The sequence below is a fragment of the Mytilus galloprovincialis genome, chromosome 6 (genome assembly GCF_965363235.1).
Source record: "Mytilus galloprovincialis chromosome 6, xbMytGall1.hap1.1, whole genome shotgun sequence".
NCBI classification, from domain to species: domain Eukaryota; kingdom Metazoa; phylum Mollusca; class Bivalvia; order Mytilida; family Mytilidae; genus Mytilus; species Mytilus galloprovincialis.
This window is the reverse complement of record NC_134843.1, coordinates 44,920,928-45,143,104: the sequence shown is the minus strand read 5'-3', so window position 1 is coordinate 45,143,104 and position 222,177 is coordinate 44,920,928. Positions and strand designations below refer to the sequence as shown.

Genomic DNA, 222,177 nt, shown 5'->3' with positions numbered 1-222,177 from the left:
AATGGCTGGATCTGCCCCTGGTATGTACCCATAGGTAGTCTAGTGGATAGTTTATATGCATGAAATATTTGTCACTGGACATAAGGCAACCAATTATCGACCAATTTATGACTTAATATATCAAATTGCTTTATTAATAATTTCCCTTCAAAAGATTCATGGTTGACTCTTTTTGTGTACAAAGTAATTGCATGGAAGATAAAGGATTACACATTTTAGATTGAGTTGTACTTTAATCAAGGTATAAACCACCATTATTATTACTCTTTATTTAAATGAAAGAAACTTTTTTAATTGTCAAAACAAAATTTAGTAGTAGGATGTTCAAAATCTGTTTGAAAACTAATTACAAACTATTTAGTTAAATTTGGAACACATCATTTATTTCAAAATAGCCAGTAGCAATTTTTGTTCTAATATCTTGATTACAATACAATGAAATCTTACCCTTGTGGTCATTCATGCGTAGTTACTTAGTACACGGAAAAAGTATGTACTATGAAAATCAGAAGGCAAATTCAAGCAATTTGATTGGACGAGAAGTTGTAAGTATGTGCTAATTGTCAAATAATTCTTATCAAAATCAAGCCCAGCATGAAATTGTTATTTTCCAGATGTTCGAGAACTATGAGGATATAAAATAAACACTTTATCATACTAGCATATCAATACCGGAAATCTGACTTTCATCGATCAAAAATATTTTTTTATGAGAATTATAGGATCAAAAGTTGTACAGTTTAGGCTATTAAAGATTAAATGGGTATAATCCTGCATGCGGTTGTAGTTCTGTGACTGCTATTAAAGTATTCTCAGATTTGTCGTTATTCAATATATTATCTAGATCATATCAGTGGTCAAACCTACCGATGGGGATCTTTCCATGTCTTGATTTGGACAATGGTTGTTTTATTTCGTTGGACACTTAAATTCGTGGATAAAGTCATCCAAGAAAACCACCAAAAAGTACTTACACAGTATATATGTTCGGGACCATATTAACATTTGGACCGTACGCGTATGGTCATTTTTTTCTTTTTCCATTTCTTTTAGATTCGTCTTTCTTGAATTTCTTCTAATTTCCAATTATTTTCATTTTACTGATGTGTTAATACTCTTATTCATTATATCTTACAAAAACAGTGGTTTCTGCATAAGAATGAGGGACAGCATATATCAATTGCTGTAATTCGTATAAAGAGGGGCATGAACTAATTAACATTACAACAGTAAAATTATTTTTGAAATGATAATGAAATTTATTTTACAAAAAAACCAAATTGAAACACCAAAATAAAGTGAAAAAGGAGGGTTCAACGCTCTAATTGCTAATGCGTATCCTTTGGAGGGTACCATTCCTAGTATGTTCATCTCTTCACAAAACATGCAACGGTCTGTAAAGAAATATTCCAAATCGTCTTCAGTATTATACCCAATAAAAGTGAGCAGACATACGGCCGCTTCGTCAACTAGCTGACGACTGCTTGTCAACAATACTGTTTGTATAATTCTATTGATGTGCCCGCAATTCAAAGTATTACTTAGAAGTTGCTTTTGGTGGTATCTCGACTTCTAAATAAAGAGGTTTTGTTTAAAGAAAGCTTTCAATCATGCATATTATTAAATCGTGTGATTACCATACATATGTAGAGCCACAGTCATCAACTATATATTTACATTACAATTGTAAACATATGATGTTCAAGGTTGTACATAATATTAGAATATTTGTTTGATTTCCAGATAATATTTCAACCTAACAGAAGATAATTTTAGTTCTTAATCTATATCAATTGAATGTCAACCTTGTTTCCCATATACTATAAATAAACTCATCATAGATACCAGGATTCAATTTTGTATTTACGCCGCGCGTTTCGTCTACAAAAGACTCTTCAGTGACGCTCGAAACCAAAAAAGTTAAAAAGGTCAAATACTCGTGATGGCGTCCGTTAAATTTACTTCAATATTTGGAACTCTTGGTTTAATAGCTTCCTTGTAAGCAGCAACCCTCTATCAAGGAAATCCTGATAGGAAATACAAGCCTGGGAATATTGTATCAATTAGGAGATATATACTCCGTATGCAGGCGTTGCTGGAATATAGGTACATGAAAATGGAAAGTTCACAATTCGGAAGCTGAAATCATCTTTTGTCGTAAAGTTTTATTTTCAACCGACCCTCATTGTCAATTTTGTTTTAACCGAACATCATTGCCAATTTCTAGATGTAGGTCAAGATATGAGGCAGACTTAAGTGTATCTGTTATATCCTTTATCTCTAGTTCGATGGGATAGATGCATTCAACGTAGTCACCAAATTTTGAATTATTTAGTGAGAGAACATCATCTATATAGCGGAAAGAAAGATAAAGGATATTGCTTACTTCCTATTTTTCTTCCTAAGAAGTTCCTGTTGAAGTCAGCCTCATAACAATAAAGAAACAAGTTGGCAAGAAGAGGGGCACAATTGGTTCCACTTGGAATGCCGACAGTTGAAAAACACGTCATCCAAACGTAACAATCAAGAAATCAAGAAATCAAGCATCTTGATAATGTCAGTTTCAGAGAATTTTTTGTTTGGATTAAAGTGATTCTTTACAAAGTAGGTTTTGTCCCTCCCAAAGACAAGATACTTGTATCTACGTCGTCCTTCTTTTTTTGTGAAACAAAGCAACACATGCTTCAATTTGTCTTTTAGTTTTGAATGGGGAATAGAAAAGTCAAATGTTTTAATACTATTGCAAGAAGAGAGAGTCTTAGATTGTATGTACTCTAAAAGATCTTTGGAAGTTTTTAGTATCCACATCTGATTCACGCCACCTCTAGAATAGGCAGTTTCACAATAACTTTGAAGCCCAGCTTTGATTGCTGATAAAATAGATGTTAATAACTTAGAAAGAGGTTTCGTGGAGCACTTGGTAGAAATTTTAGTTGAAATGATAGACATTTTTTGAGTGGGAACTCACTTTTGTCCAATTACTGTATAGTGGTAAATCTGGGTTCTTATAAAATATATACATCTAATGTATTTATTCTAAGAGATAATAAAATGGTTACATTATAAAATGACTACATTTATAGTGTTGAATTTTAGTGCTAATAATATGACTACAACATTTGGATCAATGCCACTGCTAGTAGACGTTTTGTATCTAGAAATATAACTAGCCTAATGGTCATAAATGTTTTGACATAAATTATAATTGACAACATCATTTTTTACATTTTCTGTCGCATACAATTAAATTGTTAGACATAATTTTTCCGTCCCAGGCATAGACAGCCTTAGCACAACTTTCGCCTTTTTTTAATGTTTTGTTTTCAATGATTGACTTCGTATTAGATTTTGTCTTTATACTGTTTTGATTCAAGAATCACTGATGATTCTTATGTAGATTCAAAGCAAATTTTGCTTGCTAAATTTTGGTGAGATTCGGACACAAGAGATTTTTACTCGTTTGTTGTGTTTTTTTTTACCCTTATCAATATTTTTATAAATTTTTACTTTATTGCGACAGTGTATAAACTATACGGTATGTACCATCAACTTAAAAAATTATCTTATTTGTCAATATGTCTTAACTATAAACAATTGTCATATAAGTAAGAGGGCTAGCTATCTGCAAAACCATATTCAACTCGAAAATATAACTTCTTTGGGAAACCCCTGCGCAAAGTCAGGTAGTGACATTCGTACCGTCGGTTTTCGAGGATATACTTCTTTGGTATCCAACTGTTGTGATTCGAGCATCAATGGTGAGTTTTTTTAAACTGAAACACAAGGCCGGTTTTCCAAATTATAAAACTTACATCTTTGATGTGTTTTTTAAATACTAAAGTAAATTACGATACCCGAATAAGTTTGATACAATCAAATAATCGTTATGCTTTTTGGGAATGTAACTAGTATATAATACTTATAATGCATTATCAAAAACACGGGAGTTAACATTTGAGCGGTACTTATTCATATGTCTACCATGCTACATCCGCACGGTCCATTTGAAAACCAAACATGATCAACATGTGTTTAGTCGATTGATATCAATTGTTGAATGCACAAAAAAAAAATCATTTGATGGAAATCTTCTTTTGTTTTCTAGAATGTTTCTATTAATTAAAAAACTTAATCGTTAGAACATTATTGAAAAGTAAATTCAGATATTGTTTCGACTATTACCTTCGGAAAAGCGTTTTATATAAGAATTCTATGATGACATAGATAAATATGAACAAGGCATATTGACATTACCAATCAAAGTTTTCTTGTCACATTAATCAGATTCAGAGTAATCGTAATCAAAGTTCTATGAATATTATTTAATAACTCTCAATCGGTTTACCCTTTTGAAATACTGGTGGATATTTACAAAGACGATTGACATCCATAGGTTTATCGATCCTATGAATATCTATGATAAGTCCATAATTGTCAGTTATTTTGTTTTCCGAATGCAAATTTCAAATAATATAATAAGCAGTGAAAGTGTAGACCGCATGGCAAAATAAATATGATTATACTTGTAAAATCGAAAAATGTAAATATTTTGTTCCTTTAACATCACTTTATGGCATACGTAGATTTTATCTGGTTTAAACCACGTGACTTTGTTATATATCTTACAGTACATTTATGTAATCTATACAACATAGTAAATTTCAGCGAAAATAGTTACCGATAGGCTAAAATCATGAATCGATGATAAAGACAAATCAAGGTAACAAAGACAAAATGCCGGAATCGATTCAACTCCAAAAGGACAGATTTTTTTTATTAATATACAAAAACAGTTTAGATGATTTTACGATTCAAATGTTTACCTTCAAAAGAGAAAAGTTGGAAATCCGAATCTTAAAAGAAAATTGCATGAAAACAGAGACTTTACATTGACTTGAGTTGTAGCTACGCTTTTGGGGAATTGCAGCTACTTGTAATCACTGTGAAAAAAACATTGGCAAGTATCGAAGTTCTTACCATTCGCCTGAAACTCACATAATTAAATTAAATTGAAGAAGGGCGAAAACAAAATATGTTTACAGATTTTAAACATGATATACAGTCCAAGAACTAGATACTAGTATTTGATGTCTAATAAACACTTTTCACATTTTTGATTTGTTGTTTTATATTTCGCCATATTGGGAGCGATCAATTCTATTTAGGTGTATTGGTGTACTGTCGTAAATTAATAAAAGTTGTGTCCGTTGTTATTCTGTTGTAAACATGTAATATACTATTATATTATTCATTTATGTATTTCTCTGTCCTGAGTTTTCTTTCATTTATTTGTACTGTACTCCTTTCACCCAATGTTGTCATTTTAGCGATATTTAACATCGCCATATAAGAGGGAAATTTTGGTAGACATAAAACCAAGTTGAATCTATCATTTTTTCTTAAAATGTCCTGCAACAAGTCAGGAATATGACAGTCCGTGTCTATGTATGTTTGGGGTGTTTTTTTGTAGCAGTTCAGTGTTTCTGTTGTTCCGTTGTTTTCCTCTTAAAGTTGATGTGTTTTCCTAAGGTTTTGTTTGTGACCCGGATTTTTTTCTTCGCTTAATCGATCTATTATTATTAAAAAACGGTATACCACTGTTGCATTTATTTATAGCTGCATGACTTAATGGTTTGGGTTCGGTAATTGATGAAGTCCGTGCAGTGACATACAATTGCTTAAATTCGATTCATTTTGGTTTTTTGTTGTCTTATTGGCAGTCCGACCACAAATCCTCATTTCATTATTATAGAATGTAATTCTTATAAACATATTCTCACAATATTAATAATATTACTTTTATTATCAAACGATGGACCGGTAGAGATGATTTGTAAGCCAGACCTAAAAAATAGACCATATTAACCCAACTGACTGTGGTAATCTTTGCTTTATTAAAAAGAAATCCGGTGTTTACACTAGGAATAAGTTTGAAAAGTTAGAACTACCTTGTGAATTATAAAATAATAACTTCATATACAAAATTTCGTTTACAGACTTTATTTGTACAATAATTACATAAATCACATAATTAATATGTAATTAACAGTATTTTAACACTATAAAATACCTCTTGTTTCTTTTTCGAAGATCTCATATAATGTCTCTCATGAAAAAATATACTCCCCATGCTATTCTTATTTTCATAATGAAAATCCTGGATTGTTAACTGCAGATATTAATAAGACTTTGCCAGACAGTGTCATTAGTAACAAAGTCTAAAACTGCGTGGATCACAAAAGTACAAAGTATATACTAGTAATTTAAATCACGTGCATATATAAAATATCCTTTAAGAGTTTGTTCATCCATTGAACCGGTTGGGTCTGACCTACTCGAGTATATAGGCATTCTATTAACAGGACCTCCATTGAATATAGAGTCTTAAACAAGCATTTGATAGATGCTGAATTGGTTCTGTTGGTTCTTTATAACAGGAAAAGGAATATTTTTATGGATTTGTAGACCATAAACTGAGAAATTTCTCAAAATTGTCTGCAGTTGTTGGATTATTTTGCATCATAAGTACTTTATTATCTTGCTTTTGTTTGGAAAATGTCCGTTCGATCGTTCTTGGGTCAATTATAGTCGCTTTATATCGATGTTTTATCATAGGCACTTGTTCTTCATTTAAGGGTGTCAAAGCTAGTGTTGTAGGGTCTACTGAAGATGGTATTTGGTCAATTGTTGATCCAGGTTTGTCAAGATTTCTTGTAACTTCATTTTGTTTGATGGTTCTGGGGTCCACCATGGACACTTTGTATCGACGTTTGATAATTGGAGCTGGCAAATCATTTAAGTTAGGAAAACTTTCAATTGTTTTATGATCATTTATGGTAGATTGCGGATGATCAATTATTGATCCAGGTTTATCAAGATTTCTTCTAGTTTCTTTTTGTTTGATGGTTCTTGGGTCAACGATTGACACTTTGTATCGGTGTTTGATAATTGGCGCTGGCAAATCATTTAAGTTTGTTAAACTTTTGATTGTTTTATGATCAGTTAATGTAGATTGCGGATGGTTTATGTTGGAAACCGGTTGATCCATATTTTTTGTAGATGATGCTTGATCACCAGTGATCGGATCTTCTTTTGACACTTTGTATTGTTGCTTTGTAAAAGGTTTTGGTTCTTCATTTAGGTTTGTCATCCTTTCGATTGGTCTTGCATTGACTACTGGTGAGGGCGGATTAGGGGGTACTTGTGTAGGTTTATTAAAATTATTTGTCGTTTTTTTGCGGTTTATTGTTCTTGGATCAATTATAGAAACTTCATAGCGGTGGTTTATAACAGGTGCTTGTTCCTCATTTGAATTTGTCAATATATTTGCTGGATTGGCATTCTGTCTTAACTCTGACATCAGTTCCCTAAATAAACTGTTGAATATTGAATTCCAGTAGTATTCATTCCGGTATGTTCTTTGATCAGTATGCAATTGATCTAAATGTGTTTTTGGATCAACGAATGATTGGGTGTAGAACATATCGAATAATGGTGTTTTGTCCAACCGTGGCGTTATATGTGTCTGCAGTCCACCGAATGCTTGGACCTAAAGAGACCAGAAAATATATATTTTATGGAGGTTTTAAGCTACAAGGTTGCAACCTTGCATCTCATACACACATTCTGTATTGATTGCTTTTTTGTGGACTATATATTAAATTTTGTTTGCAAGAGATACTCATTCGACACACATTGTTTGTTTGTAAATCCATTATTCATTTCTTCGTGCTCTCTTTCTTGACTTTATCATTTATCCGCACAAATGAATCAATGACAAACTATATGTTGTACCCTAGGTATTTAATTTTGTACATAATTTAAAAAAAAACGACGTTTCACAGTTAGTATTGCATGCACAATCGTTGTGTAGAAGGATATTCCACAGTTTTATCAACAAAAAAGCATGTTTGTTTTTCATTTTTCATTTTATGTATATTTATCATGTTTTTGTACTGGTTTTTTTTTTGTATTTGTATCTCTTTCTTTTTTTTAGAAATTGCTGTTTATAGCCGATATTATTCATTTTCAATTAGACTCGGAGTGAGTTTAAGGTTACCATATTGTAAAGTCATCTTTTTGTTGAAGAATGTATGTTGACCCCAATATTAGTTTTTTTACTTTGTTGTTTTGTTGATGTCAGATCTCTGTGATCGCCGTCATTTTAATAAAAAAAAATGTTTTTTTTTTTGTTAATTATTATTTATTCATTTGTTGTTCTTGTTGGTTGGTTATTTGTTATTATTATTTTGCTGTTTCACATACCTTCGCATTTGTTAAACCATTATTTTGCAGTTGGTCATGATTAGATCTCGTGTTTAAAACAGCACCATCAACCAAAAGTATAACACATAGAGTGACTAAAGGCTGCAATTTTGCTTCCATAATCTGAAAGGAAAAACAGATTTGACTTTTAAAAAATCGCTCCCACCAGAATTCAGTTAAAACGTAAATCTTGAAGTGTTGTCATATATGTTTGACAATTAATTTCGTTTAAAACTACAATATGTTTAATTACATTTGAGAATGGAAATGGGGAATATGTCAAAGAGACTTCAACCCGACCAAAGAATAGACAACAGCCGAAGGCAACCAATGTGTTTTCAACGCAGCGAGAAAATCCCACACCCAGAGGTTGTCCTCTGCTGGCCCCTAAATGAAATTGTGTAATTGAACGTCACACTAAACTTCAAAACATATAAAAGCTACCTTTCCCCATTTGAATTAATGAATGCAGGTAAATTAACTGTTACCAGAAGTCGCAGTGTTCTGAAAACCCAAATTGCAATGATGGTAGAGCTAGAACGATATCATACACTTTACCAATTTGTACAAATAGAGCGTGAAAGTGATATAATGTTCAACTCCAATTAAATGTATCTCTCATAACAACTAACTCTATTTTTTAAAATATTTTCCCGGTAAAGAACATGCAAAACTTTTAACCAACAGCGTATCTTTTAACTCCAAAAACAATTTTTCAAACAATCAAAATTTTGACAAAATAAGTTTTTGGGTAGTCAGTAAGCTTTCATAGGATGTCTGAAATTATTCAACAATTTTACACATTGTTGCAAATTGTTGATATACAACGGACTATTATTTACGTATTTAAAACACTATATTTAGTGTTCCGGTATCACCTGTGACAGCTACAGGCATTAATTCTAGTGCATTTCATAGGGTTTTTTTTATGAAAATAAAACGATTATTCATCAAAAGTTATAAGAATTGACAAACAAAGAAAAATGTCTTAAAATTTAGAGGAAAAAATGCCTTGTGTACCTTAAACTAACTTACCTTCTTAACTAAAGTATTAGACTGATATATGAAACTAATGAAATCCTGTTTAAATAGTCCACTTCGTTGATAAAGCTGAAACATCGTGAAATACTAATATTTTTCGTCATTTCCGAGGTAAATAATTAAGAAAAAAGTCGCACGATAGTGTTCGCAAAAAGTTGATCATTAATTAATTTCGGAAGACATTGTATTAGGGGATGTCATGTTTTTTTACTATTAGGATATACAAATCTAATATTAGTAAACAAAGTGTATCCTTATACAATAAAAGGAAATGACATTTGAATGAGTTTTCTATGATTTGTATGCAAAACGTTTAAATGTAAACACTTAAAACTTAATGATCACTACACCCACTACTGGTTTAGCACAAAACAACTGAGAAATTAATTCATTTTGTACTATAAACACTAATTAATAAGCTTACCCTTTTCTATGGTGTTTTATGAATTGTTGTTAGATTTGATCGTTTTTCTTGTGAAGCTTAAAAAACAAAGCGATATCACTCTTGCCTTTAGTGAATCGGATATCAAGTGTTTTCAGTACAATGATAGCTTATTTTTACCTGGACGTCATATATATACGGTATACTATATGTATAGTTTTAAACATTCCTTTTCTGTTAATAATAGTACAATGAACTACATCTAAAACAGGTATAGCCCTTCCTATTTCTAGGTTCCCCATTCTTAATTGTTATATTTCAAAGGTACATATAGGTCGACCTAAAACGCTGACATTCAACTGCCGCTTCCGCTTTTTAACAAACCTGATGTTAATTCAACAGTGATTGAGACTTTTTTGTTTCCTTCAATGTCTTTAAAACATTAAAGATAGCGCTCTGTAAAATTATCTTAATTTATGTTGAAATTGACTTTTGCTCAAGTGCACCCTGGAAGTGTATTGCGGCAAATGTTTAGAAGGTACCAATAGTTGGTGCCTTAAAGAAAGTGCTTGCTACCAATTCATGCAAACAATTTGATCGAACATATTGATAATGATCAAATCACATTCTACAACTGACAGTGTGACTCATCTGCAGAAAGTAACCAAAGTCGATGGCTAAAAACAAAATCTCTACTCTATACTTGTGCATAATCTTACAAGATCATGAAATCTATGATCAACTGGCAATGATTAACATCGGATATGCAGTATATTTTCTTGCTGAGTGTATGCTTAGCAGAGTATGAAAATTCCTCCTTAACAACAAATTGAGGTTGTTTTAGAAGTTAGGCCACACTTTCACTGATATGTTACTTACTATGCCAAGTCTCACATAAACTAAGCTCTAAACACAAGTGTACTTAAATGATAAAAACAAACAATAAACAATGTCATTTCAAGGTAGAACATAAACGAATGTCAGTATATGACGTACATCTTTATTAGTGACGTAGGTATTTATAAAGTGTCAACAATGTGATGAATGTGTAGTAGATAGGTGTTTTTTGCGTAGTTTACCTTCTCTCAGAAGATCGATTGGTTATATGTATATACTTGTTCTTTTAACATATCCTGTTTAGTTTAAACATATTTGTTTATAGTGGATTGGGAAACAAGTTATTGTAACTTATATTAATCCCTTTCCACTTTGCAGCTGCGAGTTCTGTCTTGTAGCGGCTTTAGCCTAGTCTTTTTCGAAATCTACAAGGAGTGTCTTTTACGTGCAAGAATAATGGCTCTCTCTTAACACGGGTCAGTCATTTATAGTCCCCTTCCGATGGGCTATCGTCGTTTCTGATGACCATACTCGCAAATGGTGTCGAGGGAGAGCCGAAAATTCAGTATCTGAAATTTTCTGCCTGGAACGGGGATCGAACCAGGAACCTTTTATCAGTTATTAGTTATATGCGCTTACCACTACATCACGGCTCTCCATATCTTGTTTATTGACATACAAAGAAAATGGCTATCTCGTTTTGCTGCAATTGATATTTTTAAATTAAAAAAAAAGAACACAAAAAATACTCAAAACAATATAAAGTCAACTACTTATGGAGACCCAATCCTGTAACGTGCAAAGTTTTCAGCTGAAAATTCACGGAAATGTATGAAGTAAATCAAGCCTATGCACAAGCCTATGCCGAAACATTTTCCTTCCCGGTTGATGATACCGACGTGCTAACAGTCTTTCAGCAGTGACTTCATATAAAAGTGAAATGAACAATTTCTTCAGCGATCGATTTCTAATTTTTGTTAAGTTAACATGCCTCAATGCCATAAATTTAGCGCCATTTGACATTGTTATTATGTAACCGTAACCTGATTTTAATTACAATGTACGAAACATGTAATCGTTCATGCATAACCGGCGTTTTAAATTTGCGACAATTTGCACTTCATTTGCACATAAAGTAAAATCACAAAAAACTGAACTCCAAAGAAAATTCAAAACGGACAGTCCCTAATCAAATAGCAAAATCAAATGATAAAACACATCAAACTGTCATATTTCTGACTTGGTACAGGCAATTTATTTTTTTCATTTACGCTAACAGTGTTTTCTTCGTTTGCGCCAAATTACAGGTAAACACTAGTCAAGAGACAATAAGTTGTGCAGAATTTATTGAAAAAATAACAAAAATCAAGTAAAAATTAATAATTAATAAGTCAGGGATTTCTTTGCAACAAGCTATTTAAACTTTTATTGAATTATTTTATTGATACATAGATTTTGTTTGGAAGTTTTGTTGTATACTTTTTTTCGATTTTTTTTTTATTAACACGGATAATCATATCCTTATTTTTTCGAGGATGTTGGATCTTGCCCTTTGTTGAAAGCCGTACGATGACCTTTATTTGCCTACATCCACTTCATTCGGACTCTGGTGAATAATGCTCTCATCAGCAATCATATTTCATCTCATTTCCTTTATATATATATATATATATATATATATATATATATATATATATATATATATATATATATATATATATATATATATATATATATATATATATATATCTCGCCAATGGCAGTCAGCAGGGTTTAAGAATATCAGTTGTTCGACCTGTTAGTCAACTGCGTTTTGTTTAAATATACTTTTTCACTTTTTTGGTCTTTTGGAAAATGTTGTTTGTGCTGTATTTACACCCTTCTACAACGAAATTTGTTTTACATGCACACGTATAAAAAAATTTTTATGCACACGTATAAAAAAGTTTTTATCCAACGCATTCATAGGTTTGAACGTAGTTTTCAATTTAGACTCGTATATAGCATACAAAATAAAATTTTGAGTTCCTGCCTGAGCAGGTCAGCTTGCAACCTTCATTTAAAGGAAGAACCTGCCTGCCCGACAATGCGCCAGCCAGGAAGTGGCGTGTCTCCACAGAGAGGATGAGAATAGACATCTCATCTGCAGCCGGGTTGTGCAAGGTCTGCATCAGGGGATAGCCCATGTGGTGCTATTACAAGTAGTAAGTAGCATGGTCTATCAAACTGGCGCTGGAATAATTTTGATCAAATTTGTCCCCGAAATGCTTGGGGATGAATGAAATTTTAAAAATGACCAGTGATAAAATTCCATCAAGGAAAAATAATAAGAAAAGAAAAATAATATATATCACTAGTAAAATGCTGAAATGTTTCTCTTGTCATGAAACATTATTGAAGGTGTTAGGAAGGTGGATGGAGGGTGGCAGAGATATACATATATTAATTTACAGTGATTGTATGCTTCTAAAAATAGATTAGCATCCTGTAATTATACTGAAGAGATGAGTAGATGATCATTTCTGTACACTAAAAAGAATACTTCGTGTATTGTATCAGAGATCCTTGTTTAATTCCTACGACAAGGTAACACCTCCCGAAACGAAAGCTTATTTTTATAAGCCAGAGTTAGAGGAGGGGGTAAGGTCTCTGCGCAATGCTAGGCGGTGTTGTCGTAGAAGTTAGAAATAAAAAGTACAGGTTCTAGCCCCGGCGCCGGGGAGGAAGTTACGAATCAAATCTACTCTAACATCGTTAGGTTGATTTTCTAGGCACTTTATATATATATATATATATATATATATATATATATAGTGTCTAAAAATAGCAACAATCAACATTCAATCTATCTAGGTGTGGATCAGTTTGTAAATAAACTGATGCAGTTACTAAATTAAATTATATAAGTGTCTAAGAATGTAACTTTAACACACTAATGAGTGTTATAAAATTAGTTGTTATATTTTATATATTATTCACGCAATATTTCGCTAAACAAATTAGCTTCATCGGTCGTGTGCATCTATCTAGGTGAAATCGGATGCATGACAAAAAATATCTTTGTAGCTTGAGCTACACAAAATTCGTGTAAAAGTTTAACATATTGATTGATGGTCTATATAAAACATATTTTTGCCGTTTATTGTACATAACAATTTTTAAATCTAAACAAATAGTTGTTTTAGTTAAATAGAATGAAATTCATGATTTATTCCTTTGGTTTTGGGTAGAACTGTTTTTCATCCCTCTCATTAAGTCCATCAGATTCAAGAGTACGTAGCTGATGCATCCAGAACCTTTCTCTCTGTTTTCTCCTATCGGAGTCCCAATTTTGGTTTACCTCAATTATTTGAAAGGTGATATTATCAAAAGTATATCCTGTTCTTAAGAGGTGTCTCGTAACAACACAATTTTGGTGTCAATGGATGTGTGTTCTTTATACACAAATATTCCGAAAGATGAAGGAATAGCCGCGTGTGAAAAAGTATGGAATACTCGAAATACTGTCTAGTTCAATTGCTCAAAGCTAGTGCTTAAAAATAACAGCTTCATTTTCAACGACAAGCACTTTTTACAGATTGACGGAACTAGTATGGGAACAAAAATGGCACCTTCTTTTGCCAACATTTTTATGGGGGATCCCGAAGAACGCATCCTTTTGAGTGTGCCATACAAACCCTTGTCATGGCTCCGTTTTATTGATGATATTGACATGAAATGGAACGATACTGCAGAACATTTGCATGATTTCTTAAATCATTGTAATCAGTTCCATCACTCAATTAAATTTACATCTTAATTTTCAAGCGAAAAAAATGCTTTTCTCGACACCACCACATTTGTTAAAAACGGGGTCATGACAACTGATCTCCACACAAAGAAAACTGATAAACACCAGTTCCTTTCTCCAAAAAGTTGTCACCCGAAACACTGCTCCAGGAGTATACCTTACAGTCAAGCCATCAGACTAAATCTCCTCGGAATCCAAACTTAACTATCGTTTGGGACAACTAAAAACACAGCTGAAATCGTTTGTTGAAATTGTTGTAACATTCCATCCCGATTTGACAAATATTTCATATACTATCCGAAAGCACTTTCGTATTATCGAAAATAACTCTTCCTTAAAAGAAATGTTTCCATCACCTCCTGTTATTGCCTATCGAAGACCCAAAAATCTCAAAGATATACTTGTGACATCAAAAGTAAAGAAACAAGAAACTTCTAAATTTGGGTGTTACAAACAATGCGGTTGAAGCAATTGTACGTGCTGTAAAGCCGCAAACACTGACCACTCCTTCAGCAGCACAGTAACAAAGTTGGAATAAAAGTTTAACACATTTATAGATGTTCGATTAATTGTATGAATTTCTATAAATTAATTTGTATGATTTTAAGATAATTATGGTTTTGATTTGCTTTTAAATCTTTTTTCGTCTCTCTCATTGAGTCCATCAGGTTCAGGAGTTCGTAACTGGTGCATCCAACATCTCTCTCTTTTTTGTCTTCCTTGTGTATCCCAATTTTGATTTTTCTCAATGATTTGAAATGTGACGTTTTCAAAATCATGTCCTGCTCTTAAAAGGTGTCTTGTAATTGGGCAGTTCCTTTCTTTTGTATAAAATGACCGATGGTTATTTAGTCGGATGTTAAATGGTGTTTCTGTTTCACCAACATATTGTAAATTTCAAGTTCCACACGTTAGAACATAAATGCAATTTTGCGTTTTGCAATTTGATGTTATAAATATGTTGTATTTTTCCTTTGTGACTGTGCTGACGAATTGGGTTTCGATGTTGGCGACTTTGCAGCACTTACAATTGCCCCTTCCGCATGGTTTATAACCTCCGATTTTTGATATCTCCTGTTTAGATACTTTGAATGTTACTAGAATATCTTTGAGGTTTTTGGGTCTGCGGTAAGCCATAACGAGAGGTGATGGAAAAATCTCTTTTAAGGAAGGATCATTTTCAATAAGACGCCAGTGTTTGTGGACAATTAATGAAAGATTTGTCAGGTGAGAATGAAAGCTAACAACAAACGGGATTTTATTTGTCTAGGCCGTCTTTTCTTTGTATTCAAGTAGGTTTGTTCGGTCTTTTTCTTTTGCTTTACCGAAAGCTTCTGAAATAGTTTTGTTCTTATAACCCATTGAATTGAGTTGCTGTCTGAGTTGCCCCAAACGATGGTTTAATTTTGATTCCGATGAACAAATCCGTTTTAACCTGATGGCTTGGCTGTACTGAATGCTCCGGGATCAGTGTTTCGGGTGACAACTCTTCGGAGAGAGAAATTGGTGTTTATCAGTTTTTTTGGTGTGAAGGTCGGTTGTCATGACTCCGTTTTCTAAAGTTATGGTGGTGTCGAGAAACGCAATTTTCTCATTTGAAACTTCAGATGTGAACTTTATCGATTGATGAAAGTTGTTACAGAAATCGAGAAATTGTTGCAGACGTTCTGCAGTTTCGTTCCATTTGATGTCGATGTCATCAATATAACGGAGCCAAGACAAGGGTTTGTATGGTACATTCGAAAGGATGCGTTATTCGAGACTCCCCATGAAAATGTTGGCAAAAGAAGGTGCCATTTTGGTTCCCATACTGGTACCGTCAACCTGCAAGTAGTGCTGGTCGTTGAATACAAAATTGTTGTTTTCAAGCACTAGTCTCAGCAACTGAACCAGACAGTCTGTTGGGGGATGTTTATCCTTACGATTGTTCCATACTTGTTCACAAGCGACTATTCCTTCATTTTTGGGAATATTTGTGTATAAAGAAGACACATCATCGATACCAAAATTGTGTTGTTTGGTGAGGGATTTAATGAATCCATTTTCTTCAAATAATCTGTAGTATCTTGAATGTAAGATGGCATTGTTCTAACATGTGGTCTAAGATGGAAATCCACGAATTCCGATATTTTTTTTCGGTTGGATGGATATTTGCAGATACTATCGGTCTTCCCGGAATCCCTTCTTTATGAAGTTTTGGGAGCAAGTGAAATCGACCGGCTGTGCAGGTTTCATCAGGGCGTAGATAGTCGTACGTGTCGTCATCTATGTGTTTTTTGCTGTTCATGTCTGAAAGGACCTCATTAATTTGTTTACTTATTTCTTTTGTAGGATCACTTTCTAAATGTTTGTAAAATTTTGTATTTGAAAGCTGACGATTCCCTTCTTCAATGTAGTCGGTTTTGTTGATCACTACAACTGGACTTCCTTTGTCTGCTTGTTTTATAACAATAACATCACGGCTTTTTAAATCATAAATGGCTTGGCTTTCTTGTTCAGAGAGATTCCGTAACCGTTTGCCACTGACTGATGATTTTACTTCAGTTTTAATAGATGATATAAAGGATTCTAAATTGTCGTTCTTACTCCTTGGTGGATTCCATTCGCTTTTCTTTTTAAATCTTGGGATGCACTTGTCCTCTTTATCACTCTCATATTCCGAATCATTCATTCCGGCTTCTTGTAAGTTTTTTTTGTGTTGCCTATTAAAATGTTCTTTTAGGCGAAGACGTCTTGCAAATTGATTCACATCTGTCTCCAATTGTAGGTTGTTAATGTTTGCTGGTATAGGACAGAAGTTTAGACCTCTACTTAATATTTTTTCTTCGGAGTTGGTTAATTCTGTTGACGACAGATTAACAACTAAATTATTCTCCGCAGGATGTGTCCGTTTTTTAAAACGTCTTTTTCTTGGTTGTTTTAAATCACTCTCTTTTAAAATATTATTTATATCAAAATTTGAAAATTGCTGTTTAAGACCATCTCTGGTGAATTTCTTTTGTTGCTTGTTTTTGTAATTTTGACTTTCTATTCTTTCAATATCGGATAATCTTTTCTTGATTAAATCCATGTCTCCGGTAGTAATGGACATTGGTGGTTTAGAAAGCATTTTATTTATTCCAGAGTTGATTTGTTTATATGAATAGATAGAAAAGGAGAGTAAAAGTTGGAGAAGCCGTAAAGAACAATTGCATAAAGTTTCGTCCCAACGTTTCATAAATCTGAAGGACTTTACACCCGGTGTTTGTGTTGTCAATTTAAAATTGGCTGTGTACATTATGTATATGCAACTCGTCTAAACATCAACCCAACAATGTTAGATCTGTAAATTTGCTTTTGCAAATTTTTTGTTCTTCCCTCGCCGGGATTCCAACCCGTGCTACTGAAATATCGTGACACCAAATCGCCTGCACTGTAGCCGTCCCGCTAGACCACACGACCACCTGGGCTTCATAAAAATGAAGCTTTCGGTGGCCGGGTGTTACCTTGCCACGTCAGTTTTAATCTAGCGTCGTACTACAGTACATGATATATAAGACATGAAATGTTATTTTTTACAGATCAGCTACTTTTACTTATGGATCTTGACATACTATGAATGACAAAACTATTTTATTCAATAATACTACTTTTTCTGTTAAGTCTGTTTTTTATGATATACATTTGACGTGAAACTGTACTGATGTATCCCGTCATACTTTGAACCACACAATTATTTTATTAATTATTATTACTTTTACTGGTAAATCTGTTTTCTGTTATATCTACTTAACGTGACTCTGCATTTATGTATGCCATCATACTTTGAACGACAAAATTATTTTTATGTCTACCTGTGCGAATTTCAAACGCGCAATTTTACACCAGTACTGAAAACCTTCTATCCTTTATGGGTAGACTTTACATAGATAAATTAAGTCGTATAAGAAAAATAAAATGAGTATGTTAAATTTGATGTATACCTTTTTGTGCTTCTTCGTTACATTTGTTGTTTTTATAGTGATATTAAGATGATAACACAATATTGACTGCTGTACCCCTATTTTTGACATTTTTTACTCTTTGAGTATGTTTGTTTTGTTCATGCATCGTTGACAATGTAATGGAATTTGATACGACTGTCATACAAGTGAGAGGTGTAGCTAGCTATAAAACCAGGTTCAATCCACCATTTTCTACATTAGAGAGATGCCTGTACCAAGTCAGGAATATGACAGTTGTTATCCATTCGTTTGATGTGTTTGGACTTTCGATTTTGCTTTTTGCTTTTTGATTTCCTTTTTGGATTTTCCTCGGAGTTCAGTATTTTTGTGTTTTTACTTTTTTCTAAATTATAGTAAGGGATCCTACAAATTAATGTAAGATACAGTCACAGAAAATAATTATATTTATAAGTACGTCTGAGTCAGTGACAACTCTAGAACGATATATATATATATATATATGATCTAACATTGTTGGGTTGATGTTTAGACGAGTTGTATATACATAATGTACACAGCCATGTATCACCATCACTGCTGGTGATCCGATGGATAAACTGTTGTAGGCTCAGACGTACTTATAAATATATATATATATAAATCGTTTCTAATTCTTTTATAGTGTCAGAAGCATTGTATATCTTGCATTCATATAAAAAAGAAGATGTGGTATGATTGCAAATGAGATAACTCTCCACAAGTTACCAAAATGACACACAAATTAACAATTATAGGTCATCGTACGGCCCTCAACAATGAGCAAAGCCCATACCGCATAGTTAGCTATAAAAGGTCCCGAAATGACAATGTAAAACTATTCAAACGAGAAAAATAACGGCCTTATTTATGTAAAAAATATTCATGCATGCTTTTCATATCTTCGGATACTAAAACACAAAACATTTTTTTTTATTGAGATACTAGTATGCAGATTTGTTCACTCTCGAAAAGAAATATTTTTAACTATAATTGTTAACGTTTAACATTGGCGTTGTCAGTTTATTTTTGATTTATGAGTTTGACTGTCCCTCTGGTATCTTTCGTCCTTCTTTTAGACAACTCTCTTTTCAATCTGACTGGGATAGAGAGTTGTCTCATTAGCAATGAAATCCAATGTTTTTACCTACAATGTACCTACAAACGAGTCTGTTCCAAGTTAGGAACCTCTTCTGTGATTGTCTTTTGTCATCTCTGAGACATGCCTTTTGACGTAGATACTCTTTCCGAATGGATTAAGGCTGTGGGGTCGTTGATAAGATTAAAGAATTAAGAAACTGAATGGGTCTTTCAATACCAATGCTACGTCAATCTTTTTAAAAAGACCCAAAAGTTGTAAAACACTTGTCCTATCTTCATGACAAATATGTTGTTGTCCCCGCAGATAAAACCCCAAACAACATCGTTTTTGTGTGTAAAACACATCACATAAACTGTTTGATGAATGAATTAGGTATTGATAATTCACTTGGAAACTCAACATATACTCTCTCGACACTTACCAAAGAGTAAATCCGGGATAATCATAGGTCTGTTCTATGTTCCTTTTCCTTTGGAATTTCAACCAAAGATGAAGAAATTGAACTTCCATCATGGATTGGATACCTAAACTTATGGAACGCCACAGCTGTCTTATGTGGAATCTGATATTACTTTATGTTGTTTTATTATTACTTAATGATATTTTGTCTTTACTTAATATGGTTTTGACATTACGTAATAATGTTTTAATATAACTCAATATGGAATAGTCATTACTTAATGCTATTTCGATATTACACGATATGGTTTCGTATTGACTTGATATAGTTTTGTCATTACTCAATATGGTTTTGACGAAACTTCTAAATTATTAACATCTATTTTATCAGCAATCATAGCAGGGCTTCAAAGTTATTGTGAAACTGCCTATTCTAGAGATGGCGTGAATCAGATGTGGATACTAAAAAATTCCAAAGATCTTTTAGAGTACATACAATCTAAGACTCTTTCATATTGCAATAGTATTAAAACATTTGACTTTTCTACACTTTACACAAGTATTCCCCATTCCAAACTAAAAGACAAATTGAAAGAGTTAGTATTGCTTTGTTTCATAAAAAAGAATGGCCAACGTAGATACAAGTATCGGAAGGATAAATCCTACTTTGGAAAGGATCACACTGATTCAAACAAAAAATCTCTGAAACTGGCATTATCAACATGCTTGATTTCTTGGTTGACAACATCGTTTGGAGGACGTGTTTTCAACAGACTGTCGGCATTCCAATGGGAACCAATTGTGACCTCTTCTTGCCGACTTGTTTCTTTATTAGTATGAGGCTGACGCCATACAGGAACTTCTAAGGATGAAAAATAAAAAGTTAACAATATGCTTTAACTTCACTCTCCTCTATATAAATGATGTTCTCTCACTAAATAATTCAAAATTTGGTGACTATGTTGAATGCATCGAACTAGAGATGAAGGATACAACAGATACAAATAAGTCTGCCTCTTATCTTGACTTACATCTAGAAATTGACAATGAGGGTCGGTTGAAAACAAAACGTTACGACAAACGAGATGATTTCAGCTTCCCAATTGTGAACTTTCCATTTTTATGTAGAAACATTCCAGTAGCGCCTGCATTTGGAATATATATCTCCCAATTGATACGATATTCCAGCGCTTGTATTTGCAATCATGATTTCCTTGATAGATCGTTGCTGCTTACAAGGAAGCTATTAAACCAAGAGTTCCAAATGGTGAAGTTGAAATCATCACTTCGTAAAGTTTACGGACGACATCACGAGTTGGTTGACCATTATGGAATAACCGTCTCACAGATGATATCGGATATGTTTCTTACGTCATAACTACAATCCCCTTCCCTTTTCATGAATATGACATACCGAAAAAGATTATTTACCGGATTTGTAGTAACATTAGCAACACGACGGGTGTCACATGTGGAGCACGATCTGCTTACCCTTCCGGAACACCTGAGATCACCCCAGTTTTTAGTGGGGTTCGTGTTGCTTAGTCTTTGGTTTGCTATGTTGTTTCTTTTGTACTATTATTTGTCTGTTTGTCTTTTTCATTTTTAAAAGATATAAATATAAAGAAGACGTAAATCATAACGTACTTAAACAACAACCCAACGACTACAAAAGAAATCTAGATCAGGACACACTAGATTAAGGAATAACAAGTGTATTTATCTCCAATTTGAATTCCACCTTGTTTTAAAAGTACTGTTTCTTTGGAGTATTCAAGATATGTTTTCATAAAGTAAAAAGGCCAATTCTAAATTGCTAAATGGATGATACCTTGATCAAGTAAGATTAAACTTTCTTATTTTAGCGAAACAAATGACTTCATATCGCAATCCTATTTTGGAACTTAAAAGTAAACGTAAGACAACTAGCGGAATATATCACATATTACCGATGACAAAAATATGTTGTATTGGGAATAAATAATCTGATCTCCCAATGATAGATGATTTTGGTAGTTTTGTGTGACGAAAATTATATCTCACTAACATCAGTACAACATAGCAATCTGAATTAAAAAAAAAAAAAAGATGTGAGCTATGCTCGCTATTCATCTACGAGATAAAATTGCACGTCACAAACCAAATAACAAGCCAGTGTCGACACAAATAACACTTATAATCAATTCAATATATACCCTAAAGATCTAAATAAACTCATCATAGATATCAGGAATGAAATTTTATATTTACGCCAGACGCGCGTTTCGTCTGCAAAAGACTCATTAGTGACGCTAGAACCAAATAATTTAAAAAGGCCAAATAAAGTACAAAGTTGAAGAGCATTGAGAACCAAAAATTCCTAAAAGTTTTGACAAATAGAGCTAATGTAATGTATTCCTGAGGTAGAAAAGCCTTAGTATTTAAAAAAACCAAAGGTTTGTTGACAGTTAATTTATAATTATAAACATATCAATGATAACTTAAGTCAACACAGAAGTGCTGACTACTTGGCTGGTGATACCCTCGGGGAAATAAATCTCCACCAGCAGTGGCATCGACCCAGTGGTTGTAAATCACCATATATACCAGGAATGAAATTTAATATTTACGCCAGACAAAGCAACCTTAGACTTCTAAATATACAATAACAGTGGTATCATGGTAGATTTCGGGAGTTCTTGGGTTAAACAAACAATTCTTATTTCTGTGCGTGAGGAAGAAGAGTTATGTGTCGTTCTGCAAAACTTGTAACAAGTTTGTTTAAATTCTACTTAGCGTATCTGTCTTGTGCTAAGCTCGTTGCAGTTATATCTGACCACCATATCAACGTTTTAAAGTGCATGTAAAATAGGCCACTATACGTTTGTCAGTCATCAATCAATCAATCCTCACTTGTGTTCTCCATCATTTGATTTTGTTCGTTTGACATTATACAATATTTTGATAAAAAAATTTTGTTATGACTAAAACAAACACATGTGTAAATGAAGAATTTTATTTAATTCAAAATATAAAAGTATGATGACTATTAACAAAAAAATCTACATATTAACATATTTATAGTACAAGTTTTATAATAAATGTAACATAGTAATGTAGCACAAGGTTACCAATAAGACATATTTTAGCTATATATCAACATTCGTACAATAAAACATATTTGGAAAGCCAAATTATAAAAACACACACACATACAAAACAACAGCAATCAACCAAACAAACAAAATGAGCGTAAACTTAATAATCAACAGTGAGTAACATGTTATAATGAGAAACGTAACGCTACAATATATGGTCGTAATTATTCAATTTATAAACATAGGATAACGACAATGTAGCTATACAGTCATCAGTGAGTGCCAATGAGACAACTCTCCATCCAAATAACAATTTATAAAAGTAAACCCTATAGGTCAATGTACGGCCTTCAACACGGAGCCTTGGCTCACACAGAACAACAAGCTATAAAGGGCCCCAACATTACTAGTGTAAAATCATTCAAACGGAAAAAACAACGGTCTAATCTATATAAATAAATATATATATTTAGCATGGATAAATTATCAACCATAATAAATAATTAGAAATAATAATTTATAACTGAAATCTTGAAAAATCAAGATAACTTTTTTTCCCAATGAATAAACTCATCAAAGATACAACGATTGAAATTTTGTATTTCCGCCAGACGAGCGAATCGTCTACAAAAGACTCATCAATGATGCTCGAATATTTTTTTTTAAAAGGCCAAATAAAGTACGAAGTTAAAGAGAATCGAGGACCTAAAATGTTAAATATACTTTTATTGGGGGTTAGGCGGGGTTCAGTTCACAAAGTCAGGTAAAATTAAGCGATAAATTCTTTAAAAATGTTTTAACCTAACTCATGCACGACGGGTTTTTCTCTTTATAGTAACAATACATATACAATGAAACGAAAAGCCTCTTGCTGGCTTTAATGGAATTCACAAATTATCACAGAACATCCAAGTTATTGTATGTAATTAATTATGGCAATTAAAAATCATGTATGGTCTTTGAGAATCTTCTATATGTTCACTGAGGTCATTAAACATAAGAGGTAAATCTGCTGTTATTTTTAAAACTCCGGAACAATCCTTATAAAACTTAGATCCAGGTTCAAAACATTCTGGTTTGCATATTCCACCATAAGAATCAAAAACTCTCACGTTAGCTGTCGTCACACCGAACATAGGTTTTTTAAACACAATCATAACAGTAGACTCTGCAGTCTGTGTTTTTTCATCAATTATAATATGACCCGTGTGATTACCATTGTACGAAAAGCCTACAGTTTCATAAGAAACATTTAAGGTAGATATTTGTTGTACAAAATTAACATTTTCAAATGAGTTCTTGCTGTTCCCTGATGAATAATGCGTGTTAACAATTTTTACTGGTATTGTTGCTAATAGATTAGGATAGTAAGACGACTGTATAGCTACATTGTCGTTATCAAATGTAGCAATTGATCGCTTTTTGCGTGTGGTTCTTGTCCTTGGATCGATAAGGTGTTGCTCAAAATGTCTTGAAATTGACGGAGCAGGATTTGAGATAGTTAATCTCGATTCGGAGCTCGGCCTAAACGTAACCGCTTGTTCCGCTTGGCCATTTCCAGCAGAAGCAACTATCGGTTGGTCATTTATGTAAGGACTATCGATATTTCTGAAACCACCCATATCTATGAACTGTCTTTTTGTTCTAGGTTCGCAATGGCCAGTTCTTCTGTTACAAAACAAGTAACCATTGTAGGCTCCACCGCATCTATTGGCACATGTAGGTGCTGGGGCATAACGATATATACCGTTACGTTCTGTAAATATATTACTATAACCCCATTTATTGGTCCTTGGTGGAGATAGATTATCCATTATTCTATTTGGGTGATGATTTTCGTTAGTAGTTTCTGGATAGTCCTCTTCTGTATTTATTCCTAGTCTCTGTTGTCTTTCTCTAAATACTTCCCAAAGATAATCAATATAACAGTGGTGCAAAAAGAATACAGGATCTTGAGGACTAGTCTCTAAACCGCCCATATGACCATCTTCACCTCCAACCCATCGATGAACACCGTCATGATGATTTTCCAAATTGTCCTCCTCTGTTGCCGCTGTTGGTGTTAATATTTCTCTGTTATAACGTTTTCTAAAAACGTTAACTATCGTATCTGGATTAATTAGAGAACTGTTTGCGCCTGGAATATCACGCCTTAAATATGTATTATTTGTAGGTGTTCTCCACATGGCAAATGGACCAGTATATACTACACCTCTCCCATTTCCAAGAAATATTTCTGTCCACAGAACTGATTCAGATGGATCACTCATTCTAAAATCTATAGAAGAGTCCCAGTATGGTAGAACAAAAGTACTTCTCTTTCTGACACAGGCTTCTTCGAGACTGAAGGAAAAGAAGAGCGTAACATTATAACAAGTGAGGAACGTTTCATATATCATATTAAGTTGCTGATATCTGTTAATTCAATATACAATTATTGAATTTTGATGAGATTTATACAATAATTTATTGCGTGCGATACCTACCGATGGTAATGGACGAGGTACATATGATACAAATTTAGTAGATAAATAAGTGTATCAACTTATATCAAAGTCAACATTTGTTTTATGATATGAAATTTTGATTCATCTCTAATTTTCTAGTATTTGCTGCAAATAATGCAGTTCTCTTTGCTTTTATACACATTATCTTATCTGCATTGTCCGTTTGCTAAAATGATTTCATAGATTTGTTCCTACTGGGTTTAAAAATGATATCAATGTTTTTCAAATGTGTATTGTGTTGTATTTTCATTAAGTTGGTATTTATCAAATAAACTATTGTATCTACTATCATTATCATATATGCAGAAAATTCCCTTTACAGTATGTAGGTGCACGTTATGCTCAAAATCTTAAGCAAAACTCTCATGACTTTCCGGCGGTGCTTATCAAGTTTCACAAAATATGATTCCCTATTCATTTCGTCAATGAGCAAATAATAACAAAAAAAATTAATATTCTGTTAATTTCTTTAAAGTTTATGAACCATGAACAGTTTTATTCTTTTATTTCCGTTTTTGGAAAACGAATCTTCTTTTCTTAATGTCTTTTTGTAGAGTTATTGAAAATATGATATCTCTAGTTAATCAAATAGACAAAACGTTTTCATTTTTTCATAGATATGTAATATTCTAATTGATTTAAATCAATGTAGTAAAATGTTACCATATTCAAAGACACGAATATAAAGTGTTAAGGAAAACGTCGAAACAGCAGATCCTTAAATTCTTCAAACGGATGTACCAGAATCCACGAAAAATTTAATAGAAAAGTTGATCGACCACAGAAAATTAATTCAGAAATTGGACCTTTTATTCATAAAATTTAAATACGAATGTATCATCCTATCTAGTCAAATTTCGTATGTTCCTTGTACTTACATCAGGAGAAAGTATCTGTGCCAGCTAGGAAAGTTAGGACCTCTATGAGCAGAGGTTAGAGCTGAAGTTTGGTGCATTAAGGCAAGGACATCATATTGATTTGGGCTCGCTGACTGCAAAATAAAAATATACACAATATAATACGATATAGAATAACTTAAACTGCTTTTAGATAAACGAAATAGACTTTAGTTTGGTCAGCTGATGCAAATACCGTTACATACATTCAAATCATAGAAATAAATTATGCATATGATTTCTATGATATATTATCAAAATGAAATGTTTTGACATTCGTGCGTAGAAGAACGTGTTTCTTGATAATTTCCTCGAATACATTCATGACCAAAGTATTGATGAACTTGATAGCACCGTTCCCTCAAATAAAACCCAGAACCACAGCATTAACCATGTTACTTAATGTAATAAGGGGTGGTTCTCTTTAATGTGAGAAAGATATTCAAGTGAAAAAAACCTGACATGTAACTATAGCATTCATCGAGTTATACACTACTACATTGTATGAGAAGGTGTGAAAAATTCTAATTCACATAAAAAAAACTAAAAACAAAACTATGGAAGTCAGCAACCGACGACAACAACAGGTTCCTGACTCGGACACACACCCGAGAAGGTTGGCAATCAGGAAAGGTCCGATTTTACAGATTGATATCTATCACTATTACTTTAACAACATCGTGTTTATCATTGTTTGTCTCGTTATTGTCCAGAATAGCAAAAACATTTACCTAAGTAGAATAGGCGAACAGTCGTATTTATTAGAGCTAACGATGAATGCATGTGATACTGTCAACATGGATACCGGAAACGTATCTTAAATCTTACCTTATCATTCTTCAGTGCATTTATGGCATCGAAGAAGACTTGTCTTTCCTGGTCTGTTAATGTCCTTATTTCTTTTCTCACTCGTCTTCTGTCCACCGAAGGGATCGGCCTTCGAAATCTATTGTTATATCTATTATATGTATTATATGTATTATATCGTGTTTGTCTTTTTAATCTGTGATGCACACTTCGACCAAGCGAGTCTACCCAGTCAAATGCATTCTTGTCCACTAATGTTTGTTGTGTTGAATTTCCAAACAGATAGAATAAGTATTTTTGTAAGCAGTTTGTCTGTTCGTCCAAAGAGTTGGAATATGTGTGTTGATTGTAACATTCTTGTAACATTGGTGGAATATCGTCCTCTACAACCAGAGACAGGGCTAACACTGGTAATGATGCAAAAATGATCAGTATTTTCCTCATTATCTGAAAAAAAAATCAATTCATTAATTATTAAAGTTGAAAAGAAAACTTATATGTAATAGATGAAACAATCGTCAGTCTTCTTTTTGAGATGTGTTTTATTACATTTTCTTAAATAATTTTATTTTTTTCTTACTAATAATCCCTTTGTATACTAAAATTTATTCACATCTTCTGACACTTATATTTACATATTTACTACACTAATCTTCAACACAAAGAAGAACAGAAAAGAAGCGGATCCAGCATCAAGCGCAAGTGCCTTAGTGCATCCATCACATATAAATCTTTGTGATAATATTTGAAAGAAAATTATTTGTTGGACAACATTGTAAAATATCAATACAAAGTAAAGTGGATATTCGAGATTTTTTTTCTGTTTCCAAAGTTTTTCGTTGAAATCCATCATTAATGAATGTTCAATCGTTATAAATCAGAAACTGAAATTAAAGCAAATTACAAAAAGAGACTAACTAACATATGTCATTTCAAGGTCTTCATTCGTGAAAAAATATACCGAAAGGATTTCAAACGGAGACAATGTCAGAAAACTATTATCATAGAAGGACGCATCATTGCTTACTGCGGTGTTTGGCCTTTATAGATTAACACAGTTTATGTTTCCAAAGTATTTTAGCATATCTTCATTCCTTATATAAATCATAAAATATGTTTTGCTACACAATTTCTGTTGTTCAATGAAAATTCATAAATCCTTAAACAGCTGTAAGCATATAAATATAGACAATTATCATTGCAACATTATGAAACGGGAATGTGTTCCATATGTAACGATAAACGATAATTTATCATCGGATAGAAATAAAATAAAATGAAAAAAATATATTTTTAAAAGTAAAAATTTAAATCAATTTAAAAACAATTTCTAAATGTCTGCAATATTAGCTAAATAGAAAAACAAAGGTGCATATTTACGTTTGTTCTTATCTCTGCTATGGATAAATGTATGATTTTACTTTAATTTCAACCTCCATTATATATACACAAGAAAGTTACATGATTGGATAAGAAAGAGGAAATTTTGTTTTATTGGAAATGAAATGCGTATACAAAGCTGGTTTTTTCCTTGTGGCTTTGTTTTCCAAGTCAAAATGTAATACCTTAAAATAAATCATATTGTAATGAAAAGTTTTATTGGTAGCCTTAAGGCAATAAATGTCACTTTCAAAGGTTACTGTCTTATTTACGTACATAGCATACTCTTTCTATTTTAACATGTAAAAAGCACCTAAACAAATGCAAATGTGTGCTGTTGTACGAAAAGCAAATTCATCTCCATTAAACATTTTGTTGATAATAAGTTTTGGCACATCAAATGGTCGTTGCCGTATTTCTCTTTTTCTATCAAACTATCAATAATGAGCCTAAAATGTAACTTAAAAAACACTATTTCCTGGATGGTTTTTTGAAATGAACAATTTGTCGTATGATGGATTGTCTGTTGTCATTTTTATGTTACATCAAGGTTATGAAGAAATTTTTTCATTTAAGTATACTTAATGCAATTTGACAATGTTGTCCACTATGAGTTTACATTCATAAATTATCGGTCGCATCATGAATCGGAGTAACAGTAAGGGACCTTCCCAAAACAAATGGATCCCAAATGCACGTATCGAATGTTTGTCCTTATCTGTGTTGACATGTATTATAATGAGATTCAATATTCCTAAATATGTTCTACATTAAATAACGGACTACATCAACCAACAGCACCCGACTCTTCCGAAAAGTATAACAACTATCAAATACAAACCACAAGGTCCAGAAAACCTGCTTTGGGAAGGACTCGGCAGATGTCATTCTGAGGAATATCACGCTAACAAACCTTCTTTTGCCCATTTATAAAAATAAGACTTTTCAATGAGACAACACTCCACGAGAGACTAAAAGACATAGAAGTAAACTTATATAAGTCACCGTACTAGACCATATGTCCATAAGGTCAAACGACACAGTCCGGTTACCAACAGGATGACCATTTAGTAACTTGAACCAGCAATTAAGACGTGCGTAATTTGAAAAGCAGGGTCAAATTGAGCTTGTTACTACAGAAATGTAGCTAAGGTAAACAAAAAAAAGGGATGCTGACGCTCTAGAAAACCAAACAAAAACATATACCAATACAGGTTTCATAAAGTTTCATATATTTTTGATTGAAGTCTGTAGTATTTGTAAGTGGTCTGCAAGTGAGCACCGATTTTTAAAAATAAGGACAGTTTGTTATTCTTCTCTTTTGTATAATATTTTGGTTTAAATATTTCCATTTGTTTTATACAGTTATGTCTTTACACTGCAAATATTGAGTATTGTGATTCGTTTTATTGGACTGATGTTCTTTTAAAAACAGTCCCTAGTCAAATTGATAAATCAAAAGCCCAAACACATCAAACGAAGGGAGAAAAAACAACTGTCATATTCCATAATTAGTACATGCATTTTCTAATGTCGAAAATTGTGAATTAAACATGGTTTTTTAGCTGGTTAAACCCCTCACTTGCAAGACAGTCGCATGGTAAATTATGTTGATTTTGTTTAATTAATTATTATTAACAATGCAGGGTATTTGCTGATATCAAAATGTCATTTATCAATTTAAGAAAAAATGAATGTTTCCTTTCTGAATTTTTTTTTATAAAGATGCATTTTTGTTAAATGACACGTAATACGTTACTGATGATATGCCGGGTTTTTGTTGCAACTGATGAATTAAAAACCTGATTTATCAAAAATCTAATTAACTAGCTTACCAAGTTTAATTTTCATCTGATTATGTCGAAGCGCATTGTGTAAGGATAAAAAACCATTACTGTCCACATAGTTAGAACATTTTTATCTAGGATTTCACCAAAAGGTTTGATACTCTAAAAATAATGACACTTGTGTTTTGATAGAATGTATTGTAATATTGGAAAACAGTTTTTAATAATATAGGGTGAACTTGTCAGAGAATATATAATTTAGTCGTATTTCAATTGCTAAAAGCTGATCTGAAGTAGGATTTGGAAGGATTTTTGTGTATAAGGTAATCGGTACATTCAGAAATTTATGCATTCATTTGTTATTGCATTTTTCGAATGGTGCACACAAGTGCGAGATTGTTTATTGCGGTTTCAGGATTTGCTGATCACGAAAAGAAACAATGGTAACATAATTTGCCATAACGTCGCAATTTTAACAAAAATAACAAAAATTTCGCAAACATTTCTAGATGTAGAGTATTATGGTACGATAATTGTATGAGGGTGTAGGACTTAAAAGTATTTTTCTTAAAAGCGTTCCAGTGAAAAACAATCTGTTGGTTATCACGGTGAAATGATAATCATAAATTGTTCGTGTTTCTGGGATGGTTAATACTGTTTTTGGTAATACAGCAAGATCGAAAACATTATTATCCTTGTGTTATTATTATAGCTGTGGTCATACAATACTTCGATATCACTCAAAATAGCGATTCTTACAATTTATAATACAAAGACGTTTTTTTCAAAACAATGGTATTTCAATTATTAAAAAAGGGCATATTAAGAAAGTCGTAGAAAAGATAAAAGGAATTGTAAAAAAAAAGACATTACAACACAGTATTTACAGTACTAAAATAACGAGGTCCAATTTATTAGCATGCATGACGTTACAACGACGAATCAATGTATTTAACTTTATATATAACTATATAAATATGGACAATGATGTTGATTAAAAAAATCACACCATTCCAGGCTCTTTTGTTTCCTCATAACTAATATGGGTATTACCAAAACTGATACCGATACCAATATCAATAGTATATGACACCTGTAGTTTTCAAGAGGTCCGTGGTAAGTTCCCGATAGTGTGACGATGCAAATAATGTTTCATAGCGAACCAAAATATCGTTAAATAAGGAATTGAACGCTTTGATCATATCTAATAATGTCCGGAGTCAGTTAATCTAATAACTTTTATGACAAAAGAAATACCAAGTTTTGTTGCAACGTCTGTTTTGAAAACCAAATTTATGAAAAGCTCAATCAATTAGTTTGCTAACCTTGTTTTATATCAGATTATGTCGAAGCGTATTTCATAAGGTTAGAATATCATAATTGTCTACAAAATTACACTTCATTTTTTCTAAGATTAGTATATACACCAAAAAGTTTATACTTCAAAAAAATTGACACCAGTGTTTTGATAGAATTTATGGCCATATTGAAAACATTGTACAGATCATATAGGTTGATTCTGATCAAGGCGTATTGAAATGGACTCTTGTGTAGTCTATCCAGTATCTAGTCTATAGTTTTGACATGAATATATATTTCCTCTGCTGATTGATCATGTTGATGCTATCCACAATTGTAAACATAATGAACACGACTGATTATTGGACAGGTGTTTGTAATCTACACAATTAAGAACAGAAAGGTCACATATAATGTCACGATGATATCATAAATATGTCGAAATTGACATGTTTAACATAAAGTCACCAAATACACACAGTTTTAGGACAACAAGTATCATTGATTTACGTACATATTGACTTTGTTCAATTAAGAACCTTTTATATGTGTTGTTTTTAAAACAACGGACTTTGTGTTTGGTTTCACAATTTCGACATCAGATATGATTTTTTGTCTAATGAATAGTGTTCTAGATATAAAAATACAGCTGATGTTCCATGCACACTGAAATCAAAACCATAGCTAATATTTTCTATCATGGAGTCAAAAGCAAAATGTTAACTTTGAAGGTTTTCGGGTTTATTTGTGTGTGTATTTTGTTACGTTATGAATTTGTTAACATGAAAAAAAATCCTATGATAACATATTTGCAGTTTGTAGATATGGAAGATTTGTACATAGATAAAGCAATTCAGAAACATCGACAATCCAAGTTTGAACCTTTAGTAATAGTTAGACATTTTCTTTATTATTTACGTTTTTCGACTAATCAAATTATTACCCTAGTAAGTTTCATAACAGAGCAAGACATAACATTTTTAAACGGTTCAAGTTATAGAAATCTTGATTTCAAAACTTGACTGAAAAATGTTGAATAAAGTAAAACTCAAGGAATAAGTGTTCATCTGAAACAAAGAAATTAAAAAAATAATATGACTAAAAAAGGTTGATTTACTTTTTAACTTAAGCTTAAAAAAAGAAAAGAAAAAAAGGTGAACAGATTAAAAGAATCTTAAGTCGCCGAGAAACCGAAAATCACAATAGCACATACAAAAAACAACGACTAGGCACACGGCCCCATCAATAAAGGCAACAGTAGAAAACCACTGTTCGAAATTCATAAATCGGTTGAGAAACGGGTTACAAAAAAGAACCGAGGATGATATCTGGTTCTCCGTAAGGGTGTAGGACTTATGAGTAATTTTCTTGGAATTTTGGTGAAAAAAATCTGCTGATCCTTACGTAGAAATGATAAATTTTGAATTATTCATGTTTTGCAATACATATATATGATGAAAAATGGGTTCATATCCAGGTATTATTTGTACAGCTGTAGTCATACAATAGTTTAATCAAACTGAACCTATTAGAAGATTGTATATACTTACTCCCATAAATTTTCTCCAGGTTTTTGTTTTTAATAAACATTTACATCTTATTCACTTCATGGAACATCATCACGTTTCTTACAATGTTGAACAAAAAGAAGCGCGTCGAACGCATTGAAAGTTTCATTTAAAAAATATGAAAGAATAGATTTTGTTTTCCCTAGACAAATACAAATCACACTTATAATTGATGACGCTGCCGATATAATAATTCAGTTACCAACAGAATGCTCTTGGACAAGGAAGCAACATTTGACAAATAATTTCGAAAGCAATACCACAATGTGCTCGCAGGTACATGAGTCTATCTAAAGTCGCCGAAGATGAAACCAAAATAAAGTAAAAACTTACGCTACTAACAATTTTCATAAATCCCTTCACTTATTGTTATTAAAATCGGATTTCATTTTAAGTGCTTATTTAGCATTTAAAATCGTTTTTCCGTAAGAACAAAAAACTATTTAAAGTGAGCAAATTTGTAAATTACGCCTGAAGACCTTGCCGTTGAAAAATATTTATAAATATTCCTGGTTTAAAAGTTTTTCATTGTATGATTATAGATTAAAACATGCCCTTTTTCACATTGGTCCTGATATCATCGCAAGACTCCCATACCAGCCCGTGGATCTAGCCGAACAACGATATACGTCGAGGAAAGATACCAGGGTCAATATGGAAAAGAGGTGTTGATCACATATTTAAGTTCTGCGGAAAGAGAAAGACGTTCAATTAGCACAGCCTTTGTTCGCCATTGTCGTTAAGGGCGCAATGCCGTCATGTGATTTGGAATCGGGGCACAATAACCAATAACTACTTTTTGACCCGGACATCAATATGAGCAGGACAATTTTGCGATTATTACATATGCAAAACCCAATGTTTTCGTAACCAATGTGTGATATTTCTATTTTTTGGTATCAACACAGAATGTACAGTAAGAAATGTCGTTTTATCTTTACATTATTTTTTAAAATATGAAACATTAAATTTATGAATAAAAATAGAATCGGATGTTTCCATGGGGATATTTTGTGACACATATATTCCATACCTAATTCCTTATAGCGTTCGTAAAACTTTGGAAGAGACGACTTCAACTTTACAAAATGGAACCCTCGTTTGAAAAGCTCCACTTTAAAAAAAAATTATGAAACGAAACTCAAGCACTGGATATCATATATTCAGCTGTAAGATATATACTCCATGTGCAGGCGCTCCTGAAACGTTGCTTCATTGAAGTGGAAAGTTCCCAATTGAAAAGCTGAAATCAACTGGCTAGTATCGTAAGGTTTTGTTCTAAACTTGCCCTTAGTGTCATTTTTATTGGACTGAAGAACGTTCACTATTCAATATTTACTATTTGAAATTCGTGAATTGTGAACTAAGTCATTTTCTTCAGAAAGAATGTGCATTTTTCAATATCTGATAAATGCATGATCGGATTGTCATAAGCCCATTCAATTAGTTCACCAACTGACATGAATTTTTCATTGGAAGAGTATTCAGCATTGTAAACAATAGAATAATCAAGACGATCGATCAACAGAGATATTGCGTCTAACAAAGTAATGTATATCTAATAAAATAAGTGTACATCCAAACCGCAGGTCACCACGTATAAAAGATCCCACATTTGAAAAAGAGTTCATCAAATTGTCACAATAGCATGATGATTGATCATTGTATACAGTGGTGTAACTAGTGCATTTGTGGTCGCCAATTATTTTTTTTTTATTAAAACGTACAAACTTTCGATCATTCATATCATTGAAGTTTTAAAATGCAGTGAACTAGCAATTGTGTTTGGCATATATATTACATAAATTCAAAATTGATCAGTAGTCGTCAGGGAAAGCATAGTGTATTATTTTTTTATCATTATTATAATACAGTAATTATAACAGCGCATTATATAATATTAAAATTACATTAAGCGCTTTACAACATATATCCATTCACACATATAAGTATTAACAATAAAATATGAAAGCCCATGTTATAAAATCCTAAAACAAACAGATTTAAAAAAAAAATGCATATAAAACTATACTAGTATTAAAAGAGGGGCGGAAGATACCAGAGGAACAGTCAAACTCATAAATCGGAAATAAACTGACAGCGCCATGTTGTTTTCGTATACAACCGGATGTGACGTACCATGATTTGGTGGTATTACACCTCTAGTTCGATGGGATAGATGCGTTCAACATAGTCACCAAATTTTGAATTATTTAGTGAGAGAACAGCATCTTTTAAGCGGAAAGTGAAGTTAAAGGATATTGCTTATTTCTTATTTTTCTTCCTATTAAGAAGTTCCTTTATGAAGTCAGCCTCATAATAATAAAGAAACAAGTCCGCAAGAAGAGGGACACAATTGGTTCCCATTGGATTGCCGACAGTCTGTTGAAAAACACGTCCTCCAAACGTAACAAATATGTTGTCAATCAAGAAATCAAGCATCAGTTTCGGAGAATTTTTTGTTTGAACCAGTATGATCTTTTACAAAGTAGGATTAATCCCTCCCTAAGACAAGATACTTGGTCATTCTTGAAACAAAGCAATACAAACTCTTTCAATTTGTCTTTTAGTTTGGAATGGGGAATACTTGTGTAAAGTGTAGAAAAGTCAAATGTTTTAAGTCTATTGCAAGATGAAAGAGTCTTAGATTGTATGTAAAAGATCTTTGGATTTTTTTAGTATCCACATCTGATTCACGCCCCTCTAGAATAGGCAGTTTCACAATAACTTTGAAGCCCGGCTATGATTGCTGATAAAAATATATTAAATTTACTGATAAACAATAAAATTTATATAAAATGTGCATGATAGAATTAAGGAGATATTAAAACAGTTCCAATATTAGAAAGTTAACAATTCAAAAATATTTGCTTAAAATTCTAAAATTTCAATGACATGGAAATATTTTAAGAACTTTGAAAAGCATGACTGAAAAAAATAAGTTTTCAGGTTTTTCTAAAAAACGTTCACAGAATGGATATTTCGTAGATCACTTTGTAAATCCTTCAACAGAACAGCTGTTGCTTTGTCAAATCTTCTTTCCCCATATGTTTAAGTTCTCACACGTGGCGTTGTTAAAATTATGGCATTTTCAGATCTAAGTGCTCGTATTGGTTTGTATATATGAACGAGCTCTTGTAGGTAAACCGGTGCCTCCTCTTGCAAAGCCTTGAACACCTACACAAGAATAAAATTGAGAATGGAAATGGGGAAATGTGTCAAAGAGACAAAAACCCGACCAAAGAACGGACAATAGCCGAAGATCACCAATGGGTCTTCAATGCAGCGAGAAACTCCCGCACCCGGAGGCGTTCTTCAGCTGGCCCTTTAACAAAAATGTATACTAGTTCAGGGATAATGAAAGAAGTTTATATTGGCATCGATAAGTTACCGTCAGCCAATGGAGAGACTTCAGGATTGTTGTGATGTGATCGTACTTCCTCTTCCTTGTAATGACTCTGGCTCCTGTGTTATGGACTCGCTGTAATCTTTGAATAGATGTAATCATGATGCTGTGATTCCATAAAGCAATGTGTTCCAATAATCCATACGAGAGGTAACAAGAGAGCATACTAAATGCATGCTTCTTCGGTAATAAATGAACGAATTCGTCCAATGTTTCTGATCTGTCTGATTAAAACATGATATTGAAACAGCAAAACATGTTTGTCCATCGAACATATTCATAAGTTGGTACTATAGAACGACATGAGCTTTGTGTGAATGATCTTTAGGGTATCTAGAAGGAATGAAAAAAGTTCAGTCATTTTTTCGCAAACCATGAAAAAATGTCACTTGCAGATGAAACCAGTAAGACGGACATGAACAACCTACAATTATTCCATACACCAGGCATCATTCATCTATTGCTTATAGTATCTGAGATGCGGACTTAACCTTAATCACTGGTCCATGAAGTGTGGTCGAATAAATAAAGGCAACAGTAGTATACTGCTGTTCAAACTCATAAATCCATGGACAAAAAACAAAATCGGGGTAACAAACTAAAACTGAGGGAAACGCATAAATATAAGAGGAGAACAACGACACAACACTACAATGTAACTAACACACACAGAAACGGACCAAGCATCAGACAAAATCCCACGAGAATAACAAATATAACATCAAAACCAAATACATGAATTTGGGATAGACAAGTACCGTGACACGTCTTATCGCAATGTCAATTTACACTCAAAAATAAGAGAAAACAAACGACGCAACGTTAAATTGTAACACACACAGAAACGAACTATAATATAACAATGGCCATATTCCTGACTTGGTACAGGACATTTTTAAAGGAAAAAATGGTGGGTTGAACCGAGGTCAGGTGAACTCTGTCTGACAGACATGCAAACCTTACAAATATACCACATACCAAATATGATTATCTTATTACTCAAAATAAATGAGTATTCCATATGACAAAACATATACATTTTTCAGGCAGTTGATGAACTATCAAAATGAGGTAAATGACAATGGATATATGACAGACTAAAAATCGTAACATATGGTATCTGCAGACAGGTCAGACGCATCTAGGTTTTTCTGTTATATCAAGCTTTATACTAATAGTTTATGCCACCGTCGTCGGATAGTAATCCATATGCACTGCATTACCTCAACATGCTCTTTCTTTGTGTTTTATAACCGTTTGTTTTCTGGAGTTTTTGTTCACATATACATGTATACCATGTCTCCCTTATCTCTGTCTACAGTATTCTAAAAAAATGTTTATATGCCTTCATTGTTATGTTTTCTTTTCAAATAATAAATTTAATACGTTTGTCTTATACAAAGAGTAACAACCATCATTGAACATCAATCTTAACATGCAAAATGTATACTGTAAATATAATACTCCCATGTTCGCACTTGACATTTAATGAACCAATATAAATTAACCAGTTGATCTAATTGTAAGTGAAGTATGGACAAAGGATCTATGTTTCAATCATATTGACTCTATTCTGGTCGCAGTTGCAGTAGACAAATAGAATTGACCAATCCCAAGAGAAAATATAATGTTGCCAACTGATACAAATTAAACAATTGTATGAAATACGGTTTGTCGACATTTCTAATTATTCGTGGTCAACCTATGGTAAATCAAAATATATATGGCTCCTAGGTGATGAAAGGGTTCCAAACACTTTATAAGAAAAGCATATATGCATAATTTTATATCTAGCTTTTACATATTAATATTGATATTAAATATAACTGTGATTACAAAGCCTTTCTAGCTTACAAACACGTTAAAACTCCATATTCTTTGTGTACCTGTGCCAAATCAGAATCAGTGCATTTCGTCGTTTCATGACTATCATATGTATTTTTCGTAAATTGTTCTGTTGTAAATTAGGCCGTTACTTTTCTAGATTTAATCGTTTCACATTTTTCATGTCGAGGTTTAAAATGGCCGAGTTTTCCCGTAAGTTTTGAAGGCCGTACGATGACCGATATTGCCTATACCCACGTCATTTGAACCCTGGTAGTTAACTTTATTAGTTTTTCTAGTTTGAATCGTTTTACATTTTTTGTGTCGGGGCCTTTTACAGCCGATGTTTTATAGTCTGTTTTTCCCATCCAATTTTCCCCGAGAATTTCGGATCATTGCCATTCTTCCTCCGCAGAAATTTGACAATACGTATACATATCGCAACTTTTCCGCAGGCCAATTTTCCTCTCACAGTATAGATTTCACCTTATATATATTTGCCTGAAAATAAAACCCAACAGTGTTATTTTATGTTGACAAAATTTTATACCTCAACGGGATTTGAAGTCACATCTTTAATGCACTTCCACACCAATCGCATAGCATCAAGGCTTTATTGCTGTAACATTTTATTTCCTGTCGTGCTGGATGGTGGTCGACCTTCGTCACCTTTAGGGCAGGCGGGATCTTTTTGTAGATCTTGTAAAGCTCCATCTGATAGAAATAAATCTCTGCTGATGTGGTTTCCAGTAATTCCAGTATTTTCACGTCTGTCATGCTGCTTGGAGCGGTTGTACTATCTCATTGGTTTGATAAACTTTAATCCGTATCGAACTTCTTCCTCTGAATGAAAGCTTTCGTTGAGTTTTTTCTTGGTCGTCTCTCTTGTAACCTTTCCTAATGGAGGCCATCTAACTGTTAGAGTATACTGTCCATTTAGCGCTTTAAAACCAGTTAATCCACCATTTTCTACATTTGAAAATGCCTGTACCAAGTCAGGAATATGACAGATCTTGTCCATTCGTATTTTATGTGTTTTGTCATTTTGTTTTGCCATTCGATTATGGACTTTCCTCTGAGTTCAGTATTTTTGTGATTTTACTTTCTTCCATCTGGTTAAAGTCCAGTTGGCGGTTGTACTTCACACTACAGGTGATACCGACATAACATCATAGACATGTGAAGTAATTTCACTATATTACGAGACATCAAACACAAGTCTGTCCAGGGGAAATTCTACTCACTAACCTAAAGTGGTTTAAATAATTGTATTTGTTTAGTCAAAAGTAAAATCACAAAAATACTGAACTTCGAGGAAAATTCAAATCGGAAAGTCGCTAATTAAATGGCAAAATCAGAACCTACAACACATCAAACGAATGGATAACAAGTGTATTATTCCTGACTTGGTACATGCATTATCTGATGTAGAAAATGGTGGATTGAACCTGATTTTGTGTGACCGAGGGTTTACGAATGAGAATGGGTGTGATCACCACATGAGAATGTGCTTCATATGTTTATATTTAAACCATCCGATATCAAATGTATATCAATCCGACGGTGTGGTACCGCTAAACTAACAAAAACTAGAGGTTCTTAAGAGCCTGTGTCGCTCGCCTTGGTTTATGTGCTGCAGTGCATATCAAACAAAGGAAACTCTACAATATCAAAGACAAAAATAGTCTTCATGACAAAATTCTCTGTTTTTGTGTTAACAAAACTGAATTTTTGAAATACTAAGGCTTTTCTACCGTAGGAATAGATTACCTTAGCTGTATTTGGCAAAACTTTTAGGAATTATTGGTTTTGTAAAGAGTATATGTAATCATGACCATATCAATGATAATTCATGTCAACACAAGGATGGTGATACCCTCGGGGAAAAAATCCACCAGCAGTGGCATTGACCCAGTGGTTGTAAATAAACTCATCATAGATATGAGGATTGACAGCTTGTACTTGAGTAGGGGAACTCTGGAATGACAGAACCAAAAACAAAAAGGCATTATATGAGTATTGAATGCCAATACATAGTCCCCTACCGGTTAAAAAATCTTTGTATTTGAACAAAATTTTAACTTGATCTATAACTTGTCATGATTTAAACTACATAACAAATATCTTCACGCATGACGAAAACAAGAATGTGTCCCCATTACACGAATGCCCCACTCGCACTATCATTTTCTTTGTTCAGTGGACATTGAAATTAGGGTAGAAACTCTAATTTGGCATTAAAACTAGAAAGATCATACCAAAGGGAACATGAGTACTAAGTTTCAAGTTGATTGGACTTCAACTTCATCAAAAACTAAACAAAAAAACGTTAACCTGAAGCGAGACAGACGAACAAACGGACAAACAAACGGACGCAAAGACCAGAAAACATAATGCCCCTCTACTATCGTAAGTGGGGCATAAAAAAAGTGTTGAAAACTGATTATTTAAGTGATTTTTTTTAAGTCCACAGACCTTACTCTGTCATTTCCAAATCAATATCTTTAAGCATGACTAAAAAATGCAGAAAACTGATTTGCCGGACTAGCGGGTGGGATGGACAGACAAACGGAAGGAGTGCAATCCTAAAGTCCCCTTGGACTCTTTCTCCAGTCAATTCTTATGTTGTGTTAAAAGATTTTTTTTTTATTTAGTTATCAAGTACAATTTGGCAACCCAATATTTAGCCACTACCTACTCAATTGATTTAACAGTTACACCATTGGATGTTTGGATAACAATTATTATTTTATTTGTGCAATGTGGTAGTTATTTTCAGTCATCTCAAACATATATTATGATAATTAAAATATTACATTTATCTTTTGGTCAATGTTTTATTTTGTTGTGTTTAATTTTGGGACTTTCATCTTAGGCATCAACAAGAGTGTGTCCATAGTACAGAGATGGCTCAATCGAACTATCAATTTGTATGTTCAGTGGACCATGAAATCGGGGTCAACACTCTAATTTAGAAAGATCAAAACAAAAGGAACAATGTGTACTTATTTTCAAGTTGAATCTTCCAACTTCATCAAAAACTACCTTGACCAAAAACTTTAACCGGAAGTGGGACAGATGGATGTATGAACAGATGGACGAACGGATGCAGACCAGAAAACATAATGCCCATAAATGGGGCATAATTAAACCAATGTATGGATAAATCCAATTACAACCTTGTATTCTAAGGACAGTGTTCTTTTGTCACAACAGTGTTTTTTGTCACAAGCAGACCAACAAATGTGTTTTTTTTTGTCAAAAACAGACCAACAACAGTGTTTTTTTGTCAGACAGACCTATGTCTTTTGATTGAGTTAAGCCACTCCAATTGATATTTTACAGTGTGTCTTTATATGTTGTGATGTTACTTTTGTTTCAGATAAGGGTGAAGGTTTGGTACAATTAAGACCTTTAAACCCAAGTCATGAATCTGATGTTCAGTAGGTTGTTGGTGTGGTTTATAAGTGTTTCTCGTTTTTTTTTATATAGGTTAGATCGTTGTTTTTCCCATTGAAATGGTCTTACACTAGTTTTTTTGGGGGGCCCTTTATAGCTTGCTGTTTGGTGTGAGCCAAGGCTGCATGTTGAAGACAGTACCTTGACCTATAATGGTTTACTTTTATAAATTGTGACTTGGATGAAAAGTTGTCTCATTTGTACTCATACCACATCTTCCTATATCTATCAACAACAGTATTTTTGTCACAAACAGACCAACAACAGTGTTTTTGTCACAGTTAGACCAATAAAAGTATGCTTCCATACATATTTCTGAAATAGGTGCATGAAAACAAAAAAGAAAATAATTTATACAATCTTTATTGTCATGTATACAAAATATGTCAATTTAAACAAGGGATAACATTTCTATACTTAATAACAATATTATGTTAATGGCAGGCAAAAATTAAAATAATGCCTTGATTTGACCTCTTTTAAAACTGTTTAGATAAAGATTTATAGAGTTCACACATCAAATTATTTTATAAATTATACCCAAACAGTTATATTTTACTGTTAAAAAGCATTTGATATATGTTTAATTCTGTAACGTAGTCATTTATATCATTATTTCAGTTCCTTTTTTTAGGAAACTTTCTTATTCTGGTAGTAAAAACCTATTAGATAAATTAGTTTATGTTATATACAACATGAAAATAATCTATTAGTACATCAATAGAAGTAAGGACATAACATTATGAGGAAGTCTAATAGACAAGTGGTAACAAGAAACTGCAATAAACATTCAGTAAGATACTGAATCCCATCTCAAGTAAAGCTAACACCATACTTATCTGGGAAGTAAACTCTCTAAACATAAAACCATACAAAATCAAATTTAATTTTCACAAGCCAATGGTTCAATCTTTAGACAATACAAGTTAGGGCTTCTTCAAGTAGACTTGGTTTTTTTCTGAACTTCTTACAAGGCATTTGATTAATTATATATATCAGTAAAACTATCAGAACAAAAAAACAACAACAAAAAACAAACTTATGTTGATGTTATTCTGCTGAATTTTTCAGGATGTATTTAGATTATATGTCAGTTAAAACTTGAAAAAACTAGATATTTTAAGACATGAAGTACAATTAAAATTCCATTTGTATATAACAATGCAAAACATTCATACAAATACAAACCTCGTGACATCTTCAATTAAGAATAATAAAAAACATTTTTTGCTTGTAATTTTAGTTCTGACATTTAACTGTACAAGGCAATTAGTTCATGTTGTTGTCACAATGTTACTACAAGGTTAAAATTCATTTATTCTCTTTCCAAATGTTATAAAATGGTTGTAACTAGGAGTGAGTAAATAAAGTTGTTATGCTTTTAAAAAAACGCACCAATGAACCAAAACAGAAGGACATAAATATGTGCTTTCTATGCACACCAACAGACTGTTCACTTTAACAGAAAAGCATTTTAAATCTATAGACATTTGTAAAATGCTTTAAAATAGGAAAGAAAAGGTCAGAAAAATCAAGTTTACATCTTGTTTTATGAAACAAATACTAATAAACTGAACATTTTCCACAATTACAGTGTATAACTTTCAATAGAATAATTTAGTGTTTTTGAACAATAGCTTATGCTGCTTAAATTCAAATCAAACAAACCGCTTCCCAAGACAAACGACATTATTAAATATTCTTTTCAACCTTTGTGGTTTGGATTTTGCATTTTTAAAATCATTACTTATTCATACAACTATCAAGATTTTGCCTTTCTAATAAAACCTTGCTGACAATAGCCGACGTGAAAATGTGCTAAATAACAAGATTAAAATAATATAGTAAACATATAATAATACCAACAATAGTAATAATAAAAATATTTAAAAATAGATGATTTTCATAAAATAATTCACTTTTCATTGAAAACAGGAGACTTGTGTTCAGTAATTGAGACAGTTTAAAAAACAATGACAGGCAAAAAGACATGACATCTAGAGGTCAACAGGTCTTTAATGATATTTATTTTTGTAGACAATAATTTCACTTGTTTGAAAAAAAACCCCATCTCATATCATTTCAACATGTAAATCAGAAAGATTTTAATAAATATAAAATCATGTACTAGTATCATGAAACATTCATAACAAGAATGTGTCCAAAGTACACGGATGCCCCACTCGCACTATCATTTTCTATGTTCAGTGGACCGTAAAATTAGGGTCAAAACTTTAATTTGGAATTAAAATTAGAAAGATCATATCATAGGGAACATGTGTACTAAGTTTCAAGTTGATTAGACTTCAACTTCTTCAAAAACTACCTTGACCAAAAACTTTAACCTGAAGCGAACGGACGCCGGCACAGACCAGAAAACATAATGCCCCTCTACTATCGTAGGTGGGGCATAAAAAGAACTACAACTTTATATCACTGTTCAAAAATAACAATATTTTGAATAAATGGTGTAAAGAAGTACACCAGCATACTATCTTTTTGCAATAATATTTTTAAACTATAACTAGTTCAAAGTTGGAAATTCATCTGGCAACAAAGCATATATTCTACAGTTTGGACAGGTACTGTTCTCTTTTAACCATTTCCTTATGCACTGGAAAAAAGAAAAATTCTTTGAAATCAAAATTTATTTTTGGCAATTAGCCCAATCTTGTAAAGCCTGCCTTTTTGCCAATGCAATACAATGGATTTTGCTTTTAAGTACAGAAAAATTGATTTTTTTATTATGTATTGCATCTGCCTTTCTGAGAGCCAATAATATGTTGTGGTAGTGTGAAATAAACATACCACAGTTTTTAATATAATTACATATGAATGATAATACTTTTGCAGAAAAAGTATAAATGAAAACAATATTAGTTTTGGTTAAAATAAAACTGAATGAAAATTTTCAACATACTGTAATATTTTGTAGTTCAATTAATTTTTTTATAAATTATCCCCCCCCCCCCAAAAAAAAAAAAAAAAGTCCACAAACCTTTCAGAATTTTGGGTAATCACTGCTCTTCAAATATGTACTTTATTTGGCCTTTTTAACTTTTCGGATTCAAGCATCACTGATGGGGCTATTGTTTACAAATCTTGCTTTTGGCCTACAAAATTTTAATCCTGGTTTCTATTAAACTGTCCTACGACAGACACCAGGTAATAAGAATAGATCACTTGCCTTTTTGTACCAATTGAGATAAAAAGAACAACAGCAGTTATTAGAAATTACCTCATCATGAAATCTGTGGTGACATTCTAGCCTGACTGTTGTATCAGGTGTCATTTCTTCATGACAGATGACACAAGGATCTTGTTCTTCTTCAAACACTTCCTCTCCTTTGTATGATGATGTATTTGATGATTCAGTAAATCCCCAGGATGTATTAAGACCTGGTGGTGGGGCCACTGGTTTAACAGGTCCTTGTCCAGGGAAGGCTGCCTTTGGTGCAGAAGAAGCAGCAGCAGCAGCCTAAAAAAATAATTATGTTGCAGTAATCAAATTAACCATTTGAAGGTCTGTGCATTTTTTTTTTGGCAAATAGTCAATAAAAAACCTAAAGCATTCTTGGTAATATTTTGAATGCCTTAATCAGAACATCCTAATTCGAAAGTCTGAAAAAAATATGTATGCTGCCAATAACTTAACATTACTTCCATTTTGGTGTACAACTAATGGCCATTTTATTCCGAAATGGTGAATTTTATCTGTTGTTTGGTTGTATTGATTATATAAGAAATTCAAATTCTGAGAGTCATTCAGTTATAATTCATTCACTTTTCAATAAAAAATAAAACAATGACAATTCTGTCAAATTCTAAAAACTATCATAACTGAAAATTAGAAACAATTTTAGGTATACAGTCATACTAAAAATATTCTGTGAATTTAGCTTTTTTTTTTTTAAGATTGAAATGTACAAACAGAAAATTCAAATTGGCTAATCTTTAAAACAACTCAAATAATATTTTCTCAGTTTTGCATGATTTTCAAAAGCTGTCAGCCAAGGAAAAAGACCATTAACAAAACAATTGTTTGATTTCATTTTAACATCAAAACCACTCTTGTTCAATAATTTGTCCAGCAAACTAAACATCAGCACTCAATGTTTTAAATTTTCATCCAAATAATAACAACAAAATATCAATTGTCCCTTTAAACATTCCAACAACAATATAGACAACACTTTACTAGCAATTCCATACCATTTCGACTGGCTTCCCCTGGCTACTACTCCCAATAGCGTCAGGATTGCTGTAAAGTGTTTGACTGTCGTAGGTATAGGGAAAATAAAATAAAATATCACCAGTCTATGCTGAATGTAAACGCTGTGTTCCTTCATTAAACTATCGGAAGGAGTACCTCTGGCCAAGGGAAGCCAGTCGAAATGGTACAGAATTTCTAGTAAAATGTCGTCTTTATTTGGGAATAATGACGTTAATTGAACACAAAGTTTACACAGAACACATGATAATAACTTATTGTATAATTCGTTCCACTGTGTGTAAAAGTGCCAACACATGATGGCAGAATAATTTTAACAAACATTTTAAAAACAAAAACATTGTATTTTTATTTTATTTTATTTTTATAGGTTACTTCCAAATATACTTACTTTCACTTTCTCTTTCAATTGCTATTTTAATGTTACTCACCATAACAACATTGTAACATTTTTATTTTCTCAACCCTATTTTGTACATCAGCATGATTTTATGTATTTTTTTCTATCCTGATGACGGTGCTAGCCACTGAAACATGTCGATCTCAATAAATTACTGGAGCATTCATTAAAGTGTTACCTGACCTTCTACAATTTACAATAAATAGTATAATACCTGAGTTTTGTTTTGTTTCTGTTCATGAGCCTGAACCATGAGTGTTACTTGCTGAGTTATCTCATCAATTGTAAGTCCAGACAGAGATCCTCCACGATTCTGACGTAGCTGTTGGATTAATTGGGTGAATATAGCTCTGTAATTTAAAGACAAAATGTTTAAAAACTGTATTTACTGCTTTTTTTCTGTATGTTATATGGATTTTTACAAGTTACATTTTCTTTTTTAAACTTATCTGTATGAATCTTTATAAATATTAAAAACAAAATGTGTTTACAATTTTGCTCAATGAAAATAACACTTTATATAAGTTTTGTGCCCAGGAAAAATTGCTTTTCATGATAAACAATAGGGGATCTGAGGTAAACTTTTCCCGAGTTAGTGAGTAGGTTGGAACATTAGTTTCTTAAATATTTTTAAATTTAAAATTTTCTCAGCATGCAAACTGAAAGATAACAAACTGATTTTATAAACTGACCTGTTATACTGTGGAAAAGTTGTAGTAAGTCTCTGAACCAATTTCTCAAAACTATTTTTAGCTTGACCATTAACCTGACCAGCTTTGTTGTTGGCTAGTCTTGGTATCTGTTGTCTTAGAGACTGTGTTTGTAGTCCTGGTGGTGGGATTAATGGTTTTGGCTGGGCTGGTAAAGACACTGATGGCTGAGAAGTTGGACCTTTGACTGATATTGGGCTCAGTCCAGATGAACTGCTGGGCAGTTTTGGTGGTGTCGATTCTGCTACCTTGCTTAAAGATTCTTCAAGTTTTGTGTCTAGTCCCCCAGAGTTTGGGGAGAAAGCTGGAGGGGGTGGTGGTACAAAAACTGGTGGAAGTTCTGCTAAACACCTTCCATTTTGTATCTGCGTAATCTGTTCATCGAAATCACTCTGGAATAATGGTAGATAAGATCAGTGTACACAAAAACAAACTGACATAACACAATAGTAACAAGACAAATCATATCTTGTTGTATTTGAATTTCTGACTGAACATGTCTCTATTCACATAGATCACAGTCTCTTCCTGTCATATATTAAAAAAAAATATTTAAGTTTCACATGTTGGATGTCAATTGGAACAACCATCATTATATTGCCATTGTATATTGAACATTCTAAAAGTAATTGTTTATTGTATCAAAAACTGATTTTGATATATTCTTAGGTTTGCATTTTGGTTATCTGGGTTTTATCAAATACTGATCTGATCTATTGCAAATATGCAACCATTATAATTTTTAACTGGTCTTACCATCATTTTAGGTATAGTTTCTGCACATTTTGACACAATTGTTTCGTAGAAACTTAATGCTTGACTCATTTGTGTGGGCACTTCCTTTCCTTGGTCTGTGTGTCTGAAAGAACACATAAATCATTCTTAAAACAAAAATATAATCTAGTATGTAATAGGGGGACCAAAAACAGGCCTTATCGTACCTTGTCCTTTATTGTCTGGAAACTACAACCAGATGCTCCGCAGGGCGCAGCTTTATACGACTGCATAGGTTGAACCCTGAATGGTTGGGGCAAGTATGGACACAACATTCAAGCTGGATTCAGCTCTTATTTTGGATTGTGATTAAATAGTTGACACAGCATAGGTTTTGGACACAGAATGAATGTGGTCTAATGAACTTAAAATAATTTTTTTGTCTTTGAGCAATCACTATGCTGTTGAATATTAATCCTCTCAATAAAATGTTTGAAGAAATTTTCTTTTTATTTATGAAATCTGAAATGAGAAAAAAGTGCTTGTTATCACTGAATGGTAAAGAGTGTTTTAATTTATCAGTTGGTAGTAAAAGTGAATATACATTGTGCATTGTATAAAACAATGATTTAAGTTGATTCAACTACTATTCTGGACAAAGAAAGATAACTCCAATCAATTGAAAATTTCTTGCTATTGCACAATATTGTGCAATTAGATATTTCTTGCTATTGCGCAATACTGTGCAATTGAAAATATTTGCTATTGCACAATACTGTGCAATTGAACATTTTTGCTATTGCACAATACTGTGCTATTGCTGAATACTGTGCAATTGAAAATTTCTTGCTATTGTACAATACTTAATATAATAATTTTGGATCCTGATTTGAACCAACTTGAAAACTGGGCCCATAATCAACCAGGTGCTCCGCAGGGCGCAGCTTTATACGACCGCAGAGGTCGAACCCTGAACAGTTGGGGCAAGTATGGACAAAACATTCTAGCGTGATACAGCTCTGAATTTGGATTGTGATCAAATTTTTGACATTACATGGGTTTTTTTTACACAAAACAAATGTCAAGATTTTACAAATTTTACAATTAAAGATTTCTTCTTCAAACTTTTTAAATCTAAAATTAAATAGTTGACACAGCATAGGTTTCTGACACAGAATGAATGTGGTCTAATGAACTTAAAAGTTTGTTTTTGCCTTTTAGCAATTCACTATGCTGTTGAATATTAATCCTCTCAAAAAAATGTTTGAAGAAATTTTCTTTTTATTTATGAAATCTGAAATGAGAAAAATTTAACCCCCCCCCCTTTTTTTTCACATCCCCGTTTCCCTTTTTCCAAAACTGATATCAATTCAAATTTCTAATGGAGTTTGCAACAATAACTACTCTTTTAAATACATCATAAAATATTAAAATGTAAAATAAAGTGCTTGTTATCACTGAATGGTAAAGATTGGTTGGTAGTAAAAGTGAATATACATTGTTTATTGTATAAAACAATAAAAAAAAACTTCATCAGCAACATTTTATATTGGCAAATTTCCAATGAAGTTATTTACATAAAGTTATTGGCAAATAAAAATAGAAAATGACATCATAGTCATGTCTGGCAAATGTCCAACATACATTATCTAAAAACATTTTAGATAAGATAAGGAAATAAGATGTAAAAAAACTGCTTGTTATCACTGAATGGTAAAGATTATTTTAATTTATCAGTTGGTAGTAAAAAGTGAATATACATTGTATATTGTATATAACAAAGATTTAAGTTGATTCTGGACAAAGAAAGATAACTCCAATTAAAAAAAAATCTTGCTATTGCACAATATTTTGCAATTAGATATTTCTTGCTTACTATTCTGGACAAAGAAAGATAACTCTAATTAAAAAAAAATTTGCTATTTCACAATATTGTGCAATTAGATATTTCTTGCCATTGCGCAATACTGTGCAATTGAAAAGACTTGCTATTGCACAATACTTAATATAATAATTTTAGATCCTGATTTGGACCAACTTGAAAACTGGGCCCATAATAAACCAGATGCTCCACAGGGCGTAGCTTTATACGACCGCAGAGGTTGAACCCTGAACGGTTAGGGCAAGTATGGACACAACATTCAAGCTGGATTCAGCTCTAAATTTGGATTGTGATTAAATAGTTGACACAGCATAGGTTTCTGACACAGAATGAATGTGTTCTAATGAACTTAAAATTTTTGTTTCTCTTAGAGCAATTCACTATGCTGTTGAATATTAATCCTCTCAAAAAAATGTTTGAAGAAATTTTCTTTTTTATTTATGAAATTTCAAATGAGAAAAATTGAACCCAATTTTTTTAATCACATCCCCCTTTCCCTTATTCCAAAACTAATCTCAATTAAAATTTCTAATGGAGTTTGCAACAATAACTACTCATTTAAATACATCATAAAATATTAAGATGTAAAAAAACTGCTTGTTATCACTGAATGGTAAAGATTATTTTAATTTATCAGTTGGTAGTAAAAAGTGAATATACATTGTATATTGTATATAACAAAGATTTAAGTTGATTCTGGACAAAGAAAGATAACTCTAATTAAAAAAAAATTTGATATTTCACAATATTGTGCAATTAGATATTTCTTGCCATTGCGCAATACTGTGCAATTGAAAAGACTTGCTATTGCACAATACTTAATATAATAATTTTAGATCCTGATTTGGACCAACTTGAAAACTGGGCCCATAATAAAAAATCTAAGTACATTTTTGGATTCAGCATATCAAAGAACTTCAAGATTTCAATTTTTGTTAAAATCAGACTAAGTTTAATTTTGGACCCTTTGGACTTTAGTGTAGACCAATTTGAAAACAGGACCAAAAATGAAGAATCTACATACACAGTTAGATTTGGTATATCAAAGAACCCCATTTATTCAATTTTTGATGAAATCAAACAAAGTTTAATTTTGGACCCCGATTTGGACCAACTTGAAAACTGGGCCAATAATCAAGAATCTAAGTACATTTTTAGATTCAGCATATCAAAGAACCTAACTGATTCATTTTTTGTCAAAATCAAACTAAGTTTAATTTTGGACCCTTTGGACCTTAATGTAGACCAATTTGAAAACGGGACCAAAAGTTAAGAATCTACATACACAGTCATGACAGTTAGATTCAGCATATCAAAGAACCCCAATTATTCAATTTTGATGAAATCAAACAAAAGTTTAATTTTGGACCCTTTGGGCCCCTTATTATGTTGGGACCAAAACTCCCAAAATCAAACCCAACCTTTCTTTTATGGTCATAAACCTTGTGTTTAAATTTCATAGATTTCTATTTACTTATACTAACGTTATGGTGCGAAAACCAAGAAAAATGCTTATTTGGGTCCCTTTTTGGCCCCTAATTCCTAAACTGTTGGGACCTAAACTCCCAAAATCAATACCAACCTTCCTTTTGTAGTCATTAACATTGTGTTTAAATTTCATTGATTTCTATTTACTTAAACTAATGTTATTGTGCGAAAACCAAGAATAATGCTTATTTGGGCCCTTTTTTGGCCCCTAATTCCTAAACTGTTGAGACCAAAACTCCCAAAATCAATCCCAACCGTTCTTTTGTGGTCATAAACCTTGTGTCAAAATTTCATAGATTTCTATTAACTTAAACTAAAGTTATAGTGCGAAAACCAAGAAAATGCTTATTTGGGCCCTTTTTGGTCCCTAATTCCTAAAATGTTGGGACCAAAACTCCCAAAATCAATACCAACCTTCCTTTTGTGGTCATAAACCTTGTGTTAAAATTTCATAGATTTCCATTCACTTTTACTAAAGTTAGAGTGCGAAAACTAAAAGTATTCGGACGCCGGACGACGACGACGACGCCGACGCCAACGTGATAGCAATATACGACGAAAATTTTTTTCAAAATTTGCGGTCGTATAAAAATTGAACCCAATTTTTTTAATCACATCCCCCTTTCCCTTATTCCAAAACTAATCTCAATTAAAATTTCTAATGGAGTTTGCAACAATAACTACTCATTTAAATACATCATAAAATATTAAGAGGTAAAAAAAACTGCTTGTTATCACTGAATGTTATTTATTATAATTTATCAGTTGGTAGTAAAAAGTGAATATACATTGTATATTGTATATAACAAAGATTTAAGTTGATTCTGGACAAAGAAAGATAACTCCAATTAAAAAAAAATCTTGCTATTGCACAATATTTTGCAATTAGATATTTCTTGCTTACTATTCTGGACAAAGAAAGATAACTCTAATTAAAAAAAAATTTGCTATTTCACAATATTGTGCAATTAGATATTTCTTGCCATTGCGCAATACTGTGCAATTGAAAAGACTTGCTATTGCACAATACTTAATATAATAATTTTAGATCCTGATTTGGACCAACTTGAAAACTGGGCCCATAATAAAAAAATCTAAGTACATTTTTGGATTCAGCATATCAAAGAACCCCAAGATTTCAATTTTTGTTGAAATCAGACTAAGTTTAATTTTGGACCCTTTGGACTTTAGTGTAGACCAATTTGAAAACAGGACCAAAAATGAAGAATCTACATACACAGTTAGATTTGGTATATCAAAGAACCCCATTTATTCAATTTTTGATGAAATCAAACAAAGTTTAATTTTGGACCCCGATTTGGACCAACTTGAAAACTGGGCCAATAATCAAGAATCTAAGTACATTTTTAGATTCAGCATATCAAAGAACCTAACTGATTCATTTTTTGTCAAAATCAAACTAAGTTTAATTTTGGACCCTTTGGACCTTAATGTAGACCAATTTGAAAACGGGACCAAAAGTTAAGAATCTACATACACAGTCATGACAGTTAGATTCGGCATATCAAAGAACCCCAATTATTCAATTTTGATGAAATCAAACAAAGTTTAATTTTGGACCCTTTGGGCCCCTTATTCTGTTGGGACCAAAACTCCCAAAATCAATACCAACCTTCCTTTTATGGTCATAAACCTTGTGTTTAAATTTCATAGATTTCTATTTACTTATACTAACGTTATGGTGCGAAAACCAAGAAAAATGCTTATTTGGGTCCCTTTTTGGCCCCTAATTCCTAAACTGTTGGGACCTAAACTCCCAAAATCAATACCAACCTTCCTTTTGTAGTCATTAACATTGTGTTTAAATTTCATTGATTTCTATTTACTTAAACTAAAGTTATTGTGCGAAAACCAAGAATAATGCTTATTTGGGCCCTTTTTTGGCCCCTAATTCCTAAACTGTTGAAACCTAAACTCCCAAAATCAATCCCAACCGTTCTTTTGTGGTCATAAACCTTGTGTCAAAATTTCATAGATTTCTATTAACTTAAACTAAAGTTATAATGCGAAAACCAAGAAAATGCTTATTTGGGCCCTTTTTGGCCCCTAATTCCTAAAATGTTGGGACCAAAACTCCCAAAATCAATACCAACCTTCCTTTTGTGGTCATAAACCTTGTGTTAAAATTTCATAGATTTCCATTCACTTTTACTAAAGTTAGAGTGCGAAAACTAAAAGTATTCGGACGCCGGACGACGACGACGACGCCGACGCCGACGCCAACGTGATAGCAATATACGACGAAAAATTTTTCAAATTTTGCGGTCGTATAAAAATCTAAGTACATTTTTGGATTCAGCATATCAAAGAACCCCAAGATTTCAATTTTTGTTAAAATCAGACTAAGTTTAATTTTGGACCCTTTGGACTTTAGTGTAGACCAATTTGAAAACAGGACCAAAAATGAAGAATCTACATACACAGTTAGATTTGGTATATCAAAGAACCCCATTTATTCAATTTTTGATGAAATCAAACAAAGTTTAATTTTGGACCCCGATTTGGACCAACTTGAAAACTGGGCCAATAATCAAGAATCTAAGTACATTTTTAGATTCAGCATATCAAAGAACCTAACTGATTCATTTTTTGTCAAAATCAAACTAAGTTTAATTTTGGACCCTTTGGACCTTAATGTAGACCAATTTGAAAACGGGACCAAAAGTTAAGAATCTACATACACAGTCATGACAGTTAGATTCGGCATATCAAAGAATCCCAATTATTCAATTTTGATGAAATCAAACAAAGTTTAATTTTGGACCCTTTGGGCCCCTTATTCTGTTGGGACCAAAACTCCCAAAATCAATACCAACCTTCCTTTTATGGTCATAAACCTTGTGTTTAAATTTCATAGATTTCTATTTACTTATACTAACGTTATGGTGCGAAAACCAAGAAAAATGCTTATTTGGGTCCCTTTTTGGCCCCTAATTCCTAAACTGTTGGGACCTAAACTCCCAAAATCAATACCAACCTTCCTTTTGTAGTCATTAACCTTGTGTCAAAATTTCATTGATTTCTATTTACTTAAACTAAAGTTATTGTGCGAAAACCAAGAATAATGCTTATTTGGGCCCTTTTTTTGGCCCCTAATTCCTAAACTGTTGAAACCAAAACTCCCAAAATCAATCCCAACCGTTCTTTTGTGGTCATAAACCTTGTGTCAAAATTTCATAGATTTCTATTAACTTAAACTAAAGTTATACTGCGAAAACCAAGAAAATGCTTATTTGGGCCCTTTTTGGCCCCTAATTCCTAAAATGTTGGGACCAAAACTCCCAAAATCAATACCAACCTTCCTTTTGTGGTCATAAACCTTGTGTTAAAATTTCATAGATTTCCATTCACTTTTACTAAAGTTAGAGTGCGAAAACTAAAAGTATTCGGACGACGACGACGACGACGCCGACGCCAACGTGATAGCAATATACGACGAAAAATTTTTCAAATTTTGCGGTCGTATAAAAATCTAAGTACATGATTAAATTCAGCATATCAAAAAAGCCAAAGAATTCAATTTTTATTAAAATCAAACTTGGTTTAATTTTGGACCCTTTGGTATTTAATGTAGACCAATTTGAAAACGGGACTAAAAATTAAGAATCTACATACACAGTTAGATTTGGCATATCAAAGAACCCCAATTATTCAATTTTTGATGAAATCAAACAAAGTTTAATTTTGGACCCCGATTTGGACCAACTTGAAAACTGGGCCAATAATCAAAAATCTAAGTACATTTTTAGATTCAGTATATCAAAGGACCCCAAGGATTCAATTTTTGTTAAAATCAAACTAAGTTTAATTTTGGACCCTTTGGACCTTAATGTAGACCAATTGGAAATGGGACCAAAAATTAAGAATCTACATACACAGTTAGATCCGGCATATCAAAGAACCCCAATTATTCAATTTTTGATGAAATCAAACAAAGTTCAATTTTGGACCCTTTGGGCCCTTATTCCTAAAAACCTGTTGGGACCAAAACTCCCAAAATCAAACCCAACCTTCCTTTTATGGTCATAAACCTTGTGTTTAAATTTCAAAGATTTCTATTTACTTATACTAAAGTTATGGTGCGAAAACCAAGAATAAACTTACTTGGGCCCCTTTTTGGCCCCTAATTCCTAAACTGTTCAGACCTCAACTCCCAAAATCAATTCCAACCTTCCTTTTGTGGTCATAAACCTTGTGTTTAAATTTCATTGATTTCTATTGACTTATACTAAAGTTATTGTGCGAAAACCAAGAATAATGCTTATTTGGGCCCTTTATTGGCCCCTAATTCCTAAACTGTTTGAACTAAAACTCCCAAAATCAATCCCAACCTTCCTTTTGTGGTCATAAACCTTGTGTCAAAATTTCATAGATTTCTATTTACTTAAACTAAAGTTATGGTGCGAAAACCAAGAAAATGCTTATTTGGGCCCTTTTTGGCCCCTAATTCCTAAAATTTTGGGACCAAAACTCCCAAAATCAATCCCAACCTTCCTTTTGTGGTTATAAACCTTGTGTTTAAATTTCATAGATTTCTATTCACTTTTACTAAAGTTAGAGTGCGAAAACTAAAAGTATTCGGACGACGACGACGCCAACGTGATAGCAATATACGACGAAAAATTAAAATGTTTGCGGTCATATAAAAATGCTTGTTTTTGGTCCTTTATTCCTAAACTGTTTGTACCCCCAAAATCAAACCCAACTTTTCTTTGTGGTATTGAACCGTCTGATTAAATTTCATGATGGTCTATTCACTTAAACTAAAGTTATTGTCTGGAAACCAAATGTGTCTTTGGACGACGACAACGTCATTGCGCTATACGAACTCCAAAACGTTTTGCGGTCTTATAAAAATATGTCCACAATCACATATTTTATAACAAAACACACTGTACATGTCAAAATCAACCGTAATTCATACACTACATTTGTGAATAAATATACACATTCATGAATTAATGTGTTGATCTGTCACTTATTGAATATTTTCCTATGTTTGAATTTTTGATTAGTTATTCTTTTAATCACATTGACAATGGACTTTTTAATGGAATTGCAGTAGATACTGTGAGGAAGTATATCTATTTTTAAGCATTCCCAATTTGCTTTGATGCAGAGTCATCGACAACGTCTAGACAAAATCTATTGTTGTATGACCTCACGAGTAAAATAATTCTTTGTGAAATTATCTGCTTTTATTTCACTCAGAAGTCACAGTAATTCAATGCAACCAATGCAATGTAATAAGTTTTTTTCTACTTACTTTTTATGGAGTCCTTTTAAATGATGGACGTGATACATTGCCTCTTTCTTCGATCTCTCCAACATAGTTACAGAAGACTGCTTTTTAAGTGTTGTTAACTCAGTCTGTATTAGAAAAAATATCTTGCTTAACCTCTAAGGTTTTTTTCAATTTTTCAGATATGTTTTTCTTAGATACAATTTACTTGTGAGTATTAAAATATTCAAACATTAAAATACCAAACATTTAAACTAGATCACTGCCTGCAAATAAATAGCAGAAGCTGAACTGCATAATCAAAGTCTTTTGATTTTATATATTTTTTTTATGATCAGTTGTTGGTAAGGGTTGTATAAACATTACTAGTTTTAGTATATTTCATGAATAAACCAGATGCTCCGCAGGGCGCAGCTTTATACAACCGTAGAGGTTGAACCCTGAACGGTTGGGGCAAGTATGGACACAACATTCAAGCTGGATTCAGCTCTTAATTTGGATTGTGATTAAATAGTTGACACAGCATAGGTTTCTGACACAGAATGAATGTGGTCTAATGAACTTAAAATATTTTTTTTGCCTTTGACCAATTCACTATGCTGTTGAATATTAATCCTCTCAAAAAAATGTTTGAAGAAATTTTCTTTTTATTTATGAAATCTGAAATAAGAAAAATTTAACCCCCATTTTTTTTTCACATCCCCCTTTCCCTTTTTCCCTTTTTCCAAAACTGATCTCAATTCAAATTTCTAATGGAGTTTGCAACAATAACTACTCATTTAAATACATCATAAAATATTAAAATGTAAAATAAAGATATTTCTTGCTATTGCGCAATACTGTGCAATTGAAAATATTTGCTATTGGACAATACTGTGCAAATGAAGATTTCTTGCTAATGTGCAATACTGTGGAATTGAAAATTTCTTGCTATTGTACAATACTGTGCAATTGAAGACTTCTTGCTATTGCTGAATACTGTGCAATTGAAAATTTCTTGCTATTGCATAATACTTAATATAATAATTTTGGATCCTGATTTGAACCAACTTGAAAACTGGGCCCATAATCAAAAATCTAAGTACAAGTTTAGATTCAGCATATCAAAAAAGGCCAAGAATTCATTTTTTGTTAAAATCAAACTTAGTTTAGTTTAATTTAGGACCCTTTGGACTTTAATGTAGACCAATTTGAAAACGGGACCAAAAATTAAGAATCTACATACACAGTTAGATTTGGCATATCGAAGAACCCCAATTATTCAATTTTTGATGAAATCAAACAAAGTTTAATTTTGGACCCCCATTTGGACCAACTTGAAAACTGGGCCAATAATAAACCAGATGCTCCGCAGGGCGTAGCTTTATACGACCGCAGAGGTTGAACCCTGAACGGTTGGGGCAAGTATGGACACAACATTCAAGCTGGATTCAGCTCTAAATTTGGATTGTGATTAAATAGTTGACACAGCATAGGTTTCTGACACAGAATGAATGTGTTCTAATGAACTTAAAATTTTTGTTTTCTCTTAGAGCAATTCACTATGCTGTTGAATATTAATCCTCTCAAAAAAATGTTTGAAGAAATTTTCTTTTTTATTTATGAAATTTCAAATGAGAAAAATTGAACCCAATTTTTTTAATCACATCCCCCTTTCCCTTATTCCAAAACTAATCTCAATTAAAATTTCTAATGGAGTTTGCAACAATAACTACTCATTTAAATACATCATAAAATATTAAGATGTAAAAAAACTGCTTGTTATCACTGAATGGTAAAGATTATTTTAATTTATCAGTTGGTAGTAAAAAGTGAATATACATTGTATATTGTATATAACAAAGATTTAAGTTGATTCTGGACAAAGAAAGATAACTCCATTTAAAAAAAAATCTTGCTATTGCACAATATTTTGCAATTAGATATTTCTTGCTTACTATTCTGGACAAAGAAAGATAACTCTAATTAAAAAAAAATTTGCTATTTCACAATATTGTGCAATTAGATATTTCTTGCCATTGCGCAATACTGTGCAATTGAAAAGACTTGCTATTGCACAATACTTAATATAATAATTTTAGATCCTGATTTGGACCAACTTGAAAACTGGGCCCATAATAAAAAATCTAAGTACATTTTTGGATTCAGCATATCAAAGAACCCCAAGATTTCAATTTTTGTTAAAATCAGACTAAGTTTAATTTTGGACCCTTTGAACTTTAGTGTAGACCAATTTGAAAACAGGACCAAAAATGAAGAATCTACATACACAATTAGATTTGGTTTATCAAAGAACCCCATTTATTCAATTTTTGATGAAATCAAACAAAGTTTAATTTTGGACCCCGATTTGGACCAACTTGAAAACTGGGCCAATAATCAAGAATCTAAGTACATTTTTAGATTCAGCATATCAAAGAACCTAACTGATTCATTTTTTGTCAAAATCAAACTAAGTTTAATTTTGGACCCTTTGGACCTTAATGTAGACCAATTTGAAAACGGGACCAAAAGTTAAGAATCTACATACACAGTCATGACAGTTAGATTCGGCATATCAAAGAACCCCAATTATTCAATTTTGATGAAATCAAACAAAGTTTAATTTTGGACCCTTTGGGCCCCTTATTCTGTTGGGACCAAAACTCCCAAAATCAATACCAACCTTCCTTTTATGGTCATAAACCTTGTGTTTAAATTTCATAGATTTCTATTTACTTATACTAACGTTATGGTGCGAAAACCAAGAAAAATGCTTATTTGGGTCCCTTTTTGGCCCCTAATTCCTAAACTGTTGGGACCTAAACTCCCAAAATCAATACCAACCTTCCTTTTGTAGTCATTAACATTGTGTTTAAATTTCATTGATTTCTATTTACTTAAACTAAAGTTATTGTGCGAAAACCAAGAATAATGCTTATTTGGGCCCTTTTTTGGCCCCTAATTCCTAAACTGTTGAAACCAAAACTCCCAAAATCAATCCCAACCGTTCTTTTGTGGTCATAAACCTTGTGTCAAAATTTCATAGATTTCTATTAACTTAAACTAAAGTTATAGTGCGAAAACCAAGAAAATGCTTATTTGGGCCCTTTTTGGCCCCTAATTCCTAAAATGTTGGGACCAAAACTCCCAAAATCAATACCAACCTTCCTTTTGTGGTCATAAATCTTGTGTTAAAATTTCATAGATTTCCATTCACTTTTACTAAAGTTAGAGTGCGAAAACTAAAAGTATTCGGACGACGACGACGACGCAGACGACGACGCCAACGTGATAGCAATATACGACGAAAAATTTTTCAAATTTTGCGGTCGTATAAAAATCTAAGTACATTTTTAGATTCAGCATATCAAAGAACCCCAAGGATTCAATTTTTGTTAAAATCAAACTAAGTTTAATTTTGGACCCTTTGGACCTTAATGTAGACCAATTTGAAAACAGGACCAAAAATTAAGAATCTATATACACAGTTAGATTCTGCATATCAAAGAACCCCAATTATTCAATTTTTGATGAAATCAAACAAAGTTCAATTTTGGACCCTTTGGGCCCCTTATTCCTAAACTGTTGGGACCAAAACTCCCAAAATCAAACCCAAACTTCCTTTTATGGTCATAAACCTTGTGTTTAAATTTCATAGATTTCTATTTACTTATACTAAAGTTATTGTGCGAAAACCAAGAATAATGCTTATTTGGGCCCCTTTTTGGGCCCTAATTCCTAAACTGTTGGGACCAAAACTCCCAAAATCAATCCCAACCTTCCTTTTGTGGTCATAAACCTTGTGTTTAAATTTCATTGATTTCTATTTACTTATACTAAAGTTATTGTGCGAAAACCAAGAATAATGCTTATTTGGGCCCTTTTTTGGCCCCTAATTTCTAAACTGTTGGAACCAAAACTCCCAAAATCAATCCCAACCTTCCTTTTGTGGTCATAAACCTTGTGTCAAAATTTCATAGATTTCTATTTACTTAAACTAAATTTATAGTGCGAAAACCAAGAAAATGCTTATTTGGGCCCTTTTTGGCCCCTAATTCCTAAACTGTTGGGACCAAAACTCCCAAAAACAATCCCAACCTTCCTTTTCAGGTCATAAACCTTGTGTTAAAATTTCATAGATTTCTATCCACTTTTACTAAAGTTAGAGTGCAAAAACTAAAGTATTCGGACGATGACGATGACGCTAACGTGATACCAATATACGACCAATTTTTTTTAGCAATTTTTGCTGTTGTATAAAAAGGGCATCATTTGGCAGTAAAAAGCTGTTGTTATAATTGATCCAGCATTACTAACATACCTCTGCTCTGGCTGCCCTGTCTTTCTCTCTGTCAAACAACATTTTATATTCTTCTTGTTTTTTCTTAAACTCATCTTCCGCAAACTTTAGTTCAAGTCTGTTAAAAAGTATTAATAATATATGACAATTCTGCAAAGTATTAAAATAAAGAAATGAGAAACTAAAGGCTCTTAAGAGCCTGTGTCGCTCACCTTGGTCTATGTGCATATTAAATAAAGGACACAGATGGATTCATGACAAAATTGTGTTATGGTGTTGGTGATGTGTTGGAACATCTTACTTTACTGAACATTCTTGCTATTTACAATTTTGTCTATCAATGATAAACTTGGCCCTTTAGTTACAGAGGAAAATATTTTGTAAAAATTTACAGTAATTAACTAAATTAATGAAAATTGAAAATTGTTGAAAATTTACTCTAAAGGACAATAACTCCTTAAGGGGTCAAATGACCATTTTTGCTGTTTACAGTTTATCTCTACCTATAATAGTATTCAAGATAATAACCAAAAATGGCAACATTTCTTTAAAAATTACCAATTGGGGGCAGCAACCCAACAACCAGTTGTCCAATCCATCTGAAAATTTCAGGGCAGATAGATGTTGACTTGATAAACAATTTATCCCCTTATCAAATTTGCTCTACATACTTTGGTTTCAGAGTTTTTAAGCCAAAATCTACATTTTACCCCTATGTTCTATTTTTAGCCATGGCGGCCATCTTGGTTGGTTGGCTGGGTCACCACACACCTTTTTTAAACAAGATACCCTGATAATGATTATGGCTGAGTTTGGTTTAATTTGGCATTGTAGTTTCAGAGGAGAAGATTTTTGTAAAAGATTACAAGAATTTACAAAAAATTGGTAAAAAATGACTATAAAGGGCAATTACTCCTTAAGGGGTCAACTGACCATTTTGGTCATGTTGACTTATTTGTAGATCTTACTTTGCTGAACACTATTGCTGTTTACAGTTTATCTCTATCTATAATAATATTCAAGAAAATAACCAACCAGATGCTTCGCAGGGCGCAGCTTTATACGATCGCAGAGTTCGAACCCTGAACATTGGGGCAAGTATGGACACAACACCCAAGCTTGATACAGCTCTGAATTTGGATTGTGATTAAATAGTTGACACAACACAGGTTTCTGACACATAATGAATGTGGTCTAAGAACTTAAACTTAAAAACTTAAAATTTTAAATTGGACATTACCTATTATGGTCCAATATCCAAAATCTAAATACATGGTTAGATTCAGCATATCAAAGAACCCCTAGAATTCAATTTTTGATGAAATCAAATAAAGTTCAATTTTGGACCCTTTAGACCTCAATGTGGACCAATCTGATAACCAGGTCCAAACATCAACAAGAGGCTGTCACAACGACAGCAAACCGGATTTATTAATATTTATTTGTGTCCTGGCAATATCACAAGAACCATTACTGATGAATGGTGAAAGTGAAAATCGTCAATATCAAATTTGACCTCCATTTTGTCATCAGTATCAACATCTTAAAATTTGAAAAGCTTAGATTGAATGGTTCATGAGTAAATGCAACAACGTGAATTGAAACGCCATTTCACAATCTTTCAAGAACCATAACTCCTGAACGGTAAAAGTCAAAATCGTCATTATTGAACTTGACCTCTAATTTGCCATCAGTAACAACATATAAAAATTTCAAAAGCTTTGGTTGAATGGTTCATGAGAAAATGCATGGACACGACTGGAAACACCATTTTTCAATCTTTCAAGAACCATAACTCCTGAACGGTAAAAGTCAAAATCGTCATTATTGAACTTGACCTCTATTTTGTCATCAGTAACAACATATTAAAATTTGGGAAGCTTTGGTAAAACAGTTCATGCATAAATGCATGGACACGACTGGAAACACCATTTTTCAATCTTTCAAGAACCATAACTCCTGAACGGTAAAAGTCAAAATCGCCATTATTGAACTTGACCTTCATTTTGTCATCAGTAACAACATATTAAAATTTGGGAAGCTTAGGTAGAACAGTTCATGCGTGAATGCACGGACACAACTGGAAACTCCATTTTTCAATCTTTCAAGAACCATAACTCCTGAACGGTAAAAGTCAAAATCGCCATTATTGAACTTGACCTTCATTTAGTTGTTAGTAACAACATATTAAAATTTTAAAAGCTTTGGTTGAACGGTTCATGAGTTAATGCACGGACAACATTTGATGACGCCCGCCCGCCCGCCCGCCGTACATCCCCAAATCAATAACCGACATTTTTGTCACAAAAATCCGGTTAAAAATCTAAATACATGGTTAGATTAAGCATATATCAAAGAACCCCATATATACAATTTTTGTTGAAATCAAACAAAGTTTAATTTTGATCCGCAATTTGGACCAACTTGAAAACTGGCCCTATATTCAAAAATGTAAATACAGGTTTAGATTCGGCATATCAAAGAACCTCAAGGATTCAATTTTTGTTGATATCAAACAAAGTTTAATTTTGAAGACGATTTGGACCAACTTGAAAACTGGGCCCATAATAAAAATAATAAGTACATGTTTAGATTCAGCATATCAAAGAACCCCAAGAATTCAATTTTTGTTAAAATCAAACTTAGTTTAATTTTGGACCCTTTGGATCTTAGTGTAGACCAATTTGAAAATGGGACCAAAAATTAAGAATCTACATACACAGTTAGATTTGGCATATCAAAGAACCCTAATAATTCAATTTTTGATGAATTCAAACAAAGTTTAATTTTGGACCCTTTGGGCCCCTTATTCCTAAAACTTCAAAAATCAATCCCAACATTCCTTTTATGGTCATAAACCTTGTGTTTAAATTTTATAAATTTCTATTTACTTATACTTAAGTTATGGTGTGAAAACCAAGAAAAATGCTTATTTGGTGCCCTTTTTGGCCCCTAATTCCTAAACTGTTGGGACCAAAACTCCCAAAATCAATCCCAACCTTCCTTTTGTGTTCATAAACCTTGTGTTTAAATTTAAATTTCATTGATTTCTATTAACTTAAGTTATTGTGTGAAAACCAAAAATAATGCTTATTTGGGCCCTTTTTTGGCCCCTTATTCCTAAACTGTTGGGACCAATACTCCCAAAATCAATCCCAACCTTCCTTTAGTGGTCATAAACCTTGTGTCAAAATTTCATAGATTTCTATTTACTTAAACTAAAGTTATAGTGTGAAAACCAAGAAAATGCTTATTTGGGCCCTTTTTGGCCCCTAATTCCCAAACTGTTTGGACCAAAACTTCCAAAATCAATCCCAACCTTCCTTTTATGGTCATAAACCTTGTGTTTAAATTTCATAGATTTCTATTCACTTATACTAAAGTTATAGTGCGAAAACCAAAAGTCTTCAGACGCCGCCGACAACGACGCCAATGTGATACCAATATACGACCAAAAAATTTTCAATTTTTGCGGTCATATAAAAACAGCAAAATTTCCTTAAAATTACCAATTCAGGGGCAGCAACCCAACAACCGGTTTTCTGATTCAGCTGAAAATTTCAAGGCAGATAGATCTTGACTTGCTTAACAATTTTACCCCCTGTCAGATTTGCTATAAATGCTTTGGTTTCAGAGTTATAAGTCAAAATCTACATTTTACCCTGATGTTCTATTTTTAGCCATGTCGGCCATCTTGGTCAGTTGGCCAGGTCCTCAGACACATTTTTCAAACTAGATACCCAAATTATGATTGTGGTCAAGTTTGGGTAAGTTTGGCCCAGTAGTTTCAGAGGAGAAGATTTTTGTAAAAGTTAATGACGACGGACGATGACGGATGCCAAGTGATGAGAAAAGCTCACTTGGCCCTTTGGGCCAGGTGAGCTGAAAATAAAGATTCAAAGTTTTGAAAGATTTTGTTACAACTCCACATAAGAATTATTCTCCACTCCGCTCATTCCAACTTCCACATAAATCCTAGTACCTTTCTCTGAGTGCCCAGAACAATAAAAAATTTCAACATAAAAAAATGTCAGAAGCCTCTGAAATTAATCCTCTAAATAAGAAAATTACCTGTCTTTTGATTTCTGATTAAGAAGCTCTTGATAATCTTCTTCTATCTTAGACAGTCTAGCTTTTAATCTGCAAATAAAAGAATTGAAAATTAACATTAAATCAAATATTAAATACTAAGATGAGGGCTGTTTTATAAGGATGTTTGGTATTTGTATCCTGCTTGCAAGGTTATGTTTTACCTTCTAATGAATGACCTGACAAGTAGACCACAAATAACTAGTAGTTTGGATTATGTATGTAATAAATAAAAAACGAAACTTGGATTAATGCCAACTTAAATTTTTAACTTTAACTTTAATTAAAACCCATATCTGAAATATACATCACATGCAGCATGCAGGTGAATTCTTAGCTCGTCCTCAACCGCCTTTTCAATACCTAATAGTAATAGGCATTCCCCGACTCCCTTCATTACCTATTTGTACTTAGCCCCTATTCTAACCCCTTTTCAATCTAAAATAAGATACCCAGCTCCTAATCTACCCCCTTTTCAATATGTATAAGTACATAGCCCCTATCTGACCGCCTCTTCAATACCTACTCTATTTCATTTTCAGCATACTGAGAAAGCTGTTGGTTTAGATGGTTCCACTCCAGATATAACATATCATGTTTTTCTTGCATTGATTGTCTCTCTTTACCAATAGCTTCATTTTTAATATTCACTTCCAAATCAAAAGTCTGCAAAACAAAAGAAGAAAGTAGGTTATTTAGTTCAATTAGTATTTCTTTTCTTTTGCTCATCTTTAAATTTGAACAACAGTTTTAGTATGTTAACTGTGAACCATTACAAGTTTTGTAATCTTTATTTCCCCCTCCCCAGATCTATTTTGTTCTGTTCATGCAATAGATATAAGAAGATTTAGTATGAGTGTCAATGAGACAACTCTCCATCCGAGTCACAATTTGTAAAACTTAAACAGTAGACTTGTTGGATTTTTTTGTAAAATTTGGTTAGCACAAACTAACATTCTCAAAACAATATACCGGTAATTACATTAGATGTATATTTCATTATAATACATTTTTCTGATTGGCTACACGGCAGTCACATGTTATTCCTTAATCAATTGCATTACACAATAAAATTTATCATCCAGGATGACACGAGGTCCCACAATAAAGTGCACAGGTAAATTAAACAAAAACTTGATAAAAATCGTGTTTTCATGATTCTAGGTAAGAAATGTAATTATAAGTATTGAATGCTTCTTTTTGTAACTTCATAGGGTTGTAAAAGCGTTGACCGAAGGACATTTTGTATGAAGCGCTCAACGCTTTTACACCCCAATGAAGTTACAAAAAGAAGCATTCAATTCTTAAATAAAGCCCTCAATAATTAGTTTATAAGGCCCTCAATAAAAAGTTTTCATTTGAGGTACTGGAGCAATTAAGAATAAATTTGAAATTATAAAATTAATCACGAAATCACTTCTACTTTTTCACCCAACCACAAAAATCTGTAACCATTAAAATTTTGGCAGGCATTTTTAACTCTATTCATTCCTGCCTTTTTTTTATAAGTTTATCCTGACTGTTTTTACATAAATTGTCATCCTGAACTCAATACTCCTGTCCTCCCTTTTTTCAAATTTTATCCTAGCCCCACCCCGCACATAATAATCAAATGGTAGCTCCCTAAGGATAACTTCAATGATAGGAAATTGACATTATAAAACAATTATTTATCTAAAAATTATAATTGAACATTTAAACCATGACAAATGCATGATCTGATGATATAATCTAAATGACAGCAATTTAACCATTTTCTTGTCTAAATTCAAGAACAAAATAATAGTAATGATAATCTAATTTTGATTTTTTTATCAGGATTGGTATCTTAACAATTTTTCATTCCTGTAGGTTAATGGTTGGATAGGAAGGTTAAGCTGTCTATTTCAGTTCTTAGGTTGCTACTCTATTGATCTTTACCTTACCAACAATTATTCATCTTGAGACTTTATACCAATCAGGTATAGATTTAAACATGAACACAACTTGTTCATTCATGCGTACATGTACAAAACTTACATACAAGGGCACAGGAATATAAAAATTGGGAAATATTTTACATACATGTAAAACATATAACAACAAACAGTTTAATCTTGATAAGATTTCCTTTGTGTATTTTAGGCCGTGTTCACATTGACCTAACCTCGGTGTTGTGTAAGTGTAACACACACGTAAACTAAACAAGAGTGCACACGCTGAAATGTCTCGCCTTCTATACTAATCATTGATATTATGTTGATAGTCCTAAGTATAAAGCTAAGCTTTACTACAACTGTCACATAAACTTAACATTAACCAAGATAACTAAACAAAGACCAATGAACCTTGAAAAAGAGGTCCAGGTCAGATGAACCATGCCAGGCAGACAGGTACAGCTAACAATGCTTCTATACAACATATATAGTTGACACAATACTTATAGTTTAAGAAAAATAGACCAAAACACAAAAACTTAACACTGTGCAATGAACCGTGAAAATGAGGTCACGGTTAAATAAAACCTGCTCGATTGACATAAAGATCATAAAATATTTCCATACACCAAATATAGTTGACCTATGGCATATAGCATTAGATAAAAAGACCAAAACTCAAAAACTTAACTTTGACCACTGAACCATGAAAATGAGGTCAAGGTTACATGACATCTGCCCGCTAGACATGTACACTTAACAATCATTCCATACAACAAATATAGTAGACCTATTGCATATGGTATGAGAAAAACAGACCAAAACACAAAAATTTAACTATAACCACTGAACCATGAAAATGAGGTCAAGGTCAGATGACACCTGCCAGTTGGACATGTACACCTTATAGTCCTTCCATACACAAAATATACTAGCCCTATTGCTTATAGTATCTGAGATATGGACTTGACCACCAAAACTTAACCTTGTTCACTGATCCATGAAATGAGGTCGAGGTCAAGTGAAAACTGTCTGACAGACACGAGGACCTTGCAAGGTACGCACATATCAAATATAGTTATCCTATTACTTATAATAAGAGAGAATTCAACATTACAAACTAGAGGCTCTAAAGAGCCTGTGTCGCTCACCTTGGTCTATGTGAATATTAAACAAAGGACGCAGATGGATTCATGACAAAATTGTGTTTTGGTGATGGTGATGTGTTTGTAAATCTTACTTTACTGAACATTCTTGCTGCTTACAATTATCTCTATCTATAATGAACTTGGCCCAGTAGTTTCAGAGGAGAAGATTTTTGTAAAAGATAACTAAGATTTACGAAAAATGGTTCAAAATTGACTATAAAGGGCAATAACTTCTACAGGGGTCAACTGACCATTTCAGTCATGTTGACTTATTTGTAAATCTTACTTTGCTGAACATTATTGCTGTTTTCATTTATTTCTATCTATAATAATATTCAAGATAATAACCAAAACAACAAAATTTTCTTAAAACAAGAAGTAATTGTAACAGGATGCTGTTACGAAGTCTCCCAAACAAAGCTCCGATAACTCCCCATTCATATGGTCCCATGTTCATTTGATTTGATTTTTTGTCCCATACAAAAATATATATGGCTTACGAGTAGGGATCTCAACCATTTACAAGTTTTCAAACAGAAGGGGTGGTGGTGACCCCCAGGGACTTTACCTACATTTCATTTGATTTGTTTTATTGTCCCCTACAAGATAATATATGGTTTAGGGGTGGGGATCTGGACCGTTTACAAGATAAAAGTACATTCTCAAATTGAACAGGGTGGGGGTGACCCCCAGGAACTTCCATCTAATTTCATGTGATTTGTTTTATTGTCCCATACAAGAATATATATGGTTTAGGGGTGGGGATCTGGACCGTTTTCAAGTTTTCAAACAAGAGGGGGTGGGGTGACCCCCTATGGACTTCCCTTTTATTTCATTTGATTTGTTTTATTGTCCCCTACAAGAATATATATGGTTTAGGGGTGGGGATCTGGACCGTTTACAAGTTGTCAACCTAGAGGGGGTGGGGTGACCCCCTAGGGACTTCCCTTTTATTTCATTTGATTTGTTTTATTGTCCCCTACAAGAATATATATGGTTTAGGGGTGGGGATCTGGACTGTTTACAAGATAATAGTACATTCTCAAATTGAACGGGGTAGGGGTGACCCCCAGGAACTTCCATCTAATTACATGTGATTTGTTTCATTGTCCCCTACAAGAATATATATGGTTTAGGGGTGGGGATCTGGACCGTTTACAAGTTTTCAAACAAGAAGGGGTGGGGTGACCCCCTAGGGACTTTCTTTTTATTTCATTTGATTTGTCTTATTGTCCCCTACAAGAATATATATGGTTTAGGGGTGGGGATCTGGACCGTTTAAAAGTTTTCCAACAAGAGGGGGTGGGGTGACCCCCCAGGGACTTCTTTTTTATTTCATTTGATTTGTTTTATTGTCCCCCACAAGAATATATATGGTTTAGGGGTGGGGATCTGGACTGTTTACAAGATAATAGCACATTCTCAAATTGAAGGGGGTGGGGATGACCCCCCAGGGCATCCCCCTATATTTCATGTGAATTATTTTATTGTCCTATTATCATTTCTGAAGACTGTATGTATCTATCACTTATAGTTTTCAAGTTATATTCATTTAAAAAATTTTGAAAATAAAATCCCATAGGGTTCTATAGTAAAACCCTCCCTGCTTTCTACCCCCCAAAATACCCCTTAATAGACCCCAATGCACAAACGAAAGATTGATGGCTCACCTAGACATATTAGTCTACCATTTTATGAAACCCTAAGTAAATCTGACAAGTGGTTTTGGAGAAACGCTGCGGACAAGTTCATTTTTTAAAGTGGCGGAAGAAAAAGAAAAAGAACTAGATTTGTAATTGCTAGCAATAACGGATGGCACCCTCGTCCCCCCATTGCCAGGCGAGCGGCAGCCATTTTTAAAATTCCAAAGTCAAAGAGTGCATCTACACATGCAAGTCATCATTTTTGTAAAATTTCATTAAGTTTGGAGCATGTTGAAATTTTGGACAATTTTGCTGTTTCCATGGTTACGGCGGCCATTTTGGAAATTCCAACTTCAAAATGCAACTCCCCACATGTCAGCCACTATTTCTGTAAAGTTTCATCCAGTTTGCAGCACTTTATTTTTTTTGGAAATTTTGAACATTTGTTCTGCAACCATGGTTACAGTAGATAATTCCAAAATTCTAAAAGCAGACATCTCATTGCCACATGTCATGTTATATATCAATACAGTTTCATTTACTTTGCTACACTATTCTCTGAGAAAATGCTGATTTTATGCATTTTTCCATAGGGTCAATGCAAAACTTGGCCCCAGTTTCCATGACAACGGCAGCCATTTTGAACTATCCAAATATTGTCTTGACATCTTGGCATACTGGAGAATATTTTCATAAAGTTTGATCCAGTTGGATCTTATAACGAAAGAGTTAGAATTTTTGATATTTTAGCTGTTTCCATGGTAACGGCAGCCATTTTGAAAATTCCAAAGTCAAACTGGAAATCAAAACATGCCAGTTAACATTCCTGAGGAGTTTCTTCCAGTTTGGAACACTTTTTTTCGCATTTTTACTGTTTCCATGGAAACGGCGGCCATCTTTTACCATTCCATAGCAAGGTGCACAACTTCAAGTGGGGTTCTTCATTATAGTTGAGTTCCATAAACATTGGTCCGTTCAGTTCTGAGAACTCGCGCGGACAAAATGTGTGGAAGAAAAATAAAAATAACTAGATTTGCCATTGCAAGCAATAGCGGATGGCACCCTTCCCCTATTGCCAGGTGAGCGGCAGCCATTTTGAAAATTTCAAAGTCAAAGACCGCATCTATAGATGTCTGTTAACATTGTTGTAAAGTTTCCTTAATTTTGGAGCATTTTGAAATTTTTGAATTTTTTGTAGTTTCCATGGCAACGGCGGCCATTTTGGAAATTCCGAAGTCCAATGTGTTATCTTTACTTGACATTGATCATTTATAATGAGTTTCATTAAGTTTGGCGCATTTTGAGATTTTTTTACATTTTTGCAGTTTCCATGGTAACAGTGTTCATTTCGAAAATTCCAACTACAGTTTCAACATCGACTTATGCCATGTTATATATTCATAAAGTTTCTTTGAATTTGATCTTATATTCCTTAAGAAAAGACTGGTTTGATGTTTTTTCCCATAGGTTCAATGTTAAACTTTTCTCCAGTTTCCATGGCAATGGTAGAGATTTTGCGGAAGCTAAGTACTGTTGGTACCTCAGGGCACCACTGTCAACATTTACATAAAGTTTCATTAGGTTGGCTCTTATAACGAAAGATTTAGAATTTTGATTTTTTTTTACATTTTTTTAGTTTCCATGGTAACGGCGGCCATTTTTTACCATTCCATATCTCTTGCACAACTTCACATGGCGGTTCATATTATGGTATAGTTCCATCAACATTGGTCTGACCAATTCCGAGAAATAGCGTGGACAAAATGTGTGGAAGAATAAAAATAAGAAAAAAAAGAAACGTACAATAACAATATGTCACCCCAACTCCGTTGAGGGTGCCATAACTAGATTTGCGATTGCAAGCAATAGCGGATGGCACTCTTCCCCTATTGCCAGGTGAGCAGTAGCCATGGTAACGGCGGCCATTTTGGAAATTCTAAACTCAAAAGTCAGGTCTACATTAGTTAAGCAACATTTGTTATAAGTTTCAAAAAATTTGAAGCATTTTGAAGTTTTTCGTATTTTTGCTGTTTCCATGGTAACGGCGGCCATTTTGGAAATTCCTAAGTCAACCCGATGCTGCAATTTGTTCTCACCATAATTATTTACCATCATTTAACATTAAATGTCTCTAGAATAAATTTAACATTGATGTTCTGGAATGTTCTATGTTAAACATTTGTCCTGTTTCCATGGCAATGGCAGCCATTTCGGAATTTCTAAGTATTGTTGGTACCTCGGGGACTCACTACCAACATTTGCACAAAGTTCCATAAGGTTGGCTCTTTTAACGAAAGAGTTAGAATTTTGATTTTTTTTTACATTTTTTCAGTTTCCATGGTAACCGCGGCCATCTTGCACATTCCAAAGTCAGGTGCACAACTTCACATGGTGGACAACATTATAGCATAGTTCCATCAAGATTGGTCCATCCAATTCCGAGAACTGTCTTGGACAAAAAGTGTGGAAGAATAAAAATAATAAAAATAATAAGAAAAAAAAGAAACGAACAATAACAATATGTCACCCCAACTCCGTTGAGGGTGCCATAAAAAGAAGAAGAATAATAAAAATAATAAGAACTGAGCAAAAACAATAAGTCTCCAAACTTTGTTTGGGAGACTTAATTACCAATTCAGGGGCAGCAACCCAACAACAGGTTGTCCGATTCATCTGAAAATTTCAGGGCAGATAGATCTTGACCTGATAATCAATTTTACTTCAGATTTGCTCTAAATGCTTTGGTTTTTGAGTTATAAGCCAAAAAGTGAATTTTGCCCCTATGTTCTATTTTTATCTGTGGCGGCCATCTTGGTTGGTTGGCCAGGTCACGCCACACATTTTTTAAAATTGAATCACCAATGATGATTGTGGCCAAGTTTGGTTTAATTTGGCCCAGTGGTTTCAGAGGAGAAGATTTTTGTAATAGATTACTAAGATTTACGAAAAATGGTTAAAAATTGACTATAAAGGGCAATAACTCCTAAAGGGGACGGGTCAACTGACCATTTCAGTCATGTTCACTTATTTGTAAATCTTACTTTGCTGAACATTATTGCTGTTTACAGTTTATCTCTATCTATAATAATATTCAAGATAATAACCAAAAACAGCAAAATTTCCTTAAAATTACCAATTCAGGGGCAGCAACCCAACAACAGGTTGTCCGATTCATCTGTAAATTTCAGGGCAGATAGATCTTGACCTGATAATCAATTCTACTTATGTCAGAATTGCTCTAAATGCATTGGTTTTTGAGTTATAAGCCAAAAACTGAATTTTACCCCTATGTTCTATTTTTAGCTGTGGCGGCCATCTTGGTTGGTTGGTCGGGTCACGCCACACATTTTTTAAACTAGATACCCCAATGATGAATGTGGCCAAGTTTGGTTTAATTTGGCCCAGTAGTTTCAGAGGAGAAGATTTTTGTAAAAGTTAACTAAGACGGACGACGACGACGACGACGACGGACGACGGACGCCGGACGCCAGGTGAGCTAAAAATTTGAACTTTTTTTTCAAGTGGTCACTGAACCATGAAAATGAGGTCAAGGACATTGGACATGTGACTGACGGAAACTTTGTAACATGAAGCATCTATATACAAAGTATGAAGCATCCAGGTCTTCCACCTTCTAAAATATAAAGCTTTTAAGAAGTGAGCTAACGCCGCCGCCGCCGGATCACTATCCCTATGTCGAGCTTTCTGCAACAAAAGTTGCAGGCTCGACAACAAAATTACGTTCCCATTGATAAAATTCAATGTTTACATGTAGTGTAAAACATGTTTTGTCTAAATGCAGTCGATACTCGATGTAGGCCTTGTGTAGATTAAGTGTACACAAAACTAGGCATTTAAAACATTAGTTTCACCGTGTATATTTAAGGAAGAAACAATTTTTGAATAAGATTGATATTTATAACAATTATTAATAAAGTTCTTTACGGAAATATTTGTTAAAACTTGATATATATTTTTTTTTTTTTTTTAAACTTAACCAAGCTTTATTAAGCCCTTATCAAGACTCAAAGCAGCATCATTGCCGAACACATAATTCATTTGAAAATTAAGTTCTTTCCGAATCGACTTGACTTGCACAGAAATGTTTGCCACTGGTCTACTCAAACAACGATTCACTCATAAATGCATCACTTAAAAAGTGTGAGGTAAATGTATTGTTTGTCTAGTACATGTATCTCGGATCCGTTAAATACCTTTAAAACAAAAAAAAACAAAAAAAACATTACCCCCTCCTTTGCCAAATACTCCTTGGAGAAGAAATATTCTTCGCCTGTAAGCACGCTGCTGCAGCCTACGTTTTCTATTGCTTAAATGAACCATCTTTATTATTTTTAAACTACTGCAAATCAGCAAAATGGCTTTCATAAAGAAACAACCACTTAACTTAAGAAAAGGAAAAGGGGGGGGGGGGGGGGGGGTGGAGAAGGGGGGGGGGGGGTATTTTGATAATTTATCTGAGCCAGAAATTTTTCCGCGCAAACGTTTTATTCCGTTTCTTTTTTCGATGCTTGTAATCAATTTTTTTTTTCAACATTTAACACTATAATGTATGGGGAAACTCTTGATTCAGAATATTTTTGTATCATCTGTGGGACCTTTTTTTTTTTATCCAATTGGGGTTCGGAATATTTCCATCGATACACCCCCCCCCCCGATTTGAAGTCAAATGGTCGTTTCCTTACTGCTAGAAAAGTTGTCCGAAAACTTTACATTCGGTACTACGTAATGAACATTTAAATGACATAGAGTTTAGAAATGTGAACAAATCTTATGTACAGGTAATTAAACAAGGTGTATAGATGTGAACAAATTTAATGTGAAACCAATGGCCAGTACGTTAAACTAATTGTAAACAAGTTTACTGTACATGGCGTTTGGTGTGAACACGGCCTTAGTAAACTTACAAAATATAAGCAAAATAAAACATTTAGGAACTAAAATTTTACCTGTTTCAGTAAATCCTTCATACAATGACCATTCACTTAAAGGTCGTAGCAATTATTAACTAACCAGATTCTTAGAAATTTTAATAATTTATTGTAAATTTTAAGAAATGTAACTTTAACATTATTAACAAATTAACTTGCCATTTTTTGTATTTCACTAAATAGAATCAATACTCTGGACTACAACCAAACCTTAATGGTCACAGTCTTGAACAGTCACTTTCAGATCCTCTCAAACTTTTTCTCTACAGTCTGCACCCTTAGCCACAAGTCCGATCCCCCAGACTAGCATGACTAGTATATATTGTTTCGGACTAGTGAAAATTTAATTTTGAAAATATAGTCATATAGGGACTAAGCTTTGATATATAGTTTCCGGACTAGCAGAGGAAAAAGTTTTTGGCGCAGTCTGTCTCTATATAATTTAACTCAATCAATGGTGACCTGTCTGATGCTGTCATCAGCAGTCACCTAATTTTTGCATAAAATCTTCATTTCAACTTTTAACAAAAGTCATTTTTCGATTTTATTGTTTTAAAGTATGAAATAATATAATTAAAAAATATTATGTTCAGTATTGAAGTCAAAATGAAAATCAGATCCTGTTTACAACAAAGATTGCATTGTAGGAGGTGTATTAGCATGATTAGTGGCACAAGTGGACGGGGACAATGAACAATGTATTAAAAGTTTTGATCTGACCAAATTTCGAAGGACATTTTTATGAACATAATTATAGAAATCAAGAAACAATATCTGAATACATGAATAAGGCAAAAGGAAAAAAAACACTGCTGCAAGACTAATAAATTTAAATTTTTAGTTTAATCCTAATACTACAAGAAGACATTTAAACACTACAATTAAATTCAATATTAAAACAAGTCAGTGATTCCTTATAATCATGATAATATACATGTATATACACACACAGATTTGACAACAATTTTACTTTCTTCATGCTCTGAATTTTGATATCAAACAAAAAAATCTTACTGGTAACATAGTCTGAAACTGTAAGATTGAATTTATTGGTGTTTTTTAAAAATAAAAACAAATAAATAATACATGTAAAATAAACATAATATCATTCAAAACAGAACTAACAGGACTTGCGTCTTTCACATACAACAAAGGCTCACATTTTGAGAACATATACATATACATTATATATACATTTTCAGTGGTCCAGAAAATATTGTCTAATCACTAAGGCCAGTAATGCCATTACACATATTATTTGTTTTACTGAAAGTGTGCCGTTTACAACTTGCTAAAACCATGAAGACCACATTTTGTCATAAATTTATTGTGGTTTTAATTAATTTTTTTACATATTTTGATGTAAGTTGTTCAAATATTTGAATTAGCTCTCGCTGTGATATAGCTTTTTGTGCTCATGCGGCGTAAAGCAAACACCAATATTTTGAGCATTTTTTTATGAAATAAGTTTCTGGCTTTCCAATATTATTTGACTGTGCACACAGTTCATTTAATAAAAAACCCAAGACTTACCTTAAATCTGTGGTTCAGCTCCTGAACATGTGAGGCAAGCTCTTGTTTTTGTGTCAAAGCACTTGTCAAGTCTCCTTGTAATAAATCATATTCCTTTTTCATTCGTTGAAATTCTTCCTTCAAAGGTTCATAAGGTTCAGTGTTCATTGCTATGGTGCATGTTTCAACAACACATTGAACTGAACGATCCACATTGAATTTTTTATGAAAACTGTTGCTAAATACAGAACTATCACTAGTATAATTTCCTGGAAAAGTATTTAAAGGCTGAGAAGATGTAGATGTAAAGCTGCTTGTTGTCTGTGTGACAGATATTCCAATTGACCAATTACCAAAAAGATTTTGTTTTGAATCTGCCATCGAAAAAGGAGATTGAAATCCAGAATTAGATGTCAATGGTGAAAACAGCGATGGAGTTGTAGTCATTGAAGGAAACGCAGACACATTTGAAGTTAATGGTGAAAAAGAAGATGAAGTTGTTGAGGCCAAATTTGTTTGATAGTTTGTATATCCTAATGAATCATTAACACTTGTTGGCCATCCGGAATTGGCGGAGGAAATATTATTTGAAAACGTAGTGTCCCCATACAAATAATTGCTTGAAGTCACTACTGCAAATGACAAAGAATTCAAATTAGGGTCAGTAGTTTTCTTTTGGTAAAATTTTTTCATGTATTCCTCATTAAAAGATTTTTTGTTGACTGTATATTCATATCCTGTTTCAGTTGTTTTTGGTGTCCATTGATCAGTTTTTTTGGTTCGTTTAAAATCGTTCCAAATATCTTGAGACACTTGTTTGTACAAGTCTTTTCTTTCTGTTTCTGTTAAATTTTTCCCAAACGTCATATCATTCATCACTTGATCAGTCAATTCTTGTACTAATTTTGAATCAATCCTATATTTTTCCCTTTCAGCAGCTATTGCTGTGTCCATAAGCAGTAATGAACTGTTTTTGTCATTTAAATATGATGTATACGATGGAACTGAATCAGACTGTTCACCTCTGTTTTCACATTTTTCTAAAGGCACAGGAGAACCAATTGGCCCAAAGTTATTTGGGGAAGAGTTCAATGTTCGTTCTCTTGTAGGCCACATACTTTTAGCAACAGGAGGTGGTTTCAGTTCTGGCATTTTTTGTTTCACACCCTTAAGTTCGGCAGATAAATCACTTCTTTCACTAAGGTCAGATTTTGAACTACTTTGGCTCATTGAAAATTCAGTCTTTAATTCCTGTTTTTCATTTCTGCGCTCAAGTTTATTCAAGTCCATTTTTTCTCTTCCAACAATTTTAGATAACTCATCTTTACTACCAATACTGTCAACATCTGAAATTGCAGTATTTTCTTTGAAATTGTCCGATTCAGAAATGCTCCAATCAAAATCATCAAGGTCATCCATGCATTTATTTTTCTTTTTCTTCTTACTTTTACGAGTAACAGGAATTAAGTCAATGTCATCCAACTCGTCCATATCCATGGCAACAGATCGTTCAACACTAGGTTGTGGTTTTTCAACATTTTTTTCTGGAACAGGAATTTTTGGATATTCGATTGTTTTTTCCGAGTTCTTTTTTACATTTTCAATTGTTTTTTCCACATTCTTTTTGGAATGTTCAACAGTTTTATCAAAAGAAATTTCTGGATAATCAAAATCATCTAGAGTATCCATGTATGATGTTTTTGATACTTTGCTTTTCATACCTGACAAGTCAGTAAGTTCTGGATCTGATGCTACCTTAGGTATATTGTCTTGTTGCTTCAATTCCTTAGTTTCCAGAACTTTGCCATTTGTCCAAACATTTTCCTGTTTTTGTAAACCAGATTGAGTTGTATCACTATTAGATTTAAGCTTGGATGCTTTTGAGGCAAAACTTTCACTTTGTTGTCTAGATATCTTACTAGCCTTATGAGCATCTTCTCTCATGCAAACAATTTCACCATGCATTGCAAATTTTGTTGATTGCAAGAGAAATTTATTTAAACCTCCAGCTGTCTCAATCCTGACTTTTGCATCAGGAGGGAAATCTTCCAACATTGTTGTAATTTTAGCATCATTGATGTGAAGCGGTCCATGAGCTTTCAATAAGTCCTCAAAAAATCTTAAAGATAGAAATGTAAATATTATTACACTTTTGAAAAAACTTAATAAAAATCTGTCAACACTGCCACTGAAGCATCTGCTATAAACTTCAGCATCAGAAATATCAAGTTGAGCTGTGAGTAATAATAATCTTGCAATGAGTAATCCTTTAACAGGAAACTGAATAGTGATAGATGTGAAAACATATTATATGTATTATTATCTTATGATACACAGTGTTCTCCCCAGAAATTTTGGATAGCATCACATTTTGCGTAAAAAAAAATAACTGTATTTTTTTTAATGTCATTTAACGCGTCGCGTTGATGCTCTATTTCCTTTATGTTTTAGTTTATATTGTTCAATTCATAACTGAGAATACAATTAAACTATAACCACAAAAACAGTTGTTTCAGTTTATGTTTTCTTTATTCATTTATAGTTACAGAATTATATTTTTTCTTTTGTGCCAAACAAAAATAAATATGTGGTTTCAGTTACCCAACAATAAGTCAAATGAATGAATGGTTCATTATACCTATAGTGCAACCTGTATGTATACAAAACTAAATATTTGTACACAAAATTAACTATTTTTTATATTATATTAAGTAAAGATAAAGTAGCAAAAGTAGCAAAAAAAGATCAATTTAAAAACTTTTTTTTATCATGTTTATGAAATTCATTGTTTCATGGCACTCAATGAATAATTTAGTCCCAGTAGTTTCTTATCTTTACATTAAAATGATATGTATTTTTAACAAAGTTATCTAACAAATAGTCTGTTAATGCGTAGTTTTCTCTCTTGGTATATTTTTTTCTGTCTTGTCATTATCGTGAAAATGCGTATTTTTGTCATATCTCGTCCGGTTCCTATCCGTAGTTTACACAAAAATGTGCAATGGCGGCCGTAGAAAAATTTACGAAAATGAGTCAGAGAATAAACGAATGAATAAGACGCTTTTAATACATTAAATGGATTAAACATAAACTTTAGCCAATTATGCACAGGCACTTGTTTCTGTCAATGTGGGGTTTACTATCCATACCAGTACAAAAAAACTTATTTTAGCTGTAAACCAAAATTCTCGCTCTCGAATTACCGGAAGAGAAAGAAAGTAATTTTTGGAGAGTTGCACAAATAAACGATCTTTTAAAAAAAATAATAATCGTTTCAAGCTTTGAAATTTCTTAATACAAAACGTAGATTTCAAATTGTTTTGTGATTGCATTTTTCCATGTCGAAATTGGGGATTGCAGACACGTGGTATTAGTCATGTCACAAGTGTCAGCTTGGGATAAGGGAGCTACCATTTGATTTTTATGGGGGGGCTAGGATGAAAAAATTTGTCCTGCATTTTTTTTAAGCTGTAATCTCTGTCCTGCCTTTTTCTTTTTCACTCTGTTCGGTCCTGCCTTTTTTTTTTAGTTTATCCCGACTTTTTTTTACCTAAATTGTCGTCCTGACTTTTATTTTTTGCAAGTGTCTCATCCTGCCTTTTTTTTTTTAACTCAAAACTCCTGTCCTGCCTATTTTTTTCAAATTTCATCCTAGCCCCCCTTTCAAAATCAAATGGTAGCTCCCTAATCGCATCCAAACAGTTATCACCCTGAGGCAATTAACACCTAGCTATTTAATCTCTTAATTGCCTATAGTGTCCGACTTTAAGGGATTACAATTAAAGGTGATATAATTTTTATGATCATAATCGATAATAGATGAAAGTTCGAAATTGAGGACAGGTAAAATAGCATCTTCAAAATAATTATAGCGTCGCGGGAATTATTATAGCATCACGGTGAAAAAATATAACGTCGCGGTACCGCAACGCTAAAACGGCCTGGGGAGAACACTGATACATAATTTCAGGAAGATCTGATTTGTAGTTCTTGAGAAAAATGGGAAGAAATTTCATTCATGGCCATTACGTGAAAGAATATAAAAGTATTTTGTAAATAGAAAGTTAAAATGATTCATATAGTATACTATGCTCACAGGAAGCTTGCTACCAAATTTATATATGTAATTCATGAGAAAACTGTGACAAATGTTTCATGGGATGGACAGGGGAAAACCAGTATTCCATCAACATAGTTATGATAGCAGAAATGTTTAAACACAGGCTCTATAATTGATTTCATTTTAAATTTGAGCAATATATTCAAGTCTATGATGTTTGATCTTATGACTTTAAATCACTAAATTTTCTGAAAAAAAGAATTTTTTGAATCTGGAATAATTTAGAATTTTTGGGAAATTGATGATATAGTTCCTGTATTTCAGTATAAACTACATGCAGCCTATTTAAGCATCAATTGACTAGTGTTAGCTCTATACCCTTTATAAATGTCATAAATTCTGATAAGAAACTACTTTTATTTGAAAGCCACATAATACGTCTCAAAAACAGGCATATAAAAACACCACTAATCCATAACATAAAACTAAACACAATTCATCCATAACATAAAACAAATAAATATACATCAAATCAACAATGAATTAAAACTTACGAAAACAAATTCTTTGCAATTTCGTCGAAAAGTGCAGGTGTAACTGCACTTGCCTTAGGTACGAATTGTTTCTTTATACTTTGTTGCATGATAAATTCCTCCTCTTTAGGAATAGATGGTGCTGGTGTTGAAAGCTTCCTAAAATAACAAATTATTCAAAGGTTACTTTAGGCTCAGACAGAGAACATTTTTCTAAACGAACAGCTGTTTCAATTTCTGTATGGCCTTCATCATCCTGACTTTATCAAAAGGGGTTTAAATTTTAAGACCATTTTTGTATGCTTTCTGAAAATTTTCATTTTTCTGTGATCTTTTTAGGATGTTTGGAAGGGAACTTCCTTTCTGTATTCTTCAATTTTTAGGCCATTTAACACATGTTATAAAATCTTACATCGTATTTTGAGTAACACATTTCCAGAAACTGATTATTTTCATGGCCTGTTCTCAATTGTACCTTTTCAGCACAAGTTGAAAATTTCTTCTGACAGCCAATAATATATTTGGAAAAAGATAAGTGATATAAATCTGTCAGAAATCAAAGAAAGGAAATTAAACTTGTGTCTGTTTAGTTCATGCATCATTGTAAATATAACGGAATTTGATGAGACTGTCATCAAAGTGAGAGGTTTAGCGCTATAAAACCAGGTTTACATATTTGTTTTTCGTTAATTTTTTTAACATAAATAAGGCCGTTAGTTTTCTCGTTTGAATTGTTTTACATTGTCTTATCGGGCCTTTTATAGCTGACTATGCAGTATGGGCTTTGCTCATTGTTGAAGGCTGTACGGTGACCTATAGTTGTTAATGTCTGTGTCATTTTGGTCTTTTGTGGATAGTTGTCTCATTGGCAATCATACCACATCTTCTTTTTTATATTAATCCACCATTTTCTACATTTGAAAAAGCCTGTACCAAGTCAGGAATATGACAATTCTTGTCCATTTGTTTTTGATGCCTTTTGTCATTTGATTTTGCCATGTGTTTATGGACTTTCGGATTAGATTTTCCTCTGAGTTTGATTTTACTTTTCACATGTACAATGCATCAACATTAAAACTTGAATTGTCTATTTGTACTTGATATGTAAATGTGACCCTACCCACATTTGTACTCAATCTGAGTTTGTGTGGTAATAAGCATTGTGTATACGTTTCATATATATAACATTTAATTGAGGCAAACTTAAATAAGACAACTGAAACACAAAAAATCAGCATTTTTTCCATTTTTTAAGAGGCATAACTCTAGAACTGTAAAAGTGACGCCACAAAATACAAAATTGATCTGTGTTATGTGGTAATAAGCATTGTGATTGATTGATTGTTGTTTGCTTTACCACGCATTAGCACAAAATATGCATTGTGTATAAGTTTCATAACATTTGGTTGAGACAAACAAAAGTTAGAGAATGCAAACAAAAATTCAGCAATTTTTCCATTTGTAAAGGTGCATAACTTTTGAACAGTAAAAGTGATACCACCAAAATTCAAACTTGATCTGTGTTTGGTGGAAATAAGCATTGTATATAAGTATTATAGCATTAGGCAAACTAAAGTAAGAGAACGGAAACCAAAAATTCAGTCATTTTTTCATTTGTAAAAGGGCATAACTCTAGAACGGTAAAAGTGACACCCCTAAAATTAAACCTTGATCTATTTATTGTGGTAATAAGCATTGTGTTTATGTTTCAAAACATTTGGACGAGGCAAACTAAAGTTAGAGAATGGAAACCAAGTCTGGGACGTACTTACGTACTGACAGACAAGGGTAAATTTTAATAATGTAGCGGAGGGGGCATAAAATTTTTTTGCAAAGATACCAAAAGCCTGATTCATTTAAACAGACATGAAACCAAGGGAAAGCACTTAGAAATATCAAATATGGATGAATGTAAAAAACTATTTTGTAAAGTTAAAAAGTAAGAGAATTTTTCAGATTGCCTCCATAGATATTAACCCTAGTTTCAAAGTGATTTTCACCTGTACCATGTATGTTTTAATGAATCAACCCAAAGCCAATGGTCAATTTTGAAACACACAATGAGAACCTACTCTTCTTCAACATAATCCTCTCCCAGAAGCTGTTTATCACCGTCATCACCAAAGTTCACTTCTACATTTAACACTTGTTTACCCTTGTCCTTCTTCTTCTTTGCTTTTTTCTTTGTTGCCTAAAATATTCAATAACAAGATTTTAATAAATGATTACTATATCACTCTCCAGTTTAAAAGTAGGATAATAATAGTTTTGTTTGATAGTTTTATAGCTTTATTTTTTTATTTATGTCTTTCTTAACATTCCTGGAATTTTTCTTAACAAGAAGCAAAGGTGTTGTCATGTCTTCTAAAGATAAAATTTGGTTGTACAGGGGAACTTTTTCAATTTTAAGATCTTTCCATATGAAACATATTTTGAAAAACCTTTTGTCTATCATTTTTGATGTCCAAATACGATTTGAAATTCGAGTAAATCATGTATATATTTTGATTTTTTTTGTAACATAATATGGGATACCCAATGGATGACTAGTTGTATAACTGAGTCTTAAAATAAAGAATAGTAGTTGCTGATAATCTATTTTATTGGAAACTGTAATAAATAAACAAACTAATAACAGATTGTGAAATTGTTTAGAGCTTAATTGTAAATACTCTTTATCAATTCATATGAACTACAAATGTAAGTTCAAAAGAAAATCTATTTGCTTTGTAAAATATACAAATCTGAAAATTATTTTCTGCACAAATGTAAACATAGCATTTAAGTTAATATCTATCAACAGCATAAAGTTTCAATAAATGTACAATGTACAAGTTTTCCTGGCCTCTCATGTTTTCCTCTAAAAAATTGGCAGTATATTTGTCATTTTTTCCAATTCTGTTTATCTACCAACTTAAAATGATCTTTTTAGCAAATGAATGTTAAATCTGATATCACTATGTTATATTGTTTTCCCATCTACCTTTGGTTTGCTCCCTTTATATTCCTGAGTTTGCTGTTTTACAACTGTAACATCAGCCTCAGGTTTCAGTTTTTCTGAAACATTCTCATTATCTGCATCAATACTGACTGGATCTGTAATGTAATGTAAATATTGGTTATCTAAATACAGAAAAAAGCAGGGAGATACTAAGAGGACTGTTACGCTTGATGCAAAACAAGACTGACATTGATTTCAAAAGTTCCAAATCTCACAGAAAAAAAACTAACAATTACTGGAAGAAAAACAGCTAAACAAGCATTAAACAAAAAAAGAATATCCATCTACCATTGATTTTCCAAAATTTTGTTGAAGAATTGAAATATGGGTTACATGTAGTTTATAAAAAAAATCCCTTTTGAGAAGATTCAGCTTTCCATGTCATTAGCATAAAATACATAAATTCCTCTAATTTTATATGAATAATTTGAGTATATAAATACCTTCAATACTTGTTATACTGCATTGTTCATTAACCGTTGGCAGTGCACTAATACTTTCTATATCATCCATCAAATCATTGGCTGCTTCTTCCTTCGATTCTCTCTTTCTCTGCTTGCGTAATTCTTTCTTTTCCTTCCTCTTCTCTATCTTATCTTGACTGAAAAGAGTTTATAACATCATTTAGATTAGAAAAATACAACAAATTTAACTAATAATTTTATTGTTTGTTAGTTGATGTTTTATGCCATTTTCAGCTTCCTTGGCTATATCATGACCAGCAGTTTTTATTAGCCTCTTAGATTGTATACAAATTCCTAATTTCACTTTTTCACAATTGCTCTATTCAAAATAATTTTTCACAAATTTGTTATTTGTCAAGTCACTAAATTCGTTGATTTCCTAGGTGACACATGTTAACCAACAAATAATAGTTAATCCACACTAAAGACAAAAATATGGGACAAAAATTTCCCTTGTACATGGAGTGATGTATAATATTATAATACCTGCAAATAGGAGTTGACTGAATTGCAGATGTAAAAATTTATTACATGTTATACCTGAACATAATCAAATTCCAGACAAAAAATAAAATTATTACCTTCACTCGACAAAATTTTCAATGTACAGTGAGTGCTGTAAAATTTTTGAAAGAGTCGGGCCATAACTAGATTAGCTTTTTGCCTTTGGCAATGCATGTAAATTTTTTTTAGTTAACTTCCTATGTTCAAGCTTTATATTATAAATATATCTGAAGTCTATTTGATACTGGTAGTCAACCTCTAAAATAAGCTTACCTTGATGGTGGCAATTTAAGTGCAGGCTTCTTTGGCTTTGAAGCAACATGCTCAGTCTTATCAGCTGTTATCTAGGAAAAGACAAAATTTCTTGTCAGTTCATATTTGACCTATTATCACCACAGTATGTTTACTCTATCTTATACCTGTCTACTTACCCGTGTTTTGCAGGTCTCACTTGGAAATTTGCACTCTCACCTGTGGGATCATCTAATAACCTAGAATTTGGTGGATGACCATTGTTCACTGATATTTCTGACCATTATTGTATCAGGGATTACACAACAACATATAATATTTAGGTAAATCCAATCAATAGGAGTTAGTGTATATTATGTGCAAATTGATTCACAAAATTATAAGGAATGATTCTTCCCCATTTTCAAATATTCACTAAAAGTTTTGAATCAATCTCGCTTTTGTAACACATGTGGATATACAGACAAATGGAATTATCGATGGAAGCCCTGACCAGAAGATATATGCATTATAGAAGTAACATTTTAGTATTTAGGAGAATTCTTAATTACAGTACAATTTGTTGATTATTTATTATACCGTTATTTTTAGAGTTCAAGCACTTTTCCTGAACTTCATTTTACTATAAGTTCATCGACAATATTTTGTTAGTCCATGGAATGAAATGAAAAAGAGAGAGAGAGATGAGATTTCAATAAACTATTTTAATTAATGTATCTGTCCAAAGTCAGGATAATCTTCAGGAAGTGAATGTATTTGTGTTTGAAAATATATGGTGTTGATGTCTGACAGTTGTTCCTATGATTCGGTTTAATATATTCAACATTATTAAACTTTGGATGATATTGTATGGACACCTGTCTATTGTAGAAGACTATATATGTTACCCTATACATGGCCATTTTGGTTATTTTTGTCATTAGGGTTGCTTTCTAATGATTTAAACTTCACATCTCCTTTTATTTATAAACTGTAATTTCAGAAACTATTCCACAGCTTTTATCAAATATGACTGGGTGAGTATCGCAATAATAACAAATCGCATTTTCATACCAGATACATATGCAGATTTTTCCTGAAATAGCAATAATCAATCTCTCATTTTTGTCTTTTCTTCAAAAATCCCAATAATAAATGCAAACAATATTATCTGAATTGATTATAAGTTTAATAAATAAAGGAATAAACAATGAGTAATCTTCACTCATTACACCTGTGTAAATCAAACAACTTTCTAGATATTGAAATACAATATTTAGTCCCTTAGGGATTCATGATAAACAGGAATCAATGTATATATCAAAATATGATTACCTCTTTTTGTAAACTGTCTTGTTTGATTATTATAACTTTGACAATGCAGGACATACAATCTGGTGTTGGACAGGGTTTCTCTAAAATATCCTGAATAAAAGAATAAAATATAAGTATATGTAACCCTGTCTTACAAAAGAACTATCAGGCAGCTTTCTATTATATTTTTCTTTATGTCTTACATAACTGATTCTTCCTAAAACATGATTTTGGCTATATCATTCATGTTTAAAAATACAGATTAGATATTGATAATCAGCAAAAATCTTCATGATATAGGTATCAGTTTCAGTTATTGTTTCATTCAAACTTTGCAACAACACAAAAATCATGTCTGATATTTCATCTTTGTATAAACAGTACTCTAAAATAAAATCTGCTTTTACCGGTTAAATGTTTGCAAGTGAAATAGCATTTACTGAAATTATGAATTACTCAAAGCTTGAGTGTTTTATCCTGAAACCTGAGAATTCATCAGTTACATCAAAGGAAGTTTTTATAATAATTCACTAAAGTTTGAAGCAGAATTTTGAATGCATTTATCCAACATTCTGGACACGTTTCAATGTCTTTATATCAACTGTTTACCATTTATTTTATACAGACAAATTGAACAAAACTTTTGCCGAGTCCCTATCAAAAACAATTTCTATTGACATACTTACTTTATCACCAGTCTTTTCCCCATATTTAGACTTAAAATCCTTCCAACAATGGTTGTGGAACTCAACTATACAGCTTGTTAAACATACAATTCTCACAAAACCCTAAATTAAATAATACATTATAATATACATCAAGAAGCTTATCTATGATTGTCTGTATTATTTTCCTTTGTATTTTTATATCCTTTATGAAATTAGGTGCAGATCTTTAGTATGTTGACATTTGGCAAAGAAACGTGTGCTTTTCAGTTTTATGTTGATATTCATATATCTTTTGATCTTTTGTGTAGAGAGGTTGCTGTTTTATAGATTGAAATGTTTAAATCTTTTTTGATAGTTGGGGCGAATGCTAGGTATTTGACACAGTTTCTAGCCTTGAACATCTAAGCTTGCCACAAGGTATTGGTGTTTTTCCGTCTATAAAAGTTAAATAGAAATACATTTGTGATATATGTTGATTATTTATTGAACTTGTTGTTGGGTAGCTATCTCATTGACATTTAACCTTATATAAAAAAGATGTGGTATCGATGACTCTACTTGAACCTAATAACATCCCATCTGTTGTGGACGAAGTACATAAGTTGTGTTGTTCAATTAGATGTCTATAAGGTATCTAATTGTAATATGAACTAGCCATCCAGTTAATAAGGGATACATTTATGTTCACCGAGATTCAAATTTTACAAAATAAAGGAAAATCCTATTAACCTTGAGCAAATTACATAGATAGTCAACGAGGGTTAACAGGCTAAAATATCAAAAATTGAACCACTGTTGTGGCTAACAGTACCTTTCAAGCTATTCTGAAGTGACAAGAATCTTTGATGTAAACGGACAACATACCTTAAAATCTGGATCTGAGAAGAAAATAAGAGCTCTTGAGTCTTCCATGTCAGTGTGTATTTTACATACAGCATCAGGGACAGGTGGATATTTTGTCAAGGTCAATAACTGTTTCACTTGTTTCTGAAATTATAACATATCGTTTTTTTTTTAATTTCACTTCTGTTACAATTTTCTGGATTGGTAGTTTTACTTTGTTTTTACTTGATCATTATAAAACAACCCTCAAAATCAACTTAAGTATATTTTTTTTTCAGTTATTTAGTTTCAATAAAATAAAATTTGTTTTCTGTATAATTTTTCTCAAAATTTGTCTAGATTGTTTTTTCTTATTCTTTATTTCCTTGCCGTTAGGGAGTCAAAGAAACTTTCTTTGATTCATACTATATTCTTTAATTAAGAACAACACATTTTAAATGTTTAATTATTCATTTCGATTGATTGAATGTTGTTTGTACAATGTGAAGCATAAAATACTGAAGAAAAAATATTTTTTTGTTCTTTACAATCAATAATCTTTTACTTTTTAGACATGATCTTGAGTAACATAAAAAAACTCAACCACTTTTTCTTGCAGATGCTATGATGTAAGATACCAAAGTAGCTTATTACTAGAAATGTTTCTTACCTGTAATTCATCAGATATACTTTCTTCCATTTTGGTATCAGTCCCTGGCCAGGTGAGAACATTTAACTTGAGTGTACCAGCCATACGTAAACACCTATTTAGGGGATCAATGGCTTCTTCAAATCTGATAAAAAAAATACTTTTGACAATAAATGAAGGAACAATTTGGACAAACCTAAAACTATTATTATAATTATTTCTTTTAAATCATTCATAAAAGATGACTATTCTGTTGAGACTGTGACTGTATTTCTGCAGCGACAGCCATCTAGGATTTCAGTTTACACCACTGTGGATTCATTATTATTCGTTGGATACCAATTTTTGTAGATTTTGCAAAAACAGGTGAACCATGAAATTAAATGTACAACAAATAACAAATTTTCTAAATGCTTGTCTGCAGACTAACACAAAACCATGAAATCAAATATCCACAAACATGCAACTTTTCCTCAATCCACGAAAAATTGTTACCCATGAAACTAAATGAATCCACAATACCTTATGATCTAACAAACAATGTTAAGTTACAAACAGGATTTTGCAAATAAACTACAGGGAAATAATCAAAAGTCTTCTACATGGACCAATCATGATGAAAACTTGTCTAACCCAAAGTATTGTAAAGGAAGTTGTATATCTTTATGTGTCTCTGATGGAACAATTACTCTTACCTGTTTAAAGTTATATAAGCTTTGCCTAACCCAAAGTATGGCAAAGGTAGTCTTATATCTTTATGTGTCTCTGTAATATTCTTTAACCTTTCAATGCCATCCAAAATGTGCTAAAAAATAAAAGTTTTTATTTAGATTTCATGAAGTTGCTTACATAAATCTATTGCTTCAATTTCTTCAGATAAAGTCAATAACTAATAATGGCCTTTAACACCCATGAACACACAAAATTTGACGAAATGCTAGACCTTTTTAGATTTAATCTCATTGTCCTCTTTTTCAAGGATAAAATGTATTCCCCAAAATTAAATGTAGATTCTAGAGGTTACAAACAAGTAATTATATATAAGTTCCTCACATAAATATATCACATCATTTTGTAAAAAAAGTCAACCATTTACCGTTACATTTTTAAGTTACTCACATAAATATATCACTTCATTTTGTAAAAAAAGTCAATCATTTACCGTTACATACCCACACATATAAATACAGCCTGATGGAAGACCTTTGTAATTTCATCGTGTTTTCACATTAAAGAATTTACGCCTTTTAAAATTTTAATATAGTTTTTTGTAGATATCCTGTACCATTGTATCATTTTCCCAATGGCGAAAGTGGATTCACATAGTGGGAGATGCATGCAGAACATATATGTGGAGAGAAATAATTATATACAAACTAACTAGTTCCAGATTGATTGATTGTTATTTGCTTTACGCCGTATTAGCACAAAAAGGCTTTATTGCAGTGAAACTAGTTTCAGAAGATTGAGCAATACCACATTCAATACTTACCTTATAAATTCCAGTGGATATATCAGCTAAACCATATGCATATTCTAAAACAGCCACGTCTTGCTGGTCTAAACCAAAATCCTGAAAAAATGAGTAAATTTGATTGCATTTTAACACAACACATCCTAGTTTATCAATCCTAACACTATTTTATTTCTCTATATCCTTTTTTTTTATTGCTCCAGGGATTCTGGATTCTGAATAATATTGTATAGGTAGGAATTGTTTTGAGACATGAAATATAGGGAAGATCTAGGACCTAGAGTTGTAATAATTGTTGCAGATTGTTGAATCAGAATTATTGTGAAGTAAGGTTTATATGTAACTAGAAGTAACATTTTGTAAACTGGAAGTACCTAGTTATCTCCCTTAATTTTAGCAAAAAGTATATCAAAAACATATACTTAGAATCAGCTTAATCAAAGATTTTTATCAACACCAGAATAAAAATTTGTATTTTTTCTTGTCTAAATATGTCTATTTTGGGTGGAAAGACCATCAATTGTTCTCTGGTTTTCAATTGATTATAGTTTTGTTTTGATCCATTTTCAGATTGGCCACTACTACTAAGAATTCAGGAGGGAGGATAGAGTTGAGAATTCTTACTGTCATAAAAAGAGGGAAAACATAGGAAAGTCGTGTGATGTGAAAATTCCTACCCTAAAAAAATAAACGATCACAGATTCCTATTGATATCACTAGTTACAGGCAAACCAGGTCAGAATTCCTCTATAAGGTCTGCATATGATGTTTCACCTTTAGAAACTTTTACACTATTAATTTAAGATTTTTATTTTAAACATTATACTGCTTCTAATACTAATAGAAGTAATTAACAAACCTCTGCTTTTTTATTACTAAGAAGATCTAAAGCCTTCTGATAACTGGCCACAGCTTTCTTCCCTAGACCATTTAGATAAGCACTCGATCCTTCAGCCATATACCTCTCTATCTCCTTATTTTCATTCTTCTGCACAATAACTATTTTCTCTTTCTAAAAGTAGATATATAGACACTGTACTATCTTTATCTCACTTGTTTGTTTTTTTTTTTTTTTTTAAACTGCCACTATTTGCCAAATGAAATAGAACAAAGTCTTTTGTCTGTAAACATGTTATCTGAAACTTTTTAATAATCATGATTTTTTTTATTTTGATCATTTATAGAGTTGATTCTTGTAACAGTAGTAGATTACCAATATTCCAATTTCGTAAATCCTTTCTTTTGAACATAAAAATCATGATTATCAAAACACAACATATCCCCTTCCAATGACGTAATTGGCATTCCATCTATTTAAGTAGATACTTAAGTCAAATAACCTTTAACCTGCAGGAGTTGACCTGCATCAATTAATGACCATTTTCCCCCCATAAATTAACCAGGTGCTCCGCAGGGCGCAGCTTTATACGACCGCAGAGGTCGAACCCTGAACAGTTGGGGCAAGTATGGACAAAACATTCAAGCGTGATACAGCTCTGAATTTGGATTGTGATCAAATTTTTGACATTACATGGGTTTTTTTTACACAAAACAAATGTCAAGATTTTACAAATCAATTAAAGATTTCTTCTTCAAACTTTTTAAATCTAAAATTAAATGGTTGACACAGCATAGGTTTCTGACACAGAATGAATGTGGTCTAATGAACTTAAAAGTTTTTTTTTTGCCTTTGAGCAATTCACTATGCTGTTGAATATTAATCCTCTCAAAAAAATGTTTGAAGAAATTTTCTTTTTATTTATGAAATCTGAAATGAGAAAAATTTAACCCCCCCCCCTTTTTTTTTCACATCCCCGTTTCCCTTTTTCCAAAACTGATATCAATTCAAATTTCTAATGGAGTTTGCAACAATAACTACTCTTTTAAATACATCATAAAATATTAAAATGTAAAATAAAGTGCTTGTTATCACTGAATGGTAAAGATTGGTTGGTAGTAAAAGTGAATATACATTGTTTATTGTATAAAACAATAAAAAAAACTTCATCAGCAACATTTTATATTGGCAAATTTCCAATGAAGTTATTTACATAAAGTTATTGGCAAATAAAAATAGAAAATGACATCATAGTCATGTCTGGCAAATGTCCAACATACATTATCTAAAAACATTTTAGATAAGATAAGGAAAAAAAGCTTCATCAGCAACATTTTATATTGGCAAATTTCCAAAGAAGTTATTTACATAAAGTTATTGGCAAATAAAAATAGAAAATGACATCATAGTCATGTCTGGCAAATTTCCAACATATATTATCAACTACTATTCTATACAAAGAAAGATAACTCCAATTGAAAATTAATTGCTATTGCACAATATTGTGCAATTAGATATTTCTTGCTATTGTGCAATACTGTGCAATTGAAAATTTCTTGCTATTGCACAATACTTGATATGGAATCCTGATTTGGACCAACTTGAAAACTGGGCCCATAATCAAAAATCAAAGTACATATTTAGATAAAGCATATCAAATAAGCCCAAGAATTTAATTTTTGTTAAAATCAAACTTAGTTTAATTTTGGACCCTTTGGACCTTAATGTAGACCAATTTGAAAACTGGACCAAAAATTAAGAATCTACATACACAGTTAGATTTGGAATATCAAAGAACCCATTTATTCAATTTTTGATGAAATCAAACAAAGTTTCATTTTGGACCCCCATTTGGACCAACTTGAAAACTAGGCCAATAATTAAAAATCTAAGTACATTTTTAAATTCAGCATATCAAAGAACCCCAAGGATTCAATTTTTGTTAAAATCAAACTAAGTTTAATTTTGGACCCTTTGGACCTTAATGTAGACCAATTTGAAAACGGGACCAAAAATTAAGAATCTACCTACATAGTTAGATTCGGCATATCAAAGAACCCCAATTATTTAATTTTTGATGAAATCACACAAAGTTCAATTTTGGACCCTTTGGGCCCCTTATTCCTAAACTGTTAGGACCAAAACTCCCAAAATCAAACCCAACCTTCCTTTTATGGTCATAAACCTTGTGTTTAAATTTCATAGATTTCCATTTACTTATACTAAAGTTATGGTGCAAAAACCAAAAATAATGCTTATTTGGGCCCCTTTTTGGCCCCTAATTCATAAACTATTGTGACCTCAACTCCAAAAATCAATCCCAACCTTCCTTTTGTGGTCATAAACCTTGTGTTAAAATTTCATTGATTTCTATTTACTTATACTAAAGTTATTGTGCGAAAACCAAGAATAATGCTTATTTGGGCCCTTTTTTGGCCCTTAATTCCTAAACTGTTGGAACCAAAACTCCCAAAATCAATCCCAACCTTCCTTTTGTGGTCATAAACCTTGTGTCAAAATTTCATAGATTTCTATTCACTTAAACTAAAGTTATAGTGCGAAAACCAAGAAAATGCTTATTTGGGCCCTTTTTGGCCCCTAATTCCTAAAATGTTGGGACCAAAACTCCCAAAATCAATCCCAACCTTCCTTTTGTGGTCATAAACCTTGTGTTAAAATTTCATTGATTTCTATTCACTTTTACTAAAGTTAGAGTGCGAAAACTAAAAGTATTCGGACGACGACGACGACGACGACGCCAACGTGATAGCAATATACGACCAAAAAATTAAAATTTTTGCGGTCGTATAAAAATACAACTTCTTATGGACAGTACCCTAAATTTTTTAATTTTTTTTCTACAATTGAAATGATTTAGAATTAAAAGTGATCACTACTTTAATGATCAAGTCAAACATGAAGTTTCAACTAAAAAATTTGTGAACTATCTTACAAGATTGTCAATGCTACCATTTTTAGTAATGCTCATTTAAGGCTATCACATGAATATTCATACAAAATAAATTATCCTCTTTTTTTCTCAATAAACTTTAACCAGATGCTCCGCAGGGCGTAGCTTTATACGACCGCAGAGGTTGAACCCTGAATGGTTGGGGCAAGTATGGACACAACATTCAAGCTGGATTCAGCTCTAAATTTGGATTGTGATTAAATAGTTGACACAGCATAGGTTTCTGACACAGAATGAATGTGTTCTAATGAACTTAAAATTTTTGTTTTCTCTTAGAGCAATTCACTATGCTGTTGAATATTAATCCTCTCAAAAAAATGTTTGAAGAAATTTTCTTTTTTATTTATGAAATTTCAAATGAGAAAAATTGAACCCAATTTTTTTAATCACATCCCCCTTTCCCTTATTCCAAAACTAATCTCAATTAAAATTTCTAATGGAGTTTGCAACAATAACTACTCATTTAAATACATCATAAAATATTAAGATGTAAAAAAACTGCTTGTTATCACTGAATGGTAAAGATTATTTTAATTTATCAGTTGGTAGTAAAAAGTGAATATACATTGTATATTGTATATAACAAAGATTTAAGTTGATTCTGGACAAAGAAAGATAACTCCAATTAAAAAAAAATCTTGCTATTGCACAATATTTTGCAATTAGATATTTCTTGCTTACTATTCTGGACAAAGAAAGATAACTCTAATTAAAAAAAAATTTGCTATTTCACAATATTGTGCAATTAGATATTTCTTGCCATTGCGCAATACTGTGCAATTGAAAAGACTTGCTATTGCACAATACTTAATATAATAATTTTAGATCCTGATTTGGACCAACTTGAAAACTGGGCCCATAATAAAAAATCTAAGTACATTTTTGGATTCAGCATATCAAAGAACCCCAAGATTTCAATTTTTGTTAAAATCAGACTAAGTTTAATTTTGGACACTTTGGACTTTAGTGTAGACCAATTTGAAAACAGGACCAAAAATGAAGAATCTACATACACAGTTAGATTTGGTATATCAAAGAACCCCATTTATTCAATTTTTGATGAAATCAAACAAAGTTTAATTTTGGACCCCGATTTGGACCAACTTGAAAACTGGGCCAATAATCAAGAATCTAAGTACATTTTTAGATTCAGCATATCAAAGAACCTAACTGATTCATTTTTTGTCAAAATCAAACTAAGTTTAATTTTGGACCCTTTGGACCTTAATGTAGACCAATTTGAAAACGGGACCAAAAGTTAAGAATCTACATACACAGTCATGACAGTTAGATTCGGCATATCAAAGAACCCCAATTATTCAATTTTGATGAAATCAAACAAAGTTTAATTTTGGACCCTTTGGGCCCCTTATTCTGTTGGGACCAAAACTCCCAAAATCAATACCAACCTTCCTTTTATGGTCATAAACCTTGTGTTTAAATTTCATAGATTTCTATTTACTTATACTAACGTTATGGTGCAAAAACCAAGAAAAATGCTTATTTGGGTCCCTTTTTGGCCCCTAATTCCTAAACTGTTGGGACCTAAACTCCCAAAATCAATACCAACCTTCCTTTTGTAGTCATTAACATTGTGTTTAAATTTCATTGATTTCTATTTACATAAACTAAAGTTATTGTGCGAAAACCAAGAATAATGCTTATTTGGGCCCTTTTTTGGCCCCTAATTCCTAAACTGTTGAAACCAAAACTCCCAAAATCAATCCCAACCGTTCTTTTGTGGTCATAAACCTTGTGTCAAAATTTCATAGATTTCTATTAACTTAAACTAAAGTTATAGTGCGAAAACCAAGAAAATGCTTATTTGGGCCCTTTTTGGCCCCTAATTCCTAAAATGTTGGGACCAAAACTCCCAAAATCAATACCAACCTTCCTTTTGTGGTCATAAACCTTGTGTTAAAATTTCATAGATTTCCATTCACTTTTACTTAAGTTAGAGTGCGAAAACTAAAAGTATTCGGACGACGACGACGACGCCAACGTGATAGCAATATACGACGAAAAATTTTTCAAATTTTGCGGTCGTATAAAAACTTATAAAACAAATTTCAGTCATTTAAGTTTCCCTTTGTAGCTCAGTGTCAATAATAATAATAATAATAATAATAATAATAATAATAATAATAATAGTAATAAATTCTTTATCTAAAGAGTTAGTTACAATTACTAATCTTCCCTGAGGCCCTCATATACATGTATACAATACAAGTAAAAAAAATTTAAAAAAAATTAAATAATAATAATATGAGAAAAAAGCAAACATACAACCTATAAACACAATTGTATAGACATAATAGCTCAGTGTACGTGTACCATGATTAAAAGATATAATAGTTGCAATCATTTCAGACTGAATATTGGGACTGTCTCGAGTATTGTTCTATAATTTGTTTAAAAGAATAAGTGTTTTGCACTTTACGCATTTCATATGGTAGTCCGTTCCATAAAACTGGTCCAGAATAAGCAACAGATTTTTTAAACAGTTCAGTTTTTGGCTTTGGAACTATCAAATTACCTTGAGTAACACCCCTTAAGGCATAAGGATTATTAACAGATATAAGGTGAAACTTTTGAAATAGGTACTGTGGTGCTTCTTTCCGCATACATTTAAATAGCAATAAATATTTGTGGTATTTGATTCTGTTTTCTACTGTCATCCATCCAAGTTCTTTAAATAAGGGGGCTGATGGGGATAATGGGTCTGCATCAAGAATTAATCTTGCTGCTCTTTTTTGAAGTTTTAATATTCTTAATTTCTTACTATCCCTTCATTTTTACATTCTCCCCAAACAATACAGCAGTAATCGATGAGAGGCAGAATATACCCATTATAATATGCTTTCCTGGCATTAATATCTAAAATTTCTTTAATTTAGAAAGAAGGTATATTTTTGATGAAATGCTAGGGCAAATTTGATCAATTTGATTTTTCTAGCTAAGCGTGCTGTCAATTTTAACACCTAATAATTTCTCACATGATGAATTTTGTAGTGTTTCTGAATTTATTACTAAATTTGGTTGAAAAGATTGGGTTGATAACTTCTGACTTGTTCCAGTAACCAAAAATTTAGTTTTTTGGTACTGATGAACATATGATTCATTTTGCACCATTCTTCAACTTTGCATAAATCTTCTTGAACATCATCATGTAAATCTTCTATACTTTTCCCGGATTTATGAAGAGTAGTATCATCAGCATACAAGTCTGTTTTACAATTTTTAATGCAAAGGGGAAGGTCATTTATAAATAAGACAAATAATAGAGGACCTAGTATAGATCCTTGGAGGACACCAAATTTCACATCTTTTTTATCAGAATTAACATTGCAACTGTTTACTTGCTGTGTTCTATTACTTAGGTATGACCTGAAAAAACCTACTGCAGACTCACTGAATCCGTAAATAGCAAGCTTTAAGCAAAGAATGTCAAGATCAAATGCTTTTTTAAAGTCTAACAGTATTGCTAAGTTTAGATTACCATCATTCATTTCTTGCAGCCATTTGTCAATGATATCAATAAGTGCAGTTTGACAAGAATGATGTGGCCTAAAACCTGATTGTGTAGGATGTAAAAGTTTAAATTTAGACAAGTACTTATACATGTTATTTGAGACATGCCTTTCTAATACTTTTGATAAAGATGGAAGTACAGAAATTGGTCTATAATGTGTTGCTAAAACCTTATCACCATCTTTGTAAACTGGTGTTACCTTAGCATTTTTCAGTAATGAAGGATAGATACCAGTATCTATCATTCTGTTGAATATATATGTGAGAGGAGAGGCAATACATGGGGCACTTATTTTAAGGATTTGGGTTCCAATATTATCAGTTCCTGATGATTTATTTACATCAAGTTTAATTAACTCATCAAATAGCTCATTAATCTTTATTGGTGGTATGGTAAATTTCTCATGTTTTTGTTGTTTTAATTGATTTTTAATGAATGTTCTAAGATTATTGAAATCTACCTTGTCAACAGATGTAATGTCCCTTTGCTCTCTTAGTTCTTCAGTACAGGAAGTAAAAAAGTTATTAAAAGTATCTGCTATATAAAAAAGAAGATGTGATATGATTGCCAATGAGACAACTATCCACAAAAGACCAAAATGACACAGACATTAACAACTATAGGTCACCATACGGCCTTCAACAATGAGCAAAGCCCATACCGCATAGTCAGCTATAATAGGCCCCGATAAGACAATGTAAAACAATTCAAACGAGAAGACTAACAGCCTCATTTATGTAAAAAAATGAACGAAAAACAAATATGTAACACATAAACAAACAACCACTGAATTACAGGCTCCTGATATAGATTTTTTTATCATTTGTTGTTGTATTGTTCTCATCTGTAGCTAACTCATGTGGGGATTTTTTAAACTTAGGGTTCAGGCTATGAAGGCATTTCCATAAATATTTTGAGTCATTAGAGTCTTTTACCATGTTTTTTTATACAAATAGAGTAAGTTAATTGGCTTTAAGCATCAACAAAATGGTGACATCAAGTAATTATAAAGCTTACCACTTTTTCTTGAACAGGTATAGGTGTTGGCTCTGTAGCTACAGGTTTGGTTTGCCTTTCACCTGTCTGATTAACTTTCCGTCCTTTCTGTGACTTCTGTAATTATACACGGAGCTGATTTAGAGAGAATTACATTGATTTTTGGTTGCTGTAATTGATTGCAGATGTCTAAAGGAATATTTATTATTTACCTTTAATACAATAAGTTATGGTTTACAGAATATCAACATTGACAATACAACCTACTGGATTTCAGCTAATCATACCAGATTTGTAAGCACGAGTCTTAAAATTAAGTCAGCCTAATATGAAACTTAAGATTAAGGATAAAAAAGAAATATGAAACGCATATACTAAATTGCAAAATTAACATAAATAAACATGGATGGATAATAGTTTTACAAGATCTTTTATAAACGATACCCTTAATATTTATTTTTTTTTTCGTCTTGCAGCATGTCAATAATTTATTCATTTAACCTACAAATTCCTCACAAGGATATTTTAGGGATCTTCCTGTGACTCACAAGTCGATAGTAAAGGTACTCATATAGTTCTGGTCTGACCTGCCTATATATCATCTATATAATGGAATGATCTCTTTTCAACAATGCAAACACTGGATAAGCCAGGTTAAAAGTTTAGTGTTATTAACTGGCTGTTTCTGTGTTGGCACTGGTATAGATTAAAGGTTTGCTGTATTGGCCTGTAGAGTCGAGGGCCAATACAGCTGACCAAGAATCTATACAATGGCCAATACAGAAACAGAAAGTACATAACACTTTTATTAAGTAATCCAACTTTTTCAATACAGACTTGTTCTGAATGCTGTATTACATACATCAAATGTAAATATAGGGCCAATATTTCCAATACGGACTGGCAATGAATCCTTTTTCAGTATTGGACCGGGCCGAAAAGCAATATAGATCATGACCAGGACGACGTCACCAGTATGACACATGCAGTTTAATCGTATTATTTAATAAAGCATTAACAAAATTTGTACTTCCAATCTAACCATATATTGTATGAGTTTTTCTCATTGTGTAAGACTATAGTGGTCTGTAGTTTTTTACATCCTTGTCCTCAAATCTTCAATGTATGGTTGTCTCATTGACCATGTTGACAATCATACAACATCTTTATGCATTATTTATATACTGAGAATTCACTGTTATTTGTGGGCTACCAGATTTGGTAGACTTTGTGGATATAAGAAAATGTTCTACAAAGTACCAATTTTCTACAAACAGATTTAAATACCAGTGTCCATGCTTCCTTTAGAAGGCTCCGTTCAATTTTCTGCTGTTGAAACCTTTCAAAATTCTTATATAGATTCGAAGGTAGAGTTAATAGGGGATTTTAGGTGCTTAAATATCTAACAATTTCAAAGAAAGAGGACTTTCTTTTCCATACAAAGAAACCACATATCAACAGTTTAGAAAATTGCAAATTAGTAAACTCATTATTACAACTGAAATACTGTGTAAATAAGATTGTACATTAGTTGTTTTCTATTCAACATTCCCGACAAAAATATTTAAAATTTTTAGAACCACTTGCATACCTTTCCTTGAGTTTTATTTAGATGTAATTTTTCCACTTCTGGATCTTTGGCTTGCTTCCTCGATTCAACTATTTTCTACAAAACAGAAACTATGCCGTGTAAACTTGAAAGTTATTAACAGGCTTTAATTGATAAATGTATAAAAAATACATGAAAAAGAGGAAAACAACTTTTATATGCTCATACTTTAGTTATTCTTTGTGTTGTTGATCAATTTTGCAATTTAAATGTTATAACTAGCACCTTTAATTTGTTAGATAATTGCGAACTTAAAAAAAACCCAGTAAAAACCAAGATTTCAGAAGCAATGCGCCAAACCAGGGTTTCAAATCTTCAGAGTAGACAGAACTTGTCCTGCTAACCATTTTATAGTTTATACTATTAACCTAGTTCTTATAGTTTTCAAATTAAAGTTTGAAAAAATGTATATTTTAGGGGCAATCACTCAAAAACAGGCAGAAAGGCTTTTCAGAATTTCATACTGAATAAGAATAAGTATTGTCAGTCAAATCATTTTTGAAATTTACACTTTTTAATCAAGCTCCCATATTTTTACGATAATGGCCAAAAACTGCAAACAAAATATATTTCAAGAACAATAATTCCAATACAAGTTCATAGATTTTTCTCCAATTTTTTGTGATAGATACTTCTTTTGCAGATCCTTTTTGCAATTAATACTTTTAAATAAGCTCATATAGTGTTTGAAACAATAGCAAGAAAATGCCCAAAAAATTAAATAAATATTTCAGCTCCAAAACAGATTTTTCCATTATCTTTAGTATATAAAACTTGTTTTCTGTTCTTTTTTTAACCTGATCAGTTTTTCTCTAGTTGCTGTGTTTTGCAATGTTGATGGTCATGTTTTTATTCATTACATCCCTTTGCATTGCCAGGAGACATTACAGACAAACTCGGGCCATTATTACAGAACTTGAACATTCAATACGCTAGACGTGTGTTTCGTCTACATAAGACTAATCAGTGATGCTCAGATCAAAATAGTTAGAAATCCATACAAGTACAAAGTTGAAGAGCATTGAAGATCAAATATTAACCTGAACACACAAATCCAATGAAAAATTGGTATCCAACAAATAATAATGAATCCACAGCACTTCATCATCCTTTTAATTATATAAGTAACCACCATGCTGAATTGACCAGATGCCTGTAGATTTTTTGTTCCTAAGTCAGGTGTCAAACGGGTCAGCATTGCCAATAAAACAAAATCAAGACATACAAGGGACAACCAATATCAAAGAAATTGTATTAGCAAGTGTACTAAAAGCAAATGGAACACTGAATATGTAATAGTTGGAACTATTACTAGAAACTAATAGTAGGTAGAGATTTTTTAAGGGGAATCTAAGATTGTAAATGTAAACTACCTTCTTTGCTTCACTGTATGGTACTAATACTGATTCCTGTTAAAAGTAAAAATATACAACATCTTTATTTCTACAAAATGAATAAATTATCTGTAGCAATTATGGCAATAAATATGCAATCCTTTTGATGGAAAAAAAAATTATTCATTCAATGTGGAATTTTTATCAAAGCAAAATAAGACTTCTATTTAGCTGTATCTTTCAAAATCTTTAAAGTTCTCAAACGAAATTTTTTTTCTGGATTAAAATTGTCAAAAAAGCATGCAGAATAAGGCTCGAGTCTTAATTCAAATCTTAAAATTTTTGATAGCAATCTGATTCTTACATTTTGATTTATATAGCAAAACAATTTTTCTGTATATTCTGTACCACCGTTCTATTCAAAATTTATATTCCATGGTAAACCATGGGTAAATAAATGAACAAAGTTCCAATATTCCCCACATTGCACATGTTTCATCTATCAAAAAGCAATAACTAAAAGAAACTTTTTTTGTTTTGAAGGCTTGAGAGCGCAAAAAAAAGCCATTTCCGATATAGCTAATTTTTCTAAGGGGCACAACTCTTTTACAAATATTTGATGGACCCTGGTTTTTTATTTTGTCCAAAACATTGCCTCAAAATAAACCTTTTATATAAATTTGATAAATTTTTGGCAAAAATTGTACACATGAGACCACTAACAATGCAATTTTCCATATAATCAATATTTCCAGGGACAAAATATTTTCAAATAGTTGATTAGCTCTGATTTTGAACTTGTCCAAGACATTGCTGATATAAATCAAGTATTATAAAAATCTGGCAAAAAATGTACGAGTGTGGGCATTAAGATTGGATGGACACCCAATGTTTCTAAATCCCCTCCAAACTGTTCATTCAGGGGACTAAAACATTAATAGGCACTGCAGGAGGTACAAAAATGTATAAAGAGAAATTCTTTTTTATCTGAAATCCTAAAGCAGTATAACTACTCAGGTCTTTTAAAATAATGTTAATTTTATTGACAGGCAAAACAAGTTGGTATAATAGTAATCTGGACACTTTTGTGCAGAAATGTCACTTGTAATGATGTAATAAACATTGAAATCAATAAATTTGACCAAAATTGACCATTTTACACACAGGTTTTGAAAGAAATAGTTTTAGCTTAATTCTGTTAATACAGCTCCATTAGACAATAACAAGACATGTATTTCGTACCTACCTCTTCACTTGAATCATGGTCATCACTGGACAATAGAACTGAAGGGTCTTGACTGAATCTTTTTTGACTGAAAGAAAATGGTTATATCATACTTAAATCATCAATATGGATGTACATTGTATAAAGCTTGTAATGCTACCTGAATACATTTTACATATGTAATAATAGACATCATTCAACAAATTAGCAACTCCTATAAATGTCCATATTATGTATTGATCAGATGGCTCTCGATTATATTTCCAACTCCTATTTCATTTACAAGCATACACACCATTTTGTTTTCAAGTTCTCAGTTTCAGAATATTTTCAAATATGGTTCAAAATGATTGCACAAGAGGCTCCCATATATTTTTCCTATTATGCAAACAATTATGTCAATTATTTGTAGTTTTTATTTAAAGGCATTTGGTAGGTCTTGTATTGATGATCATTACTACTTTTTAAATATCTATTCAAGTCTTTTTCAATCTAGGATTTAATGGTCATTAACACAATGTATCATAGCTACAGTTGGGTGCAGACCAAGCATTACATGTAGACAGGCTGAACCAGATGCTCTGCAGGGTGCAGCTTTATACGACCGCATAGGTTGAACCCTGAACGGTTGGGGCAAGTATGGACACAACATTCAAGCTGGATTCAGCTCTAAATTTGGATTGTGATTAAATAGTTGACACAGCATAGGTTTTGGACACAGAATGAATGTGGTCTAATGAACTTAAAATAATTTTTTTGTCTTTGAGCAATCACTATGCTGTTGAATATTAATCCTCTCAAAAAAATGTTTGAAGAAATTTTCTTTTTATTTATGAAATCTGAAATGAGAAAAATTAACCCCCCCCCCCCCCCCACCATTTTTTTTTTCACATCCCCAATTCCCTTTTTTCAAAACTGATCTCAATTCAAATTTCTAATGGAGTTTGCAACAATAACTACTCATTTAAATACATCATAAAATATTAAAATGTAACAAAAAGTGCTTGTTATCACTGAATGGTAAAGAGTGTTTTAATTTATCAGTTGGTAGTAAAAGTGAATATACATTGTGCATTGTATAAAACAATGATTTAAGTTGATTCAACTACTATTCTGGACAAAGAAAGATAACTCCAATCAATTGAAAATATTTGCTATTGCACAATACTGTGCAATTGAAGATTTCTTGCTATTGCACAATACTGTGCAATTGAAGATTTCTTGCTATTGCACAATACTGTGCAATTGAAGATTTCTTGCTATTGCTGAATACTGTGCAATTGAAAATTTCTTGCTATTGCACAATACTTAATATAATAATTTTGGATCCTGATTTGAACCAACTTGAAAACTGGGCCCATAATCAAAAATCTAAGTACATGATTAAATTCAGCATATCAAAAAAGCCAAAGAATTCAATTTTTATTAAAATCAAACTTAGTTTAATTTTGGACCCTTTGGTATTTAATGTAGACCAATTTGAAAACGGGACTAAAAATTAAGAATCTACATAGACAGTTAGATTTGGCATATCAAAGAACCCCAATTATTCAATTTTTGATTAAATCAAACAAAGTTTAATTTTGGACCCCGATTTGGACCAACTTGAAAACTGGGCCAATAATCAAAAATCTAAGTACATTTTTAGATTCAGCATATCAAAGAACCCCAAGGATTCAATTTTTATTAAAATCAAACTAAGTTTAATTTTGGACCCTTTGGACCTTAATGTAGACCAATTGGAAAACGGGACCAAAAATTAAGAATCTACATACACAGTTAGATCCGGCATATCAAAGAACCCCAACTATTCAATTTTTGATGAAATCAAACAAAGTTCAATTTTGGACCCTTTGGGCCCCTTATTCCTAAAAACCTGTTGGGACCAAAACTCCCAAAATCAAACCCAACCTTCCTTTTATGGTCATAAACCTTGTGTTCAAATTTCAAAGATTTCTATTTACTTATACTAAAGTTATGGTGCGAAAACCAAGAATAATGCTTACTTGGCCCCTTTTTGGCCCCTAATTCCTAAACTGTTCACACCTCAACTCCCAAAATCATCCCAACCTTCCTTTTGTGGTCATAAACCTTGTGTTTAAATTTCATTGATTTCTATTTACTTATACTAAAGTTATTGTGCGAAAACCAAGAATAATGCTTATTTGGGCCCTTTTTTGGCCCCTAATTCCTAAACTGTTTGAACTAAAACTCCCAAAATCAATCCCAACCTTCCTTTTGTGGTCATAAACCTTGTGTCAAAATTTCATAGATTTCTATTTACTTAAACTAAAGTTATAGTGCGAAAACCAAGAAAATGCTTATTTGGGCCCTTTTTGGCCCCTAATTCCTAAAATTTTGGGACCAAAACTCCCAAAATCAATCCCAACCTTCCTTTTGTGGTTATAAACCTTGTGTTAAAATTTCATAGATTTCTATTCACTTTTACTAAAGTTAGAGTGCGAAAACTAAAAGTATTCGGACGACGACGACGACGACGCAAGACGACGCAGGACGACGACGCCAACGTGATAGCAATATACGACGAAAAATTTAAATTTTTGCGGTCGTATAAAAAGTAAACGCGGCGTTTACTTGAGTGCACTTCATGTTAACGCCACGTTTATGTGCGTTAGCTCTGAAATTTCAGTAGACATAAAAAGTAAACGGGTGTTTACTTTCGCGTTTACCTCCGCGCAAAAACAGCGTCTTCTAATTTTGTAAAGAGTAAACGGTCGTTTACTTTCGCGTTTACTTCTGAGTAAAAGAATGTGCATCTTCTATTTTCGTTAATAGTAAACGCACGTTTACTGTTTGTAGTAAACGCGCGTTAACGCAGATAGTCATCGTATCCTGGATACACTGACCTAAAATATCAATTTGATTGACATGTTGACGATTACAGTTAATTAATAATGTTATCACACTTCTTTGATAAATTTAATCAAAATTATTCATAGTAAATTTCTTTTTCTTCACCAAAATATAGTTCAAGTATGTCCTTTTATTAAATTGATTTAATCATCACCAAAATCAAACAGTTTTCACATCTCAGACAGGCTTACTCAGGATGACTCGTTAAAGAAAATTATTCGATATCATTAACCAAAACTGACCATATTTGCCCTTTATCAAGTTATCTATACAGCAGCGTAGTAATTCAGTTATATGTTTTATGTCCTTATGGACCGCATAAAACAATTGATATAAATATTGGAACCAGCATGTCCGTACTATTTTTATTCAAAATATTCAACCGTTAACAACTTTCAGTAGTTTTAAAACCCCAAACTGACTCATATATAACAAAATTATTTGTCCGCATCAACCAAAACTGCTCATATTTGCACTTTATTATGTAAATCTTTATAGCCGCATAGTAAATGAGTTATATTTTCATGTAAGGATGGATTGTATAATACAAATGATGGCAATATTGGCACATAATGACTAAAAAATTTTGTTCGCATCAATTTAGAGTGCCAGTATGCCCTCCTTTTATTCAAAATATTGAATCGTGAACAAATTTCAGTAGTTTTCATACCTCAGTATGACTCGTATAACAAAATGATTTGTCTGCATCAACCAAACCTGACCACATTTTCACCTTATTATGTAAATCTTTATAGCCACATAGTAAATGAGTTATATTTTCATGTAAGATGGATTGTATAATATAAATTATAGCAATTTTGGCACATAATGACTAAAAAATTTTGTACGCAACAATTCAGAGTGCCAGCATGTCTTCTTCATATTCAAAATATTTAATCGTCAAAAAAATTTCAGTAGTTTTAATACCCCAAACTGACTCATATAACAAAATTATTTGTCTGCATCAACCAAATCTGCCCATATTTGCACTTTATTATGTAAATCTTTATAGCCGCATAGTAAATGAGTTATATTTTCATGTGAGGATGGATTGTATAATACAATTGATGGCAATATTGGCACAAAATGAATAAAAAATTTGGTTCAAATCAATTTAGAGTGCCAGTATGTCCTCCTTTTATTCAAAATATTGAAACGTCAACAAATATCAGTAGTTTTCATACCTCAAACTGACTCATATAACAAAATTATTTGTCTGCATCAACCAAATCTGCCCATATTTGCACTTTATTATGTAAATCTTTATAGCCGCATAGTAAATGAGTTATATTTTCATGTAAGGATGGATTGTATAATATAAATTATAGAAATTTTGGCACATAATGACTAAAAAATTTGGTTCAAATCAATTTAGAGTGCCAGTATGTCCTCCTTTTATTCAAAATATTGAAACGTCAACAAATATCAGTAGTTTTCATACCTCAAACTGACTCATATAACAAAATTATTTGTCCACATCAACCAAAATTGACCATATTAGCATTTTATTATGTGAATCTATATAGCCGCATAGTAAATAAGTTATATTTTTATGTTAGAAGGGATTTTATGATAGCAATAATGGAGCGTTATGACTAAAAAAAATTGTTCGCATCAGTTAAGAGTGCCAGCATGTACAATTTTTATTCAAGATATTTTAAAAATAGTAAACAAATATCAGTAGTTTTCATACTTCAGACTGACTTGCATAACAACGTTATTAGTCCGAATCAACCAAAATTGGCCATATTTGCACATTATGATGTAAATCTTAAAGTCACATAGTAAATCAGTAATATTTTCATGTCAGTATTTCTTGATGGTTTGTATTTTAAACAAAACTATTTTACTGCATCATTCAACACTAACATGACTGATTCATGTACTTTAAAATGAAAAGTATGAGAAGTTGTCTTCTTGGAATAGTATACTGTTAATATATTATATGCAGGCGGATTAATTTTGTGTGTAGCATAACGTCCAGGGGCAAATGTTTCATTCATATTCAGATCGAGTATATTTTTCGGACGTCCAAAATATCATTTATAATCGTTTTAAATAAGTCGGTCTAAATTGACAAGATGGTACAAATGTACATACTTAAAAATACAACACTTTATTAATATCCCTTTCAATACACTGTACAATTCTCGTTTGAACATTTGGCAAAACAGAAGCTTAAATCTTATCATTCCAAGGTGAATTACAATTAAAAATAATGCATTAAAATATTAATGCATAGGGTTGTAGTATATAGGAATTCGAAGAGACAGCTAAAAATGGGGAACGAAGCAACGTAAACCATGATGTTTATATCCCATCATATACAAATATTTTTCTGATGTGGTGGATAACCTTTCTATCTGCCTCGATATTTGTACATGTAACTTTTAAAAAGAAAATATAGAAAATCTGCTAATCAGTAAAGTTATTGAAACTGATTTTTTTGTAATTTAATTAAAATTAATATTTCGAATTAAAAGTGTTTTTGAATAGTTCTGGTTTGAAACACATATGCGTAAAATATTAAGATAAAAGTCGTTTTAGTAAAACAAATGTTCAAATAAACACGAAGTTTATTTTTCAATTTACACAATCAGTTAACCAGTTAACGTGAAAAGTAAACACGCGTTTACTTCCAAATGCACGTAAAAATAATTTATGAAATCTGTAGTAAACGCCCGTTTACTTTTAAGTGCACGTAAAAATATTTTTTTGAAATCTGAAGTAAACGGCCGTTTACTACTGACTAAACGGACACAGAGTAAACGCCTGTTTACTCCGGTAGACATTAGAAATTTCCATGTTGACGGCGTTAAAGTAATTATAATAAACGCGAAAATTGAAGTTAACTAAGGAAATATGTGCACGTGGCGTGAACTTGCGTTTACTTTATGTTATGCTTGGTCTGCACCCAACTGTATTATCTGTATAACATTATCTAGATAAGAAATGGGTATCTTTTTTAGGGATAGCAATTTTGGTGGAATCAAATACTTGGTTCAAATACTCACAAAAAAATGGAAATAAAAGATAAGTGTTAAGTCAGCTATTACAGAAATCCTTATTTTTAGACTTATTGGTGTGTAACTGGCAATTTGTGTTTTTGAAAAATAAGCAAAAACTCTTTAAATTTCACTTTCTCAATCATATATATATATATATATCCTTAAATCACTTAGCTTATTTGAGGCAAAATAATCTGTTTGCAATTATTACTGATAATTTGTACCATTGGTTAATTTTTCATTTTTTTTTTAACCTGATTCTTATCTTTTAAGATCAAATAAAGGCAAGGATATTTGTGGTATTTTATTTTTACTGTGAAATTTATTCAAACAAAAATTAAGACCAGTCCTACAGAGTTCAATAGGATGAACCTAGAATTTAGTAGATTTTTGTCTAATATTTCAAGTACACAGAAGCATTATGCATTTATATATGAATAAAGACAATGAATAGCAAAAAAAAATATACTGATTTAACAAAATTCTCTGTTCATCATTTTTTGTATGTCATACACGCTGGCAAAACCAAGAAAAATGAAGGAGACATTAATATGTATATATTTTTCCCTTAAAAAAAATTTTATATAGAAAATCAATGTGAAGATTAAAATTCTGTCTGTTATGTCAAGAAATTACAATATGGTTGACAAGTAAAATTTATGTTGCAAAATTACTTTTCTTTTTTCTTATATTCTTGAAATATTAAATTTTGTACAACAAAGAACTCACCTATTACAATTCTTATGTCCAAGGTAAAAATAAGCTCCAAACAGTGTCATTATGTGTGAAAAACAAAATACCAAATTTAGAGAAAAGGTGGCTGTATCGATTTCACTAAAATGAACACTACTGTAAGTGAGAAGCGAACATGAAAATGGGCAATAACACCTGTCCATCAGGTGATAAATCTAATTACCCGCTAAAAAAACTGTGATAATTAGTCAACCTTCCTAACCACTGTCACATCATAGCTATTACGAAAAAATCAATACAATTTAATTGATGAAAGGAAGCTAATATGATTTGTCAGAAATAAGACACAAGTAATTAGAGTTGATAACACCATGTCATTTCAATCAAAACCGTAAATTATTTCTCTGAAACTTTTCCTATCATTATCTAGATATTTTTGCATTTGGATACATTGTAGCTCATACATGATTTCATTTACCAGTACATAAATTTTAACATTTTCATAAATATTTGAAATCAAATAAAATGAATAAATGGAAAATGATAAAAATATCAAACTCTTTTATTTTAAGGCTATTGCTCATATCTATGCCAACAAAAAACAATTTATCAAATAGCTATTTTGGATCACTTGTCATGGTATATATCATCCTCATTTGACAAAACTGAACCCAACTTCAATGTTATTATGATATAAATTATATGTTTATGTAAGTTTTAGAGAATGATGACTAAGATTAAATAGCAGAGAATCCTTTGTATTGATCTGGTCTTTGATACCTTACCTGGCTTATATACCTTGTAGTTATCATTATATGGTGACATATATATATAAACAAAATCAAGGACCGTCACACTAGCTTACAATTTCATTTTTCCAAATGACCTCAATTCTTATATTTTGAGTAACTACGTTGCAATTTTCCATATATGAATCAATATTTTTAAGGAGCATGACTCATCTTAAATATGGATCAGCACTGATTTTCAAACATTTTTGTCCAAGGCATTTCTGATATAAGTTTTTCATAAACATTTTATAAATATATGGCAAGAATTTTACATGTGATAGGTCTTACAATGCAACTTTCTATAGAATTTACATTTCATAAAGACATTACTCCTAAAATAATAATTGATTGGCGCCGATTTTTTAACTTGCCTGAGACATTGCTGATGTTAACCTTAGATATAAAATTCATAACAATCTTTCGAAAAATATATGCTTCAGGGCTCTTACATTACAATTTTTAATAAAGTATATATTTCCATGGGGCATAGTTCTTTGAAAAAATTGACACTGATTTTGGATATTATCCAAGACCTACTGATCATATAAACCAGAATAACGGACTGATGGACTATCAAAAGTCTGGTAATACTATGTCCCCTTTTACTCAACATGCTGGGGACAATAAAAAAATCAACATACATTATACATCTATATCATTTATTATCCCCATTTTAGAAATTTTCCTTTTATCTCATTGACTGATAATTTCCTTTCTCAGCACAGTAGAGTGATACGAAAAATTATCTCTAGAAACTAAGGGCGCATATGCCTGTTGTCAATAAAATTAACAAAGTCGTCATAGGTAAAATAGTGATATATAGATTATCATTGGTCATTTCCTCGATTCCTTTTCTCACTTTCGCTGTGGTGGCTCAAGCGAGAAAATCAGACCAATGATAATCTATAATTGTCACAGTAAAAAAAATAACTAGAGGCTCTCAAGAGCCTGTGTCGCTCACCTTGATTTATGTGCATATTAAACAAATGAAACAGATGGATTCATCAAAAAATTGTGTTTTGGTGATGGTGATGTGTTTGTAGATCATACTTTACTGATCATTCTTGTAACATACAATTTTCTCTATCTGTAATGAACTTGGCCCTTTAGTTACAGAGGAAAACACTTTGTTAAACTTAACAGAATTTACCAAATTAATGAAAATTGTTAAAAAATGACTATAAAGGGCAATAACTCCTTAAGGGGTCAACTGACCATTTTGGTAATTTTGACTTATTTGTAGATCTTAATTTGCTGAACATTATTGCTGTTTACAATTTATCTCTATCTATAATAGTATTCAAGATAATAACCAAAAACAGCTAAATTTCTTTAAAAATTACCAATTGGGGGGCAGCAACCCAACAACCAGTTGTCCAATTCATCTCAAAATTTCAGGGCAGATAGATATTTACAAGATAAACAAGTGAACCCCATGTAAGATTTGCTTTAAATGCTTTGGTTTCAGAGTTATAAGCCAAAATCTACATTTTACCCTTATATTCTATTTTTAGCCATGGCGGCCATCTTGGTTGGTTGGCCAGATCACCGTACACAATTTTTAAACTAGATACCATAATAATGATTTTGGTAAAGTTTCGTTAATTTTGGTCCAGCAGTTTCAGAGGAAAAGATTTTTGTAAAAGATAACAAAAATTTATGAAAAATTGGTAAAAAATGACTATTAAGGGCAATAACTCCTTAAGGGGTCAACTGACCATTTTGATCATGTTTACTTATTTGTAGATCTTACTTTTCTGAACATAATTGCTGTTTACAGTTTATCTCTATCTATAATAGTTTTCAAGATAATAACCAAAAACGGACAAAATTTCCTTAAAAATACCAATTCAGGGGCAGCAACCCAACAACCCATTGTCTCATTCATATGAAAATTTCAGGGCAGATAGATCTTGACCTAATAAACAATTTTACCCCAGTCAGATTTGCTCTAAATGCTTTGGTTTTTGAGTTATAAGCCAAAAACTGCATTTTATCCCTATGCTCTATTTTTAGCCATGGCGGCCATCTTGGTTATTTTGGCGGGTCACCGGACACAATTTTTAAACTAGATACCCAATGATGATTGTGGCCAAGTTTGGTTAAATTTGGTCCAGTAGTTTCAGAGGAGAAGATTTTTGTAAAAGTTAACGACGCCGGACGCCGGACGCCAAGTGATGGGAAAAGCTCACTTGGCCCTTTGGGCCAGGTGAGCTAAAAAGAAACAACACTTTTCATAATATGACAAAAATTAATTTGCAAATTTATTGTTATTGAATTTCGAAAGAACTTTCAAATTTTGTAAATGTGGTATTTCAAAATTTCGTATAATAAAGATAAAACAAACCTTATACAAATATGTCAACTTTTTTCTCAATACATTGAAACAAATATCAGAAACTGTCTTAAACTGCTTTTTTTGTCTTCATAATAAACAAGAATAAAGGTGTGAAGATATGTGTAAATGTAATTATCATCTGGAAAAGATGGATTCATCAGTGGCAATGTCTCCAACTGTTCAACATAATACATCAAATTGATACTCATGTGCTTATTTTATTTACTGTGTAAGCATTTATTTCTTTTTGGTAAAAAATGTACCAATTTTGGTGGTTGGAAGAAAATTTAAGTTGCTTTGAACAAAGTATGAATTTCCTATTTAACAAATTTGTGTTACAATCATACCCATGAAATCTACAAAAAATGTGTGCAACAAAAATTGTGGACATAACAACAGATCACATCAACTTATAACTCCTCCAGAAACTATTCACACTGCTGAGCTGAGACAAAACAACAACCAAAACCATGTTGTCCTAATAATCTGACTTGGTACAAGCACAAAATGTGGTGGAGTTAACAATTTTTTACTAGCACACATCTATATCCTCCAATCCTCTTGTTGATAAACAATTTGGAAAGCAGGGTTAAATATGTTGGTATTATCCACAAGGGCAGATGAACTTACAAAAAACTTAAATATATCTCAATATGTTCGGACTGTCTAAACAATTTCAATGTATTTACAAATCTTAAATAAGTACACTCATAAATCTATCACATCATTGAAATTCAACAAATATATGAGAGCACATGTAGACTAGTCTATTTTCTATGTGTTTTTTATTATTCCAAGTGTATAACCTAATAACTCAAATGAAATACAAGACCAGCACACATTTTCCAATATGTAAACTAACTGACATGGTAAAATAATCTTTTCTAAAAATATCAATAAAATCCATAACAGATTGCTACCCCTGTTATGCTGTGCTATGATATTGTTAACTGAAGTTGAAGGCCATATTGTGACCTACAATGTACAGTTGCTTTAAAATGCTTCATTTGGATTCAGTTTGATAGTTACATACACCTTATGGTGTAACACCACTAATTTGGGCCCAGCCAGAAAGCACATACCAGAAAGTAGTACATATTTAACACAAACTATTCCTACACATGAGTGTAACTTTCAAAATATGGAAGATATTTAGGTATTTTTGGCATCAAATGAAAGCTGAAGGACTGGTGATCACTGTAGAACACTTTTGGACTTTTTAAAAAAAAAATGCACCAAATTTTAAAAAGAGGTTACATTTTGTCTGTTTGTCAGATCTGAAGTACCTGTTTTGGTACATCCGAAGTTCCGGGAACCACTTCTTTCTTATATGCCATTAAAGGTAAGTTGATTTTTTCAGTACAAGACAGCATAAAGTGTTGCTTTGACATGTAATGATTGCCACTTTATTTGAACTTAAAATAAAAGAGGTGTGCCTACTTGAAATGGAGGAATTTAACATAGAAAGCAATGGGACCATGAATTAGTGGTGTACTTCCTTATCGCTATTTGTCCGCCAATACTGAACATCACAAAGGTATTCGTAAAACTTTGACATCATAATAGAAAACATCTTAAGCCATAATGGAAAAGTGATTGTTGTATGAAGTCAATAGTTCAAGAGGTGCAGATTCTCAGGTCAAATGTAACAGATTTCTAAATAGTGATAAGATAGGGGAGGGTTGAGATCTCATAAACAAATTTAAACCCGCCGCATTTTTGCGCCTGTCCCAAGTCAGGAGCCTCTGGCCTTTGTTAGTCTTGTATTATTTTAATTTTAGTTTCTTGTGTACAATTTGTAAATTAGTATGGCGTTCATTATCACTGAACTAGTATATATTTGTTTAGGGGCCAGCTGAAGGACGCCTCCGGGTGCGGGAATTTCTCGCTACATTGAAGACCTGTTGGTGACCTTCTGCTGTTGCTTTTTCTGGGGTCGGGTTGTTGTCTCTTTGACACATTTATGACACAGAAATTAACAACTAAAGACTTTTAAAATTGAACTGGCAGTACATTGTCTGAGCATTGGCGTAAGCGTATAAAACACGGATCGATAACAGTCCCCAATTATGGATATTTTCTGTGGAAAAAAGATTATTTCAAAGACAAATTTAGCAATTACAAAACACTACATTTATACGTCATATCACAAATATTTCCGACTTTGTATGGTTTCAAAGGAGTTGCAGCTCAATGCAACCTGTCTCTTTCGTTAAAAGTACATGTATAGATATCCAATCCTATTGAATTAATCTTACCTATCTCTTAATAAAGACATGAATGCATCAATAGAGAAAAAAGGTAGAGGCGTCTTCATAGTGGTCAATGTCTAAATCCTTCATACCATAGTGAAAATACTAACAGGGCCTTAGTCCTATGATTCAACCTAAAAAACCTTTCAAAATGAGACTTTATTTAGGGGGGGGGGGGGGGGGGTTGAAAGGAATTTGTAGCCCATAGAGAACTGTAAAAATAAAACCTACAAGTTCACAACAACAATAACATGTTTATACTTACCTCCATTGTGACATGGCCGATTCTATATTTATAACAGTACATCCTGGAAAATTCCTTATTTGTTCAGGAACACTGTCGTCCATACGGTTATTTTTGATCATTTGGTGTAAAACTTCATCACTGGCAACACCATCCTTCTGAAACTGAAGTTTCTGTCCTTGATCTTTCAGCTCACTCAGCATCTTATCATTATTTTTTGTCTTTTCACATATTCTCATGCCCTTCTTGTTGATGGCAATAGCCATGTCAATTTTTCCAGTGTGATAGAATGCTTGAGAGTAACGGTAGTAACCCTGTATCAAATTTAAATATTACAAAACTGTAACTTCCATTGACTTAAAGCTGTCTGACAATAAACAAATGTTATCCACTGATTTTAAAACTCAAATGTTGCACTACCCTATAGACCCTTATCAAATGATGTTGCTTTACTGTATTATATATATATATAGAGAGAGAGAGAGAGAGAGAGAGAGAGACTCCTGCCAAATGTTGTACTTCTATATAGACCCTTATCAAATGATGTTGCTTTACTGTATAATAGAGAGAGAGAGAGAGAGAGAGAGAGAGAGAGAGAGAGAGAGACTCCTGTAAAATGTTGTACTACTATATAGACCCTTATCAAATGATGTTGCTTTACTGTATAATAGAGAGAGAGAGAGAGAGAGAGAGAGAGAGTCCTGTCAAATGTTGTACTTCTATATAGACCCTTATCAAATGATGTTGCTTTACTGTATTATATATATATATATAGAGAGAGAGAGAGAGACTCCTGTCAAATGTTGTACTACTCTATAGACCCTTGTCAAATGATTTGATTTACAATGTAATGTACATGTATAGACACTTGTCTAAAATTGAAGATCTCAGAGTGACTTTTTTTTTTTGCTGTTTCATTGACATATAAGGAACTATGTGGCCAAGTGTTCTAAGAAGTTAATCTATCATAATCACTTACCTGACTTTTGGGATTTTGGATAAGTATTTTAACAACAGAGCAGTTTTGATAGTACCCATAACAGCCAGTTGTAAATCAAGATGAAAATGCCCACCCTGATTGATTGCCATAGATTCTTTAATGAATCCTTCATCAAAGAGATTACATAAAGCAGTTACATGTAATCAAAATCCAATAAGTTTGCTCTATTTTTTGCCCTGGTGGCCATGTTAACAGTATAGCGGGTTCATGAGACACAAATGTAAAACATGATACCTAAAGGATTATTTTTGCCAAGTTTGGTTCAATTTGGCCCAATTTTTTCTGAGGAAGATTTTATTGCTCCATGACGGCTAAAAAATAAAATTACCTTAATCCAGTCTGGTTTCATGAGAACAGCTCTTCTGCCATCTGCCAATGCTTCTCTATAAATATAAAATTAAAAATAGTTTGACAAATTGACAAAATCAGTCTGTGCAAATCTTATCCTCTCGAGAGTTAGTCTATTAAATATTCTTTGAATAATATTTCATACTGTGAAAGTACTTGTATTCATGGGTATCAATTTTCGAAGTTAGAGCAATATTTACGTTGGGCCATTCCAGTTAATTTCTGACAGGTGGGGATGGATGGGGAGATTTTTTTTCATACCTATCACAAAAAAACATCATGAACCACTACCTATCAGATCTATAAATTAAGACCTATCAGATGTAGAGTTTCTGTTCATATTGAGTGGATGGGCTTTCATGGGGAAAATTGAACTTTTTACTGCAAGGATTGTACCCATCAGAATTTTAAATTCAATACCAGATAATGCATGATACGAAACTGTCTACATTCCAAAGCACCCCTAAGATCTGAAATAGGTATTTTTTGTAACCCCTAAGATGTAATTATTTTTAATTATTTACTGCTGCAAGACCCTCAGAAATTTTTGCGTATAAATGTTCGTGTCAGATGAAAAAAACCCAAAATTTCACCCCTAAGATGTATAAATTTTACACCCCTCAGAAAGGACCATCCATCCCCCTTTAGTAGATATTAACTGGAATGGCCCATTATGTTTGTGGGTTCTTAAATTTGAGGATTTTAGTTTTCTGAAAAAATAAAGACAAGAATTTGAAGCCATCACAAATGAAGATTTTTGAAAATATTCATATGTTGTATAAAAGTGATTTGTGAGATATTGCAAAAAAAAGGGTTCATTTTCACTTACTTGTTCGTCCTTCATATAACAAATTTTTAATAAAATACTTGGTTTTGTAATTTAATAACCTGATTCAATTATGCGTACAAATTGTCAAAATTGAAGGAAATTGCAAAGTAAAAATTTCAATTGTTGCACATGAATAATTAGAAGCGATTAACCCTAGATCAAATGATTATTAGTCAAACCTACATGGGGATCTTTCCATTTGGACAACAGTTATTTTACTTCATTGAACACTAAATTTCATGTATTTTTTTTTTATTACAAAAATCACCAACCCTGCAAGAAAACTCATGAGTAGTCTAGGTTGTTGATAGATTTTGATACACTGAGAATTTTGATGAAGTTGAATTTTTGTTTACCTCTGATAGTTTTCAAGATATTAGATAGTTGTTGCCTTTGACCTGCATGTTATATTTCTTGCCATGGTGGTCATATTGGTTGACTGGCAGGGACAAAAAAAAATATTCAAGATACCTTTAAGATCCTTTTAGTGTAAGTTTGGTTGAAAATGTGCTGTGATTTCAGAGATTTGTGTTTAAATTTGTGCTATGACTGATGAAAAGTGATAACAATAGCTCACATGGCAGTAGGTAACCTAACAAGTAAGTATTTGTCCTACAGATTACAACTCATCACTGTCAAGCTGCTGACCAAACACAAAGTCATTCTATTCATTAGTAGCTGAGAAAAGGTGTGATAAAAATATTTTTTGGACCAATGGAAGGACAAGTGAATGCAATGTAGCTTGATAATGCTGAGGTACATTTACAATGTTGACTAAATAAGAAGATAATACAGCAACAGAAGTCCTTATCATTTTCCTAATGAAATGCTACAGCATAGGCAACATAAATATGTTTTCATTCTTCTATTCTTTCAATAATTGTACAACGTCTGTATTGATATTTAGATCATGGAAACTTACTGATAGTTTTCCAACTTTTGATAGGCTTGTGCTCGGTTTCCATAACAGAGATGATTAAAATGACTGAAAAATATAAAAGAAAGTTGAATGTCAGATTCAACAGATGGCATGATAAAAAGATGATATTTATTTGTAATAAATATAATGTATTTTAACATTTATAATCAGATACTAATCTGATGATATTGATGATCTAATACAAAAGCTGACAATATTCCTAATTAGATATTTGTATTTATGGCTCTTGGGAAAATGAATTCATTCATAACTGTCAAGTACCTTATCCTGTCATATCTAAACAGCTATATAAGTAATATATATATATAAATTGTTTCTGAGGTGATTTAGATTTTTTAAAACAACATTTATTTCATTAATAAAACTCTGCACATCATACAAAATGTACTATGGTCAAGGCTTTTACACCCCAATGATTTACAAAAAGAAGCATGCAACTCTGAAATAAAGAACACATCTTTTTGCAGACTTTCGAAAGATCATCTAAATATAGTCTAGAAATCATTGAAGAAACAGATTCCATCACACAAACTTGTGCAATGAAACATTTCTCCACCTCATATTATAAATATTAAAATTTAAGTGTCTCAAGTGTAGAAATATCCTATCACTATTGATGTAGGGGTGTGTAGCTTATTATTTGGGGAAAATTGTAATACTCAAAAATAACACTAAACAGTATCAATTTTACTGTAACAGATAATCATTATGACAAATTGTCTGATAGATGAAACAAGAACGTGTCCATAGTACATGGATAGACTTATATAAATGCGGCATACAAGTTGTTTCACCTTTTACCTCTAATTTCAGTACTATGTTATAATCAAAGAGCTGAAGAGCTCTGAGGGAAAAGACGGCCATTGTTTCAATTTACAGGGGGTATCTTTTGATAGTCTACATACAAAGAATGAGCAAAAGAACAGCTAGAACATATAGAAAGGCTAACAATAATGAAACTTATTGTTGTTTATTGTTATTTCATTTCCTTAGTCAAGAATTCATCATAGAGACAATTTGGACCAATGAGATCTGCACCTTCAAAATCAAAACATTTGATTAAAGTTGGGAGTTAATTATCTAAAATTCAATTGAATTTAACAACTACTACAATATATTTTAGAATTTTAATTATGTACAACTGAACGGCAGGCTAAGACCATTCTCAATTTTTTGTGACAGTATTCTCAAGAAAGTGAGGACTGAAAAATCTATTCAGTTTTAATTTTCCATTGATAAAGTTCCCAGTTACAACTCTCATCACAGGGATACATGTACTTATAAAATCAAATATGATTGATATAAGCTGTGTGAAGTTTGTTTCCAGATCCCACATTTTGATATATCTGTAAAATTAATGAATAAATAGCTTTAAACTACAAAAAGCAATATTTAAAAAAAAATGAAAAAAATAATGACCACTACAATAATTATGTTGGTACGCAAAATTATTTTTTAATTGATGACTACTTATCATATATATACTTAATGTGACATTTTTAGTGTTCAGATACATTAACTTTCATTTTAGTGGGTAATTACTCATCAATTGAGGTGCTCCTTAATTGGAGAAAGATTCTAAAAACATAACTTTACAGAAAGAATGAAAACTGCAGTTACTCTCCCCAATCTCAATAGGTATAAACTACAAAAAGCAACATTTATAATTTTTTTTATTTTTTTTTTACCATTTCAATAATTATGTTGGTACACAAATTTTTTTTATATAAGAAGACTTCTTATCATATACTAAATGTCACATTTTAAGTGTTCAGAAACATTTACTTTGATTTTAGTGTATAATTACTCAACGGAGGTGCTCCTGAATTGGAGGAAGATTCTAAAAACAGAACTTTACAGAAACAATGAAAACTGTCGTTTCTCTCCCCAATCTCATGTATCCCCATTGACACTGTTTACTGCGAAAGTTGACCTACAAATTATCTGATTATAGCCTCAGATTAAAGCATTGCATGTTGGTGTGTGAATGATCTACACTACAGCAAACATCATTAGGTTTACATTTAACAAATACGGATTTTAAATTAGTATACAAATACTGTGAATGATTTTTATAATGAATAAAGGATATCCCTGTGTGGAATTCCAACAATGACGTCACTAGGTTAGATATATTTAGAATATTTCGTAATACTGATTTTTCCGGACTGTAAAAGAAACGTATATAGTGTAAGAGAAAGCACAATATACGATCATTTCACGAGAAACAGAAGGGAAATGTGTAAAAAATGTATTTAAAGTCAATCTGTTCTCCTTGTCATCAATTTCAGTATGACATTTTGAGGGGTTTCCAAACTCTCAAAACAAAATGATTGACGTGAGGGAATGATACTCTGGCCAACCCCATTAGGGAATTGACGGCTTGAAGCCGTCTTTCCCCAAAAAAATCAATGTCCAATTGTGATAATGGCTTTAACTTATGATGCTATCTTAATTATGAACACTTACTCTGCTTTGATAGCATCAGTGTATAATCTGATAGCCTCACTATATTTTTGTTGAGAATACTGCTGATTCCCTTGATCTTTGAAATCCAAAGCTTTTTCAACACCACCACACTGTAAAACAAGAAGGGTAACAAATATTCAATTAAATGTCCCCTACTGGCAGGAAATTAAAATTAGATAAGTTTAAACTTACAAACAAACAAACAAACAAACAAATAATTTATTAGAGTCTCTAAAACATTTGATATAAAACACAATATAACATACCTGTCAACCTCTGAAAATGAAAAGTCAGGTCATGACCTGCATTGAGAAAAAAAATCTCAGGTCATAACGCGTACGACATTTTGCGGGCTCAATTGAAGAACAAAAATATGTTTACATATAATTTATATAGTCAATATGTATATGAAACAGTTAGAACATGTATACAAGTTTATTTCAGACTATTGTTATATTCCATAGTAGCAGACTTAGCATTCTTTAAAAGAACTGCACTTGGTTTCAGTTCATAGCAATTGCCAATGCAAATGTGTATTCATTTTACAAGAAAGAAGAGCACACAGTGTATCCTTATTAAGATCAGCCCTAAACTCTGTAGCTATTTTCTTTACTAAAGAAAATGCCCTCTCACTGTCTGCATTGCTGTTTGGCAAAACCAGTAATGTTTTAGCAAGTTTTGACAAAACAAAAAATCTTGGCTTGTTAATAAAAATGTCATGCAACTTGGACATTTCTCCCTAAAATGTACCAATGTCAGTTTCAGGGGAAGTGCAAAGTGGAAGTTCATCTAATGGGGTCAACTGATAGTCACTGAACTCATCTTGAGCTGTGTTGTCTCTTCATATCGTTACGTAGCTCAAGTAAACAGTCCTACATTTTGACTTTTGGTTACATTGAAAAAGACCGATAAAACCGAAGGTCGTATTACTTCTAAATACCGGAAACAATTCCGGTCAGAAATCCGGGTGAAACGGGTAATGTTAGAAATTCCCGGGACCCGCCGGGTAAAGAAAAACTCCCGGGTGAGAGGTGAAAATAACGGGTGTCACCCGCAAAAAACGGGTGAGTTGACAGGTATGATATAATATTAACAATTTATAAAAGAGCCACTCTAAAAAGAGTTATGAGAGACTGTAAAAACACAGATTAAAATACATCTATATTACATCTATAACATATATCAATATATCTTAGCACAAAACACCATACTATTAAAAACAATTATACAAAAAAAATCATTATATACACTTATTACGAGTATAAAATACACTTTCTCTTAATAAGTACTTCATGGCAGATTTTGGCTGTAAAATAACAAACTTTATCATCATGAAACATAAATAAAACTTTTCTTCATTACTTAAATTACTAAAACTACTTTCTATATTGCATGTGATAAGCATTCCATTGTAAAAGTCAGGTGGATTTTCAAATATACATGATGTGAGTTTAAGTGTGGAGATGTGGTATGATTACCAATGAGACAACTATCAATGAATATTGGATGTAAGCAATTAAAGCAGGGCTTCCAAAACGGTCATATATTCAATGTCCGGTAAAAGTCCGGCTGGGCAAAGCATGAAACGGTCATATACTTTTTAGTTTCAAGGCTTTTTCGATCATTTTTGCATAATTCACGATCTTTTTAACCCAACCTTTTGCCTTTAACATCAACACATTTCCGGTCATAAATGTGACATGATGATTAATTACTATCAAAACAACACCTACTTCAATACTTTCTAATTTTAATCAAGGCTAATTAGTAGTTGGACAGCTGAAATCTACCTGTGCAGGTGACAGGTGAACTATGTTCAGTACCGGACATCGTATAAATTGATCAGTTTATTCACAATTTATTTTTTACTTTTCAGCGGTTTGTTTCTAATTGATTTAGTCCAAAAGATTAAAATTATTAGAAATTAGTTTATCAACATGATTTGATGAAAAATTTAAAAAGGTTTTATATGAAAAATCGTCGGAACTACGTCGTATGAACTAGAACACGTGTGCGCATGTGCACAGGTGGGAAATTTAAATATGCATCCTACATTTCTTCAAAAATGCTAAAATTATCATTGATACCTGTATCTAACGATCATTTCAAGCATTTTGTTGAAGAAATAACGTGGAAAGAGCTTCTTCACTCAGTCATGCTTTGAAAACGTACACAGATTTTACGTATCCGTTTATGGTCCATGTTTTACCATTGTCAAGTCAACATCCGGTTAGAACAATGTGAAAACAAAGTTAAAGTTTTTGACAATGTCATTTTGCACAAATAAAAAGTCTAAGGCAGATATTAGCACGCTGATGTGCACACCTTGAATGATGCACTGCCAATTTCACAGTTACATCCGAACATCAAATTCATATCATATCAAAGTAAAGTTTAAAATCACTTTTTTTAATGTAATGTCAATCATTGGAATGGCCATCTGATTACCATAATTGCCTTTTGTGACTAAGTCTTAAGGGATTAAAATCGGGATCAGATATGAAATGTCCGGCTGGCTCAAATATTTTTTGGAAGCCCTGAATTAAAGGCTATTGTAAAGGCTTCAACAATGAGAAATAAACTCATACTGTAAAGTTTGCTATAAAGTGACAGACATGAAAACATGAAACAATTGAATTGAATTGAGAAAATTAACAAAGCCGTGTGAAATGCTAGAAAAATCCATGTTTTTCTAGTTATCCAACTTACCTTTGCTCTAATTGATTTTTTGAAATCTTCAGCAATATCTTTTCCTTCTCTAGCAAGACTTGTAATTACCATGTGGCCTGGAAAATATCAAAATTTGGTTAAAATATTTCAGTTTGACTAATCAAAAGATGTATCTGTATATCTGTGAAAGATTATTTTGTTGTACGGCTCAATATTATTATTTTTCTTTTAAAATTATTGTATGTTGTTTTATAATGATTTGTGGGACATTGCAAATAAGATGTTCATTTTCACTTAAACGTAGCTTTTTTATAATACTGACATCTTCCTACATCTATCCTTCATCAAATTTTTCAATCAAATAATTGCGTCTAGAAATAGATGATAACAAAGTGTCTCTTTTAAAGAAAATTGCAAAGTAAACATTTCTATTGTTGCTCACGTGTAATCAGAAGTGATGACACTTATATTAACCCAAGATCGATTAAGCAACAGATTAACGATTAAGGTTTTAAATAGGCCACATGTCACTTACAGAAAACGGTTATATAAAAAAATGTAAAAAATGTACTTTTAAATTTTTATTTCATATGAGAATTATAACCAGGTAAAATGAACACTCATTATCACATATAATTATTGGAAATTGGTCTTTCATTGCTCAAAACTATTTTTTTCTTAAAATTGTAAGGTTAAAATTGGTACTACCGGTATTTAAATTTTTTAAAGATTAAAAAGAGAAAGTCCTATGTATTTATCAAAGTTGTACAAAAAACGAACATGTAAAAATGCTGTTTGTTTATAGTTGACTAGTATTTGGTAAGTTATAGTAAGGTCGGTTCGATTGGGTTATTGAGTTCATGCACCAGTGAACTCAGGTGGTTTAAAGTCATTCCAGCCATTGCAGTCAAAAGTGTACAGTAGCATTTTGCCAAATAAATAATGTTATTTATTATATTATTTATTTTCAGATTTATAGACCACTAGTATGGGGAAACCAGTACATGTACAAGCTGCTTAATACCTGTGTATTTATATGAACTTTCCACAATATTATACTCATATTTATAATAAATGTGCGCTTGTCTCTGCAAGTGGCGTCTCCCATGTAAGAGTTTTGCCAGTATGCATGTAGCCAAACTTACATGGGGATACTTCTGTGGCATGATTTGGACAACACTTGTTATATTTTGTTGGATATTTAAATTAGTGTTCAACGCCATCCACAAAAAATTGGAATCCCATGAAAATAAAACCTTTCGCAGTGACATAGAATTGCTTATAGGAAATCAAAATGTCTTGACAATTTTGGACAAGTTCATGTTAAGCGCAATGTTTTTATCTAAGTTAAGTAACAATACATGTTCAAATTACTCATAATAACTTTTACTGAAGAGACAAAAGAAAATTCCTTGTTAAATATGGCAGAATTATATCACAATATGTGCTTGACCTAAAATTGTTCAAAAACAAAATAATAATAAAAGGGGAACAACTGCAAAATGCTGCAGTGTTTTGTTTATGTCATTTTCTTTAATCTTCAGATAATACAATCATCACACAAGCCCTATTCACAAGTATTGACACTCACAAATGTAATAAGTCATCTTGGTATTCTTATACTGTATATATTTTAAAATGTTTGATGCTGATATAGAAAAATTTTACACTGAAAAGGTTAATAATATTTTGATTAGTAGATACAGGATTTATTGATAAAATACTATAGACGATAATGCAAATGTTAAAAAAAAAACGGTACTTATTTTTAATTTAAAAACATCTTCAAAAGGAAAGTATATCAATGTCCAGTTAATAAATTTCCATATAGAAAGCTTAACTCAATTTAGAAAAAATATGCAGGTTGAAGACAAGTTTCATTTTTTAATAGAATGCACTGCATACAGTGCATATGAAAAAGGTTGGAATTTTATTCTTAAAGTCATATGAAACGAGTGACTGGTGAAAAATAATGTTTATCCAATTCTTGAACCAATGCATGTATATGTCGTGTACATTTTATTATTTTGTACAGATTATTACCTGTACAAAAACTGTGTAAGAGTAATTACTTGTATGATGCCATCATACAAGTTATTATTTGTACAAATATAATTGTACGAGTAATTACCTGTACAATTTTTGTTGAGAAAAAGATAATAACTTGTACAACTCGCTATCTTTTAGTTTTATTTGTTTCTTTTTAAGTAAATTATAAATAACTTCAGCAAACATGACACTTTGAGCATATTAGGTTGAACAACTAGGTGCCACTAAAATATGGACTGCTGGTGCAAAGTAACAAAGTCATTGAAAAGAATAAATAAAATGAAACTCTTCTTCCAATTATTTTGATTTATTATTTTTTTCAATGGAAATATTCAATTGTTCCCTGACAGTTGAGTTTTAATTATAATTATTTATTTACTTGTTTTTTTTTAAATTTTTTTTTTATGGAATTACACAATTCTTAATCATTCAGACCAGTGTCGGTTGTTCTACAGTGTTCATGTAATCATCATACTCTTTTAAGTCAGCGTTCTATATTTTTATGGACACATTGAGGTGCAAGTGGTCTACTACACATAAATGAAAGTTCTAGCCAAAGAAGAAAGTCCCTTCAATTAACACCATGCAGGATATGTGGAGCTCCAAAAAGTAAAAACAAAGTCAGTGAGTTGGTAAGCCACTTCTGCCTTTTACGGGCGCAGTCCACTGAATTTGGTACAGTGATCCTGATAGTACATGAATGATAATCAACATGGTCTACCTGACAGTAACATCTTTGACTTTAACTTGACTACAAGCATTAAAGACTATAGTAATGATAGGAGGAGCGACCTTTTTTCAAATTATTCACACATGAGTGTGCTTATATTGGCAATTTGTGGTTTTTTAACTCCTTATAATTATTATTTGTATGCCTCCAGAGTGTGCTGTTCTAATCAGAGGGTAAAGTTCATCAACTTTACAATAATAAATAATTTCGTCTCCTTTGCAAATGAGTTTATTAATTTAATTCCTGCTACATTCAAAACATCATGCCATCTTAAGAATTATTTTTGAAGTGCTGTCTTTTTGGAACTTAACTTGGCTTCCCTTACATAACTTAAAGTACCTCTTTATCTTTCACAAATAATTAGAAGATTTTATTTGATATTTTCCATTTTTATCCTTTAATACCCTACTCAACTGTACAAATTGGGTACCATATTTATCAAATAAAAAAAAATTCTAAAATGTTTCAAGTTTATACTGATGCACTTATAATAACTTATTTGTTTAAAGGGAAAGATTTATTGTAGTCAGGAAATAGGCCAAGGTAGAATAATGATTTGTACAAGTTATTATCTTTTTCTCAATAAAAATTGGACAAGTAATTACTTGTACAATTGTATTTGTACAAGTTATAACCTGTATGATGGCATCATACAAGTAATTGCTTGTACAAAATGTTTGTACAAGTAATAACCTGTACAAAATAATAACATGTACACGACATATATATCATAAACTTAGTCCTCTGTTCACAATTTTATCATTTTTTACGCAAATATATTATTATTTTTTCTCTCTGTCTGTTATGATTTAACAAATATGGCTGCTCATTAAATGCCGTGTTTTGAAACTGAAGTTTGCCGATTGTCACCTTATTGTAAATAATCAACAAATAGCATGGGTATTGAGCACGTTTTTAACATGTAAAATCAGATAATGGTTTATTTTAATGACAGATCCATGCGTATTGCAATCATTGGATTTTTACGAGGAGGGTCACACTAAGGTCACCTATGCATACGGAAAATGTGTCGGCAAATTGCTTCCTGGAAGCAATTAAAAATTAGTAAACTTCTTCTAAATGTGGACAAATAAAAGAATTTTCCTCAGAAAAAAGTATATGTACATAAGTTCTATAATGAAAGCTATCCATTAAGTTATAAAAAACATATGCATAATTTTTTTTAATTTGAGGTTTCATATGACTTTAATGAAGCAAACATTCAATGTAAAAATTACTTATATTTCAAAGTATGAACAATTTATTTGGTTGAAGACATGCGAGTCTGAAAATGTTCATATGTTGGTGTCAAGATTTATAATTACTTGTTTTGAAATAGGAGAAAATTTGCATTCCAAAAACTAAATATACATGTTTTGTTTGTCTTTAATTTTTTTGTACATAAATAAGGCTGTTAGTTTTCTCGTTTGAATTTTTTTACATTTGTCATTTCTGCGCCTTTTATAGCTGATTATGAGGTATGGGTTTTAATCATTGTTGAAGACTGTATGTTGACCTGTAGTTGATCATTTCTGTGTCAATTTGTCCCTTGTGGAGAGTTGTCTTATTGACAATCATATCAAATCTTCTTTTTAATATGAACTAGTGATGTAGGTTTTTTTTTCCTTATTTCTTTTTTATGTTTTAGTATAAAGACAAACTATTCTATTTATTTATTTTTCTTATCATCTATATTTAATGTAATATATCTTTAAAATTACTGTATAATTAATATTACTTATACATGTATATATAGATGTATATGCTCGGAAACAGGCCCTTTAATTGGATTCAATAAATATTCTTATATTCTTATTCATAAAGTCTATTCCCAAAAGATAGTTTCACACTAAAAAACAGTTTGACACCCATCTTTTTATAGAAAAAGTGATGACTAATTCATATCATATAAATATTCATTACATTCGTATCCATATGACTAACCATGGTAAATAATATAAACACAGATAAACAGTTAAATGAACTTAGAATATATCATACTTACACAATTTACAGACATACAATGCTGCAAATTTTACTTTTTGTTGCTTGTCTCTTAACTGGGGCAGTATTAAGGCTTTGTCCCTTAAAAATACAGAAAAAAAAGAATAAAAAGACATAATTGAGTTTGCAGTTTTCAAGATGACACATTTTTCAAATAAATAAAGAACTTCTGTGAGCACCCTCACTAACCCTACATTCCCATTTTGTTACTGGGCAAATAAAATCTCACCAGATTCCAAAGTTCAAAACCACCAAAAGTAAACTAATAAACATTTCTTGTGAATATGCACATCAACTTATTATGTTCTCATTAAGTAAAAAAGTTTATCAAATGTTAATATTGTTCTGTTTTAGAGGAATTGTGATGACAAACTAATGTTGTAGTACATTTAGTTTAAAGTGGTATAACCCCATGAAAAAAAGAATAATAATTTCCTGTCAATAAGGACATCAACATAGTATGTCCTTAAATTCTACAAAGTTTCATGAATTTCTTTTTTATAATTGCGGTGGTTTTTAGAGGAATTGCAATTACAAACTGTTGCAGTAGTATATTTAGAGCAAAATTTCTAAGTTCAAAGAGGCATCACTCCTAGGAAAAAAATTGACTCATTATTTCCTGTTAATATGCATATCTACATCATATGTCCTTATCATCTACAAAGTTTCTTGAAATACTGTGTAGTTCCAGAGAATTTGAGATGACAAGAACAGGACTGAAAAACTGACAGATCTTTTGGATATTTCTATGAGGGCAAAGTACATTTCTGAAGCCTGTGTGATCTAGATGTGTTTTGCAAACTTCAAAGAATATTTGAAAAATGTTATATTATGCATACCCAGACTTCCTTCAACCTAAAACTTTATATTACTCATTTATATATTTCGTAGACTTTGTAAATTAACAAAGATATGAACCAAAGAATCCCATATTTAGTGAGACTGTAGACTGAGGTTAATATTTTTTTTCTTATGTTAACATGTAGATAATTTGATACACTATAAATACAAATATTTAAAGAAATCATTTTTTGTCCAGTATCATAAAAAAGAATTCATTCAAATTTTTTTTATTTGAATCTAATCTTAATTTACACAGTCATTAATGTGGTATTCAGTATAGAATGTATCCCATCTAAGCTTACCACACAAAGTCATTAATGTGATTATATTGTGTGGCTGTCTGTTTGTTTTATATATACGCTTACCACACAAAGTCAATAATGTGATTGTATCGTGTGGCTGTCCGTTTGTTTTACATATAAGCTTACCACACAAAGTCATTAATGTGATTATATTGTGTGGCTGTCTGTTTGTTTTACATATACGCTTACCACACAAAGTCATTAATGTGATTATATTGTGTGGCTGTCTGTTTGTTTTATATATATGCTTACCACACAAAGTCAATAATGTGATTGTATCGTGTGGCTGTCCGTTTGTTTTACATATAAGCTTACCACACAAAGTCATTAATGTGATTATATTGTGTGGCTGTCTGTTTGTTTTATATATATGCTTACCACACAAAGTCAATAATGTGATTGTATCGTGTGGCTGTCCGTTTGTTTTACATATAAGCTTACCACACAAAGTCATTACTGTGATTATATTGTGTGGCTGTCTGTTTGTTTTACATATACGCTTACCACACAGTTATTAATGTGATTATATTGTGTGGCTGTCTGTTTGTTTTACATATAAGCTTACCACACAGTTATTAATGTGATTATATCGTGTGGCTGTCTGTTTGTTTCACATATACGCTTACCACACAGTCATTAATGTGATTATATCGTGTGGCTGTCTGTTTGTTTTACATATACGCTTACCACACAAAGTCATTAATGTGATTATATCGTGTGGCTGTCTGTTTTACATATAAGCTAACCACACAAAGTCATTAATGTGATTATATCGTGTGGCTGTCTGTTTGTTTTACATATACGCTTACCACACAAAGTCATTAATGTGATTATATCGTGTGGCTGTCTGTTTGTTTTACATATAAGCTAACCACACAAAGTCATTAATGTGATTATATCGTGTGGCTGTCTGTTTGTTTTACATATACGCTTACCACACAAAGTCATTAATGTGATTATATTGTGTGGCTGTCTGTTTGTTTTACATATAAGCTTAACACACAAAGTTATTAATGTGATTGTATCGTGTGGCTGTCTGTTTGTTTTACATATAAGCTTACCACACAGTTATTAATGTGATTATATCGTGTGGCTGTCTGTTTGTTTTATATATATGCTTACCACACAAAGTCATTAATATGATTATATCGTGTGGCTGTCTGTTTGTTTTATATATATGCTTACCACACAAAGTCAATAATGTGATTGTATCGTGTGGCTGTCTGTTTGTTTTACATATAAGCTTACCACACAAAGTCATTAATGTGATTATATCGTGTGGCAGTCTGTATTGAATGTTTTACATCAATTCCATCCCCTCTGTTAAACTCTTCAATCTTATCTATCATGTTCAGAGTATTCACCAAAAACTTTCTCCTGCGCTAGAAAAAAAATTTAAAACAATTTATCAATATTTTATAAATAACACATAGGTGGGAGGGTGATAGAGCAGACTGTTAGCCAGAGAAAGCATTGTCAACTGAGGCAGACCTATAAATTCCCTTATTTTATTATTAAAGATCATCTTACTAACTAGAAATTTCATACTTTTCTTCAGATCAAAAACCTGATTTTTTTCCCTCCAGTACATGTAAACCTATTGACTGGTTTAGACTGGTCTTCTTACATTTGTTGTTTTGATAGTAATTAAGATGATAACACAATGTTGACTGCTGTACCCCTATTTTTGACATTTTTACCTATTGTGTCTGTTTGTTTTGTTCATGCATCAGTGACAATATAATGGAATTTGATGCGACTGTCATACAAGTGAGAAGTTTAGCTAGCTATAAAACCAGGTTCAATCCACCATTTTCTAAATTTGAAAATGCCTGTACCAAGTCAGGAATATGACAGTTCTTGTCCATTCGTTTTTGATGCGTTTTGTTATTTGATTTTGCCATGTGATTATGGACTTTCCGAATTGATTTTCCTCTGAGTTCAGTATTTTTGTGATTTTACTTTTTTCATACTTAAATAGCGTAGTGATAAAAACAATGTCACAAATTTGTGTATTCATTCATGTCCTTATCAACATAAAAAAAAATGTATTTACCATCTTTTTAACAACTAATTTAGTAACAACATCAAGTATATCTAGGTTTGCCCATTCATCGTCTGTTAACTTGGAATATTCAGTTTTCTCTCTGTACCTATCCAAATATATATAAATTAAATGATTAAACAGGTATTGAACAACCTCCTTCATTTGTATATGATTTAAAAAGGTATGCAACAACCTACTTCATTTAAATATATTAAGTAACCAGATGCTTCGCAGGGCACAGCCTTATACCACCGCAGAGGTTGATACAGCTCTGAATTTGGATTGTGATTAAATAATTGACACAGCAAAGGTTTCTGACACAGAATGAATGTGGTCTAACGAACATAAAATTTTATTTTTTTTTTCCTTTTGAGCAATACACTATGCTGTTGAATATAAATCCCCTCAAAAAAAATATTTAAAGAAAAATTCTTTTTAATTTCTGAAAAGTGAAATGAGAAAAATTTTACCCCCTCCCAAATTTTTTTCACCTCCCCCGTTTTCTTATTTCAAAAAATATCCCAATCCAAATTTCTAATTGAGTTGGCAACAATAACTTCTCATTTAAATACATTATAAAATATCAAAATATAAGAGGCTGTCACAACGACAGCAAACCGAATTTATTAATATTGATTTGTGTCCTGGCAATATCACAAGAACCACTACTGATGAATGGTGAAAGTGAAAATCGTCAATATCAAATTTGACCTCCATTTTGTCATCAGTATCAACATCTTAAAATTTGAAAAGCTTAGATTGAATGGTTCATGAGTAAATGCAACAACGTGAATGGAAACGCCATTTCACAATCTTTCAAGAACCATAACTCCTGAACGGTAAAAGTCAAAATCGTCATTATTGAACTTGACCTCTAATTTGCCATCAGTAACATCATATAAAAATTTCAAAAGCTTTGATTGAATGGTCATGAGAAAATGCACGGACACGACTGGAAACACCATTTTTCAATCTTTCAAGAACCATTACTCCTGAATGGTAAAAGTCAAAATTGTCATTATTGAACTTGACCTCTATTTTGTCATCAGTAACAACATATTAAAATTTGGGAAGCTTTGGTAAAACAGTACATGCGTAAATGCACGGACACGACTGGAAACTCCATTTTTCAATCTTTCAAGAACCATAACTCCTGAACGGTAAAAGTCAAAATCGTCATTATTGAACTTGACCTCCATTTTGTCATCAGTAACAACATATTAAAATTTGGGAAGCTTAGGTAGAACAGTTCATGCGTAAATGCACGGACACGACTGGAAACTCCATTTTTCAATCTTTCAAGAACCATAACTCCTGAACGGTAAAAGTCAAAATCGCCATTATTGAACTTGACCTTCATTTAGTTGTTAGTAACAACATATTAAAATTTTAAAAGCTTTAGTTGAACGGTTCATGAGTTAATGCACGGACAACATTTGATTGCCGACCGCCCGCCCGCCTGCCCGCCGTACATCCCCAAATCAATAACCGACATTTTTGTCACAAAAATCCGGTTAATAAAATGACATACAGTCATGGTTAAAATTAATATTAATTAACAGTAACTTCTAACAATAAATTTACTACTACAATCTACACATCTCAAGACAATCATTTCTTAATACGTATAATTTTCAAACAGTGTAAAAGAGGTAATCAAACATATATAACAGTGTTCTTTAAATTTCAATTGGATTACCTCCCCTTCACTGCTTTTAAATTGTCTAAATTGTCCTTTAACCAGAAAAACCTTGTTTTTCCCTTTCTTGCCCCTAATTGCTTAATGATTTGAGCCTTATCCCCCAATAACCATCCCTTTGAAGTATGGAAACTTGTGGTAAAATTTCAGAGAGATTTATACACTTAAACACAAGTAATTGACTGAAAACTACAAAAATGCTTATTTGAGTCCCTATTTGGCCCCTCACTTATTAAAACCCGCTGCCCCCCCCCCCCCCCCCCCCTGAAGCAAGAACCCAAAGCTCAATTCCATCCTTGCCTTTCTAGTAAGAAACCTTGTAGTATAATTTCAGAGAGATCCATACACTTAAACACAAGTTATTGTCTGTAAACTAGAAAAATGCTTCTTTTTGGCCCTTTTTTTGTCCCTGTTTTCTTTAAGTTCAGAGATATTAACCCAATATTGAAATCAAGCCTTCCCTTTGTTATATGGAACCTTGTGGTACAATGTCAGAGAGATCCATACTCTTAAACACAAGTTATTGTCTCGAAACAAGAAAAAAAAGCTTGTTTTTTTGGCCCCTTTTTGGCCCTTAATTCCTAAACTGTTGGCACCATAACCCTCAAGATTAATCAAAACCGTCCAATCCATTGACTTAAACTCAAATAATTGTCCAAAAACCAAATGTGTCTTACTCTTTGGACAACGCAGACGACCACGACATCATATATCAAAAAAATTTTGCAGTCATATAAAAACAAGAATGTGTCCCAAGTACAAGTGGATGCCCCATCCGCACAAAAATTTCTATGTTTAGCTATGTTTAGTGGACCGTGAAAATGGGATAAAATCTCTAATTTGGCACTAAAATTAGAAAGATCATACAATAGGGAACATGTTTACTAAGTTTCAAGTTGATTGGACATCAACTTCCTCAAAAACTATCTCAACCAAAAGCTTTAACCTGAAGTTGGACAGACAGACAGACGGACACACAAACAAGAAAACATAATGCCCATAAATGGGGCATCAAAATACCACGGATAATTAAATCAGATTAACCAAACATTAGTATATGAATATGAATGTTATTAAAAAAATATATAAGGAAATAAGAATTACACACGGATATAGTCTTGCACTTACATTTACATAAATAGCTTACTGCAACTTGTTTATTACAAAGAAAAATAACTTTGGTAGATAATTATATAAAATTTATTGCAAGCTCCTGATGTTTCAGTAACATAACTGATAAAGAGCTGCACCATGAGGGCATGTTCAGCCTGTGTTGTGCTCTGGACAAACAAATTAAACAGGAAAAAAACTATTGCTAATGTAGTTATTAATTTGTGACCATTATTTTCTCAAATTGGTGGTTGCAACTCTCCATACACATATATAACTGTTTATCTTATTGTAATTGTAGATAATGCAATACAAGTAAAACTTCAAAATAAGAGCATTAGACTAATTTCCAATTATGCAACATTGTTGTCAATGACTTAAACCTCAACCTATATCATATGAGGGGGATAGGACCTTTATCGGGACTCCGGGATTGGGTGTTTTTAAGCTCGGGATTTTCGGGATTGACCCCTTCAGGATCCGGGAATTCTTTTTTTCGAATTTTGGGATGTTGGGATTTAAGTTATTTAAATTCGGGACCTCAGGATTTAGTGTTTTTAAGGCCGGGATTTCGGTATCAGGACCTCTCCTATCCCCTCTTATATGGAATGATATAACCAACTTCAAAGCTTAAACAGAGGTTAAGTTGCTATAGTAAAACTTACACTTTGTCAACTAATAGTTTAGCATCATTTAGACAGAACATCCATGGCTTTGAAATAAATGTTTCTAATCCCATTATGAATGGTCCAAGTGAGAATATGTGGATGTTGTGTTCTTGTTTTTCTAGAAACTTCACATTCTTTGATAACCATATGTCCACACATTCATCTAAAAAGAAAAACAAATTTTCCATAATTAAAACTTTTAATCTGGTCTCTTGTATGGATAATGATCATTAAATTCTTACCAAATATGGGGGAAAAAAGTACTACAATAACATAATTTAGAATACATTTCAGTCTTTTTTATGAAATAATAATAAATCTTTAACAAATGTTTTTTTTTTTTCCAAATTCAAAATAAGGAATGATAACCTATATTACATGTGTACCATTACAATACTTTTTTGGTTCCATTAAATAAAATCTCCTGCAACTTATTAAAGATGTATGTTGTGTATGAGAAATTAACATAAGAAACTTGTAATTCAAGTTAATAATGTATTTTAAGTATTTTATAATCAGGAAATTGTAAGAATCTGATAAACTGAAACTGATACGGAATGTACTTAAATTTGAAAATTCTAAAAAAAATCATAGATTGTTTCCCTCAAACAGTTTCCTGCAGACATAATTTGTTGCATTTCTAAATAATAAACCCTTTGAATCATTCTGGGCATTCAATATTTTCTGATTTCTCACCTTTCATAGGAATTGTTTGATTTTTGTTTTACCTTCTCACCTTTTTGGTATTTTTTAAGGTTTCCAAATTAAAGTAGACTTGTTTCTACAGTAACAGAAACAGATACAATTTTCAGAATAAAACATTAAAGTTAGATTTTTGTAGTGAGAAACTTTTGAGACTAGTCTACTGATGATTAAGTAACAAATATAATAACTTGGCACTCTAAAATCCATAAAATTAAGTTTGTTTGCAAAAAGTTTGATAAGTTTGCAAAAAAAGATAGTGGCCAAAAAATAATGATTCTGTGAGAGGGTTAGTGAATACAAAAATTGACATTAGGGGAAACCCTGCTGGCCAGTTAATACAAAGAAATAATTTAAGGACTGATTTTGATATTGGGATAGATCTTTAATAAGCTGTTTCAGAATCTAATGCATCCTGGTGTACGAACAATAAGATTACCCATTGTCCTTTAGTTTCCCAAAAGGCAAACTATATGAATGTATATGAATGTATTCCTTATTGATAAACAAATTATTTTCTTTCACTCTTAAGCCATTCTTTCCTATTTCTTTCCTTTATTTATATATAATTTTGTCACCTGTTACATCATTTCAGGTTCATAATAGATTTCACCTAAATTTATTTATAGGTGTGACTTGAGGGTTATTTCTAACATTTAAAATATAATTATATGTAATACCATTAGTTTTGATCACTTTAACATCATCCTCTTCATCAGACGAAGGGACCAGGGCAGGCACATCAGAATCTGAGTCAGACATATTGTCGTTTAAATGTTCTAAACTCTTCACTGTAAAAAAAGAAAAACATAATGTAGAATATTATACATGCGAATTATAGTTTTATTCTTGGGTCAGGGATAATATTTTGACTTTCTATAGTAAATCTACTGTGAATCTTTTAAAACTGTTTTATGTCATACACAAGTTGGTTAAAAGACAAGTTATACATATATATATATATATGAGCCTCAACATTACAATACCTAAGATATGTAATGTAGATATGCAAAGGGTATCTATATAGACCCCTCAACTACACTTACAAAATGCTTAAAAATTGATATTTTAAGAACAATCAAGATTTTTATTAATGGCACAAACAAATTTCACTACTGATTTATAAATGGGTTTTTTTCATGTCTTACAACATTAACTACAGCAATTACATACTTTACATATGTAATATTTATCAATTCAAATAGATTTTAAAATATTTTTCATCTTGTTTATCTATATTTTCTAAACATTTAATAACATTTATCATTTAAATACAAATATCAGGTGATCTGAGGTGATCTATTTCAAGGTTGAAGTAATGACATATTTTTAAGAAATACATTTAAATCATAAAATAAGATGTAACAAATGGCTACAAGTACAAGATTTACATTCTGAAATGTATACAAGTGAGAGAAAACTTACTTGCTACATTTGCTTGTAACATGAAGATCATATGGAAATGTTTGGGGATTCCCCTAATCTAAAAATAGCCATCTCCTACGTTACCTCTCAGTGACAAGAGACAGGAAATAAAAAGATGATATAAATCTAACATTTGTGGGGTGTTTTTTTGCTTAGAAACTTAATGATAATCTTCCTCAATCCTTCTTCATGATCCTATTCAAACATCTATATAATTAATATAGTAAAATTTGTTGTGCAATATAATTCTCTGCTGAATTATAAAATGATAATGATACAAAATTCCTACACATAACTGTTTTATTGTTAACATAAAAAAGTCATTTTAACCAAAAGCAAAATACACATCTGGACATTATAGCAAATTCTTTATATCTGAATACTTACTGTTCAATGTTAAACATTCACTTCTTTCCAATGAAAATCACTACTATACTATCAATGTATAATTTACAAAATGAGTATGCATTTCATTCTGCTTAGAAGTAATAAATGCACTTTGTTTTCAATTTAAAAATAGAGCACTGAAACTTTGGTTGTTTTAATTTAATTCTTGTTTCAACTGACAGAAACTTGTCAGTATGACTATCACTGAAGCGTTCATCAAATAGAAGTATTTCCCATAACTTCATGTGACATAATCAGAACTATTTCTCGATATGGAGATTCATTGAAACAAAATGTCCTTAATTCTACTGTTTATTTGTATTAATTACTGCACATGTACACACTTCTGTCATGTTAAACAATGCCAAAAATAGATCAATGTAATCACAGAATTACCCAACAGTAAAAATAACCATGCAACCAAAGTGAGGCAAAACAATGCATTATGTCGTCTGTAAAGTTACCATACAATTAAAATGTTGGTTCTTCTTTGTACATAAATGTTAATTTGAAGGGATTCTTCGTTTCATGCATATATTTGCACATTCAAGTATTAGTCTTCATTAAAATTTTAAAGAAATGAAAGAACTGTGCAACAGAAAAAATTCAATGTCAAATCAAGCACGAAATTCGCATAAAAAAAGTACATTTGTAAAAATCTTGAAGATATTACTTACTATTTGGTGTACTTAAAATTCATTAAAAATGTCTGATTAAAAAACTTACTGATGATTTCTATAATTCCTTCTAATTCACTATTTGTTGGTAAACTTTAGGAATCTCCTCTTGTACTAATTATATCCACAAAACAATCACTAACATTGTTGACAAAAAAAAATACTGTTATTATTTGGCCCTCAAAAAATCAACAAAAAGTAAAGAAAAACAAAATACTCTTCACAGTAAACAAACAAGAACCCTGTGTTTAAATTATATTTTAAACCATATAGTTTCTTTGTATTTGTTAAACAGACGATAGCTAAAACTTTAAAAGACTTAACCTATTATACGCTTGGATATAATCAATTTTGTATTCTCTTATCAACTTCTATTTTTAACTTTAAACCGCAAACATTTACAGACTTACATGTATATACAATGTATATACAATGTATAAACATGATAAATGGACAGTATAGACCAATAGCAACATTGCAGAACATACAAAACTTTACTATTGAGGAACAGTTCAATTACCTTGAAAAGAAAACTTATTTATTATCCATTATTGCGGCCAAATTAAATACATCATGATCATGAACAACTAACAATTTTACATAAAAATTAAATATCCTTTTAGTACAGAATATTGAAAAGGCTGACATAAAAAATATATTCATTGATCAAAAAAGAATGTTTGCATCTGTATGTATAAACCTAATAGTTATCTTAGTATGATCAACCTGAAGATTAAAACAGAAGGACTTGAACAATATAATGGTGGTGAAATAGACCAAATGGCAATATATTACATATATATATATAAGCTGAAAGAAGTCTCAAATCAAAACCTATCAAACCAATACAGGGTGTTAAAGTTATGCATACTGCCAAGTTCACCGTTTCATTTTTAATGTGCATCAGAATCATCATTGTATGTGATTAAACTTTACCATATTTGTCATGTATGTCACAAATCAACTCACAATAATATAATGATCATTGATATTCAACCTTAAATTCTCCTCGTTAACCCTAAATGCAGAAACTTAATACACTCAGAGTAACAGGATGCTGAACTACAGTCCAAAGTAAAGAAAGAAAAGTTTTGCTCCCATTCAGTGGTTTAGAAGCTTGATTTTAGATATTTCTAAAGGCAGAGTCAACCTTTTTTTAAATCAACTTAATACTTAAATCTCAATCAAAAACAGATTCTGATCTAAAATACATAGACACAATGACATTAGTTTGGCTGAGATGTGTTTTTTCTAAATCAAGTGATTGTACCTATACACACAAGATGAATATGAACAGATATACATCTATATAGCTTTTGCTATCTTTATTAAGGGAAAAAATCCATTTCATTTTCATACATGACAGTATTGAACTTGTATAAACAGAACAAATCAGAAGTAACAATTTCTCAGCTTCTCTTCTATTGTGATAGCATGTTTTTAGCAAACTAATTGGAAACTACAATGAAACATAAAGTTCCAGTGGTGCAAAAAAAAAAAACATAACTTCTACGTCTAGAACTGATAGTTATATTATTAAATCTTTTAGTAGTATATATGGTTTTGAATATTTTATATTGTAGGTATATACACATACAAATAATTTCAAGACAAATAGAAAATAATTAATAATTAAAAGCTAGAGGCTCTAAAGAGCCTGTGTCGCTCACCTTGGTCTATGTGAATATTAAAGGAAGCAGATGGATTCATGACAAAATTGTGTTTTGGTGATGGTGATGTGTTTGTACATCTTACTTTACTGAACATTCTTGCTGCTTAAAATTATCTCTATCTATAATGAACTTGGCCCATTAGTTTCAGTGGAAAATGTTAGTAAAAATTTACAAATTTTATGAAAATTGTTAAAAATTGACTATAAAGAACAATAACTCCTAAGGGGGTCAATTGACCATTTCGGTCATGTTGACTTATTTGTAAATCTTACTTTGCTGAACATTATTGTTGTTTACAGTTTATATCTATCAATAATAATATTCAAGATAATGACCAAAAACAGCAAAATTTCCTTACAACTAACAATTCAGGGTCAGCAACCCAACAACGGGTTGTCCGATTCATCTAAAAATTTCAGAGCAGATATATGTTGACCTAATAAACAATTTTACCCAATGTCAGATTTGCTCTAAATGCTTTGGGTTTTGAGTTATAAGCCAAAAACTGCATTTTACCCCATGTTCTATTTTTAGCCATGGCGGCCATCTTGGTTGGACGGCCGGGTCACCGGATACATTTTTCAAACTACTAACCCAAAAGATGATTGTGGCCAAGTTTGGATTAATTTGGCCAAGTAGTTTCAGAGGAGAAGATTTTTGTAAAAGATTACTAAGATTTACGAAAAATGGTTAAAAATTGACTATAAAGGGCAATAACTCCTAAAGGGGTCAACTGACCATTTCAGTCATGTTGACTTATTTGTAAATCTTACTTTGCTGAACATTATTGCTGTTTACTGTTTATCTCTATCTATAATAATATTCAAGATAATAACCAAAAACAGCAAAATTTCTTTAAAATTACTAATTCAGGGGCAGCAACCCAACAATGGGTTATCCGATTCATCTGAAAATTTCAGGGCAGATAGATCTTCACCTGTTGAACAATTCTACCCCCATGTCAGATTTGCTCTAAATGCTTTGGTTTTTGAGTTATAAGCCAAAAACTGCATTTTACTCCTATGTTCTATTTTTAGCCATGGCGGCCATCTTGGATGGTTGGCCGGGTCACCAGACACATTTATTAAACTACATACCCCAATGATGATTGTGTCCAAGTTTGGTTTAATTTGGCCCAGTAGTTTCAGAGGAGAAGATTTTTGTAAAAGTTAACGACGACGCCGGACGACGCCGGACGCCAAGTGATGAGAAAAGTTCACTTGGCCTTTTAGGCCAGGTGAGCTAAAAAGATAGAACATTCTACAATACACTACAATAACCACACAACACTTAGCAACAGGAGCCCTATAAAATATCAGGAAAAGGAGTGAGGTGTGGGAACATAAAATGTAAGTAAGTTGGTCAAAATTTCTTCCACTGCCCAACAAAATCAATTGTTATAAATGTGATTTTAAAACTATAACCAATATAAATGTATAACAAGAGTGCAAATGTTGAAAATGTCTAAACTTTAAACTATAACTGATCCATGAAATAAGGTCGAGGTCAGGTAAACACTGTCTGACCGACAGGTAGACATTCCACGGAACTCATATATATGTTGTATACAAGTTATCATTTTGTACAAATTATAATTTGCACAAAAAGTTTGTACAAATTATAATTTGCACAAAAAGTGCTTGTACAAATTACAATTTGTACAAAATTTGACTCAATTTCACTGATAACTTTTTCAGTATGAATTTTGTTATTAAAAAGCATTGATACACACTATAAACCTTATTTAAACTAGAGGCTCTAAAGAGCCTGTGTCGCTCACCTTGGTCTATGTGAATATTAAAGGAAGCAGATGGATTCATGACAAAATTGTGTTTTGGTGATGGTGATGTGTTTGTACATCTTACTTTACTGAACATTCTTGCTGCTTAAAATTATCTCTATCTATAATGAACTTGGCCCATTAGTTTCAGTGGAAAATGTTAGTAAAAATTTACAAATTTTATGAAAATTGTTAAAAATTGACTATAAAGAACAATAACTCCTAAGGGGGTCAATTGACCATTTCGGTCATGTTGACTTATTTGTAAATCTTACTTTGCTGAACATTATTGTTGTTTACAGTTTATCTCTATCAATAATAATATTCAAGATAATGACCAAAAACAGCAAAATTTCCTTAAAACTAACAATCCAGGGTCAGCAACCCAACAACGGGTTGTCCGATTCATCTAAAAATTTCAGAGCAGATAAATGTTGACCTGATAAACAATTTTACTCCATGTCAGATTTGCTCTAAATGCTTTGGGTTTTGAGTTATAAGCCAAAAACTGCATTTTACCCCATGTTCTATTTTTAGCCATGGCGGCCATCTTGGTTGGATGGCCGGGTCACCGGACACATTTTTCAAACTACTAACCCAAAAGATGATTGTGGCCAAGTTTGGATTAATTTGGCCAAGTAGTTTCAGAGGAGAAGATTTTTGTAAAAGATTACTAAGATTTACGAAAAATGGTTAAAAATTGACTATAAAGGGCAATAACTCCTAAAGGGGTCAACTGAACATTTCAGTCATGTTGACTTATTTGTAAATCTTACTTTGGTGAACATTATTGCTGTTTATAGTTTATCTCTATCTATAATAATATTCAAGATAATAACCAAAAAGAGCAAAATTTCCTTAAAATTACTAATTCAGGGCCAGCAACCCAACAACAGGTTGTCCGATTCATCTGAAAATTTCAGGGCAGATAGATCTTGAACTGATAAACAATTTTACCCAATGTCAGATTTGCTCTAAATGCTTTGGGTTTTGAGTTATAAGCCAAAAACTGCATTTTACCCCATGTTCTATTTTTAGCCATGGCGGCCATCTTGGTTTGATGGCCGGGTCACCGGACACATTTTTCAAACTACTAACCTAAAAGATGATTGTGGCCAAGTTTGGATTAATTTGGCCCAGTAGTTTCAGAGGAGAAGATTTTTGTAAAATATTACTAAGATTTACGAAAAATGGTTAAAAATTGACTATAAAGGGCAATAACTCCTAAAGGGGTCAACTGACCATTTCAGTCATGTTGACTTATTTGTAAATCTTACTTTGCTGAACATTATTGCTGTTTACTGTTTATCTCTATCTATAATAATATTCAAGATAATAACCAAAAACAGCAAAATTTCCTTAAAATTACTAATTCAGGGGCAGTAACCCAACAACGCGTTATCCGATTCATCTGAAAATTTCAGGGCAGATAGATCTTCACCTGTTTAACAATTCTATCCCATGTCAGATTTGCTCTAAATGCTTTGGTTTTTGAGTTATAAGCCAAAAACTGCATTTTACCCCTATGTTCTATTTTTAGCCATGGCGGCCATCTTGGATGGTTGGCCGGGTCACCGGACACATTTTTTAAACTAGATACCCCAATGATGATTGTGGCCAAGTTTGGTTTAATTTGGCCCAGTAGTTTCAGAGGAGAAGATTTTTGTAAAAGTTAACGACGACGACGGACGACGGACGACGACGGACGACGGACGACGACGGACGCCAAGTGATGAGAAAAGCTCACTTGGCCTTTTAGGCCAGGTGAGCTAAAAATACAAAAAATACCCAGACGGAGACAGGAAATAATTGATACATGCCCATGCCATTTAATTCTGATAGTATACTCAAAATTTGCCACAGTGGAAATTCTGAATATAATAGAAATTGTCCTCAATGACAATTATGATAGTACATGTATGATAGCAATTAGCCTCGGTGACAATTCTGATAGTATGATAGAAATTGGCCTCAATGACAATTCTGATAGTATGGTCGAAATTGGCCTCAGTGACAATTCTGATAGTATAATAGAAATTGGCCTCAGTGACAATTCTGATAGTATGATAGAAATTGGCCTCAGTGACAATTCTGATAGTATGATAGAAATTGGCCTCAGTGACAATTCTGATAGTATAATAGTAATTGACCTCAAACATGTCAAAGATGATTCTTATAGTATGATAGGAAATTGGCCTGAAAGACAGTTCTGAAAGTATAATAGAAATTGGCCTCAGTGACAATTCTGATAGTATGATTGTGCCCTAACAATATCTTAGTGTAACTTATTGAATCTGGAGAATTTGGGTATCGCATTGGACTAGCTGTATGAAATTAAATATGACATTTGTCAAGAAATCAAATTGAAAGTTTTAAAGACACATCTTTATTCGCAGCAACATCTCCTCAGCTTCAACTTTGTTACACAGAGCAGTTAAAAAGCCATTAAAAACTGGTGAAAAGGGTTTTCTTTCTGAATAGCCAGTCAAGGTCGTTAAATACTTCCATTTTGATGTTGTTTTATTACTCTTAATAATAAGTGTGGAATTCATATGACAGAAAAAAAAACAATATTTTTTTATTCAAGTTGTTACTGGACCATAAAAATGAGGTCAAGAACAATGTACATAAAAGACAGACAGTAAATAGTAACTTCGTAACTTAATGTAACTAAATACAAAGTTTCTACACATCTAAAATATAGAGCTTTTATACAAATGGTTTATACAGCCATCACCAGATATTAATTACTATGGTTGGCATACACATGTTCATATCTCCAATCTAAGAAAAAAACAGATGCTCCGCAGGGCACAGCTTTATACGACCGCAGAGGTCGAACCCTGAACAGTTGGGGCAAGTATGGACACAACATTTAAGCTTGATACAGCTCTGAATTTTAATTGTGATTAAATAGTTGACAGAACATAGGTTTCTGACACAGAATGAATGTGGTCTAAGAACTTAAACTTAAAATCTTAAAAATTTTAAATTGGACATTTACCTATGAATATGGACAAATATCCAAAATCTAAATACATGGTTAGATTCAGCATATCAAAGACAAAGAACCCCAAGAATTCAATTTTTTATGAAATCAAACAAAGTTCAATTTTGTACCCTTTAGACCTCACTGTGGACCAAAATCAATCCCTACCTTCCTTTTGTGGTCATAAACCTTGTGTTTAAATTTCATAGATTTCTATTTACTTAAACTAAAGTAATAGTGCGAAAACCAAGAAAATGCTTATTTGGGCCTTTTTGGCCCCTAATTCCTAAAATGTTGGGACCAAAACCCCCAAAATCAATCCCAACCTTCCTTTTGTAGTCATAAACCTTGTGTTAAAATTTCATAGATTTCTATTCACTTTTACTAAAGTTACAGTGCGAAAACTATTCGGACGACGACGACGCCAACGTGATACCAATATACGACCAAAAAATTTTCAATTTTTGCGGTCGTATAAAAACGGCAAAATTTCTTTAAAAATTACCAATTTGAGGCCAGCAACCCAACAACTGGTTGACCAATTCATCTGAAAATTTCAGGGTAGATAGATACTGACTTGATAAACAATTTAACTCCCTTGTCAGATTTGCTCTAAATGCTTTGGTTTCAGAGTTATAAGCCAAAATCAACATTTTACCCCTATGTTCTATTTTTAGCCATGGCGGCCATCTTGGTTGGTTTGCTGGGTCAGCCCACACATTTTTTAAACTAGATACCCCAATGATGATTGTGGCCATAACAATACAAAATAAATTGCTTCGCTGAGTGCAGCTGGATACAACTGCAGAGGTCCAACCCTGAACAGTTAGGACAAAACTGGACACAATATCGGCGCTTTATACAGGTCTGAATTTGAATTATAATTAAATATTTGACATACAATAGGTTTTTGACACAGAATAACTGTAGTCAAAGAATTAAGAATTGGTTATATGATTTGAATCTATATACAGATGTACTTTTTTTTGCTTTTGTCCAATACACTATACTGTTGCGAATTGATCCTCCCCCCCTCCCCCCCCCCTTAAAAAAAGTTTACCCTCCCCCTTTTTTTGCTTTTGTGCAATACACTATGTTGTTGCGTATTTATTAACCAACACCAACACCCCACCCCTAAATTAACCTAGTTTTTCCCCCTTTTTTGCCCCTAATTTCCTAAATTGTTTCAGCCAGAACCCCCCCAAAGTCAATCCTTAACATCTCTTTGTGGCATTGAAACTTGTTGTATAATTTCAAAGAGATTCATTCATACACTTAAACACAAGTTATTGTCTGGATACTACAAAAACGCTTATTTGGGCCCCTTTCTGGAAATCAAAATCAATCCCAACCTTCCTTTAGTGGTATTGAACCTTCTGGTAAAAATTTATAGAGATCCATTCACTTAACCTAAAGTTATTGTCCTGAAACTAAATGCGTCTTCGGACGACGACCACATGATAGCATTATTTGATGCATAAAAATTTTTGTGGTTATATAAAAATTTGAATCTACTTTAGATTATGTCATTTGAAATTTGTGAATGCAAGAAAAATAATTCAAAACCAAATTTCTTTTTAACCTTTCATGGGTAAAGATTACATCAACATGATCTATTTGAATTTGCAGTGAACTTGAATTATACATATTATTATTGTGATTTTAGTTATTTCCCTTTGTCCATAACCAGAAGCTGAAGGTAAAAAAGATTGATAGGGCAAAAAATAAAATATTGTTTGTTTCCCCTCACCTGACCGACCTGGTAAAATCACCACGACCCGAAAATTTTTATTGGCCATTCTTGTCCATTATTTTTTTTTGCTATGTTGGTTATTTGGTTATTGGTGATATCTTTCCAATGCTGTAGTCGAGGAGCGTTGGGTGTTTGTGATACCTTTCCAATGCTGTAATCAACGAGCATTTTAAATCAAGGTATTTTTGCACTGAAGCTTCTACATGATTCAAAATCAAGGAAAACAAACAAAATGCTTTGCCACATGATTTATTTGTGTGTAAGGGTGATCTTTTTTAAAAATATCAAAAAACCAGGTGCTCCGCAGGGAGCAGCTTTATACGACCGCAGAGGTCGAACCCTGAACAGTTGGGGCAAGTATGGACAAAACATTCAAGCGTGATACAGCTCTGAATTTGGATTGTGATCAAATTTTTGACATTACATGGGTTTTTTTTACACAAAACAAATGTCAAGATTTTACAAATCAATTAAAGATTTCTTCTTCAAACTTTTTAAATCTAAAATTAAATAGTTGACACAGCATAGGTTTCTGACACAGAATGAATGTGGTCTAATGAACTTAAAAGTTTTTTTTTTGCCTTGGAGCAATTCACTATGCTGTTGAATATTAATCCTCTCAAAAAAATGTTTGAAGAAATTTTCTTTTTATTTATGAAATCTGAAATGAGAAAAATTTAACCCCCCCCCCTTTTTTTTCACATCCCCGTTTCCCTTTTTCCAAAACTGATATCAATTCAAATTTCTTATGGAGTTTGCAACAATAACTACTCTTTTAAATACATCATAAAATATTAAAATGTAAAATAAAGTGCTTGTTATCACTGAATGGTAAAGATTGGTTGGTAGTAAAAGTGAATATACATTGTTTATTGTATAAAACAATAAAAAAAACTTCATCAGCAACATTTTATTTTGGCAAATTTCCAATGAAGTTATTTACATAAAGTTATTGGCAAATAAAAATAGAAAATGACATCATAGTCATGTCTGGCAAATGTCCAGCATACATTATCTAAAAACATTTTAGATCAGATAAGGAAAAAAAGCTTCATCAGCAACATTTTATATTGGCAAATTTCCAATGAAGTTATTTACATAAAGTTATTGGCAAATAAAAATAGAAAATGACATCATAGTCATGTCTGGCAAATTTCCAACATATATTATCAACTACTATTCTATACAAAGAAAGATAACTCCAATTGAAAATTAATTGCTATTGCACAATATTGTGCAATTAGATATTTCTTGCTATTGTGCAATACTGTGCAATTGAAAATTTCTTGCTATTGCACAATACTTGATATGGAATCCTGATTTGGACCAACTTGAAAACTGGGCCCATAATCAAAAATCAAAGTACATATTTAGATAAAGCATATCAAATAAGCCAAAGAATTTAATTTTTGTTAAAATCAAACTTAGTTTAATTTTGGACCCTTTGGACCTTAATGTAGACCAATTTGAAAACTGGACCAAAAATTAAGAATCTACATACACAGTTAGATTTGGCATATCAAAGAACCCATTTATTCAATTTTTGATGAAATCAAACAAAGTTTAATTTTGGACCCCCATTTGGACCAACTTGAAAACTAGGCCAATAATTAAAAATCTAAGTACATTTTTAAATTCAGCATATCAAAGAACCCCAAGGATTCAATTTTTGTTAAAATCAAACTAAGTTTAATTTTGGACCCTTTGGACCTTAATGTAGACCAATTTGAAAACAGGACCAAAAATTAAGAATCTACATACATAGTTAGATTCGGCATATCAAAGAACCCCAATTATTCAATTTTTGATGAAATCACTAAAGTTCAATTTTGGACCCTTTGGGCCCCTTATTCCTAAACTGTTAGGACCAAAACTCCCAAAATCAAACCCAACCTTCCTTTTATGGTCATAAACCTTGTGTTTAAATTTCATAGATTTCTATTTACTTATACTAAAGTTATGGTGCGAAAACCAAGAAACATGCTTATTTGGGCCCCTAAATCCTAAACTGTTGGGACAAAAACTCCCAAAATCAATCTCAACCTTCCTTTTGTGTTCATAAACCTTGTGTTTAAATTTCATAGATTTCTGTGTACTAATACTTAAGTTATTGTACGAAAACCAAAAATAATGCTTATTTGTGCCCCTTTTTGGCCCCTAATTCATAAACTGTTGTGACCTCAACTCCAAAAATCAATCCCAACCTTCCTTTTGTGGTCATAAACCTTGTGTTAAAATTTCATTGATTTCTATTTACTTATACTAAAGTTATTGTGCGAAAACCAAGAATAATGCTTATTTGGGCCCTTTTTTGGCCCTTAATTCCTAAACTGTTGGAACCAAAACTCCCAAAATCAATCCCAACCTTCCTTTTGTGGTCATAAACCTTGTGTTAAAATTTCATTGATTTCTATTTACTTATACTAAAGTTATTGTGCGAAAACCAAGAATAATGCTTATTTGGGCCCTTTTTTGGCCCTTAATTCCTAAACTGTTGGAACCAAAACTCCCAAAATCAATCCCAACCTTCCTTTTGTGGTCATAAACCTTGTGTCAAAATTTCATAGATTTCTATTCACTTAAACTAAAGTTATAGTGCGAAAACCAAGAAAATGCTTATTTGGGCCCTTTTTGGCCCCTAATTCCTAAAATATTGGGATCAAAACTCCCAAAATCAATCCCAACCTTCCTTTTGTGGTCATAAACCTTGTGTTAAAATTTCATTGATTTCTATTCACTTTTACTAAAGTTAGAGTGCGAAAACTAAAAGTATTAGGACGACGACGACGACGACGACGCCAACGTGATAGCAATATACGACCAAAAAATTAAAATTTTTGCGGTCGTATAAAAACTGAAGCATCTTTCAACCCGCTTATTGCATCTTGATTTGCTTTGTGTCTAACATCAGTTCCTGTTTAAAGGATAAAATCTTAAAGACTTTGAGTAAAAATGGTCCGACTCATGCTTTAAAATCTATCTTCTTTGTCTTTGAACAGGTTTGGCACAAGTCAGGAACTGTGGGATACATGTATTCCCTGCTTTCAGGGAACGTCCCTGTTTTCTGGTGTAAAACAAACCCAGTTTAAATGGGGTTTCCTTTTTTAATTTATGGCATGAAAATTACAAAAGGGCATGTTATAACTGCATCAGTAGAATTCGTAAATACTTATTAAAAGTATTTTAGGAAATACAAAACATGAATATAAAGTGAAGCCTTGTTTCTTCTAGAACTCGAAAAAAAAACATACAAATCTTTGTTTAGGAATTAGTTGTCCAAGCGGCATGATCCAGGTGTAACTGAACATAACTGAATTATGTTCACTTCTATTGAAAATTTTTATTCATTTAATTTTAATTCCCAAGTGATTAACATACATGTATCTTTTTGTCATTTCATAATTGATGATCAAGGTATGAATTGGTGAACAAAGGAATTGTTTTGTTGTGAGTTATGCATCAAATTAGACTTGAAATAAGCTTGATTTTTTAACTTAAAAAACACTTGCTATCATTAAGCATTGTTATCACAAGTAGAATGTGCGCTTTTGTAGATTTCATTACATTAAATGAATAGGAAAAAAAAGGAGGTCCCTGTATACTGTTTTTTTTAACACCTTTTAAAACTGAGGTGTACATTGAATTAGAATACAGGGAATACCCCACTTTTCATGACTTGAGCCTTACCTGAAACGGCTGTTGAATTTTGTACAAATTCAATATAGACCCGGTGCTCCGCAGGGCGCAGCTTTATACGACCGCAGAGGTCGAACCCTGAACAGTTGGGGCAAGTATGGACAAAACATTCAAGCGTGATACAGCTCTGAATTTGGATTGTGATCAAATTTTTGACATTACATGGTTTTTTTTTACACAAAACAAATGTCAAGATTTTACAAATCAATTAAAGATTTCTTCTTCAAACTTTTTAAATCTAAAATTAAATAGTTGATCATGACACAGCATAGGTTTCTGACACAGAACGAATGTGGTCTAATGAACTTAAAAGTTTTTTTTTGCCTTTGAGCAATTCACTATGCTGTTGAATATTAATCCTCTCAAAAAAATGTTTGAAGAAATTTTCTTTTTATTTATGAAATCTGAAATGAGAAAAATTTAACCCCCCCCCCCCCCCCCCCCCCCTTTTTTTTCACATCCCCGTTTCCCTTTTTCCAAAACTGATATCAATTCAAATTTCTAATGGAGTTTGCAACAATAACTACTCTTTTAAATACATCATAAAATTTTAAAATGTAAAATAAAGTGCTTGTTATCACTGAATGGTAAAGATTGGTTGGTAGTAAAAGTGAATATACATTGTTTATTGTATAAAACAATAAAAAAAACTTCATCAGCAACATTTTATATTGGCAAATTTCCAATGAAGTTATTTACATAAAGTTATTGGCAAATAAAAATAGAAAATGACATCATAGTCATGTCTGGCAAATGTCCAACATACATTATCTAAAAACATTTTAGATAAGATAAGGAAAAAAAGCTTCATCAGCAACATTTTATATTGGCAAATTTCCAATGAAGTTATTTACATAAAGTTATTGGCAAATAAAAATAGAAAATGACATCATAGTCATGTCTGGCAAATTTCCAACATATATTATCAACTACTATTCTATACAAAGAAAGGTAACTCCAATTGAAAATTAATTGCTATTGCACAATATTGTGCAATTAGATATTTCTTGCTATTGTGCAATACTGTGCAATTGAAAATTTCTTGCTATTGCACAATACTTGATATGGAATCCTGATTTGGACCAACTTGAAAACTGGGCCCATAATCAAAAATCAAAGTACATATTTAGATAAAGCATATCAAATAAGCCAAAGAATTTAATTTTTGTTAAAATCGAACTTAGTTTAATTTTGGACCCTTTGGACCTTAATGTAGACCAATTTGAAAACGGGACCAAAAATTAAGAATCTACATACACAGTTAGATTTGGCATATCAAAGAACCCATTTATTCAATTTTTGATGAAATCAAACAAAGTTTAATTTTGGACCCCCATTTGGACCAACTTGAAAACTAGGCCAATAATTAAAAATCTAAGTACATTTTTAAATTCAGCATATCAAAGAACCCCAAGGATTCAATTTTTGTTAAAATCAAACTATGTTTAATTTTGGACCCTTTGGACCTTAATGTAGACCAATTTGAAAACAGGACCAAAAATTAAGAATCTACATACATAGTTAGATTCGGCATATCAAAGAACCCCAATTATTCAATTTTTGATGAAATCACACAAAGTTCAATTTTGGACCCTTTGGGCCCCTTATTCCTAAACTGTTAGGACCAAAACTCCCAAAATCAAACCCAACCTTCCTTTTATGGTCATAAACCTTGTGTTTAAATTTCATAGATTTCTATTTACTTATACTAAAGTTATGGTGCAAAAACCAAGAATAATGCTTATTTGGGCCCTTTTTTGGCCCTTAATTCCTAAACTGTTGGAACCAAAACTCCCAAAATCAATCCCAACCTTCCTTTTGTGGTCATAAACCTTGTGTCAAAATTTCATAGATTTCTATTCACTTTTACTAATGTTAGAGTGCGAAAACTAAAAGTATTCGGACGACGATGACGACGACGACGCAGGACGACGTCGCCAACGTGATAGCAATATACGACCAAAAAATTAAAATTTTTGCGGTCGTATAAAAACCATATCAAGGAATAAAATAAAACAATTTGCCTACCTACCTACCCATACCCTAACAACCTCAGTCAGGAGAGGGGAAACAAAGATATTTTTAATGTTGGCCTAAAACACAATGCTACCGTAGTTACTTTCTGAAACTTGTATCATGTTTTTTTTGTAAAAACATGCACATTGCATCATTTTGTAAATCGGATTTATATCTGGGCATAATTTTTTACAAAATATAAGATAATAAATAATATTGCCTATACATTTCTAGGAATATGATTGACTGAAAGCGTCCACGTGGAGACTGTGTATATTCCTGATAGAACAAAATGGTACTGAGCAAAAATCTGAATGGTTTCAACAGATGAAAATTGAAATAAATTCATAAAACATTAAATCTAACAAGTTGTTATTGTTGGCATCTGTTTTTGTAGGATCAATGGAAGTAGTTTCTTAATGCTAATGGTATTGAAGACTTGCTCATTTGGGTAGTTCACTAGTCTAAATTTCACTAGTTAAGATAGTCGGTAAGATAAATTTATTACATAGTGTGCTAGTGATGTAATACAGTATATATGGGGTCAGTAAATTCCATATGGGGATTCGAGTTTCGGTGTGACCCCATATATACCATATTTAGTCACTAGCACACTATGTTACTAATAATACATGGATGACAAGAGGCTGTCACAACGACAGCAAACCGGATTTATTAACATTTATTTGTGTCCTGGCAATATCACAAGAACCATTACTGATGAATGGTGAAAGTGAAAATCGTCAATATCAAATTTGACCTCCATTTTGTCATCAGTATCAACATATTAAAATTTGAAAAGCTTAGATTGAATGGTTCATGAGTAAATGCAACAACCTGAATGGAAACGCCATTTTAGGATCTTTCAAGAACCATAACTCCTGAACGGTAAAAGTCAAAATCGTCATTATTGAACTTGACCTCTATTTTGTCATCAGTAACAACATATTAAAATTTCAAAAGCTTTGGTTGAATGGTTCATGAGAAAATGCACGGACACGACGGGAAAAACCATTTTTCAATCTTTCAAGAACCATAACTCCTGAACGGTAAAAGTCAAAATCGTCATTATTGAACTTGACCTCCATTTTGTCATCAGTAACAGCATATTAAAATTTCGGAAGCTTTGGTAGAACAGTTCATGCATAAATGCACGGACACGACTGGAAACTCCATTTTTCAATCTTTCAAGAACCATAACTCCTGAACGGTAAAAGTCAAATTCGTCATTATTGAACTTGACCTCCATTCTTTCATTAGTAACAACATATTAAAATTTGGGAAGCTTTGGTAGAACAGTTCATGCGTAAATGCACGGACAACTCCATTTTTCAATCTTTCAAGAACCGTAACTCCTGAACGGTAAAAGTCAAAATCGCCATTATTGAACTTGACCTTCGTATAGTTGTCAGGAATAACATATTAAAATTTTAAAAGCTTTGGTTGAACGGTTCATGAGTTAATGCACGGACAACATTTGATTGCCGCCCGCCCGCCCGACAGCCCGACCGCCCGCCCGCCGTACATCCCCAAATCAATAACCGACATTTTTGTCACAAAAATCCGGTTAAAAATTGAAGGATGTGTTAGACTTGTTTAACTTTTTTCTATGTGACCTGGTGACTGGATTAAGAATTTATTTATTTAATCTAAATTGTCATTAGCATTTTCTGAAAAGTAATTAACAAGCATTTTGTGAGTAAACTTTAAATTAAAGACAAATTTTCATAAAGTAGTCGAATGTGGCAGATTTTATATATCCAAATGGATCTCTTTTGTGTATAAGAATAAATTCCACTGAAAAAAATTTAACAGAAAGATAATAAATTTGTAGATACATGTAGATCTTTCTCAGCATTTATTTGCATCTCTGCCCACCAGCGAAAGCATTTTGAAAAAAATCCACAAACATGGGGAACAATTGCATTGAAAAGAAAATGTCAAGCAGAGGCTGCTCTGGCTCCCAAAAAGTTGGAGCCAGAAAAATCGCCAGCTTCTATATTTTGTCGCCAGTTATGAAAATTTGGAGCAAACTTTAGAACCAGCTACAGTCTTTATTTCTTCTACAAAAATTTAAACTATGTTTAATTTAAATTTCTTATGCACTCAGCCTGCACTTTACTTCATTTAACATGTAATACTATTATACTTAAGTAAGTTATTGCAGAGGGTTTTTATACATACAACATGTACAACAAAACAACATGTGTACTTTTTTTTGTACTATTTTCTTTTGTCAGTATTTCATATGTACAAGAATATAAATTAGATTATGGTCTGTATATATGCTACAGAATAGAGAAAATGTCTTTGAATTAAAATATAAAGAATAAGTAAAAATGGGTAGTTGAATAAAGAAAACAAAATAAGGTGTTTAACTTTACAGAATAGTGAAAATTTGTATAAAAAAATAAAGAATCTGCAATATTTAACATTTTCTCCAAAGATCCCAAAAGTTTTTTCCAACCCACCCAGTAGAATTTTTTTAGGCTCTACCAATTTTTTTTCTACTACAGGTTCATACTAATAAATAGTCTAAATGTTTTTATAAAGGCAATACTATATATTTGAAATATCTTATACATATAGCTTGTTTCTGATTATGATGGAAATAATAAAGGAATTAATTAATTTATTTATGAAATACACATTAATAAACCACATCGAGTGTTTCAGAATTAAAATCCATTTAGCCATGTCTTTTCAGATATATTTGTAATATTATGAAGAAGAAAAAAAGCAACCCCCTTTTTTTTCTATTTTACACCCCCTACATGTAGAGTATTAAAGTATCATCAGTTTCACCCCAAAAAATAATTTAAATTATGATTTTTTTCATGAATAATTCTTAGCAGTCAATCAAAATGAAATTCTTACTGTCTATAAATAACAATGAAATGACTGTTTCCTATTAAGGGGGTTTCCAAAATTTTCCCACCAAAAGCACATGGCTTTCAACAATTGTAAACAAAGCATTCAATTTGTGATCATCGGTTACAGCTTTATTTAATTTAATTTGAATATAGATATTCATATAAGGTACAGTCATGCAATGTTTTTACTCTCGTCTGGATTAAAATTAGTTTTAAAGATCAATTAAAAAAAATAAAATAATCTTTGTCATCAAAACAAGACAATCTGAAATATATTGAGACCCATGAATTTTTTGAACTCTGCTACAGAGGTCAAAGTTACATCATTTTTCAAACCTATGATGTGTATTCTCTGTTACAATTAATCAACTGCGCTTGATATAAATATTTCAATAAATTAACGATGTCAAACATACAATTTCAAAAGGTAAAATTTACACTGCAAAAGGTTTACTTTTTATTTTTCACGGAGGGATATTTGAAGCCGTGTAAGGCTATAATATTTAATTTATCATTGAAACAATTTAAACAAATGAAATAGACAAAATCGGGACTGACCATTTCCATTTGAATCAATTAATGTGGATGATCATTAATGACCCATCCGATAAATGGATTACCTGTAACAACAGATTATGACACCTCAACCTGTTGTAACTTGATTAGCTTGGGGTCGTAAATGAAGTCATAAACTTGTCGCCAGGTAAAATTTTGTACAATTTATTTTTTTAACTTTTACCAATTAAAATGAATATCGATATTGTCAAGAAATGAAAACTTTTACATAAGAAAGCGTATGCGCCAGAAATATCGCCAGCAGCCGTATTTTGTCGCCAGATGAAATAAAAAATCGAAATGGCGACATTGGCGACGCACAGCGCGGTCCCTGTCAAGTGCACGTCTTTATGTACATGTAATGTATTGAATATTTTGTCTTGAAAAGGTACAAAACAAAAACATCAACTCGCTTCAGATTCTTTCATTTTTATATAAAAAGGCCACAAGTTGTATCAAGGCTACAGGTTGACTTTGTAACATCAAAAATTCACAGTACTAAAAAATGAAATATATTTGTCAGGTGAAATGCCTTTCTTATAATGAGTCACAAAATCAGAGTATGTGTCTTAGAATAGCAAATTTTTACTGATAGAACTTGACGACAGACTTTTCACTTGATCTTAAAAATGCATTTCTTCGAAAAAAAAATTAATTTTTTGTGTGTGATATCTAGGATTTATAGTCTACAACCATCATCATCACTTAAATATATTAGTCTGCTCTTCCAAGAAATATTTGATTAGAATTTTTTTTAAATAAATGTTTTTGAACCTTAGAAAATTCCACCTGACAACTGATCAGATTCAGACAATACTTTTAAGTTGACTGAATGCAGACAAGTACATTAACTGATGCTCAATGATGGATTTGACTTTTCAAATTCGACTGGCATATACCATGTATACGGATTATTATGGTGCTGTGTGGATAAATTTATCAGTTTTCAAGAGGTTAATTGGCAGCGCGTCATCCCTACAATAGCTTCCGTTTTTACGATTGTAAAAATTACCTGGCGTGATGGGGAGATAATTTTGATGAAGTAGAATCCAGACTGAATTTTAATATTATCAAAAATTAAATTTTAGGAATAAACCGGTTGGGGATATCCATCAATGAGGGACATTTTCACAGAAAGCCTGTAATTTCAGCAAAAATTAGTGGAACAGAATGAAACTTAAACTCGATCTGTAACTCATCACAGTTAACTCACATATCAAAAATCAGCCCAATATCTGAAGGCGTTTAGAAAAAAACTCTGTATAATGGTTTGTTGCAGAATGACGGAATTACGGAAAGACGGAATTTCTGACAAGGGTAAAACTATACGGCACCGACAACTTCATTGCGGGGCCATAAAAATAGAGCATGTAGAGAATGTTTTTTAAGCTTTATTGTTTAAACTGATCTTTCAAACTAGAACTTAATCCAGAAGAAAGTTAAAACATTGCTTTAACTGTACCTTAAGCAGTCTTCACGACGAGCGGCAGCCCAGACAGCCCAGGCTGGTAAAATTGCTCTCGGCCTGTAAAAATCAGACCTACAGGACAACAGAATCTAACTAAAAATATTCAAAAATTGAGCTGCGGGCCTGTAGATTTAGCAGTTCAGCGTGAAGACTGCTTAAGTAGAATACATATATCCAAATTATATTAATTAAAGCTGTAATCCATGATCACAAATTGAATGCTATGTTCACAATTGTTGAAAGACATGTGCTTTTTGGCTGGAAAATTCGGGAACCGCTTAACAGGAAACAGTTACATTTCATTGTTATTTATAGACAGTAAGAATTTAATTTTGGAAATCATTTTGATTAACTGCTAAGATTTATTCATGACAAATTAATATTTTCTTGGGGTGAAACTGATAATACTTTAATAATCTACATCTGCCATGGTATTTTCTATCCAATAGACAAGGAATGTTAGCTACAAGTGAAAGTAATGTATATCATGTATATATTCATCATTAAACACCATTTAAGGTGGTACAGGGAGATAACTCTGTAAAATCAGCTAAACGTTTTAATTACGATGCGTTGTTTAGGGAATATTAAGCTTCTCAATGATCAATATTAGTGTTTGTCAAACTGTTATATATATATAACCAGTGTAATTTTTCTGATAAAATAGTTGGTTCAAATTTTTTGAAATTTTTACATTTTTATCAAAGGGTCAAAGTAAATACTTTGTCAAAATTTTATGAAAATTAAATAAGTTGGTACAAGTTTTTTTTAGTGGTACGAGTTGACGTTGGTACGAGTTTACAATGGTACGGGATAACTATAATTCATTCATATTGTTAAATAGATGTGTTTAATCGTTTCCTAGGCCTAAATTAAAATATTGTTTGTTTGCCATTCTCCTACCCAGAATTTTTTATGTGGGTAGGTAGGTAGGTAAATTATTCTATTTTTTTTCTGGAAAAATATATTGGATGTTTATATAATAGTATGAATGTAGGGAGCCTCATACATCTTTTATCTCTGCATATGCATGCATTTATGTGTCACTTGCTATAACCTTCATCTCTTATATATTCTTTTATTAGTGTATATCTGCTCTTTTTTTTCTTTATTGTGTTCTGCTAGATATATTCACTGCTATTATATATGCATCTTTTAATCCTTAATCACCCTCTGTAGTGTGCTTTCTGGCTTAGTAATACAACTGTATGGTGAGTGCTTGGTGTATTGAATGCATGTGGATCATTAACCAGTCACTCGTAGCACCAGAGAAACTGGGGGTTCCAGTTAGTATAACTGCACATTAAATATTGAATAACTTTTATCAACATTGTAGAAAAACATGAACATTTATACAAGTATTCTTAAGGACCTTTCTATTAAAATTCATGTACTTTGATCAAAATATATCTGTTTTAAAATTAAATGATTAATATCAATTTGGTCAATTCCAGTTCATTCTTCAAAGTATTAACATTTACACTGCTAAATTTACTATTACATCACAAGAAGTAAAAATCACGGTTGAACAACCAACAGAAGAAGTAGAAATCATTGTTGAACAACCAACAGAAGTAGAAAACATAGTTGAAGTTCCACCATCTTTCAGAAAATGTCTACTGAAAACCAATGTACCTGAATTTAAATGGAATAGATCTACTGTATAATCAAGACAAAAAAAATGAAAATAAATTGCACCTGCATGTATTAAACATTATTGACCAGAAAATATAAATTAATAAATAAATATCACACCTAAATAAAAAAAAAAAAAACATATTTAAAAAACAATATTGTGCATCTATCATGTCTATAAACAAAACTGAAAATAATCCAAAAGAGTATAAAATCATTCATATTATACTGTCATATAAATGTTGAATGTAAAATTTCAAATTATAAAAAAAAAAAAACTTAATATATTAAAACAAAATATCAAACTTAATAAATATATAAATAAAAATGTAAATATATTAAACTTAATAAAATTTCAAAATATCAAACTAAAACAAATAAATTAATTAAGTCTTAAATCTCTGTCAGACACAATTACATTTCCTAAAATGCAATCTTGATATAATACTGTCATAAAATATAACTTTTTAAACCATATCTAAAGTATTAAAGACAAACATCACAAACTGCAATAAATTGTCAAAAAGTAACAACAATCATTTCAATATCTGAACCTATAGCCAAGGTTTATAAAAATATTAGAAGATTTTTAATTGGACTTCTTTTCATAGCCTCTTTGCCTAAATCCTGACAATCACAACAAATTGGTAATACCACTTTAAACTTTTTTAACAAGTCATGGTCCTTTTCACCAGCTTCACCACAGTGACAACAAATGTTTTTGTTTACATTTACTGTATTTGTGTCAGCATAATATGGAAATTCTATATGTGACCTACAGTCCAACTGCATATGAACACATATCACCCCCTGCAAGATGTCACCTACAAAAAGATATATGTTTTAAATTTCTGACACAATTTCATTTTAAAAGTAAAGTCTAGAATATAACTTGCTATGTTTAAACTAAATTACTCAAATTTTTTGTTTCTAGTGTTTATACATTAAACTTATTACACAATTTTTTTTTAAATATTAATATTTTCTTTATTTAAACATTTAACAGTGTTTTAATAATTCTGACTGTATATTCTGTCATTTTTAATAGAAAATGTTGTGATGTTAGGACTTTTTGTCTGACAAAGAGAGAACAACCTCAGGGTCAAAAACTAACAGTTGCAATGACATTTTATAAAACGAAGTATTTACTTCTTCAGTGCATGTTTAATATGTCTGGTACATAGTTGCAGTTACTTGCATGTGCATTTACTCCATTTTTTTCAGAATGTTTAAAAAAACATGACATGTTACATACCTTCTGGTATTATATCTGCACCACAAGAATAATCATACTTTTCAAGGATTCGTGAATTCGTATTTGAATGAAGTTTGAGTGTCAAATGTTCCTTTTCTATGGCGGTATCAACTTCTTCACTAATTTCTGTGGTTCCTATCACATAGTCAATGATGTCCTCCCATGTCTGTTTTACTGATGATTTGATTATTTTGTTTTTTATAATTGTTTTTGAGTACCGGTAAGTGCCATTTCTTTCCTCCACACTGGCACATAATGCAATTTCCATGCCTCTACCTCCGTGTCGTGTTGTTCTATTTGTAAATTAATATTAAACTTGTATACCTTCGAAACATTTCAATGTACTACCGGAAATCAAAACCACATGTAACCCGGAAATCAGCACTCGATTCTAAACGGCAACCCGCAAAATTCCGGAATAAAAAAAAAAAATGTTTTCAAAAACGGCAATAAAATTATTTGGGTCACGGCGATTTTTTGGGGTCGGTCGGCTGACAGCAAACAAACAATATTTTAATTTAGGCCCCATGTTGTGTCTTGTCATTGGCGGATTCAAGGGGGGGGAGGGGGTGGGTTCTGGGGGTTTGATGGACGATCAATGCATTTGAATGAAACCCCCCTTTACTCTGGGTTGGGAACACCCTCCCCCCTTTTTAAAATGGCTGGATCCTCCCCTGCTTGTGTACTTTTATTTGTCTTATTTCTATCTAAATTTGTCTTATTTCTATTTATAATGAGTTTGACTGTCCATCTGGATCACAGGCACTTGTCTCAGAAAAAAAATTCCTATATACCTTAATATAACACAAGGTACTTAACTTGCATTTTAGAAAAATGTCAGGCGGTGGCGAAATTCCGTTATATGCTGCTTTCAAGGCTGACAACCTGACTAAAACTTGTTATATCGTAAACCTAAATTGATTTATCTTTACAATGGTGTATAACACACCTACATTTGTTGTCAGAATCATCCGTAGCAATCCTACCAAAGTATGTCAATCGTAATAATTTTGCTAACCGCTGAAAAATTGGCATTAAACATTCATATATAGTACATTCATGTTTATCTAATGATTTATTTATTAAGGCAAATAATTTATATGCTATCAAGGTTTCAAAAGCAATGCATATATCAATGTATATTTTTTTATGGTGAGTCTGCAGTGGTACAAGTTCCCAATGATTGCAGTTGTTCTACTTTGTAGTTTACCTTGGTTTTATTTGACTGCTAGAAGTTTAATTTGACTTAGTATGAACATGTAATAGTATGAATGGACTGATTTCCCTGGAAAGAAAACTGAGTTTGTGTTCTATAGTACAAAAGTTATGAGACACGAATCAGACAAATGTTCACTACAACAGGGATCAAAGGTGAGGTCTGACTGACCTGCCCATAGTAAATGTAAATGATTTGTTATTTTGTCCCATACATGTGTACATATGAATATATATAATTTAGGGGTGGGGATCTCAACGGTTTTCAAGTTCTCAAACAGGTAGGGGTAGGCAGAGGATTTAGGTGGGCAGGGGGCCCGGCCCCCCCTTTTTGGGAAAAAAATTGGTTGCTTATATAGGGAATCACTGAAGCGTGACTGGAGCAGGGCCCTCTTAGGTCAGTCAGTGGGCCCCACTTATGAAAATTTCAGGTTCTGCCACTGGGGGTAGGGTGACCCTAGGGACTTCCCCTACATTTCATTTTATTTGTTATATTGTCCCATCCATGAATATATATGGTTTAGGGGTGGGGATCTCATTGGTTTCCAAGTTCTCAAACAGGAGGGGTAGGGTGACCCCAGGGACTCCCCCCTATATTTCATTTAATTAGTTATATTGGCCCATACATGAATATATATTGTTTTGGTGTGGGGATCTCGACCGTTTCCAAGTTCTCAAACAGGAGGGTTGGGGTGACCACAGGGACTTCCCCTATATTTCATTTGATTTGTTATATTGTCCCATACATGAGTGTAATGGTTTAGGGGTAAGGATCTTGACCATTTCCAAGTTCTCAAACAGGAGGATGAACAGTGACCTCAGGGACTCTCCCTATCTTTCATTTGAATTGTTATATTGTCCCGTACATGAATATATATGGTTAAGGGATGGCGATCTCAACGGGTTTCAAATTCTCAAACCCCGCCATCGTTCAAATGTCTTGCGCCATCGTCAAATGACTTGCACCATCGTTCAAATGTCTTGCGCCATAGTCAAATGACTTGCGCCATCGTTCAAAACTGTGATCGTTTTTATAGCCTGACGCCAATTTTTTTGGCAAATATAATCAAATGCATGTAATTGCATAACCTTCAGGCTTTCGTTATAGTATAATCCAGTTCTAACGCCTGAGGGATATCAGGATTAAGATCGCTAATCACTTGTACCTGAGCTTGTACAGGTAGATCAACAAAGCAGACAGGAGAATATTATCTGAAGATAGACGATTCATTTGTCGAATTACTTAATTAATTAAGTTTCCGCAAATGCTTATGATAATTCAGATTAAATAAATAAATTAAATAGTCCAGTTACAAAGTTTAACAAGTAGAACACGTGCTTTTATTTTGACTTACGCAATCAGCAGCCCCCTTTTTAAGAAGTACAAAATAAGACGTAAAACAGTAATTATTATTTCATCGCAAATAACTCGAGTACTGCTGTATTGTAACGATAATATAGAATTACTTTAAAGGTTAAAAAGTAAAAACTTTTAATATTTCCTGTAAATAAATATCGTATCGTAATTCCGAATTCATTTCGTAGTTTACAATCAAATTGATACATCCGCGTTTCCGGTTTTTATTCAGACTCGAAATGCATGTTGCATATAGCATCGATTTGCTAGATAAAGTCATTAAAAACCTTTTCATTTGACAACGTTCGCTTTACAAATCTTTTTAACCTTTTACAAAACCCGTACGACTCGTTTTGTCGTTGCTGCAAACCAGCCATAACGGTAATGGGTTCATGAATTCTGAATTTGACAATGTCCGTGAAAAATAAGCTCCACATGAATTTTAACCCCCATTACAATTACCAAAAATAGCAAGAAAACTACATTGGGACTTTCGTGATAGCTATTGGTCATTCTCGACTAAGGGAAAGGGAGGGGGCATGAGGGCTTGGCCTTTGAAGGGTTACAAATGGCAATTATTGAAAATATATATACTTTTATATAGTATTTATAATGAAAATTCAAATAAATATAATTTAAATAAGCAATGAATTAGCATGTTCACCTATCCTTATGTGGAGGGATGAAATACTTTCGATCTCGCTACACTGTACGGCATAGATACAGTTTATGATGGTGAAAGTTCCTCCATCGTTCAATTTTCATCCATGGAGATCCCTGCACTTTAAAAGCATCTCACATGCATTATCATCATTTATCATTTATAAAGAAAATTTAGACTGTGACCATGAACATGTATATTGTTAGATATACTGTTCCCAGCTGTCACATTGTATTGGATTTTTAAATTAAAATTTGTCAAAAAGTAATTTTGAGTTTCTGAATAAAACATTTTTCTGCTTTTTCTTTCTTTTACATTAATCTTTTGGTTTACAATTCTAGTGTTTATATTCATTTACCATGCATAGATGTATTTTTCCACCTGCTTGGATTTATTTTGTAAATGATCACCAAACCCGGAATTACCCTTACCCTCATCCGGAATCGGATCTGATATTGTAAAATTTTGTCTTCACAGCCGCCATTGTTATCTGGTTATGTGTTTACAGTGTTGTTTTTGTCAATCAGATACGATTTTACTCAAATTTATACAATATTTGTCGGCGATTTTCTGTATAAAGCTAGCGGTTGAACAAATTGAACATCGCTGTCATGAATAATAATGATAAAAATAAGTTTTTAGCTTGTTTAATTGGAGACTTTGGTGAACATGGTGAAAAGGTTTGCAAAGTAATTTCTTATTTTCTTTCAAGTGGAAGGTGACTACGTCGGGCGTAGCTAGAAACCAGCTATCCTATTCGAAATTCCGCTTGCAAAAGTGGAAGTCGCGGACCTCCGACCACTGCTAATTTGCACACCTGCCTCCAAATTGAAAAGCTACGAAAATTTCTTTTTCTAATTTGAAATTGCCGCCAACAGCATGAACAGTTGAACTTATTATATAATAGACTACTGACGTAGTTGTACTACGTATTGATGTCAAACAATATTCCTACGACTTTTGTCATTTGGGAAATCTAAACTACTTTTCTTAAGAGATTTTCAGCGATTAAATATTTCATACAATTGTTCTTTGACATCTTAGCTAAAAGCACAAGTCATAATGAACTACACAAGGAGTCTTAATAAGCACTACTTCCTATGTGTAACTTTAAAACTTTTGGATAAATCGACGATCATTTAAGGTTTTTCTGGTCATATTTTTTGTAATCCAGAATAAAAAGTATTAAAAAAGTATTCAATTAGTTATATATAACATAGTAGCGAGCTAGATAATAACAATGGCAAGTATTCAGCATTTATTGGGTAGAACACAAATCTAGGGTGCTCGCATAATGCAGCTTAACTGCATAAAAACTGTTTCAGAAAAAGTGGGTTTTTTTTGTCTGAATAGAACTTATCCCCCAGTTAGTAAAATTGTATAAAATACATGTACCTTGATAAAAACCTCACAAGTGTTATTTGTGGTATGTCTAATAAGTTACGAGTTTCCTATTTTAGATACAAAATTTCCCATGTCGTCGATGTCATTCAGACTCTCTCTTGACTTTACGTAGGAAAATAAAACAAGATCAGATAACTCCGATAATCATTTAGACTTTCCATAAGACTGACCAATCGGAAACCGAGATATATAAGGAGACGTGACACGTTTATTGCCAATTCATCAGCGGTTGGCAAAATAATTATGATTGACATACTTTAGTAGGATTGCTACGGGTGATTCCGACAACAAATGTAGGTGTGTTATACACCATTGTAAAGATAAATCAATTTAGGTTTACGATATAACAAGTTTTAGTCGGGTTGACAGCCTAGAAAGCAGCATATAACGGAATTTCGCCACCGCCTGACATTTTTTCTAAAATGCAAGTTAAGTACCTTGTGTTATATTAAGGTATCCAGGTGTAATGATAAGTCGTTATCCTCAGGCTATTTTTTTCTTATTTTTTCTGTACACTTAGCTTTCATTTTTTATTACCATGCATTGTCAAGCTTGGTAACTCATAATTATTTGTCAGTAACTAAATGTACAATGCTGTCCCATACTGAACCTTCTGACCTTGTTTGTTTACATTTAAATTTCAATGGCGTCAAAATCATGTGATGTCAATTCGTTCTACCCAATCAAATTGTTCTACTGTCAATTAGGGGATTTTCCAGTCTACGGCAATTACTTTATTTCTTTGTGGGATATTGCTTCAAAATAGTTTGCAATAATTTTGGGTTTTATTCAACAGGAAAACTCTTTTTTTGCCATCCCTTTTAACATCAATGGAATTCTGTATGAATATTTATCTACAGTCATGATGGTCAGAATATTGATCTTTTTATAATGAATAAAAAGAAAATTCTATGAAAAATAAATGTAAATTATTTTTCATTAACCTACTCTATAATCCTGTACAAAATTATGGCATGGGCATTGTTTTTTCAATTAGTTTTCCTTTCATTTTGGTTGGGCTTTTTTCGCGGGAAAGTCGCGAAAGACGTAAGGAGCATGTCATTTTAAAATTCCTAAAAATACGATTTGCTTGACCTGTATGGCCTGCCACAAGATTGATGACGCTGAATGGAATGTACACAAAGCAATGGAGGCCGGAAGTGGGATTTTGTGAAGTTCTAGAATGTTTTTAGACATTCGGAAGTCGGGATTGAAACGGGCATTAGAAATTTGGCATTTTTCAGCAATAATTGAGAACAACTATGAAAACTTACCTTCAGAAATGTTTTTTTGTTCAAAAGTGCAGAAAAAACGTATTCTACATTGTTTTTCTACGCCGGAAGTAGCGTAGTGACGTCAATGCGGAGTTTCCCCGTGTGTTAAGTTCAAACACAAATACCTAACGAACTGACAAGATGAACGATTTTAGACTACGGCAGGATATAAAGGAATTTTTTTTCTGAGACAAGTGCCTGTGATCTGGATTCGTATTTTTGTCAAAGTTTTCATTAAAAATATTCAAGTAATTCAACATTTTTTTATTTAGTTTACAAAAAAAAAAAAAACTATGAAACATTCGTATTTTTTAATATATTTTTAATGGTACGAGTGTGATACGAGCTCTGAGTGGTACGAGTTTACATGGTTACTTTTTTTAATTTTTACCCAATATAATATGATGATGTGATATACAGTAGCGTGATATATCACACATCACTGATAAGCTAAATTTACCTATCTAATATATACAGGGGTTTTTGGACTTTTTTTTCTTCCTGTTTGAGCTATTATTGACATCAAATCAAAACATGCACATGTAACCTCCTGCGGAAAGTCAATATGGCGCTTGGGAATGACCTTTCATGAAAGGTTTTACTAATAACCGCACATTAATATCGTTTTTGAACAAACCATAACGTCCATAAAATATAAAGACCCGATAGATACCACGATAGATACAAACTGTTTATTGACTAATGTATACAATACTATCTATTTTAGTAATATTCTAAAAAAAAATGTCGTCATTCACATCAAACGCTACTGTAACCAAATCTTTAGATGGACTTCTTCCATGCGCGTAGCTACGTTTACGTCAAAACCAGGGCCGTAACTAGCCCTTTTTAATACTGAGGCAAAATATATTCGCCGAGCGTAGCGAGGCGAAAAAATTTTGGCGAGGGGTCTGGGGGCCGCTTAAGGCCCCTAGAAGCTCTGAGAAAAATAATGCAAAATCGTGCATTCTGAGCGTTTCCCGGACTCTTTCTTACATAGAAACGCAAATCATTTTTAGCTATTTTTTCGACAATATTCTGGTCTCAAAGCAAACACATAGATTCATTGTTATTTAAGACTTTAAAGTTTTAGGGAAATTCAAAACATTAAAAGACCGATATGTAGGATAAAGCAAAAATCGTAATTCTCATAATTATTAATACCGGATCTTGTCTTGTATTGTGCTGACTTGAGAGATTTTTTATGACTAGATTTAAATATAGTGACAGTCATTAGTGCAGTAATATACGTTAAATACTAGTACTGCTCAAGTCGACACTAGGGACCATATCATGCATGACCTTGTTTTACGGTATTTATGATTCTTTCATTATTGAAGACCCTCCAGCAACTATCAAGATGAAGAACAGGAATAAAAACTTTGACCATTGATCATTTGTGTTTTTGTCTATACATTGACATTGTGTGCGATTAGCTCCCGTGCACGTATACTTCATATGTTAAAGGGTCTGAACACGACTTAATGCAAATTTAACCCTTGAATGTAAAAGGTCATATGGCAATACATTGATGTTTTTTTCAACAAATGATTTGATACCGGGAATTTGGTGGTCTTACTTTAATTTAAACCATGTCAGCTATCTAGTTTTATCCACAGGCGCTTATGTATATGATACAGTTATTATTTTTTTTTTTGATTTTTTTTTTTTATTAAGATATTCAATTTTCCATATCTATAATGGATATCTATCACGTCTGTGCATATCTCACCTACAGAAAATATCTAATTTTGCTATCCATTGGGTATGGTTTTATATACAGAAAGACAGTTTCGTATTCTTTGATATCAAGTTCAATTCTCCATGCAGAAACGACCACTTTTATCTGTGTCCAGTAGCATCGTAGATTCTTAAAATATTTTCTCGCATAATGCCTGGACACCGGTGGACATGCAACATTACACAGTGTTACACGTTTACAAATGAAAATCAACACTCAGACTAGTCATTAAGTAGGACAATAAATGAACAAAAGACAAACCCGGGACACAGAAGTACAAACAATAGACCATCAACTCTGAAAACCAAAAGTAAAATAGAAATATGGATTACGAAAAATATGCAGGGGCGACATCAGAGAGTGAAGAGAACTTGCTTCTTGCAATTAAGACACTTCAGTGAAAACAATTTGATATGAAGGCAATCATATGAAACAATCTTTTGTTTTAGTTTTTTTTTTTTAAATTTAAAGCATGAGGCATTTGCCTCATTTGCCTCAATGTAGTTACGGCCCTGAAAACGCCCGGGCGTACACTTGAATTTTGAAAATAAAACAAACAATCGACATAGAATAAGAAAAACTGGTCAAAAGCACATCAGCCTTGTGCTTCTTTTTTTCAATGGATTGTGATTTTGAATAAAAAGGGACTAAATTTACTCAAATATATTTGTTCGAATCTTTTGTAAAAGTCTGAATCTACTATAAATTCGACGTACTTTTTCTTATATTTAACTATCTGCTCAGATTCGATATGCTGTTTGTTTTTTTTGTCGAGCCTGTGATTTATGTCCCAAAAGCGAGACAAAGCGGCGTCAATATTTAGGTTCCGAATGTGGATAAAGTCTTTTGAATGACTCTCCGTGAAATTTTACTGACGAAAGTTGGACATAAACTGTTTATGATCAAAAGAGTATTCAGAGCAATATAAAAATGCAATTATATCTTTAATTTTCCCGCATTTTAAGGACAAAATGTATTTCTTTCTGCAATTGATAAGTGGTCGCAGTTTGGGCTTACATTTTGTTATTTCTCAATTACATTAACTACTTGTCGAACCTTTATCGAATTTCATGAAAATGCCGAAGAAGCTTTTTCTATTACTAATGTCTAAAGCTAAAATTTTGAAAGCATTTGTTTTCGTTCATTTTTCTGTTCTTTTCTGATAGACAGATAGCCGGACTCTTCTTTACGCAATTAATTGTTTTATATGCTCAATTTATAAACCTTCATAGATTGTCGTGAAATATTACACATGGCCAAAGCACTGTTGATTACCTTATAGCAAATGAAAGATTATTTAATCAGATACTTTATTTCAGAGTGTCGGAGTTTGTCTCAACATTCTCAGACTGTCATTGTAAAATATCATGGGAAATTTTAGCTAAATATCAAATAACAGAAACTCAGTCAAATAATCTTCATGCTGCCCCTGTTAATTTTAGATGGACTAGGACTCCCCACTTAAATTTCAGCAAGCACTTTTGTCACCGGATAACCAGCAGACAATTTCATCTTTCCTTATTAATGATAGTGATTGCTCTTCTGAAAACATTAACAAAAAGGCACAGGATTTATGTGATATCTTTCTTTCTGCAGCCAAAATTTCCCTGGTAACCCCAAAAAAGAATAAAAAGGGTTCCAGACCCCAGAAAAAATGGTTTGATAGTGATCTTTTTAAAATGAGCAAAAATGTTATATCCTTAGGTAAAATTTATTCAAGATATCCTAAGAATCCTGTTATTAAAGGCAGATACTATAAATATTTTAGAATCTATAATAAATGTAGAAAAGTTAAATATAAGCAATTTATCAATTCCATGCTACAAAAACTTGATACTCTTAGAGTTGAAAACCCTAAGCAGTATTGGAAATTAATAAATGACATTCAGGATAGCAAAAAAGAAAACTGCTCTTCACAAATTGATTCTGATACATGGGCCAATCACTTTCGTAATCTTCACTCTGCAATTGATAACACATTTTATTCACGACTTAACCAGTTGGAAATGATCCTGAATGACAAAGAATTTTTTTTAGTTTTTAATGATTTAGATAATGATATTAGTAAAAAAGAAATTTCTGATGCTATTGCGAGCTTAAAATCAGGCAAGGCCTGTGGACCTGATTTGATTTTAAATGAAATGTTAAAATATAGTCAGTCATATTTGATAGGTTGCTTATATAAATTATTTAATTTGTGCCTCAAGAATAGTGTGTACCCAAAGATTTGGGCTGATGGTTTTATTTCGCCAATTTTAAAATCAGATGATCCTTGTGATCCATCTAACTATAGATCACTATAGAGGTATAACAATTACTAGTACCATTGGTAAACTTTTCAACAATATGTTGAATACAAGACTTGACAAATTTTTGTACCAAAACAACTTAATTCATAATTCTCAGATTGGCTTTACAAAAAATGCCAGAACTTCAGATCATATATTTATTTTGAAAACACTGATAGACAAATACTGTCACAGTAAAGAGGGTAGTCTATATACTTGTTTTGTAGACTTTCGCAAAGCATTCGACAGTGTAATTCATATAGGTCTTAAACTGAAGCTTATCAATATGAAAGTTGGTACTTTATTTTATAATATTATATCAGATATGTATAATAATTATTTAAAACTTTTATTAATGACTTCCCATCTTATCTTGACTTCTGTCTGGATGCAGTTTCCCTGCACTCAGAGAAATTAAATTGTTTGATGTATGCGGATGATATTGTGATTATGTCAACATCAGCCACAGGGCTTCAAAGTAGACTTGATCAGCTAGAAAAATATTGTGCCGACTGGTGCCTGAAAGTTAATATTAGAAAGACTAAATTAATAATTTTTAATAAGGCTGGAAGGAAAAATCAGGAGAATTTTCGACTGCAAAAGAACTTGATTGACTGTGTCGCTCATTACAAATATTTAGGTGTTCATTTTACTGCATCTGGAAGTTTTCATCTAGCTAAAACTGAACTTTATAATAAGGCTCTTAAGGCCTACTATAAACTTAGAAAGGATTTTATCAATTTGTCTCCTGGAATAAAATCTTGTGTTCATATTTTTGATCATACCCTTAAACCCATTCTGTTATATAATTCAGAGGTATGGGGAGGTTATAATGTCTCTTGTAATAAATTACAGTCTTCCTTATTTAATCTTGAAAATATTTTTAAAAATCTTAAGTGTGAGAATCTCCATCTTAAATTTTCTAAATTTATACTTGGTGTACACAAAAGGAGTGTCAATTTTGCTGTATTATCAGAACTGGGACGTTTCCCCTTACATTATGATATTGTAAAGTCAATTGTAAAATACTGGTATAGATTTGAAAATCTTACAACTGAATTCAGTCTATTGAAAGATGCTTATAAATGCAGCCAAGAGCTTCACAAATCTAACATAACTTCTTGGTTCTCATTTGTTAAAAAAGTATTAGAAGTTTTTGAAATTAAACAAGAGGTAAAACATTTCGAACAATATAAATTTTTGAACATATCTAGTAAATTAATTCACACTAAATATCTTAGCAATTGGTATGCTAGCCAAAATAAGGCTTCTGATGGAAAACTGTTTAATTATGTGAAATTTAAGCAGAATCTTGGTTATGAAAATTATCTTTCTTTAATTAAGAACTTTGATTTTAGAAGATCTATATGCAAATTACGTATTTCTGCTCATAAGCTTCAAATTGAAGTTGGTCGTTTTTCAAATATTCCACGAAATGAAAGAATTTGCAAAAATTGCTCCTCTGGCTGTGTTGAAGATGAAATCCATTTTTTAACTAACTGTGAAAATCTTAAATCAGATAGAGATGCTCTCTTTGACTTTGTTTGCCAAAGAATTCCAAATTTTCTATACTTGATAATCAGCATAAATTTATTTATTTATTAAACTGTGAAGACAATCAGGTCCTTAATGCTGTTGGTAAATTTATTAAAGTGAATATGAGTTAGTAATTGTATTGTAACTGTATGTAAAAAATTGTTTGTATCTATGTCATCTATGTATCTATGCAAATCAATATTCTTTTGCCTTATTCATGTATACTCTGTATGCCCCTTGTGGGCCCTTAATTGGAAATAAAATATGTTTTGTTCTGTTCAGTTCTGTTTTATTCCAGATCAAGAAAAAAATATCAAAAGAAAATTTTTGATTTTTTTTAAATCCCTTTAAAGGAATGATAAATTGATTCACTTTTTGTGGGAAGAAATCCTAGGTGTTCAAGATTTTTTTTATATTGCACCTCTTAGAAATATTTTTTTTCGTGTTCATTAAAAGGTGCTTTTGTCGATTGTATGCTCACTCACGGCACCCTTTAAACTTATTTAAAAGTAATATTGGTTTGGACGTTTTCTCTAAAACCAATGACCATTAGGCTAGCTTCCAGTTTAACACGATGAATAAGTTAACATATTACAAAATTTAACCAAAACAAACAAACCATTTAGATTCAAAAGTATGTTGCTATCAATGATTTTTGACTGACAGGAATTATTTACGGTATCTCATTCTCGATAGCTTTCGGGGGCTTCGTCCCTTTCGAACCCACTACCAGCAGGTGCTTTAACATTGAGCGGTTGGCACCCCTCATATCCCTCGCCAAGGTTCGGGCGTACACGTAAAAATGACCCAGCTACGCCACTGTCTTCAAAGGCCGGGATAAAGTAACGCACGCAGTGGCGGATCAAGAAATTTTCATAAGTGGGGGCCCAGTGACTGACCTAAGAGGGGGCCCGCTCCAGTGTCACGCTTCAATGATTCCTATATAAGCAACCATTTTTTCCAAAAAGGGGGGCCCGGGCCCCCTGCCCCCCCCCTAAATCCGCCTCTGGCACGCAGTGGCGGATCCAGGGGGAGGGGTGTTCCGGGGTTGGAACCCCCCTTTTTTTACGATCAATGCATTTGAATAGGGACATGTAGTTGGAACCCCTCTTTGTTCTGGGTTTGGACCCCCTTTCAAAATGGCTGCATCCGCCCCTGGCACGCCATGATACTGTTGTCAGATCTTGTCAAACCGATGAAGTCATTAAAAGATGACACTCTTTTTTTAATTGATATCGATTCCGATCATTCACTTAAGGATTTTCGAATCATTTACCTAAGAGCATACGATACAGTTACAGGGGAGGTAATGACGTTGCTAACGTAAATTGTTATTTTCGCGAAGTCCAACTATGAAAAAGATTCAGTTTTCGACTGATTTTTATCATTCAAACTTATTTAACTTGAAAACGAGTTCATGGACCCCTCTTTTTTTAAAAAAAACACATTTGGTTTGATTACGCAAGAAGATTATATATATATGTGTGCCAATTTTCACGGCCTTGACTGAAACGTAAATAGTGCATTTTTTTTTTAATTTGATAAATATACAGCAAAAAATTATGTTTTTTTCTACATTCATGAATATTTGATAAATGTGTGTTGGTCTTGTTACCTTCTGTGAATTTGCATTTTTTGCGGCAATATCAACCATTAGCTTAAACACCACTAAAGGATGCTAGGAAATGTCCGGTTAGGCAGCAACCATTTGATTTTCTGGGGGGGGGGGGGGGGGGGGGGGGGCTATGGTTTTTTTTGGAAAAAAAAGTTTGTTTCCAGTTTTTGGAGAAAAAAATAATTTGTTTTTGATTCTGAGAAAAAAAAAATTGTTTGTTTCACCCTCAGCTGCCACTATATGTAATGCTAAAATTGAAAGAAAAAAAATTGTTTTCGACTTGTCGCGAAAAAAATAGATTGTTTTTCGCCGCAGGCGAAAAAAATAATTTGTCCTGAAAAAAAAACCATAGCCCCCCCCCCCAGAAAATCAAATGGTTGCTGCCTTAGTGTCAATATTATTCTATAACTAGAGCAGACTTGTAGTATGTTATTCCTACAATGCCACCTGATCTCTTTGAATCTTTTGTAGCAGTCTTTTCTGTTGCCATGTAGGTCCATATACCGTTAATATGTCCAGGAATCTTAAAACAAATTCGCCACCTGTAAATACTGAGTCGAATCTTCTCTCAATGGAGTTGAAGCATTTCGAGTGAACATGCACCCACCAGTGGTGGATCCAGAAATTTTCATAAGAGGAGGCCCACTCCAGTCATCATGCGGCCTCATTGATTCCCTATATAATCTACTAGTACCATTTTTTTCCACAAAAGGCTGGCCCGCCCCCCCCCCCCCTTTTAATCGCGCCTCTGCCGGTTCACCCTAGAATAATTGGTACGGGTGATGATAAAGATTTGTATCAATTTTCTTTTTCATCTTCTTTTATGGGTCAACAAGGCTTCTGTTAGGGTAAGATTCGGTCCCAGTACTTTAAGGGCATACGATACAGGTTTGATCCCGTTTTACCATTATGTTTACATTTTGATAAAAATTTCCATATAGACTAGTTTTTATCTGATTAAATCAAATATGTTATAAAAAAAAATATTCCTTCGTGTGCTACTTTTTGAGTAAATGAGGTCGAAATTTAGCATATTTATTGAATCGTTTCCCGATAAGTCATAGTTTGACGTCGCGAAAAATACAAATTATGTTAGCAACGTCATTACCTTCCAGTAACTGTATCCAGTGGCGGATCCAGGGGGGGGGGTTCCGGGGGTGCGCACCCACCCCTTTATTTTTGCCGATCAATGCATTTGTATCGGGACATATGTTTTGCACCCCCCCTGCACCCCCTTTGCCCTGGGTTAGCACCCCCCCTTTCGAAAATTCCTGCATCCGCCCCTGGTATCGTATGCCCTTTAAATCTTTCAATCCTTTATGATTGCATCGAATTTTACATAGATAAACATAATTGTATAATAAAAAAGCAAAACCAGCTTGTTAAATAATAATTTGATGTATGTATACCTTTTTGTTCTTCTTTGTTGCATTTGTTTGCTTTTATATATTAAATAAGATGATAATACAATGTTGTCTGCTGTACCCCTATTTTTGACATTTTTACCTGTTGTGTCTGTTTGTTTTGTTCACGCTTCGTTATCAATACAATGAAACTTCATGCGACTGGCTTACAAGTGAGAGTTTAACTAGCTATAAAACCAGGTTCAATCCACCATTTTCTATACATATATGTATATAATGTTTTGTTCTTTTATCAATTGTTTTTTATGATGTATTGTAAAATCATCAGTGTTGATTGTATGCCTTCAATCCCATTATGTGCATTTATTCAATAAATAAATATATACAAGAAAATGCCTGTACCAAGTCAGGCATATGACACTGAGTTGTTATCCATTCGTTTGACGTGTTTGAGCTTTTGATCCTTCCATTTGATTATGAGGAACGTTCCTCCGAGTTCAGTGGTTTTACTTTCTTTCAATACTGAAGAATTCCTGTTGTTTTAAGTGTACACACTGACATGTCACAAATGCTTTTATGGTCGCAATTCAATTTATTTTGAAGGTCTGCAAGATTTTTAAAACTAGAGGCTCTTAAGAGCCTGTGTCGCTCACCTTGGTCTTTGTCCATACATGTATTAAACAAAGGACACAGATGGATTCATGACAAATTTATTTTGATGATGGTGATGTGTTTGTAGATCTTACTTTACTGAACATTCTTGCTACTTACAATTTTCTCTATCTATAATAAACTTGGCCCTTTAGTTACACAGAGGAAAATATTTTGTAAAAATATTTCAAAAATTTATAAAATTAATGAAAAGTGTTAAAATTTGACTATAACGGGCAATAACTCTTCGAGGGGTCAACTGACCATTTAGGTCATGTTGACTTATTTGTAGAACTTACTTTGCTGAACATTATTGCTGTTGACAGTTTATCTCTATCTATACTAATATTCAAGATGATAACTAAAAACAGCAAAATTTCTTTAAAAAATTACCAATTGTGAGGCAGCAACCCAACAACCCATTGTCCAATTCATCTGAAAATTTTAGAGCAGATAAATATTGACTAGATAAACAAAGCCAAAAGCTACTTCATTTCTATATCATTTTTCCTTTGGCCACATGAGATTCATGTGACCGTGAACTTAGAATGTGTTCATGTCTGCCTGGTAGGATTCATTTGACCTCTACTTAAATGGTTCCATAAACAATCGGTAAAGTTTCTGTGACCAATTTTTAGCTCACCTGGCCCAAAGGGCCAAGTGAGCTTTTCTCATCACTTTGCATCCGTCGTCCGTCGTCGTCTGTTAACTTTTTACAAAAATCGTCTCTGAAACTACTTGGCCAAATTTTACCAAACTTAGACACAATCATCATTGGAGTATCTAGTTTAAAAAATGTGTCCGGTGACCCGGCCAACCAACCAAGATGGTCGCCATGGCTAACCAGATGCTCCGCAGGGCGCAGCTTTATACGACCGCAGAGGTTGAACCCTGAACGGTTGGGGCAAGTAAGGACACATTCAAGCTGGATTCCTCTAAATTTGGATTGTGATTAATAGTTGACACAGCATAGGTTTCGGACACAGAATGAATGTGGTCTTACTCTAATGAACTTAAAATATTTTTTGCCTTTGATCAATTCACTATGCTGTTGAATATTAATCCTCTCAAAAAAATGTTTGAAGAAATTTCTTTTCTTTTTATTTAAGAAATCTGAAATAAGAAAAATTTAACCCCCCCCCCCCCCCCCCCCATTTCTTTTTCACATCCCCCTTTCCCTTTTTCCAAAACTGATCTCAATTCAAATTTCTAATGGAGTTAGACAATAACTACTCATTTAAATACATCATAAAATATTAAAATGTAACAAAAGGTGCTTGCATGTTATCACTGAATGGTAAAGATTGTTTTAATTTATCAGTTGGTAGTAAAAGTGAATATACATTGTATATTGTATAAAACAATGATTTAAGTTGATTCAACTACTATTCTGGACAAAGAAAGATAACTCCAATCAATTGAAAATTTCTTGCAATTGCATAATATTGTGCAATTAGATATTTCTTGCTATTGCGCAATACTGTGCAATTGAAAATATTTGCTATTGCACAATACTGTGCAATTGAAGATTTCTTGCTATTGTGCAATACTGAGCAATTGAAAATTTCTTGCTATTGCACAATACTGTGCAATTGAAGATTTCTTACTATTGCTGAATATTGTGCAATTGAAAATTTCTTGCTATTGCACAATACTTAATATAATAATTTTGGATCCTGATTTGAACCAACTTGAAAACTGGGCCCATAATCAAAAATCTAAGTACATGTTTAGATTCAGCATATCAAAAAAGCCCAAGAATTCATGTTTTGTTAAAATCAAACTTAGTTTAATTTTGGACCCTTTGGACTTTAATGTAGACCAATTTGAAAACGGGACTAAAAATTAAGAATCTACATACACAGTTAGATTTGGCATATCAAAGAACCCCAATTATTCAATTTTTGATGAAATGAAACAAAGTTTAATTTTGGACCCCGATTTGGACCAACTTGAAAACTGGGCCAATAATCAAAAATCTAAGTACATTTTTAGATTCAGCATATCAAAGAACCCCAAGGATTCAATTTTTGTTAAAATCAAACTAAGTTTAATTTTGGACCCTTTGGGCCCCTTATTCCTAAACTGTTGGGACCAAAACTCCCAAAATCAAACCCAACCTTCCTTTAGTGGTCATGAACCTTGTGTTTAAATTTCATTGATTTCTATTTACTTTTACTAAAGTTATGGTGCGAAAACCAAGAATAATGCTTACTTGGGCCCTTTTTTGGCCCCTAATTCCTAAACTGTTCAGACCTCAACTCCTAAAATCAATCCCAACCTTCCTTTTGTGGTCATACACCTTGTGTCAAAATTTCATTGATTTCTATTAACTTATACTAAAGTTATTGTGCGAAAACCAAGAATAATGCTTATTTGGGCCCTTTTTTGGCCCCTAATTCCTAAACTGTTTGAACTAAAACTCCCAAAATCAATCCCAACCTTCTTTTTGTGGTCATAAACCTTGTGTAAAAATTTCATAGATTTCTATTTACTTAAACTAAAGTTATAGTCAAAAACCAAGAAAATGCTTATTTGGGCCCTTTTTGGCCCCTTATTCCTAAAATATAAGAACCAAAACTCCCAAAATCATTCTCAACCTTCCTTTTGTGGTCCTAAACCTTGTGTTAAAATTTCATAGATTTCTATTCACTTTTACTAAAGTTAGAGTGAGAAAACTAAAAGTATTCGGACGACGACAACGACAACGACGAAGCAGACGACGACGCCAACATCATACCAATATACGACCAAAAAATTCTCAATTTTTGTGGTCGTATAAAAATAGAACATAGGGGGAAAATGTAGATTTTGGCTTATAACTCTGAAACCAAAGCATTTAGAGCAAATCTGACACGTAGTAAAATTGTTCATCAGGTCAAGATCTAACTGCCCTGAAATTTTCAGATTAATCGGACAACCCTTTGTTGGGTTGCTATCCATGAATTGGTAATTTTAAGGAAATTTTGCCGTTTTTGGTTATTATCTTGAATACTATTATAGATAGAGATAAACTGTAAACAGCAATAATGTTCAGCAAAGTAAGATCTACAAATAAGTCAACATGATCAAAATGGTCAGTTGACCCCTTAAGGAGTTATTGCCCTTTATAGTCATTTTTTACCAATTTTTCGTAGTCTTTTACAAAAATCTTCTCCTCTGAAATTACTAAGCCAAATTTTACCAAACTAAGCCACAATCATCATTGGAGTATCTTGTTTTAAAAATGTGTGCGGGGACCCGGTCAACCAACCAAGATGGCCACCATGGCTAAAAATAGAACATAGGGGTAAAATGTAGATTTTGGCTTATAACTCTGAAACCAAAGCATTTAGAGCAAATCAGACACATATAGTAAAATTGTTTATCTAGTCAAGATCTAACTGCCCTGAAATTTTCAGATGAATTGGACAATGGGTTGCTGCCCCACAATTGGTAATTTTTAAAGAAATTTTGCTGTTTTAAGTTATTATCTTGAATATTATTATAGATAGAGATAAACTGTCAACAGCAATAATGTTCAGAAAAGTAAGATCTACAAATAAGTCAACATGACCTAAATGGTCAGTTGACCCCTTACGGAGTTATTGCCCTTTATAGTCAATTTTTAACAATTTTCATTAATTTTATAAATTTTTGAAATATTTTTACAAAATATTTTCCTCTGTGTAACTAAAGGGCCAAGTTTATTATAGATAGAGGAAATTGTAAGAAACAAGAATGTTCAGTAAAGTAAGATCTACAAACACATCACCATCATCAAAACACAATTTTGTCATGAATCCATCTGTGTCCTTTGTTTAATACATGTATGCACATAGACCAAGGTGAGCGACACAGGGTCTTAAGAGCCTCTAGTTTTATAAATCTTACAGACCTTCAAAATAAATTGAATTGCGATCATTAAGGCATTTGTGACATGTCAGTGTGTAAACTTAAATCCATAAGAACTTACGGTCATCCGGTGTTCAGTACTCTATTACTTTTTCACATGTGACTTCAAAGCGGGTTTTGTTATATCTCACATGCGACATATCAGAAAACGGGAGAGATGAGAGATCGGTTTTTAATTAGATTGAATTGTAGACAGTTTCTTTTCTCCAAAAACAGCATTCAATTGGTGTAAACTTGAAATCCAATTTTATCTAAGAATTGGTGCAATCTTATATTACGTAAACTGTAGGCTCTAAGCTAGGTTTCTTGTTTTTTAAACTAATGGTGCAAATAAGTTGTGGCCCTAAAGACTCATTTTTGGTGCAAACAAATTTCTCTCACTGTAAGACCAGTATATACAAATAACAAGATTGTTTATATAAATAAATGGGCAATGTGTTCATGGGACAGAGATGATGCCCCTGCTTGCATATAATTTTAAAAGAGTCACAATTCGAAGAACTGTAAATGTGACACTACCCAAATTTGAACTTTTTTGTAATAAGCATCGTGTACCCTTTTACAAATGGAATAAATTGCTTGACCACGGAACCAAGAAAATGAGGTCAAGGTCAGATGACACCTGACAGTTGGACATGTACACCTTACATTCATTCCATACACCAAATATAGAAGACCTATTGCATACAGTATAAGAACAACAGACCAAAACACAAAAACTTTTTTATAACTACTAAACAATGAAAATGATGTCAAGGTCAGATGACATCTGCCAGTTGGGCATGTACACCTTACAATCCTTCCATACCCAAAATATAGTAACCTATTGCTTGTAGTATCTGAGATACGAACTTGACCACCAAAACTAATACATGAAAGAAGGGGGTTAGGAGGGGTCCTGATCTAAAATTCCCGGTCTTAAAAACATGGAATCCCAAAGTCTTTATTTCAAAGAAATTTAAATCCTGACATCTCAAAATTTGAAAAAAGAATTCCCGGATCACAAAAGGATCAATCCTGAAATCCTGAGCTTAAAAACACCCAATCCCAGAGTCCTGATAAAGGTCCTACCCCCTCATGAAATGAGATTGATGTCAAGTGAAACCTGTCTGACTGGCAGGTGACACATACCAAATTTATGTATCCTATAACTCATAATAAGAGAGAAATTAACATTACAAAAAAATCTTAACTTTTTTTCAAGTAATCACTGAACCATGGAAATGAAGTCAAGAACAATGGACATGTGACAGACATAAATTTCCTAAATTAAGGCATCTTTATACAAAGTATTAAGCATCCAGGACTTCCAACTTCTAAAATATCTAACTTCTAAGAAGTTATTTAACTCCACCGCCAGATCACTATCCCTATGTTGAGTTTTCTGAGACAAAAGTCGTAGTCTCGATAAAAATCAGTCGAAAAAGTTTTACTCATCAGGAAGATACAAATAGAAATACATGTACATCAAACAAAAACACAGAGTGGATGTGGCCTGATACTTGTACATCCCAACAACAAAAAGACACTTAAGTACTTAAGTACAGATGTGAGAGTACTCACATATAAACGAGCTCTTCTTACTACTGAAATAATAAATTCCTTTAAAAGAAGTTAACAGAATCAAAATCCAAAATACTGAAATAGTATTCCTATGTCTGAGCTTTAAGCAATATTTGTATCAGGTCAGACAAAAACTAAAAATAATTAAAACCTTTATAAATATTTAAAGAAATTACATCACAGATGAAGTAATAACAAGATTTTTTTCATTAACAATCTCAAACTGTCTACATAATATACATCTTAAACGTTCTAATGAAATAAAAAAGTTCTGTTTTATGTAACTAGAACATCTTAAAATGGTTAAACAAAGCAATTAAATTTTTATGTGATAGGAGATCTAGAACAAAAGATCTAGAACAAGTAAGTGAATAATTTTAACTGTTTTTTGTTTAAATGAAAATAGATTGCTATATACATAAAATTTTATTTGAAATTCATAGTTATATATCGTGAAGATTTGTATCAATAAATGTCTTAAACAATTTTATTTCTGCAAAAATAATAGATTCACCATAAATAAATCACAAATATCTGGAGGAGGGAAACATTTCTAAGCTATAAAATAGACATTAACTTTAGAGTCATATATTTAAGAAATATTTATAACATTAAAAATCCATATCTTTTAACATATTTTGAAAACAAGCAAAAATACATGGTAACAAGTCTACTGAAAAATATATTAAACTAACAATATTGCACTTTCTTGTTGGACATCTTCAAACAAATTAAAAAAATTCTTCTCCAATTATAATATAGATAATTAAAAATTCTCTATATGTAGTTTGCTTTATTATTAATACATTGCAATGTAACCCATGCTCATGTTTACCATGTTTTCTTGCAAGTGATCAATTCTTGAAGTTCTTTAACAAATCTTTTTGCTTGTTTAATGCAGTTTCAATCAACATAAAGCTATATCACTTGTGCAAATCTTATTTCAACAGCTTCCCATTTTTTTTTTAAAGCTTTTATAAAGTCTAAATAAAACTGACCACTTGCATGAACATTGTTTAACATATAACAAGTTAATGCTGTAAATACTTTGTCTATAAAAATCAAAACATTGCTTTTATTTCATACAAACAAATCCCTACTTTTCATTTCATCACCTTTTTCAACACAATCTAATCAATCTTTTTTTCCAGGTATGTTCAGTTAATTATATATATCTATATACTGTGAAACTGGCTGCTAATATATGGGGTATCTTAAGTCAATTAGATATATAATCAAAGTGCTGGATAGCACCTCTGGAAAGTTTGCAACTGTATATGTGTATTATTTCAAATAGGTTATAGATGTGGATTATTTCAAATATGTATTTAATCACAGTTTTGATTTTTCAAACTAAACCATTGTTTCGCCAGCAATTTCCAAAAATTACTTTTTATGCCCCATTTATGGGCATTATGTTTTCTGGTCTGTGCGTCCGTTCGTTCGTCCGTCCGTCCGTCCGTTCGTCTGTGCCATTCAGGTTAAAGTTTTTGGTCGGGGTAGTTTTGATGAAGTTGTAGTCCAATCAACTTGAAATTTAGTACACATGTTTCCTATGATATAATCTTTCTAATTTTAATGCAAAATTAGAGTTTTTACTCCATTTTCACGGTCCACTGAACATAGAAAATGATAGTGCGGATTGGGCATCTGTGTACTATCATAACTATGGACACATTCTTATTTTATATATCTATACTTCTAAATCCAAAGACCGTTTTTATGTTCACCTGATAAACGTATAACCGAAGAAAGCTACAAGTCAAACTTATATATAAGGGTATATATATACTTGATAGGGTATACTGAAAATTTTACCCCTTCACATCTAGAATTGTAAAAGTGACGCCAACAAAATTCAAACTTGACTTGTGTTTTGTGGTTATAAGCATTGCATATAAGTTTCATAAAATTTGGTTCAGGCAAACTAAAGTAAGAAACAGAAATCAATTTTTGGATGTATGGACGTACGTACAAGTAAGGGACGTACATACTAACAGAAAAAAACAAGGATAAACTCAATATGGTGGGGGCATAACAATCGTAGTATGATCTCGGAAATAAAAAATTTATATAAACTAGATTCATACAATGTTGATCTGAGGTTCTTATAACCCTGTAACACATTTAAGTTGCTGCTGTCTAATTTACCATTGCGGCAATGACATTTGAGGTTTTTGTTTTAAGCCATTTATTTGATATACTAGTAATCATTGCCTCTGTGTTATAATGACCCATTGTTAATTATAGGTCAATCTTAAAGAATCATACTGCTCCAGGAATAAAGTGTGAGGATAAAAAGTTCTGGATCTGCCACTGCATTGTTAAGTACCAAGAAAGTCATTTTGCTGGTACATGGACAAATGTTATTAAATCATTTTAATAATTTCTACAGCACTTGTCTTTAGCTTAATCTCGGTCTTGATATACTGAACTATAATATTCTAAGAAGTAGATGATGACTCGGTTGCTTTTAAATTATAGGGATGCTATTATACTAATTGCCATTAAGACAATGTTTTTCTGTTGTCAGTTTGATCCACTTGAGCATACTGAACGAGGGAAGGCTCTTATATCCACATTGGAATGTGAAACAGCTAGTATTTAAATAACAGAATCAAAAGTTTTCGAATGATTTTTGGCATCAAAACTTTCAGATCGATGTCAGTTTGACAAAACCAATGCACTTTTCTATTAAAGCCGGTATTTACCTTTACTCATCCTTGGCGTGAGACATTAGCCATATAATTATCAATTATTTTATATTCTATCACCTGTGTATTGTTAAAATAATTCAAACCATTATCACTTGTCAATTATCAGACAACTTGGTCAAATATCAACTTGTTCTCGCATACCTGACTCTTTTGATACACTCGGGCTTTTACTTATTCAATAACAAACAGTTGTAAATATCGTACATAGTAAAATATAGGGCGGGAAAATGTTCCTTCATGAAATATTTATGAATGAAACGCTGTCTCACGTAGATTTCTTTTGATTTTCTCTTCAGCCAATGGACGATCCGCAAAGTAGTGTTTGTGATACTTATTTTCAAAATGAAGTTAAATTCATCTGAATTGTCGGTGAACATTCATTCCTTTTTTATTCAAGCTGTAATCTTTTCAAAATAGTAGCAACTCAAAATATCCAAGAATCAAAATTCGAACACTAATACTACATTATCTTGGAGCAGAACATTGCGATAGTCTGTCTCAAGTTTTCCAAAGTATGGCTCATATATTTTAGTAGAAACCATGTACAGGACAGTTTAATATGAAACAATTTATAACATTTATTGATTGCCTCATTAGAAATATTTTTAAAAAGAAAAATGAAGAAACCAGATTTTTTTTGTGTTTTGTTTTAAGTTGTAGACCTTTTAACCTCATTATTCAAGAGTAATGCATGCTTAGAAACAATGCATTCAACAAACTATGCAATTACAGGGTGAAATGAAAATGTTTAGTACAGCTTATTGACAAAAAACAGTGCCTTAACTTGTTTAAATATTTGATTATCTTTTTGCAAACAAATTCCCACACCACTCTCTATTTATATAATGATGTAAAAAGTCCATCTTGTACAACAACAAAAAAATATTTACAACAAAACAATATACCTCTTATCAATAATAGTAAGTAACAATTCATTATTACATATTGGTCATGGTCAACGTAATATATATGATTGCAACAAAAAACATTTACAGCATTTCTCTTGAGTGGGTACCTAGAATTGAAGTTCAGCTTGCTTGTTCATCAATGAAAACAACAAAACCTTTTTTCACTAGTTATTGAAAGAGTGACATTTGTTATTCTTAACCAATCAAATCATGAACAAACTGACAAAATAACAACTAAACAACCTGTTTGACAGTGTTTGTTAGTAACAACAACCAATAACCTAAAACTCTTCAACTGACTTAATAATAAACTTCAAATGTGAACTATGAAATATTCATGTCAATACACCATGTCTGAGTGGACAGGATCATATAATCTCCATATAATTTCACATATTGTATGAAATTCAAACAGGAAAGTTGGTTTAAATAGAAAAATAATGTTGTAAAAACAATGGAACTTCACTCAATATCAATCTCAGTAAGTATATCACATCAGCAATTAACATCAAATTTTATATTAATCTGGTGAAATTTCAATATTTCACCTGTAAAAAAAATGTTGGACAAATCAACAGTATGGAATTATGATATACAGAAACTGATCACAAGTCTTAAGCTTACCACATGGACAAACATACCAGAAATCTGAATGGGCAAAACACTTTAGATAAACTGTAGAGTAAACATATATTTCATATTTGTTACAAATGAAAAATTATGGTTTTGTTTGAACCACCATTGCAAGAATTTTTACATTGTGGAGATAACTCTGTAATTATATGTAAAATATGTATATTCTACAGGTAAACACTATCAAATATCATTTTGTTTAAACATTGAAAATACACATTTATAATTCATGATATAAAGATTTTTAAAATATTCTTTTCTGTAAATGAAAATAACTAAATCATGCAAATTTATTTCAAACTTCCTTCATAATGATAAATTCATAGATCCTTTCAATACAAATGAAGTATGTGGAAGTCAAATGAGTTTTTTTTTTTCTAATCTATATTACACAACAACTAAGAATTTCATAGCAAATTTTCAATAGGCATTATGGCTCTCTATAATGTTTGCAGTGTTGATGATTATAAATTATTACCTTTTTATCAACAGCTCTTTTGTCCTGAATTGCCAAGTTTGATTTAATTTTCATTGATTCAAATTTACATCTTTGGTAACAAAACAAAATATTTTGCAATACAGAACTGTTAACATTGTTCTATAACCTGATTCATATAAAAATAGAAATGAGAAATCAAATAACTTGTGATTTATAGCTGCAAATTTTTCTAAACAACCTGTGTTTAATTACAGTTTTTCTGACATTTGGTCATATCTTCAAATGTGTGTGTGACAGAAAAAAATAATTGACTAATCATCAAAAACAATGTACATGTATGTCTAACATTACAAACAAACTCTCAATTAATATTTGCCCAATTCAATTATAATGTCTGATTTCCAAAAGTTATGGGCAATATGAAAAACATGATACTTTGCATCATAATGAACATCAAATCAAATTAAAAATACACCAGGTGCTCCGCAGGGCGCAGCTTTATACGACCGCAGAGGTCGAACCCTGAACAGTTGGGGCAAGTATGGACAAAACATTCAAGCGTGATACAGCTCTGAATTTGGATTGTGATCAAATTTTTGACATTACATGGGTTTTTTTACACAAAACAAATGTCAAGATTTTACAAATCAATTAAAGATTTCTTCTTATTTAAATCTAAAATTAAATAGTTGACACAGCATAGGTTTCTGACACAGAATGAATGTGGTCTAATGAACTTGAAAGTTTTTTTTTGCCTTTGAGCAATTCACTATGCTGTTGAATATTAATCCTCTCAAAAAAATGTTTGAAGAAATTTTCTTTTTATTTATGAAATCTGAAATGAGAAAAATTTAAACCCCCCCCCCCCCTTTTTTCACATCCCCGTTTCCCTTTTTCCAAAACTGATATCAATTCAAATTTCTAATGGAGTTTGCAACAATAACTACTCTTTTAAATACATCATAAAATATTAAAATGTAAAATAAAGTGCTTGTTATCACTGAATGGTAAAGATTGGTTGGTAGTAAAAGTGAATATACATTGTTTATTGTATAAAACAATAAAAAAAACTTCATCAGCAACATTTTATATTGGCAAATTTCCAATGAAGTTATTTACATAAAGTTATTGGCAAATAAAAATAGAAAATGACATCATAGTCATGTCTGGCAAATTTCCAACATACATTATCTAAAACATTTTAGATAAGATAAGGAAAAAAAGCTTCATCAGCAACATTTTATATTGGCAAATTTCCAATGAAGTTATTTACATAAAGTTATTGGCAAATAAAAATAGAAAATGACATCATAGTCATGTCTGGCAAATTTCCAACATATATTATCAACTACTATTCTATACAAAGAAAGATAACTCCAATTGAAAATTAATTGCTATTGCACAATATTGTGCAATTAGATATTTCTTGCTATTGTGCAATACTGTGCAATTGAAAATTTCTTGCTATTGCACAATACTTGATATGGAATCCTGATTTGGACCAACTTGAAAACTGGGCCCATAATCAAAAATCAAAGTACATATTTAGATAAAGCATATCAAATAAGCCCAAGAATTTAATTTTTGTTAAAATCAAACTTAGTTTAATTTGGACCCTTTGGACCTTAATGTAGACCAATTTGAAAACTGGACCAAAAATTAAGAATCTACATACACAGTTAGATTTGGCATATCAAAGAACCCATTTATTCAATTTTTGAAGAAATCAAACAAAGTTTAATTTTGGACCCCCATTTGGACCAACTTGAAAACTAGGCCAATAATTAAAAATCTAAGTACATTTTTAAATTCAGCATATCAAAGAACCCCAAGGATTCAATTTTTGTTAAAATCAAACTAAGTTTAATTTTGGACCCTTTGGACCTTAATGTAGACCAATTTGAAAACGGGACCAAAAATTAAGAATCTACATACATAGTTAGATTCGGCATATCAAAGAACCCCAATTATTCAATTTTTGATGAAATCACACAAAGTTCAATTTTGGACCCTTTGGGCCCCTTATTCCTAAACTGTTATGACCAAAACTCCCAAAATCAAACCCAACCTTCCTTTTATGGTCATAAACCTTGTGTTTAAATTTCATAGATTTCTATTCACTTATACTAAAGTTATGGTGCAAAAACCAAAAATAATGCTTAATAGGGCCCCTTTTTGGCCCCTAATTCATAAACTGTTGTGACCTCAACTCCAAAAATCAATCCCAACCTTCCTTTTGTGGTCATAAACCTTGTGCTAAAATTTCATTGATTTCTATTTACTTATACTAAAGTTATTGTGCGAAAACCAAGAATAATGCTTATTTGGGCCCTTTTTTGGCCCTTAATTCCTAAACTGTTGGAACCAAAACCCCCAAAATCAATCCCAACCTTCCTTTTGTGGTCATAAACCTTGTGTCAAAATTTCATAGATTTCTATTCACTTAAACTAAAGTTATAGTGCGAAAACCAAGAAAATGCTTATTTGGGCCCTTTTTGGCCCCTAATTCCTAAAATGTTGGGACCAAAACTCCCAAAATCAATCCCAACCTTCCTTTTGTGGTCATAAACCTTGTGTTAAAATTTCATAGATTTCCATTCACTTTTACTAAAGTTAGAGTGCGAAAACTAAAAGTATTCGGACGCCGGACGACGACGACGACGCAGACGCCAACGTGATAGCAATATACGACGAAAAATTTTTCAAATTTTGCGGTCGTATAAAAAAGTATGAGAGGACAAGAATATATAAACACTATAATTTTAAAATGAATTTTAATTAGATCAATGGTTTTTGCTGAATATATTCTGACTTCATCATACATTCAAACAATTGACAAATGACACTTATTTGTTCTACAACCAAAAAAATAAATAAAATGAATTGTCAACGGACTGTTAAGTGGTTTCACTGTAACTAAACATGTATTTATTTTTTCATGTAATTTTATATGAAATACATGATATTCTTTGTTAATTCAGAATATAAAATAATTCATCAAGAAATTTGCAGTATGTATTGATTAAGTGAGTACCTAATTTTTCTTAAAACAAACTATCTTAATTTTTACACAATACTATCTATTTCTATTAAAATAGATGTGCTGGTAAATTTTGTGAATAGCTTATTTATTTATAGAAAATCTAACTATATTTGTAGTGAATATAAGCAAGACCTACATTTAAAAACTTTAATATAATACTTTAAGAACTGGAGACACATCAAATACAAATGAATGGTGTTCTTTTGCTTCAAGAAATATGAAAAGTATGTGTTTATATAAAAACCAAAGTTAGTGTGTATATCAAGTCTGTATGTGGTAAGTGTGCATAAATCCTAATTAAATCTTGACAAGATAAACATTATCAGTATTTTATATAAATATTGACTTAGATTTTCTTTGCCCTGTCATCTTATAATAATATTCCATCGATGTTTATCTCTCTGACTTAACTCTCCATCTCAATACAAAATAACAGCCGACTCTCAATAACACAAAAAATGCACATAGAACAATGAAATCCACAAAGAATACATTTTCTACATCCCATTGTTCAAGAATGTCTTTTGGTTCATTGAACTGACATTTCAATATATGGTCCTCAGAACAGTCTAAATTCTCACGATCAAATCCATATATAGCATGAAGTATACCTTCAAATGAGTATCTGTAAAGTCAAATGTTTAAATTTTAATTTTATGAAAACATATTTGAAAACAAAACGTATACAAGATTTTTTTAGCATAAGGAGAAGATTATATTAGCATAATAATTTAAAGAATGACAAATCTATTTCATGATTTTTTTTATAAACTAACACCAGTTTCAAGGGAAAGGTGTCTTTCTGAAGTAATTGCTTCTATACAGATTTCAAAGGCGATTAAAATGTTTTATATTGTACCAACAATGATAATATACTGTTGAGTACCGACTTTTATTTGAACCAAATTTTTGTTTTCATTACGCTTTTGTTATTCTACTGAAGACGATTAAAGGGGTGAGTGTTGAGTCCTCATAAAAACTTGTATAACTCACCCACATGTTCATTCATCCTCAATCAGGAAGTCAGTGGTTGTCTTAAGTTAAATCTTTTGTTTTGTTTTGTTCTTTAGAAATTCAATATTTATTAAAAGTTTTATAGTTTTCAAAGAACTCATTTTTGTTAAACTTATGATCATAAAAGAATTGACATATTGTAAAGATATTTGTTTATTGCTGTACTGAAGTAAAGATGACATTGGTTTTTTAGTGTTGCTAAGTTGCAGTCTCATTGACATCTATTGTATTTAACATTTTAATTCATATCATAAGACTTATACAACCCAACAATATTTGTGTAATCTGTCTTAGAGTAGGCATTTTTCGTAGTTGTCTATTAAGTATCATGTTGTTTGTCTTAACTGTATTATAGCCTTATAGGAGAAGGTTTATTTATATGAAATTTATGATTTTAAAGATCTTTGCATTGATTTTATTTCAAATCTAAAATGAATAGTGGGCAAAATAGTTTACAAACACTTGGACTTTTGCAGTTGAAGCTCTAATATTACTGTAGTAACTAGAATGTGTCCAAAGTACACGGATGCCCCACTCGCACTATCCTTTTCCATGTTCCATGGACCGTGAAATTGGGTAATTATCTAATTTGGCATTAAAATTAGAAAGATCATATCATAAGCAACAAGTGTACTAAGTTTCAAGTTGATTGGACTTCAGCTTCATCAAAAACTACCTTGACCAAAAACTTTAACCTGAAACTCCCACTTTCATTTTCTATGTTCAGTGGACCGTGAAATTGGGGTCAAAAAGTCTAATTTGGCTTAAAAATTAGAAAGATCATCTCATAAGCAACAAGTGTACTAAGTTTCAAGTTGATTGGACTTCAGCTTCATCAAAAACTACCTTGACCAAAAACTTTAACCTGGACGGATGAACGGAACCACAGACGGACGGACGGACGGACAGACGAACGGAGCCACAGACCAGAAAACATAATGCCCCTCTACTATCGTAGGTGGGGCATAAAAAGCAAAAATAAAACTGCTATGAATCTTTTTCAGTCTATAAAACATGCTGGTTATCCTTAGATATAAATAAGGAGATTAGGTATGACCAATTGTTGTTGTAGATGCTAAGACCAAAAATAAAATATTGTTTGTTTCCCCTCACACGACCGACCCGGTAAAATCACTGCGACCCGAAAAATTTTATTGGCCATTCTTGTCCACTATTTTTTTTTTTTTTTGCTATGTTGGTTATTGGTGTTATCTTTCCGATGATGTAGTTAACGAGCGTTGATTTTTGGTGATACCTTTCCGATGTTGTAGTCAACAAGCGTTTTAAATCAAGGCATTTTTGCAAGAAAGCGCCTACAAGATTCGGAATCAAGGAAACAAACAAAATGTTTGCCACACGATTTGTTTGCAAGGGTTATCTTTTTTGAAAATAAAAAAAAACCTGAATCATCTTTTGACCCGCTGAGTGCATCTTGATTTGCTTTGTGTCTAACCTCTGTTCCTGTTTGAAGGATAAAATCTTAACGACTTTGAGTAAAAATGGTCTGAATCGTGCTTTAAAATCTATCTACTTTGTCTTTGAACAGGTTGGGCACAAGTCAGGAAATGTGGGATACATGTATTCCCTGTTTTCAGGAAACGTCCCTGTTTTCTGGTGTAAAAAAAACAAGTTTAAATGGGATTTCCTTTTTCAATTTATGGCATGAAAATTACAAAAGGGCACGTTTTAATGTTATAAACTGCATCAGTAGAATTCGTAAATACTTATTAAAAGTATTTTAGGAAATACAAAACATGAATATAAAGTGAAGCCTTGTTTCTTCTAAAACTCGAAAAAACATACAAATCTTTGTTTAGGAATCAATTGACTAAGCTGCATGATCTAGGTGTAACTGAACATCACTAAATTATGTTCACTTCTATTGAAAAATTTTATTCATTGAATATCAATTCCCAAGTGATTAACATACATGTATCTTTTTGTCATCTCATAATTGATGATCAAGGTATGAATTGGTGCACAAAGGAATTGTTTTGTTGTGAGTTATGCATCAAATTAGACTTGAAATAAGCTTGATTTTTTAACTAAAAAACACTTGCTATCATTATAAAGCATTGTTATCACAAGTAGAATGTGCGCTTTTGTAGATTTCATTACATTAAATGAATAGGAAAATGAGGTGGTCCCTGTATACTGTTTTTTTTTAACACCAGAAAACTGGGGTGTACACTGAATTAGAATACAGGGAATACCCCACTTTTCTTGACTTGAGCCTTACCTGTTGAATTTTATACAAATTCAATATAGAAAACCATATCAAGGAATAAAATAAAATAATTTGCCTACCTACCTACCCATACCGTAACAACCTCAGTCGGGTGAGGGGAAACAAAGATATTTTTAATGTTGGCCTAACCGAGGTCATACATTCTAAAGATTCTTATTCATACCTTAAATAAGATATATATGATAACCATTGTAGATAAATAGGCATGGTCTGGAAATTTACAAAAAATCCACTGAATAACAAAACAGGAATAGCTGTTACTGGTCCCAAATATACTGCTACCTGAAATTTATAAAAAGTATCTACTGAATAATAAAACAGAAGAAATACAAAGCTGATAGCCTTAGTATGAAGAATCTACACAAATATAAATCCAGCAGATAACTGGACAGAAATCTAATAGATCATGTAAAAAAATAACAAACAAGAATGTGTCCCCAGTACATGGATGCCCTACTGGCATTATCATTTGATTTGTCAGTGGACCCTGAAATTGGGGTAAAAACTCTAATTTTGCATTAAAATTAGAAAGATCATATCATAGGGAACATGTGTACTATGTTTCAAGTTGATTGGACTTCAACTTCATCAAAAACTTCCTTGACTTAATAAAGGCAACAGTAGTATACCGCTGTTCAAAACTCATAAATCTATGGACAAAAAACAAAAACGGGGTAACAAACTAAAACTGAGGGAAACGCATTAAATATTAAAGGAGAACAACGACACAACATTAAAATGTAACACACACAGCAACGGACTAAGCATTAGACAAAATCCGATGAGAATAACCAATATAACATCAAAACCAAATACATGAATTTGGGATAGAAAAGTACCGTGACAAGTCTTATAGTAATGTGAATTCACACTCAAATATAGGAGAAAACAAACGACATAACGGAAACACAACGTAACCAGGTGCTCCACAGGGCGCAGCTTTATACGACCGCAGAGGTCGAACCCTGAACAGTTGGGGCAAGTATGGACAAAACATTCAAGCGTGATACAGCTCTGAATTTGGATTGTGATCAAATTTTTGACATTACATGGTTTTTTTTTTACACAAAACAAATGTCAAGATTTTACAAATCAATTAAAGATTTCTTCTTCAAACTTTTTAAATCTAAAATTAAATAGTTGACACAGCATAGGTTTCTGACACAGAATGAATGTGGTCTAATGAACTTAAAAGTTTTTTTTTGCCTTTGAGCAATTCACTATGCTGTTGAATATTAATCCTCTCAAAAAAATGTTTGAAGAAATTTTCTTTTTATTTATGAAATCTGAAATGAGAAAAATTTAAACCCCCCCCCCCCTTTTTTTTCACATCCCCGTTTCCCTTTTTCCAAAACTGATATCAATTCAAATTTCTAATGGAGTTTGCAACAATAACTACTCTTTTAAATGCATCATAAAATATTAAAATGTAAAATAAAGTGCTTGTTATCACTGAATGGTAAAGATTGGTTGGTAGTAAAAGTGAATATACATTGTTTATTGTATAAAACAATAAAAAAAACTTCATCAGCAACATCTTATATTGGCAAATTTCCAATGAAGTTATTTACATAAAGTTATTGGCAAATAAAAATAGAAAATGACATCATAGTCATGTCTGGCAAATGTCCAACATACATTATCTAAAAACAATTTAGATAAGATAAGGAAAAAAAGCTTCATCAGCAACATTTTATATTGGCAAATTTCCAATGAAGTTATTTACATAAAGTTATTGGCAAATAAAAATAGAAAATGACATCATAGTCATGTCTGGCAAATTTCCAACATATATTATCAACTACTATTCTATACAAAGAAAGATAACTCCAATTGAAAATTAATTGCTATTGCACAATATTGTGCAATTAGATATTTCTTGCTATTGTGCAATACTGTGCAATTGAAAATTTCTTGCTATTGCACAATACTTGATATGGAATCCTGATTTGGACCAACTTGAAAACTGGGCCCATAATAAAAATCAAAGTACATATTTAGATAAAGCATATCAAATAAGCCCAAGAATTTAATTTTTGTTAAAATCAAACTTAGTTTAATTATGGACCCTTTGGACCTTAATGTAGACCAATTTGAAAACTGGACCAAAAATTAAGAATCTACATACACAGTTAGATTTGGCATATCAAAGAACCCATTTATTCAATTTTTGATGAAATCAAACAAAGTTTAATTTTGGACCCCCATTTGGACCAACTTGAAAACTAGGCCAATAATTAAAAATCTAAGTACATTTCTAAATTCAGCATATCAAAGAACCCCAAGGATTCAATTTTTGTTAAAATCAAACTAAGTTTAATTTTGGACCCTTTGGACCTTAATGTAGACCAATTTGAAAACGGGACCAAAAATTAAGAATCTACATACATAGTTAGATTCGGCATATCAAAGAACCCCAATTATTCAATTTTTGATGAAATCACACAACGTTCAATTTTGGACCCTTTGGGCCCCTTATTCCTAAACTGTTAGGACCAAAACTCCCAAAATCAAACCCAACCTTCCTTTTATGGTCATAAACCTTGTGTTTAAATTTCATAGATTTCCATTTACTTATACTAAAGTTATGGTGCAAAAACCAAAAATAATGCTTATTTGGGCCCCTTTTTGGCCCCTAATTCATAAACTGTTGTGACCTCAACTCCAAAAATCAATCCCAACCTTCCTTTTGTGGTCATAAACCTTGTGTTAAAATTTCATTGATTTCTATTTACTTATACTAAAGTTATTGTGCGAAAACCAAGAATAATGCTTATTTGGGACCTTTTTTGGCCCTTAATTCCTAAACTGTTGGAACCAAAACTCCCAAAATCAATCCCAACCTTCCTTTTGTGGTCATAAACCTTGTGTCAAAATTTCATAGATTTCTATTCACTTAAACTAAAGTTATAGTGCGAAAACCAAGAAAATGCTTATTTGGGCCCTTTTTGGCCCCTAATTCCTAAAATGTTGGGACCAAAACTCCCAAAATCAATCCCAACCTTCCTTTTGTGGTCATAAACCTTGTGTTAAAATTTCATTGATTTCTATTCACTTTTACTAAAGTTAGAGTGCGAAAACTAAAAGTATTCGGACGACGACGACGCCAACGTGATAGCAATATACGACCAAAAAATTAAAATTTTTGCGGTCGTATAAAAATGTTACACACACAGAAACGAACTATGATATAACAATGGCCATTTTCCTGACTTGGTACAGGACATTTTTAAAGGAAAAAATGGTGGGTTGAACCTGGTCTTGTGGCATGCCAAACCTCGCACTTTGATGGCATTGTTAAATATAACATTAAAATGATAACATAATAATACAGGACTACAATACAAATAAATAGGAGAACGTATTAGGCAAAGAAACACATGAATAATAGATAACAAAAGGCATAAGGTTTAAAATTCAATACGTCAAAAATGCGCCTCATCCACACAAGACTTACCAGTGATGCCCAAATATAAAAGTTCGAAAGTCAAAAAAGGGTTACAAAGTTGTACAGCTCTGAGGATCAAAAGTTGAAAAAGGTTGTGCCAAATACGGCTAGGGTTTTCTGCTTGTGATAAGAACATCCTCATTATATAGAACAATTTATGCTATTGCAAACAGTAAATTTTATCAAATGAATATAAAAGATTTACATGATAAAACTGTCGTCTTAACTAATTACAGAAAACAAAACCAGAATACAGAAAATAGACACACCCAACTCAGTCCAGGCCTGAACGCAAAAAGTCATAACAATGACGTCACATACAAAGAACTTTAAATATTCATATATAAATTAACCAAAATATCCACATCAATGAAAATTTAGAAAATTTAACACATTTTACCTGCAGTGATGTAGCTGCCCCAATAATGAGTCCCAAAGACTGAGCCACAAGTGAGGTCTGTACTGCTAGTGTCATAAACATGACAAATCGCATAAAGTTATCTGGTTGTGATGTCATCCAATATACTATACTGCCATATATTAATGGAAAAATTATCTGTAATATAAAGTTTTGAGAAAAAATCTTATGATGAAGACATTAAATAATCGGAAGGACATTATTCGTATCGTCTATTTACAGCCTGCATATATTTTATTGCAGAATTAGCTGTAATACATTAAAATACATTAATATAGGCTTAAAATATAGAAAACTTGCCCATATCATGGAATTTAGACAGTAATTTTCATTTCATTTTAAAGAGATGCAATATTAATATATTTTCATTGTAAATTTTACTCAAATCTTAATTCAATACATCTTTTGTGATAATCAATACAATTTTACATCAATAACCTACCTGGAATGGCATGTCAGCAAATGTTTTAGCCAGATAGTAGGCTTTTACACTGTACCAATAATTTAAATGTTCCCTCACAAAAACTGCCATTTCTAATGGAACTGTAAATAATATGCAACAAATATGTAAACAATTTTTTTTTGAAACACATCTCATTTCCAATTGAATTACTGATAGCAAAATAAATGGAGAATGTGCCCCCACTTGCATACAACATTATAAAGGGACATATCTCAAGAAAGATAAAAGTGACGCAGCCCAAATTTGTACTTGATCAGAGTTTTTTTGATATGAGTATTGTGTAAAGATTTCATAATGTTTGGTTAGGACAAACTAAAGTGAGGGAACTGAAACAAAAAAATAAGCAATTTTTTCTTTTGTAAAGAGGCATTACTCTAAAACGGTGAAAGTGACGCTACCAAAATTCAATCTTGATCTGTGTTTTGTGGTAATAAGCATTTTGTATAAGTTTCATAACATTTGACTGAAGCAAACTAAAATTAGAGAAAGGAAACCAACTTTTGGACGTACATATAGATGAACAAGAGTAACACTTAATGCACCCACCCTCTGCATAGGAACATTATATAATAGCACATTAGCAATTAGAGATAATACTGAACAGAGTATAGGGTTAAACCTGCAACATACAAGAGTATAGGTTAAAACACATAACAGAGTATAAGTACATGTTTAAACTAAGATCAGATCCAACAACAATTTAATTTTCTCTGCTCACATCTGTTTACATCTGTTGATAGCAGGAAAATGTATGTGATTATCTTATTAATAATTGCTTAACCTAACTAGGTAAATGCATCAGGAATGTTATAAGCAGGTACTGGTACAAATGTAATTCAATCAATTTTTGCTTCTTATTCATTGCAGAGTAGCAGCAAATACAAGTTTTAACTCTAAAGTTGTGATTTGAATATGATTCCTTAAATTCTGATCATTCCAAGCACTTTCTTCTGATAAAAGATATTATAGGCCAGATACTTTGGTTGAATTTTCAAGAACAGATAACTTACATGTCATGACTGTTGGCATAAGTGCTGTAAACATCAGGAACAGTATACAAAAGAAGAGGAAGCTTGTATTGTTTATCACTTTGGTTGCCTCATTGCCTATCCCCAGATACAACAGACCAATCAGGATTCCAACAGTTAAGTGAGAAATTAATCGTAATCTCGTTAACGTCTGTAAAGAAAAGGGAAAAAAGTTATATTTATTAGTACCTTGCTTCTACTATGTGCATTGTCTTAAGAGTTTGTATTATATGTGTTGATTTTTTTTTTTGAAGAAAAGAGTATATCCCATTTACATTGAATCTGATGTAAAATTTCAAACAACTTTAGTTTTGTTCTTGCCATTACTTGATCCAAACAATAGGGAACTTAGAAATAAAAATTCCATGGAACATCTGTTGCAATCTCATACATATAAAACGATAATTACCCATTTAAATACATCATAAAAGTCTTGAATAAGTAATTTAAAAGCAGTGTAAAGGAGATAATCCAACATTGTACAACATTGTACAATTTTGTTTTTGGATTACCTCCCTTACACTGCTTTAAAATTTCCATTATCCAGGAAACCCTTGTTTTTCCCTGTTTTTTGCCCCTAATTCATAAACAGTTTGAGTCAAATTCCCCAAAGCCAATCCTAACCATCCCTTTGTGGTATGGAAACTTGTTGTATAATTTTATAAAGATCCATACACTTAAACACAAGTTATTGTCTGGAAACTAGAAAAATGCCTTTTCGGGCCTCTTTTTGCATCTTTTCCTAAACTTTTAGGGCCATTACCCCCAAAATCAATCCAAACCTTCCTTTTGTGGTTATAAACCTTGTGTTTAAATTTCATAGATTTCTATTTACTTATACTTAAGTTATTGACTGGAAACCAACTGTCTTCGGATAACGCCTATGACGACAAAGTGATACCAATATATAACCACAAAATTTGTTTGCTGTGGTATAAAAAGTTTTAAATATTTCAATGGAAAAAAAAAGAAAGAAAAATAACTTGTAAATACTACTTACTGCATCTCTCATTATGGATTTAAATGTACGGACAAATAGTATGTGGAATTGTGTAAAGCTACTGGTAGCAAAGCTATTCTGGTCATTCTGGTACTGCTAAAATAATAAAAGTTAAAAATCATAGCTGTATAAATCATTATAATTCACATCCTTAATTTAACATTTTATAGTCTGATTTCATGTTGTAATTTGTTTGACTTCACATTATCGGTATATTTTTTTTTTTAATACAAAGTTATATGGACAGTTATTTTAAGGGTATGTGATTAATCAAAGAGCAGATTGCTCTGAGGGATACGATTGCCATTGTTTTCATTGATACATTTATTAGTATTATTTTCAAAAATAATTCAACTGCATGTGTAAAATACTGGTAAAATGTAATTTACGTAACCTGAATAGTTATTCAACTTTAAAAATAGCCAATCCTCGATACAAGTGTATGAACAATGTACTTATTGTCATTTTTTTTTTACTATTAATTCCAAGTTGACTTCCCACATTCGTTTGATGAAAGTAACTTACGGAAGGGAGACAACTCGAAGCGATAATATAGAAGACTCCATTTCAGCTGAAGGGGTGTTCTAGTTACACCTTTACTTCGTGGACTACATTTATTTTAATTTAAATGGTGCATATGATTTAAAATTATGCAACAACAATAACCCTCAATAGCAGACAGACATAGAAAGGATCTCGTGAGTTTCAAATTAATCAATGGAGTGGGGAATCCAGAGCAACCATTCAATCTGATACCCCTTCAAGTCAAGAAAACTATACGCATGCGCATAATTACATAAACAAACCCTAGACTTGTGATTTGTAGCAAGGACGTTTATTAAATGTTAATTAAACGACCTCCATTTCTTTATGGAAGTACATTATCAAATATCAGTTTCATAACGGTGACATATATGAAAACTCCACTTCAGTTCTTATATGACAGAAATAGACTTATTGATCGGAATTCAGAGAACTCTCGCATGTTATTAAAACTGGGGAATTCCCTCTGACGTGTTTCTAAATTTATAAAAACACTAAATATAAATACTGCTTAATTCTGATTTTCCATGTTGTTAATAAAACGCATACAAGTTGAGGGAAATATCCACACATGAAGATTATGAGAAGAACATTATAGGACAGTTGTTTAAATTCAATCCTTTTGTTTTTTATACCATTTAAAGCAAGACAATCTCAAGAATTTGAGATGTTCCTTGATGTTTAGAATAAAACGGTTGACGTGAGGGTATGGCCCTGAGTCAATGGTACAAGTCTACAGATTGCTTAAAAGCAATCGTATCCCAAAAAATTGCCCTTATAACTTAAACTTCTAGATATATATCTATTACATTGTATCTAGAACACTGAGAAAAATCAAAACTTTCTAACTAAGAGACAAGTCAAAGAGAACTCCAAATCTGATGGGTACAAACAGCATAATATCAGTATAATTTCACCATTAACAAGAAGTAATTGTAACAGGATGCTGTTACGAAGTCTCCCAAACAAAGCTCCCATAACTCGCCATTCATATGTTCATTTGATTTGATTTTTTGTCCCATACAAGAATATATATGGCTTATGAGTAGGGATCTCCACCATTTACAAGTATTCAAATTGAACGGGGTGGGGCGACCCCCAGGAACTTCCCTTTAATTTCATTTCATTTGTTTTATTGTCCCCTACAAGAATATATATGGTTTAGGGGTGGGGATCTGGACCGCTTAAAAGATAATAGTACATTCTCAAATTGAACGGGGTGGGGGTGAGATGTTCCTTGATGTTTAGAATAAAACGGTTGACGTGAGGGTATGGCCCTGAGTCAATGGTACAAGTCTACAGATTGCTTAAAAGCAATCGTATCCCAAAAAATTGCCCTTATAACTTAAACTTCTAGATATATATCTATTACATTGTATCTAGAACACTGAGAAAAATCAAAACTTTCTAACTAAGAGACAAGTCAAAGAGAACTCCAAATCTGATGGGTACAAACAGCATAATATCAGTATAATTTCACCATTAACAAGAAGTAATTGTAACAGGATGCTGTTACGAAGTCTCCCAAACAAAGCTCCCATAACTCGCCATTCATATGTTCATTTGATTTGATTTTTTGTCCCATACAAGAATATATATGGCTTATGAGTAGGGATCTCCACCATTTACAAGTATTCAAATTGAACGGGGTGGGGCGACCCCCAGGAACTTCCCTTTAATTTCATTTCATTTGTTTTATTGTCCCCTACAAGAATATATATGGTTTAGGGGTGGGGATCTGGACCGCTTAAAAGATAATAGTACATTCTCAAATTGAACGGGGTGGGGGTGACCCCCAGGAACTTCCATTTAATTTCAAGTGATTTGTTGTATTGTCCCATACAAGAATATGTATGGTTTAGGGGTGGGGATGTTGACCGTTTACAAGTTTTTAAACAAGAGGGGGTGGGGTGACCCCCTAGGGACTTCCCTTTAATTTCATTTCATTTGTTTTATTGTCCCCTACAAGAATATATATGGTTTAAGGGTGGGGATCTGGACCATTTACAAGATAATAGCACATTATGAAATGGAACGGGGTGGGGATGACCCCTGGGGACCTCCCTTTAATTGCATTTGATTTGTTTTATTGTCCCAATTAGGAATATATATGGTTTAGGGGTGGGGATCTGGATCGGTTACAAGATATAAGCATATTCTCAAATTGAAGGGGGTGGGGATGAACTCCCAGGGACTCCCCCTATATTTCATGTGATTTGTTTTATTGTCCTATAATCATTTCTGAAGACTGCATGTATCTATCACTTACAGTTTTCAAGTTATATTCATTTCAAAATTTTAGAAAATAAAATCCCATAGGGTTCTATAATAAACCCCTCCCTTCTTTCTACCCCCCAAAATACCCCTTAATAGACCCCAATGCACAAACGAAAGATTGATGGCTCACCTAGACATATTAGTCTACCATTTTATGAAATCCTAAGTCAATCTGACAAGCAGTTTTGGAGAAACGCTGCAGACAAGTTCATTTTTTAAAGTGGCGGAAGAGGAAGAAGAAGAAGAATAATAAAAATAATAAGAACTGACCAAAAACAATAAGTCTCCAAACTTTGTTTAGGAGACTTAATTAGCACTGCAATAATAATTATCTTATGGCCAAATGTGAGATAACTCAGTAGAGTACATGGTTCTTACCTCAATACTATATTCCTTTATACAAGGCACAGGAACATAAAGGCAAGCAGAGAAATCGTTTGAAGTATGGTAATTAAAATTGATTATCTCCTCTTTAACATGTTGGACTAGGTTTATATTTTTCTACTGGTATGCAGTAACCAGAGAAAGCAATTTTAATATCACCAACCATAGAAGCAAATTCAGAATTATCTGTACTTGACATGCCCCCATAGTTGAAATTTCCATGTATCTTACCTGGATCCCTTGTATGTTTTAAAGGAACAACCCTTGTGGTTCTAGAACCATGAGAGAACAGTTACAATTTCAAACATTTTTATCATGATAAAGAAAGTCATGTTTATATCAAATATGGACTACCATAGTGAACTAGCAACACTTTATTTAGCAAAATGTGAATTGCTAACAAGCATTTGCAAAGCAGCATTTATTTCCACTCTGTAACCTAAACATTTAACGAGTATATGTACATGACATGGTTTTTTTTAATAACATTTTAATGTTATTTTATCAAGTCATATTATTTCTCAACTGAAGACATATAAAACCTAAAGAAATTTAAGAGTGATTTCAACAGTATGCATTTAATAACAGACAGATCAATAAAGTCATTCAATAAAACAAGTTCTTCCTACTATAAAACTTTTAAATCTGAGAAGCAATTTATCAGTCTATCAAAAAAGTCATAAAAGAACAACACCTGATTCAAATGTATGACTGCAGGTATCAATCTATACATTAAGTATATAAAAATAAAATTATACCATTTATTAATATTTATACTATTACATGTACTATTACTATACATTTGTACTTCTTTTTGTATTTGACAATATCAATTAACAACCAATCTGTTGGTAAAACTCAGTGAAATCTATTTCCACTTTAGACATGTCTTATAGAATAGATTTATCAATCCTTGGATACCAATGTTTGTGGATTTTGTGGGTAAAGGTGAACCCTGAATATAAATGTTATCAAAAATAACAAATTTTCTGTAGGATTGTATGATGACTTTGGCAAAACCATGAAATAAAAATATCCACATATTCAATTTGTCCTCCTTCCTCTCAAATTGGTACCTCTCAAATTGGTACCATTATAATAAATGAATCCACAGTAACTAGAATTCATACAATACAATTCTAAGATATAAAGTGGTTTGGTTTTCTCGTCAAAATTTGTGCCATGGAAGGCAACCATTTTTCATTTAAAATGGGTCTTAAATTAAATCACTTAATGATACAATTTTATGACTCACTGAATCTATTTTTTTTTTCATAGTGGGCAGCTGAAACAAATTGAACTGTGAGTTTTTGCTCACTAATAATATGCATATGGCAAACAGGAAGTTGATCAGTGATGCATGTGAATGACATCACGGGTATAATATGCTGACATAAGGAATCTGATGTACAGTAGTTGTCGTTTGTTTATGTAATTTGTAAGTTTTTCTCGTTTCTCGGTTTTTTATTTTATATAGATTAAACCATTGGTTTTCCCTTTTGAATGGTTTAACACTAGTAATTTTGGGGCCCTTTATAGCTTGTTGTTGGGTGTGAGCCAAGGCTCCGTGTTGAAGGTCGTACATTGACCTGTAATGGTTTACTTTGTTTTAAAATTGTTATTTGGATGGAGAGTTGTCTCATTGGCACTCACACCACATCTTCCTATATCTATAAAGCTAGATACCAAATTTACGGTGCTCTAATATGTAGCTACTATGAAAAGTCTGACCAAAATTTTATGTGACAGATGGACAGACAGAATTAACAACAATAGAAGTTCAATCCCTTGGACTGGTCAATATAAAAAACTTTTCTGGCCTAAAAATTAGAGCTTTGAATATGATTATACTTATACAAATATTGAACTCTATGCTTGTTCAACATTATGCCAAATTGTGACTTACCGGTATCTCTATATTTCAGGCAAAGAAATGTTGATGGATTTTCAACATTTATATCACATCTCTATTTATTCATACAGGCTTACATTCACAGAGAGAGAAAACATAATGATCCTAATATAACATTGTTTAAAATAGTCAATAGCTTACATAAGCCAGCTGTTTAAAAGCATTTGGTAAAAGCATACAATCAAATACTTAAATTTACTAAGCATAACTGTGACACAATGCAGCATATTGGGATTAAAAATAAATATTCATTACAGTTATCATACACTAATAGAGATTTTGTCTTTTGACAGTTGTGTACATGTTACTTATAACATCTGTTTGAAACAGGTTGTATAACTCAGCAGTTGGAGCTAATGCCACTGGTTCGAGCTATGTCAGCTTAATCTGGCTAAAAAGTTTAACCAAAATTTGTTTTTCTCATTTTTCCTATGGAAGTCTATATTAAAACTTTGCAGGCATGTATTAATCTATTAGAAGTTCACCTGAATATAATTGTATAACTTATTTTTTTTAAGCTTTCACACAGAAAAATAATCCCTTCAAAATGCAGGATAAATGATGAATAGGTACCAGGATTATAATTTAATACTCCAGATGCGCGTTTCGTCTACACTAGACTCATCAGTGACGCTCAGATCAAAGTAGTTATAAAGCCAAACAAGTAAAAAGTTGAAGAGCATTGAGGACCCAAATTTCCAAAAAATTGTGCCAAATACAGCTAAGGTAATCTATTCCTGGGATAAGAAAATCCTTAGTTTTCGAAAAATTCAAAGTTTTGTAAACAGGAAATTTATAAAAATGACCATATAATTGATATTCATGTCAACACCGAAGTGCTGACTACTGGGCTGGTGATACCCTCAGGGACGAAATGTCCATCAGCAGTGGCATTGACCCAGTGGTGTAAATAGTTATCAAAGGTACCAGGTTTATAATTTAATACGCCAGATGCTGGTTTCCTCTACACAAGACTCATCAGTGACACTCAGATCAAAGTAGTTGTAAAGCAAAAATTTATACAAAGAAAGATATATTAAACAATGGTTCTTAACTGTACATGTAAAGTTTTAGACAGCATTTCCAATTATTAAAGCAGAAACTAAAATTCCTTTCAAAATTGTTAAAGAGAGATAATTTTAGACGGTTCAATTGTCAAAGCTAATTTATTTTAATTGAGCTTCATGCATATATGCCTGAATTGTAGATCTATCAACCTGTTGTGTAAATGTCAAGGTATTTGTAAAACAAAGTAAACACCATGATACTATCAAACTAAAATGTATTTTTTTATGGGTTAAATATTCAGGTTTTGTATAAATATTACAAGTTAATAAGATTTTGGGTTTTCTTTAAATTTGTGGATTCAAATTTACAAAAAATTATTTGTATTGGATTAAAATAATTTTTAAAATTTTTGAATGAAATTAATTAAAGTAATTTCCAAATAAACAGCACAATTTATGTCAAACTACCTTCACATGTAATTATATACAACAAATTTCTTAACATATGTAGTGTGAGCTCATGATCTATTCATAAGGATGACTTAAGCCAATATTGTCTAGCATTTAACTATAATATTAAGTGTTTGTTAGAATTAACACCCACAACCAGTTAGTAAAGAAATTACCTCAAATGGATCAATCTATAAAAAGCAATAAATGTTATTAGTGAATAAATTAAGATAAGAAAAAGAATACAAGCAAGCTCTTTTAGTGGTAAAGTGGAATGTGACTTCAAAGAAAGAGGTACATGATAAGGGCTATTATTTGGATCATGAAATTAGAAAAAAGTAAAATTCCTCACTCCTTTCAACTTAAGTTAAGTTTATCAATATGTACTGGTAATAAAGTCTATTCATTTTTCAAAAGCTGTGACACTATAAACATTGCATAACTAAATAAATAGCCATTTTACATATAGTTTTGGATAACTCAAATATTTCATTTAAGGGGGTAGACCTTGGTTCAGGGAGATAACTCTTTAAATCAGTTAAGCGTTTGTAAAAGTCAAGTTCATCAATGTTTTTTAAGCATTTACCTGAAACAGATTAAAAATAATCTATGTAACCTAGAAGCTTAGAATATGTTTTTGAAAATGGTTGACACAAACGTACTGATGATTTTAAGAGTTATTTCCCTTAACCTAGGTCTACCTCCTTAAAACAACAGATCGGAGAAAAATTCAAATATATTGTTTAAAATGTCTGACCAACATATAAGTATTTGATCAATTTATTATATTTCTTATTTTACTTTAAAGGACAAGAAATGTTGCCTTATTATACCTTCTTCTTTCTTTGCCACACTCTGATTTTGAAATTGTGACCTTAATTAAAATTCCAATTATATTATTCCATCACACAGAAAAAGCACATATTTTTACACTTCATCACAAAAGAAGCAAATATATAACAAGAGTGCACACACTGAAATGTCTCGCCTTCTATACTAATCATTGATATTATGTTGATAGTCCTAAGTATAAAGCTTTATTATACAACTGTCTCATAAACTTAACATTAACCAAGATAACTAAACAAAGACCAATGAACCATGAAAATGAGGTCAAGGTCAGATGAACCATGCCAGGCAGACATGTACAGCTAATAATGCTTCTATACAACATATATAGTTGACCTATTACTTAAAGTTTAAGAAAAATAGACCAAAACACAAAAACTTAACACTGTCCAATGAACCATGAAAATGAGGTCACGGTCAAAAGAAACCTGTGCTACTGACATAAAGATCATAAAATATTTCCATACACCAAATATAGTTGACCTATGGCATATAGTATTAGATAAAAAGACCAAAACTCAAAAACTGAACTTTGACCACTGAACATGAAAATGAGGTCAAGGTCACATGACATCTGCCCGCTAGACATGTACACCTTACAATCATTCCATACAACAAATATAGTAGACCTATTGCATATAGTATGAAAAAAATAGACCAAAACACAGAAATTTAACTATAACCACTGAACCATGAAAATGAGGTCAAGGTCACATGACATCTGCCCGCTAGACATGTACACCTTACAATCATTCCATACAACAAATATAGTAGACCTATTGCATATAGTATGAAAAAAACAGACCAAAACACAGAAATTTAACTATAACCACTGAACCATGAAAATGAGGTCAAGGTCACATGACATCTGCCCGCTAGACATGTACACCTTACAATCATTCCATACAACAAATATAGTAGACCTATTGCATATAGTATGAAAAAAAACAGACCAAAACACAGAAATTTAACTATAACCACTGAACCATGAAAATGAGGTTAAGGTCACATGACATCTGCCCGCTAGACATGTACACCTTACAATCATTCCATACAACAAATATAGTAGACCCTTTGCATATAGTATGAGAAAAACAGACCAAAACACAAAAATTTAACTATAACCACTGAACCATGAAAATGAGGTCAAGGTCAGATGACACCTGCCAGTTGGACATGTACACCTTACAGTCCTTCCATACACCGAATATACTAGCCCTATTGCTTATAGTATCTGAGATATGGACTTGACCACCAAAACTTAACCTTGTTCACTGATCCATGAAATGAGGTCGAGGTCAAGTGAAAACTGTCTGACAGACATGAGGACCTTGCAAGGTATGCACATATCAAATATAGTTATCCTATTACTTATAATAAGAGAGAATTCAACATTACAAAAAATTTGAACTTTTTTTTCAAGTGGTCACTGAACCATGAAAATGAGGTCAAGGACATTGGACATGTGACTGACGGAAACTTCGTAACATGAGGCATCTATATACAAAGTATGAAGCATCTAGGTCTTCCACCTTCTAAAATATAAAGCTTTTAAGAAGTTAGCTAACACCGCCGCCGCCGCCGCCGCCGCCGGATCACTATCCCTATGTCGAGCTTTCTGCAACAAAAGTTGCAGGCTCGACAAAAATTATTTGAAAACACAATCCTGTGCAATTAGACATGTTTAATATCTAGCTTTATCGGTAACTGAAATAAGAAACTCAAAATAATAAAATCATACTACGTCTAAATAAAGCATAGATATTAACATCATGTCAATTTACTGTGATAATGATCTTTCTGCATAAAATACAACACAGAAGAATAGTTAAGCAGATATTAAATAAAAGAACATAAGCTTTAATAGCAGATTGAGATTAGTGAAAGAGCCAAAAGTACTGCTTTGCTTTCGATTCATATCGAGGTATTTATAGAAACTCAAAGTTTTAAATTTGTTTTATTAGAATACAAAGCATTATGTTTTGCAGCATTTTCATGAAACAAGCCTACCAGCTCATTCTAATTTAATATTTAATGCAGAAAGACTTCAACAACCACGAAATAAGTGTGATAAATAGTTACAGGTGAATCAACCTACCGTAACACTACCATTGGATCCATTAGTCATGGGATGTCCATTGACCACACCTTTCTCTGAACAATTAATATGGACATGGTCATCCTGTATTGGAGGCAGTTGACCATTTGATCCTGACAGCTGGTAAGGTGCTACAGTTGTCAGACTACCATTAGCAGGCTTTTTCACCAGATCAGCAGATAGATTGTCACACTGTCCATTCCTGACAGCTTGTTTTAATGTGTCTACTTTATCTTCTCCATATTCACCAGAGGCTACTTCCATCACTAAATAACAAGTTCATTGAAAGCTTGTAGACCTGATACATATGTGATGCATATTTACAGTGACATAGGGAACAGCAGATAACCAGGAATACAGAATGTCAGACAGTTTAGTCATGCAAATAAAATTGATGTATGAAGGTGAAATGCCTTTTAATGTTAATAGAAACACTATTTTTCATTAATGGAAGTGTCATTTTGTCCTGAATTGTTCCTTAAACTTTGTTTCTTTTGTCGTCCCCAATGAGTCATTTTTTTACCATGTTTATGTTGGTCAACAAATAACAATGAATGTAAATGCAATTAAAGCCTATCTTTTTTTAGCAAATAAGTTACTAGAAGAAATTATGCTAGTATAACTAACCAAAATCTGCAGGATTGTGATAAGCTGGGCAAGACATTCCATGGGACTCAAAATAAGGGACCAATGATGAAATAGATCCCTTGTAAACACAGCTTCCTTCAGCCAACAGGTAAAGCTGAAAAGAAAAAAATCAATAAAATACTTATATACATGTACTTTTTTCAATGTATGTAACTTATAAGTATTACTTGAAACTATCTGAACAATTTGTTTTCCAATAGTATATGTTCAATCTTAAAATAATGAAAAAATTAGAAATAACTAAAAAGACTAGACTTTTTAAGGTAAATTTCATTCTAAAAGATTCAAACAAATGTTACATTTAATGGAGGAGATCCTGCATAAGTGGAGAATAACCTAATTGAAAACATCTATTTTCTTGCCGTCAGTACCAAACTTTGGAGGAAGAATCCTCCCCATTCACAATATGTCATAGTATCAAGTTTTCATTCAGTCTGGTGAGTACTGTACATTTTGTATTTTTCCATCACCAAAAAGGACCTGTTCCCTTTCTCGGCAGAAGGGGATACAAAACATGACACACCTGTGCCTTTATTGTTCAATTTGTGAAAAAATAACTCATTTGCTAATTAGGATTTTTATATATATCTGCAAATTAAAAATTGCATATTTTGGCATTAATATTGATTCACTTATAGGGTCTTTGCATCGGAACTAAACACATTTATTTAAAAACCAGTTGTTGGCATGACACAGGTTATGTTCTTCTCATTTATGTTATGATGGTATGATACTAAACCCTTAACAGGAAGGATTGTGCCTGATATTCATATGATGAAGACATAATCTTTCAATCAGTTTAATTGAAGTCTGGAGCTGGAATGTCAGTTAACTGCTAGTAGTCTGTTGTTATTTATGTATTACTGTCATTTTGTTTATTTTCTTTGGTTACATCTTCTGACATAAGTCTCAGACTTCTCTTGAACTGAATTTTAATGTGCGAATTGTTATGCGTTTACTTTTCTACATTGGCTAGAGGTATAGGGGAAGGGTTGAAATCTCATAAACATGTTTAACCCTGCCATATTTTTGCGCCTGTCCCAAGTCAGGAGCCTCTGGCCTTTGTTAGTCTTGTATTATTTTCAATTTTAGTTTCCTGTGTACAATTTGGAGTTTAGTATGGCGTTCATTATCACTGAACTAACATATATATTTGTTTAGGGGCAAGCTGAAGGACGCCTCCGGATGCGCGTGTTCCATGCATGGTCGGGTTGTTGTCTCTTTGACACGTTCCCCATTTCAATTCTCAATTTTAAATTCAACTGTTACTCTTGTGTTGCTGATCACTTTTGCAATTTACCTGTTTAACCCAGGGTTTCCAAAATATATTTGAGCCAGCCAAACATTTTTTTTTTATTCTGATTTTCAATTCCTTTAAACTTAACAACAAAATACAATCTTGGTAACAATTTATGCACCAGAATTGACATAAAAACGATATTAAACTTCAGACTTTTGATATAAATTTGATGTTATGACAGACAATTGCATTGACAGTGCATCATTTTTAGTGTGCAATGTCAGCATACTAATATCTGCTGTAGACTCTATTAATGCAAAATCTTGTTACCAGAAACCTTCAATTTGTCTTTAAAAAGCACATTTCTCTAATACATGTAATACCTGATGTTGACTAAAAAGGTTTAAAGATAGACCAGAGACGGATATATAAAATCCATGTACATTTACAAAGCACAATAGAGTTTAATTAATTTTTTCAACATTATATCTTCAAGAAAATATGATGAACTTGAAATTAAACAAGTTTTATAGTTCAAAATGACAAATGGATTCGATACAAGTTTTACAACTTAGTAAGGTCTTATCCAAAAATGAATGTATAATAACAGTATCAATGTTATATTAACATTTTTGAAGAATTTGGATGCATAATTAAATCTCACACCTCAACACATGCATACATGAGACTAGTTAAAACATAGGGTTGGCAAAAACCTGAGTTTGAGGAATATTGCCCAGCCCTGCAAGTTTTTATCTAATTGCTATAGTTTTAGAAATATATGACATAACTGTAGTTTGAACCCAATGTTTAATATTTAGACAAGACTGGACAAAAATAAACAAACTTTGCAGTGTTAATGAAGCAGATAACTATGGTTTAAATCAGTTGAGCATTTTTAGAGAAGATTTTTAAGAAAAGTTTACTGACGACAGATTGAGTATGAATGATGAACTCAAAGTGATGACAATAGCTTACACTGCCATTAGGGCACAGCGAGCTAAAAAGGAAATAAACATATAAGTAAATTTTGCTCCCAATGGACAAAAGTTTTTCAATTTAATATGGAAAAGAGGTCTTGGACCGGAACAGGCTAGCTGAAATTTATGCAAGATGAACATGATGAATATTTTAGTAATGGTTGTATATATGATGTAGAGGCAGAACATTCCCAGAAATTGTCAAAATGAATCAGCAGTACAGATAAAGTTAGAACCAAGACTAACCCTCTAACAGGATGTAAAGAAGTATTTTAAAAGTTTTGAACCTACCAAATCAAACATCTCAAACAATTTGGCACTTGGCTGATGTATGGTACATATAATTGTTCTCCCACCAGCAGCTAAAGCTTTCAACAAAGAAACACACTGGAAACAAGATGAGCTGTCAAGTCCACTGAAATGAAATAAATATTTTTAAAGCACTGATAAGGTCAAGATTTATATCTTTACAACTAATATTGCAAAAATTTAATAAGAACTTTTACCTACCAATTCTACGTTCTAAAAAGGTGTTAACAAATACCCTAATTTCTCCATAGGCCCAGTGGTGAAGAGTATATTTAAATATCAATCATATTGCTTTTCTTTAACCGTTGGTCATAACCCTCAACTAGGGTCAGAGGTTAAATTCTTTAAAGTAAAATCCACTCTTATTTTAAGGTTCACTAAGTTTCTTTTCTAGAAATACAGGGTAATGAGGTGCTATAGTACATCATCATTTGGACAATGCCAAAAAAGACTGCTAAAACATTTATCCTCCTATTTATTATACTGAAGCATGTGGTGATCGTTCCTGCATTTGTTTGCCTCTATTTGTATATGAAACTCCTTAAAAAACATGTGAATTTTAATGACCCTTTCAGACAATCCAGATGATTTTGTAGGTTTCTAACAACAAAACCTGACTTTTGCCATATAAATATAAATGATTTAGTTGGGATAAGGTATACAGTGTTCTGCTAATATATTTCTGTTCTTGTGTTCTGTTGGAATCAGATCTGAAATTGAGATGCAAATTCATCTATGAAAAACATTACAAGATCAAGATATTTTTAAAACCTCTTTTACTTTAAATTACCTTGTTGGTTCATCAAAGAACATAATTGGTGGATTGTTGACCAACTCCAGAGCAATAGAAAGACGTTTTCTTTGACCACCAGACAGGTTAATTGTCCTTGTCTTCTTATGATCAGATAATCCTAGTGAATACAGAATATCATCAACCTGAAATACAAAAAACAAGAATGTGTCCATAGTACACGGATGCCCCACTCGTACTATTATTTTCCATGTTCAGTGGACCGTGAAATTAGGGTCAAAACTTTAATTTTGAAGTAAAATTAGAAAGATCATATCATAGGGAACATGTGTACTGAGTTTCAAGTTGATTGGACTTCAACTTCATCAAAAACTACCTTGACCAAAAACTTTAACCTGAACTTCGCACTATCATTTTCTATGTTCAGTGGACCGTGAAATTGGGGTTAAAACTTCAATTTGGTATTAAAATTAGAAAAATCATATCATGGGGAACATGTGTACTAAATTCAAGTTGATTGGACTTCAACTTCATCAAAAACTACCGTGACCAAAAACTTTAACCTGAACGGACCCACGGACGGACGGACAAACGAACAAACGGAGGTACAGTCCAGAAAACATAATGCCCCTCTACTATCGTAGGTGGGGCATAAAAAACATAATGTTTTGATCAACAATCCACAAACAGAAGACCCTGGCCAATAAATTTATCACTATATTTTAAATAACTTTTTAATAGTTGAGGATTATTGAGTTATACTAACTAAATTCATCGTGAACAACTTTACAAAACCCAATCAGCTATACTTTTGACTAGAGAATAGAATGAAATTCAAAACAGTGTGGCTGTGGCCATTGATTGACACATTAAATTCATCCATTGACTGGGACAATTTACGTGAACGTGTGTCTGTAACGACCACTGTTCACGACGTACCTACGATAGACATTTAAACTGTGGGGTCACCAAAGGTTTCTTAAGGTGGTACCTTACACTACAGGGAGATAACTCTGTAAAGTCAGCTAAACGTTTTAATCACGTTGTGTTGTAAAAGGAATATTAAGCTTCTCAATGATCAAAATTGGTGGTTGTCAAATTGCTATATAACCAGTGTAATTTTTCTGACAAAACGGTTGGTTCAAATTTTTTTTATATTTTTGTTAAAGTGTCAAAGTAAATACTTTGACAAAATTTTATGAAAATTAAACGAGCCAAATTAGTTTTAGTGAAAGTGTTGGGTACCACCTTAACGCCTTTAATTATAGAATGAAATTCAAAACAGTGTGGCTGTGGCCATTGATTGACACATTAAATTCATCCATTGACTGGGACAATTTACGTGAACGTTTGTCTGTAACGACCACTGTTCACGACGTACCTACGATAGACATTTAAACTGTGGGGTCACCAAAGGTTTCTTAACGCCTTTAATTATAAAATAACTCGAAAAATTAATCAGGAATAACCTTTATGTTTTGAATTATATAATTGATATAAATCAAAACATCGTGTTATTTCTGATTAATTTTTCGAATTACTTTATTAAGGTGTTGAGAACCTTTGGTGAACCCATAGTTTAAGGGTCTTTAAAAAGTACATAGTGAGCAGTGGTCGTTACATACAAACGTTCACATAAATTGTCCCAGTCAATGGATGAATTTAATTTGTCAATCAATGGCCACAGCCACACTGTTTTGAATTTCATTCTATATTAACAAAATATTTGGAATAGAAACATATTCCTTTTTGGGAAAGTTGACTTTTTTTTTTTTTATCTGAATATTTTTGTATCAGAATCATCACTTATAATATGTTTGATAAAACTTTCAGAGTATTATTTTTCATGCTTTTTTACTAGTCTGATATAAGAAAGACAAACCAGTGCATGTTTTTCTTTATTTGACATTTTTTCTGTCAATTTAAGGTTTGCAGAACACATCATGGATTCATCCACTGTCAGATGTGGCAGTAAGTGGTCATCTTGCATGATATAACATGATATCTTCCTAAAGGATCTCAAATCACGATCTCTACCGTTCACCAAAATATGTCCAGTAATATTTTTTGTCCTGAAATAAATCATTTCCATTAAAAACATATATTTGTATATAAAAACTTGTTCACATTCTTGTACTTTTAGTCTTTGATGGATACGATAACATTAACAGTACCAATGTACTTGTCTTATTGTTTATTGATTGTTGGTGTTTACTACCACTTTCAACAATATAAGCTATATTGTGGCAGTCAGTTTTTATTGGTGGAAGAAGCCTGAGTGCCTACGGAGAACCAGACCTTGACTGGAAAGCTGTCAATAAATATTGGAGTTGAATGCACCTGACATGTGCGGGGTCAAACTCAAATTCTCAGTTTTAAGAGGCTGGTTATTATACAGTTAATGAATTACTAAAAGACTACTCATTGGCCATTACATCACATTTTAAAGTTTTTTATATCAATATGTTAGTTTTAAAAAAAGAAAATAAACAACAATCAGCAATCATAAGTTTTCCTATGTTTCACAAAAAATCAAAATGAAATCAAAGTATTTAAATCTTTCAAAATAGTATGGTAAAATTGAAAAGGCTATTAAGATTCAAAATGTTCAGGTGCAAAGAAGATCAATAACTCTTTTAGGCAGATTTTGACACAAGTCAATTTTTGTATCTGATTACATAACAGAACCATGTTAGTTCATTGATTACATGTAGTATGATGCATGATTTTTCTTCAAACCATGAAAATTAGTACCCAAGAAAATAAATGGATCCACAGCAATTAATTTAGCAATTAATTTAGCCAAGTTTTAGTGCAATTGGGACTTGTCAAATGGGAAATGGTTTCTTTTTTATTTACTTCAAGCCTCTAGTAAGTCTCTCGCTATCAAATCGTGCAATTGAATAACTGCATGGAATATTATATCTCATATTGATGAAATAAATTACTTTGTTCTGTCATCATGTTAATATGCTCTTTTATTGGAATAAAAATATCATATCTTATCTTATCTCATAGTATAGTTTCATAACTTTACATTTGTCATAGTACATGTATTTTGCGATTGATTTCGGTTCAATCATGTGTTATTAGATGAAACTTGCAAATCTCTTTGGAACATACCTATATCCTGCCAAAATATTCATTAAAGATGATTTCCCAGCTCCAGATGGACCCATTATAGCTGTAAGTTGTCCTGACTGAAATTTTCCTGATATACATTTCAAAATGTCTTTTACACCTGTATAAGACAAAAACAAATACATATTAGATTTTGTTATTAATTTTGTTATTGGTTCGCCTTACTTGTTTTTTTATTAAATGTAATTGATCTGTTAAAAATCTGACCATTGGTCTGTCTCATGTAAATGTTCACATGTTTTCATGTCGGAATATTGTTGAAGGGTGTATACTGTAAAGTGACCTAAAGATATTTTCACTTTTAATTGCTAATATCCATGCATTTGGAATCTGTTCTCAGTGGTGGATAGTTTTCTGACTGGCAATGATACCCTGTGTCATTTTTTTTTTGTATATTTGTGCACAAAACTACAAAAATGCAAGTAGAATGAAATTCAAAACAGTGTGGCTGTGGCCATTGATTGACAAATTAAATTCATCCATTGACTGGGACAATTTATGTGAACGTTTGTATGTAACGACCACTGCTCACTATATACTTTTTAAAGACACTTAAACTATGGGGTCACCAAAGGTTCTCAACACCTTAATAAAGTAATTCGAAAAATTAATCAGAAATAACATGATGTTTTGATTTATATCAATTAAATAAATCAAAACATAAAGGTTATTCCTGATTAATTTTTTGACTTATTTTATAATTAAAGGCGTTAAGAAACCTTTGGTGACCCCACAGTTTAAATGTCTATCGTAGGTACGTCGTGAACAGTGGTCGTTACAGACAAACGTTCACGTAAATTGTCCCAGTCAATGGATGAATTTAATGTGTCAATCAATGGCCACAGCCACACTGTTTTGAATTTCATTCTATTTGTAATAATTTAATAATAAAAAAAAATTGTACATGTATGTGTTGTTTTCATCACTGATTGAAATCACAGTAGAAATATTTGGTAGAAGAGTAAAATTTCAAATCATATAAGGTACACTGTATGGTGTTGACATACAAACCTTCAATATATCACTATTGCTGAGAGTGTATAGGTATTTAATGCAGTACTGTAGAATGATAACAAGCAATTTGTTCAGTGTATAGAATAAGCTAAAGTGTGGAAAATATGGAAGATTATAGTTCCGCTATAGAAACAAAACATATACATTTTGTAGATATAAAATGGTTACAAAAAAAAAAAAAAAAAAGCCTGCCTGCCGGGTCATTGAAATTTTCCCATGTTAGGGGAAACCAACAATTAATTTTTCATGGCCCAACAAGGTCAAAATTCTAAATTCATAAATTGTTAGTTTGTAACGTGTAACTGTGTAATTTGTACATTTGTAATATGTTGATTTGTAATTCTTGTTAAAATTTGTAATTATCATAATACGAAATGTAGCAGACATGTCACAAGACTTTCTCTGAACAGGGCAAACACAACCTACATGTAAGACAATTAGTTTGTAAAAAAAACATGAATGGTGGCCCATGTCTATTTTGTTTGTTAAGACCATGAGCATTTGACAGACTGAATTACCACAAAAACTTTCTTTTTATCACACATCAGGTGCTCTGCAGGGCGCAGCTTTATACGACCGCAGAGGTCGAACCCTGAACAGTTAAGGCAAGTATGGACAAAACATTCAAGCGTGATACAGCTCTGAATTTGGATTGTGATCAAATTTTTGACATTACATGGTTTTTTTTACACAAAACAAATGTCAAGATTTTACAAATCAATTAAAGATTTCTTCTTCAAACTTATTTAAATCTAAAATTAAATAGTTGACACAGCATAGGTTTCTGACACAGAATGAATGTGGTCTAATGAACTTAAAAATTTTTTTTTGCCTTTGAGCAATTCACTATGCTGTTGAATATTAATCCTCTAAAAAAAATGTTTGAAGAAATTTTCTTTTTATTTATGAAATCTGAAATGAGAAAAAATGACATCATAGTCATGTCTGGCAAATGTCCAACATACATTATCTAAAAACATTTTAGATAAGATAAGGAAAAAAAGCTTCATCAGCAACATTTTATATTGGCAAATTTCCAATTAAGTTATTTACATAAAGTTATTGGTAAATAAAAATAGAAAATGACATCATAGTCATTCATGTCTGGCAAATTTCCAACATATATTATCAACTACTATTCTATACAAAGAAAGATAACTCCAATTGAAAATTAATTGCTATTGCACAATATTGTGCAATTAGATATTTCTTGCTATTGTGCAATACTGTGCAATTGAAAATTTCTTGCTATTGCACAATACTTGATATGGAATCCTGATTTGGACCAACTTGAAAACTGGGCCCATAATCAAAAATCAAAGTACATGTTAATATAAAGCATATCAAATAAGCCCAAGAATTTAATTTTTGTTAAAATCAAACTTAGTTTAATTTTGGACCCTTTGGACCTTAATGTAGACCAATTTGAAAACTGGACCAAAAATTAAGAATCTACATACACAGTTAGATTTGGCATATCAAAGAACCCATTTATTCAATTTTTGATGAAATCAAACAAAGTTTAATTTTGGACCCCCATTTGGACCAACTTGAAAACTAGGCCAATAATTAAAAATCTAAGTACATTTTTAAATTCAGCATATCAAAGAACCCCAAAGATTCAATTTTTGTTAAAATCAAACTAAGTTTAATTTTGGACCCTTTGGACCTTAATGTAGACCAATTTGAAAACGGGACCAAAAATTAAGAATATACATACATAGTTAGATTCGGCATATCAAAGAACCCCAATTATTCAATTTTTGATGAAATCACACAAAGTTCAATTTTGGACCCTTTGGGCCCCTTATTCCTAAACTGTTAGGACCAAAACTCCCAAAATCAAACCCAACCTTCCTTTTATGGTCATAAACCTTGTGTTTAAATTTCATAGATTTCTATTTACTTATAATAAAGTTATGGTGCAAAAACCAAAAATAATGCTTATTTGGGCCCCTTTTTGGCCCCTAATTCATAAACTGTTGTGACCTCAACTCCAAAAATCAATCCCAACCTTCCTTTTGTGGTCATAAACCTTGTGTTTAAATTTCATTGATTTCTATTTACTTATACTAAAGTTATTGTGCGAAAACCAAGAATAATGCTTATTTGGGACCTTTTTTGGCCCTTAATTCCTAAACTGTTGGAACCAAAACTCCCAAAATCAATCCCAACCGTCCTTTTGTGGTCATAAACCTTGTGTCAAAATTTCATAGATTTCTATTCACTTAAACTAAAGTTATAGTGCGAAAACCAAGAAAATGCTTATTTGGGCCCTTTTTGGCCCCTAATTCCTAAAATATTGGGACAAAAACTCCCAAAATCAATCCCAACCTTCCTTTTGTATTCATAAACCTTGTGTTAAAATTTCATTGATTTCTATTCACTTTTACTAAAGTTAGAGTGCGAAAACTAAAAGTATTTTCGGACGACGACGACGACGACAACGACGCCAACGTGATAGCAATATACGATCAAAAAATTAAAATTTTTGCGGTCGTATAAAAATTGGATTTTCCATGTGTAATCTATACAAAACCTGACATTTTAAATTTGCACAACTTAAAGCATGAAAAAAGTCCAGTGACCCACACTTTTCAAAGTTTTCCTTAGATCTTAATACTGACTGATAATTTCTATGGATTTTAATTAAGACCCCTTATCCACCTTAAATGGAATGACTATGTTTTAAAATAACATATGTAAACAATCTCCTTAAAGCTTCCAATAACAAAATCTGCACCATGTTTCAGGGACCTCAATATATGAAAATTGAAAGATGGAGGAACTTTCTTCATCACAAACCGTGTCTACTGACGTCATACAGTGTAATGTGATCGAAAGTATTTCATTCCTCCATGTAAGGAATGGTGAACATGCTAATTCATTGCTTATTTAAATTGTATTTATTTGTAAATTTTCATTATAGAAGTATCAATATTTTCATAAATTGACGTTTGTAACCATTCAAATGCCAAGCCTTCGTGGTCCCCTTAGTCGAGAATGACCAAAGGATGTCATGAAGGTCCCCATGTAGTTTTCTTGCTATTTTTGGTAATTGATTTGGGGGTTATAAATCATGTGAAGCTTATTTTTCACGGACACTGTCAAATTCAGAGGTCATGTACCCATTACCGGTATGGCTGATTTGCAGCAACAACAAAACAATTCGTACGGGTAATGTAAAAGGTTGAAGATATTTGTAAAGCAAACGTTGACAAATGAAAACGTTTTTAATGACTTTATCTAGCAAATAGATGCTATGCAACATGCATAGAGACCGCAAATGCGGATGTATCAATTGGATTGTACATTACGAAATGAATTCAGAATTACGATACGGTATTTCTTCACAATAAATATTTTAGTTTTTACTTTTTAACTTTAAAAGAAATTCTATATTATCATTACAACAGTACTCGAGTTACTTGCGATCAAATAATATTAATGTTTTACGTCTTATTTTGTACTTCTTAAAAAAGGGAGTGCCGATTGCGTAAGTCAAAATAAAGCACGTGTTCGACTTTTTAAACTGATTTCTTTGTAACTGGATTATTAATTTATTTATTTAATCTACATTATCATAAGCATTTGCTGAAACTTAGTTGAATAATTAGATAAATGAATCGTCTATCTTCAGATAGTATTCTCCTGTCTGATTGTTGATCTACCTCTACAAGCTCAGGTACAAGTGATTAGCGATCTTAATCCGGATATCCCTCAGGCATTAGAATTGTATTGGATTATAACATAAAAAAGCTAAGGGTTATGCAATTACATGCATTTGATTAAAATTGCTAAAAAAAATGGTGTTGGGCTATAAAAAAACGATAAGTTTTGAATGATGGCGGAAGACAATTTAACGATGGTGCGGGTCATTTGATGATGGCGCAAGACATTTGAATGATGGCGGGGCGCCATCATTAAACAGGCCATGGAGATCCCTGTGTTTCATGTCTGTCATATTTATTTTTATTGGGTTAGTTGTCTCATGGGCAATCATACCACATCTCCTTTTTTTATATTAACTTCAGAAAGAGGAAAATGAGTTGAAAGCTCTCATAAGACCTACATGTACATTGTATATACATATGTAACAGAATATGCCAGTCCAGTATGGGATCTTTATTTTATAACAGAAATGCACTAAAAAATAACCAGAGATGGTGAAGCAGCACAATACTTCTTCTTCTTCTTATGGTATCCAGTTATCCATCAGATTTTTGATGATTAGTAACTGCTGCACATGCGTAGGATAATAATAAATAAAAATTTACAAAATAAAAGTGCCAAAAAATAAACAAATACTCATATGACATGTGGTTAAAACTATTTACATAACTACTAGGTTTACTGTTCTATATTGTCGAGAACAGTAGGTGTCAACTGTTCTCTAAAAATATTTAGAGTGGGAGAAAGTACTACCTTTGGAGGTAGTACATTCCATTGTGTAGTAGTATACGGAAAAATGAGTATTTGTAACAATATTTAAATGTAAGTAGGCGTCTGTAAGTTTGTGGATGAAATTGTTGGGTTCTATTGTCTGTTGGTATGAGTAATGTTGATGGTACAGCGACAATATGATGAACAATTTTATAAAACATTATAAGTCTAGTTTTAAGTCTGCGTTGTTGTAAGGTAGGCCAATTTAAAGTATTGAGCATGTCTGTAACGCTACTGGTGTTGTGATATAGATTACAGGCATATTTAGCAGCCCGACGTTGAACAATCTCAAGTTTATTGCATTGTTCAGCAGTATGAGGGTTCCAAACTGAACAAGCATATTATTCTAGTTTAGATCAGACAAGTGCTAGATATGCCTGTGATGAAGACGTACAGTGATCGGAAAGGATGTGCGCCCTGTACCTATAGCGCATATGCGCCTATAGCGCATATCGACCAGAAATGGAGCATAGAGTGTCAAATGTAAGCGCCCACGTGGCGCATGATATTTTTCATTTCGAAACGCTTAGATATTGTCAATTGGGTTTCCGATCGTGTTTCGTGTCGCCATGTGTGTGCACACAACTGTGTAATGTTCCTCCAATTATAGGAGCACCTATATATTTTCGGGACGTCTTGGGTGTTTTCCTATGGTAATAATAGAACCATGCGGTATAACTGATTACCCAAAAAACGTAATTAACCATCATTCATGATATAATTTTTTATAAACAACTTTAAATTTGAAATTTGGCTAGTACAGACGAGATTTTTCTCTAATCATAATCTTTTAGGTTAGCTTAGCTTACTATTATTTCGACTGAAAAACCCCAAAGCCTTTTTATGATATAGTTTTTGTCTCAATAAAAAGACGCTTATAACTGTCCTTGTCATTTTTTGGTCTTCGGCTTGTTTTGACATTTTGTAAACATGCCTTCAACAAATTGTCGTTTTGTTCTATCAATTAATGATACTCTCTTCTGTTATTCTTGTCATTGTGATGAAGTAATTTTAATACATTACAAGAAGTGCAGAGAAAATGCCAGAAACGTCTGGAATAATAAAATTGAGAATGGAAATGGGGAATGTGTCAAAGAGACAACAACCTGACCAAACAAAAAACAACAGCAGAGGGTCACCAACAGGTCTCCAATGTAGCGAGAAATTCCCGCACCCGGAGGCGTCCTTCAGCTGGCCCCTAAACAAATATATACTAGTCCAGTGATAATGAACGCCATACTAATTTCCAAATTGTACACAAGAAACTAAAATTAAAATAATACAAGACTAACAAAGGCCAGAGGCTCCTGACTTGGGACAGGCGCAAAAATGCGGCGGGGTTAAACATGTTTGTGAGATCTCAACCCTCCCCCTATACCTCTAACCAATGTAGAAAAGTAAACGCATAACAATACGCACATTAAAATTCAGTTCAAGAGAAGTCCAAGTCTTATGTCAGAAGATGTAACCAAAGAAAATAAACAAAATGACAATAATACATAAATAACAACAGACTACTAGCAGTTAACTGACATGCCAGCTCCAGACTTCAATTAAACTGACTGAAAGATTATGATTTCATCATATGAACATCAGGCACAATTCTTCCCGTTAGGGGTTTAGTATCATACCATCATAACATATATGAGAAAAACATAACCCGTGTCATGCCAACAACTGTTTTTAGAATAAATGTGTTTAGTTCCGATGCAAAGACCTTATCAGTGACTCAATATTAACGCCAAAATATGCAATCTTTAATGACTTGACAACAGTATCGTAATTATATCCCTTCTTAATAAGTATATGTATGGTATCGACGAAGACCCAAATTTATTGTAAAAAAAAACATGAACATGAACAAGGCAACAGTACCAGTTTTAACATTGTAAATAAAGGTTATCTTAAATATTGTCCTGTTTGGAAGAATTTATTGTATATTCATTGAAATTGAAAAATATAAAATCACAGGAACAATATCCAAGATATTAATTAGAATCATAAGGGTAAGTACCACCACCTCTTAGCTGAATATATACACTTTTTTTACTGTAGTCAATTCAAATGGCCCACTCATTTGACAACATGGCCCATAATTTTTTAAAACGGCCCATTGAATTTATTTTTGGGGGGCCCTGGGCTCATTGAGAAAAAAATCTTCCAGATCACTGTGAATAGACACCATATGCATGATCAGTCAAGTTTAAGCAAGCTAAATTATGGAGATCGTTCGATTAAAGTCCAATTAAAAATTCCAGCATCATCAATTTATCAGAATAATTTTTTTTTCATGAACCATCAGGGATTGGTGGGTCTACCTCCTGTTGTTTTTTTCACTGCTAGTCAATTTTTTCTGGCTCAGTGACAAACCTGAACTAAATTCAAAACATTTTAAGAGGTAACCATAAGGTGTTGTACATGCATCAAAATAATGACAAAATAATCAGTTCCTTGATTGTAGCCATCATCTGGTAGAAGTAGATGTTAAAGAAGATGATTTGCTTTAGTTTGAGGAAATAAAATTAACACACATCATGACTTATCTTTGAAGACATTTTCATTGACCAACTTTAGAAACATATTTTGAAAATTGTTGAAACATTGATTTGGTTGACTTGTTTTAAACATTTTGTATAAACCTTTATGTCGCCCTTCTCTGACTCTGTAAGTTAGATCTCTATATTCAATGTCAACAGCTCGTCGACTTGGCAGGTGCGCGAACTGTTCGAATCGGCTAGAGTTATTTGACGGAGTACTGCCTCCTGACGCTGACTTTTGATATTTCGATCTAGATGTTGATACATCTGGGTGAATTGGAATGTGTAGTTGGACAGCTAAAAGTTCTGCCATATTAACAAGTTACAAAGTCCACTCTTTTCTTTGTCATCAAACTGTTTTCGCCATTTTTGTTGTGATTTTGCAAGCCCTTGACCTTTGATCATATGACGAACCTGTTGATGTAGGGGACAGAACTCGATACCTCGATTATCTAAAGAACCGAAGAGATCTAATTTAAGAGAAGATAACAGCGGACCATAATATGCGTTATGTTTATCTTTACGAACAACTCATTGTTAAATAAAAAAAAAATAGATGTCACTCTTATTTACTGCTTTAAGACAGTATTAACAGAAACATATAATACGATAGTATTAGTATATGTCTCTGGTATTAATTATA

At 32.2% G+C, this 222,177-nt stretch overlaps 4 protein-coding genes across 12 annotated transcripts; all 4 read right to left on the bottom strand.

Annotated features, from left to right (window-relative positions):
• Positions 1-5,980: 5,980 nt before the first annotated feature.
• On the bottom strand, positions 5,981-9,843 carry LOC143079701 (uncharacterized). 2 transcript variants are annotated; one of them, XM_076255206.1, is made up of 3 exons: positions 9,731-9,843; positions 8,266-8,388; positions 5,981-7,549 (listed from the first exon to the last, which is right to left on the bottom strand). In XM_076255206.1, exons 2-3 carry the CDS (start codon positions 8,383-8,385, stop codon positions 6,452-6,454), a joined length of 1,218 nt encoding a protein of 405 aa, XP_076111321.1. In that variant the 5' UTR covers positions 8,386-8,388; positions 9,731-9,843; the 3' UTR covers positions 5,981-6,451. The 2 variants fall into 2 exon arrangements, with proteins under 2 accessions (XP_076111321.1, XP_076111320.1); XM_076255205.1 differs by lacking the exon at positions 9,731-9,843 and adding an exon at positions 9,301-9,455.
• A 12,913-nt stretch (positions 9,844-22,756) lies between these two features.
• LOC143079700 (uncharacterized) lies at positions 22,757-28,499 on the bottom strand. Its single transcript, XM_076255204.1, has 4 exons — positions 28,443-28,499; positions 27,084-27,509; positions 26,238-26,350; positions 22,757-25,195 (listed from the first exon to the last, which is right to left on the bottom strand). The coding sequence occupies exons 2-4, from the start codon at positions 27,504-27,506 to the stop codon at positions 23,779-23,781; spliced, it is 1,953 nt and encodes a 650-aa protein (XP_076111319.1). The 5' UTR covers positions 27,507-27,509; positions 28,443-28,499; the 3' UTR covers positions 22,757-23,778.
• Positions 28,500-42,132: 13,633 nt separating this feature from the next.
• LOC143079699 (uncharacterized) lies at positions 42,133-165,513 on the bottom strand. 5 transcript variants are annotated; one of them, XM_076255202.1, is made up of 37 exons: positions 165,401-165,513; positions 135,528-135,638; positions 134,143-134,308; positions 130,678-130,774; positions 129,870-130,003; positions 127,478-127,557; positions 122,733-122,809; positions 120,024-120,133; positions 117,537-117,599; positions 115,766-115,820; positions 114,459-114,751; positions 102,259-102,325; positions 101,052-101,087; positions 99,661-99,735; positions 98,091-98,186; positions 90,592-90,744; positions 89,751-89,831; positions 88,954-89,063; positions 88,280-88,403; positions 87,652-87,774; positions 86,806-86,907; positions 86,141-86,230; positions 84,848-84,918; positions 84,050-84,207; positions 83,589-83,701; positions 82,678-82,796; positions 80,627-80,764; positions 76,034-78,131; positions 65,371-65,510; positions 64,827-64,895; positions 60,777-60,873; positions 56,498-56,601; positions 47,883-47,985; positions 47,109-47,518; positions 46,631-46,766; positions 45,024-45,263; positions 42,133-44,399 (listed from the first exon to the last, which is right to left on the bottom strand). In XM_076255202.1, the coding sequence occupies exons 2-37, from the start codon at positions 135,607-135,609 to the stop codon at positions 44,310-44,312; spliced, it is 6,300 nt and encodes a 2,099-aa protein (XP_076111317.1). In that variant the 5' UTR covers positions 135,610-135,638; positions 165,401-165,513; the 3' UTR covers positions 42,133-44,309. The 5 variants fall into 5 exon arrangements, with proteins under 5 accessions (XP_076111317.1, XP_076111316.1, XP_076111315.1 ...); XM_076255201.1 differs by lacking the exon at positions 165,401-165,513 and adding an exon at positions 137,386-137,565; XM_076255200.1 differs by lacking the exon at positions 165,401-165,513 and adding an exon at positions 136,660-136,953.
• A 14,219-nt stretch (positions 165,514-179,732) lies between these two features.
• On the bottom strand, positions 179,733-221,940 carry LOC143079698 (ATP-binding cassette sub-family G member 4-like). Of its 4 annotated transcripts, none has more exons than XM_076255195.1 (14): positions 221,637-221,940; positions 213,523-213,640; positions 212,282-212,471; positions 210,439-210,584; positions 209,631-209,754; positions 207,099-207,213; positions 206,472-206,737; positions 203,701-203,715; positions 196,952-197,044; positions 195,934-196,102; positions 194,903-195,003; positions 194,443-194,598; positions 190,758-190,876; positions 179,733-187,957 (listed from the first exon to the last, which is right to left on the bottom strand). In XM_076255195.1, exons 1-14 carry the CDS (start codon positions 221,845-221,847, stop codon positions 187,726-187,728), a joined length of 2,055 nt encoding a protein of 684 aa, XP_076111310.1. In that variant the 5' UTR covers positions 221,848-221,940; the 3' UTR covers positions 179,733-187,725. The 4 variants fall into 4 exon arrangements, with proteins under 4 accessions (XP_076111310.1, XP_076111309.1, XP_076111313.1 ...); XM_076255194.1 differs by having other exon boundaries at positions 196,952-197,047; positions 221,637-221,939; XM_076255198.1 differs by lacking the exon at positions 203,701-203,715.
• Positions 221,941-222,177: the final 237 nt, after the last annotated feature.

Excerpts from the sequence above, each read along its gene's own strand:
- LOC143079700 (XM_076255204.1), bottom strand. The coding sequence starts at position 27,506 with ATGAGGAAAATACTGATCATTTTTGCATCATTACCAGTGTTAGCCCTG. Across the intron at positions 26,351-27,083 it reads ATGCACTGAAGAATGATAAG|TCAGCGAGCCCAAATCAATA; the intron begins GTAAGATTTAAG and ends TTTATTTTGCAG. Across the intron at positions 25,196-26,237 it reads CACAGATACTTTCTCCTGAT|TCTCGAAGAAGCCTGTGTCA; the intron begins GTAAGTACAAGG and ends CTTTTCCTTCAG.
- LOC143079698 (XM_076255194.1), bottom strand. The coding sequence starts at position 221,847 with ATGGCAGAACTTTTAGCTGTCCAACTACACATTCCAATTCACCCAGAT. Across the intron at positions 210,585-212,281 it reads ATAAAGAAAAACATGCACTG|GTTGATGATATTCTGTATTC; the intron begins GTTTGTCTTTCT and ends TTTGTATTTCAG. Across the intron at positions 206,738-207,098 it reads TCACAATCCTGCAGATTTTG|TGATGGAAGTAGCCTCTGGT; the intron begins GTTAGTTATACT and ends CTTGTTATTTAG.
- LOC143079699 (XM_076255199.1), bottom strand. The coding sequence starts at position 136,303 with ATGATCTTCATGTTACAAGCAAATGTAGCAA. Across the intron at positions 120,134-122,732 it reads AAAAATCAATTAGAGCAAAG|TGTGGTGGTGTTGAAAAAGC; the intron begins GTAAGTTGGATA and ends CTTGTTTTACAG. Across the intron at positions 65,511-76,033 it reads AGCTGAACCACAGATTTAAG|ACTTTTGATTTGGAAGTGAA; the intron begins GTAAGTCTTGGG and ends TTTGTTTTGCAG.
- LOC143079701 (XM_076255205.1), bottom strand. The coding sequence starts at position 9,384 with ATGTTTCAGCTTTATCAACGAAGTGGACTATTTAAACAGGATTTCATT. Across the intron at positions 8,389-9,300 it reads CTAATACTTTAGTTAAGAAG|ATTATGGAAGCAAAATTGCA; the intron begins GTAAGTTAGTTT and ends TTTTCCTTTCAG. Across the intron at positions 7,550-8,265 it reads ATGGTTTAACAAATGCGAAG|GTCCAAGCATTCGGTGGACT; the intron begins GTATGTGAAACA and ends TGGTCTCTTTAG.